This window comes from Schistocerca americana, chromosome 7, assembly GCF_021461395.2.
Source record: "Schistocerca americana isolate TAMUIC-IGC-003095 chromosome 7, iqSchAmer2.1, whole genome shotgun sequence".
NCBI classification, from domain to species: Eukaryota; Metazoa; Arthropoda; class Insecta; order Orthoptera; family Acrididae; genus Schistocerca; species Schistocerca americana.
The window spans coordinates 71,661,036-71,949,393 of record NC_060125.1 but is presented as its reverse complement, the minus strand read 5'-3'; the positions used below and the strand labels follow the sequence as shown (position 1 = coordinate 71,949,393).

Here is a 288,358-nt window from a genome sequence, read left to right as displayed (position 1 = left end):
TCTAATCTGCCAGCAGATATGACCTTCATTTTGTTTCGCGAACTGCTCGAAATTCGAATATCTCAGTGGACATTTTAGAAAATTGTCTTGTTTGCTAAATGTAGCAAAATCTCCGCCTCTTGATTTATTTGTTTGCCGATCTGCATTCCTAACTCATTATAACCCTAATAGCAGCTTCTTAACCTTTCTTTTACTTAATTTAACAAGTAATTACAATTCTGGTAGTTCGGAAAAGCGTATTTTCCTAAGTAATAATTTTGGTTCACGGTCTATTTTAAAGACGGATCATACACCCCTATAATTCTGAAAAATTACCACTTGAAATTGATAGAAACGTAAGATATCTTACCAAGTAACAACTGCTTACGACAGAATTGCAAAATAATATATGTAAAATCATAACAAAGGAAAGAAGTCAGTTTGTAGATTATTAATAATGTGGCTTGTTCTTCTGTATAGGAATTCTAGGAGTGTCGATGACATCTATACCAGCTTTAGTCCTTACAGATACAAACCATGTCTGTTTTCATGATGAATCAATAAATGTTAATAATTATGTAAATCCTGAATTTTATTTGAAATAACTTACAACATCGGATACAAAAAGATGGTTCTGGTGGACAGTGCCTTTCGTGATAAATAATCATCAGGAATAAATTGGGAATGCTGAGCGCTGGAATTCCTCAGCTATTTCAGCCTGTACGTTGATTACAATGTGGACAACCATTAGCGAGTTTCCACCAAGAACAAGAGCTGGTCAGGATGTGGCTATATCACGGGTTGACATTGATTTTAAAGAACAAAGATCAGTATGCGCATTGGTACCCAATGTGAAACCTTCCAAGTGACGATGTTCCTAGCACTAAACCACTAACTTTACATCACTAGTCAGTGGTCAACATATCTTTTCATTCTTAGTGGAGATATGAGACACTGTCTTCATTCTTAATGTTACCCTCTCCCGCAATAAGTCTTTAACACATTTCACGTTGTCCATGTCTTCACTAACACAAACGGTTCAGGTTGTGTAGCCATATAGAAATTATTTACTGCGATCTCCAGTTGCATATCTACTGAGTAAGTAGTGTGAGGTGATGCAGATAATAACACTATGTTGTGCAGTGGAGACTGACATCTCCAGAATTACGTCCTTCGGAGTAAAAATATTTTCTGCGGTGTTGATTCCCTCATAATCAAAAATAATGGTGTAAATACTTTCAAAAAGGATAAACATTTTTTGAACAATACCAGTTATAGTAGTCCTCTCCGAATCAAGACAGATGTTTCACTGAGAGTCAGTAAGATTTATCTTTACTCTGCTGTGCACATGACTGCAGTGATGAGCAAACTAAGCTTAAGGAGTAGGTAGAAATGGCTTCCAGATGTGAGAAACGTATTGTCAATGAACGCGATTAGTATGTTTGCATTCGTGCAGTAGTCACATCATCTTGGAATATGCAACCCGACGCAGCTGCTTGGGCTCTTAGGATGCCTCCAAAGCAGCGCCGCAACTCTATAAGGCCTTGAGAGTACAATGAGAAGGAAATAATAATAATAATAATAATAATAAGAGGGGGAAATGGGACGGCATTATCCTTGTCTTGCACAGAGCATTCTACACGATTTCCTACTGTTGTAAGACGTAAGCTACACTGCTGCAAGCCCAGTAACATCTTTTTTAATAAATTACCAGGTTTACATAATTTTAAGAGAATAGGGAATCTTTGTAAGTAAGTAATCAAACCTAGTAGTTGACTGTGTCCATGTATTCAACCGACTGCCTCCTTTCAAATCATCAGTTACACAACTCTAATTGGGGGATCACTATATCGGCTTAGAGATGTCCTTGAACAAATTTATATTCTGCAATTAAACTGCATTTGTTATATTTTTAATTTTTAAAAACTTGGGTTGAACTGATAAAGGGACGAAAAGGAATAAGTGAAAGCACAAGTGACGCATTACCACATAAAAAATTGTAATGCATACTACCACCCACGCCAGTAACTAAATTGTTATTCATTAATTGTTTTAACTTGTAATTTCTGTGAGATGTTGCGCATGTGTGAGATTCTAACTGTGGTAGCTACTCTGGCAGTTTCTTAGTAGTGAATACATTATTCGTAGCGTAATATGATACGTCAACAACAACAGTTCAGCCATATATGAAGACGTCACAAGTAGAAGATGAAGTGGTAGTTAGAGTACCTCTGGATATTGAGCTGTAATTCAGTGTGTAAAGATAAAAATTAAATAATTATGGATTTTGGGAATAGTGTAGGGTGTAGAAGACTGACCTCTGGGAGAATATAGATTCGGTAATAGGATCGACAGAGTAAGAAGACTAACTGCGTTCTGTAATACATTTTACACCGGTAATGGTGGACACACTGATAAAATACACAACAGGAGGCGGAATGTTGAGGAAAGGCACAGAGATACTTTATGGTCAGGCATATACCGAAACCTCATACGAATTTTAATGCTTACCCATGAGATCATAATTTAATAATTCTGAAGAGGAGACTGAAGTTGAAGAAAATCGTCCAGAAGAATCACTCTGGACAGAAATGGGAAGTTAAGTGTTGAGGAATAAAGACGTCATTCTCTAGGCTACAGATCCTACGGTAATGTATACCACAACAGGCAGATGATATGAAGAGAAATAGACGTCTCTCAAATGGGCAATTACAAAAGTTTGACAGCCCAGGAATATAACTACCTACGCAGATACATCGGATAGTAGCAGCAATACTTCTATTGATCGATGAATGAAGAAAGTACAACAATGTTCAGGAGAGGATAGGTATACAGAATGTAAGTTCCTTAACAATAAATGAAATAGGAAGGGCCAAGCGGTTCTAGGCGGTTCAGTCCGGAACCACGCGACTGCTACGGTCGCAGGTTCCAATCCTGCCTCGGGCATGGATGTGTGTGATGTCCTTAGGTTAGTGAGGTTTAAGTAGTTCTAAGTTCTAGGGGACTGATGACCTCAGATGTTAAGTCCCATAATGCTTAGAGCCATTTGAACCAAATAGGAAGGGAGGGGCAGCGAAGGCCATATGGCTTAAGAAAAAACGCCGGAGAATTCAAAAATTAATGGTTGTAGAAGAAACTTTTAGTGATTTAGAAAGCCTAAGACTACCGTGAGGAGAATTAAATGCAATGGCTTTCCGATTAAGAGCCTAACGGCATTTCCATTGTAAAATGCAGTTTATAAAGGCGATACGTCGAATGAGTACATTCCCCTCTACGATGGTGAAGAAATGTTTGATTTCAGGTAGAAGATCAAATAACGATCAATGTAAAAGAGTAAAAGCGGTTCTATGAGGTGAGAGGGTGTTAGAAGAGAGGAATTCGTCACAGCCCTCATAGTGACAGTCAGGAGACTGATGGCACAAAAATGATGATGCAGTATTACAATCAGAGTTTTACAGGGCCTTGGAAAACTTGCGATCAAATAATGTGCAAGGTTCACGTAGCAATCCTTCCTAATTTGTGAAGGCACTGGGAGAAGTTTGTAGAATTTATGAGTGTAGAACCATACCATTGGACTTACGGAAGAACTTTATCCACACCATTTTCTCCTGAGCTATGGCGCATAAAAACTTGAGCGGAAGTGTCGAAGTTGGTGACAAGAACAATAAAAATGGGAATGAAACTAGAAGATGAGGGCCCGCTAGATGACGGGAAGTTAGGCTTTAGGAAAGGAAGAGGCACCATAGAGACATTTCTAATGTAGTGTTTGACAATGGAGGTAGGAAAAATCAAAGCAAATGCATAGGATATGTCGAATTAGAAAAAGCGTTTCACAGAATGAAATGGTGCAAGGTGTTCTCAGAAAAATGGACGTAAGCTACAGGAAAAGATAGATGGTATACAGCATGTCCAAGAACTAAGAGGGAACAAAAAGAATGGAAGGCCAACGACGAAATCCTCAGACTAAAAAAAAGTATAAGACAGGAATGTACTCTTTCACCCGTACTGTTTCATCTATACATCGAAGAAGCAGTGGCAGAAACATATAAAAAAGTTTCAAAAGTGAGATTAAAATTTAGCGTTGTTGGATATCAATGAAAATATTCTGTGTTGACGTTGCTATCTTCAGACGACAACAAGAATAAATACATGACCCAATCAATGGAATAGAGTATATGGAATGAAAGTAAACCGAAGAAGCACGTAACACGAAAGTAATGAGTAGCAGCAGAGATAAGATTACTGATAACCTTCTGATCAAAACTGCGGACCACAAATTAGATGAAGTTAAAGAATTCTACTGGCTTGCAAGCAAGGTAACACTTTACGGAGAAGCAAGGAAGGCTGACAGGGCAGAATAGCATAGACTAAGGGGACATTTCTGCCTAAAAGAAGTCTTTTCGGCCTTAATTTACGGAAGAAATTTCTGTGAAATTACGTGTGGAGAACAGAATTTTATGTAAGTGAATCATGGACAGTTTCAAAGACGGGAAAGGAAGAGAATCAAAACATTTAAGATGTGGTACAATAGGAAGATGTTGAAAATTAGGTGGACTAACAAGTAGAAGAATGAGAAAATCGGCAAAGAGAGAAGGATGTGGAAAACATTTACAAGAACGCACAGATGATAGGGCAGGCGTGAAACGTGAAAGTAACTTCCATGCCACTACAGGCAGTTGTAGAGAGTAAAAATTGTAGGAGGAGGCAGGGATTTGAATACATCCAACTAATAATGGCTTCAGTTGGGATACAAGTACGATCATGAGAGGAAGGGGGTGGCACAGGAGGATAATCTGTGTTGGCTTTCATCAAACCAATCAGAAGACCGATGACCCAAAATGGAAAACTTGCAGTACACATTCTCCATCGTTGCGAAATTAATGAGCTGGTTTACACAGCGCAAAATTGTATTTCTGAATGTAGTAACAGAATGCTATTCTTAAATGAGGTCAAATTTCCATGATAGCAGAAAACTGCTGTAGTTCATTAATTCAGGCACTGAACGTTTGCTACTTAACACTTGTTTGATAGCCAAATAATGTACATTATGAGCATGTCACCAATTGGTACTTACTTTGGTACAGTGTGACGTGTGCACTTGATGTCATTAACCTTATACAACGGTACCTAAATGAATTTACTGTCTCCTACCAATCTATGATATTTTGATTACCACTGATTGTAACGTTTGCAAACACTTTGCTACTGGTTTCATATCTCTATAAATGGCGACTGCTAAGTAGAAACAATTTACAAAGTACCGTACTGAGGGAGCTGCAGGCACCGAACTGAACTGTCTGACTGCTGATTCTTGTCTATTTCAGCGTCAGTGTGGTGACAGCCTATTGCAGCATTTTTTGTGTACTTATTGTATGGTGCATAAGAATTACCAGTGATTACTGTGTCTTCCAGGTTCAGGTAGTGGCTGTGAAATCCGTCATGTTAAACAGAACCGCTAGTAACACTCTCATGATGAGTCCAGTTGCCCAATTGCCGTATCAACTAAATCTAATTAGGACAAATGCAGAGTGTACATAACAAGTCCATCAGGATAATATGTCCCAAAAACAGATGAAGCTACAAGCATCGTTGAAAAGTAAGTATTGCAAGACCTACAGCTAACGTAAGAGTGTCTAGTAATTCAACTTCAAAGTCGGGTTTAACTAAATCTCGAAAAAATTATGTTGTCCCTAACTATGTTGGAGGGTTGCAAAATATTTGTGAGGTACCTCAACTTCTTTCGCATCTAAAATATATAATGAGAATTAACAGTTGAAGGCATCTGGCTTAACAAGTCAACTTCATGCTGCCACAACACTGTCAGAGAGGGCGAAGATGTGGTGTGGATAAGACTTTTAAGGGGCACCCTCTGGATTCTAAAGAATCTGTAGCAATTAATTGCATCATGTAGTATAAGACGATGCAATGAACACATTGAAGACACTTATTGCTATTCTACAAGGAAGGTGGCCTGCCACTGAAGGGTCGTTGAGACCACTCCTTAGGGAAAAATTCCATTCGGATCATCAGTCATAATCAGTCAAAGGGGAAGTGATCACTACGAAATGATGGGTTATTCTACGAGTCGTAGATTAGAAAGTCAGAAAATAAGTAAAAAAGGCAGATAATACGAAGAGACAAATGCAGAGACTCAGTGTAAATAAAATCAGTGAAAAAACAATCTAGCAGTTTCAGCGAATGAGGTCAACTGACTGTTTTACACATCGTCAACTTCAGCTGATGATACTGTCTGTCTGTCTAAGCCTGGGCCGGAGCCGGTCGTTTTAACAAAATACTCATCGCTATATACATCGTGTTTTCATTGATTATATGTAGATTACGAGATCGCTGTCCCCAAATATGTTACGAAAAATTTTCAAGGAAAGTATTGTGGGTATGAGTGAAGTGAAACGAAAAGAAGACAAGGAGGAGGAGGAGATTGCTGTTTAACGTCCCGTTGACAACGAGGTCAGTAGAGACGGAGCACAAGCTCGGATTAGGGAGGGATGGGGAAGGAAATCGGCCGTGCCCTTTCTAAGGAACCATCCCGGCATTTGCCTGAACCGATTTAGGGAAATCACGGAAAACCTAAATCAGGATGGCCTGACCCGGGATTGAACCGTCGTCCTCCCGAATGCGAGTCCAGTGTGCTAACCTCTGCGCCACCTCGCTCGGTAAAAGAAGACAACAATTTCAGGTCCAGTGAATGTAGGGTAATATCAAGGCCAGCTGAAAATGATGTACCGGGATTATGATTCATTACAAGAAGTAATAATGCACAAAGAGTCTGTTAGTGTGAGATTATTTTGATCTGAATCGACTACAAACAAAAGCCAAAAGAAAAGTTCAGATATACGTAGCACGTAATAAGCAGACCAAGAAGTGGTAGCGTATATCTGAGCATTGGATGGATATCTTGGTATAACGACTCTATTAAACTTCTAATGGTGTCCCTAGCCAATTTCTAGTTCCGTGTTCGCCGTACTATCCGATAACGGATTTCTGCGTTTCTCTCTCGGCATGACCTATTTAGACAGTATGTTTCCACTATCCTGGTCTTTTCTAAGTATATGCATCTCTCTCGAAATTCTTGAACGGATTATTTGCTATTATTAACTGAAATTATTTCAGAGCACAATGAATCTTTATCCACCTCATTCCGACTACCAAGGCTGCAGTCTAGAATTTTCCTTCTCTGCTATAGTGTTTCAGTTGCCCAAGATCATTGAATGTTTACCTCCATCTATGTAGCCAATTTTCGGTTCTGTTGTGGCATACACTTTCTCTATTTTCTCCTCTTCTGCTTGGGATAGAGCTAAAATTTATACCTAGCATAGTTTACAGAACTGAACCTTAGTATCAAAGTTTGTAATATTACTCTAGGTACCCTTCGAGAGCTATGTTGGAGTTATTTGCTGAATTTGTCTTTTCGTTAACTGCTGTATTTTGAATAGTTTGAGAATAACACTCAATACATTCTCACACCACGTAAGAAATAGTTAGTGATTAGCAGTTAGAGTGACATAATTCAAGAATACCATTACATAACTGGGATTGTGTAGAACACTTACCTTCTGATAGTACCTGCTCCTTCCATGGCAGAGGGTTTTCTAGAAGATTGTGATGTATTTTTAGTACAGATCAGTACTAGTGGACACAAATATACTTGCTTTACATTTACATAGACATAATGATCAAATTTTGCTTGCATGTAGAGATTATCATGTCAAATTCCCAATTCTGGATTCTGAACAGTGGGACCATAAAAGCTATAGAATTAAGCTTAATCCGACAGACAAAATTTGGTAAAATAATAACATTCACGGTAATCCAATTCTATACAAATTTCTCTCACCTGTTTTGCTAAGTTTTTCCCAGCTTTGTGAAATTTCAATATTGTATTTGAAAACTGAATTTACTTCAGGCATAAATGGTAAACCAAAGAGTATGCATGGCGTTATTAAGAGTCACACAATAATATGAGCTACAATTTTCCAATTTCATACCACCAAAATTGCAGAGTACACTGTGAAGCAAAGTCACAGCAGACTACATGACAATGTTTAAAATAAGTTACATGAGTATTATTGCAGTTTTTCACAGTTTTATTTGTGCACTGTTACACACAAAATTCGCTGTAATTCCTACACATCGTTTTTCAGATATGTCAGCAATTTGTATGAGTTACATCATAATAACAATGTCTACAAAACATCTTTTGATGTGCCTAACTAAAGCTGTTTACATTGAAACTTCTTATGGTTATTTATGTCTTGCTTAATGATATTTAAATAAACACATTACTTTGAAACTGAGCATGTCATGCATCTAACCAAATAAATGTGTAGCATGTGTATACCTTCAGCATCACACACTTCAGTCATTCATCTGGTTGAGCAGTGCGTAATAGGAGTAGGATGCCTTCATCAGCTGAAATATAAGGATTCAAATTCAGTGGCATCTACACAGTAAAGAAGGTATCGCAGTTTACTACATTAACCTTGTTAGTGACTGAAATATTCGGTTACTGAAGTCAATTAATTGAGAATTATTGAATATATCATATTCTATACTAAAACACCCAAATTTTGGTTACGGCACTTGGTGGTATTTCCTACTGTTGTAAAATATACATTAAGGTTTTTTTTGACAGTGTGCTAAAACCTACAGTATTTAACTTCCTTTCTTCCTGTATAATGCTGTCTTGTTAAAATTTGCTTTTGAACATTGTCGTGTAATAATTTGATGACTAAATTTATGTATGTTGTACCAACAATTAGCTTCCCTTTACGATTATACTATTAGTAAACTATAAAAACATTCATTGAGACAGCAGACTTCAGACTCTTTCTTTAGTAACTGCTGGCATAGAGTTATTGTCAGATGGATTTTGAATACATTTCATTTACATATTCATATATGAAAACAACATTGTTGTCACATGACAATATATGGGGCAATGTGTTACTATTCTACTGTTACAAGTCCATGTATATGGCAGTTTCTACTGCAATTTCTCTGCAACATAACGATGTAATGGACAATTCATTATAATTTTGTTATAAGATTGTGAAATAAGCTGGTGAAGTTCATGTAGTCTCCACTGTATAGTTGCATGATCAAGCTTTATCAGTAGTAGATGACAAGATGACAAGATGAATTTTTTACCTCAGCATGAAGGTCACTATAATGTTGGGATAACTTTACTATCGGTTTTAGTTGAAATAAGACGAGTTTTTGGCAAAAAAAAGTTGTAAGTGGAAACTAAAGTGTTTCCTTTTGTATGAAGATCGACCTGTTCTCATCAATAAGTGCTCTTTAATCTGTATTTTAGATCAGCAGCAATGCAATTAGTGTTTTGTAATGACATTTAACCCATTTACGTGTATTGCTATATAAATATACAGAATTTTTGTTTTCTTTGTTGCACAGTACAGTGACGAACTAAGCTCATTGATTCATCTGTAAGTTAAATCAGCAGTCAGTGTGTATTTTTAACATGTGATAGTGATAATTAAGATATGGAAATAATTAATTTTAGGGTTAACTGTATCTACCAAAATGTTATACAATAATCAAACAATAGTCAAGTAACTTGCAAGTTATTTCAGCAGTGCCACTAAGTAGGCTGTGCACGTATGGCTAAGATATTTAGACAGTTTAGGTGTAGATGCAGTTAATTTGATGTTCCATTGTACTTTGCAAAGTGCAATACAAGACAACAATTAAAACTTAATCTGTAAGTTATGTGAATAGTTAACGCTATGTGATTCTTATTTCTCTATATCTTATTGAATAATTAAGTTATGCCAGTCTGCAACATGTGAATTTGTAAATAATGCAGACAAGTCTCTTTTGGTGCAGGGGTCTAAGTTTCATTCGCAATCAGCTGCGGACGGAAAACGGAGCAGCAACGCTCCAGCAGGTCGCAGGGAATGGGCGCGGACCACAGAGGAAGCGCCTGCAGCCGTTGGTGGAGGGGGAAGGCCATAGGCATAAATACTGGACCAGGTCCACTCGAGGAGTAGTCTCAGGTCGCACCCGATGAAGGCCAGGAGCTACGTGACCGAAATATCGTGCAAGTACGACGCTGATATCCGGCAGAACACCCGACAACCCAAGATGTTACTTTTACAGTGTTTCCGTTATTAACACTAGGCGTTCTGTTTAGCTGGTAAAGAACTAGAATCGCGAACCTTGGTTAACACAGTTATTTGATGTGTGTGGTGCCTGTTGTGTCGGACATGTCCGAATGAACGGATACCACACACATATAACTACGTCTATCAGAAGCCTAGTATCATTTCTGTGCAGATGCACACGTACGCTCGAACTCATGCAGGAATAGGCCTTGCCACGAGCATTGAGGTTAATGGGCAGGGGCCGGGGTGGCCGAGCGGTTCTAGGCGCTGCAGTCTGGCACCGTGCTACCGCTACGGTTGCAGATTCGAATCTTATCTCGGGCATGGATGTGTGTGATGTCCTTAGGTTAGTTAGGTATAAGTAGTTCTAATTTCTAGGCGACTGATGATCTCAGAAGTGAAGTCCAATAGCGCTCAGAGCCATTTGAACCAAAATGGGGAGGGAGCAATACTTTTGTAGTGTGTGGAGTAAGTTGAGAATGCGTCTTTGCTGGGGGGGGGGGGGGGGTGAGGGGGGGGGGCGTGCTTGGGAAAAGTCCGAGCAACCACGCTAATTCCTTTGTCTTCGGTGGCATAGGGTCTTTTTCTTCCTTTTTTAGTATTTTGTTCGCTATTGTTCGTTGTATTTGGTCGTAGCGGACGTCGTTGACACCCGTGGACGTTCTTTACTGATCCCTTCACTCACTTTTGTATTAAAGACCACAGCCAGCTCTCTGACCGAACACGCTGAGCTACCATGCGGCGTAAAAGAGAAACGTCTGGCTAGTAAGCAGGAGATCCCGGATAGGCCCGTCACATGGCTCTAGATAACACGTCGGTCCCCGCTTTGGGGGTGAGGGACTCGACCGTCAAGTCGTGCTGCTGCCCGTCTATTCCGCCCAATTTCTCCGCCGCTTCCACTTCTAAGGGTTCCCGACGTATTTTTGCTAACGTTACATATCAAGCGGAGCTCAGCAGGAAACCGCTCTCCCGCTTGACAACAGAATTATGTATTCGTATTTCCACCGCGTCTTCCGGCCACTGTGGCCGAGCGGTTCTAGGCGCTTCAGTCCGGAACCATGCGACCACTACGGTCGCAGGTTCAAATTCTGCCTCGGGCATGGATGTGTGTGATGTCCTTAGGTTAGTTACGTTTATGTAGTTCTACGCGTAGGGGACTGATGACCTCAGATGTTAAGTCCCATAGTGCTTAGAGCCGTTTGAACCATCCGCCGCGTCTGTGATGACAGAATCTCAGAGACAGTTAGCACAAAACAGCACCTCTTTCTGCTCAAACATGGAGATGTACCTGCTCAAATGGCTCTGAGCACTATGAGACCTAACTAACCTAAGGAGATCACACACATACATGCCCGAGGAAGGATTCGAACTTGGGACCGTAGGGGTCGCGGGTTCCAGACTGAAGCGCCTAGAACCGCTCTGCCACATCGCCCGCAGATGTATCTGCCTCTTTTATTGAAGATGACGAATGAGAAACTCGTTGAAACGTTGCAACAACGTGCCGTCACGTCCCGGATGATAATCCCAGAGGGTTCCATCACAGAAAGTCGACGAGAATTCCTGAATTCCTTGAAACATTATTTTTATGACAACAACGAAATGGTACTCACGCTCACAAACGTCTCTCGGGAAACGCGATAGAACTTGCCAGCCGTGACTCCGAGGGGCCTCTGGGCTCGCAGTAGAATAATTATGAGAGCCTTCTGCAGCTTCTGCGGCGCTCCCGGCCAGCCGCACGTGTACACAGAATTCACCAGCCGGGAATTCTGCAAACAGAAAGTCTGCTGATGAAAGCGCCCCGCCGCGGAATAGTGCAGACACTCTTACTGGCTCACAAACAAGTACGTCGGCAACAGACCATAACAGCGCTCCCTGTAACTTCATGCTTACTGTTTCATAACAAGCGAATACACAGTGTGCCACACTACTGAGATAAAACGCCAGAAGGAATAGACAAAGCCTGTTTTCTCACCACGACTGATCTGTAGTATATTACTAAACGGCTGAAGCAGGCAGCATTTGAAGGTTGCCTACTTAATAGCTTCCAGCGGCAACAGAAATCTGATTTTCAGTATTTGATAGAACCACTGACTCAATTTAAAATATTTGAAATCTTTTCATAGTCTATACGTTGAGATACACAATCGTACATTAAGCATTTAACACTATAAACCAAGTATTAAATTCAGGGACTATATGTATACATCTTGACACTGTGAAACGCGTAACGTGAGACTTGCCCAAAGTATACTCAGTCAGTATTTCTAAGTAAGAACACATAGCTGCTTCTCGCTGAGATCCCTCACAAAATAACGAATGGAAGTAAGTTTGTTGCCTACAACGTTTTTGCTTTTCACGTAATAGAACTTCAGCATCAAGCATTTATCGTTTCTTTACTACTGACTCTAGTCACAATAAATTATGAACAAAAATCCAGTCTGATTCTACGTTCTAAATTCTGTCGATGTACGACACATACTAAGATATGACGTCATGAGATTGAAGAGCTTGAGAAACCAGCTCTTCGTACGATGGACTGCAAATTAGCCACACACTATTCATCCAGTGTCCGATAAAGAGTGGACTTAGTTACTTTCAACAAATTTCCAACGCTTTCTAAACTTTCGTTTACAGCCCAAAAAAGTAATGAAAAGATTTGAAAACCTACTAAATGTAGGACGTTCATGCAGTCGATACCATAAATATATTACATGCTTATCATCAAATAAAATAGTTTTATTTTCCGCCTTGAGTGCATTAATTTTTTAAATAACAGATTTCGGTTCGATATTAACAGTTGTGTCATATGAATCAATCGGTTACGAGAGTAACACGTCCAACTATCAGCAAATTTACGCGATATGTCGCACAATGAAAAAATAATTTTTATTATGTGTCACACTATGTAAATTTGCTGTTAGTTGAACTTGTTACTATCGTAACCGATAGGTTCGTATGTGTATATTTTCGATATGGTTCCAAAATATGAGTGCAGTTGACGAAATAAGTCGGCAGAGACTAATGTATAACAGTGCCATTGTATCTCGGTACCAGTTGTTTAAAACTAGCTATAGACATCTGTAAAAGCCATGGTGAGCGGGTTATCCATCACGCTTACGATCTTTGCTCTCTGCCGATACGTAGGATCTTTGGTGATTGGCACCATGGGCAGGCGGATAATGTGTGGATACAAAGGCGCTCGTGCTCGGCTTGTTGTCTCTAGGGACAGTGGTGTGAGAGCGGTAGCAGGTGGTAGTGCCTCGGGCGTGCAAGCAACGTGAGCGCCGTATCCTTGGTAAGAACGCTCGACTGCATTTCTTGGTTTGGTCTAGTGCACGACACTCCATTGTAGCGTGGAGAGCAGCTGATAGCTCGCAGTAAACAACAGGGCTCAGTCTCCCGTCACGAGGCGCGAATTCTTCGAGAGGGATCACTAGCCAGCAGCATAGTGGACCAATTTACCTGTATAGTTGTGAGCCTTTGCAGGATGAGAACGGCACGACACTTTGGCTGTTTATTCAGAATTGCATTCCTTCATAATGTGGGTACTTCTATATTAGACTACGTGTGTGTAAGCATCCGCCTTTACTAAGTTTCTTTAAGAAGTTAACCATTTCGTTCTAGGTAGCCTATCAGTGCATCTCATCCTGGTTTCCAATCGGTAGTATTATAGTTTACTAAGAGGTTACTTAGAGCGTTGCACAATCTAACCAGTGTTTAGAATAAACATACTGTCCGTTGCTCTGCGCGAAAGGAACTGTTGCCTTTTACCAACTACCCTAGTGATGGGTGACTGACGTTGAAATTATGTTATAGTACAATTAATCGGTACTTCATTGTTTATCGCCTGTAAATTTCCCGATACGTTAGAAAACTATGTCAAGCAAAATACTTTAAAGTTCGGTAGCACATTTAGCTGTGGCAGTTGTGTCATTATTCGAAGAAAGTCTTCAAGTTTTAAATGAGTTCGGCTGTTGACGCTTGGACTGATATTTTTATCGTACATTTTTGTTCAGTTTTTGTGCTTAAATGTATGTATTTCGTTACTGGTGGCTTATTTATTGTTTTGCGGAAGCCTTGAAACTAGAAGCAGTTATGTGGAGGCCGTAGCGTGTGTTCTATTAAACGGAGGTGGTTCCTGGAAACTTTGTAGCAGCTGGGGCCTTTACTTTGTACAGCAGAGTTTGCATGGTCATAGGAAATTACAATTGTAAACGTTGTATTTGTTTTCTATAAATATGTTTTGAACTTTGAAAGTTATTGTTGTAAGATTCATACTTCACATTGAATATTACAAGTTTCATTGGCTGAAGAAGGATTTAAAAACTTTAAGGTTTTTAAACGGAGTTTAATGATTCCTTTCATATGGAGTTGTTTCTAATTAAATTAATTTTGATCAAAATTACTTCCTATCGTCTACTCTATACATTTTGTACTGTAAAAGAAGGGATTAAAGCTGTTTCCACAACCAGGATTTATTGAATATTTTAATGCGGTTATATAAAGTGTTATGGGTTTTATTAGAGTTCATCAGGTTACCAATGTGACACCTACCTCTCTACCATCCAAGAAGTGAGCCTGATTTCTGAGTGTCCAAGTGTTCGGGTTCTGATGGAGTGTATAGGTGGGGAGGACTGTATGTAACAAGAACTTCCGATTCATGACGGAACGCAACGCACTTCTGAGATTGAATTCAGCTTTCAACCGCAGGAGCGTCAGGGAGCACAGTCATCGTCCATAGCGAACGCCCGGAAGGCCTTTCTGCGGCTCCTAGCAGGGGGCACTCGAGTAGGATCGTCACTTTCCTCCAACTGCTAGCGACTTCCCGCTCACGCTCTGGGACTGATAAATTTCGACTCCGCCGCGCGATTATAATTAACCGCGTCTTGCAGCAGTGTTAGCTGTAACTAGCACCACCACCTGAAGATGTCGAGCAGCTGCATCGATGAAACATTGTGCGATTTACACAATACGATCCTGCGCAAACCCGAGAAATGTATTTGCAACATATCTGTCGGGTAAGCCTGAAAAGTCACAGGATTTTATATATTTGTGGATACTGCTCTGTTTGTATTTTCGAGACTTTTAATAGATGAGGTCCTGGATCAGAGACGAGTATTGAGTAGAATTGCGGTATGAGTCATCAATTCGAATCATGCCAATGTAGGGCAGCGTGGCTGATCTGGGCCGATGTTTACCCGGTATAGTGCATCACCTTCTCGTGATAACAGCGTTTATCTCCGCATGTGATTGCTTGCTCTTCAGTGTGCTTGTGAATATAGAACTGTTACAAGTTAGGATCACAAATCGTACTCAGATTTTTAGAATTCAGTCTGATTTTGTTAATAGAACTCCGGATATGTATAAGGTGAATATGGAGTCCTAACTGAATCCAGATATTGAAGACTTGAGTGAGAAGAATATTCAGTTACAAATGCAAGGAAACCTTCTTCGTTGGAGAAGTAACTTTAGACCAGGTATTGGTTTGCTTTTTGAAATAGTCGGTCAAGAGGTACCCTTGAAACACTTCGGGGTAGGTGATGGTGAAAGATGGAAAAAAGTTTGGAGAATTGCCAAGACATCTGTTTCCTGTTTGTCTAAGACTGCGTGACTGGCCACAGATACTAATGAACAAATATTGCAGGTGTTGTGGTTGTCTGTGTGGTTGCCTTGCATGTTGATGACCGTACAGTCACTCAACTTGTCTGTCCTTCAGCCAAAGGAAGGTTAACAATGGTAATTAGTGAGATCTTGACATACATGATTTTTTCGGTGAATTCTGCAAAAACGTGTTGCAGAGCTTTCGAGTAGATTGAGGAATGATTTGACTATCAGGCATTGCCACTGAGTATAAGGTACGAATAAGACCCATGTGCACTACAATAATAATGTTAGGAGAGTAGTTATTGTTATATCCTAGCCAGTAATGCCACCCGAGCCCGCTGCCAAAAGGTTGGCAGCATCAAAGTCCGGACGCCGTCCGCATAAGCAGCGCCAGCGAGACAGGAAATCGCCGCAAGTCTGCGCGCGCCACCGCTGGCTTCTGGTTTCTTAAGCGCTGGAGTCGCGAGCGCTAGGACAGTTCTGTATTCGCCGCTCATTTGTATACTCGCCACCGAATTGTGTACTTGCTAGTCAGTTGTGTGTTCATCGCAGCAGAGTTGTTGTTTGTCGTCAGCCGACGTTGACCTAGCCGCTCCGACTCGAACTAGACAGATTTCTGTAGACACGGAGTTCACACACTGTGTTTCTGTATCTTCGTTAATAAAGATAAGTACCGACTTTTATTTAATCAGAGTGTTTGGGTTTTCATCTTTCTGTTCACTGTTCCAGCGGACCGGTCGGCCCGCTATTAAAAGTGTGGCGGTGACTTCGTAAGCCGTTTCTACAGCGAATTGTTTGTCGCTACGAACGCCGCCACAAAAGTTATGGCGGTGCGTCTAGAGTGGACGGAGTGATTAGCCACATCTTGTAAGGAATGCGACCAGAAAACTGCTCTCACCTCATTTGTGTTACTAAAGAAGAGAGTTTAGAGGATCGCGATAAAATAGCATTCCTAATCGAGAATATTAGGTTTTGTGATGAGAAGCGTGTAGTTGGGCAAAATAAAGCCGAATCATTGAACATAGAAGTTCAACCTCAGGGGTGGGAAGGGGAATCGTGTCAGTCATCCAGTATGAGATTTCAGGTCCCCCAGACGGAGCTGACGGCAGAGGACGACAGCTCAGACAACCTATCGGCTATTGATAGGTTGGAATAAGGTTGCAAAAGTGTCATGAGTTTTCTTACCATTTGTGTTTGCGGGTCGGAATAATAAAACAGTGTGCATGTTGGTGTATTCAGGTAGTAATGTTTGTTTGTTAGATTTTAAATTGTATCAGCGGTTCTTCCCTGTTCATAAATTACTGCAGTTAAGAAAGGATCGTACATCGGGCAGATCAGATGTTGACTGAGTCTGTGCTATGTTGTCTCTTTCCGGTGCTGATTTTCCAAATATAAATTTACATACTGCAATAAGCTTCCCAGGTTGACTCGTCCCTTCTTCTGGTTCAGAAAAGTTTTTCTACACTGCATTCATTCCTGCCCAAGAGTTTGACTGAAACTGGTTAGATCTGTGGCAGGTAGCACTTCCATGGGCTCCTCTGGCCAATACAAATGAGGCTGCGAACTATTCAGGTGAGTTATCTTTGAAATCACGATGGGCAGATGGAAAGTATGCCCTATTATCTCGCACGCTGTTCCATTTAATAACAAACAACTCCCTTTCAATTCTAGCCTCTTTGCTGACATAAGCTTCCCCTGATCGAAACAACTAGGCACTACTACCATTTGTCAAAAGTAGAGTATAACCAATGCGCCTCGACCTACTGAAAGTACAATTCCGGCCTTATCATCTCTCATAGCATTCTCTTACCTCCTCTTTCCCCATTGACAATTTCACTGCAGAGGAATCCTGCCCCTCTGTTAATACCATATTAGGACAAACTGTGATATCCCCCCGACGGCATTTTTGAAACTTTGACTCCTCCATTTCCACATATGTTCCCTTGTCTTTTGCAATTAATAATAGTCGCTGCGTTTTATTTTTACAAATTTCGTCACTATCACCCACTGGACAGGATATCCACGAACTATGTAGCACTCGTAACGTGCATGTTTCCCTGCTACTGGCATAGAAACGAAAATGTAAAGTTTCGCACCATCACTTCTCACTAATACTGTGGCTAAGAAGGTAACTCTTTTGCTCGGGTTCTAAAACCAACCCCAACTCCAGCGTAAATTCCTTCTGGACTTTCCTTAGACCCTCTAAATACCGCCGACACGTTTACCCCTAGCTGACACCTTACAGCCTGCCGCATGACCTCCTATAGTTCTGTTACTTTCCCTCGTGCTTCCCAACCAGTATCTTCTACAAATTGCAACCATTTTTTCATTACTACTTCCCTATCTACGAGTTCTACTTCCGTTTTTAGTTCCCCGATATTCTGATTAAGTGCCTTTTTAGAAGCTCTGGCACACCACATTACTTCACGTCAGCTGTCATAGTAGCCGTATGTTATTCAATGCTCCTAAAAACAGTGAGAATTACATTAGGCATTCATCATGTCACGTGGCCAATGATTTCATTGTCATACTAGGATTGTCAACAGGGGGACTGTTAGGTCGTGATTTCTTACAGATAACAGAGTGCATTCTCTACCGAGATAAGACTTCCGTGCTTCAATTTCAGCCAGAAAGAATGTTCAGACTCTGAAGCATGGCCCGCCGAGATATTCATAAAGAGATTTATGGGTATGAGTGAAGATATCTTTATTGGTGCTGAGGAAAGAGTACTAAACACCAAGAGCAAGCCATTGCTGCTGACTTCACCCTGAGCAGCAGGTCAAGCGTTGAAATGTGCACTCATGGACGCAAAACGGGGAGTCTATACTGTCAGGCATAGAGCACTTAAAATGGTTCAAATGGCTCTTAGCACTATGGGACTTAACATCTGTGGTCATCAGTCCCCTAGAACTTAGAACTACTTAAACCTAACTAACCTAAGGACATCACACACATCCATGTCCGAGGCAGGATTCGAACCTGCGACCGTAGAGCACTTAGTGGCGTGCAGAGAACACCATGTAGTAAACTATGTGACGTGTCTGCGGGAAGAGTGTTAGAAGCAGAAAAAAACCACTGAAGTGGGTGCGTATTAAGGTACCAAAGGTCACAATATCTGCATTTACACCCATAACATCCTATACACGGTGAGTCACTAACTATTGCCACCTAGAATAACTCCGAAAGTATAATACTAACTGAAAAGTTTGTGAGATAAATGTTGCATGGAACAACAGAGGCCGTATTATGATGTTGGCTTTTTGTTATTAGGTGGGGTCGCGTCAGAGATATGAAGGTCAACTTTGTTTGTTTTTAATGGGATGCTATAGTTTGGTACTTATTTTCTGATAGCGGCTATCGAGACGAATCCAATGATGTGTAAAAGTAAGTTTTTTGAAGGCAAACGGGTAAAAAGATGACATGAACGTCCATTTACAGAAGGTGTTTGAAGTGATGACTATTGGTATCAATACAGTGCTGCAATCTTCTTATCATCGATTGAGTGGTATTCCTTATCACTGCGGCACTTATCGAAGCACATGCTCTGACAATTCTCTCACGTATATCGTGCAAACAGTAAATATTCGCCGATACGGCGTATCTATCTAACGTGCCATTGACATGTAAACACTACTGACGCTTTCGCAATACAACACTAATAGGAACGGTAACACTAGTAAGACTAGTATCGTTGAATCAAGCGAATGTGAATGATGTATCCCTTCTCATTTGCGGAGAATGCCAACAACATTCAGTGAGATCTAGAGACTTATACGCTGAAAGATATCCTCAACGTACTCACCCTACACGTAGTATATATAAATATATGTATGATAAATTGAGAACAACTCGATCTTTAACGCATCGGAACATTTCCGGCAAAGGAAAGCTGCTAACGAGGAAACTGAAGCTGGTACTCTTGCCACTGTGGTCAAATCGCAAGGGAATCTGGCATGAGCCAGAGTATTGTTTTCTCCACCAAGAATTAACTAGTATTGATTGTATGCGTCACATGCAATTCTGCCGATAGGATCAACTTCAAATTCAGAAGGATGACACATCTATTAATTTGATTTTATTTACTGACGAGGCTACTATCACAAACCATGGAAATGTCAGTCTGCATAACGTGCATTCTTGGGAAAGTGAAAATCCGTATACGCTGCGGCAAAGCTCCACACCAAAAACAGTGGTCGGTGAATGTATGGTGTGGTATTCTGGAGTACAGAATTATAGGCACCTATTTCATCGAAGAAAATCTTAATGGTAGGAACCACACCACATTCCTGCAAGAAACATTAAGACTGTTATTGAAAGAAATACCTTTAGTAACAATGACAGAATGTGGTATCAAGACGATGGGTGTCCGCCACATTTTTCGATGATGGCTAGAAATGAGTTCAAAAAATGTTCAAATGTGTGTGAAATCTTATGGTACTTAACTGCTAAGGTCATCAGTCCCTAAGCATACACACCACTTAACCTAAATTATCCTAAGGGCAAACACATATACCCATGCCCGAGGGAGGACTCGAACCTTCACCGGTACCAGCCGCGCAGTCCATGACTGCAGCGCCCGAGACCGCTCGGCTAATCCGGCGCGGCAGAAATGAGTTGCAGAGACTATTCCCAAATCGCTGCATTGGCCGCCGAGAGATGTGTCGTGGCCGGCTCGTTCGCCAGACTTGACGCCTCTGGAATTTTTCTTGTGGGGATTCGTAAAAGACATTGATTACAAAGACGTTCCAACTGTACCTCAAGACATGCGAGAGAGAGTGGTCAGAGCACGTGCTTCGATAAGTGCCGATGTGATAAGCAATACCACTCAATCCATGATAAGAAGATTGCTGCACTGCATTTATACCAAAAATCATCACTTGGAACACCTTCTGTAAATGGACGTTCATGCCAACTCTGTGGTCTTCGTTGACCTTCAAAGAGCTTACTGCTACATCACATTGGATTTGTCTCGATAGCCGCTGTCAGAAAATAAGTACCAACTTGTAGCGTCCCATTAAAAAAAATTTGACCTTCATATCTCTGAAGCAACCTCACCTAGCAACAAAAAACTAACGTCAAAATATGGCCCCCGTTGTTCCACGCAACTTTTGTCCCACAAACGTTTCAGCTCCCATCATATTTTCGGAGTTATTCTTGGTGGCAATAGTTAGTGACTCACTCTGTATAACGTTAAGGCGAAAAAATCACAATTTAATGGAGGTCACTTAGAAAAGGAGCAAGCGTATTAGCTGCTAAAGATATTGACTGAATTCCCGCAAATTCCAACAGCTAAGCATGAGGTACTGAATAAAAGAAGTATAAAACTCAGTTATCCAATCAGGTTTCTCTACTGGTATCACGCTGCACATTGTCTACCCATGAGAAGCGGAACTAAAAAGTAATTGACCAGAAGCTGGCCAAAGGGATTTTGAGGCCGTAAATGTCCCACATGATTTTCCAGTTTTATTCTTTCTGAACTTTATGGGAAGGGGCATCGACCTACTGTCGATTATCACCTGTTAAACCAAAAAGCTGTCATGGGTCAGTTCCCCTGCAAGACCTGCATAGCAGTTCTACTCTGAAACACTGACAGCATTTAACACCAGCTCGAACTTGTCTGCACAAAATTGGTCTCCCTTCAGTCTGGCAACGGGTGCCGCAGTGTTATCCAGACTGTTGGATTACGCATTGGGTGACTCAGAAGTCATTGTCGCTAGCAGCCCTAACAGTGAAGACGGTTAAAGCAGTTTTAGCCTGCAGACAGATATTTTTCTTGGGGACATTGTTTCCCCTATTGGAATTAGAGTAGACGTGGTGTCACCGCCAGACACCACACTTGCTAGGTGGTAGCCTTTAAATGGGCCACGGTCCGTTAGTATACGTCAGACCCGCGTGTCGCCACTATCAGCGATTGCAGACCGAGCGCCGCCACACGGCAGGTCTAGAGAGACGTCCTAGCACTCGCCCCAGTTGTACAGCCGACTTTGCTAGCGATGCTATACTGACAAATACGCTCTCATTTGCCGAGACGATAGTTAGCATAGCCTTCAGCTACGTCATTTGCTACGACCTAGCAAGGCGCCATTACCAGTTACTATTGATGCTCTAAAACATGTACCGTCAAGAGCGATGTTCACCATTTATGGATTAAAGTTAAGTATTCCACAGCTACGCCCTTTTTTGCTAGTCTAATTTCTTGACCTGTTCCAGACCTCACGCCAGCCTGCGTGAGCTAAAACGCGTGCATTTCGGCTTCCTCTCATAGTGGGTTGGCTCTCTTGCCAATCCACAACAGTAGACCCCAAACATATCATGTGATTCACCAGTCCTCACGTCAAATTCTTAAAAAGTAAAAAGCACTTTTTCCGAAAGTACGTGTACAGTTTTGCTCACTTGGCTGAATCTTTAAACCAATTAGGACATAAGCGAGAACCACCTAAGTGTACGGACATCCAATAGGCCGCATTCGACGGGTTAAAAGACGCTTTAATTTGAGTCTTGGTCGTTCCTGACACTGAGCGGGAGTTTATATTAGAAGCAGCCACTTCCAGTTCAGTGTTGGCGCCATATTATTGTAGTAAATTGAGAGAGAAAGGAGGACTGTAGCTTATGCCTGAGGTCCTTCTCAATACCTGGAAAGAAATACTCCATGTATGAGTTGGAGGCTCTTGTCATATTGTTTGGCTGGATAAAAATCCTTTTCGATTTGGAGCATATAGAGTTCGAATTTGGAACAGGTAAGCAGGCACTTACATGATTGCTGGTATGTCGTAGAAAAACCAGAGGGTAGCCCAATGGGCCACTTTAATTTCGGTCTTCAGATTCCAGGTAAAACACATCAAGGTCACGTATAATCGAATTGCCTATTTGCTTCGTCGAATGTTGCAAGACAAACTCGGAAGTTCGGATACCACGAAGTATTGATGTCGATGGCCTTGGGGAAGTTGCTTAGCAAGGGAACAGAAGAGTGATTGTAGGTTAGTTAAAATTGAACAACAAATTAAGCAAGGAGACAAAGTAACAGGATATTCTCTCCGGAATGGACTTTTGCGCTGCAGCACATGCCAGGACAAGATTCGTTTACCTGTAGAGTTGATTTCGCCAGTGTTTAAACATATTTATAATTCAACTCGTGGTGGCCACTTAGGAACATACACTGAAGAGCCAAAGAAACTGTTACACCTGCATAATATGGTGTAGGGCCCCCGAGAGCACGCGGAAGTGCCGCAACACGACGTCACATGGCCTCGACTAATGTCTGACGTAGTGCGGAAGGGCACCGACATCACGAATCCTGCAGAGCTGTCCATAAATCCGTAAGACTATGCCGGGGGCGGAGATCTCTTTTGACTGCACGTCGCATCCCAAATACGCTTAATAATGTTCATGCCTGGGGAGTTTGGTGCCTACGGAAGTGTTTAAACCAGAATAGCGTCCCTGGAGCCACTCTGTAGCAATTCTGGACGTGTGGGGTTTCGCATTGTCCTATTGGAATTGCCCAAGTCCATCGGAATGCACAGTGGATATGAATGGATGCAGGTGATCAGGTAGGATGCTTATAAGCAATAAATTGTTGTTAGGATCCAAATCTCCATTTGGAAATGTTTTAAAATTTAAAACCTGGTTCCGAAATCTATCTGTTTTCGTTGTACAATCAGTCTGAAACTTCCGGTGTCTCCAGATCTTTTCTACACATGCAATCTTATTTAATGATTCTGAAACAAAGTCTCAGCAATGATTAAATTATGCTCTGTGCAAAATTCTACCAGGTGGCTTCGTCTTTCATTTTTATCTCCCAGACCATATTCACCTACTATTTTTCCTACATTTCCTTTCCCCACTGTCAAATTCAAGTCACCACTCACAATAAAATTTTCGTCTCCCTTAACTGTCTGAATAATTTCTTTTGTCATATTACACATTTCTTTAACCTCTTCATCACCTGCAAAACATGGTGGCATATAAAATTGTACTGTAATGGTGGATACGGGCTTAGTATCCAACTTGGCTGTGAAAATGCGTTCGCTTTGCTGTTCATACTATCTTACCCACATTTCTATTTTGTTATTCCTTATTGAACCTACTCCTGTATTAGTCCTATTTTATTTTGTATTTATAACTGTGTATTCACCTGATTAAAAGTCCTTTCACCTTGTATTTTAATTCCACTCCTGAACCTTTCTTTTATTTCCATCATTGCTTCCTCGATGTACAGATTGAAGAGTAGGTGCGAAAGGCTACAGCCTTGTCTTCCACCCTTCTTAATACGAGTACTTCGTTCTTGATCGTCCACTCTTATTATTCGCTCTTGGTTGTTGTACGTATTGTATATGACCCATCTCTCCCTATAGCTTACCCCTACTTTTTTCAGAATCTCGAACAGCTTGCAGCATTTTATATTGTCGAACGCTTTTTCTAGATCGACAAATCCTATGAAAGTGTCTTGATTTTTCTTTAGCCTTGCTTCCTTTATTAGCCGTAACGTCAGAATTGCCTCTCTCGTCCCTTTACTTTTCCTAAAGCCAAACTGATCGTCACCTAGCGCATTCTCAATTTTCTTTTCCATTCTTCTGTATATTATTCTTGTAAACAGCTTCGATGCATGAGCTGTTAAGCTGATTGTGCGATAACTCTCGCACTTGTCAGCCTTGCCGTCTTCGGAATTGTGTGGATGGAATGTTATCTATCCCTTCTGCCTTATTTGACCGTAAGTCCTCCAAAGCTCTTTTAAATTCCGATTCTAATACTGGATCCCCTATCTCTTCTAAATCGACTCCTGTTTCTTCTTCTATCACATCAGACAAATCTTCACCCTCATAGAGGCTTTCAATGTATTCTTTCCACCTATCTGCTCTCTCCTCTGCATTTAACAGTGGAATTCCCGTTGCACTCTTAATGTTACCACCGTTGCTTTTAATGTCACCAAAGGTTGGTTTGACTTTCCTGTATGCTGAGTCTGTTCTTCCGACTATCATATCTTTTCGATGTCTTCACATTTTTCCTGCAGCAACTTCGTCTTAGCTTCCCTGCACTTCCTATTTATTTCATTCCTCAGCGACTTGTATTTCTGTATTCCTGATTTTTCCGGAACATGTTTGTACTTCCTCCTTTCATCAATCAACTGAAGTATTTCTTCTGTTACCCATGGTTTCTTTGCAGCTACATTCTTTGTACCTATGTTTTCCTTCGCAACTTCTGTGATGGCCCTTTTTAGAGATGTCCATTCCTCTTCAACTGTACTGCCTACTGCGCTATTCCTTATTGCTGTATCTATAGCGTTAGAGAACTTCAAACGTATCTCGTCATTCCTTAGTACTTCCGTATCCCACTTCTTTGTGTATTGATTCTTCCTGACTAATGTCTTGAACTTCAGCCTACTCTTCATCACTACTATATTGTGATCTGAGTCTATATCTGCTCCTGGGTACGCCTTACAATCCAGTATCACATACCTTCATTAATTCCCACTGTATCTAACTTAAATCCATCCGTTTCCTTTTTTTAAATTTTCTAATCTACCTGCCTGAATAAGCGACCTAACGTTCCACGCTCCTACCTGTACAACTCCAGTTTTATTTCTCTTGATAACGACATCATCCTGAGTGGTTCCCTCCTGATGATGCGAATGAGAGACTATTTTACTTAGATTATATTTTATCCAATAGGATGTCATCATTATTTAACCAGAAAGTAGAGCTGCATGCCCTAAGGATAAATTCGGCTGCAGTTTCCCGTGCTTTCAGCTGTTTATAATACCAGCACAGCAAAGCATCTTTGGTTGATGTCACAAGACCAAATCAATCAGTCTTTGTTTCACTGCAACTAATCAAAAGGCTCTTGCCCCTCTTCAGGAACCAGACGTCTGTCTGGCCTTTCAACAGATTATGGTTGCACCTACGATAAATCGATCTGTATCGCCGAAGCACGCAAGCCACACCACAAAGGTCCATGGTTTATAAGGAATAGGTTTGCAGTTACTTTAACTGAACGTTTCATTCCGTGACTTCCACAACAGATTACATACTGTGAATTCCACAACACAATATGCGTCATTTCAACCTATGTCGATTTTCCAACGGATGATATGTTACAGGCACTACTACCGGTTGCATCTTACAATATAACGGAGAACTTCAATTTGTCACTTGAAACCTGTTGTAGCTAATTTTATGGGTATAGAGTTCTTTCTCCTAGTGCTGTTACACCAATGCTGTTCTCCAGAAGGCCAACATTCAGAACATCGGCCAGAGAATCTTTCAGCAGTACCTGAAAGGGCCCTGAAAAAAGAAACTCCAACAACAAATTTTTAAAAAATTCAGGTTATTTCTTAGCCTGGAAATAAAAAAATCGAAACATAATTGCCTTCGAAACTAATGCATGGAATTTATCAATAAACAGTTTTAAAACTGTTGACTTCTTGAATTTTGTCACATTTAATTCAGGTGTTGAAGTAATCCTGCCGGTATGGCAAGTAGATTAAGCGAAACACGTGACTCTGAAACAGTAAATACGAAAAGACGCTCTGAAAATGGATGTGTGGATTTTTACTTTACTGCTACATTTCGTCTATGAATAAGTCATTGCTAGAATTGTAGATCTCGTCATATTTGGTACGGAACGCTTGGAGTGATGAGGGAGATATGTTGTGGCAATGTGAGACAACAATGCATGTACTTGTTCATCAAGCAGAATTCATAGGTCCCACTTGCTGCCTTAATGTTGCTCTCCGGCCAGCGCTATTGGAACACCCAAATGGCGATAATCGGTTCCCCAGTTCACTATAGCAACCCAGAGTTGGCTTTCCAATGGTGCTCGTTTACAGTGCTTCCGCTTCTATAGAAGACTGGAAAATGCTTTTCCAATTAACATTAGAATGTAAGCTGAAAGATTAACCGAGAAGTTACGGAGGTTGCATTAAAATCAAGTTACCGTAAAATAAAGTGATGCTACACCGTAAAATAAGTGCTGTGGTTCCGTCCAATCAATGCAGTAGCCGTGTTGTCAATTAATATACAAGAAGAGGGTCAAGTACATAACATTTAATCCCTTACTATGCTATTGACTATCCATTCACATTCTGTCGACATACATAACTGAAACATTTTTCAATAAATTATATATTTTATATACGTATTTCAGTTGGTATATGCAAAACTGCATTAAAAAGTCTACATTAACTTATGTTCTGACACAGATGTGGTGCATCTGTCACAAGCAGGTACATTAAGTAAAATGATATCTCAGTCCACTCATAAGACAACACATTTTAAATTTAAAATTTGTAAACATGTTTTACAATTTACGTATTTAAAGAGAAGTACTTTACACAGAAATATTACTGATAAAAGGAAATATTGCACGTTTTCAGGGAGTTCTATGATGTATATGATTTGCTTTTGATTATCAGTGGTCATAGAGATCCTGGCGTACAGCTCTGTTTCGATCTCGTGTAGATAGCATGGACAGGCACCAGGCGAACTCGACCGGTCATGCACACATGGCGTTTACATGCAGCAGTAGATGACAGGTGGGATAGTACGTTTTATAAAATGTCGTCAAAAATATTAAAAATAAGCTACCCGTGGGAACCACCGTGTTTATTTAAAACTATATGCGATTCTTTTCCTTTTGGAAACGGAAGTGTATAGTTTATTAATGGGATCATGTGGCCTGTTTACGTACTGTGAACAGGATTTTTAAATTTTCATTCCTGCTATTAATACTATGTTTTAAATTGCAGATGGCGTACAGCAACCAGCCACAAATTTGTTTTAGGTTACGTTATTTAAATAGTTTCTTAAGCGGTTTCGAATCTTTCACAATTCATCATCAGACGGTTTTTTTAATGCTTTCTTCAAAACAAATTATACGTTGATCTCACGTGAGTTGGATAAACAATCATTCAAAATTATTAACGTGTAACCCAAAGTTGGAGTCCAGCTTACATGAAATTTCCATCTGGCGCAATTGTTTTTGCAGTTTTCTAGCAATGAAATACGCTATCAAAGACGTTTGTATTTTCAGTCACAAACGTTGCACTGGATTGTAAACCACTTTCGTTCAGACACGAAACGAATTTTCAATGTGCACCACATATTCTGATTCACAATATACGAAAACAAATACACACTGCGCAAGGTACATGAGTGTTCAAATGTGTGTGTATTCCTAAGGGACCCAACTGCTGAGGTCATCGGTCCCTAGACTTACACATACTTAAACTAACATATGCTAAGGACAATACACACTACCATGCCCGAGAAAGGACTCTAACCTCCGGAGGGAGAGGCCGCGTAGTCCGTGACACGGCGCCTCAAACCACGCGGCCACTCCGCGATGCTGCACATGAGTATCAAAGATGCTGCAGAAAAATGATATAAGGATATGGCAAAAATACCACGACTTTGTATCACTGCATTAGAACATCTTTGACACTCATGTACCTAGTAAATTTACATTTCATGTAAGTTGCATCCCAACACAAATATCTCGCGCACGTATTTGATTAAACGTTTATAATTGTGAATTAATGCTCATCCTGGAGCAACTCGTAGGAAACCGATGTATAATTTGTTCTGATGAAAGCATGAAAAAGCTTTCGGATGATGAATTGAATGAAAATCGAAACCGGTAACAGTACTTGATAAATGAAACAACCTAAAGTAAATTTTTGGCTGGTTGCTGCACACCATCAACAGTCTATTTGATACAACAGCCACGGTGCCCAACCCTGTCTTTCTCTGACGAAACTGCATCATACTATGTTTTCCTTTACTAAGGTAAAGTTTCAATACCGATTTGTTGCTGTTGTCCGTATGTTGCTTGCATATCGACGCGAGCCAATGCCCATGTAAAGGACGCTTGCGGCAATACGCCGGCACCGCATTACGCCATGGAACCCGCTAGGTAGTGTCGCCCACTTGCCAATCAGTGCCCAGCCAGTTACAGTAAGCATGGACACTTCAGAGCGTGGCGTACGTGGTATTTATCACAGCGACACTAAGAAACACCTGCATTGGCTGGTGCAAGTATTTTCCCGTCCGGCAGGGCAGGTTATCGAATTGGCGAGTCACCCAGCTGGCATCTGACACAGTGAGACTGATTCAACCGTGGGAATGCTACCACCCCATAGTCGTTCCGACACGTCTCCCCGCCATGCGGATCCAACTATGATAGGCTGAAGCCCTCCCAGCAAGCGAGCCACTGATTGTCCGTCAATGAGAGAGTCTGACTATTAGATATAAGAATGTCGTTCACTTCCGGGACATATACACTCCAGTCACCCGCCACTGTAGCTTCTGGCTGCCAGCCTCTCCCACAGTTTTTGCAGTAGCGTGGCCACCGGCGGGGTATGTCTGGAATCCAAGATCGCATGACGTCTGGGTTGTGTTATGCATCGCGGCTACGGGCGTTTTCACGACGAAACCTCTCTGTCGATGTCTGTGGGTCAATGCCCGCCATCCCAAGCACACAAAATGCGGGCTTGAGCTACTGATATGAACTCATCGCAGGAATTTAAGGGATTCTACTCTAATTGAGAAGCTTTTGACTTAACCTTGCCCACCATCATTCACCACAGCACAATCACACCCACTACACTAAAAACGATAGCCTGATCTACCAGTCTTCCATACGTACACTCCTGGAAATGGAAAAAAGAACACATTGACACCGGTGTGTCAGACCCACCATACTTGCTCCGGACGCTGCGAGAGGGCTGTACAAGCAATGGTCACACACAGGGCACAGCGGACACACCAGGAACCGCGGTGTTGGCCGTCGAATGGCGCTAGCTGCGTAGCATTTGTGCACCGCCGCCGTCAGTGTCAGCCAGTTTGCCGTGGCATCCATCGCAGTCTTTAACACTGGTAGCATGCCGCGACAGCGTGGACGTGAACCGTATGTGCAGTTGACGGACTTTCAGCGAGGGCGTATAGTGGGCATGCGGGAGGCAGGGTGGACGTACCGCCGAATTGCTCAACACGTGGGGCGTGAGGTCTCCACAGTACATCGATGTTGTCGCCAGTGGTCGGCGGAAGGTGCACGTGCCCGTCGACCTGGGACCGGACCGCAGCGACGCACGGATGCACGCCAAGACCGTAGGATCCTACGCAGTGCCGTAGGGGACCGCACCGCCACTTCCCAGCAAATTAGGGACACTGTTGCTCCTGGGGTATCGGCGAGGACCATTCGCAACCGTCTCCATGAAGCTGGGCTACGGTCCCGCACACCGTTAGGCCGTCTTCCGCTCACGCCCCAACATCGTGCAGCCCGCCTCCAGTGGTGTCGCGACAGGCGTGAATGGAGGGACGAATGGAGACGTGTCGTCTTCAGCGATGAGAGTCGCTTCTGCCTTGGTGCCAATGATGGCCGTATGCGTGTTTGGCGCCGTGCAGGTGAGCGCCACAATCAGGACTGCATACGACCGAGGCACACAGGGCCAACACCCGGCATCATGGTGTGGGGAGCGATCTCCTACACTGGCCGTACACAGCTGGTGATCGTCGAGGGGACACTGAATAGTGCACGGTACATCCAAACCGTCATCGAACCCATCGTTCTACCATTCCTAGACCGGCAAGGGAACTTGCTGTTCCAACAGGACAATGCACGTCCGCATGTATCCCGTGCCACCCAACGTGCTCTAGAAGGTGTAAGTCAACTACCCTGGCCAGCAAGATCTCCGGATCTGTCCCCCATTGAGCATGTTTGGGACTGGATGAATCGTCGTCTCACGCGGTCTGCACGTCCAGCGCGAACGCTGGTCCAACTGAGGCGCCAGGTGGAAATGGCATGGCAAGCCGTTCCACAGGACTACATCCAGCATCTCTACGATCGTCTCCATGGGAGAATAGCAGCCTGCATTGCTGCGAAAGGTGGATATACACTGTACTACTGCCGACATTGTGCATGCTCTGTTGCCTGTGTCTATGTACCTGTGGTTCTGTCAGTGTGATCATGTGATGTATCTGACCCCAGGAATGTGTCAATAAAGTTTCCCCTTCCTGGGACAATGAATTCACGGTGTTCTTATTTCAATTTCCAGGAGTGTATTTTGTCTTTCAGTCTTCACATACCCTTTTACACACCTTAGTTTCTGAGAACTTTTCTCTATGTGTTATAACATTATGTTGTGCTTTCATTTCTGACTACAGGTCATTTCGAAGGTCATTCTTATATTATTTTTCTGTGTATAGTGTTCCATTTTACCTGACACAGAACGGATGTAGGTCATTGAAAATAATTTGTATTTATTTACATTTATTTTATATTGTTCAAAAGTACTGGTGAGTCCACTTCTGATCTTGCTGTGCATGTTATTACAACCGGTGTGTCTTAACTATTAGCAAGTGCTACCTGCTGATTTGGGCACCATTTGAAGCGAGTAATCAAATGTTCTGTATAATCATGTAGAGAAAGGCACAACTATGTGAAGGCAGATGATGTGAAAGTGGATTTATAGTGTCTGTGCATGTTGTTTTTCGATCATAGGTAAAATTTACTGGTAACTCTACAAATAGCTCTACATAATTTATCTTCCATTCCATATTGTGATCTATTGTAAATTGTACTTAAATGTGCACTCCACTTAACGTGTATCTCATTTCTCATACATGTGGCGTGTCGCCGTTCCGTAGCGTATTGGAGTTATTGGTGCACCTCTTGCTATCTGGATCTCTATTTTCCCTGAAAAAAAATTTTTTCGAGATGTTTCACATACATTTCAGACTTCTCTTCGCTGAGGGGTTCTCCATGCGAGACCATCATTTTAATAACATTTACTACTAAACATAAAATAATTATATGACAATATGAACTGCAACATTCCATCAGTTCTATGATTTCAATGAATGGCGTAGTATAATGAGTCAGTGGATTTTACTGAATAACAGCTATGATTACGTGTTTTAGAATGTTTATATATACCCTTAGAGTATCCAGGGATGTCAAGATGGCATCTTATGGTATACTCACAACATCAATGTCATGAGCAAAGCTTGACCTGTTTTTTATATCCTACGATTTTGCGAAAGTGAAATGATCCTTCCAGTTCATATTCAACTCTCAATTAACAAATGTGTAGGGCTACATTTACTGTTTACAGTGGGTCAATATCTTTCTCCGCTTTGTGTACCTTGTGTTTTTGTGAAAAGAGAAAGTTCAGGTAATCTATGTTCTTGTTAGAAGACTATGAAAATTCTTAATTGGATCCTCCTTTTCTGTTATTGGATGTAAAAAATTCTCTTTAGCGTATATATTTGCTACCTTAGTTTTGAATGGCTGTATTAGCTCTATCTGCTTTTCTAACAATATCTTTGTGGTCCTATTTCTTATTGCGTTACTGATCCCTTCATCCTCATGACGTTTGTGAACCCAAGATTTTTGCATTTTTTATAATATTTGCATACTTTTTAGACATATTTAAATCTTTCCATGTCTCTTGCTATTAACATCATTTTCTACCTTCGATTCTCCTGTCGTTCTTTCATCAGTAAATTCTGATGACTTTTTAAATTATATTTTAGTCCTTTCTTCAGAAGATTTGATACATTAAGTAATTGAAGGTATATCAAATTCGCAATACTTTCAGGAAACGTTTGGACAGTTTCTATAGTAGAATTTCGTTTGTATTTCATGCCTTTGTCGACATTTCAAAATTTGTCTCGTATTTTAAAGCGATTACATTTCGTTTCCGTTCTATAGCGCCTTCAACGAATTTCCATGTCTTACTAATTAGCACAGTTTCAAGCTTATAGCTCCAAATTTTGGGAATAAGTACTTTTTTTACACGCCTCATGTATACCTAACATTAACCAATTTCCTTCAGTTTCTTTTTCTTCTTAATATGAACAGACTTGGAAGAATTCATAATTTCAGTTTGTTCACATTTTAGGATAATCATTATATGAAGACCTACCACTACAAATTTGACTTTTTTCAGTGTACTTGAATAATTTTCGTTTTAAATTAGTAAACATTCTTTTGTCCGTGAATGCACCATATAATGAGTTATTTTTTCATTATGTCCACATCATTAAGAGGTCAAAAGTTACTCATAATCACCCACGTTCCAGAGTAGATACTTTCACTCACACTGCTAGATGATTTCTTCTTGAGAATATATGTTACTTCTTACTCCTGGAAGAATTGTGGTAATGGACAATTGTTTTTGGCTTAAGAGGGCTCTGGATGTAGTTTGAATGGGGAGATGGGAGTAAAATTAATGTCTGCAGAATAACTGGTTCAGTTAACTATTTTACTAGGGTACATGCGAACCCATTTAGTAGGGCAACCGAGATCTTAGATCAGTGCTAGGCAAGCTGTCGTTTCATGCTACTCCTCCATGTATTTTCTCATTTTAATCGAGGCGTCACTCATTGCTTGTTGTGAATCATACTCCCATTTAGCCTTTTTCTTACACTGAATTGAATCTTACTTATCCTGCGTACAGTCGGTTACATTGAAAACATTAGCATGCACATCATCTTCCCTTAACTGTTCTACTACCACATTTTCGCAGCCTATTGAATGATGCTGACTTCTGAAGTTTTCATCTTCTTTTCGTTGGTGTGTGTCAGCACCATTTCATTTCCATAGCATTACCACTTATGGCAACCTTTCATTACTACTGAATTCCACTGTCGATATTTTCGTTTGTCTAGATCGCTTCTAGCAATTGATTGAATGGAAATGGGGATACTGCATCATCCTTCCGAAGCCTGCACTTCATTCACATTATCCCAACCACTTCTCAGAAGTGCACCATTGCCACTGTCAACATTTTAACGGGCATACCTATTGGATTGGTTGCTTTACTTTTAGGCTACATTAAGCCAGCCTCTACATTTTATATGTTCAGCAGCGAAAACTGTCATATGTCCTTTTTATGTAAAGGAACATTGTGTAAATACTCATATTATGCTTTTAATCTTTAATCAGTAACTGTATCAAAAATATGTGTTGTCAGCAATAGACTGTGCCTTTCAAAATGTTTACCTCTTAGTCTTCCAAGAAATGTTTAACATCTTTTACAATTCTGCTCAACAAAATCGTTGATAATGTTCTGTAGCATAAAAAAAAACAAAGGACGGTATTTATGTCTGTACTGTGTGTCGTGCTGAGAGAATTAGTGTTTGCGGGAAACCAGGGTCACTTAATGGTATGGTATATGCGAACCTACTTGTTGCTATGGCATAAGCGAACCCACTAGATTTGGTAAGCGAGACCTTAGAGTAGTTCAGCCACAACATAAAACTCGGGTAGCGAAACCAAGTGGCACCGAAGTCTCCACCTAGGAAGACGGCGCGCTGACAGAAATCTGCCGGTTCCACCGTCAAATGTACGAGTGTGTTATCAAATACAACAGCACATCAGAGACGAGCGACCGACTAAGTTACTACAGTGCGCAACAAAAATAAAGAATAATTTCGTCTAAATCCCGTAATTTTCTCTCGTTAGAATGCATAAGTTTGAAATTTGGCTCAAAGGGGCCTACAATCTTCTTTTGCCATGGTGCAAAAGAGTGTCACCCTGTGACGTCACCCTCGAGGACGGCGACGCTTCAAACAGAAAGGTCTCACCACGTGCGAAAGAAGGGCCACAGCTCTGCTTTGGCATCAAATTTCACCTCAGTTCTGCCCAAGTCGTTGTGGACGTTTTACGGAAAGGTCGTCACACCCTCTCGTATATGCATTTTCACCCCTTCTTTTGACGCTTCTGCGATGGAGTTCAAAACTGCGACTCCCAGCTTTGAAATCACGCTGTTATCTTAAGGTAGCCGATAAAACATTTCAGACACACTCAGTTTCGACGCTGATAAGTCTCAGTGAGTGACATGAAGGCCGTCAGTTAAGCCATCCTTTCCTTTGGGGCTTTGATATTTTTTGTATTCATCCGAGTTATGGACCACAATATTTTGAAACAGGTTGCAAATGTCGGTCTGTGATGACCATTTTAATACCTACTAATTAATAGGACAGATGCAATTTGCCGTGCAAAGAAAGTAAAAAAATAGTTCAAATGGCTCTCAGCACTATGGGACTTAACTTCTGAGGTCATCAGTCCCCTAGAAATTAAAAGGTTAAGTTTAGTTTATTTCAAATAATATTAATTCGTGATGGTGTAATTCAAAACATTGATGGGATTAATAATAATCCTAAGAATGTTCTAGTTCAATTTAATGATAAATTGAAGATATTAGTTGATGGATCAAATGTTGAAAATAAGTCCAAGCCTAACTAACCTAAGGACATCACACACATCCATGCCCGAGGCAGGATTCGAACCTGCGACCCTAGCGGTCGCGCGGTTCCAGAGTAGCGCCTAGAACCGCTAGGCCACCCCATTTACAAATTAACCCTACAGTGATCGCGTGGTTTACGTACGTAACCCACCTGCAAAAATTTTAAAAATAGTTTGAAATAGGGGAAACGACAATGTTTAGATCCTCTGGGCACTTTGAAATGCATAACTGACGAGCGCCGTTAACGTTTGGTTTTGCCACAGGCGTTCCGCGAATTCGGCGATCTACCACTGTAGTCCGCGTGACAAACTGCTTACACGTGCTTTCGAAAAGTAATTTATTTTTATTTAATGTTCCTCTCGACTTTTATTATAAAGAAACGTTTATTCTTAATTAACTATTGTTTTTAAACGTATAAACATGTGAAATAATCATCTACTTTATTTAAATTTTAGAAACAATGTGGATGAGAGACGAGAAGCTCGAGTTTTTGTGCGGCTGGAGGCGACTGAATTCTTTTTCTTGTGAGTCGAATTCTATTGCTGAAGCTAATGTTCTGGAAGAGCGGGACCATCAGCCTGAGTTTGAACAAGAGGGAAAAGTCCCTGGTGAGGCAGTTGTAAACAGTCCAGAATGTGGGTATTATGAACTATCATGGTGAAGCAGGAAGGTTGATTTCTACACTGCTATACATACTATCTGATAAGACTTCTCCTCTGATGGTAGAAAGAATTTGAAGCCATAACACTGTATACGTGTTTTCTCAGCCTAAATGAACTGCCTGAATGAAAACTGCTTTTGCAGACAGCATGTTTCTTTTTTGCAAGATAGAATCATTCATCTCATAACCAAACATAAAAGACGTAAAAAATAACCGTGTCAATAATAAATACCCTAGAGACAGAGATGTGAAACATTCAGCCTGACAAAATGGTTATTAAGAAGTCGACAATGACGCTAAAATTCATACCATAATAGAAGCTCATGGAACACCTGAGGTAATAACATTTACAACCGTGCGAAGAGTGGGGGGGATCCTGTTGATATGACGTGACCGCTTTACGACGTGTCTAGAAATTCAAGAACATGGCCCTTGCTGTACCTTACGATCTGTTGAGTCTTAGTTGCATTTGTATAGCGAAGCCAAACTACGTTGCTGTTCGTAGTCGGGATTTTTTTTTCTTGACTTGTCTGTGGCTTGGTTGTAGCCTCTGGACGACAAAAGATTACAAAAATGTTGGCACGAAGCCTGTTTTTCAAAACAAAATACTTTCTTAATATTCTCCTAGTGATACGTTAGCCATCAACTTTGTGAACGGCACAGAGGGATTCTGTTGGTTGCTGCTAAAACTGCAGGAGAACTGAAATAGAAATATTCGATAAGTATTAAACTCATTTGCCCTGCTCATTCCAAGATCGACAGTATGCTCTGTTCCAAAAACATGAGTCTATTAGTATTTTTCAGAAATGTATTTTTTAACTCAAACCCAGTGACGTCATTTACTTAAAATTGTGATGTACTCCTAAAATTTTGCTGTTCCCCGCAAATATGGGGACATAGTGTTCGAATTTTTAATTAACATTATTATGGATAGCATGCTACACACTGCATCAAATATTTTCAAACTTCATATTCTTCGGCTTCTTGATTTCAGAAAATAGCATATCCACGTAATCCATGCGGCCACTTTTTAGAGCACGACCACTATTAGGTTAAAGCAATCGTAAACCAATTTAATCATAAATGACCCATTCACATACCTAGGTACAAACTGTTTTTCGATTAAATCCAGCCAAGTTATGTAAATATGATACAGTCAAAGTAATGAGCCGAACAATGTTAGCACTTATCGTTACTTTCGAGAATAAACTTTTGCGCCAAACAGTTTGTCTTGTGTGACAAATGGAGCATGTATACCACATTCTGTGATTACTTAAGTTACTGAGTGTAAAAGATCCCACCATTTTCCGTTGCACGACATCCGCCATTTCTTTTCACCACATACTTTCTGTATTGCAATAAATCTGTGATGCATTAATTTCATTTATGAAGAGGTCAGATGTAACCATATGTTTTATCTATGAGTTTTGAATATAACAGAATTTCTTTAGTTACTGAGTGAAAACATCCCATCATTTTCTGTTGCACGTCATCACCATTTCTTTTCACTACATACTTTCTGTATTGCAATAAATCTGTGTTGCATTAATTTCATTTATGAAGAGGTCACATGTAACCATATATTATATTCATGTGTTTTGCATATAACAGAATTGTGTGATCATTTTACTACCCACTTACAGTAAACAGACAATTGTCACCATATTTCTTATATAATCGTACAAACGAAGCTGTATGATAAGGCCACATTACAATCGTAGAGTGCCTACTATCCATATTAGACCAATTATTTGAAGTAGTAAAGGGTCTCAAGTAGTAAAGGGTACAGTAATCAGTTCGAAATAAAGTTTATTGCAAATAGAGATTTAGTTCACTGTGTGGCCATCTTCAGTGCTAAAACTCTTACAAAGAACGAGTTACAATAAGTATCATACGTGCTTCATTATATGTACAACTGTATAATCTTTAAAGGGGATCAATGATAAACCAAATGCCGGTAGATTTAACCTATATAAGTGTTTAAACTTAAACAAGTGTTTAAATGTTTTAACTTATTATATGTAAACAATGGTATCAGCGTGACCTCAGTGTGCTCGCAGACATTGAAATGAGTAGACCAGTTGGGACTAAGTGCTTTTAAGGATTTAACTTCCATTTACTCCTTTGTTTCTTTATTGCTGACTCACAGTTAAGGCTTATACAACTGTATATAGAATAAGGTATGCATGTCACTGGTTTTTGTACGTCTTTCAGTAATGAAAACGGATATAAAGTGACCGCAATCTGGATATCCAATAAACATTATTTCCGCCTGAATGCTGTATCTTTTACTGGGCCATCTGCTTCCACATGGAAACAAACCTGATAACACCACTTATTGTCAGAATTAAATTTTAAGAAACAATTTTATGACCTCTATAAGAGAAAGGAAAGATGATGCACTTCTACATGAATACTGTACGCCTCAGCGTCCATTTCATAAAGCTTAGTGTAATCGAAGGCTAATTCCTAAATTTTGTTATATACTCTCGGCTATAATCGCTTGATGCAAAGCGTGAAGATCGGAAGTGGAATGAATTCAGAATGAGAGAGTAACTATTCAGTTCCATCAGTAAAACAGTTACGTCACAGTAGATTATTGATGTAATTTGCAACGTGCAGTTGGAATTTCGACTGATTTATGGTAGGAGAAGTGTTTGAAGCTATTAAAATTGAGAAAACTTGAGCAATCATTATTAGACACTTACTTAAGTTACTGTTGTCACCGCTCGTCCTAAGCTACAGGCACTTAAGTGCGTGAGAAATGAAATAAGCAGCTGTACCTGGTACATAATGTCGTCACCGAACCAACAGTACATAAATATTTCGTACACGACCACTGCAAGATATGCCTGTAGTCTCACGAGTGCTACGAAGTGTTGTTTGTTCTGTAAACAGATATATTTACACACCATAAATTACGGCCACTCAGATTAAACTTATATGTTTCATTATAATAGGAGCATTAAGAACGTTGGGAAATGTTATATTTTTATCCATACACGAATTTTTCCTGTAAGTTACTGTATTTTTTTAGCAAAAAGATTGAAGTGACTTACCGTTGTAATTAGGAATAACGTCACGCATATTATAATTGTGGCTCCCATGAATTGGGAAAGAATAATTGGATTCACTAAAGTCTCCAAGTCGTCTACCAACCTGAAAGAGAATAAAAACGGTAAGGAAAGAATCCACAGCACACAAAACTGGTAGTAGCTACATGAAACAGTATCCTGACGAAGTGTGTGGAAGAACCAAGTGTCATGGTTTCAATAACGACGGCAGATGAATAAATTTGAGAAATATCTGCATGTATCGTATTAATTCATGTATCTTGAAATATGTCCGCAGTCCGTGGTGTGGCGTCAGCGTTCTCGCTTCCCGAGCACGGGGTCCCGGGTTCGGTTCGCGGTGGCGTCAGGGATTGTCCCTGCCTCCATATGACTGGGTGTTGTTGTGTTGTCTTCATCATCATCATTCATCCCCATCACGGTCGGAGGAAGGCAATGGCAAACCACCTCCGCTAGGACCTAGCCTAGTAAGGCGGTGCGGGTCTTCCGCATCGTCCCCTACGCTCCTCAGAGTATGGGCCTCATCATCATCCTTAAATATTAATGTACGGTTTCCTATGCATAGAGGAGACAAACAGATATGTAAATCAATAAAATTAAAATTCAGAAAAGAGGAAAAAAGGGGCATCAGGCTTCTACATGAATTCCGGGGCATCAGTTTCTTCTGTGTATCTGCACCGTTTTGTGGCCTGGAAGTAGGTTTCTATTCGGGCAGAATTACTAACAGTGTTGGTGAAATGCATGTGCTGTCTGAATTTGCCTACCTGTTCACAAAGGCTTTTTTTCTTTCCAGCAATCCTCCGAATTTTACAGTTCTGTTATTATGCTTTAGCTCTTAATTAGAATACACAGTTGTATTTATTTTCCACGGCTATAAACATTTCTCATATCCTCTACAGATAAGTTTCAGGCTTTGTGGAACATACTCATCCAAATCGTTTCCATATCAATAAGAGTGATATAAATAAAGTAGGAAATATGCTGACAGAAAAATAAATATTACCATATGAAGACAGAAATAAGGGCGATTAAAATTTATAACTAGATCCGTATGGACACGTAAAACATCGTTAAACTAAGAAATTCAATCAACCAGTATATAGAGTCAACAGCAACTCCACTGGCAAACTTTCGGAAGTTCGTCATGGATAGCTTCTGAGTATTTTGGTGTAATGCAGTAACTCTGCCCAACTCTGTAACGAACCGCCGGAAACCGTGGATGCCTTATACAAGAAGCAGCTATCCGTCCCCACTCCGGACGTTTCTATTCCAGGCGACTTGTTTACCGGCCAGTGTATAGACTTACGAACAAAATTCAGAGAACAACGTTAAGTAAATGAACATCATTATTTTCATACAGCTTACACGATGTGAGCAGAAAAGGCCAGAATACTTGACGGGAGGTATGAATGTTATGTCTCCCATAATGAATTGGAGTCTGGAGTGGCTTTTCATGGCAATGATGGGGACACACTGTGACGTAAGCAATATGTCCAAAATTATTCAAAATGACAGTCACAATCACATTATTTATTTTGCCGCCAGCCGGGTTCAACCCACGATGGGTTCATCTTCAGGGCAATTTACACCATTTGGTCGCTCGCTGGAGTCGTCACTGCACACGGTTGGTAACTATGCCAAGGCACAGGCAGGGTGACGACTCCAGCGAGCGACTAAATGGTGTAAATTGCCCTGAAGATGAACCCATCGTGGGTTGAAACCGGTTGACGGCATAATAAATAATGCGATTGTGACTGTCATTTTGAATAATTGATTATAAGTAAATTAATCGCTGTTATCTCCACACAACCGTGTTGTCTAAAAAAAAAGTCCAAAACTAAAGTAAGTACTGATTGGGAATCGTCTGTGTTAATGATTCAATATGTATGGGATCCTGGCAGAGTGGACACAAGTAAAGCAGAAAGAAGAAGAAAACTTAAATGAGGTATATTTTTATATGGTACTAAAGCACTCTTCTTGTAATGCTTAGTATACACTGGACTTCTTCCCGTGCTACGTAATGAATCACTCTCACATCTGGGTTGATTCAACAAAAGCAGTGTTACGTGAGTCACCTGACCTGCTACTTAAAGTACATATACTGCATGTAAACGATACAAAGTCGTGAAGCAGTTTTTGGGAAAACGTTTTACTTTTACCATAAAATATGAAGCACCATGTAGTTCGGATTTGCATGTTATTTCTGTCTGCAGTTGTTCTCAAACGATTACAGGAAAACTATTCGTTAAAAAATTTGATTATTTCAAATTCTCTCACATTACAAAGTGTTTATATTTTCGTTATTGGTTATATTTATTACGATACTTCGAATTTGAGTTGCTCACTGCCGTTGTTCGAAGAATTTGCAGTGAATTAAGACTCCGAATTGCGGTTACTAATCTGACGGAACCAGAAATGGGCAGTTGAAATTGTTGCCACTTTTCCAAATGCGCCCCTCAATAATCTATTGAAGCATTTCCAAACATTGTGAATTCATCAGCAAGAAATATCTGCATCCCATCCTATAAAATCGGGCCCATGTCTCTAAGATATTTAAAAAGCCTAAATCTCTTTCTCGCCAGTGGAGATTTGTTTACTAGTCTTCTGCATAACTTGCAAGAAACCAAACGATATATACCGCCGCACCGCGCAACGAATTGTGTTTGCATCTACGTTTGAGTCAAGGAAAGCAAAAACCGAAAGTTGAGTAATCTGATGTACTGCTTCCTTAATCTAAACGAAGCAAAACTGCATCCCTTGCTGAAGTAGCTTTTGGTTTTATTTTATTCCTAAATAATTGAAAACCACAGGTTGTGGATTCGCATGTTATCTCGGTCTTCAGTTGTTCTCAAACGACTGCAAAGAGATGGATGTGACTTAGACTAGTTGCACATCACTAACCAGTTACTCGCCAGGGGAAAGGCAAGCTACAGTGTAACGTGAAACCGAGCCCCGTTTTGTTTCTGGCGAATCTCCACATCATTGAGAGGTGAACGCAAAGTTAAAAAGTGCAAAAAAAAAAAAAAATCTGTCGCAGGTGGGATTCAATTCCATAACTTCTCCGTCACGGTTTCAATCACTTCTTCTTTCTGTGGTTATGGCGGCTGTTACCTAGGTGCCACTGCCGTCGTTTTCACAATTTCAATTCGTGTTAGTTCAGACAATTTGTTCGAAATATTTATAAATTATATACAAAAAGCCTTACTCGTGAAACAGTGTACCTGTTAGTGGAAACCAGATCAAAATCGGTGCAGCACTTCCTTCTATTAGCCTGGAGATGCAGAAGGACTCCGAAAGACAAGCTCAATGTATTTATTTATTGAGATTCTCGGAAGGTATCCTTGAACAACCTGTGACAGTTTGTCGGTGGATTTCTGGATCACCCTACATACCAAACAGTCAATGCGCACAAAAGAACCTCTGTGTAGTTTCACGAACTGAGATAGCACCACTGCCACACGGAAGGAAGGAAGTAAAGTTATGGTTTATGACCCCGCTGGCGACGAGGGAATTTGAACCGGAGCACAAGCGCAGATGAGAGTTGAATAAGAGTGGATATAGACCCTTTGCTTCGCAAAAGAACCACTTTGGAACTTGTTTTGAGCCGTTTAGAGAAACCAAGTAAAACGTAAATCTTCGTGACCTGACGAAGGATTCAGCACCGCTCTTCCATGATTTAGTAGCCAGTTCTTTAACAGTTGCCATAACCCTTTTGGTGACACTGCACTACTGAGGTCCTTATTCTGGCTACTAATCGTATTCGGAAGTGTCCGTTGGTAGACCATTTCCATACAAAGGCAAAGCACGCGTTCAAATCAGTGCCCTGAATAAAGGCTTCTCTAGTTACGCAGTCAACTGCAGTCTTTTATTTCTGCAACGAAACATTGCCTCTGGAATAGATCCTTCCTTCATGGGGTGATAACGTAGAATTTACCGGAGCACCCAAATGGAACGTGTAAGAATAGAAAATGCATAGACACAGAGCGCTAGAAGTTTCTAGTTCGGGCGATTGGTAGTACCGAGTAAGGTTGAGCAGTGGTAAGGAACGGGAGGACAGAGGTTCAAATTATCGTCCTCTAACGTCATACAGTTTCCATGAAGTTTCCTCAGATATTTTACTAAAAATTCTAGACTGTTTGCTTGAGGACGCCACAGCTAACACACTTCCACAATCCGAGCGTAAGTGGGGTTGCTGATGACCTCGACGTCGACGAGACATTATAGAATTTCTTTTTTTCCATTGGACAGTCACTACCGCAAAGATCTAAACCGTATGCTTCGACACTATACTAAAAGCGCTCTGTAGTTCCTTGAATCGTAACAACATTACATGTTGTTCATTATCTCGTGATTTGTCTCATCAAAATTTGGTATCGATTATATTTTGTTGACTCTGACTATAAATCCAGCATTTAACTACTCATTCTCTGATATATATATAGTGTGTGAGTGTGTATTGTCTATGTGTACATCTCAGTTAGCAACATGATTTTAGAATATGAGATAGGTGAAGCGAACAAAAAGCTTTCAAGTAATGATAACACACGGTACTATAAAGCATGTTAAGATATTGTCCTGAACTAAAAAACATCGCCGGCCGGGGTGGCCGAGCGGTTCTAGGCGCTACAGTCTGGAACCGCACTACCTCTACGGTCGCAGGTTCGAATCCTTCCTCGGGCATGGATGTGTGTGATGTCCTTAGGTTAGTTAGGTTTAAGTAGTTTTAAGTTCTAGGGGACTGATGACCTCCGAAGTTAAGTCCCACAGTGCTCAGAGCCATTTTAAGCATTTTTTAAAAAACATCAACCTTTCCAAATGAAACCGGTCCGCTAGCGTGTACAACAACAGTTTTATTGTGTGCATAATTTACAGCGCAGTTGTGAATGGAGACATGAATTTCGTGCACTTACAGTGGTAAGTCGTCATATTATATTTATGTAATTGACTCAGATGCAAGACTTTTTCGAGGGAAAATATTGATCGTAATTGGTCGCACACCAAATTCTGCAAGCATGGTGGTCGAGGATTGACGTATCAAAATCAGGAGTTACATACTCAATAAGAGGCGTGGAGTTTCCATCCTGTGTTAACTACTCTCAACTTAGACGTCTATGCTCGACATATAAAGAAAAAAAAAACTTATTTGTCTACTTAGATAACGGAATGTAGGACCAGTTACGTTAAGTTGATGTTTATTAGTTCTAGATAATGTTTTAAGATGACTTATAGTAATGTGTGTTACCATTGCTTGAAAAGTTGTCGTTTCCTCCCTCCATTTCATACTATAAAATCATATTACTACGTGAAGTGCATATACAGGCAAATTAAATAATTATGTATTTCTGATAACGTGACGTAATAGAAGTGTGAGTGAAATGGTTGCAGGAGCAGAAAAGTGATTACCTAACTTTTTGCTCATTTATTGGAATGGCCGATTTGCCATAGTTCCTGGTTAATTTGACTTTCAGCTTCTTGCAAAGTTAACGAGAATACAGATTGTACTTCCTTGATTTATTTTTTCATTAAAGTCACGTGCAGAAGTTAAATTTCAAGGAAATTTCCAGTTTATGAGTTTGAGCGAATATGGAGACACAACTCCAGGACGGTGACTACGTTCCTCAATAAACTGTGTTTTCTTAGGTGGAAAAATTGGAGAGCTCTGTTCTCTTTCGTCCCAATATAGAATACAAGCACTCTTACTTTAATGGACATTACAAACTCAAACTAAAGGCCAAGGTAAGAAGTGCAGCCTATGTGAGAAAAGATTAGAAAAAACGCAAGTTTATCACCTAAGACGATAAGGACTGAAGAAATCTAAATATTAGTTTGGTACACAAGTTCGTTGCGCTTTCATTTTTCATGTTGTTAATCCGGTTGCTATGTGTGTACTTGTAGTTATTGATTATCACTTTTTATTTGTAGTTCACTGTTGCTATTTGCATTGCGTATTGTCATTTTGACATTTGGAGGTAGAGAGTGGAGCTATGGACACCTGAAAATGGAGTGCCAAGTTGAGAAGGCCGCACATTTCCGACATATTCCTCTGTTTGAGTTCAGTAGAGGGTTGACAGCACCGGAGGCAGCCAGAAACATTTGAGCCGTGTGTGGGGATAATGCCATTGACATAGCACGCCAATAAAATGGTTTTCTGATTTTAAGGACAATGATTTTCACATTAGTGACTCTCCACGTTCAGGAAGACCTTCGGAGTTTGATGAAGATCATTTACATGCATTAATCGGTAACGATCCACGTCATTGTTCTACAAAACATGCAAATGTGATGAACTTTGAACATTTCACCATCGTGCGACATTTGCATGCAATGGGAAAGGTTAAAAAATCGATTGTATTCTCTTAGCCAAACTCAAAAAAATCATCGGGTGGCCGTGCTCCTAATTGTGCCTGCTCGTCGTCAGTTGGTTCGTGGACAACACCGAGCATTCCTATCATGTACAGTGACTGGAGACGATAAACCGTGTCATCATGCTAACCTTAGAAAAGAGACGAATGGCTGAGCCCAGATAAAGCAGAAACTGCCCGTACAATAACTGCGCGGCGCCACAAAAGATAATGTTATGCAGCTCACAGAATAGCAACGGTGTGGTGTACTATGAATTGCTTCACAAACGTGTAATCATCGCTGCTCACATTTACTGACAGCAGTTGAGACATCTCTCAGACGTAGTCGAAGAAAAAGGACCGGGAAACTCCATAAAGTGACGCTACTCAATGACCATGCACGCCCGCACTCTGCTAGCCTTACAAAAACATTATTTAGGAGTGGGATTGGGAAGTCATTCCGGACCCACCTTATTCGCGTGATCTTGTTACCTCAGATTTTCACCTTTACCGAACTCTATCGAAGAACCTTCAAGGAACTTCCATCTCGGGGAAAAATGTGCTTCAAACATGGCTCGACAAGTTCTTCGTCTCAAAAACACGTCATTTCTACAGTCGCTGAATCGAAAATTACCCCAGCGTTGGCACACTGTTGTAAACAGTGACAGACAACATATTATGTCCATTATAATTTTCCGGGCTGTTATGCTGTGATCGGTTGATGAATTCTGTGTCGATTCCCAATGTTTCGTCTCCGACTGCGAGAGACATCTTCAAGGGGGTCCGTAGCTCGATGGAAGGTCCAACACCCCCACTGGCTCGCTACTGACTGCCGCTAAATTCCGTGTCCGCGCGCTCCCACGCCGCGGCGTGACGTCACGTGTTTTGAAAACGTCAGTGCAATTGGCCGCTGTCGGTCGCCGTCGATCGGCGTTGCCATCACCCAGTAGTGGACGGGTGGTACACATCTTCTTTAACACCGGCATCCATATACCGTTTAATTTCACGCCCTCCTCCTTTCGGTTGAAATTATTTGAGTGTTTAGCGATTTCGATTGCCTCCCTGTAGAGCCTTTCGTAATATCCGCTTGTGGCCGCTAGTACTTGCGTCTCCTCGAAACGAATATTGTGGTTCCCTGGCTGGAAAGCATGCTCCGCAACAGCTGATCATTCCGTTTCTCCTCTTCTACAATTTCCCTCGTGCTCCTCCAAACGTTTAGAATCCGTTCTTTTAGTGGTACCCACATAAACATCACCACAGCTGCGTGGGATCCTATACACTCCAGCTTTTTCCAATGGTTTGCGAGCGTCCTTGTCAGGCTTAAGGTATTCCTGTATCTTCCTGGTGGGTTTGTAAATTACGGTAATATTCCGCTTCGTCAAGATCCTCCCTATTCTTTCCGTTACATTTTTAACAAACGGCAGGAAAACCTTAGATTTTGCAGTAGCCTGTACGTCAGTATGATTTCTGCACGGCTGCCTCAACGCACGTTTTATTTCGGCGGACGAATATCTGTTCTTCATTAGTGCATTGTGGGGATCTTCCATCTCAGCGTCGAGCAACTCAGGTTCACAAATGTTTCTAGCTCTGTCCGCTAACATCTGGATAACACCCCGCTTCTGTTGTGGGTGGTGGTTCGAATCCCGGTGCAAATAACGGCCCGTGTGCGTGGGTTTGCGGTATACCGAGTGGCCCAAACTACCATTTTCGTTTCTAAAAACAAGCACATCGAGGAAATGTAATTTGCCGTCTACCTCCTCCTCCATTGTAAACTGAATTCTCGTGTTTATACTGTTCAGATGTTCGTGGAACCGGCTTAGTTCCTCCCTACCATGTCTCCACAGCAAAAACGTGTCGTCCACGTCTCGGAACCAAACATTTGGTTTTTTGCTGGCAGTACCTAAGGCCTGTTCTTCGAATTTCTCCATAAAGAAGTTTGCAATTACGGGACTTAGGGAGCTTGCCATAGCCACGCCATCTGTTTGCTCATAAAACTGTTCATTCCACTTGAAATACGTGGTCGTCAAACAACACTTAAACAGTTCTGAAATGTCGGCAGAAAAAATTCGATCCAGCTGTTTCAATACATCATTAAGTGGAACCATGGTAAACAGCGATACCACGTCGAAGCTGACCAATATGTCCTCCGACTGGACCACTATGCCATTCAATCTGCTGATGAAATGTGTCGAATTCTTTATATAAGAGTCCCAACGGCCCACATGTGGTTTTAACAGCGTAGTCAAAAACTTGGCTAACGAGTAGGTGGGCGAACCAATGGCACTTAGTATCGGTCAACGGCACATTTTCTTTATGAATTTTGGGCAATCCATAAAGCCTCGGTGGTAGCGCAACCGAATTGCAGAGAACTTTCTGTACACTCTCTTCAATGGAGTACTTTTTTATTAACCGCGACACAGTTCTGAGAACGTTGTTAGTGGGGTCCTTATTCAACTTTTGACTAAAGTCTCTTTTAGGTGCATGTGCTGTGTTTATTAAAATTACAAAGCAGCCCATATGTTCGCGCGCTGAGTTAAACTTTCCTTAAATCTTAAGTCATTAAATCCTTTAGAGTTCATGAATCACGACAGTGTCTAGTTGTCTTAAAGTTAACCTGGTCTTATCAAAACGAAAATGAGTGTGTAGCATTACGTAAATCTAAATAGCACGTAGGAGCTAAAAGCACGACAAGGCCGAGAAATGAGACTTGTTCACACCGACAGCAAAAGCATCCGCATCACAGATGGTATCTCTATGAGAGATAAAAATTAAATAAAAACTTAAAATATGTTTCGAAATTACGAAGGGTTATATGTAAGAATAGCACATCACACACGTTATTGTACGTGCAATAAAAATGCACCTAAAACGTAGTCTGTAGATTCTAGCAGATTTGCCTTCGTATGTTGCGGAGGGAGTGAACGTCGACAGAGGTTCTGAGGTATGCGGAGTATCCGCTCGTATAGCTTAACATGCAGTGCACTAGCTTGCGAGACTCGGAGGTGAACCACGCTCAGATCGGATGTGAGTAGTCGTTTAACGAGCATTGGGTTGGTAAACTGGCCATTCAGTGAGTGATTATTAGGCAATTTTCTAACTTTGTTACGCAAATACTGGTCAGCTCCTGAATCTCCACATCGGAAATTACGATACATAAACAGTTAAAAGACGATAACATGCTGCTGGGGAATATTATACGGCGCGTTTTGCAGGTGTGTCCATAAAGCGTCACCTGAGGCTGCAGGAGTACCTGAACGAAGAAGCTGCCGACTGACCATATACCGCACAAGTTCGATTGGTGACATGTAAACGCGAGTAGGCAGGCAAGGGAAGCAGTGAGACGAAATGAAATGTTGATTGGCTATTGTCTCCCGTCGCATAGACCAGCCGAATGGTGCAAGTCTATTTATTTAACGCCACTTCGGCGACTTGCGTGTCTATGATGAGAATGACATGACTGTACACAACATAACATCCAGTCCCTAAGGGAGGAAACCTCCGACCCAGCTGGAAATCGAACCGGGACCCCTCGCATGGCATTCTGCCGCGCCTGCCACTCAGCTATCGAGGGTGACAGGGCAGCAATGGCCTTCAAGGAAGCTTGCTCATTTATCGTCACTTGCGGCCAGACGTTGTCCTGCTGAAATATGGCAAGTGCAACGTGCGCAGGAGGGGCAGTTCCTTCGGCTGTAAAACCACTGCTACGTAGCGATAGCTGTTCGGGTTACCCTCAAGACTTAGGAGGCGAGATCATGTGTAATAGCCAATGGCGACCCAAACCATCACACTTCGGATATGTGCGTTATGTTACTCAACAATCTGCCAGATTGCGTTCGCCACTTCGACATCGAACGCGTGTGAGGCCATCACTGCAGGACAAGCTGAAGCGGGACTCGTCCGAAAACACTGCATTTGGCATTCAGCACCCCACTGCCCGCGTTTACATAGCAATTGCAGTCTGCGGCGTAGACCCTTTTGGCCGATGACAGCCAACGCAATGGCATACGTGCCGCCATTCCAGCCCACAGAAGGCGGCGTCGAACCGTCGACGCAGGCATATCCGCACCCGTTTCACCCGTTTCAGTGCTTCAAAGTCGCACCAACACTGTGGAACAAGTTGTTCTGTCTGTCCGTTACGACAAGATGGTGGTCATCTCGTGCTGTCGTCAAATTTTGTCTTCCAATACCCTACCGATGCTGCGTACGTCCCTCTTCTCTCCACTGGTCCCATATACGCCTCACTGTTGAAGCCGCTGGCCCTCTACGAACTGAAGTGTCATGGAACGATAGATTCACCTCCCGGAGACCAGTTATTCTGCCCTCTTTGAAAGCACATTCCAGTGTTCCACCCTATTATGTCTGCTAGTCACAGTGAAATTTGTAATGACAGCTCCACACGTATTTAGTGTACCGTGAACACTGACCTGTATGGTCACACCAAAGTGGGCACTGTTGGGCCTCCGTACCCGACACGTCTCTGCTGTTTAAATCAATTATTATACACACATCAAAAAAAGGTTTGCATCACCTCGGTTCCGAGAGTTCCGGAACCTGTACAGAAAATTGGAGTACAGATCACCATAAACATCATTTCTGCCCTTTTTATTGCTCTTGAGAACCACACATTGCATGTTGCACCACCATACAGCGAGACGTTCAGAGGCGGTGGTCCAGATTTCTGTACACACCGGTACCTCTAATACCCAGTAGCACGTCCTCTTGGACTGATGCATGCCTGTGTTCGTCGTGGCATACTAACCACAAGTTCATCAAGATACTGTTGGTCAAGATTGTCCCACTCCTCATCGGTGATTCGGTGAAGATCCCTCAGAGTAGTTGGTTGGTCACAGCCTTTTCAGTGTGTCCCGAGCATGTTCGATATGGTTCATGTGTGGAGAACATGCTGGCACTCTAGTCGAGCGATGTTGTTATCCTGAAGGAAGTCATTCATAAGATGTCCACGATGGTGGCACGAAATGTCGTCCATGGAAACTAATGGCTCGTCAACATGCTGCCGATATGGTTGCACTGTCGGTCGGAGGATGGTATTCACATATCGTACAACAGTTACGACGCCTTGCATGACCACCAGCGGCGTACGTCGGCCCCACATAATGCCACCCCAAAATAGCAGGGAACCTCCACCTGGACAGTGTGTCTAAGGCATTCAGCCTGACCGGGTTGCCTCCAAACCCGTCTCTGACGATCGTCTGGTTGAAGGCATATGCGCCACTCATCGGTGAAGAGAACGTGATGCCAATCCTGAGCCCCATTTGTACCGCGCTGGTCGTGGTTGCAAAGTTGGACTCGCATTGGACGTCGGGAGTGACGTTACACATCATGCAGCCTCTCACTCACAGTTTGAGTCGTAATTCGACGACCTGTGGCTGCACCAAAAGCATTATTCAACATGGTGACCTTGCTGTTAGGGTCCCTACGTAGGTAGCGGTCATCCACTGCAGTAGTAGCCCTTGAGTGGCCTGAGCGGGGCATGTCATCGACAGTTCCTGTCTCTCTGTATCTCCTCCATGTCCGAACAAAATCGCTTTGGTGCACTCCGAGACGCCTGGACACTTCCCTTGTTGAGAGCCCTTCCTGGCTCAAAGTAACAATGCGGTTGCGATCGAACCGCGGTATTGTCCGTCCAGGCATGGTTGAACTACAGACCTCCTTCCTCGTGGAATGACTGGAACTGATCGGCAGTCGGACCCTCTCCGTGTAATAGGCGCTGCTTATGCATGGTTGTTTACATCTTTGGGTGGGTTTAGTGACATCTCTGAACAGTCAAAGGGACGGTGTCTGTGATAACATCCGCAGTCAGCGTATATCTTCAGGAGTTCTGGAAACAGGGGTGATGCAAAACTTTTTCTGAAGTTCTACACTTACTCTAATCGTGGCCTGTTACATGCTACTGTTTTTAAGTGTTTCACTTTATGCAGACAATAGTGCGTATTTGGCTTTTGTCCCTGTTTTGAGTTATGGAAACGAAGACTCGTCGATGGTAAAAGGAATACGAGCACTTATGGAAACAATTTTAGGTTACTGTACGAAATCCTACAGAGTCTGTGTCATAAAGATAACACTCATCTACAGAAAGAAAGGAATATTGCTTTTTAGGTAGATGTCTACTTGTTGCGCTCTACTCACACATGCGCACAAATCGACAAACAGATTTTCCATGTTTTCTAAAAAAACTTAAATTGAAATTCATCTTGTACCCATCAGAATTCAGTGGAATGTTTTACCATTCAGTCAAAGACTGTACTGTATCAAAAGCATGTCCTACTTGATACCGTTGACGAGGTTGGTTTGTTTGGTTTATAAAGAACAAGGATAGATACGAGTGACCTAAATCCAAATACACAATCCGAAAACCAATTAACAGTTCATACCAGAGGGTGATGTGTATCTATTGTGAAATCGTTGTTATATCGGTAGTACAGTCCTGGAGAAACCGCATTTGTTTGGAGAGAGTGATTTACACGGGCAGACTGGGAGGACGCGAAATTGGGCTTTTGAGAATGGAATAAAATTATGCAATAGTTAAGACCTATGAGCGTGGAGTAAATCAGAAACAATATGGGTGCTCATTTTATACCTGATGTATGAACTTATATGAGATTACCCGTTCTAAGTACTAAGCACCATCTGCGTAGTGAATGGTTACGAGAGAAACGCTAATTGACATCATTAATGAAACTGTGACGTATGTTGTAAGATTAGGAAAGGAAGCTGTATGGAACACAATCCAGTCTCAGCAACGATGTACAGCTACTAGCGCATCGCACACTTGAGCGATGTTGTAACTTGCTCTTTAAAGTCAGATCGGTGTATATATAAATATACAAATAGAACGAATGTTTCTAGGTAGGTTACAAAGAAATGGCACTTTTGCGCAAGTGTTAATCGTAGGCCGTACTGGTATTAACGACTCTACACACCCTTCGAGTACCCGCCGAGGAAAAAAATGAGCACTTATACACGTTGGTATGCTCCGCAAGCTCTCCGTTAATGCCTATAACAACCAAATTACAGAGGCATTATAGCTGTTCCGATCCATCAGACAAATACTGCTTTACTAAATCTGAAGAAAATGGTTCCGCGAGACCAAGGTCCTAAATTTTAGAATGATTCTTTTCTATTTCCACTGAGCTGTACCAACTTGGTGCGGCCATACGAACATCTATTAGAGTTCATCCCATAGGCCCCCAAATCCTATGACACAACGACTCCAAATTATGGAACAGTCTTCGAAAATAGGTCGCAGTAACTTCTTTAAGGAATTTCCTTTACGGCTCAATTACGGTTAACTGCAACCCTTCCAGTAAAACTATTCCATGCTACTTCGTTCAGGGTATTATCGTATTTAGTATCAGGAATATCACAGACTCTAGATGTTAACCGTCAACATTGTAATCAGGCGCTTATGAGTCGTTTCTCTTTGTTACTTGGGTTATCCTATATTTTGTACATTTGAGGAAGTTACCATACAATTAATCAAGTGATATCTGTGATCATCTTACTATTCTACTGTCGTTATCTGAAAACTTTCATATGTACATTGTGATAATTTGTTGGAAATATGGAGAGAAAAGCAATCCGATAGCGTCAAAGCAGGATAAGAGAATCTAGCCAAATTCACGAGATAACTGTTGGCCACAAATGCACCGCAGCGCAGTTGCGGAGAAGAAAAGAAAGCCAACCAGCGACGAACACGCGTATGTTCGTTCGCAAGCAAATATGTGTGTGTGTGTTCACTGGGCAGTCCGGTTTTGTCCTACTAAGGTGCTGCTGAATCATACAGGTCCATTGTTTTTCTTCGACTAAGTCTACTCTACATCCCTTTTAAGGGAAATAATTTAGAGCACTTTCTTTAGAAATATTAGTTAAGAAGAAAAGATTGTTTAAAAGTTAATTCTTGTTTTATTTTTCACCATTGTCCTAGTTTATACAAAAAGTTTTTGTACGTTTTGGAATGAAAATTCATCCATGGGTTCTCTACACTACCAAAAATTAAAACGTATGTCCTTTGCTCTCATTATTAATAACACTGCACCATGCAATACAACTTGTCGACTGCCTTACTACAGTGCTATTTATGGAGTACAGCGTATTATCTTCGCAAATAATGTCAGTACGGTACTTTTAGCGTAGTTGATTTAATAGCAAAGTTTTACCCAGCACACTTCATAGAAAATTCTTCTCTTTGGAAACCACTCTCGGCTTGGTATTTGAACATTGCCTCGCTTTCACAAATTCAGCTGAGAACTTTACCTGCTGTAAGTTTACTTCACAACGTCGCTGTTCGGCATAACCGGTATTTACCTGGGGTAAAACAGCTTAAATGTACACATCGCCGCAAGACTGTCGCTGATTGGCCGGCGTTTTATGTCCGTAGCAGCAGAAAGATTTGTTTGGAAAGATCCTCAGACTTCAGGAAGTAAGTAACAATTTCAGTAGCACAGGAGACGTCTGCTTACAGATGTAATGTTATCTAACTACTAGTTTAGTAAGACATGGCTGCAAAATAATGACACGAGTTAATTAGATAGGAATAGAAAAATCTGGTAGAAGCCGACCTCGGTTTGGATTCTAGAGGAGTAACGGAGCCAGCGACGCAGTACTGAACCTACGAATTATCGCAGAAGACACGTTGAAGAAGGATAAGCCTACGTCCACATCATTCATAAATTTAGATATAACGTTTCACAGCGCTGACTGGAGTAAAATACATAGGTAGCAAAACTAAAATACGAAGAACTGACGTCTATCCACAGTTCATATAAAAACGAGATAGCAGTTTTAAGAGTCAAAGGGTATGAAGGGCAAGCAGTTGTTGAGAAAAGAAGATAGTCTGAATAGAAACTGTCTTGAAAAGATTATGTAAACATAGCTGAATTGAATCAAGTGGTGCTGAGAGAGTTAGATTAGAAAATGAGGTACTGTATGTAGTAGATACTTTTATACCTGGCCAGCAAAGTAGCTGTAGTTGGTCAAAACAGATAGGATGTAAATGCAGTGTGGCTGTGGAAAGAAAAAGCTTTTTAAAAAAGAGGAATGTGTTAATATTTAAGTCTTTTCTAAAGGTAGTTGTCTGGAATGTAAGCCTGAACGGATGTGAAACGTGGACGATAAGCAGTTCAGACAAGAAGAGATTGGAAGCATGTGAAATGTAATGCTACAGAATAATGCTGGATTAAAGTGGTAGATTGAATAACTGACAAATCGGGTTGGGGAAAACGAAATTTATTTTTGAAATTGCTTGAACGAAAGGATTGGTTGATAGTGCTTGTATTGTGTTGTGTTGTTTGGAACCGTGGACCTAGATACGACGGAGAGAGAGTTAGTTTAGAAAATGAGGTACTGTATGTAGTAGATACTTTTATACCTGGCCAGCAAAGTAGCTGAAGTTGGTCAAAACAGATGGCATGTAAATGCAGTGTGGCTGTGGAAAGAAAAAGCTTTTTAAAAAAGAGGAATCTGTTAATATTTAAGTCTTTTCTAAAGGTAGTTGTCTGAAATGTAAGCTTGAACGGATGTGAAACGTGAGGGAAGGGAAAAACCCACCGTGGAACAACAACAAAGTTAGGAAACTACTGCGAAAGCAAAGAGAGCTTCACTCCAAGTTTAAACGCAGCCAAAACCTCTCAGACCAACAGAAGCTAAACGATGTCAAAGTTAGCGTAAGGAGGGCTATGCGTGAAGCGTTCAGTGAATTCGAAAATAAAGTTCTATGTACCGACTTGACAGAAAATCCTAGGAAGTTCTGGTCTTACGTTAAATCAGTAAGTGGCTCGAAACAGCATTTCCAGACACTCCGGGATGATGATGGCATTGAAACAGAGGATGACACGCGTAAAGCTGAAATACTAAACACCTTTTTCCAAAGCTGTTTCACAGAGGAAGACCGCACTGCAGTTCCTTCTCTAAATCCTCGCACAAACGAAAAAATGGCTGACATCGAAATAAGTGTCCAAGGAATAGAAAAGCAACTGGAATCACTCAATAGAGGAAAGTCCACTGGACCTGACGGGATACCAATTCGATTCTACACAGAGTACGCGAAAGAACTTGCCCCCTTCTAACAGCCGTGTACCGCAAGTCTCTAGAGGAACGGAGGGTTCCAAATGATTGGAAAAGAGCACAGGTAGTCCCAGTCTTCAAGAAGCGTCGTCGAGCAGATGCGCAAAACTATAGACCTGTATCTCTGACGTCGATCTGTTGTAGAATTTTAGAACATGTTTTTTGTTCGAGTATCATGTCGTTTTTGGAAACCCAGAATCTACTATGTAGAAATCAACATGGATTCCGGAAACAGCGATCGTGTGAGACCCAACTCGATTTATTTGTTCATGAGACCCAGAAAATATTAGATACAGGCTCCCAGGTAGATGCTATTTTTCTTGACTTCCGGAAGGCGTTCGATACAGTTCCGCCCTGTCGCCTGATAAACAAAGTAAGAGCCTACGGAATATCAGACCAGCTGTGTTGCTGGATTGAAGAGATTTTAGCAAACAGAACACAGCATGTTATTATCAATGGAGAGACGTCTACAGACGTGAAAGTAACCTCTGGCGTGCCACAGGGGAGTGTTATGGGACCATTGGTTTTCACAATATATATAAATGACCTAGTAGATAGTGTCGGAAGTTCCATGCGGCTTTTCGCGGATGATGCTGTAGTATACAGAGAAGTTGCAGCATTAGAAAATTGTAGCGAAATGCAGGAAGATCTGCAGCGGATAGGCACTTGGTGCAGGGAGTGGCAACTGTCCCTTAACATAGACAAATGTAATGTATTGCGAATACATAGAAAGAAGGATCCTTTATTGTATGATTATATGATAGCGGAACAAACACTGGTAGCAGTTACTTCTGTAAAATAACTGGGAGTATGCGTGCGGAACGATTTGAAGTGGAATGATCATATAAAATTAATTGTTGGTAACGCGGGTACCAGGTTGAGATTCATTGGGAGAGTGCTTAGAAAATGTAGTCCATCAACAAAGGAGGTGGCTTACAAAACACTCATTCGACCTATACTTGAGTATTGCTCATCAGTGTGGGATCCGTACCAGATCGGTTTGACGGAGGAGATAGAGAAGATCCAAAGAAGAGCGGCGCGTTTCGTCACAGGGTTATTTGGTAACGGTGATAGCGTTACGGAGATGTTTAATAAACTCAAGTGGCATACTCTGCAAGAGAGGCGCTCTGCATCGCGGTGTAGATTGCTCGCCAGGTTTCGAGAGGGTGCGTTTCTGGATGAGGTATCGAATATATTGCTTCCCCCTACTTATACCTCCCGAGGAGATCACGAATGTAAAATTAGAGAGATTAGAGCGCGCACGGAGGCTTTCAGACAGTCGTTCTTCCCGCGAACCATACGCGACTGGAACAGGAAAGGGAGGTAATGACAGTGGCACGTAAAGTGCCCTCCGCCACACACCGTTGGGTGGCTTGCAGAGTATAAATGTAGATGTAGATGTAGATGTGGAGAGGCTTCGTCTCCGCCGTAGCCCTCAGTGGTTCACAACCCCACAACAGGCTACAGCAGCAGTCCACTCACCCCACCGCCGCCTCTCACCGGACCCAAGGTTATTGTGCAGTCCGACCCCCAGTGGAACCCCCCCCCCCCCCCCCCCCTTGGAGCGTCTCATACCAGACGAGTGCAACCCCAATGTTTGTGTAGTCGAGTAATTATGGTGTAAACATACGTAGAGAAAGTTATTGCGTACCAATCGTCGACATACTTTAACTGAGGCAGAATAAGGGGAACCAGCCCGCATTCGCCGAGGCAGGTGGAAAACCGCTTTCAAAACCACCCACAGACCGGCCTCCTCCGGGCGGATTCGTTCCGGGTACCGGCACGCCTTTCCACCCGGAAAACAGTGGGTTAGAACGCACGGTTAACCAGGCGGGCTGATAGTGTTTATCCCTGGGCATGATGAAATCGTCAAGCGTGGTGAGTAAAAATTTTGGAGTGAACAATTGGTGTGTGGTAGGGCGATCACTCTGTTTTTAAAATAATTAAAATCAACGATCGCTTCAATCGTTTATTAGATGACCGGTTTCAGGACTCTGAAGGTGGCATCATCAGATTTGAAACGTGGATTAACATCTGGTGATTTCAGTTTTATATATTATTTAAAGAACGACCATGAGAGCAGTTTTTTATTATTTGTTATTGGTTGTGACAATGATTTTATCAGTTGGTCTGCCTCATATGCCATGATGTCAATATGATTTTATAAATGTTAATCCACGTTTCAGATCTGATGATGGCACGTTCAGAGTGCTGAAACCGGTCATCTAATAAACGAATGAAGCGATCGTGGCTTTCCTACTATTTTAAAATTTTTAGAGTGAAACGAAGCGAAGGTTACGGTAAGTAGGTGCAAATGGATGTAGATACGAAACTGAAGAGGCTACATTAAACCAGTGTTCGGACTGAAGCCCGTAACAGCAACAACAAAAGCGACAACAATAACAATTATTTGGAAACATTTTACTTGGTTCGACATCCTCTACCCTGCAGTGGTTCAAATGGCTCTGTGAACTATGCGACTTAACTTCTGAGGTCATCAGTCGCCTAGAACTTAGAACTAATTAAACCTAACTAACCTAAGGACACTACACACATCCATGCCCGAGGCAGGATTCGAACCTGCGACCGTAGCGGTCGCTCGGCGCCAGACTGTAGCGCCTAGAACCGCACGGCTACTCTGGCTGGCATCCTGCAGTGACATTATCATTTAGCTTTTCTCCGACATGCAGCAGTGGTGGGAGTGACATAAATTTATAGCAGCAGGCAGTAAGTGTAAGGTATCGTGTTAGACGTTGGCCAAGATATGCCCAATGATTCGGGTATAGACTCACTTTATGGCGTCTTTGTGGTGCTCCACGCATTCAGAGAGTTGCCTCCATGCTGAATCTTCCTCTACATCCTCGTCCTTAGTATCCCCTAGCGGCTCACTCGTACGATCTTTACAGTACAGGTCTTCTCGAATTTGGCTGAGCCTGACATTGAGAACCTCCAGCTGGGCAGCTACGTGGATGATGAGACACGCGAAAAACAGGTCGAGGCACATGGCGGCGAAGTAGGAATACTGCATGCTGAAGTACTGCAGTATGTACAGCATCTCGTAGACCGGGGAGACGGTGTCGTGGCTCGTGTACCACGCCATGGCGGGCAGCTCGCGCTCCGGTGGGCCGACGCCCAAGCTCCGCATGACTAGCGGCATGATGGCCCAGACGGCGGGGGCGGTGCCGCCCACGCCGGCCATGCACACCGTGATCGTCTTGGCCGAGCTGTACGACGCGTCCAGGATCGACGTTATGCGCGGGTTCTCCAGTTTACCCTGTTCCCGCCTGCGGTCGTCGATCGTCTGCACGATCTTGAAGACGTCCTCCTGCTTGATGACGAAGACGAAGAACTTGAAGAGGCCCAGTATGGTGGTGACCAGGAGGCACACGTCCTGGATGATCCTGTTGGCGTCTCCCCAAAAGTAGTACAGCCCCTGCAGCTGCCCGATGAGGAAGCTGAACTGCGTGAAGAGCACCCAGATCCGGTACAGTGTGAAGCCGCGCACTCCGGGAGGGCGCCAGGAGCCGCCGAGCGCCAGAACGCGGGCGTTCATCCACAGAGCCGTCTCTGACCAGGGGATGTACCCGTCCTTCATCTTCGTTATCTCGAACTGCGGAAAAACGCCATACAAAGTAAGAGTGATTTCAGGTGTGCCGCAGAGGAGTGTCGTAGGACCGTTGCTATTCACAGTATACATAAATGACGTTCTGGATAACATCGGAAGTTCACTGAGGCTTTTTGCGGATGATGCTGTGGAATATCCAGAGATTGTAACAATGAAAAATTGTATTGAAATGCAGGAGGATCTGCAGCGAATTGACGCATGGTGCAGGGAATGGCAATTGAATCTCAATGTAGACAAGTGTAATGTGCTGCGAATACATAGAAAGAAAGATCCCTTATCATTTAGCTACAATATAGCAGGTCAGCAACTGGAAGCAGTTAATTCCATAAATTATCTGGGAGTAGGCATTAGGAGTGATTTAAAATGCAGTGATCATATAAAGTTGATCGTCGGTATAGCAGATGCCAGACTGAGATTTATTGGAAGAATCCTAAGGAAATGCAATCCGAAAACAAAGGAAGTAGATAACAGTACACTTGTTCGCCCACTGCTTGAGTACTGCTCACCAGTGTGGGATCCGTACCAGATAGGGTTGAGAGAAGAGATAGAGAAGATCCAACGGAGAGCAGCGCGCTTCGTTACAGGATCATTTAGTAATCGCGAAAGCGTTACGGAAATGATACATAAACTCCAGTGGAAGACTCTGCAGGAGAGACGCTCAGTAGCTCGGTACGGGCTTTTGTCAAAGTTTCGAGAACATACCTTCACCGAAGAGTCAAGCAGTATATTGCTCCCTCCTACGTATATCTCGCGAAGAGACCATGAGGATAAAATCGGAGAGATTAGAGCCTACACAGAGGCATACCGACAATCCTTTCCACGAACAATACGAGACTGGAATAGAAAAGACAACCGATAGAGGTACTCAAGGTACCCTCCGCCACACACCGTCAGATGGCTTGCGCAATATGGACGTAGATGTAAATGTAGATAGTTGGTTACACGAATCATCATAAAAAAACTCTTGTACTGATCCTCTTTTTACACAGTTAAATCGTTAACTATACTAAATTCCACTCTGTCTCAAAAGCTGGCAGACGGGACTTGTAGGTAAACACTGATCAGCCCAGCCATTATGACTACTGGCCATCACGAGACTCGGTGGTGCCTCGTGGCGTGAAGGCTTAAGCGGTAATAAAAAAACCTAAGCGGAGGAGAAACGAATGATGAGTACTTTTAGAGATGATACTGCTGCGGTGGGGAAAATCCACTGACGTTAGCAACATTGACAGAGGGCAGAATGTTACGGCCCGGGTCTTGGGAACGGGAATCTCGGAAACGGCAAAGCTGTTCGGCTATTCACGTGCAGGGTTATGAAAAGCTGGCCACAGTGGCCGAGCGGTTCTAGGCGCTTCAGTCTGGAAATGCGTGACAGCTACGGTCGCTGGTTCGAATCCTGCCTCGGGCATGGATGTGTGTGATGTCCTTAGGTTACTTAGGTTTAAGTAGTTCTAAGTTCTAGGGGGCTGTTGACCTCAAATGTTAAGTCCCATAGTGGTCAGAGCCATTTCATTTTTCTATTTTCTTTCTTTCTTTTTTTTTTTTTTTTTTTTTTTTTTTTTTTTTTTTTTTTTTTTTTTCTTTGAGTTATGAAAAGTATTTGAAGGGCGGTGAAACCGCCATTAGTCTACAAGGTGCTGGACACCCTTACTCCGCCACAGAAACTGGATATCGGAAGCTTAGCCGCTCAGTAAAGCAAGATAGACGTCTATCTGTGGCCGATCCGTCGACAGAGTTCAATTTCGGTGCAGACACAAATTATTGTTTCGTAAGACACAGTGTAGTGCTCATTGTTGAACGTGGGACACCGCAGCGGACAATTCTCACATGTTACCATACTGACTCAACGACAGGCGTCGATTACGGCTGTAGTGGGAGCGGGAAAATCGAGACTCGACCGGGGAACACTGGAAACGTGCACGTCGCCTGTTCGTAGGAATCACATATCTTCTTGTACCAATTCGAGGGTCTTTTCTGGAATCGACGCTGCGCGAAACAGGCACCGTTCTACGGATGCGGGTCGGCGGTGAGGAGATGAGTTTGGGTGAGGCGGGAGGGGGAGTGGGTGTGGGAAGTACTATGCGTCTAGTTTGACGAACTTGATAGTGTACTCCTGTTATGACTTCAGCAGCAAATTCATCTTATTCGAGCACTGTGGAATGTACCAGGGGTGCCAGTGAGCGTCTACACTGCGCCCAGAAACCACCCGACCCTAACTTGACGCATTTTCGTGATCTGTGTGTAGCCTTGTGGTGCCACGTAACATCCGGAAAACTACCATGGGCTTGTCGAATACATACCACATAAAATCACAGTTAAATTTTGTTCCAGATTTTTAGGAAAACACGTTTAAGCAGTTGTTATTAATGTATTTGCTCGTAAAATTAGTTACCACAGTCAGTCAATTTCTGTGGCAAAAAGTATCATCTACAGAACACCAACGCGTGTAGATTCAGGCAAGATTTCCCCATTACTCGCAATACTGGGGTGATACTTAATACCGAAGAGCGCTGGCAATAGTGACGATTTAAGAAGGGGAAAATAAACTGAAGACTTGGATTGAAGTTGGTGTTAGGGAGCTGTTGTGCCTCTACCGCTATGGCGGTGTAATGGCTAGCACACCTCCCTAGTAAGCCAGGAGACCCTGGTTCTAATCCCGGACGTTGCATAAATGTTAATTCATTTCCTCAGCTTCTACCATTATCGAAGATAAAGTTGAGGCACCAATGTCACAAGGAAAATTTAATTGTATCATATACCCTGGAGTAGTTAAAGCGACAGTAATCATAACGTAATCACAGACGATAAATTATCCTCTCTCACCAACGGTATTTTCTTTAAATATGACACATTTCATGACATTTTGAAGGACTATCATTCGTTTGATATTCAATGAAATTTTAAGGTTTGTGAAAATAAATAATCTGAATGAGCACAAACGTCATTGAAACCGGAACAGTATATTTTAAACCATTAGTCTACACAATTTAGTCTACAAGAAATTAACTTCCTAACAACATCAGCTCGGTCATCTACAGAACCAGTTGATTATTCGTATCATACTTTTCTTCCGCGTGACATCTGTCTGACAAAGTTATAAAAACACACAGAATCCCTTTACATCCAGAAGGAATATAGTCAATAATACGGGAATCCAACACCAACCACAGACCTATTTGAGAGTGGTACAAGTGAATGAAAGTAGATCTAACCAAAAGAATTCACAGGAAGAAACGAATCTGTTTTAAATAAAAGTATAATAATAACTTCACAGCTTGACCGCAGGAAAGAATTTGGAGTGAAATAAATAACTTTCATGAAATTCATTTATCTATACTCCATCAATCAACACTTACAACCCCGCCAACACATAACATAAACTTAACAGTCAGCTTCCTAACAACATCTTATTAAAATGCGTAGATAAATCAATAAGTGGGACGTGCTGACGTACAACAACTCTAGTTCTTGAATCTGTCGCGTCCTGGTAGGTGAATGGGACGCTGTTTTGCTCTCAAGCCAGCGACATAGATGTTGGCTGCTGGCTTGTTTTGTATGTTTCAAAATATTTACATCGTGCGCTTGTGAGAAACTCTGCCTAAAGCAAAGGCACCCATCGAAGCTTCTAGACACCCCCTCTCCTATCAGCGGCCTGTCTGACACAAAAAATCAGCGAATCCCAGTTCAGTAGCATTCCGGTCTTGGATGATGTCATGCAATACACGAGGTAGCTTGTGACTCAGCGTAAAAGTAGATGTCGCTGATATATAAGACTACTATTCTGGTTCATATTGAGTTTGCTTTTAGAGGCCCTTTGGTTTCCACAGCTTTAACTATACCGTACGATCGTGGATATGTGGTATATGGAAGTTTCAGTGTTAAAGTACTTTACCATACGACACGATTACGGCTTTGTACAGGCAGATGTCTTTTTTCTTCAGAAACGGATGCGCCTTGACATGCGTTATGCCCAGGTATGCCAGATGCCGACTTATAAGCTAGTTCCAGCGACATGGAGTTTTATAGTATAGCCTCAGGTGTTTGGTCTGTATGCAGAAAAGTTACCCGATCTTCTCAGTAGATGTTCCAAGTTTTTGGCCATCTCACACAGTGCCACGAACGAAATACAAAGTTTTTGTTTCTTTTCCCTGGAGTTCTTTTGCTTTTCGAATTTTCTCCTTGGTTTCCTTTCCTGCTTACTCTGTGTACACATTCAACGACGCAAGACAGTCACGGATGCAAAATGCTACCTCTCTACTACCACCACTCTCTCTTCTTGTGCTTCGACTTAGAACTGGAGTCTGATTTATGTACTAAGTGAAGATAACGTTGTCGCTCCCTCCGTTTTATGCGTTATAACTTGAAAGTTACAAAGAGTTAATTGCAGAGAACGTTGTCGCCAGAGTTTCTAAAATTAACAGTGCTACAAAATTAGGCTGACATATCCACAAACTGTTTTCTACGATAGACCGTATGTTCAACATATACCTGTCGTTTCACTATTCTGTAGATAAGTCTTGTTAGTCCGTAAGAACCACGATTTATTAAACTAGTTGTCCTGTTGTAGCTTCAACTGTAAGCAGTATTGAGATTATTCACGTTTCTTGAAGTATGACGTTTACAGATATGCCATTGTCCCTTAGTTCTCCCAATGATCTTAATAACTGTATGGAAATATCTCCTACTCCTACAATCACAAGTCCTTCTCCCCATGAATTATTATTCCCTTCTATTATCCCATCACCCAATACCTGGTTAATTAACACCTCCAGAAACGCTCGCGCATATTGAGATATTCTATATGGATGACAGTGCATCTCTGCTTCATAGAGTGTCAGAATTCTGGGCCGTCCGCTGTGGTCGAGCGGTTCTAGGTGCTTCAGTCCGGAACTATTCGCCTGCTACGGTCGCGGGTTCGAATCCTGCTTCGGCCATGGATGTGTGTGATGTCCTTAGGTTCGTTAGGTTTAAGTAGTTATAAGTCTAGGGGACTGATGACCTCAGACGTTAAGTTCCATAGTGCTTAGAGCCATTTTAACCATTTGTTACACCACTCAGTCAATCTCTTTCTGGGTGATTGCGGCCCCATTCTAAATGCTTCCTGTTCTCTTTGCCTCATGCTGCCATCAAATCTTCTCCCTTATATAGGGTATCTAAATATACATTACACAATTCTGCTTACACTCCTTGGTTCATAGATATAATATTTCTAAAAAATAAACTATTATACTGTGTTACTTAGCCTCAGAAGGAAGAAAAATTAACGTTTAACCTCATTAGGCATTGGGGAAAAACTCGGATTAGGGAAAAATGGGGAAAAAATCTGCAGCAACCCTTCAAAGGAATGACCCCAGCATTTACTTCAAGCGATTTTGGGAAATCACGGAAAACCTGAATATGGTTTAGCCCCGGATCACGTAAGTAGTGTCACTACCGATTTTCCAGCTGTTAGTAAGTAACTATTAGAAGATTTGCGTAAAAAGAGAGCAAAAGGGATAGTAAAATACTAGTGAATAAATTTAAATTGGACTAATTTCTGTACGTTATCATGTGTATTCTCTCTGCGTTTTTCTTCTTTGCCCTTTGTTGGAGTTTCTTATTGCCGTTTCGCGCTTGTCTAAAAGGATCTTAATTTGAGAGTGCTTTTCATTCTTGTTGTCTGTGGACATCTGCGGCCGCAGCCACCAATTCCCTAATCCCGGATCGCGGTTACCGGTGGGTGTCCTCTTTTCTGCTACTAGCGTACGTCTAGGTTATGAACATCACTGTCTACTATTTTTCTTAGTTTTCCTTTGAAATGACCTCCTCTCCTGTCAGTTTATATTGTGATTACTTTTAATTCATATCTGCGATATAAGAATCACCAACTTTATACTATTATGTAGTTAACCGTAGTCTTCAGACCTCCGGGCCTGTTCAGTTGGAGGGTAATATTGAAATATACCCAATAATAATTCATCGACAAATATCACATTAGGCTCTTGTTTTGTACACGTCGAGATTGTCGATTGTATAAACATAAAAACCTGTGAGTGGTGAACAAATCCTTCCAATTATGACAGTGACTCGAATGAAGACAAAAGGTGGTAGTAAGTACAAGTTTTTATTGTCTCTTAGTACGCTTGACGAGTACACATACCAATTTCAAGCTTTTTTGGTATAATACGATGTTCACTATCAAGCGATTTGATATAACACAAAATGAAATTGAATTAAATCAGAAAGTTGGCAAGTGATCGGAGACCGTATTTGAGTCAATACCGAAATGAAAATGGGAAATTTAAATGACATATGAACAACTTTGAAACATTTCAGAATGGAAAAAATTATCAAATGGAAAATTAATAATTGTGTTGGCACATATAAAATAAAATATAAATATTAAAATGACGTCCTCTGGTGCTAAGACTGTATAACATAGAAAGTGATAGAGGAGAATATTTGGATCAACGCCTATATGAAAATGGGAAATTTATATAACATATTATCTACGCTGACACATTCCACATTAGAAGAAATAGCAAAGCAAGGAAAACTGATAATTCTTTTGGCACATCCCAAATAAAAGAGCAACTATTAAAACGGCGCCTGTGATGCACGGGCCGGCCGGGTGGCCGAGCGGTTCTAGGCGCTACAGTCTGGAACCGCGCGACCGCTTCGGTCGCAGGTTCGAATCCTGCCTCGGGCATGGGTGTGTGTGATGTCCTAAGTTAGGTATAAGTAGTTCTAAGTTCTAGGGGACTGATGACCGCAGAAGTTAAGTCCCATAGTGCTCAGAGCCATTTGAACCATTTGAAGAAATCGTAAAATAATAAAAATTGATAATTCTTTTGGCACATCTAAATTAAAACATTAAATATTAAAATGGCGCCTTTTGGTGCCAGCACTGAATAACATTACGAGACAGAAATAGTTGTGCATGCAGTTGGACTCTTTAGTTTGTGGGATGGAACAGTGCGAAGAACAAGAATTCTAATGAGAACCGCGAACTGCGGTATTGTCCATTATTAAAAATCGAATGTGGCGACCAATTAGATGAGGGCGTAAACGCATAGACGAATCTGCCCATCTCCTGCGAGAAGCGAACATCGCGCAATGGGTAGCCTGAAATGTACTACAAGGACCATGTTGTTGCCCTCATTGCGGAAACCGAAAAAAGTAAATGAAGGGATTAGAATATGAAATGAGTGTATTTAAAAGCAGAGAAACTCTGGACAGTGATGGAATTAACACAGAAGCGATTATATGTGCACCTCCCACACCCAAGTCTTTATTTCCCTATCATATCAATTATACATACGAGTGGACGAATAATAAAATTTCGGATAACTGGGAATTAGGTACAACAATAGCTGTTCACGAGAAAGTAGTTAGATGTAATTGCGAAAACTGTACGAGCATCTTTCTGCTAAGGACAGGGCACAAAATATATTGTAAAAGAGTAACCCAGAGACTAGCTGTAATTGTTGCAAATATTTGTTAGAAGCTTAAATGGGGTTTAGTACAGGAAGATCGTGCACAAACAATACGTTCGCTACTAGAAAAGCCATCGACAAACGCAGAGTGCAGTAGAGAGACACATTTACTATTCATAGATTATTTAAAAGCTTACTATATTGTAAATAGCGAAATGCTATGGACATAATGGAACGGGAATACCTTTGCACATTATAAAGGTAGTAGAGAAGACGTATTACAGATGTGAAATTGACATTGCAGGAAATGGAAAATCTAAAACCAGGACAAATTTGGGAATAAGAGGAGCATGAAATTTGTCACCGATTCTTTTTATTTCTGCTAAGGGATGACTAAATTAAATTTATGTAAGTACTTATGACTTCAACGAAAGGGATTATTCTACGATTTCACTATTTCCTGATGATAAAGCTATGATCGCTGATACCGGCAATACACTCCATTGGTCGCTCGTGTTTTACCTACTAGGTTTAAATTATATATACCCTTAGCATCTTCAAAGAAAACAAAAATTATGGCTATGAGGAGCGAAGAGCCAGTTCCTAGCAAAATAATAATAAATGATCAGAACATAGAAGGAGGAAATACCTTCTACTACTTACGAAATACCATCTCATTCATGACAGAAACTCACTGCAATAGAAAGTAGGAGGATTTAATGATATTAACGTAACAATCTACAGAGCTCTCAGTTCTAAAGAAGAAAGGAAGCTCTGCTTAAGTTGTACGAAAGATATCAGTACCAACCATGACACGTGGAAGAGAATCGTGAACCATAAAAAAAAGAAATGTACAAAGTACAAAAACCTGATAAGCGATTCCTAAGAAGAGTATGCGTGTCACATTATCCAGTAGGAGGAGGAATGCGGATATCGGAGAAGAACTGGACGTAACGTTTAAATTACCATATTAAGGAACATAGGGAAAACTAAAAGTACAATACTGTAAGAAAGAAAGATAAAAGGATATTGACGTTTTTGACGAATTATTAGGCAGCGGGTAGAAGACCATTCAGGAGACCGAGTTAAAGGTGGAATCATCAATAGCTTCAACTAAAAGAATGTAACAAATGAATCAGTAATACACAAAGAAAGGAAAAGGGGAAGGAATAAGAAGAAGAAGAAAAAGAAAAAGAAGAATACTTCTTAGCATCACACTAGAAGATGTACTGCAATAAACATCTTTGTTCTTTACTTGAAACGATCACGTTACATTATTTCAAAAAGTACACCGTCCTTCCTCTGATTTATTTAGACATAGTTCATTAGTACAGGGAGCAACAGTCTTTGAAGAACATAGAGCAAAGATTTGCGAAAGGTTTTGCTTGTAGTTCACGATGTTAGTACCACTTTACAGGTTATTTCAACTTCCATGCTTGCAGTTCACGATGTTAGTACCACTTTACAGGTTATTTCAACTTCCATGTGATTGAGGGAACGTGAGGCTGTTAGACATTTTACGTAACATTGGTGTATTTAACTATCGTGTGGTTACCGATGTCTCAGATACCGAATTTATATGTTTCAGCTGCCAGTTGAGGTGCTGTACTCTTTGTAGGATCCACTGCTCACAGAGTTTGCGATACAGAGGCCACGTTCAGGAACTCAGAGATTAATATCAGAGTCCAGTTTGTCAGCTTAATGCCTTCCCTTGTTTCGTCAAATAATATTTGAAAGCTGTTTACACAGAGCGCATATGCCTTCCTTCTCTATCCATGTTCATTTCAGCTACTGAAATTAACGAAATGTATTATGGATTACATGTTACGAATAATAATAATAATAATACACGTTTAATTACCTAAGCTGTGTAAAGAGATCAAATGGCGAAAAAAGGAAAAAACGAAAACAGGTATTATACTGCCTTATACCTCGTAGTCTTCCTGTAACCACCTGTAAAATATTACGAGGTAGATGTTGATAAATAATACTCTAGGTGGTAGCTACATACGCTTCCTTCGCAGTGATTCTGCACAAAAGACTACCAGTCTCTCCTTACTTTTAGCCATTAATAAACGGATGATCAGATAGATACCTACCCACATCCGTTTGTGTGTGTGTGTGTGTGTGTGTGTGTGTGTGTGTGTGTGTGTGTACTAGTTGGCTACAGCGTAATAAGAGGTCCCTTTTTGCGAGTTAATTTGAGAAGTCTGCAACAAATGAAATGTAAGTACTTCCACGATGAAGTTCAAGAGGAGAAAAGAGGGAAGTTAAGGATCTGCTGTCCCTGCTCCGTATCTCTGATTCATACGATTATTAACTCTTAACGACATACATTTCCCGAAAAACATATTGTAATATATCTTTCGCAGAGAATTCAGTGAAGTGTGTCTAACAAAATTACCTGCTTCATGGCAACCAACGTCGTCTCTAGAAACGACAATGCGAAACATAACATGCTTTTTTATCACGTGCTGAGACACATGGACCAAGTTAGTGAGGTGAATGCTGTATTTCTTCATTTAGGGAAGCATGTGATTCCTTACCACACCATATGTTATTATCGATAGTACGTACCATTACTCGGAGTATCTAACAAAATTTTTGTTATATTTTAGATTTCTGCGTAGGGAGAACACAACACATTATATTAGGTGGAGTCTTCACCCGTTCTAGAAGTAACTTAAGGCATGCCCCAGGGAGGTGTGTTGGAACACTTATTGGTCATGTTGTTTGTTAATGATCTGATGGAAAATATTAATAGATCCTCAGATTTTTCGCAGATAATACAGTTATCTGTAAAATGTATCGGCAATATTCAGTCACATATAGATAAGACTTTAAAATATTGCAAAGATGGCAAACTTGTTTTAAATGTACAGATATGTTGATTCACACACTAGCAAAATCTTTCGGTTCCAGTATCAGTGATTCACAATAAGAATTTGTATAACTCATACAAATTACTGGCTGTTATTGTTTGAAGGGATATGAAAGAAAGATATTGTAGGTTCATTCGTAAATAATGCAGGTGGGACACTTAGTATCATTGGTAGGATACTGGGAAAATTCAGTGACACTACAGATGAGACTGTTTACAAATCCCCTGTGCATCTCATCTCAGCGTATAACTGAAAGGGATATTGAAACTATACAAAGAAGGCCAACACGAATTGTCACAGGTTTCCTTGACTCATAGGAGAGTGTAGCGAAAATGTGAAAAATGTATGAATGCCAGACCCTTCATACGTACAGAAACTATTCCGCGAAAGCCTAATTATAAAATTTCCAAAACCAGAATTTAGAAATTTTCTTGAGTCCCTTGCGTATCGCTCCGGTAAGAATCTTGAGAACAGAGTTAGAGTAATCAGCGTTCACATAATGGTACTCGTATTTCGGCCGTAATTCACCCCGTGCGTCACATTTCAGTTAAACTGGGTAGGGGAGTGGGCTTGGGGGGGGGGGGGGGGGGGGAGAGAGAGAACCGTTGACAGTAACGTATCATACCCTTATTTTCTCCAGATATGTCTTAAGACTAACAGTCGCTTTAAGCGTCGTGAAATGAGTCATGTCCCAGACACTGAATAAATGTTGTTTGTTGCAGATGACACAAGAGCAGTGCAATTCCCTGTAGAATTTTTCCCTCACAGACGTTGTTCAGAAGATCAGAGCTCCAAATCTGTGTCCAGACTGTTCCGCTTAAGGCTTTCCGTGGTTTCTTTAAAAAATATTCGCCAAGTTCTTTGAAAAGAACGCGTTTATCTTGCTTCTCTATTATCGTGAATTTAAATTAGAGTTACAGAACACACTGAGAGATCTTCTTGGCTGGGTAACGAGGCCAAATGCTGTAAACGGAAGAAAAGGAAAGAATGTAATAGTATATTACATTCATCCGTCGTATGCTCACACTGATTCTGCGCAAGATGACTATGATTCACTTCTTACTTGATACTGTTATTAAATGAATGAACAGAAAGCGATCTACGCCATCGCGTTAAGTGAGTGTAGAAACTAGCTGAAACAGTATCACAGGAGCGCTTTGGGAAGTTGAGACTGCATCGGACGAGACGCAGATACGGGTGCGGTAAATAATAATAAAAAAAGGAACGGATTTGGATTCTCAGTCCCTGTCTTCCCATTCATATGATTCTTAACACTTATCAAAACTTTTCCCGAAAATCATCTAGAACATGTGTTGCAAAGTTACCGCTGTACATGATGCTGGATATGTAGAGAGTGATCCCTTATTTTGTCACCGTCGATAAAAACGAATGTGCATACGTACTTTCTGAAGAGTTGAAAGTCGAAGCGCTAGTCGTGACAGAGCGGACGACCCGGAGTCGACTGACCTCCGTGAACAGGAGGACGGATTTTTTAATACAAGCAGTGTCGTCTGTTTTAATTTATTTAAAGAATTTTATCTGAACCAGATAGTGGAAAGGCCTACTGCTGATTTAATTAACCAGTGACAGGCAGTTTCTTTCTGTTCTGTGTCCGCATACCAACTGACATCAAAGACTGTAACCACTAGTTCCTATAGAAAAAACGCGAGACACGCATTTTATGACTTGCTGAGGTTGACTGTCTTCCAAAGTACTTGTTCACTGCAGCTAAAGTGTTGAGGAGCTGTTCCCACGCGAGTCTCTAATTTTCGACGCACGAAATATTTACAAAGAATCGTGACACAATTCTGTTGCCTTACAATCCTTGTCATTCATCCGCGATATCTTAAACGACGAGAAAGGCGAAATAAACTCCTAGTGGACGGACGTCAGGCTAGCGTTGTAATTTTTGTGACGGTCTGTGGCGGCGCACCAGCACTTAAGATTATGATTCATGAATGCTATCGGAGAAACGAGAGATCTGAATGTTCAGTAAACAGAGGTTCAGTTCTCTGCCTTCTGCCTCGTGTCATCGACCATATCGACGAAATTTAAAGTATTCCCTATGGTGTTCGCTTACCTATCATATGCTTCGTATTTTATGCATAACAGCGTCCTATTTCAGCGAGATGGCTACAGAAACTGAGCAAGTTCCGAGTAGTTTTCAGTTGTTATGCAACGAAATTTTAAAATCAATTGTAATATGGGTATGAAATTCACGGTAGTTTAATGTAAAAGAAAAGACCAAAAGCTGGAAGCTAATTTTGCATAAAAAAGGAAGTTAAGCCTTTATGCACAACAAACTGAATACATTATCGTAATCAAGATAGACAAGGAACCAATATCAACACAACAATACTGGTTCATTTGTCAAATATCTCCGAAGATATTGAAAGTCAGTGTGAAAAGACAAACAAATAATTCAGCTAATTAAAAGAGACGAAAATGTATTTCTAATGGGAACCAGAGACCAATAGTAAGACAATGAGGACAAGAAGAAACAGCGGCAGTACAAGGACAGGAGGAAAAGACTGAAACACATAGCCCATTGGTAGAATTTTGCACAGGACATAATTTAATCATCGCTAATACTTAATTTAAAAACTGTGAATGAAGGTTCACATGCGCAAGATACTTAGGCACGGCGGATGGTTTCCAATATATATTACGTAATGGCTCGGCAAACAAGATATTAAACTGCATAATATTTCCAGCGGGACAAGTCGAGTCTGACCACAATTTATTGATTATTAACAGCAAATTAAGAATGAAGTATTTACAGAAATTCGGGAAACGGTACCTTGCTACGTTGAAATAGCCAAAGATATAAATTTTCTAGAGGGATCATTAGGCGACATTTAGCTGAAAAAAGGGTAAGGAATAAAACGGGTGGCCAATCCGTATCCTCGAGAGATGGAAGAAAGAAGGCAGCTGAGGGTCAAAGAGGCAAAGTGACAAGGTGAATTGGGAACCCTTGGATGATGCATAAGGTACTGAATTTAGGTATCGAAAGTAGAACATAAAAATATAGAAAATAAAGCAGGCAAATGAGAATACATGTTTCTAAAGATTGAGAGTGACAAGAAGTATAAAATGGCAAAACAGTAATGGTTAAATGAGATATGCAGGTATATAGAAGCACTCACAGCTAGAGAAGACAGAAGTCACTTATAGGAAACTTTAGTATATCTTTGGAAAAAAGAGAGAGACACCTATTTGGATGTCAACAAAAAAAAAAAGGGTTCAAATGGCTCTGAGCACTATGCGACTTAACTGCTGAGGTCATCAGTCGCCTAGAACTTAGAACTAATTAAACCTAACTAACCTAAGGACATCACACACATCCATGCCCGAGGCAGGATTCGAACCTGCGACCGTAGCGGTCACGCGGTTACAAACTGAAGCGCTAGAACCGCAAGGCCCCACCGGCCGGCTGGATGTCAACAGTTCAGATGTCAAGCCAGTTCTAGCGAAGAATCAAATTCTGAAATGAAGGAAGAATGTATAAAACTGCTGTATCACAGAAATTAAATTGAATGTAATTTCATAGAAAATGAGTACAAAGTAATTTAAGATGAATTAGGAGGTGTGATATTGCGGTAAACATCCTTAGGTCCACTGTTTCCGATGTGATAGTGAAGTGGAAACCTGAAGGGACACGTACAGCACAAAAGCGTACAGGCCGACCTCGTCTGTTGACTGACAACGACCACTGGCAGTTGAAAAGGGTCGTGTTGTGTAATAGGCAGACATCTATCTAGATCACCACACGGGAATTTCATACTGCATCAGGATCCACTGCAAGTACTATGACAGGCGGGAGGTGAGAAAACTTGGATTTCATGGTGGAGCGCCTGCTCATAAGCCACACATCACGTCGGTAAATGCCAAACAACGCCTCGCTTGCCGCGGGGGATTAGCCGAGCGGTCTAAGGCGGTGCAGTCATGGACTGTGCGGTTGATCCCGCCGGAGGTTCGAGTCCTCCCTCGGGCATGGGTGTGTGTGTGTGTGTTTGTCCTTAGGATAATTTAGGTTAAGTAGTGTGTAAGCTTAGGGACTGATGACCTTAGCAGTTAAGTCCCATAAGATTTCACACACATCTGAACACATCTGAACGCCTCGCTTGATGTACGGAGGGTAAACATTGGACGATTGAACGGTGGAAAAACATTATGTGGAGTGACGAATCACGGTACACAATGTGGTGACCCGATGGCAGGGTGTGGCTATGGCGAATGCCCGGTGAACGTCATCTGCCAGTGTGTAGCGCCAATAGTAAAATTCGGAGGCGGTGGTGTTATGGTGTGGCCGTGTTATCCATGGAGGGTACACGCACCCCTTGTTGTTTTGCGTGGCACTGTCACAACACAGGCCTACACTGATGTTTTAAGCATCTTCTGGCCTCCCACTGTTGATGAGCAATTCGGGGATGTCAATAGCATCTTTCAACACGATTGAGCACCTGTTCATAATGCACGGCCTGTGGCTGAGTGGTTACAATAACATCCCCGTAATGGACTTGCCTGCAAAGAGTCTTGACCTGAATCCTGTAGAACACCTTTGGGATGTTTTGGAACGAGGGTTCCGTGCCTGGCGTCACCGATCGACATCGATACCTCTCCTCAGTGCAGCGCTCCGTGAAGAATGGGCTGCCATTCCCCCAAGAAACCTTCCAGCACCTGATTGAACGTATGCTTGCGAGAGCGGAAGGGGTAATCAAGGCTAAGGGTGGGCCAATACCATATTGAATCCCAACATTACCGATAAAGGGCGCCACGAACTTTTAAGTCATTTTTAGCCAGCTGCCCGGATACTTTTGGTCGCATAGTGTAATCCTGCTAGAGCACAAAATTTAAAGGACCGGAAATATACACTCAGATGTCAATAATGATCTAATAATTCCTATTTCAAAGAATGCGGTGCTGACAGGGGTGATTGTAAATTTAATAAGTGATGGCTGCATAATTCTCACACGAATTATTTACAGAAGCATTGAAAATTTGTAGAACCCGATCTTGTGGGATATCAGTTTAGATATTTGTGGTAAAATCTTATCGCAACCAACTGCTGAGGTCATTGGCCCAGTTTAGGTCCCCGAGAACTGTAACAATGTGCGAGAAAGTAGTCATCTTATAACTTATCCTAGAATATAGAATCAAAAAGCAAAAACTATGTCTACAGCGTTTGTAGATTCAGGAAACGTTTAGCAGAACGCTTATTTTAATAAACCCCTTAAAATTCTGAAGGTACCTTGGACAAAGTACAGAGAGCAGTAGTTGATATAGAATTGTTATAGAAACTAAAGTCATAAGACTCCACCGGCATGAACGCTAAACAGTTGTTGAGAAATGAATGAGGAAGGATCGTAATCCATACTGGGTGTTATTCAATCAATGCGTTCCGAAAGGTGTTCAGTAAGCCAAGGAAAAACTTAAAATTAAACTTCAGGGAGAACAAATAAAAACTTTGAGGTTTGTCGATTACATAACTTTGACAGAGGAAGCAAAGGCTTGAACGACAATTGAATGGAACTGAATGACTTCTTGAAAAGAGTTTATAAGATGTCCATCGACAAAAGTAAAACGACGGTAATGTAATGTCATGTCATCAAATGAAATCAGGCGATTCTCGGGAACTAAATTAGAAAATGAGGCATTAAAATCGTAAGTTCTGTTATTGGCGCAGCAAATTACTTATGATGGCCGAAGTAGAGTGGACGTAAAATTCGGAGTGGCTATAGCGCGAACGTAATTTCTAGAAAGACGGATTCGTTATCGTCTAATGTCAGTTTAAGTTTTAGGGAAGCTTTTCTGCACACAACAAGACACTAGAACCTTTTGAAATGTGATGCTGCAGAATAATGTGCAATACTTGACTAAACAAAGGAAACGCTTGATGGGACATATCTTCAGGTACGAAGAAATCGTCAGCTCTGTAATCCAGTGAAGTAGCTTGCGGATTTTGAGGTGGTGGGGAGGGGGGGGAGGAGGATATCAGGGTTGAGGAGGGATACCAAGCGGTTAATACAATTAGCAGGTTTGAGTGCATGTATATTGGTAATATATGTTTGGAGATGAAGATGGGATAAACTAGCATGCCGATCTGCATAAAACTAGTCTTCAGACTGAAGACTACAGTAGTACAACAGTGAGAGAATTTCATGTCCTCGACCTTAATCGAGAATATAAGGTCCCTTCCTTGCTTCCACTACCCTAGACATATGGCGAGGTCACCAAATCACAATGACAGAACGAGATGACAATGACATAGACAAGATCGCCAAACCCTCCCTCAGACAAGTAACGACCTCCTGGGCCAATAGGAACGACGTTCGTCCTCATTCCGCCCCTCTTATCATCCAATTGTGTGAGGTTCATCATTCATTGATGGCATGTACTCTGTGGTGAAATATTCATGTTGTTTGGAATCTGGGTGTAGCTATTTCGTATAAATAATAATAAAAACATTAATAACCATTTAATATCAGATTTTATTATTAAGAACAATATCCCATCCCCTTAATTTCTCTCTTTCTCTCTCTCTAGAGCAGTTTGTCTTTCATGCTATATACACCATAACAAAAGGATCAGGGTCTTGCAACACAAATGATAGATAACACGCATGTAACAGAATTCTATTTCATTAAGAACATTTTTTTACAAAACGTATTTTCAGAGTTACTTTACAATACAATCATTTGTATTTTTGAAAGGAACTTGTATGCATATAGACATATCAGAAGAATTCTATACACTATTGCATTTCCTGTTAGTTATTTACATAACTTTATACAATGTATGCAGTAAATGGGAAACTATACTAACTGGTGTGACTAGTCCCAGGTGAAGAAAGACCACAGACAGATACATAGTATACAATAAACACACGCGCACACACACACACACACACACACACACACACACAGACACACACACGCACATATGCATATGCATACACACACTCATGACAAACAGTCCATGCCACTATTCAACACACACACACTATTTACAAATAAATAAATACATCCACTCTCTCACTATCGTCCAAGCGAATGGTGTGAGAATGGGATGGTGCTCATACTGTCCCCACAGACAAACTTCCTGTCATCATGGAGGTCGATAAGGAGAACTGCAGACATTGCCAAACAGATACTCTCTGTAGTCTTCGTTCATTAAAACTATTGAGACTGAGCTTAAATCGTCTTTGGGTGGCGTTTCTATCTGTACAGTAGGCGTACATTTTACATCTGACCCCCAAAAGCTTCACAATCGGCGACTCATTCCCCTTACCTTTCATTAGGCTGATAATTTGATTGTTTCGTGAGAATGCACCAGGAAAGTAAGTCATTACTTCCTGTTCAATGGCCGGCCGCGGTGGTCTAGCGGTTCTAGGCGCTGAGTCTGCAACCGCGCGACTGCTACGGTCGCAGGTTCGAATCCTGCCTCGGGCATGGATGTGTGTGATGTCCTTAGGTTAGTTAGGTTTAAGTAGTTCTAAGTTCTAGGGGACTGATGACCACAGATGTTGAGTCCCATAGTGCTCAGAGCCATTTGAACCTGTTCAATGAAACTTTTGATTGGCAAAGTGTGTTTTCGCAAACTCGTACGTATGTGTGACATGTAGGGTCTGAAAAGGTCCAGAGGTCCAGTATGCACCTACCGACATAGACATGTTTCGTGAAATCCATCAAAACTTAAGGCATTTCCAGGACGACAAATCGTTCATGGAAAATAGTGACCAGCTTAAAATTTGGTCTGACAATGTAATCTCTGGAGCCATAGCACCTGTGGTGTCACCGCCAGACACCACACTTGCTAGGTGGTAGCCTTTAAATCGGCCGCGGTCCGTTACAATACGTCGGACCCGCGTGTCGCCACTATCAGTGATTGCAGACCGGACACCGCCACACGGCAAGTCTAGAGAGACTTCCTAGCACTCGCCCCAGTTGTACAACCGACTTTGCTAGCGATGGTTCACTGACAAAATACGCTCTCATTTGCCGAGACGATAGTTAGCGTAGCCTTCAGCTCCGTCATTTGCTACGATCTAGCAAGGCGCCATGTTCAGTTACTATTGATATTGTGAATAATGTACAGTCAAGAGCGACGCTCATCATTAATGGATTAAAGTTAAGTATTCCACCAGCTACGTCCATTTTTCTAAATTCTAATTTCCTTGTCCTGTTCCAGACCTCACGCCAGCCTGCGTGAGCTAAAACGCGTGCCTTTCGGCTTCCTCTAGTAACACGGTGTTGGCTCTCCTGCCAACCCACAACAACACCCATGCGTGCAGTAATCTACATGAATTTCACGAAACTTTCTCAATACTCCCACAATTTTCTCGGAAGTTAAATTGTTCTTTAATCTAAAAAATTCCCTTGTAAATCACAATTCGTGAGAGACCTCTTTTCGTTTTTTACGTCTATAACTTCATCTGCCAGCATACGTGAAAGAGATGGCGTACGAGACCCTAGTAAGTTCCACTTCTTAAGTAAGCCAATGCATTTATAGCTCATAAAGTACCTCTGTTTGTTCCACAGCGTCGGCATCAGCTTACGCATGGAACCATTGCATGTGACTAGCCGCTCCAGACACAGCGGCAGGTCACTGTACGCGACTTGAAAATGGGTTGTTTTTGTTGTGGTCTGCAGTCCAGACACTGGTTTGAAGCAGCTCTCCATGTTACTCTGTACCGTGCAAGCTTCATCATCTCCGAGTAACTACTGCAGCCTACATCCTTCTGAATCTGCTTAGTGTATTCATCTCTTGGTCTCCCTCTACCATTTTTGCCCTCCACGGTTCCCTCGAGTGCTAAATTGGTGATCTCTTGATGCCTCAGAACGTGTCCTAACAACCGATCAGCAGTTCTATTCAGTACCACCTCATTAGTTATGTGATATACCCATCTAACCTTCAGCATTCTTCCGTTGCACCACATTTCAAAAGCTTCTGTTCTCTTCTTATCTAAACTTTTATCGTTCATGTTTCAGATCCATACATGACTACACTCCATACAAATACTTTCAGAAAAGTTTTGCTGGCACTTAAATCTACACTCGATGTTAAAAAATTTCTCTTCTTCAGAAACTCTTTCTTTGCAATAGCCAGTCTGTATTTTATATCCTCTCTACTTCGACCATCAACAGTTATTTTGCTCCCCAGATATCAAAACTCATCTACTACTTCAAGTGCCTCATTTCTTAATCTAGTTCCCTCAGCATCACGTGATTTAATTCGACTACCTTCCTTGGGTAGGTATGCCATTTTACATAGCACGACAAGTCCTTCAAGAGAATCAACAGCTACACGTCTGAACTACCCCAGTCGGACGATTTGCTTTTTAGACAGTGACTGCATTCCTCCAATGGCCAGAGATTGCTGCATGGAGTGAAATGGCTGGAACTCCTCCTCAGTCTTTCGCAGGTTATTCACCTTGGTGTACTTACGTACTCACATCCAAAGTCTCTCGCAGAGTCCACGTTTTTAAGAGAGCTGCATGTCGACACTGGACAATAGTTCGATGCTGACCCATGTCTTGTTTAACGTTGCACCCCACGAGTCTTGGCATGATACTATAAAAGCTAAGATCCAGAGGATATCCGTCCATGCAATTTCTCGAAAAAATCCGCAAGCCGGTGTACAGTCATGTCCAAGTATAGTCGCGCAGTTTCCATATCGTAGCGATGCTGAACTCCTGCCAAATATGCACGACTGCCCGTACTTTGTCTCCATTATGGCAGTGTCTATAACTGTAATGGGGAATGCTGTTGCGCAAGGCAGTGTGGTTCTGTGCACCCTCTCCTTCGAATCCAGGTATTCGTTAGGAATGAGCCCCTTGTTCTTCACAAATATAAACGTTATCAAGATGTGTAGTGATGTGTATTTTCACCTGACGCATTGTCTCAGCTCGTTTTTGAAGGTGTGTGTGCATGAAACGTTAGGATCCACGAAGTGGACAGTTATTTTTGGTGTGATTCATTTGAAGAGTGAGATGTATTTTTCGAAGTAAGCAAGTAGAGGGCAGACACTGTTGCCTCTCGAATGAAATCACTCAACTGCTCAACAATGAAATGAGCATCGACCCATCTCAAATTGCAAAAGGAAACGATTGTGTTGTGGCAGTTTCATGCATTGTATACTACACTGCTGAGCTTCTCCATCACATGAGAATGGTCTCTTCGTCATGTTTCTGCATTTCTATCTAATGGCAGCTCAAAAATGTTACAAACAACTAGCTGCTTGTAAGAGGCACCATTCTCCCAGAAGTTGGTCATGGGAAAATCGTTGCGACAAATCACATCAATGTGCAGCACAAGCTTTCCGAGCTCAGTGAGTAATCATCTCAAAGATTTATACCTGAACCCTGATTCGAATTGCTTAAGAGTGGAATCATATGAGCAGTCAACTTGATACACAGCCACGTAAGGTAAAACCACATCATTCTGTGAAGGTAGTATGTGTCTCTGTAAGGTCACATTCACAACGCAATAGAGGTTTTATTCCCAACGTATGATTCGAATTTCTTAAGACAAACTGATACACAGTCACGTAAGGTAAATACCGGGTGATCAAAAAGTCAGTATAAATTTGAAAACTTAATAAACCATGGAATAACGTAGATAGAGAGGTAAAAATTGACACACATGCTTGGAATGACATGGGGTTTTATTAGAACCAAAACAAAACCAAGTTCACAAAATGTCCGACAGATGGCGCTGGACTGCAAAACGTTAGTGACTGCGCATGACAATCGTGTATAAAAGGAGCTGTAATGAGAGAGAGAATCCACCAGACCTTGTCTGACGCCGTCGCCACCCATATCCCCAGCAAAGCCATCCACCCTCACCGCCCCACCCTGCCTCCACAGGCCGTCCTCCTCCTTCGAGAGTCCCGCCGCCTATACCGCTCTTTTCTCCGCACTTGTGACCGGGATACACTTACCCGCCACCGGCAATTACAACGACACATCCGCAACCTGCTTACAGCGAAGAAACGCCGTGCCTGGCGTCAGACATGTACACAACCCAGCACCACGCTCCCCATAAGCTCTTCCAAGTATTGGTCTGCTTTCCACCGCTTTACTGGGAACCGCCCCACCCCCCAGTACCCTCTCCTCCTTAATGACCGTCCCTTTCCTGACAACCTCAGTTAGGCCAACCACTTTGCCTCTCACCTCTCCGATGTTTTTTCCATTACAGATGATCCCCACTTTGATTATTCCCTCTTCCCTGACGTCTTGGACCGTACGAATACCTCTGTTCCTCCCCTGGCTCCTAGTTTCCAGTACTTGGGCCACACACCACCATCTGAACTTAACACTCCCATCACTCTTTCAATAAAATTCTTCAGGGTATCAGACCGCATCGTCATAATTTAAAATGCGCCAACGTTTCGGCCAGCGTTGCAGCTAGCCTTCATCAGGGCCTTACGTTAACGTAAGGCCCTGATGAAGGCTAGCTGCAACGCTGGCCGAAACGTTGACGCATTTTAAATTATGACGATGCGGTCTGATACCCTGAAGAATTTTATTGAAGAAGACAACGGCCGCGGAAGCCTACGCTTACACTCCCATCACTACACAGGACATCAGCCTCACACTCTGCACTAAATGCAACACTGCTCCCGGCCACGACTGCATGACTTACCGCCACCTCAAACACTGCAATCCCTCCTTCCTTTCAATCCTTGCCACCGTCTACAATGTCATCCTTGCCACTGGCTTCTATCCTGACCTGTGGAAAACCTCCCATATCCTGATGTTCTCCAAACCCAACAAGCCTCCATATGATGCCTCTTCCTATCGTCCCATCTGTCTCAAATCGGTGTTCAGCAAGCTCTTGGAATCCATCCTTTCCTGGCGCATCCATCACCACCTCTGCCAAAACCACCTCCTCCCCAACACCCAATGTGGCTTTCGACCTTCCTTCTCTGCTGATGACCAACCCTTCCGCCTCACTCATCTCCTCTCCCTCCAGCTTAACTCCCGTCGCTCCGCCATTTTTGTCTCCCTTGACCTTGAAAAGGCCTACGACCGTGTCTGGCATCCCGGTCGCCTGTTTAAACTCCAAACCTACGCCCTTCCTATCAACTACATCTGTCTGATGGCCTCCTTCCTTTCCCACTGCCCCTCCTACGAGGGCCATTCAGAAAGTAACCTCCGGTTGATTTAAAAAAATACACCAAGTTAAATAAAAATATTTTAATATATACATCTTACAACTACATCTTTGCACTATTTTTCTACATAGTCTCCATAGCGATTGAAGCACTTATCGTATCTCTTCACAAGCTTTGAAATTCCTTCTGCATAAAAATCACCCGCTTGTGCCTGGAGCCAGCCTGTGACCGCATCTTTGAGCTCTTCGTCGTCATCAAACCGCTGTGACCCAAGCCATTTCTTCAAATGCATGAAGAGGTGAAAATCACTAGGCGCCAGGTCTGGGCTTTAAGGTGGATGGTTGATAACATCCCACTTGAAGGACTCAAGAAGGGCCGATACCGGAAGTCAGCATACCACGGCGTTTGTTCTGCATAGCCCGTCGTAACTTTTTTATTGTTTCACAGTACACGTCTTGATTAATGGTCGTACCACGTTCCATGAATTCAACCAACAACACCCCTTTGGCATCCCAAAACACCGTTGCCATCAGTTTTCTGGCAGAAAAATCTTGTGAGGCTTTTCTTGGTTTGGTAGGCGTATTTGAATGTGCCCACATCTTTGATTGTTCTTTTGTCTCAGGATTCACGTACTTAATCCAGGTTTCGTCACCGGTCACGATTCTGTTTAACAATGGTTCTCCTTCGTCCTCATAACGCGACAGAAAGTCTAATGCAGAGGCCATTCTTTGAGTTTTGTGGTGGTCGGTAAGAATTTTGTGCACCCATCGTGCACAGAACTTACAGTAACCCAATCTTGCTGTCACTATCTCGTACAAGAGAGTCTTAGAAATCTGTGGAAAACCAGTAGACTACTCCGACATTGAGAAACGTCGATTTTCACGAACTTTTGCATCAAATGTCAGAACGAGTTCGTCAGTCACCAATGATGGTCTACCACTCCTCTCTTCGTCATGAACGTTTTCTCGTCCACTTTTAAATAAACGTACCCATTCACAGACAACTCCTTCACTCGTAACTCTTGGTCCGTACACGGCACAAAGTTCACGATGAATAGCTGCTGCAGAATATCCTTTGGCTGTAAAAAACCTTATGACAGCACTCACTTCACATTTGGCGGTGTTTTCTATTGCAGCACACATTTCAAACTGCCACAAAAACTAAACTAGCGCAGGTACGACGTTCACTCGACCACGGCTTGATGCCGACTGACCTGTTGAGTGCGTGAACGCACAGATGGCGTCGCTACTCCCCTCACAACCCGCACTGTGACCAATCGGAGGTTACTTTCTGAACCGCACTCGTATGTTACCATCCATAATGCCAATTCCCACACCTTCTACCCCTCTGCGGGTGTGCCCCAGGGCTCTGTTCTCTGCCCTCTCCTCTACCTCCTGTACTCAGCAGATATGCCCCAACCCCCACCCCCCCACTCCAGTACACCTCTAGCAATATGCTGATGACACCGCATTCCTCGCGCTTGCTCCTACCCTCCAACGGTCCCAACGCCTTCTCCAGAATCACCTTGACCTTTTTGCTGCATGGTGTAACCAGTGGCTCCTGAAAATCAATCCTTCCAAGGCCCAGGCAATCATCGTAGGTCGTACTACTCGCTCCTTCCGGCTCCTGGATTTCTCCCTTACTGTCTGCGCCCGTCCTGTCTGCCTCACTCCCACCCTCGCCTACCTTGGCCTCACCATTGACCGTCACCTCACCTGGATCCCTCATCTCCGCTCCATCCAATCCAAAGCCCACAACTGCCTCGGACTCCTCAAACTCCTCTCTGGCCGGACATGGGGGTTGCACCCCTCTACCATCCTCCACACCTACAAATCCTTAATCCATCCCATCCTCTGTTATGCCAGTCTGGCCTGGATATCTGCCCGCTCCCCCCCAAATTCTGTAAGTCCTTCCAGATCCTTGAGCATCATGCAGACCGCCTCGCCTTCCGTATACGCCTCCCGTCCCCCACGCGGTTCCTCTATGATCTCATTCCTTTCCCCCATCTGCTCCTCTTCCTCGAACATATCCGCCTTCTCTACACCTCCCATCACCTTGAACCCCCACACCCCCTGATTGCTCGTCTCCTCTCCCATCCCCACCCCCTGCCACGTCTTCACTGTTGTATCCCCCCTACCCTCCATCTCCTTTCCAAAGGTAGCTTCCATCAACTCCCCCTCCCGGATGGTGCCCTCTCTCCCTCCCTTTATCCCTCCTATCAACTCTGATACTCACCCCCCTCCTTTCCTCTGTCCTTTCCCTGGGCTCCCTCTTCCTCCCCCCTTCGATCCTGTGTTTTCTCCCCGCCTACCATCTCCCTATCACCTTTCTCCCCCCCCCCCCCTGAGTCCTTTTGTACTCCCCTCCTCTGCCTTCCCCACTCCCTGGCACGTCTGCTCAGCACCCCCCACCCCTCTTATGGATCCTCATCTTCCATTGGCTCCTTTCCCCCCTCCCCCTTCACTTTTCCTCTCCTTCCCCACCTTTTTTTCCCGTCATCTGACCAATTTCCCACCACCTGCTCTCGGGTGTGGTATGTCATATTTGTGCCAACTTTTTAGTGCAGTGTTTAAGTGAGTGTTCAGTGTTGTGCGTGTTTCCACAGTGTTGCGAACAGAAATCATGCTGTCACTGGGTGTGCATTTTATATCTCTTGCGAACAGAACCCAGACTGTCGCCGTGTTTTTTAATTGTCTGTCTACTATTTTTCTGCTTCCTGTGTATTTTATTAGCATCATCACCCCAGTGTTTTATGTTTTAAGCTCCAGAATTCTCTGCCATTTTACCTTTAAGTCACCGATTTTATCGCCAACTGTTATTATTTTTTTATTATCTTCATCTCTTTATAACAAGTTCTGTAGGCTGAAGAGCGGTGTAATAAGCTGCTGCCAGCCCGCCCCCTTTAGGGGGAATCGAAACTCAATAAAGGAAAAAAAAAAAAGAGAGAGAATCAGATGCGCCAGCAGTCGCAGCATTTTGACGTTACCTGAAAAGGCACTTTTAGTGAAGCTGTATTATCGGAATGGGGAATGTGCTAGTTCAGCGTTACGATCCTATCGCCATAGGAAGGGGATTCGAACGGATAAAGGTCCGTTGACAAATGCAGCTGTGGCGAGAATAATCTCGAAGTTCGAAGGCACGGGTTGTTTAGTCGGTAGACCCCGTAGTGGCCGACCGAGCACAAGGCGTAATGCTGCTGAGACAGTTCAGGAACAAATGTAGACTGCAGCGGGTTCGTCTATGCACGGGGAAGTCAGCGCTCGTGCAGTCGCACGTCGCACCGGCATTCCATACACTACTGTTTGGTTGGCACTGAGGCGTACCCTCCGATGCTATCCGTACAAAATCCATCGGCATCATGAACTGTTACCTGGCGATTTAGTGAAGCGGAGGGCATTTGCGGTGTGGGTGTTTCAAAAGATGGCGAAAGATGACGATTGGTTGAGTAACGTGTTGTGGACCGACGAAGCTCATTTCACGCTCCGAGGGTCTGTCAACGCCCACAACTGCAGAATTTGGGCTACTGAAAATCCTAGAACTGTCGTGGAAACTCCATTGAACGACGAGAAAGTCAAGGTATGGGTTGAATTTACCACATCTACCGTTATCGGGCCTTTTTTCTTCGAGGAAATGTGTGATTCTAGTTTTGACAAATTGGTTCAAATGGCTCTGAGCACTATGGGACTTAACTTCTCAGGTCATCAGTCCCCTAGATCTTAGAACTACTTAAACCTAACTAACCTAAGGACATCACACACATCCATGCCCGAGGCAGGATTCGAACCTGCGACCGTTGCGGTCGCGCGGTTTCAGACTGTAGCGCCTTTAACAGCTTGGCCACACCGGCCGGCGATTCTGGTTTTGTAACTGCTACCGTGACGGGTGAGAGTGAAACGTCCCCTTAGAAAAATTATACATGACTGTGCTTTAACTGACACACAATATTTTTTAGCGCAACGTAATCTGACTTTAAGAGAATGGCCCTGACTAAATTAACCTATACGTTTCACAAATCACTTACCTCACAAAAATCTTCGTTCCTCGAACTACTGCAATACAGCGAGCGCCAATACTGCCAGCTAAATAAAAGATTATAACTACTGAAGGCATTAACTACTGATAGGCATAGTTAGCAAATGAAAGACTTTGATAGGGAACAAACAATGTATTTACCTTAATAGTGTTCAAAAGTCATTATATATATATATATATATATATATATATATATATATATATATATATATATATATATATATATATATATAGCAGTTCATGACATCCAGTCTTACAAATTTACTGTCTCTGATGGACACACATCCAGATTATCCGCTCTCAAAACTCCGCCATATCTCTCCCCACATCCACCACTGCTGGCGGCTCACCTCCAACTGCGCAACGCTACGCGCTGTTAACAGCCAACAGCCCAAAACTGCAATGGCAGACAACAATGCAAACTAGCCACAGACTGCACACAGCACAGCCAGTCATTTTCATACAGTGCGCTACGTGGAGTTACCAATAAGAAAACCTAAATAGCCTACTTACATAGCCCCCATGCTCCCCACAAAAAATATTACAAATTGTGTTGGGCAGTGGCCAATACAGATTTGTTAAAATTTTTCACAATTGCAATAACAAAGAAATCAAATGCACACACATGGCCCTGACTAAATTAACCTATACGTTTCAGAAATCACTTACCTCGCAAAAATCTTCGTTACTCGAACTACTGCAATACAGCGAGCGCCAATACTGCCAGCTAAATAAAAGATTATAACTACTGAAGGCACTAACTACTAATAGGCATAGTTAGCAAATGAAAGATTTTGATAGAGAACAAACAATGTATTTACCTTAATAGTGTTCAAAAGTCATAATATATATATATATATATATATATATATATATATATATATATATATATCAGTTCATGACATCCAGTCTTACAAATCTACTGTCTCTCATGGACACACGTCCGGATTATCCGCTCTCAAAACTCCGCCATATCTCTCCCCACATCCACCACTGCTGGCGGCTCGCCTCCAACTGCGCAACGCTACGCGCTGTTAACAGCCAACAGCCGAAAACTACAATGGCAGACAACAATGCAAACTAGACACAGTTTGCACACAGCACAGCCAGTGATTTTCATACAGAGCGCTACGTGGAGTTACCAATAAGAAAACTTAATAGCCTACTTACAAGAGGTACGCCGATGTGTTACAGAATCGCATCATACCCAGCCTGGCTGATAAACACCTGCTGGAACGTACGATGTTTATGCAGGATGGCGCTCCACCCCATATTGCTAGACGCGTGAAAGATCTCTTGCGCGCGTCGTTTGGTGATGATTGTGCGCTCTGCGGCCACTTTCGTCATGCTTGGCCCTCCCAGGTCTCCAGACCTCAGTTCGTGCGATTATTGCCTTTGGGGTTACCTGAAGTCGTCAGTGTATCGTGATCGACCGACATCTCTAGGGATGCTGAAAGACAACATCCGACGCCAATGCCTCACCATAACTCCGGACATGCTTTACAGTGCTGTTCACAACATTATTCCCTGACTACAGCTATTGTTGAAGAATGATGGTGGATATACTGAGCATTTCCTTTAAAGAAGATTATCTTTGCTTTGTCTTACTTTGTTATGCTAATTATTGCTATTCTGATCAGATGAAGCGCCACCTGTCGGACATTTTTTGAACTTTTGTATTTTTTTGGTTCTAATAAAACCCCATGTCATTCCAAGCATGTATGTCAATTTGTACCTCTCTATCTACATTATTCTGTGATTTATTCAGTTTTCAAATTTATACTGACGTTTTGATCACCCTGTACATACCGTTTTGTGAAGGTACTATGAGCGCAAGTGTGGCCACCTTCACAACGCACCGTAGTACTAGGAAGCACTCGAAATCCTCAGAAACCTCAAAGAGGCAGCGCCGCTGGAGATGGGAAGCCTCGCGCAGTTACATTTTGACACTTGGGAAATAAGTAAGCCGATCATAATTTTGCTTACAAGGTTAAGGAATTTCAATTTATCGAATTGATTGGAGAGTTTGTCAGCTACGTCTTAATTAACAAAGATGTCCAACTACGATATATGTTACGTCATTTATCTTCTTCTGGTTCGGATTATACATGAACCTCTAGGCCGTAGATTTGCCTTATTGTTGGTGGGTTCTGGAGCTAAATGGAGAAGGGAGACGCCAGTGAAATGTAATGCTATTGAGAATTAGCTGTTTATGTATTATTTTTCTGTTTGTGTATCAAGCAACAAGAATTTTCAGCTATGTCGCTCACTGCATTTTATTAAGTTCTTAGTTCAAATTTGAATACTAACTGCTGCGAGAGGAAGGAAGCGGTTTAAATGTTATCCCTTCCTCCCTCTCAGGTGTGGTGCGTTCATCTCTGCTGAAAGATGTCTATCGCTGTGGCGGCATTATCAGTGGTGGCAGGGTGGATGACGTCCATCACACTGTGGTCTGGTGAATCGGCTCAAAGGTTCGCAGAGTGGGTCCATGGGCAGGATGCTGGGGCGTGGTGTACTGACCATAACAACGACATCGGAAACTACTGTTGCTACAGTTAATCAACAACAAAGTTATGGCTTCCATCCTCACTTTATTCTACTTTCCTGATGAGATATCACTCATAGTACCAATAAATAGGCTCCAGCTATAACATGCCCATAGGAAATTGAAATCAGACTTCAGTAACAAACTTTTGTGTTGTGTTAATGTTATACACATGAACCGCAACTGACTCTCTTGTTAATAACATGCCATAGAATATATTCAGATGGTGCTTTTATTATTGCATTTGTATGTTGATCTAAGCTTTGTGGTTTGGTTACCAACAACTACTATCGTTGTTGCCGAAAATAACATGAACTGGTAACCAGAGGCTTCCACTTCTAAAGGTCAGCCCCATCCCAATAGCTAGGTATTAGCGACGAGATGTTGATAGACGATCAGCAATCCGTATCTCCCTATGGTCAGGTATCTGGCGTTAGAGATAGACCAAAATGCAGTCACAAGGGTCATCGAAATACATAAAGTAACTCAACCTAGGTAATTCATGATAAATGATGTATCCACCGCAAATTCGATCTTCTAGAACAATCACGTGAAGATCTGCGGGAATGTCAGCACAGGCGTTTTGATACGGTCGACCATGCTTCACGGCCTGTTGGCACTTCTTGGTACACCTTATATTTTAAATGAAGGAATCCGACGACCTAGCGAGCCATCTAATAGGCCTACCTCTTCCGATCCACCGACCAGTGTAAACAGGGTCTAATGCCTTCCTTGCTTCACTGCGTAATGCGCTTGGCAGCCATCATGGCGAAACCACGTAAGTTGTCGAACGTCCAGGGCAACATCCTGTAGTAGTACTGGTAGTTCCAAAAACGTTCGATATATGCTTCCATTCAAAGCCCCATCGATAAAACACAGACCAATGAGTTCGTTCCCCATGATGTCACACAATACTTTAACCCAGCAAGGACGTTGATGGCCAACTTGCAGTAATAAGAGCTGATTGCCTACTCTCCAGTAATGCATGTTATGCCGGTTAACGCTACCATGGTTTGTGAATGTAGACTCATTGGAAAATAGTTCCGCGGCAAAGATCGTGGGAGTCGTTTATTGACTTCCCCATTTACAAAACACTCCCCAGTTACTGGTGCAGTGACACGTGATATGGATGATACTTACGACGGTGCAGTACTGTGACAATATTACCTACGTACATGCCGAAATCGCCGTGTAATTGCCGGCCGCTTATCCGTGGACTGTGGTGAACTGCCACCAGTGCAGCTGTTTCATTAGATTCTTCTGTAACACGTTTGCTTCGTTTCCTTCTGTCGGTCTGTACACTGCCATCAGACATAAACGCGCTCACAGCCTTATAAAAGAACGAACAAGGACGAGCGTTCTCTGGAAAATGCTCGGCGCACGGGGCAACAGCAGCACTTCTCATACAACCCCGTAAATCAGCATCATTTGAGTTTTTTCTTCTTTGGTTGCAACATTCATGGGTCACTTGCACTCCTGTTCTCCAATTGATAGTGTAACGCCCCAACGACCACCTTAAAGTCAATTAAGGAAGAACATGAAGTAGGGAAAGTTATCTTGGCAGTTATGACCTTTATCGATGAGCTAACACGAAAGAGTTTTGTCAACAACTACATTGTACATTACTGAGCATATTTGTTAGCGAAAGAAAAAGAAGAAACATCTTATTTCAGCAATGGACAAATATACATGTGACAAATGTGAAATTAATATCTCAAAAGTTAAGTCCAAAGTAATGTCATCAGAGACATCTTTTACGTGGAAGAGAGTTGTAAGCGCAACGAAGAAATTCAATGCGCCTACAATGCTCTTCCACAGAAGAAGTCTCTTGGTAGAACTCATCCAGTGCAGACGTACGAGAGCAGTTCTGATCTCAATTATTGAGATTTGCGAATCGTGACGATATTGTTTTCGTGTTTAGAAGTGTTTGTTGCGTGTCGGGATTCGCAGCTTAAGAAACTGAAACAGTAACAGATAGACTCACTTAACCGTGTACTACGGGTTAATTGAAATCTAATAACGGAATTAGTGAACATTGGACTTGAATTTAAATTAGTTGGACCTTAAGGAGAAGTGAACATTCTATGAAAGAATACATGCAGTTAGTCTTGAGTAGGACCCAAGTACATGACATCATGAAGATAAAACAATTACGCTAAAGTGTTCAGTTGTGGTAATTGGCAAGAATCTATAACTCAATCGGACGGACTTAACTAAATTATTCCGTGTGCGTGTGGTGCGGGAGGTATACGTTTTTAGTGATAAAATAACAATAAACTGTGCGTTACCAGTTAAATACCCGGTGTGGACTACACTATTAAATAGTTTGATAAACGACTGAATCAACAACTAAACATGAAAGACTATTTCATTGAAGTGCAAATATTCACGTCATTAGTTGAGAAGTGAACTTTAAAATATTTTCGTATTACGATGCAATCTTACAAAGACTGAATCAAAGAGTATCTCTGGATCTCGCTGCATACCAGCAAAACAATTCCATGGCAACGAGACAACAGCGTAAGAAAAAACCGTAAACTAAAATATTTCCTCGCAATCAGTGGTGTGTGCTATGCGAACGGGAGAAGAATTAATAACTACTGCAAATCCAGCCAATTAACAGTACAATATTAATAATAAAAAGCATCAATTATACGAGTTCGCATAAGTGGAAACGCTGCGGACTTGTAATTGATATACAACGACTACAGGAGGACAGCCTTTTCGGAAGCTTTTCAGGTTTTTTCTCCCGTTAATCTCCGTCGACTGGATCAGCACGCGGTTAGAGTCCGGGGCACGCGCCGCACACACCATTTTGGCGCCCAACGTGGTGTTCGAAGACGCCAGCAGTCGTCTCGTCTGGGACACAACGCAGCGCCTAACGACGTCAGTACACGCCTCAACGAGAAGACGAAGCTAGACGGATCGTTGCAAGGACGAAGTGCTAATTGTGAGCAACAACAACACATTGTTTGTTTACAGTACATAACGACGCCGGACATCACACCGTCCAACGTTTCTTCTCAACGACAACAGCAGAGACGATGTGGGGGCTGACTCCTCCACAACGCAGACAAAGCTCCACGACATCGAGTGAGCTACAAGCAGAACGACGCAGCGCGTCGGACAACAGTCACGCCACGACAATCCATCACGACAGAGAAAAGTAAGCAATCCACAAAATAAGTGACCATTTGAGTATGTTAGAATAGATTTTGTAGCGTAGTGCTAATTGAGATTTCATTGTGGTTATTTTCAGTAGCTATCATGATGCCTAAAAGAAGTTTAAAACTGCGTAGTGATGTAGATAAGAGAATTCCTGAATCGCAAGAGGAGATTAGTGATTTGCCAGAACAGGAAGTAAGTAATAGGAATATTGTCAATGTAAGAGATGACACGTTTACTGAACAAGAGAAGGAAGCGATACCAAGTGTATCGGGGATTAGAACAATGGATAAAGTCGTAGAATTACCAGACAATAATTCTGATGTTAGAGAAGGTACCGATCGAGAATGTAGAGTGAATGTCGCACCGAACATCTCTGGAGGTGTAGACATACTAAGTACTATGTCCTCAAAATTAAATATGATGAGTGAGCTATTTTCAGAACAGCAGGCATTTTTCAATAATAAATTTTCTGAAGTACTCGAACAGCAAGCTATTAAATTCTCAGAATAGCAAGCATCGTTTAATAGTAAATGTTCCAAATTAGCCGAACAGGCAACCGTAAATAGTAAAATTTCAGAAGTTGGGAGTGGGGTGGAGGATATTGAAGCTAGATTTGAGGATCAAAAAGGTAAAGTAGATAACAAATTTGAAGATGTTGAATCCAGGTTAACCAAACAAGAAAAACAGGATGCTAAAATTATCGATTGTATCGATAAATTGCAAAAAAATCTGAGTAATTAATCGGAACAATGCGATGCGGTATCCATAAGGGTTAATTCATTAACGGCTAATTATAGTAATATCACAAACCACCTGAATGAAATTGAACAAAAGACGGTCAAAAGGATCAATAATCGTGTAAGGACGCAAAACCAGAAAATGAAGGTATAAGTAGTCAAAGAATATCCAACTGCGAGACAAAGCGTCCGTATATGCAGTCTAAAACCTTTACAAGTGATCCATGGGAATTAAACTCACATTGGGAAGTAGTGGATGACCGGTATGTCCAACATAGTTGTGTTTCTTTTTCAAAGGTGGAACACAGCATATTTAAGAGCAGGCAGTTTCCTACATTCTCTAGTGAGAAAAACAACATTAATCCCAAAGTGTTCACAAATTCATTTAAAAGAATATTTCCGCGCAGCTGGTCAGAATTTGATAATATCCTATTTATCGTGTCTAAGATAATAGGAGAAGCTGCATTATGGGCCGCGGAAATTAGCGAAACGTGTAATACGTGTTCAGAATTTGAAAGGGTTTTCTTGGCGAAATATTGGTCCTTGAGTCGTCAAGAACGTTTACAGAAAGAAGTTTACCAACCCGAATTTTATAACCCTCCTGTTCTCCAATTGATAAGTAGTAGTGCAGGCAATAAACTCCGCGCAAGTATTGTAATGTTTACAGCCGCTATCTGTTCTACTTCTGTTCGGTACACCAGCTCTGGTCACAGTGCACTGCCTGTTATGGTACGTCGCAGTTCGCTACAAGGCCACAGTTTAGCGTCGAATAGTCGGTTGTTCGATATGTCGGAGAAATACAACGTTGCGAATGGAGTTTCCAATCAGAAGTTATGAAATACTCGCCTGTCCTACCTTCGTAGCATGGAGGCCGGGTTCTACGTTCCATTAGATATTCAAGGCCATTTTGTATTATGACGGAAATTGCGATTGTGTAGGCCTACGCATTTCTGTTCCTCCGATTACAGCGCCTTCTGTGGCGAAACGAAGAAAATACTTCAGACAAAAAGTATGTAGATTTTTCCATAGAAACGTAATCTACAAGAAAGAACTGTGGTTCACACTGAAGAATTCAAAGTAGTCCCCTACCACCTACACACGGGGTGGGATGGCGGCTGGAGTGTGGTATCATTGGATGTCTCCCTCCGAAACAAGCAAAATGGAATCAAAACTTCGTTTCATCCCATGTATAGTTTTCGAAATATTTCAATGTCTTCAGTTAAAATGGACACCCCATATATATATATATATATATATATATATATATATATATATATATATATATATATATATGGAATTCTCATGCAAAAGTAAGCTATTATATTATCCTCTTTGTCAGACCTGGCGTCATCAAACCAAAAACACCTCAGGGAACGAACATGCGAAAATCTGGTTACCTTCCAGTCCAGATAAAATATGTGAATTCTGCTCTTATCGTGATACAATAATTTTGAATATACTTGTATGTAAAGATATTGAAATGTTAGATCATTTTCGAGGATCTTCAGCTTTACAACGCCTCCTGTTTGTCTAGAGGTAAAAGGACAATAAGTAATTTGTCAAATGGAGTCTGGTAAAAAACTGTCTTTTCTGTGTCTGTCATTTTCTAATATAATACTTTTAAGTGGTAGGTGGAAAGAACGTTTCTTGAAACGCGTGCTGATGAAAACTGCTGTATTTTTCCTCGTGGCTGAACGCATATCAAAGTCAATTTTCCCATCAAATTAGTCACTCACTCGATGGATGCAGACAGAGGAAGACTGGCAGACATTTTTCCGACAAGACTATTAACAAACTGCCAATAGATTTCCACTTACATGGATATGGTTATTGTGGTCGTAGCACAGAACTTCGGAGGACACCTCCATGTGGTAGTTGTCATGATGCATTACATAATGTATGTAAAGTACGTGACAGATTTCCAGATGTTCTTCCTCAGAGAAATAGATTAGATGACATACTAGTGAATATAACTTGGAAGCAAATGTAAGCTATAAAGGCTGAAACTGGACTGAAACTGTTAGCGTTAGTTATGGCTGGTAACATGGAGGCGTATGTTAAACTGGGAAAAGATGTTAAGAAGAGTGCAACAAAGGACATAAGCACATTGAAAAAAGTAATTATAAAAGTAGGAAGAGCCGTAAAAGGATTATACAACAGAAGTAATCCTCCTAAAGCAACCAAATGGATATATTAACTGCCTATACACAGTGTTCAAAAGGCTTGAGTAAATGGTTTGAAGATAAAACTCACTTCATCCCTATCCCAAAAAGTGGTGGTACGCCATATCATTAAACAAGTTGTACACTTTTGTGAGCCATCTGACGTCCTGTAGACGGAGCATTAGGAACAGGGTAGTATTTAACTGTGCAAAGAGTACTTGAAATACTTGGCAGGGATACCACGCCAGAATCAGATGACTAGGCTGCAGTACTACACAGGGGCAAAGGGATGTATTTAACATCGCACAAGAAAAATTGTATGGGGAAAAATTTGAACAATAGCTCCAAATAAAAAGATTACCAAAACAGCCACATACTCACATGTCACATATACGTTTATTCAACAAAGCAGGAAAATACCGATTTTCATAGTGAGAACATATTTACCGAAAAGATCTAAGAAGGTGGAGTGCAGAATGGGAAACAGAAATAGATTAAATAAACCTTGCTCACACTGGGCTGCACGCAAAACGAAGGATAGTACTGCATATTACTGTAAGAGATTCTGCAATCTACTGTCGCCTATTAGAATTTCGAAGTATTTATGAAATTTTAATTTTAAATAAATCTGTCAATTTTCAAGCAATAAATGGATACAGTTGTGGTTATGTGTGTTCAAACTCTGTATCTTCAGTCTATTTGTCAGCACATAAATTTGTCTAATGGAACCGTAAAAATGGCATAGGTTAACTATACCTGAGAAAAATTTAATTTTAGTATGGTGAGAAATTAGTTAGGTATCTAAATTTAAACCGACATTTAAGCTATAAAATTGTGGATATGATATAGGGCTTCTAAACTATCTCTCATACACTTAAATTACTGTCGTCAGTCCATCAATCTGCAATATCTGTTTTTATCATCATCCTAAATATGCTAATATATTTCCGAAATTTAACTTGCCAACAGATTGTAATGAACAACATTATACTTTTGTTGAAATTTTGAGACAATATGATAAATATAATTGCAAACTTCCAAATAATCCTAAAGAGATTTTCCTTGAATTTGAGCATGGCAGAAAACTTCAACGTTGCTAAATGAAGCACAATGGCTCAGTTTTCAGATTTGGAAGGCAATTTACGGAACATACTGGTCTTATAATAGATACAACCACGATAGTAACAGAACATTGTGTTAATATTAAAACCATAAATGTTTTTTAACAGTAGAATGTGATATAACAGCATTTTCCTCCACTGGTGGTGAACGTACATGTGTTACACACTGAACAGCCAGAACATCATGACCACCGACCTACGATCGATATAAACCCGTCCAGACAACATCAGCGTCATCTCGCGAGGAGTAAACTGTCATTTAGACACACAGCATCTTTGAGCGTGGCGTCTGTGTGTAGAATGGGGAAGGGATGAAACCTATCCGAGTTTGACCGACGGCGCGTTGTGATGGCCCAGAGGCTCAGCACGAGCATTTCGGGAACTGCATGACTTGTCAGGTGTTCGAGGAATGCTGTGGTGAGTGTCCTCAGCGCGTGACGAAACCAAGGTGAAACCATATCCAAAAGTCGTGTGTTTCTGGGTGACCACCCCTCATTGTAGATCTAGGACGTTCTTGGCACAACGTTCAGGTAAAACAGAGAGGCAGCAAACTGTGGCGGAACTAACGTCGAACATTAATGCTGGGCTGAGGAGAAGTGTGTCTGAACACACAGTGTGCTGAACACTCCTAACAAGAAGCCTCTGCAGCCGACGACCCATGCATGTGCCAATATCAACATTACGACATCGGCAACTAAGACTGGACGTTGCCACAGGAAACTGATAAATCCCGACACCTTCTTCACCATGGCGATGGAAGGGCGCGAATCAGTAGACCTCCGTGGGAACAGTTTCTTGACACACGTACTGCAGGACGGAGACTAGCTGGTGGCGGCTCCGTTACCCTCTCGAGATTATTCACGTGAGCATGCATGGGTCCAGAGGAGCTCGTGCAAAGCACCATAGCGGCATCGGAGTATAGTACACTTGTTGCAGACCACGTAAGGCCCCTCATGAGGATCATGTTTCCCTACAGCAGTGGAGTTTTTCAACAAGATAATGTGTCATGTCACATGCCAGGAGTGGAATGCAGTGGTTCGAAGAACACATTGGAGAGTTCCAACTGATGTTCTGGCCCACAAGTCTCCAGATCTGGACCCGTTCGAAACATCTAGAATTTGATTGAAAGTGGCGTCAGAGTTCATTCCACCCCTCCCCCCCTCTCCGGATTTACGGGAGTAAGGCGACTTGTGTGTGCGGATGTGATGCCAGCTTCCTCCAGCTACATAAAATGGTCTCATTGTGTTCATCGTTTCCATGCCAACGTGCGTGGGGCGATAGGTAGCCGCGCGGTCTCGGGCATCTTGTCATGATCCGGACGGCTCCCCTTGTTGGAGGTTCGAGTCCTCCCTCGAGCATGGCTGTGTGTGTTGTCCTTAGCGTGAGTTAGTTTAAGTTAAATTAAGTAGTGCGTAAGCTTAGGGACCGATGACCTCAGCAATTTGGTCCCATAAGACATTATCACAAATTTCCACTGCGCGTCGCTACTGTTATCTGTGCCGAAGGTGGACATAATCGCTGTTAGGTAGGTGTTCATAATGTTGGGGCTCACTAGTGTACATTAATTCTAGCCAGCAGTAGCCCCTGGGTACAATATTGAGTAAACAGTTAATCATCCCATTTACATGTTAATAACTGCAGGATAAACAACGGATTTAGTAATATCTATGTGTTTCCAAGGTGGTCACATTTTACCACTAGATGAGGAAGAAAGGATTTGATTCACTATAAGTCTTGAAACTGCTGGGTACGTCATTCTAATATTTCAGGTTGTCTGATAAAAGTGAAAAAGACTCAATTCCATTCGATTTGAAAGACATTATTGATCAAAAAGTGTATCTGAAGTTCATCCAGTTTCCAGGAGAGAGGATCCTTTAATAGCTTATCTGTTTAACTCAGTACATGCAATGCATAACTGTCTCTGGATGAACGTTCCTAAACGTTCCTTACATTCTGAGTTCAGTTTTGTGATTCACTGCCATCAAAAACAAGCTATAACTATAGAAGAACCCGTTGTGAGACAGTGGTTAGCGAGCTGAACGCAGACGAAAAGTTCTATCGCTCTACTAAGAACTTTACAAGTGACCAAATATAACGTTTCAACGCATTAGAAAGCATGGTTCAAACGGCTCTTAGCACTATGGGACTTAACACCTGAGGTCATCAGTTCCCTAGAATTTAGAACTACTTAAACCTAACTAACCTACGGACATCACACACATCCATGCCCGAGGCAGGATTCGAACCTGCGACCATAGCGGTCGCGTGGTTCCAGACTGTAGCGCCTAGAACCGCTCGGCCAAACGGCTGGCTAGAAAGCATGTTCATAACTAAAAAAATGTCAAATCCTTCATTATACAAGTACAGTGTTATATTTGCTGATGAAATGTTTATCGCAGTAGTTAGATTTTCTGCACAGTTGATGAAATGCAATACTTCTCGAGAGTCAGATTCCTGTTTCAAATGAATGAGAATGGGTTATTATGCGGAGTGTACGCTGACGAAATGTGAGTCTGGGTCGTATTTACACGGTGATGCTGTGAGACACTACTTGATAAACGCTTAGTGCCGGTATCTACGTTCAGCGGAATGTATTCCATCATCTTCAGTTGTCAGAATTTTCATACCGCCAACAGTGTCTCCGTGATCGAGACGATTTCTTACTATGTGTTGTTTAACGGCAAACGTAATAGCATCACAATGATTGCAGAACATTACGTTTTAATTTGGATTTGGAAACAGCTGCATGATTAACCAAGAATCATGATCACCTGACACCGACTCAGTTGACGTGCCGTTAGGAAGTGCTCTTCAGGTCAATATTGGATACTACCCGTACACTCTACACTACGGTGACAAGTAAAGCAAAGATATAAGGAGTAAGAAATCTCTTGCTAGAGTGCTGTATTTCGAGTGTACAAAAGAAGCGTTGCCCCTCCCTTAATGCTTTTGGATGTAGGAAAAAATCATCGTACGACAGCAAAACTTAATGTCGAACTATTAAGGAAATGGTGAACACACTTCTACATGAAGGGTTTGCCTGACAGAACGTAGTCTGAGGATATCTGTTGCTTGACATGAATACTCTAACACCGCCTCATCGACGTCTGCTGCTCCTGAGCACTTTGCTGCAGATATTCTCCAGTGGCTTTTGCTGCTGTACGCTTTACTGTGTATAGCATCGTATTTTGAAGCGCAAAAGGAGTGACCACGGAGCTTCGTGTAAATTAGTATTGCAACTACCACTTCACATTGAGAAATCTACAGGTATTTATAATTCATAGAGTGCAACAATCAGATCTTATTACGTAAATCCAGATTTCGGCTAGTAGTTAGCCATTGTCAATGCACAATTTTCTATTCTCAATCCATGTAAGTCGCTGTTGTTCGGGCGTCAGTCACAGCTCTTTGAATTCTTTGTATTCAAAGAACTGTGACTGACGCCTGCTTCATGAGAACGTTTACTACACTATATGTTTGTGGATAGTTGGATTTCTGTAACTAGAGTTAGTAATGTTACGCAGTTGGATGATATCTGTAATATATGTTCTTGTATTCATTTCTTGGACTTTTAATTACCTTAATTATTTGAAATAACCTGTTTGGAGTTTAAAACTTATCAAATACTGCTTTGTGCCTGCTGGTTCTTACAAACTATCCCCATTAAATTTTTGTATTATATACCGCAAATAGTAGGTGATTATCATTTACCTCAAATGGACTCGTCTTAAAAGTAGAATACTTTCTCTCTTTATATTTTTCGATTAGATGTGGGAGGGGTCAGACTATCGGGAAATTCTTTGAACAAATATCCCTGAAAAGTTCTGTTAAATTGTTAAGGGGCTCTGGAAAGGCTCAAAATCATGAAAAGTTCAATTTTTACTATTTTGCGTTTTCTGAGTCAGCAGACTATTACCTTTTAATAGATATATAATTTATTCAATTCCGAAGACTACAACTATTTTTAACTTTTATTTTGAAATGTGTTATACATGGGCGTGACGCACTGTGGCGCTGTTAAACTGCTGTCAAATGGTGTTATTATTAACGTCCGTGTTCATCAGGTACATTTTAGTGATGTGAGATAAAGTATGTGTTGTGGCTAACCTGTGATGGTTCAATATATATCGCTGGTGTGATTGTCGATTGTTTCATGTTTATTTACTCTGTTGTTATCTCTAAAATATTCGTAATTAATTCTGTTTCTTGAGTCTCTGTTTTGTTGAAGTATAATAATGAGTAAAAGTAAAGTTATTAGAAATCCTCTGAAGGCTTTTAAGAAAAGGAGAAATGTTGGAAAGCCAGAGGTATGCGTTATTACTGTAAACAATAAAGACGATAACCAAGTGAGTGAACCTAACCTCTCAAGTACACCTGCCCATAGCAGTCAAAGTGGGAAAGAAAATACTTCACAGAAGAAGCTTGGTTCAATGAGTGAAAACTATGAATGTTTTATGGGCGAATCGGATGTGAATGAAATATTTGATATGTCGGTTCTCAAAGGAATTTTCTCAAACTGTGTAAGATGTATTCATTGTAGTGAAGTTGGTCTGGAACTCTCCATAATAAAGCACGTAGGACTTGCTAGTGAAATACAACTGAAATGTGATAAGTGTTCATACATGACCACCTTTTGGAACAGTGTTGCAGTAACTGCAACTGAAGAAAATGGTAGCAAAATCTACGAACACATCATTAGATTTGTTTATTCCTTGCGTTCAGTTGGTAAGGGTGCTACTGCAGGTGCAATTTTCTGTGGCATCATGAATCTTCCATATCCCCCAACCTAGTTTACGACCTATAATAAATTAATAGGGTCTAAAGTAGAAGATGTCTGTATAGAATCTATAAAGAACGCTGTGGAAGAGGCAGTAATGGAAAATAATGGTAACAGAGATTTGACTGCAGCGTTCGATGGTACCTGGCATAAACGGGGACACACATCTCTTCATGGTGTAGTATCTGCCACCAGTATGTATACAGGGAAAGTTTTAGATGTAGCAGTAATATCAAAGTATTGTAAATGTCCACAAAAATATAAAGGTACACATGAAAATAATTGCAAAGCTAACTATAGTGGCAGTAGTGGAGGAATGGAAGTGGCTGGTGTTGCCAGTATATTCCAGGGTTCTGAGGCGTATGATAAAGTGTGATATGTTAATTACCTTGGTGACGATGAATCCAAAAGTTTCAAACATGGTCAAGGACTGAAGCCCTACGGCGATGTTCTAGTGCAGAAATTTGAGTGTATTGGACACGTACAGAAGCGAATGGGAACAAGACTTCGGCAACTGAAAGTTTCGTACAAAAAACAAAAACTCAGTGATGGTAAAGGGTTGGATGGGAAGGGAAGGTTAACTGACAGTGTAATTGACAAAATACAGAACCATTATGGAATGGCTATTAGGCAAAATACACAAAGTGTCGACGAAATGAAGAAGGCTGTTTGGGCTCTTTTTTTTTCATACTTCTTCAACCGATGAAAATCCCCAACATAGCTTGTGTCCCAAAGAAGAAGACAGTTGGTGTAAATATAACAAAGGATTGCTAACTGGTGAAGTGTACACTCATAAGCATAGTCTGCCTCATGCAATAATGGAGGTGATAAAACCTATTTTCAGAGACTTAGCAGCACCTGAACTGTTGAAAAAGTGTATTCACGGAAAAACTCAAAACCCCACGTGTAAATAGTGTTATATGGTCGAGAATCCCCAAGACTGTATTTGTTGGAATAGAAACACTTCACTTTGGTGTGCATGATGCTGTTGCGACTTTCAATGATGGCAACATTGTAAGGTGCAAGGTATTTAGAAATATGGGAATGAAGATAGGTTCTAACATGGTACGAGCGATGCTTGCTTTAGACAAGGAACGCCTTCGGGCTGCAGACAGGGCTGTAAAGAGTCTAGAAATACAAGCAAGAGTAAACAGGAGGAGGAACAAGAGGAAGCTGGAGGAGGAGTTTGCAGAGGATTAAGATAATCCATCCTATGGACCTGGAATGCACTTAAAAGTTCATCCAATCTTTGTCGCTCGATTGCCAAAACTTTTATTTTCTCATACTAATTACATGTTTTCTAAGGATCTTCCAAACATAATTGTTTCAAACTTTCAGTAAATGTTACACAGTACCTTCTGCATAATTTAACGCAGCCTTTTTCCAAAAAACTGTATATTTTTGAATATGTAAACAAAAAATTGCAAAAAAATGTTGTGAATTTTCATTACAATTGAAAAAAAATCATCTTTAATAACAGAACTAAAATTTTGTAAAATCCGTGTTAAGTTGTAGCCCATATTCCAATAAATAATCTGTAAAAAGTTCAACTTCCTACCTCAAATACTTTGTGAGGAAAGATGTAATTTATAAGCGTTATTTTAACATTGCAAGTATAGGGCGTTCCGGAGCCCCTTAAGCGAGAGAAACCTTCTAGTTACAATACGCATAATAATAATGTTAATAGGAATAATAAATAATATTGTAATAATGGACATTCAGTTCTTCCATTAAGGATCTAAATTTAGAATTGTAAAATTCTTTACTCAAATCTGTTTCTAACTATTCTTGTAGTTCCTTATCATTTTTGTATAGATTTTTAGTACTTCATCTACATCTTCGTCTGCTTGCTGCCCAAGAGTATTCTGAATAAACAACTATTTCTGTAACTTTTATTGTGAGGCATGTATAGAATATGATTTCATTTACTCAACAGGGCGTTGGAAGTCCTTTTGTAATAACAGAGTGCTAAGGAAATAATTTTGTAGCACAACGATGCTGCTCCTTGGCGGTAAGCACGCTGGACCATAGCGACTGCCATAGTTTCGATATAGCAAATACCATCGTCGAGTAGGCTACAAATCAAATTGCAACAACATCAGAAGACAGCCAGTACACGTCATAGCTTAAACAACATAAACTTAGAAATAATAAACAACAAATTCATATACAGAGTGACGGTAGTCAAACATTACATGAAAATGTACAGGAGAGGCTGAAATGACATAGTTTTAAGTGTGTGAATCCTGATCTCAAGATAGATGACATGATATTACTGAGATCACGTCATCAGAGGCCAAACTTTAAAAAACGCAGTTCTTTTCACAGTTGCACACAACGTATCGTGTTCTCTAGAAGGATCCAACTGATGCAGTATAACAGAAGATATTCGCTCTCCTCAAATCAAGGCAGCGTCCTGAACGGCTTAGAAAGAGAGTAAGAATACAACCGCCAGTTCCACCACGACTTTATTGGCTACCTAAGATCCATAAGGAAGGAGTTCCGCTTTCCCCCATTGTGAACAATTTAGAAGCCCCAATATATCACCTAGAAAACATCTGGGGTCTTTCCTGAGTCCTTTGATAGGAAAATGTAAACTTCATATACAGCAACTAAAGACATTTCGTCTCTAACGGGTTGACATATTAGAGAGATTCAATGTGGTCCCTTTGTTACACTAGTACCTCTTGTGAATTCATTACAACTAATAGGCGTTTACTTGGAGGAGGACATCATACATCTATTCAAATAGGTCCTGCCTAGAATTGCTTTTTGTTTAGTGAACAACATTTTGAGCAAACTGACAATGTTGCTATAGGCAGCTGATTATCTCCCATAGATGCTAAAGTTTTTATGGAATACTTCGAGGAAAACGCACTTCAGTCAGAAGTGTTAATTCCTAAATGTTTCTGGAGATATATGGACGACCAAGTGAAGCAGCAACGGCTCCTGAATTTCTGGAACATCTTAACTCCCTCCACCGGAGCATTTGCTTCACATGGAAGTGCAGAAAAACGCAGACCTACCGTCCTCAGATGCCTTGCTCTACAGAAAAGATGTTTCCTTGAATCACAGTATTTTCCGTAAACCGACTCACACTGGCGTACATCTGCAAGTTACGAGCTGTCATCGATCATCTCAACACTGTGGCGTGTTACGGACTGTCGTTCGTAGGCTTAGAGTTATCCCAGCTGCAGGGAGCTTATGAGCAGAGCTTAGCCATCTGATTCGTAAAGGATTTGAACCTGCGCGCACTAAATCTCAAGAACAACCAGAAGAAATTCTATGCGTGATAAAATAGTTCCATGCTTACTTAGTCACAGGAGGAAGTTTCGTGACATGGAGTATACGGTGTTTTGCTCCTACGAGATATTACTGATATCACATCATCAGAGGCCAAACTTAAAAAACGCAGTTCTTTTCACAAATACACACAACGTATCGTCATAAACGATATAGCTAGTTCACCCATGAAGAAACCAGCACTTCAGCGCTCTCCCTCCACTTATGGTGCTAGAGGATTCATTACCCTGGGAGGCATCAGTGTCTGAATCAATAGCATCTTGCGATGAAAAAGAGCTTCACTTTTGGATGATTCAGAAATAGTTGATTCAAATTTCTGACCACTAGTCGTAACTTCAAATAATTTTCTGTTGAAGATACAAAACCTACGTTCACCTGAAATAATTCTAGCATAAAGAAATATATTTACCTTCCAAAAGAATACTCAGCTGCAACTTTTTGCGCAACATCTGACTTTTCAGTACTGGATATGTGTCGAATTGTTAGTTGTTGTCAGTAATCTTCACATAAATTTGACATTCAGACAGAAGATAAACTAATTTTGTTCACTAAGGGGTCTAAAAGGCCCTCGTTATGTATTAGACATGTAGGACTGCAAAATTAAAAAAAAAATTAATTTGACTTCCATCAAATAATGTTTTTCCTAAAGAAAATCAATGAATTCCTAAAGATTACACCGAGTGTAAATCAAAATTGACAACTTTATAAGACAATGTACTGATAAAAGGCCCCTGTTATTCATCCAAAGTTTAAAAATTTTTCGCGTCACCAGTATGAAAAGCTGTGAAATGCAAACATATTTCTTGGTTAGCGTTTCAGGAAGGTAACGAATCAGTGTGAACCTTATCCAAACAAACATTCTATGCTCACTGGTGAACGAAACATGTAACTGCAAATGTTTCAGAAGTAATAACACCAATTAAAAAATTGTCCAAACCTAATAACCTCATCTCCCAGAAACAAATTGAAGAAACTGAAAGACCTGAATTCTGTTATCAGCAATCAGATATACTTGCAGGGATGTTTCATAGGGAAATCAAGAGTTATGTCGTTCCTCTGAGAAATCCTGTCGGTGTGTTCCAATATTATTGATGTTGGGTGATGCAGATATGTTACATGGGCATAATGAGAAAACATATAGCTTACTTACTATATATTTTTTATTGTGATTCCTAGTTTTTACTTGGTCCATAGATCATCTCCAGATTGAAAATCAGAGTAATAAGATGCATTTTCAAATAGTAAACTGCGTAATTTGTCCATTTTGAAGAGCATTTTCGCTCTATTAAATGTGAAATGAAGTTGAAGTTACTTGAGGTATAGATGGCAAGCCGATGAACATGCTTGATATTATTGAGGAGAATCGTATAATGATATGAGTGACTGTGTACAACGCACTTTGAAGTGAAATGACAGTAGTCTACAGCTGAAAGTTGAAACTTAGTGACAGAAAATATTTTCATTGTCTTTCATTGCTTTATTACTGCATTATTACATCAAAGTTTTGTTTGTAAAGTCTACAAATTATATTCAAATACACAGGGTCTTTCAAAAAGAATGTAGAGGTTTAAAGTCTCTGTATCATTGATTACATTCAACTTACAATTGTAAATGATAAATCAAATGAAAGAGCAACTCAGACAGTTTTATTTTTATTCCTGTGCGCAAAGAGAAGTGTACAGAACGTCCAAGAGTGACTGAAGAGCGTACGGCTTTCTCGCGTAATGCCAAGAAATCAGTTTGGGAGGCTAGTTGTGAATTAGCAATTCCAGTGACGTCTCTGAGAGATATTTAAGGGGTCGCTTACAACTCAGTTCTGGCAACCATTACAAGCTCTAAAGCTTACAGACTTCGGTTTACGAGCCAATTTTGCAAACTCATTGTTGCTGCACGATGATGAAGATTTTTGGATGGTGTCGGCTTCAGTGATGAATCGACATTTCACCTAAGTAGAAATGTGAACACACATCATGTACCCTAATGACGACCAACTAATCTCCACAAGATGGTATAGTTGCCACGACACTAGTCTAAATTTGATGTTTTTCGCCATATCCAAGCGGAATGTTTATTTTCAGTTCTTTTTCGGTGAAGCAACTGTAACTGATGTTTCTTATCTTGGTGCGCTAGAACTATGGCTCTTCTCTCAGTTGGGAGAAACTGAACCATAGAACTTTATTTGGCAGCAAGATGGTGCGCCACCTCAGTGGCATAACTCAGTACGAGATTGGTTAAATGGTGGTGTACCCTAAAGCGGGATTGGGTGCAAGGGACCGAATGACAGAGCTTGTTTTGCATTACCTCCACGTTCACACACAGTTTCATTCCACTAGATTTTTACTTTTGGGTTTTCATAAAGGACCATCTGTATGTGACGCCGCTACCAGCTGATGTACCAGGCATTATAAGCAGCATTGTTGCAAACATTACTCCAGTCACACTGACCATGGTCTGTGAATAACTCGCCTGTCGACTTCGACATGTGACGATTGACTCACACTGGAAATTTGTAAAAAAATGTTCGAGTTACTCTTTCATTTGATACATTATTTATAATTGTAAGTTGAATGTAATGAAGGCTACAAAGCATTAAAATCCATATATGGATTTTGAAACACTCCGTGTACTAACAATAACGTGTAAGGCATTTCGTTAAAAGCAATATATACGTAACTTCACTGTGTGTGCCTAATTACAGTGGCATTACGCTGAAACGAACACAACTATGTATGCATTGATTACCATAATTTGATTAAATACTTTATTTTGAAACAAAATATGCGATCATAATAACACAATAACGGCATAACATGTGTGCTACGTGTGTACTCGCAGTGTCGCAGACTTCATTTGTTCATCTGGTTGAGCAGCGCGTAGTAAGAGTAGGACGCCTTCAACAGCTGAAACAAGAAAATTCAGATTCACCAACGAATGTAAAATATAACGATAAAAAGTATCCTAAATTAGGTTATAGCTGTGTGTGAAATTTCGTAATATTTCCCTCGAAATTATTGTTAAGAATATGATATGAGAAAAGCTCAGCTACAATAATTTTCATTTTAGTGCTTTGTATCGTCTAGTTACCATCTGACTTTAAACGTTGTAAGGGTTTGATAATTAAATTTATGTATCTTGGTTTAACAGTTGATGGCACACATGATGGGGGTTCATGGTGTCGCCAGGTTTGGCAGCTGAGGTAACTATGGGTGTGAACACTGCAGAGAAAAACCAAGGTGTGAATACAGCAACCAGGGTAATAAGAATATAGGTTCCAGCACTTATTCAGAGGGAAAGAGGTTTTATACTGGATAAAAGGAGCTTCAACAAACCAATCTTCTGACTGATGTCCACAACAAAAATAATGTTGTAATGCAGCTAGTTAAGTGTAAACAAAAGTAACAGGAAAGTATGTTTCTACCGGCCACTTTAGTTCATATCGACAGACACAGATATTACTTTAACAGATTTTGAATCTATTTTATGTCCACTTCTATAAAATGAAATGACTCTTTTTAATCCCCAGTTCTTCATAAAAGTATGATAACACGGAAAACGTGCAGTAATAAATGTAATCGAATATTTATAGATTTGTTATTATAGATTAATATAGATGCTTCCTCTACATTCTCTACGTCAGAAATTTGTTTCGTTTCCTTTTTTTTTTTGGAAACTGCCTGTGCTTGGAAAGGAAGTCAGTTGAAGTAACGCGGAGACTACCTGTGCTTGGAAAGGAAATCAGTTGAAGTAACGTATGGAATACATTTCGGTGTTAAAGTTATACTACGATACTTACATTACGAATAAAAGAAAAAAAAATTTCCGGTTCGTAAATTTAGGGCGAACATTCCGCCTCATAACTTCAGGAAAGAAATTATGCAAACGTGGGAAGACACAAGAGTGATAGGAGGCGAGGTCAGCTTCTTTATTTATCCACACCTAAATTTGGTAATATCAGCGTGTAGGAAGCTAGCAGAAACGCTACATTACGACAGATGTACGTGCAGGAAGAACGTATGCTATATTGTAACAATGGCAATTCATGACCCCTTCGAAAAAGATAAGGTGTAACAGATTTAATGTTATGTAAGTCATATGAAAAATTACTGAACAGAGAGGCGAATAAGATGAACAGAGAGATGGGCTGATAATGGCAGCATATTTAGAGTTGAATGGAAGGTAACGAAATCTATACTTGTAATTCATGATAACTGTGTTACTTTCAATGCGACTCGTATGGCTCCGAAGAAACTTCATTCCAAAGCCAGAACCGTATCTTGTTATTGTGGTCTTCAGTCCTGAGACTGGTTTGATGCCGCTCTCCATGCTACTCTATCCTGTGCAAGCTTCTTCGTCTCCCAGTACCTACTGCAGCCTACATCCTTCTGAATCAGCTTACTGCATTCATCTCTTGGTCTCCCTCTTCGATTTTTACCATCCACGCTGCCCTCCAACACTAAATTGGTGATCCCTCGATGTCTCAGCACATGTCCTACCAACGGATCCCTTCTTCTAGTCAAGTTATGACAAAAGCTCCTCTTCTTCCCAATTCTATTCAATACCTCCTCATTAGTTATGTGATCTACCCATCTACTCTTCAGCATTCTTCTATAGCATCACATTTCGAAAGCTCTATTCTCTTCTTGTCTAAACTATTTATCGACCACGTTTCACTTCCATACATGGCTACACTCCATACAAATACTTTCAGAAACGACTTTCTGACATATAAATCTATACTCGACGTTAACAAACTTTTCTTCTTCAGAAACGCTTTCCTTGATATTGCCAGTCTACATTTTATGTCCTCTCTACTTCGACCATCATCAGTTATTTTGCTCCCCAAATAGCAATACTGTTTTACTACTTTAAGTGTCTCTTTTCCTAATGTAATTCCCTCAGCATCACCCGACTTAATTCGTCTACATTCCATTATCCTTGTTTTGCTTTCGTTGATGTTCGTCTTATATCCTCATTTCAAGACAGTATCCATTCCGTTCAACTGCTCTTCCAAGTCCTTTGCTGTCTCTGACAGAATTACAATGTCATCGGCGAACCTCAAAGTTTTTATTTCTTCTCCGTGGAATTTAATACCTACTCCGAACATTTCTTTTGTTTCCTTTTTTGCTTGCTCAATACAAAGATTGAATAACATCGGGGAGAGGCTACAACCCTGTCTCACTCCCTTCCCAACCACTGCTTCCCTTTCATGCCCCTCGACTCTTATAACTGCCAGCTGCTTTCTGTACAAATTGTAAATAGCCTTTCGCTCCCTGTATTTTACCCATGCCACCTTCACAATTTGAAAGAGAGTATTCCATTCAACATTGTCAAAAGCTTTCTCTAAATCTACAAATGCTGGAAACGTACTTTTGCCTTTCCTTAATCTTTCTTCTAAGATAGGTCGTAGGATCAGTATTATCTCACGTGTTCCAATATTTCTACGGAATCCAAACTGATACTCCCCGAGGTCGGCTTCTATCAGTTTTTCCATTCGTCTGTAAAGAATTCGTGTTAGTATTTTGCAGCTGTGACTTATTAAACTGATAGTTAGGTAATTTTCACATCTATCAACACCTGCTTTCTTTGGAATCGGAATTATTAAATTTTTCTTGAAGTCTGAGGGTATTTCGCCTGTCTCATACATCTTGCTCACCAGATGGTAGAGTTTTGTCAGGACTGACTCTCCCAAGGCTGTCAGTAGTTCTAATGGAATGTTGTCTACTCTGGGGGGGGGCCTTGTTTCGACTCAGGTCTTTCAGTGCTCTGTCAAAGTCTTCACGCAGTATGATATCTCTAATTTCGTCTTCATCTACATAATCTTCCATTTCCATAATATTGTCTTAAAGTACATCGCCCCTGTACAGACCCTCTATATACTCCTTCCACCTTTCTGCTTTCCCTTCCTTGCTTAGAACTGGGTTTCCATCAAAGCTCTTGATATTTATGCAAGTGGTTCTCCTTTCCCCAAAGGTCTCTTTAATTTTCCTGTAGGCAGTATCTATCTTACCCCTAGTGAGATAAGACTCTACGTCCTTACGTTTGTCCTCTAGCCATCCCTGCTTAGCCATTTTGCACTTCCTGTAGATCTCATTTTTGAGTCGTTTGTATTCCTTTTTGCTTGCTTCATTTACTGCATTTTTATATTTTCTCCTTTCATCAATTAAATTCAATATTTATTCTGTTACCCAAGTGTTTCTACTAGCCCTCGTCTTTGTACCTATTTGATCCTCTGCAATATCTTATGAGTACAAAACAAAGCCATACAACATGTCAATAACGCAAACAGATGATGAAGAAGTAGAAGCAATGTAAGTCTAGTTTGTATCTAAATCACTTGAAACAAGAAACAAAACAAATGAACAACAAAGGAGACTGGAAACACGTGTGATTGTTAAACGGTCTCTGTCTTTATTAGACTTTGATTTACATTCAAAACACTTCATAATTTGATGAGAGGGGATCTAAGTTTCTAAGACAAACTTGCAACAACAAACTATGTGAACAGTTTTTAAATTAGTAAATAAAAAGGGAAACGACTAAGCATGTAGTGGTTAAGAACAAATTATACGAAGAGAAAATAAACTGACGCTGTTAAAACTGCGATATGTACAAGTGTTCAGAGCTATTCCAGTGTAAGAGAGTGACGTATGACAAAGTATACAATAAATGTTAATTCTAATAGGTCAAGCATTAAAGTAATATTCCTTTGGGAATTTTAGTTCTCTGCTGTAAAATGCTAGTGAAATTACATGAATTGAATAAAAATACGACTGTATTAGAGCTTGTAAAAGGTGGAAGAAGTTTTATCGAAAACACATGATCGGTTTCAAACCTATGTATTGCAGATTTGAGCTCAGTGTCGGAAAGGTTTAATATTGTTTTAATAATATGATCACTGGAACAGAACAGTGTACAAGATTCGTAGCTACCGAGATATAACAACACAGTCGGTCAGAAACTGGTACGCTAGCAATTTAGTCAAGGAATTAGATTTAGTTATGAGATCTCAGAAAGTCTCGATGTACACCTCTCTTGCAAGCTAGGTAATATATGTTAGTATCGTCAAATGAGATACTTTAATACATCTTATCTAATGAGAAAAATTTGATTTGAAAACATTATATATGATCTAAAGACATGGTAAAGTCATCTGCTGTTATATAAAAAGCAGTTAATCACAAGGATCTATAAAATCTTCGTCTGAGATGTTCTCGCTGTATTGAAAATGAGAAATCTGAGAGACTGGAGTCCTTTATATGAACTGTTGTTCACCGGTGGATGTGAACTAACTATCAAAGAAGCGAAAACACAGAAAAGAAATGTGGAAGGAATTGACAGAGGAGATTTGCAAGGGAAATGAATTTGAAGGAATATTATAGAAACGGAAGGGAGTGTACAGTAGGTGAAGATAAGAAGAGAGGTATATACTGCGAAAAGAATTTTGCAGAGCACTAAAAGACTTAAGCCTTTTAGTAGATGACAGTCTATCAGAACTACCAATATCCTTCGGGGAAGCAGCTATGAGTTGAAGAAATATGTAATAACACAAATTTTGAAGAAATCAGGTGCTGACACTTGTGAATATTATCGAACTTTTAGTTTAACTAATAACGGCTGCAAAATACTGACTCGAATTGTTTGAAGGAAAATGGAAAAACCGGTAGAAGCCTACCTCCGATAAGATCGGTTTGGCTTCCGAAGTAATGTAGTAACGCTCGAGGATATACTGATCCTACCACGTATCCTCGAAAATACGCTAAAGGAAGGAGAACTTGCGTTTATAGCATTTTTGCGTTTAGAGAAAGCTTCTGACAATGGCGACTGGAATAAATTTTCTGAATTTCTGAATGCAGTGAGGATGAACCAAAGAGAGTGCAGTTTATTTACTTCTTGTACAAAAATCAGACTGTTGTTTAAAGAGTCGACGAACATGACAGCCAGGGAGTGGTTGAGACATTAGTGACATGCTATTCAATCTGCAAATCGAGCAAGTAGTAAAAAGAAGCAGAAATCTCTTAGGACTATTAAGGTGTAGAGAGAAGAAATAAAAAGCTTTGCGTTTTCCGATGACAATGTAATTCTGTCAGAGAAACCAAAGGACGTGGCAAAGCAGTTGGCCGGAATAGCGAACTGGAAGGAAGGCATAAGAGGAACAATAAAACAATAACTGAAGGAAAACAACGTTAATGAAGTGTACTCGAATTAAATTCGGTGTTGCAGTTTGGGTAGCAAAGCAATTGACGTAGCCCAAAATAGGGATCATAAAAATGCAAAGTGGCTTTAGGAATCAAAATATTTCTGTAAAACAGGAATTTGTTAAAACCTAAGTTATTTTCCTGAAGGCAGTTGTCTGGAGAGTAAGCTTGTATGGATATGAAACGTAAATCATAATTTGTTCAGACAAGAACAGATTGGAAGCTTTTGGGTTTGCTGCTATCAATAACGCTTGTGATTAAATGGGTACATCGAATAACTGATGGAGAGATACAATATGGGGAAAAAGGAATTTATGGTACAACATGAATAAAGGAATGGTCTCGTTGATAGGAGGTACCGTGAAGTATGAAGCGATCATCATCTTGTTAATAGAGGAAAGAGTGTTTAGGATGGTGGGAAGGGGTGCGGAATTTAAAGTTTTTCCATGCACTGTTCGAGAATGGAACCGTTGGTAAATAATATGACGACACTTAAGTGTGAATTGAAGAGTAGTTATGTAGCTGAAGATATTTCTACGTCACACATTGCCTGCACTACGAATACAAAATGGTTCAAATGGCTCTGAGCACTATGGGACTCAACTGCTGAGGTCATTAGTCCCCTAGAACTTAGAACTAGTTAAACCTAACTAACCTAAGGACATCACAAACATCCATGCCCGAGGCAGGATTCGAACCTGCGACCGTAGCGGTCTTGCGGTTCCAGACTGCAGCGCCTTTAACCGCACGGCCACTTCGGCCGGCCACTACGAATACCCACTGGTTGCTTGTTACAATATGGTACCCGTAGGACGGTTCTCTATGTACTAGTGACGGTACACAAATTATTAGTGAGCTTTATAATGTCACTGCAGCGTATACTGAGGAACGTAGCACATCTGATAAACCGTGAGTTCGTTAAGAATCCAGTCACACATATATGTGTTAGGAGAGCCTCAGGTACCACACTTGCGAAAATTTCGTCCTCTTATCGCAACACCTACAGTCGGATTGTCGTTCCACCGTTAAGAGCAGTTTCTGAGATCACTACTGTGAGGTCCTGTTACATCGTGAGAAATTTCACCAAAGCTGACAAACAAAAAAATTATGCTCACATTCCCTACGCCAAGCTGCAGCGGAGCAAAGTGAGATGTCCTCAAATCTTTCAAGTCATTCGAGTGTCTCGATCTCTGGAAGCTAATATGCTTACACTTCACGTGTATAGCTCCTGTTCAGACTAGCACCCCAGTCACTACGCACCAGTGCTTGTGCTGCAGCCAAAGCGGCAACCATACACAAACTTTTAGTCTTTCTTCTCGATGACACTTCACAAGACGGCTGCAACTTCACTGTGGAGAGGCATGTTAACCGACATGGCGTCTGAATGCATATCTTAAACCAAGGTACTTTGCACACTTAATACGAAACATTAAGTACTGACGATTAGTTTCCACCCACTTTCATCGAATATGCGAAAAGCACATGGAAGTTCAACGAGTGGATACAGATACCTGTGCGGCCTTCCTAATTTTACCTTTCCGCAGTTTCCCTTACATCACTTCTGACAAATAGGGGGATGGTTGCTGTAAAAGTACTACAGCCTATACCTTATCCCACCCTTGTCCAGTGAGACCTTATGCTCTGTCTAAAATGATGAAAATGTTGACTGGAATGTATCGAGCGAGGTGGCGTAGTGGTTAGCAAACTGGACTCGAGTTCGGTAGGACGACGATTCCAACACGTGTCCGGCCATGCAGATTTGTGTTTGCCGCGATTTCCCTAAACGGCTTCCTGCAAATGTCGGGATGATTTCTTTGAGAGGGCACGGTTGATTTTCTGCCGCATACTTAACACCATTGCAAGTTTGTGCTCCGTCTCTAATGACCACGGTGTCAGCAGGGTGTAAAACGTTAATCTTCCTTTTCTTTTTGAATGTTAAGTGAACTGACAGTTAGCTTTGAGGCTTACGTGGATCCGAATTCGACGCTGGTATTCCCCCAGAAAGCCTCAGTACACGCTACGGTTAACAGAAATCAGATACGGCACGAATGTTCGCTGTGCTAATGGCTTTCTGCTGTTGCCTTTTAGCTTTGTCCTGTACAGATATAAAAAGTAAGATGAGCTTAGATGCATCTTCCAGAGGGTCACCCAAGCTCACTCATCAAACAACTAATGTTTCCAATAATATAGCATGTTAATTAAAAACAGAAATACAACGTCTGTACAAGGGATAGTGACAAAGTTGTAAATACATACATATAACAATGACGGTATGTGTGTATGTTCCATGCCTCCTCCTAAACCACTGTATCGGTTTCAACCAAAGTAGGTACACACATCCCTTGCTGGCAGGCAAAAACTGCTGTTGGTAAGAACCATCCACCTATAGCAGTTCAGGAGATACGACCTCATAAACTGTGAGAAAAGTGAGAAACTCTCAACTCAGGCATTGTGTTTAAATTTATTACGTCTTTACTACTAACTCGATTCGCAACACATTTCGTAGACAGTATCCATATATGCCGCTGAATGTGCCGACACATAATTATTGTACGACAGAAAGCTCCAGACATATGACGTAAACACTGAGATGCATGATAAAGTGTCCCACACTGCATTTTGTTAAATGCATGTATTCTTTATTGTTAACACACTCCTATAGTGTAGTTAGCCTAAGGACTGACACCAGCTTCACTATTGACAACTTTCAACTTCGAAATGCAAAGGGCTGCGAGCGGAAACAATACCTGTCTATACTGAGGTGACAAAAGTCATTGCATATGTCCTAATATCGTGTCGTACCTTTTTTCGCCCGGCGTAGCGCAGCAGTTAGACGTGGAATGTCCTCAAAACGTCGTTGAGAGTCTCCTGCAGAAACACTGAACCTGCTCCTAGCCCCCCCCCCTTCCCCCTGTCTCTACAGCGCGGAAGAGTTACCGGTGCAGGATTTTGTGCATGAACTAATCTCCCGATTATATCCCATGCATGTTCGATGGGATTCATGTCGGACGATATAGGCGATCAAATCATTCTCTCGAACTGTCCAGAAGGTTTTTCAGACAAACCGTGAACAATTGTGGTCCGACGACATGGCGCACCTCTTTTTAGAAACATGAAGTGCATGAATCGCTGTAAATGGTCTCCAAGAAGCTGAACAGAACCGTTTTCAGCCAATGATAAGTTCAATTTGAACAGAGTACATCGTAGATCCCATGTAAATACAGTCCGTACCATTTTGGAACCAACATCAGGTTACACAGTGCTTTGTTGATATTTGTGTCCACGGCTTCGTGTGGTCCGCGCCACACTCGAAAGCTACCATCAGCTCTTAGGAACTGAAATCGTTACTCATCCAACCAGGGTATGGTTTTCCAGTGGTTTAGGGTCCAACCAATACGGTCACGAGCCCACGACAGGTGCTGCAGGCGACGTCGAGCTGTTAGCAAAGACACTCATGTCGGTCGTCTGCTGTCATAGACCATTATTGCCAAATTCATCCGCACTGTCCTAAGGAATACGTTCGTCGTAGGTCCGCGTTGATTTCTGCGGTTATTTCACGCAGTGTTGTTTGCTATTGCTGACAACTCTACGCAAACGCCGCTTTTCTCGGTCCGTATGTGACGACTGTAGGCCATTGTGTTCTCCGTTGCGAAAAGTAAAGCCTGAAATTCGTTATTCTCACTACACTTTTGACATTGTGGATCTCGGAATATTGAGTTCCCTAAGTAGTTCCGAAATGGAATTTCCCACGCATCTTGCTCTAACTACCATTCCATTTTCAAAATCTGTTATCCCCCGTCGTGCCGCCATAATCACATCGGAAAGCTTTTCACATTAATCAAAATAACAGCACCGCCAATTCATTGCCCTTTTATACCTTGTGTACCCGATACTACAGCCATGTGTATACAGGGTGGTCCATTGATCATGACCGTGCCAAATATCTCAACAAATAAGCATCAAACGAAAAAACTGCAAAGGACGAAACTCGTCTAGCTTTCTAGCTTGAAGGGGGAAACCAGATGGCGCTATAGTTGGCCCGCTAGATGGCGCTGCCATAGGTCAAACGGACATCAACGTTTTTTTGAAATAGGAACCCTAATTTATATTACATATTCGTGTAGTACGTAAAGAAATGTTAATGTTTTAATTGGACCACTTTTTTCGTTTTGTGATAGATGGCGCTTTAATAGTCACAAACGAATAAGCACGTGGAATCACGCAACATACCACCAGTGTGGACGGTATTTGCTTCGTGATACATTACCCGTGTTAAAATGGACCGTTTACCAAATGCGGAAAAGGTCGATATCGTGATGATGTATGGATATTGTGATCAAAATGCCCAAAGGGCGTGTGCTATGTATGGTGCTCGGTATCCTGGATGACATCATCCTAGTGTCAGGACCATCGCCGGATAGTTACGTTGTTTAAGGAAACAGGAAGACTTCAGCCACGTCAACCACGACCTGCAAAAAATGATGATGCCCAAGTAGGTGTTTAAGCTTCTGTCTCGGCTAATTTGCACATCAGCAGCAGACAAATTGCGCGAGAATCGGGAATCTCAATAACGCCGGTGTTCAGAATGCTACATCAACATCGATTGCACCCGTACCATATTCCTATGCACCAGGAATTGCATGGCGACGAATTTGAACGTCGTGTACAGTTCTGCCACTGGGCACAAGAGAAATTATGGGACGATGGCAGATTTTTTGCACTCGTTCAATTTAGCGACGAAGCCTCATTCACCAACAGTGGTAACGTAAACCGGCATAATAGCACTATAGGGCAACGGAAAATCCGCGATGGCTGCGACAAGTGGAACATCAGCGACGTTGGCGGGTTAATGTATGGTGCGGCATTATGGGAGGAACGATAACTGGCCCCATTTTATCGATGGTAATGTAAATGGTGCCATGTGTGCTGGTTTCCTACGTAAAGTTCTACTGAAGCTACTATAAGATGTTTCACAGCATGAGAGAATGGCGATGTACTTCCAACATGATGGATGTCCGGCACATAGCTCGCGTGCGGTTGAAGCGGTATTGAATAGCATATTTCATGACAGGTGGATTGGTCGTTGAAGCACCATACCATGGCCCACATGTTCACCGGATCTGTCGTCCCCGGATTTCTTTCTGTGGGGAAAGTTGAACGATATTTGCTACAGTAATCCACCGACAACACCTGACAACGTGCGTCAGCACATTGTCAATGCATGTGCGAACATTAAGGAAGGCGAACTATTCGCTGTTGTGAGGAATGTCGTTACACGTATTGCCAAATGCATTGAGGTTGACGGACATCATTTTGAGCATTTATTGCATTAATGTGGTATTTACAGGAAATCAAGCTGTAACAGCATGCGTTCTCGGAAATGATAAGTTCGCAAAGGTACGTGTACCACAGTGGAACAACGTACCTACGTTCTGTATTTTAATTTGAAAATCCTACCTGTTACCAACAGTTCGTCTAAAACTGTGAGCCATGTGTTTGTGACTATTACAGCGCCATCTATCACAAAGCAGAAAAAGTGGTCCAAGTAAAACATTCATATTTCTTTATGTACTACACGAATATGTAATAAGAATGGGGGTTCCTGTTTGAAAAAAAAAGTAGTTGATATCCGTTTTACCTATGGCAGCGCCATCTAGCGGGCCGACCATACCGCCATCTGGCTTCCACCTTCAAGCTAGACAAGTTTCGTTCTTTGTAGTTTCTTCGTTTGACGTTTATTTCGTGAGATATTTTGCCCGGTCACGATCAGTGGACCACCATGTATGTGCATATAAAAAAACTGACAAAATGACTACCCTGTAATGCCTGGTTTGTGAGCTAGTTAGCAAATAAAATAAAATCAATAGACAATAATGAAAGTTGATGATGGTGTTGGCCGCTTACTTATTTATCTCTCACTGTGCCACATTACTCTCAACTTGGCAGACAATTTGACCGTCCAGGAAATTCATTTCGTCGTTATTCTAGAAATATCTGGGACGCATTGGTATCTTTTTTCTGGAGAAACCGGAAGAAATCAGTTGGTATCATGTCAGGAGAAGACGTTAATGAGGCAATGTCTGATAGCACAGAGAAGCAGCATGTGTGGCAGTATCCGGGACGGGATCGGCGGCGGTGTTTTCTTGGACCAAACTCAACCCTCTGGACAGCTTCCTGGTGCTCTCCTTCTTGACAGGTTCCCGTAATCTCGTCAGGCGATTTCGGAAACACAGTTACCAGCACAATCTGATAGCACCACATCATGGCAATCTCATAAACCGCGGCATCATCTTGCCCGGTGTAGATTGAGGTGTTCGTAAACTCAGGCAGTGGTGGATCCATATGTTTCTCTTTAGTTTTGTTTCCCCTGTTCTCACGGACGAAATGCTACACTCATCCATGGCGATTAAGCGGCTAAATGTAAAGACAGCTGGTTTCACCCAACACACCTGCATCATTTCACCTGATACCTCGTTCTCTGAATAGGATCAAGTCTAGTAGAAAACGTGCTGATACAAAACTGAAGGCTTGCAGCAGTTTTAGCTCAATAAGAGTTGGAGGGCTGTCAAATGTGTAGAAAGGCTAATGACTTAATTTCGTCATACGTTACTGTTAACTTGAACAGGCAATACTGAAACAATGTTTTCGTCATAGCTTGTGAATGATACTCACGCTCACAAATGCCCTGCGTGAAACGTGGTAGAATTTTCCAGCCGTGACCCCAAGGGGCCTCTGAGCTCGCAGCAGAATAATTATGAGAGCCTTCTGCATCTTCTGTGGAGCGCCTGGCCACCCGCACATGTACACAGAATTCACCAGCCGGGAGTTCTGCAAATAAAAAGTCAGATTATGAAGGAGTTTTTCTCCACAGTAAATTAATACAGTCAATTTTAGTGATATCCGACTGAAAATCTGATTTAATGAAATTTGTCTCTTCTTTTGTTACATTAATCACGCAATTAATAACTGCCAGCTGCAAATGCTATGGCCCATATGGATTAAGAAATATCTCTGAAACTAAAAAAAAAAATCGGTGGAACCTGGAGATAAGTGCGTTCTTGTCGGTGTTACCTTCACGGAAGTAAAAGTTTGACAATTTATGGGTGAATACCTCCAATTAATGTCAAATATTTACAGAAATCAGCAGAATGATATTAGATGGAAAGAAGATTTTAAGAAGCAAGCAGACTGAGGCAGATTCATGAGGATCACTGCAAGTGTAATGAAGAATATTCCACGAACTCAACGTTGCACCATTAGTGTACGATTAAATGCAAATTTCACATGGTCTTTTACATACATAAAACATTCAAACCTATAAGCATCAAATTAAGATATAAGATCACGAGGAGGAGACAGAATATTCATCGAGAGATTCCATGCTGAAGGTCATCAGCAAGAACGAAGATTTCAAGAAACCAAAAGAACGAGACGATCATTAGTTTCTGTAAAAGAAAATTGACAGTCCATAACAATTCTGTGTAGACTGCACACTAACTCTAATTTTGACTAAGGGATGATGAGAGAAAAGGAGTTACAGTGGAGATGCATGTGGTGCAATATATCGTCATTATTTTTAGTACAGATGAACAAGAAACAAAATTGGCATGTAATAATTCCATGGAAACGTCTTGATCGTTAAAAACTGTATTTATGATGAGTTAACAGTCATCATCATCAGGTAAAATATGCTTAGGAAAGTTCATAAAAGTGAGCAATAGATGAGAAACGTACAGTAATGTAGGTTTTGTTTGTATTGCTCACTTAGATCTCCTACGTATATTTTACGTAATGATGATGACACGTCATAAAGTTCTTAGCGATCAAGACGTTTTCATGGAATTACTAAAGGCCAAGTCTGGATGATCACATACCTTACAAATGAAAGACTACATCAATCAAATGGAAGAAATAACAAAGCATCAGAGAAGAAGAAAATGCGAACAAAAGACAGATAGGCAAAATTAGTTCTCAAAGAAACGCTCAAGGAACTACCCGAAGAAGCAGAAGAAACGGGCAAGCGAAAGAAAACAGGCACGTGGACAGAAAAATAGGGAGAGGAATATTTATTAAGAGAAGATGAATGCAGCACAGAAATTAATTGTAATTTCAATCTTTAACAGAGATGAGTTCAGACAACAGTCGTCTTAGACAGCGGCAATGTAATTAGAGCAATATCAGAGATTCTGTTTCAGCACAAGACGCTGAAGAGCAAGATAGTGACAATGAGAGTATCAGAAAACGAAACTGAAAACCTCACAGGAATACTTAACTTATCCACTTACCGAGCAAACTTACGTAACTGTCAGTCTAGAAAACTGTGAAGTGGATCATGAAATTTCGGTAGAAACTGAAATTAATAAGGATTTTGTAGTTGGGGTAGACCTGCTAAGCAAGTGTGCAAACATAATTGACTGTGAAAAAGACTGTAATTTAGAAGAAATATTAGGACAGAAAAAAACCTATTATGTTCTTTAAAACTCAAAGTATTGGAGTGGAATGACTTACCAGGGGAAGAAACGTACCACAACTATAGGACAGCAGCCATGAGCAGGATGGTAGAGGAACAGATAACGGAGAAGTTGAACATCGGAATTGTTGTCAGTCAGCAAAAAGTGTTGTTGGAGTTATTTATAACCTAATATAAACACGTTTTCTCCAACCAACCAGATCTCATACGCAGCTTTGGATATGAGTTCAAAGTAAAACTACACCAGTCTTTTGTAGTAAAGCCATATCCAAAAGCTTTCGCCTAGAATACAGCAGCAGAAGAAAAGTAAGATGAGTGGAGCAGTGGGATGTGAATGAGTGATCTAATTCAGCCTACAATAGTCCTTATCTAAATTCTTTTCTTTTTTTCAATTTCTGTCTCAGTTGTATTCAAAAATATTTATTTGTGGTGGGTAGTTTCGGACCATGTTGTCCATTTTCAAACAATAGCCAGCAAACAATATATCTTCGTTAATATAATTTAAAATAATTTTATTCTCAATTTTACAAATTAAGCAACTCTCACTCTCATTACTCTAATATTACATATCTTCGCCGTAAATGATAACTTACATTTCCACCGACGCACACATATGGTGTAGCCATAACTGGTATTTTTATAAATCTATAAAATAGTAATGCTGATACAAGATCAAATTTCTTCGCAAAGACAAGAAATGACAGCCTACTAAATTCGTATTTGGTATACTACTTGCGGCATCTTATGCGGTTTTAGGCAGTCTATTAAATAGTTTAAGTACTTTTAAAACTGTTCAAAGTAAGCACTCCGTCTTCAGGCCACGAGTGGCCTACCGGGACCATCCGACCTCCGTGTCATCCTCAATGGAGGATGGGGATAGGAGGGGCGTGGGGTCAGCACACTGCTCTCCCTGGTGTTATGGTGGTATTCTTGACCGAAGCCGCTACTATTCGGTCGAGTAGCTCCTCAATTGGCATCACGAGGCTGAGTGCACCCCGAAAAATGGCAACAGCGCATGGCGGCCTGGATGGTCACCCAAGCAAGTGCCGATCACGGCCGACAGCGCTTAACTTCGTCTATCTCACGGGAACCGGTGTATCCACAGCGGCAAGGCTGTTCAAAGTAAGGAAGAATTAAAATCACAAAACGAGATCCTACGAAACATTTACAGTGGCTATAATCTGGGGTCAAAACCCAACTATAAGATAAATAACAAATTTAAAATGTCCCATGATCAGTAATGAATAACTGGCGTATTGCAATACGCTGTTGTAATAGGATATTACTCATCTGCACCGAATAACAGCAATCGCTATATTATTTAATAAAATATTCAAAATCTAAATTGCGTAAGTGCGAAACATACGTAAGAAATATATATAAATATATATTTTTTTTAATTTTGAATGCAACAGTTCCAGAAACAGTAATAAATTAAGGTGCAGTAGTTCTAGTTGCTAGTCTTCGCTCCTACATTATGGTGGAACTTCACAAATATGTGCCTTGTCAGGCGTTACAGGGCTCCCATGCGTACACGAGGAAGAAACAACCTATAAAAACGTGTGCCAGAATTAACTCGTAAGTATAGTACAATGTCATACAGGTGTATGGAAGTGATAAAATCTGTAACAGGCCATGAAATGTAATAAATGTAAGGCGCGAAGTTGAGATACTGTGGGTTGAAAACGAGATAAGGGAGGCATATGGGTTGAAGGACGTGATAAATCGGTGTATATATAAACTCCACTTGATACTACTTACTGCTATCACCATTTTACAGTTCTGAATTTTTAGTGAGATGACCGAAGTTGTTAGTGTTTTACGTAATAAGTTGCATATGAAATATGACAGCGAAGTTAAACGTCTACGTAGGGATATTAATTTTGTGAAATGTAACAATATGAAGGTGGAGCAAAGTCACCGCTTTATTGATGAAATTTTAAGTTCAATTAACACACAATATTCCAATGAGAAAACAACGTTACTGAACAAAGATGTAAGATATATTTCCACAGTCCTATTGTCTAGTCCGAATTCAAAACACTTGGTAAGCGGCTAAATTTGGCTAGCAAAGAAGAAGCCAGGACTGATGTTAAGATATAAAGATTGCTATTTAGTGAAACACAGTGAGAGAGGACTGAAAATAGACAGTCAAGGCATATTGCCAGTATTAACCGAAAGTTACAAGAAAATAAAGCTTTGACAGTGAAAGGGATAAGGGAAACGCAAAATCTTGTACACGCCTGCACGTTCAGAGACCGTGAATAGTTACAATTGAAAGAAAATCAGCCCTCGGTCACTATTTTTAAACAGGTTAACCTGGGTTTGACACTGCTAGGAGTGTCTTCCACAGAATTTAAATCAAAGAATGGTGCATATTCTATAACATGGTTACAGGTTAATTTGTTAAAAATAGTGACCGAGGGCTGATTTTCTTTCAATTATAAGGGAAAGGCTTTGTTTGTAATACAAGAAAGTGAATACAGGACAAAGGCTCTGTAGGATTTTTGTGATGATGGCATAACTGAAGTTGATCCATAAATTATGTCACACAAATTTCATGATTTTTTGATCCCTCCCTCCCCTTGTCACAGGTGGTAACGTTTGTGTGATCCGACCCTCCCCTGTTATGATGTTCCATATTTTGCAGTTTTAAATTTAGAAAATATTACATTAAAACAGCACTTCCCAAATTATCAATGAAATATTGCTTTCATGAAATCAAGAATGAATCAAATGTCTTAAAAAATTTATAAAAATAACAAGTCAAATGAAATATATAAATTTAATCGTCTTGTGTCCAACGACTTTGAAACCATTGATTTATATTATTTATGACTGGCATAGGAATCACTTCGTTCTCGATCTGGATAATGTTAGTAACAGTCGATGTGTCCACACAATCTTCATCCAACCTTATAGCATACTCATGATTTATCAAACACGGAACTTCCGTCTATTTGCAATTCTGTGTGGATGAAACTTTGTGGTGGTCAAAAAATTATTTTGTTGGCTCTTATGTAGTTGAATGTGTTCCTTAGTGGCTTGGTATGATCAAATTACAGGCCATAGATGGAATTTAAATAATATGCCTCGACACTGGGACAATAGACATCGTACAGAACTTGCTTCAAATGTGATGACGCTCGGAGATTCAAAGATAGCTGTAATAACACCGGAGCAACTTTGCCTTCTGAGTCATCATTACCTACGGGTACCGATCCGTCTGAAGTCTACTTGCTCAAAACAGGTGGTGGTAAACACGTCTCTCGTAATTATCGCCATAGGCTAGATCGTTGCACACCGCAACACGCGACATCCTCGCATTTTACAATTTGTGAAAAATATTTTGAGTCACGTGGGTGATTTGGGCACCAAGTAGCATCATTTTACAATGCCTTAGCCTGTACGATACCCAGTGTGATACCTTTCGGTAGAATGTATTCGGCAACCCCAAGAAAATCGTCAATGACCAGCTGGTTCCAAGTATTAGGCAGCAAGAGGCATACTCTCTCGAAGTTCCGTTTTTCTAGCTCCTATTCAATACTTCTGTTACTGGAATCGATATGTGAATCGGAACTATCATGTTTTCTGACTTAACATCAGGAAGTTCGTGACAAACAGGCGCCATTCTTCGCTCCACTCCGTCAAATGCACATCTTCTTGGACCATTTGTGGCAATGTAAATAGCAACTAAGTGAAAATGTTTGTAGTGTTGTACAGTTGAAGTTACAGCTCACCCAATCGTGTATTTGCGTCGGGAAAATAAAGACGGCCTTTACAAAACCATCTAGAGCTCTCATTAACTCTCCGAAAGCTGTAAATCGCAACGACTATGTATGTCTGTGGCATGAGTCTCCACGTTAGAGGCAGAATGTGTTCCATTGTGAATCGTTATAAATGTAGGCCCAAAGTTTGTCGCAGCTACATGTTTCTTTTCACTATCTTCCTTTAATACAGTATCTGCATAAACGCAAGAAATTAGTTTATGTTGTTCAGCGACCACCACATCATAATCCGGTAGTTTTACACGGTAGTCAAGACGCATTAATATTGGTTCTTGAGCATTTGCTGATGTAATACCTAACGGCATGCTTGCTTTGTCATCCATAGATAAAGAGTACGTGACTAGGGCCAAAAAGTCATGTTAAAAATTCAAGGTTTCTTATAGTAGCTGTACAGAATTTACCATCTTTGCGCTTTGCATGACGTGTAGATTCTGGTTTCAATAGTTTATCAAGAACAGTTACCATGTTTCCAGAATGAAATTTTCACTCTGCAGCGGAGTGCGCGCTGATATGAATCTTCCTCTGCCAGTACCTCGTCTCCCACCTTCCAAACTTTACAGAAGCTCTCCTGCGAACCTAGCACAACTAGCACTCCTGAAAGAAAGGATATTGCGGAGACATGGCTTAGCCACAGCCTGGCAGAAGTAAAGCTGTGAGGACGGGGCGTGAGTCGTGCTTGGGTAGTTCAGATGGTGGAGCACTTGCCCGCGAAGGCAAAGGTCCCGAGTTCGAGTCTCGGTCCGGCACACAGTCTTAATCTGCCAGGAAGTTTCAGTTAAAATGTGTTCCTTTTTTCTTTCCTCTATACTGACTCTTCTGGGAAAGAGTCTTAAATATGTCTTGATCGTCTGATAGTCTAGCCTTGTTTACATAGTTCGGATTTGTAAGTCGTCCCATGTTTTGCAACAACTTATGATTTCAGTGCGGCATCGATCATCACCTGCACCACAAGAAACTGAACTCTTCTTTATGACTTCAAGTAAACAGGGGAAATTCTACTCTAGGTCAACGAACAGTATTTTTAATTTTAAGAGCTGCTACTAAATCGGTATAGAATGGCGACTTTTTTCTGTTGTTCGGCTATGCTGGTCTTTCACTGTAGTGTGTTTCTTTCCTGTTGAAAGTCTTTTCTTAATGCTGTTACTGTTTTTCTTACTTCATCTGTCGCAATGCCAGGAACTCACGCCAACAGCAAGCTGTTGAGCTCAGATTCTAGTACTACAATTTGGTTCCTGAAGTGCTCTAAATGGGAGTTGATTTAGGTACTGTTTGAGGTACTTTGCTTCCAGTTGGTTGTATACTAATATCGTTAGTGTCTTCTGGCACTTCCTGTTCTGTTTCTTCCTGCAATTAAAGGTAAGGATGTAACATATTGAATACGGGCATTTCACACGATATGCGTTGCAAAATCACCCTGAAGAATCCAGCTACACGACTGTGAGAACCTTTCGAGATTTCCTCGAACAGACAGACAGAAAGATGCGCTTGTCGATTTTTCTTTATAATAAATAGTGAATAACAACTAAACATAAGTAACTGAGTTGCTGTGTTTTTCATTTTTCCACAGAACACACACTATATTTTTTCGAAGGTGAAGAACGAAATGTTCAAATAATATAATACTGAAACCTAATTTTATGCCCACCGATTCTAGATTTTTGGGTATGTGGATCTGAGGACAATTACATTCTCGAAAAAATCCATGTGTTGCATCCTTTTCCGTCAGTTTTATTTGCTGTTCTCTGATTTGCGAATCCACTTCACTTTCAATACTGGCTCTACTTTTCAAACTTCGCCGCAAGAAAACATCGTCTCATTTATTTTGCTTATTTTATCACCATAAGCTCTACTGCTTACTTCGTATAGCTTGCGGTAAAAAGTACCTAAATCACTTTTTTTTACTCTTTTTAAATTTCTAGTATACACTGAAATTAAAAAAAATTTCTGAACCAAGAAAAACACGTCCATCATTCAGCGAAAGTCAAATTTCGGCTTAATGATACAAACAATTCAACTTAGACGAAGAACGGTGGCGGTTTTGCCGAAGCCTCAAAGGCAGTATGGACCTATCGGCGTATGTCAAAGCCGGCCCACGCGCCACACAGTACATATAGCGAGCGTGAACAACAGTCACATAGCGCAGTTGCCGCGCGCCAAAAACTTACACAAACTAATTCAAACCTTGGTAAATAACGATGATAGAATAGGTAATGATTTAAAGTTTCTCATTACATCTGACTTTAAGAGTCGTCACACGGTGACACATTTTATTGACCTCCTTCTTCCTCCTTAATGTGCGATGTAATTTATGGGTGGCCGCTAAGGATACAACAAAACTTTTTCAGACACACCTCGAAGACTGGAAGCGCGCAGTTTTTGTTTCTCCCTTTCGAAATGCGTAAACTAGTTAGTACGGAATCCACGTTGCCATCTCTGAATGCATTAATTAAACTTCAGAAAGAAAACAAAAGCATACACGCAACTGTAAGTGGGAGAATGTTCTTATGGCTTATTTGAATAGATTGTTGTATAACAAACTAATTAATACTTATGGATTTCCTCATAACTGTGGTGTGTCAAGCTGCATAGTTTTAGCAAATGAGCACTGGTGCTGGTTCTGCATTTAACATTTGACGATGCCACTATGGCTGCAGTACATTAGGACTTTGTTTTATAACACAGGTATGTCTCTTCATACGTAAAGCGCACAGACGCAGTAATACTTTTCATTGTGGTCTATTTATTGTTTTAAAGCTGTAGCCAATGTGCGGGTGTGTTTATGTTTTTTCCAGTGTTTTGCTGCAGATCTGATGACGGTCATTATAGACGGAAAGCGGTAATCTGTTATCAAAATGTTTGTGACCATACACGTAAATTAAAGGAAACTTATTGTATACAATGGTCACTGTTTATTCGCGACAATGTCGCAGCCTGTGAAACTAATGCCACGTCTGGCTTACGACAAAGTCAAAAGGCTCTGTAAACTGAAGCTGCAGATCAGTACCGAGGTAATGAATACTAAGTTCAATAAGCAGTGTCTCTCAGCTGGTGTCACACCGAACTATGCCAAAGTGAATATTAAGCAGTGGTCAGCCCTCGCCTTATCAGTTGAATCCAAAAATGAGATCAACTGGATTAGGGCCTAGATACGTGAATCATACAAAGATAAAGACTTGCTAAGTAGAGAAGCTTTCGAACTACATTTACAACTAAGTATAGAACTTTCTTGTAGCCTGTTTCAATTTGTGTGGAAAGAGATTACTAACAGAGTTCGAGAAAATCACAACGAGGCATAACAAAAAATTGGCTAAACTGATCAAACCTCAGAATGTACATATTGTAGAAAGTAAGGATGGCATTGGGCAACATCGTTTCAATCACAGGGTTGCTAACTTAGCAAGTATTGTGCTGAGTAGTGATAAAAATATGTTGCTGAATAAAGGTCTACAACATAACATCACTCCACATGTTACTCAGGCAAATATTAAGCGAGTAACAGTTGAAACTAAAATGGCTTGCGAAGCGGCTGGGATGACGAAATTAGAAATTGCGGACGCAGCTGTTAAGGTCACTAAGGCGTTGTCTGTTCAAAATGGTTCTAATATTGTGGTGAATCACGAGTGGCGTATTTTAAAGGGTATCAATACCGAATTAGAGAAGGAGAAAGCAATGATCATTCGTGCTGAGAAGGGGAACACGGCTGTTGTTATATATGAAGATGATTACATTAAGAAAACAGAAGAATTTTTTGCAGAAAACGATTTTATAGAAATTCACAAAGACCCAACTGATAAGTTTCAGAATAATTTGCGGCGAAAGATTGACAGCTCCCAGTTTCGTCTTGATGATTATGAAAAGAAATCGCTAAAAATTATGACTGCCAATTTTCCCCAGCTTAGATCTCAAGTTAAGATCACAAAGATGGATATCCGGTTCGTCCGATTATGAACAATATGTCATCACTATGCTATAAATTAAATCAGTCCCTTATCAATAAACTTAAATCTATTTCCACTTGGATAATTATTTTGGAGTCCAAAGCAGTGCTGAGGTAGCAAATAGAATCAAGGATATACATATATCAAATAATGCGACATTAACATCTTTAGATGTAAAAAATCTTTACAGTAATGTCCCAGTAAAAGAAACTATTGACATTATTAGACGTAATCTCCTATCCCACAACAAGATTAGTATTGCAGAGTGTCAGAACTAACTGAATTTCTAGAATTTGTCTTTGCTTTCAATCATTTTACCTTCAATGACAAAATTTATTATCAAAAAGACGGTTTTGGGATGGATAATAGCCTAGCTGGTAATTTAGCACATTTTTTATCAATGATTTAGAATGTAAATTTTTGCCACGTTTCCACAGCTAAAAGATAAAACGATTTACTTCAAACGGTATGTTGATGACATATTGTTACTGATAGAAGGTGACACCTGTGAGGTCAACACATTTGCCCAAGCAGTAGGTAGCATGCACCCAAAAATAACTTTTATCACTGAAATTGAAGAAGATGGCTCCATTAACTATCTCGACCTTAGTATTACGAAAGTTAACAACGAACATATATTTTCAATTTTTGAAAACCTACTTGTAAAGATAGTGTCATCAATGTCAGTTCATACCATCCTCCCCGATACAAAAAGCTTTCTTCAACACCATGGTTCCCCGGCTCCTTTGTCTACCTTTGCTTTTTAAAGCATTTTAAAGCAGATTGCCGTAGTTCACGCCTTTTCTGTAAATGACGTCACCTGCCCCTACAGTAGGCTAAAGAAACGTATAACAAACAGCACAAACACACACACACACACACACACACACACACACACACACACACACACACACAAAATAGAACCGGTAAAGATAGAATGAAAACCATTCCAATGAAATTTAGCGGCAAAATGTCCCTGTAAATAGAAAAATGTTTTGAAAAGTCTGATGTCATATGTGGCTTTCAGGTTAACAACACCCTAAAACTGTGAATAAAACATAAACTGAAACGGAAGTATAACAAATATGATGGCTCTGGAGTATACAGGATTGACTGCAGTAACTGTGACAAATATTACAGCGGTCAAATAGGCAGCTCTTTTAAATCAAGGTTTAAAGAAAACTCACAGCCACGGACAAAACTGCTTTGGGACAGCATTTATCTGAAACTGGTCATTCCATAGGGAGCATTGAAAATTGTATGCGTATTCTCTACAGAGTGGAGAAAGGCAGTGATCTTAATTTTTTAGAGGAGCTTGAAATTTATAAAAGAAATAGAAAGAACCGACAAAACTGCTTAACTGACAGAGCGACTTTGTGCCCAATGCGTATTTTGCTTTATTTAACAATGTTTTAGTTTAATTACTGCACGCCTCTATTGTATAGTTTGTTGATCGTTTCATCTATTATTGAATGCCTCACATATTTACTTCGTTTTCGTACGTTTTACGCTTGACTCTAGTATTTTTTGGTGCCTCCTCTGTTCATTTCATATACTGCATTAACTAGATAAAGTTGGTCATGCACTGTTACGGAATTTTATCATCTTTTTCTTGCAACGGAGTGCCGCAGGGTAGGAGGGGCTCTCTGGCGGTCACGTTCATCCAACCACTTCTCGCCTTTGCATAAGTCTGGCGTTACCGCAAAGACAGGGCGCTGATTATGTGCAGCTCTAGGTTTTCTTTCATTGTGGCTCCTTTAGCGATTTGTTTTATGGTTTTTATAATATTATTCTGTGCACCATAAAAGGTGTTTATAATTTATGACATTACTTAGAATTTTGTCACTTGAGCATATGTCAACTACTGTCTCTTAACTCTCGCTCTTTTTAACGGTCTGACATTTGTCGTGTTCTATTTCGTAGCTTTTTATTACTGTAATGCCTTTTATACGTTATAAGCTCATTACAGACTTCAACTATTGTATCCCCCTTTATTTTACGCTGTTCAATGTTATTGAAAACTAGTGTATGCCTATATTAACGACATCTGGTGAACTTACAACACAAATATCTTGTGGCTACTGTATGGCAGTTTGTTTTGAACACTAGTGCTACTGACAACATGACTCCTGCATATGATGTTATTTATATATATTTGACGATGCTGGTGCTGATTTTGCAATTTAAAATTTGACGATGCGACTATGGCTGCGGTACATTAGGACTTTGTTTTTATAAAACAGGTATGCCTCTCATACTTAAAACGCACAAACGAAATACATGTCAGTAGTACTTTTCATTATGGTCTGTTTATTGTTTTTGAGCTGTAGACAATCTGCGGGTGTATTTATGTTTTTTTTCCGTGTTTTGCTGCACATCTACTAATGGTCCTATAGACCGAAACCAGTAATCTGTTAACAATGTGACCATAGACGTAGATTAACGGAAACGTATTATACATACGGGTCACTGTTTTATTCGCGACAATGTCGCAGCTTGTTAAACTTAACCATCCCGAAAGCATTATGGCTATTAAGACTATGATTGGGCTAAGGGCAGTTCGTGGTTGTCTGTAACATGATTACATTTCCGGAAACCTGATACATTTTTGATGTAATATCTCGATGTGTGGGTCAGTTTGCTACGGTTTTAGCGTAATATAGCAATGTGTGGAGTAACTGATTAAAATGTTGCTTTCACATATCAACGTATGAGGCAGCTTCTTACAGTTTGGCTGTATAATGGTAATGTGGGAATTATTATCAGAAGATGATAGCCGTTTTGTACTCAAGATAAAGATTTTTACGCTATAATGGGGTCGCTATAATGTATGAAAAGTAGTGGAAAATGAGAACTTGACGGTGTGGCAACCCTCATTTCTTATCTGTGTGGATGTGTACTGCTTCTTCTCAGTGTGTTATTTGATCGAAGAGTCATGTGGTCTTCACTATGTGCCGGTATGTACCAGTCCTTGATATCTGCATTTTTGGCTATTAGCTATATGAGTAATAGTGCCAGGTAAGTTTTATAATGTAACAGAACAAGACCCTCACGTATACTGATATACTGAGCGTGCAGTACATACATCATATTCGACAGCCAGTGCTCGAGGTATGACATGGGAAATGTCTAGCCCCTAGTCAACACATCAAAAGATTTTACGGAACATTTTACAATGGTATCCATAAAAAATTCAGAATGTCCTCCACAATAAGTCCCAAGATAGCCTACAATACCGTGACTTTGCCCTTCGTTTTCTGCCATACATGGAAATGGATGACATGTGAATGGGAAATATTCTTTGGATGGACAACGCACGTTTTACTCTGCTCTGTGCCGTGAGTGCACATCACTGTCGCATATTAAGTACTGCTCTACAGCTTGTTGTGCAGGAACATCCACTGCAGTCAGCTTAAGTGACTCAGTGGTGTGGTTTCACAAGCTCCTCCATTCTTGGTCTTGTTTTGGTCGATGGGATGATGCCTCACAGGCCTGTCGGGCGCACTGAAACATCTGCATGGTATAACGACCTCCTTGTGCAATATGTCATTCCAGCTTTGGAAGAATGCGACTGTGTCCACACCACTATTTCCAAGCAAGATGTGGCAACGTCAAATGCTTCGAGAAACCTTCGACAATGATCACGTCATCTCTAGGTAATTTCAAGATATGTAGCCTTAGAAATCCGTCGACATAAATCTATGTGGCTTTTGGCTGTGCGATTTCTGAAATATTCTGTCGGTTAGTAACGTATCAAGACTCCTCCTGATCTAAAGGATAGCATACGAAGACACATTACTCTGATTACACAATATATGCTGCTATGAACTGTCAACCAATCCATGTTAAGAAAGCAGCATGTTGCTGCATAGGGAGATCATGCTGAACACATTTTGTAAAGTGTGAGGATATCCAAAAATGTGATATTCCCAAACTACTCATATGTTTGATCGTTTCTCCCCTTTCCTGAGTTCACACCACAATCTGTCTCCCTATGGCGCTCCTCCCACCGTAGGTTCAAGTCCTCCCTCGGGAATGGGTGTGTGTTTTTCTTAGCATAAGTTAGTTTATGTTCGTTTATGTAGTATGAAAGTCTAGGGACAGATGAGCAGGAATTCACACACATTTGAACATTTGAACCTGTTGTGGCCTTCAGTCCAGAGACTGGTTTGATGCAGCTCTCTATGCTACTCTATCCTGCGCAAGCTTTCCATCTCCAATTATCTACTGCAACCTAAATCCTTCTGAGTCTGCTTCATGTATTCATCTCTTGGTCTCCCTCTACGATTTTTACCCTCCACACTGTCCATGCTAAATTGGTGATCCATTGACGCCTCAGAACGTGTCTTACCAACCGATCCCTACTTCTAGTCAAGTTGTGCCACAAGTTTCTCTTCTCCGCAATTCTATTCAGTACCTCCTCATTACCTACGCAATATACCCATTTAATCTTCAGCATTCTTCTGTAGCATGACATTTCGAAAGCTTCTATTCTCTTCTTGTTTAAACTATTTAACGTCCAAATTTCCATACAGGGCTACACTCCGTAGAAATACTTTCAGAAAAGACTTCCTGACACTTAAATCTATACTCGATGTTAACAATTTCTCTTCTTCAGAAACGCATTCCTTGCCATTGACAGTCTACATTTTATATCCTCTCTATTCGACCAACATCAGTTACTTTCCTCCCGAAATAACAAAACTCGTCTACTACTTTCTGTGTCTCATTTTCTAATCTAATTCCCACAGCATCACCTGATTTGATTCGACTGCATTTCATTATCCTGGTTTTTCTTTTGCTGATGTTCATCTTGTATCCTCCTTTCAAGACACTGTCCATTCCGTTCAACTGCTCTTCCATGTCCTTTGCTGTCTCTGTCAGAAGTACAATATCATCGGCAAACCTCAAACTTTTTATTTTTTCTCCATGGATTTTAATTCCTTCTTCAAATTTTCTTTTGTTTTCTTTACTGCTTGCTCAATATACAGATCGAATAACGTCAGGGATAGGCTACAACCCTGTCTCATCCCCTTCCCAACCACTATTTCTCTTTCAAGCCCCTCGACTCACATAACTGCCATCTTGTTTCTATACAAATTGTAAATAGCCTTCCGCCCCATGTATTTCACCCGCGCCACCTTCAGAATTTGAAATTGAGTATTCCAGTCAACATTGTCAAATGCTTTCTCTGAGTCCACAAATGCTAGAAACGTAGATTTGCCTTTCCTTAATCTATCTTCTAAAATAAGTGGTGGGTCAGTATTGCCACATGTGTTCCAACATTTCTACAGAATCCAAATTGACCTTCCGCGAGGTCGGCTTCTACCAGTTTTTCCATTCATCTGGAAAGAATTCGTGTTAGTATTTTGGAGCCGTGACTCATTAAACTGGTAGTTCGACAGTTTTCACACCTGTCAACACCTGCTTTATTTGGGATTGGAATTATTATATTCTCCTTGATGTCTGAAGGTATTCCGCCTGTCTCATACATCTTGCTCACTATATGGTAGACTTGTCTCATGGCTGGCTCTCCCAATGCTATCAGTAGCTCTAACAAAATGTTGTCCACTCCCGGGGCCTCGTTTCAACTTAGGTCTTTGCGGCACTGTCAAACTCTTCACGCAGTATCACATCTCTTATTTTATCTTCATCTACGGCCTCATCCGTTTCCATAATACTGCCCTCAAGTAGATCGCCCTCGTATAAACCCTCTACATATCCCTTCCACCTTTCTGCCTTCCCTTCTTTGCTTCAAACTGGTTTTCCATTTGAGCTTTCGATACTCATAGAGGTGATTCTCTTTTCTCCAAAGGTCTCTTAAATTTTCCTGTAGGCAGTATCTGCCTTACCCCTAAAGATATATGCCTCTACATCCTTACATTTGTCCTATAGCCATCACTGCTCAGCCATTTTGCACGTCCTGTCGTTCTCATATGAGAGACGTTTGTACTCCTTTTTGCCTGTTTCATTTACTTCATTTTTATATTTTGTCCTTTCATCAATTAAATTCAATATCTCTTCTGTTACCCAAGCATTTCTACTAGCCCTCGATTTTTACCTACTTGATCCCCCGCTGCCTACCCATCCTTCTTCTACTGTATTTCTTTCTCCCATATTTATCAATTGTTCCATAATGCTCTCTCTGAAAATCTCTACAACCTGTGGCTCTTTCAGTTTATCCAGGCCCCATCTCCTTAAATTCCCATCTTTTGCAGTTTCTTCAGTTTTAATCTACAGCTTATAACCAACATATTGTGGTCAGAGTCCACATTGCCCCTGGAAATGTCTTACAATTTAAAACCTGGTTCCTAAATCTCTGTCTTACCATTATCTAATATATCTGAAACCTTCCAGTGTCTCCAGGTCTCTTCCACGTACATCACCTTCTTTCATGATTCTTAATCCAAATGTTAGCTATGATTATGTTATGCTCTGTGCAAAAGTCTACCAGGCGACTTCTTCTTTCATTCCTTACACCAGTCCCACATTTCCCGCTAATTTTCCATCTCTTGCATTTCCTACTATCGAAATCCAGTCCCCATGACTATTAAATTATGGTCTCCCTTTAGTATCTGAATAATTTCTTTTATCTCATTGTACATTTCTTCATTCTCTTCAACATCTGCGGAGCTAGTTGGCATGTAAACTTGTACTACTGTGGTGGGCGTGATCTTCGTGTCTATCTTGGCTGCAATAATGCATTCACTATGCTGTTCGTAGTAGCGTACCCGGTTTCCTATCTTTTATTCATTATTAAACCTACTCCTGCATTATCCCTATTTGATTTTGTATGTATAGCCCTGTATTCACATGACCAGAAGTCTTGTTCCTCCTGCCACCGAACTTCATTAATTCCCTCTATGCCTAACCTTATCCTATCTATTTCCCTTTTTAAGTTTTCTAACCTCCCTGCCCGATTAAGGGATCTGACATTCCACGCTCCGATCTGTAGAACACCAGTTTTGTTTCTCCTGATAGCGACGTCCTCCTGAGTATCCCCCGCACGGAAATCCGAATGGGGGACTATTTTACCCCTGGAATATTTTACCCAAGAGGACGCCATCATCATTTAACCCTACAGTAAAGCTGCATACCCTCAGCAAAAATTACAGCTCTAGTTTCCCATTGCTTTCAGCCGTTTAGTACCATCACATCAAGGCCGTTTTGGTTAGTGTTACAAGTCCAGATGTGGTGTCACCGCCAGACACCACACTTGCTAGATGGTAGCCTTTTTAAATCGGCCGCGGTCCGCTAGTATACGACGGACCCGCGTGTCGCCACTGTCAGTAACTGCAGACCGAGCGCCACCAGACGGCAGGTCTAGAGAGACTTACTGGCACTCGCCCAGTTGTACAGCCGACGTTGCTAGGAAAGCTTCACTGAGAATTACGCTCTCATTTGCCGAGACGATAGTTAGCATAGCCTTCAGCTAAGTCAATGGCTACGACCTAGCAAGGCGACATTAACAGTATATTGCATGTATCTAAAGAGTCTAACTTGTATCGCCAAGAGCGATGTACACCAATGATGGATTAAAGTTAAGTATTCCAGCAGCTACGTACTTTTCATTATAGCTTTCATTACGTATCCTGTTTCAGACCTCACGCCAGCCTGCGTGAGTTTAACGCGTGCATTTCGGCCTTCTCTAGCTATACAACACCAGATCTGTCAATCATCCAGACCGTTGCCCCTGCAACCACTGAAGGGGCTGCTTCCCCTCTTCAGGAAACACACGTTTGTCTGGCCTCTCAAGAGATACCTCCTACCGACGGCAAGATCCATAGTCCATGGTGGTGTGGGGCGGGGGGGCAAGCATTTGAACCTATCGCGCCATATTTTCAAGTGGTGGCACGAAGTGGAACTATTATTTTTTTCAGCACAGTCTCCTATTGCAAAATTAGTGAACTACCCAGCAAAGATTCTGTATCCTGTGATGTATACAGCCCGCAGTGCATAACCTGGAACACCATCAGCTTAATTATAACCACCTAGTACAACAACTGAAGTATGCTCCTTGCCAGATGCAGCTCAAAATTTATGTTTGACCGCTAGTGTCAACAAGCGAGCGGTGTGTGTTTCTTACTGTTGTAGAGGAAGCTCCTGTCGTAATTTGAAACAATATTCACACAACTTTTGTTTAAAATTTGAAAAGTGATCTAATTTTTGTCATTACGAGTACGCTTGACGATGTACGTTAGATGTAGTGCAATGTCTGTTTTATAACATTATGGAGTAAGTCTTTACGTATTTTCGTAAATAACTGTGGTACTACGTCGCAATATGGTTGTCAAGAAGTGCAGCTCTGCCTCTAAGATATGCTCTAAGGTAAATGGGACAGAATTCAGTAGATATGGTGTACATCTGAACAAAAACAAATGATTCCAATTTAAGAAAAATTTGGTTGATTTATTCAAGAGAAAAGATTCTAAAACTGAATAAGTCAGTAACACAGTGGTCAAACTCTGGCCCTTGTGTAAGCCGTTATTCGGATTGCCATTGACTGACAGAGTTGTTGGATGTCATCCTGAAAGATATCGTTTTAAATTATGTCCAATTGGCGCAATCCCAAGATGGTTCGAGGGCCCTGCCCATAATTCTCGTCGCGTTGTCATTTGGGGAACAGATCCGGCAACCTTTCTTACCTTGGTGTGATTTAGCAAGCAGGAAGAGAACTCTCTCCTTGTGAGGGCGACCATTCCTTTTCTGAAATTTAAGCCAAGGATGACTTGCATTGAAGGGCAACAAAGCGGGATGCAAAAAATCATCGATGTACTGCTGTGCTGTAAGGATGCTGTGTATGACAGTGCGTATGGTCCTGCTGTAGAAAGAATGACTCCTCAGACCATCATTCCTGCTTGTCAGGTTGTATAGCAAGTGACAGCCACATAGGTTACCCACCGCTGTCTGAGGCGTTCTCAGACAAGTCTTCGGCATGGGATGTCGTTAAGTGGAGTAGAATCGTCCTCAGTGATGAGTCCCGTTTCGTAATAAGCTCTGATGACCAGAGAAGATGTGTCTAGAGAAGCGTTTCGTCTAATGTATGGACCGTTAACCGGAATGGTGGTCTGGAGTGACAATTTTTTCGTAACAGCCCGTTGGGTTGCTATCCGCAGCAGCGTTACTGTATAGCAATACTTTCTACGCCGCTTTGTTGCCCTCCATCGCAAGCCATTCTGAGCCTACATTTCAGCATGATTGTGCCCACCGGCACACGGCCATAGATTCTACAACTTGTCTTCGTGCTTGCCAAACCTTCCGCTGAACACCTCGGTCGCCGGTTATCTCCCTAATTTCGAGCATTATGGGCGGGAGACCTCTATCTGTCTCCGTATTTTGACCGTCTAACATGGCAGCTGGACATAATTTGACGCGATAACCCTCCAAATGACATCCAGCAATGCTATCAACAAATGTCAAGCCGAATGTCTGCTTGCGTAAGGACCAGAGGTGCATCAATCCGTTATTGGGTAGCTCAATTTGCGAAGTGTTTCTGTTGAATAAATAATCCAGTTTTTCTTAAATTGTAAACATTTGTTTGTCTTTACGTTTACATAAGATCTGTTTACCCCCATTCGGACAATTCCTTCGTGGTGTCACGTGTTCATCCTTTTTTTTCTTTAATCTACATCTACATCTACATCTACATGATTACTCTGCAATTCACATTTAAGTGCTTGGCAGAGGGTTCTTCGAACCACAATCATACTGTCTCTCTACTATTCCACTCCCGAACAGCACGCGGGAAAAACGAACACCTAAACCTTTCTGTTCGAGCTCTGATTTCTCTTATTTTATTTTGATGATCATTCCTACCTATGTAGATTGGGCTCAACAAAATATTTTCGCATTCGGAAGAGAAAGTTGGTGACTGAAATTTCGTAAATAATCTCACCGCGACGAAAAACGTCTTTGCTTTAATGACTTCCATCCCAACTCGCGTATCATATCTGCCACACTCTCTCCCCTATTACGTCATAATACAAAACGAGCTGCCCTTTTTTGCACTTTTTCGATGTCCTCCGTCAATCTCACCTTGTAAGGGTCCCACACCGCGCACCAATATTCTAACAGAGGACGAACGAGTGTAGTGTAAGCTGTCTCTTTAGTGGACTTGTTGCATCTTCTAAGTGTTCTGCCAATGAAAAGCAACCTTTGGCTCGCCTTCAGCACGATATTATCTATGTGGTCTTTCCAACTGAAGTTGTTCGTAATTTTAACACCCAGGTACTTAGTTGAATTGACAGCCTTGAGAATTGTACTATTTATCGAGTAATCGAATTCTTTTCATTATTTAGCGTCAACTGCCACCTGCCACACCATACAGCAATCTTTTCTAAATCGCTTTGCAACTGATACTGGTCTTCGGATGACCTTACTAGACGGTAAACTGCAGCATCGTCTGCGAACTACCTAAGAGAACTGCTCAGATTGTCACCCAGGTCATTTGTATAGATCAGGAACAGCAGAGGTCCCAGGAACACCTGATATCACTTCAGTTTTACTCGATGATCTGCCGTCTATTACTACGAACTGCGACCTTCCTGACAGGAAATCACGAATCCAGTCGCACAAATGAGACGATACGCCAGTGGCCCGCAGCTTGATTAGAAGTCGCTTGTGAGCAACGGTGTCAAAAGCTTTCCGGAAATCTAGAAATACGGAATCAACTTGAGATCCCCTGTCGATAGTGGCCATTATTTCGTGCGAATAAAGAGCTAGCTGCGTTGCACAAGAACTATGTTTTCTGAAACCATACTGATTACGTATCAATAGATCGTCCCCTTCGAGTTGATTCATAATGTTTGAATACAGTATACGCCCCAAAACCCTACTGCAAACCGACGTCAATGATATAGGTCTGTAGTTCGACGGATTACTCCTACTACACTTCTTAAACACTGGTGCGACCTGCGCAATTTTCCAATCTGTAGGTACAGATCTACCGGTGAGCGAGCGGTTGTATATGATTGCTAAGTAGGGACCTATTGTATCAGCGTAATCTGAAAGGAATCTAATCGGTATACTATCTGGACCTGAAGACTTGCCCGTATCAAGCGATTTTAGTTGCTTCGCAACCCCTAAGGTATCTACTTCTAAGAAACTCATGCCAGCAGCTGTTCGTGTTTCAAATTCTGGAATATTCCATTCGTCTTCCCTGGTGAAGGAATTTCGGAAAACTACGTTCAATAACTTCGCTTTAGCGGCACAGTCGTCGGTAACAGTACCAATGGCACTGCACAGCGAAGGTATTGACTGCGTCGTGCCGCTTGTGTACTTTACATAGGACCAGAATTTCTTCGGATTTTCTTCCAAATTTCGAGACGATGTTTCGTTGTGGAACCTATTAAGGGCATCTCACATTGAAGTCCGTGCCAAATTTCGCGCTTCTGTAAATTTTAACCAATCTTCGGGATTTCGCGTTCTTCTGAACTTCGCATGCTTTTTTCGTTGCCTCTGCAACAGCGTTCGGACCTGTTTTGTGTATCATGGGGGATCAGTTCCATCTCTTACCAATTTATGAGGTATGAATCTCTCAATTGCTGTTGCTACTATATCTTTGAATTTGAGCCACATCTCGTCTACATTTGCATAGTCAGTTAGAAAGGAATGGAGACTGTCTCTTAGGAAGGCTTCTAGTAACACTTTATCCGCTTTTTCAAATAAAATTATTTTGCGTTTGTTTCTGGTGGATTTGGAAGAAACGGTATTGAGCCTAGCTACAATGACCTTATGATCACTAATCCGTATATCAGTCATGATGCTCTCTATTAGCTCTGGATTGTTTGTTGCTAAGAGGTCAAGTGTGTTTTCGCAAACATTTACAATTCGTGTGGGTTCGTGGACTAATTGCTGGAAGTAATTTTCGGAGGAAGTATTTAGGACAATCTCGGAAGATGTTTTCTGCCTACCACCGGTTTTGAAGAAGTATTTTTGTCAACATATCGAGGGAAGGTTGAAGTCCCCACCAACTATAATCGTATGAGTGGGGTATTTATTTGTTACGAGACTCAGATTTTCTCTGAACTGTTCAGCAACTATAATCGGAGTCTGGGGGTCGGTAGAAGGAGCCAATTATTAACTTAGTTCGGCTGTGAAGTATAACCTCCACCCATACCAATTCGCACGGAGTATCTACTTCGACTTCACTACAAGACAAACCAGTACTGACAGACACAAATACTCCACCACCAATTCTGCCTAATTTATTTGTAAAAATGTCTGCAGAACTTATTTCAGGCTTTAGCCAGCTTTCTGTACCTATAACGATTTCAGCTTCTCTGCTTTCTTTTAGCGCTTGAAGCTCAGGGACTTTGCAAGCACAACTACAACACTTTACAACTACAATTCCGACTGTTCCTTGATCCAAGCACGTCCCGTATTTGCCATGCACCCTTTGAGATGGCAGCCCACCCCGAACTTTCCCGGGGCCCTCTAACCTAAAAAACCGCCCAGTCCACGCCACACAGCGTCCGCTACCCGTGTAGCCGCCAGCTGAATGTAGTGAACTCCTCAAATATTCAGCGGAACCCGAAACCCCACCACCCTATGGTGCAAGTCAAGGAATCTGCAGCCAACACGGTCTCAAAACCGTCTGAGCCTCTGATTCAGACCCTTCACCCGGCTCTGCACCAAAGGTCCGCAGTCGGTTCTGTCAACGATGCTGCAGATGGTGAGCTCTGGCTTCATCTCGTAAGCAAGACCGGCAGCCGTCACCAAATCAGATAGGCGCTGGAATCCAGAGAGAATTTCCTCAGATCCAAAGCGACACACGTCATTAGTGCCGACATGTGCCACCACCTGCAGCTGGCTGTACCCTGTGCTCTTCATGGCATCCGGAAGGACCCTTTCCACATCAGGAATGGCTCCACCCAGAATGCACACGGAGTGCACACTGGATTTCTTCCCCTCGTTAGCCGCCATATCCCTAAGGGGCCCCATTACGCGTCTAACATTGGAGCTCCCAACTACCAATAAGCCCACCCTCTGCGATTGCCCAGACCTTGAAGGCTGAGAATCATCCTCTGAAACAGGGCAGGCAGCTGCATCTGGCTCAGCCAGAGACAGTACCTGAAACCTGTTTGTCAGACGCCCCAGGGAGGCTTTCTGATCAGCTTCCGGGGACGTCTTTCGCTGCCTGCCACGCCTTGGAACGACCTCCCAATCAACCACAGGAGAGAGTTCAGCCCCACTGCGGGCAGCAACCGGGGCAATCACAGCAGCTGATCGATCTGGGGACAGACGGGATGAGGTTGACATCCCCGTGATACCCAAGTCCGGTTCCCCACAGTGGTGCCCATTGGCAACAGCCTCAAGCTGCGCGACCGAAGTCAGTGCCGCCTTCAGCTGTGAGTGAAGGCATTCCAACTCAGCCCGCATCCGAACGCAGCAATCACAGTGCCTGTCCATTCTAACCGATGTTGAACAACAGTTACTGAAGCACGAGTCCGTGCCTAGATAAAGCAAGGGAAACACGCAAAAAATGTATGAACTAACCTGTACAAATGCCTAACGACTGCGCTAAAATCTGCCTGAATTTACGGTTACAGTAATTAAACTCGAAATTACACCTCCTATACGAAACTCACACGCAATTTAAGTAAGAATCTACGAAGTAAACGCAGAAAAGAAGCTATATACGTATCTTTCCGAGCTGTCGATGTGCACCAACTGGGAGCTGAGGCCACACTGGTCTCTGAGAGCCTACTAGACAGACAAGTGCCACCGACGTACCAAAACAAAACAAATGCCTAACGGCTGCGCTACAATCTGCCTGGATTTACGATTACAGTAACTATGGAATAGTTAAATTATGACAATACAGTGTTGTGTGTTTCAAACTCTAAGCTTTTACGTATTTTTTTTTGTTATTTCTTTTTAATAATGCAGACACTTCGTTTTGGTGCAAATACCTAAATGTCGCATGTGATGAGAGATCTGTAGTTAGTCTTGCGTACTGTGATACAGAGCCTGCATGAGTTTTGCATTTAGAAGCATTATGTACTTTGATAAAGAATATTATTACTGTGGAAATGTCGCTCTTTCAAGCTGTTGACCTTTTCCCCCTTTGTGGACCATTTCCATATTTTCCTTCGACTACATGATGTTTACATTTCGTATCTGGAACGTTACGAAATTACTCTTGTGTGTTAAAAATATATGTAGTTTCAGCGGTACAATGCATTGATGATCTCGTCAAACGGCCCCATCTGTGCTATGGTTTGTTGTGCTAAATGATCAGAAAAAAATACCTGTAATTAAAGATGCCACATAAAAAGTCAAAAATAAAGGGAAACAAAACTGCATTATTTATTCAGTAACGCTTATTATCGTTTTCTTGACGCATTACCTTCCTTCCTGCTGAAATGGTGCTTGATCTGTTGGTATTTGTTTACCAGTAACACAGTCTGTTTTAGGTTTGGATGAACTGTCAAATATTATTTCATTGTCATCTATAAGCATTTCAGACTGCAATGAAACAATTTATAGATGGAAATAAGGTTACTGAATCTAACTTGAGAGTCCACAGTGATGTTTTAGGCGTCAAGTGTAAGTTACACATTAATAGCACTCTTCCAGGGTCTCAATCATTTGTTAAGCTAATATGTGTTTTATAGAATACTGGAACAACTTATAGATGCTAATAGTATTGACATGACCTTGTGTGTTTGCTCACATATTTTTGATACAGAATATATTTTTGTACTGCCAGTAACATAGCATTATTTAGGCCTAGGTGGAACTCCGAAGTATTACTGTTTAGACATGGTTATAAAACTGGTGTAAGTAATGTTTGTGCTTACATTTTCTGCACTTTTTGACATGGAAATCGGTAATTTTAACGTCGATTATGCCTTGCAACAAGTGTGGTTCGACGATTGAACTATTCTCCTTGAGAAATGGGAGATGCGGTGGATAAAACTGGAGATAGGCTGTTTCGTTTTAATGACCAGTAAAATGTTGGAAAGTTTCAATTTATTGCATGGTAAAAACCTGGGCTGGTATTGGTTGTCTCATTTTATTTGCTAATAAGACAATGGTCCGTGACTGACTGTTTCACGGGATTTTTAAAAATTTACTGCCAGTAATTTCCTGTAGTATGTATGAATCTTCCACCAGCAAGAACAAGCATTAGGGTTTCTCACCAGAGCCTTCTCCCACTTTTGAATATCATGCCAGCAGTATTGATATACTAATGTATCCCAGTGTCAAACCAATTTAAATACAAATTCAGTTTCGTTTTACATGACAAATTCTGTACCGTCATGGATATCCACAAAGGTTGGGAAGGGAAGAGGGGGGGTTTCTCCCCCCCCCCCCACCCCGCCCCCTATGACTTGGAGCACAGTCCTTATTCACAGCTGGATAACCGTCAACTGCCTAGCATATAATATCTTGTGTCAACTATAAAACTTAGCTCCTATAGAAATACAAGTATCGACACTAACCAGCTCATTTACTTTAGAAAATGGCCAATTTTTAGTCTTGGACCCTCCCACGCCAATCCCAGGAAAAAATTTTGGATGCTTACGTTCTCTGTAGATGAGTTGGAAATTGTCAATGTGCATAAGAAAATGTCAGTTGTTACATTGTCGCAGTATTTACATTTAAAGTTTATTACATTTGTGAAGTAATTTCCACGTTTACATCATAGAAATATCGGAAATATGACTCATGGAAGATATACACACCTGAACTAAGCCTAGATAATTGAAGGATAGCGCTTATTTTTACATTAGTGATGAAAAATTTTCTGCGCAACGTTTTCTGCGTCAGTCATTACAATCATTGTTTCCAGAATGAGATTTTCACTCTGCAGCGGAGTGTGCGCTGATATGAAACTTCCTGGCAGATTAAAACTGTGTGCCCGACCGAGACTCGAACTCGGGACCTTTGCCTTTCGCGGGCAAGTGCTCTACCATCTGAGCTACCGAAGCACGACTCCCGCCCGGTACTCACAGCTTTACTTCAGCCAGTACCTCGTCTCCTACCTTCCAAACTTTACAGAAGCTCTCCTGCGAACCTTGCAGAACTAGCACTCCTGAAAGAAAGGATATTGCGGAGACATGGCTTAGCCACAGCCTGGGAGATGTTTCCAGAATGAGATTTTCACTCTGCAGCGGAGTGTGCGCTGATATGAAACTTCCTGGCAGATTAAAACTGTGTGCCCGACCGAGACTCGAACTCGGGACCTTTGCCTTTCGCGGGCAAGTGCTCTACCATCTGAGCTACCGAAGCACGACTCCCGCCCGGTACTCACAGCTTTACTTCAGCCAGTACCTCGTCTCCTACCTTCCAAACTTTACAGAAGCTCTCCTGCGAACCTTGCAGAACTAGCACTCCTGAAAGAAAGGATATTGCGGAGACATGGCTTAGCCACAGCCACAGGCTGTGGCTAAGCCATGTCTCCGCAATATCCTTTCTTTCAGGAGTGCTAGTTCTGCAAGGTTCGCAGGAGAGCTTCTGTAAAGTTTGGAAGGTAGGAGACGAGGTACTGGCTGAAGTAAAGCTGTGAGTACCGGGCGGGAGTCGTGCTTCGGTAGCTCAGATGGTAGAGCACTTGCCCGCGAAAGGCAAAGGTCCCGAGTTCGAGTCTCGGTCGGGCACACAGTTTTAATCTGCCAGGAAGTTTCACAATCATTGTTATCACAGTTCGTGCGTTCTTGAGTTACGAGAGAAAAATATTCTGTCGTATTCTGCTACTCGACTTTCTTCGCCATATTTTATCTGTTGCAACAAGTTTTCGTTGCAGTGATTTCGTTTAATAAAGTGATCATTTGTAGCCAGATATTTTCTTCCTCGATTTTTAGTAGGAGATTCCACTTACAAAAAAAATAGTTTATGTAGCTGAGTTTTTTTTATAGTTTCCTGAATACGACTGTGTTCAGTAAGACTATAGATAAGATCAAGCCTTCATAATACACCAACGATTCCTATTATTAAATCATATCAAACACCTGATAACGTCATTAGGGGAAGAGGAGAAAAATGCACTTTTACCTCAGTTAGCAGTGCAGACTTCAACCTCCATTTAAGGTTTAGTGTGTTTGTTGTTTGCTTGGTTCTAAATTTTGTTTCTAGTAAAAATTCAACAGTTACAGTGGGCGAACACCGGAAGAGGAGTAAATTCATTGTTCAGAGACAAACTGATCAGCCATTTCAGTAAAATAGTTATGTCGTGCAACACTAATCTTAGAATTTGCGACGAATGACAAGAATCTCCCACGATATGGGGTAAAAAGAGAATTTTTTGTAGCTATTCAGATTGAGGAATCATGAGTAAACATTACAAGACGCCAAACTCTTCGCCAAAATTTGCTGGCAAATGGATGTACTATCATCATGTCTCGTCAGTAAGTCGAAACACATAAATGCGACAAAAAGTAAATGAGCAGTTCTACCTGGTACATAATATCGTCACCGAACCAGCAGTACATGAATATTTCGTACACGACCACCACGAGGTACCCATCTAGTTTCACCAGGGCAGCGAAGTGTTGTTTGCTCTGCACAGAGAGAAATTTACAATATATAATTATAGTGAGAACAAAAGAAAGTTAGAAAGGTTGCCGTTGTGTTTGCACCTCTACATGATCGTTATGTAAAAGATACAGTATCTACACCTACAAGAAAAAAAGAACACTTACGGTTGTAATTACGAATAACGTCACACAGATGATAATTGTGGCTCCCATGAATTGGGAAAGAATAACAATATTTGCTAAGCCCTCCAAGTCGTCTACTAACCTGCAAGAGAATTAAAACAGGAGGTTAAGTAAAGAAGGTACAGTATACAAACACACATGTAAGTTTAACAATCATTTTCCTAAACAATAGGATAACAGCACTTACTCTACGGGAAGATAAAATTATCTCCCCACAAAGGCAGTTTATCTTTAAAACAATTTCGTGTATTTTATAACAGTTTATTACACTATACTCCGGTAATGTGAAACCCAGCTCGCGCTATTCGTCCACGAGACTCAGAGGGCCATAGATACGGGTTCACAGGTAGATGCCGTGTTTCTTGACTTCCGCAAGGCGTTCGATACAGTTCCCCACAGTCGTTTAATGAACAAAGTAAGAGCATATGGACTATCAGACCAATTGTGTGATTGGATTGAGGAGTTCCTAGATAACAGGACGCAGCATGTCATTCTCAATGGAGAGAAGTATTCCGAAGTAAGAGTGATTTCAGGTGTGCCGCAGGGGAGTGTCATAGGACCGTTGCTATTCACAATATACATAAATGACCTTGTGGATGACATCGGAAGTTCACTGAGGCTTTTTGCGGATGATGCTGTGGTGTATCGAGAGGTTGTAACAATGGAAAATTGTACTGAAATGCAGGAGGATCTGCAGCGAATTGACGCATGGTGCATGGAATGGCAATTGAATCTCAATGTAGACAAGTGTAATGTGCTGCGAATACACAGAAAGATAGATCCTTTATCATTTAGCTACAAAATAGCAGGTCAGCAACTGGAAGCAGTTAATACCATAAATTATCTGGGAGTACGCATTAGGAGTGATTTAAAATGGAATGATCATATAATGTTGATCGTCGGTAAAGCAGATGCCAGACTGAGATACAGTGGAAGAATCCTAAGGAAATGCAATCCGAAAACAAAGGAAGTAGGTTACAGTACGCTTGTTCGCCCACTGCTTGAATTCTGCTCAGCAATGTGGAATCCGTACCAGATAGGGTTGATAGAAGATATAGAGAAGATCCAACGGAGAGCAGCGCGCTTCGTTACAGGATCATTTAGTAATCGCGAAAGCGTTATGGAGATGATAGATAAACTCCAGTGGAAGACTCTGCAGGAGAGACGCTCAGTAGCTCGGTACGGGCTTTTGTCAAAGTTTCGAGAACATACCTTCACCGAAGAGTCAAGCAGTATATTGCTCCCTCCTACGTATATCTCGCGAAGAGACCATGAGGATAAAATCAGAGAGATTAGAGCCCACACATAGGCATACCGACAATCCTTCTTTCCACTAACAATACGAGAATGGAATAGAAGGGAGAACCGATAGAGGTACTCAAGGTACCCTCCGCCACACACCGTCAGGTGGCTTGCGGAATATGGATGTAGAAGTAATCGCTGTATTACTTTTAATTACAGTACCAGTATGCATTAATTTTTCAGAGATATAATCAGTTCTGTATTTATGAAAGCCTTGCAACCATATGAAACAAATTATTCAAATCGTTCCCGCAATGATAAGAGTAATAAATATAAATACGAACAATGCTGACAGAATACTGTTTTTCAGATTATAAATATTCGAGAATACTCTGCTAATCAATCAGGGTATGAAGGAATACGCCATGTGTAGTTTCATACACTTGATAAAGTGATTTAAGACTGACAAAACATGAGTTCAGTTGGGTCGAGAACGGAAACGGTAACAGATACTTTCGTTTCAGACGAACCATCTTGTAATTTGTTTGGCACAATCTAGAAGAACCATGTAATTTTCTTGGCTGAATAAGGATTAGCGCTATGCTCTTCTCAAATTCGACCTCAGTCATTTAAACACCGGTAATATCTGTATGGGAGAAAAATTGGGGCTATGCTTCTGGTTATGAAGTACCTTCGGCTGGTTCTATTGGTGGACCACTGTCTTGCTAAGACGAAAGGCCGTGGTCATATTATCATTCAGAAGAGACGTTCCTCTAATTAAACATTCAGCACACAGTTTTAACCTGGCAGAAAGTTTCATATCAGCTCACACTCCGCTGCAGATGAAAAATCTCATTCTGAAAGCCGTCAGTTACTTGTTGGGTTTAATCCAGTCACAGACTACAGCTTTACCCTGTACACCTCCCTCTTGACTGAACACATGCCTCAACCTCCTGTTCCTACTTCTTGTCAGTGTTTACACGTATGTTTGTAAATTCGACGAATCTGCGGTGAACCTTGAGATTTCTTGTCTTATCAGTCCATCTAGTTTTCCGCATCCTGCTATCACCACACCTCAAAAACTTGTATTCCCTTCTTCTCAGCGTCCTCAACAGTTCACGATTCACTTCCGTAAAGTTCTTTGCTCCACACTAACACTGATCGAAAATTCTTCTTCGGCTATGTTTGAAACTAGTAGACTTGTTTTGGCCGTCTTTTACTGTGCTAGTCTGCTTTCTATGGCGTCCTTGCTTCGTCCGTCGTACGCATTTTGCTTCCAACGAAACCGCATACCATAACTTCGTCTACTTTGTGGTTAATTTTTATAATTAATCTCATTTCTGTTACTCCTCATCACTATTATTTTTTTTGCTTTACCGTCAGTCCACATTCTATGTTCATTGGAATGTCCATTTCGTTCGTGAAATCCAGTTTCGCAGGACAGAGCGGATCAGGTTGTGGAAAGGGGCCAAGGTCAATCACTGTTAGTTATACAAAAACACACACTTTGTTCCTACAAAACACAATGCACAGTTTTCTCTTTAAAACAACAAGGATCAATTCACGGCTGAGGGCCCAAATAACTTCTCAATAACAAAGTTTAAATAATTACATTTAAAACACAAATATTTAGACAAACGGCTGAAGGCCTTATGTTAAATAAAATATCTTCTCGTCTAAAGACCCAAATAATATTTCAGATCAGCAGCGGAAAATTCGTTAAAAGGCGAGCATTTACAGGGTTCGTCTAAAGGCCATATTAAGGAAATTTTAAATTAATTCCTCGGCTGAGAGGCCAATGGTATTTCAACCTAATAAAAGGGAAGACAAGCATTTTCACAGCACAACAGAAAACCATCATAAGAAGACTTGAAATATCTTGAACGTTTAAGGCCCAAACAATTATTCAAAAAGTTAAAAACAAACCTTAAGACAAACATTTACACAAAACGTCTGAAGGACATTTCAAGAATTCAAGATAATTAAAGAGAGACTTTACAGGCAGTGATTTTCATATTACGGCTGAACGCCAAAAATTTTAAAACAAACGCGGCTGAAGGCTTAAATACAGAGCAAATAAACCACGGCTGATGGCCTAATCTAAAAATACTTCACAAGAGATTCGGCTGAAAGCCATATAGTAAACATAGAACAAACAAAATTAATACACAGTACCTGCGACCAAAGAAAATGCCAGTTACTAACAACAAACAGTGGTGCTCAGAAGTGCCCCAATGGTCGGCCTGGGGAGGAAACCCTAACAACAGTTCAGGTGAGACCGGCAGCCAAGCGTAACACTAAATAATAGGGTGGAAACACGACCTACTGACGCCTCAAGAATCAACCAACAACCTAATCAATTCCCTCTGTCTACTCCAGTACGCAGACAGCATTCATGTGCTCAATGGGAATAACAGAAGCTACACACAGTTCCACGTAAACACACTTGCACAAGAACTCGAACAATAGTAAAAGCAATCACTGTGGAACAACAAGGATGATCCATTCTACACCAGAGAGCTTCCACAAGCGGTCGGCGACCAAATACACGTCGTCCGATGAGACGACCGACAGAACGGCCAACCCAGGTCGTTCCCACTGAAGTCACGCGTGTCGGCAACGGTGCGGCGAGTCTTGGCCGTCCGAAGTTGACTCCAGCTCCAAACCGATTCAACTCCATGTCCGTTCGGAACTCGGAGGCACGGCGGCCCGTGCACACTGGCTCTGACCCACCCGTGCAGAGGTAGCTCCTGCCCATCGGCGACGATATCTCTGCACGAGGAAGGAACCGACCCACGTCCGGCAACATGATCAACTGACGATGCCCAGAAACGATCAAAAGACAAAACACATGTCGTCCGATGAGACGAGCAATCGAACGACGGACCAACGGTCGTCCCGCTCCAATATCCTTCCGTCGGACAGATGATGTGTGTCGTCAGCGGTCGGCGAGCACTGGCTGTCCGTACCTCTCCGGCGCTCCATCCCCGACTGCCTTCGGTCGCACGACGACCCGGAGACACTGGTTCGGACCCAACCATGCGGAGGGAACATTTGCCCATTGACCATCCGACATATCTGCAAACCGAAGGAACCGACCCAAGTCCCGAAGATGATCAATTGAAGCGTCCCAGAAGCGATCAGAAGAGCAAATGCACGTCGCCCGATGAGACGACCGACCGAACCACCAACCAACGGTCGTCACCGCTCCAGTCTCCTTCCGTCGGACAATACATGTGTGTCTCCAGCCGTCGGCGAGTACTGGCTGTCCGCACCTCACTGGCGCACCGTCCTGACTGAAGTCCCGTCACACAACGACCTGGAAATACTAGCGGTCGTTCCAGAGATAGTACGACAGTGCACTTATAGATAAGCGCTGCTGCTGCCACTCACGGGCAAGCAAACTAGCAACCTAGTGACGCCAGTAAATCGAATTAAAAGAAAAACGAAGAGACAGAACAATAAAAACAAGATGACGAGCAATAAACCGCGCACGGCTCACTTCGGTATGTCCTATAGTACTGTTTTCGCTTGCACTGTGTGTAGCAGTGCTTTGGCAATGATTTTCTTTACTATTTTGGCACCCAGAATTTTAATCCCACTCTCCAAACATTTTTTTTAATTTCTATTGCAGCTATTAGAATTAGAGATTAAACAATGGAGGAAAATGCTGGATCCCGGTCCTAAACCCTTTTTCATCCAAGAACTTCGTTCTTTGTCTTCCATTATTGTTATTGTTATTATTATTATTACTATTACTATTCCTACTCTGTCTTTATACACATTGTATATTACACATCTTTCCCTGTAGTTTACACTTATATTTGTAAAAGTTTCGAATATCTTGCACCGTTTTTCACAGTCTAACGTTTTTTCTAGGTCTCAAAATCTTATGAAGGCAACTCGATTTTTCTTCAGTCTTGCTTCCGTTATCAATCGCAACGTAAAAACTGCCTATCTGGTGCCTAATTCTTTCCTAAAGCCAAACTGATCGTCATCCAGAAGATCTTCACTGTTTTCATTCTTCTGTATATTACTCTTGACAACAACTTTGCTGTATGAGCTGCTGAGCTGGCTGTACTACGGCTTTCGTACGTATCCCACTTGCTCTCTTCGGGATTGCATGGATGATATTTTTCCTAAAGTCTCATGGTACATCTCCATTCTTCACACGAACTTCAATAGTCGTATGGTTGCCACCTAGCCCACTGACTATAGAAGTGTAGGAAGTATTGTATCTATATCTTCGGCATTATTTCATCGCAAGACTTCCCAACCTTTGTTAATCACTTGATTTAATACCGAGTCGACAGTGTCTTCCATATATACTCCCATTTCTTTCTCAACTGTTCCTCCCCCGCGCCCCCCCCCCCTCCCCCACACGCCTCCGTGAAAGGTCTTCAATGTACTGTTTCCAACTCTCCGCTCTCTTCTCTGCATTTAACAGTGGAATTCTTGAACACTTCTTGTTAGTCATGAAAGTCTCTTCGGGTTTGCTGCCGGATCCTAAAATCAACTTGACTCAATATTTCGGCGATCCAACTGGTCGCCATCTTCAGGAAATGCTGCTTCTGCTGATGAGTCCCGATGAGAACTGACGCCAGGATGCAAATCGACGTCCTATATAGGCCACCGTTCAGTACATGGCGCATGCGCCGCCCATCACGGTTTCTGCCTTCAAAAACAGGGAGGTGGCGCCGCCTTTAGTTAAACACTGCTGGCAACGATATATCGCAATCAAGGCCTCACCGAAGAACGTTCAGTTTTGATGCGATATAATACAGGATTCCACGTTTTGCTAAGAGTAAACCCATTGTCTCTGTTGATTAAATTATCAGCCAACCTAATTTCAATCGCCTCTTTATAGACACTGTTCCAAAAACCGGAAATGTTGGCAACCACAACAGTTTCCTCAAGTTTCATTTTGCGTCCCTCATTTAGGCAGTGTTCTGCTACCGCCGGTTTTTCCGGCTGTTGTAGCCTCGTATGACGGCGATGTTCCACACACCTGTGATGCACTGTGCGAATAGAACGGCCAACGTACGCTTTCCCACATTGGCACGGAATTTTATACACTCCGGGTTTCCTAAGCCCCAAATCATCCTTCACAGAGCCGAGCAGAGCCCTAATCTTAGAAGGTGGACGGAACACACTCTTAATGTTAAAATTCTTTAAAATTCGTCCAATCTTAAACGATAAGTCTCCAGCATAAGGAAGAATGGCCACAGATCTATGTTCCTCTTCGTACACCTCCGGAGATGGTCCAAACTCTGCTTCTCGGTGCATCCATTTTCCTTAAAAACAGTTATCAAATGCTCAAGTTCTTGGGCTACGCTGTCTGCTTTGGAAATGGCATATGCTTTCCGTACCAAAGTCCTAAGGACGCCACTACGTTGGTGTGGTGGATGACAACTCTTAGGATGCAGATATCAATCTGTGTTTGTCGGCTTTCGGTGAACACTGTGTCCCTAAGTTCCATCTGATGTTTTATAAACCACTACGTCTAAAAATGGAAGCATCCCATGATTTTCAGCCTCCATAGTAAACTTGATACGGGGATGGGTCCAAAAATCTCTTAAGAGCATCACGTCCATGCGGCCAGACGAAGAACCTATCGTCGACGTATCTCCAGAAGTACGTTGTTTGCAAAGCTGAAGTCCTCAATGCCATGTCCTCGAAGTCCTCCGTAAATAAATTGGCGACTATGGGTGACAATGGACTACCCATAGCCACTCCGTCAATCTGTTCAAAAATGTTACCGTCAAATAAAAAATACATGGAGGTTAGAACATGACGACAAAGCTTCACCAGCTCTTCATCCAGTTTTTCACTGATCAAACTAAGGGACTCTTACAGAGGAACTAGTGTAAATCGGGATACCACATCGAAACTCGCTAACAGATCTGAGGGACTCAACTTCAAAGATACCAATCGTCGAATAAAATCCACCGAACTGGATATATGGTGTTCGCACTTGCCAACAAATGGACTGAGAGCAGATGATAAATACTTTGCCAGGTTATAAGTGGGTGCACCCAAATTACTAACAGTAGGGCGTAGAGGAACCCCTTCCTTATGCATCTTCGGCAGACCATACAACCCACGCGGAACGGCAGCACCAGGATGAAGTTTCTTAAGTAAATCATCTGACAACGAACTCTTTTTCAACAGTGAAAGTGTCTTACGTTTGGTCCTTTCTGTGGGGTCATTAGATAGTCTTCTGTACGCCGGGTCGTTGAGAAGTAAATCCAGTTTTAGGAACTAATCATCCCGCGTCATTACAACCGCGGCATTCCCCTTGTCAGCTGGTAAAACTACTACTTCATCATCATTCTTAAGGGAACGAATGGCTGCTCCCTCTGCGGAAGAGATGTTTTCCCGCGGTGGTCGAGCCCGACGAAATGTGTGCGACACTTTTTGCCTTATTTCCTCTGCTTGATCCTCGGGTAGGCTGTGTACTGCTTGTTCTACAGCGCATATGAACTCTGTGACAGGAAGTCTCTTGGGAGTAGGCGAAAAATTTAAACCTTTCTCCAATACCGACACTGTGGGCCCATCCAACGCCTTGTTAGAGAGATTAATCACAGTACGCTGACGTTTATCCACGTCTGATGCTGTAGAACGAGAAAGAAGCCGTTCAAATTTCGAGGACTGTCTGGTAACGGCGCTCCTACGTGCCCAATCTGGTAGCGCCCACGTTGAATCATCAACCCACCGCCAAATATCAATGTGGGAAAGCTTCCGTTGGCCGTTCTATTCGCACAGTGCATGACAGGTGTGTAGAACATCGCCGTCATACGAGGCTACAACAGCCGGAAAAATCGGCGGTAGCAGAACACTGCCTAGTTGAGGAACACAAAATGAAATTTGAGGAAACTGTTGTGGTTGCCAACATTTTCGGTTTTTGGAACAGTGTCTATAAAGAGGCGATTGAAATTAGGTTGGCTGATAATTTAAGGGGCTCCGAAAAGGCTCAAAATCATGAAAAGTTCAGTTTTTACTTTTTTGCGTTTTCTGAATCTGCAGACTATTACCTTTTAATAGATATATAATTTATTCAATTCCGAAGACTACAACTATTTCTAAATTTTTTTTGAAATGTGTTCTACATGGGCGTGACCCACTGTGGCGCTGTTAAACTGCTGTCAAATGGTGTTATTATTAAGGTCCGTGTTCATCAGGTACATTTTAGTGATGTGAGATAAAGTATGTGTTGTGGCTAACCTGTGATGGTTCAATATATATCGCTGGTGTGATTGTCGATTGTTTCATGTTTGTTTACTCTTTCGTTATCTCGAAAATATTTGTAATTAATTCTGTTTCTTGAGTCTCTGTTTTGTTGAAGTATAATAATGAGTAAAAGTAAAGTTATTAGAAATCCTCTGAAGGCTTTTAAGAAAAGGAGAAATGTAGGAAAGCCAAAGGTATGAGTTATTACTGTAAACAATAAAGACGATAACCAAGTGAGTGAACGTAACCTCTCAAGTATACCTGCCCATAGCAGTCAAAGTGGGAAAGAAAATACTTCACAGAAGAAGCTTGGTTCAATGAGTGAAAACTATGAATGTTTTATGGGCGAATCGGATGTGAATGAAATATTTGATATGTCGATTCTCAAAGGAATTTTTTCAAATTGTGTAAGATGTATTCATTGTAGTTAAGTTAGTCTGGAACTCTCCATAATAAAGCACGTAGGACTTGCTAGTGAAATACAACTGAAATGTGTTCATACATGACCACCTTTTGGAACAGCGTTGCAGTAACTGCAACTGAAGAAAATGGTAGCAAAATTTACGAACACAACAACGAGCGATGCTTGCTTTAGACAAGGAACGCCTTCGGGCTGCAGACAGGGCTGTAAAGAGTCTAGAAATACAAGCAAGAGTAAACAGGAGGAGGAACAAGAGGAAGCTGGAGGAGGAGTTTGCAGAGGATGAAGATAATCCATCCTATGGACCTGGTATGCACTAAAAAGTTAATCCAATCTTTGTCGCTCGATTCCCAAAACTTTTATTTTCTCATACTAATGACTTGTTTTCTAAGTATCTTGCAAACATATTTGTTTCAAACTTTCAGTAAATGTTACACAGTACCTTCTGCATAATTTAACATAGCCTTTTTTCAAAAACTGTATATTTTTGAATATATAAATAAAAAATTGCAAAAAATGTTGTGAATTTTCATTACAATTTAAAAAAATCATCTTTACTAACTGAACTAAAATTTTGTAAAATCCCTGTGTTAAGTTGTAGCCCATATTCCAATAAATAATCTGTAAAAAATTCAACTTCCTACCTCAAATAGTTTGTGAGGAAAGATGTAATTTATAAGCGTTATTTTAACATTGCAATTATAGGGCGTTCCGGAGCCCCTTAATCAACAGAGACAATGGGTTTCCTCTTAGCAAAACGTGAAATCCTGTATTTTCTCACATCAAAACTGAACGTTCCTCGGTGCGGCCTTGATTGCGATATATCTTTGACAGCAGTGTTTCACTATGGGTGGCGCAACCTCCCTGTTTTGGAAGTCAGAAACCGTGATGGGCGGCGCATGCGCCGTGTACTGAACGGTGGCCTATATAGGACGTCGATTTGCAACCTGGCGTCAGTTCTCAGCGGGACTCATCAGCAGAAGCAGCATTTTCCTGAAGATGGTGACCAGTTGGGTCACCGAAATATCGAGTCAAGTTGATTTTAGGATTCGGCAGCAAACCCGAAGAGACTTTCATGACTTATTACGCCGGGAAAGCCTACGTAATCACTTCTTGTTAGTGATGAATCCTTTACATTTCATTTCACCAGAGGTGGCTTTGGCTTTCTTATAAGCTGAGTCTGTCCTTCCGACGATTATTTCTCTTTTTCTTTCTTCGCGTTTTTCTTTCAGTTACGTCACCTTGGCTAATCTACACTTTCTATTTGTATCGCTCCTAAGCGCCGTTCGTTGCTGCATTTTTGTGCCTTCTTGTGGATGTGTGTATTTCCAACTTTCGTCGACTAGTTGAAGTACATCCTCTGTCATGCAACGTTTCTTCGAAGTTATCTTCCTTACACCTATATTTATCTGTCCAAGTTAGAGATAGCCACTCCTCTAAAGCTAAGCTGAGGTTTTAATTATCGCATTATCTACAGAATTAGTGAACTTCAGTCGTACGCCATCATTCCTCTACTTCAGTATCCCAATTCTTTCCATATTGATTCTTCCGAAGGTGTTTCTTATACGCCGGCCTTCTCATCACTATTAAATTGTAATTCGAGTGCCTATCTGGTCCAGGGCGCGTCATACAATGCGGTATCTGATTTCGGTATCTTTGTCTCACAATGATGTAGACCAGCTGGTAGCTTCCTGTGGCTCTAGGTGTTTCCAAAGCGTATTTCCACCTCCTCCGCTTATTGTGAACAGTGTATATCCCATTTTCAGGAGAGGTATACTGCAGAGCGCTATTAGTCTTTCTCATCTCTAATTTCTATTACCAAGTCCCCGTACACCTGCCTTCTGTTCCATCACCTACAACAGTGTTGCGATCACTCATGATTAGAAGATATTCAGTCCCCTTTACATTCTGAATTACACGTTGAGAATCCTCATCTACTTGCTCACTCTCTTCATCTAGTGGTTGAGATGTCGGCATGTAAACTTCAGTTATTGTTGTTGGTGTTGGTTACCTTTCGATTATGATGACATTAATCCCATCCGTGAATGGTTCAAAGTAATTCACTCTATGCGCTACCATCCACTTCTTAACCGGGTCCTGCACCAGTTATATCATTTTCAGCTGCTTTTGACATTACACAATATTTTCTGACCATAAATCGTTACCGTTTTTCTATTTCACTTCACTGACCTCTTCAATATCTAGATTGGAACTTTGCATTGGGTATTTCGAGATTTCCTCATTTCATCACCACATTCAAACATCTGACATTCCACACTTGGACTTGTACAATATTATCCTTCCTTTGGTTATTGAATCTTCCTTCTCACCCCTCCCCTCGCACCCCTCCCCAGCCAACACCGCACACTGCGGCGGAGGGGACTAATTCTGAATCTTTAGGCTATGGCGAGATAAGGATGACACTCTTACAATTACAGGACATAGGTAATGAGTAGACACATTAACTGATTTTAATGCAGTAGTTTCCATTGCCGTCTGCCTCCTCATACCGTTGACCATTGTTGATTCTTCCACCTTTCACAGATTCCCACTCCGAGGGTAAGAGGATGGCCTTGCTCTCTCTCGGCGTGTCCGAGTTAATTGATAATGCCGTTGCCAGAACAAGGGTGTCATCATACGCCAGAAGTTCTCCGCCTGTGTTGTACGCCGCTTGTACTCAAATTAAAGCAATAGCTGAAGTCGAACCTGGGAACAAGAATGTTTTGCTTACTGATCAAAGACGCTATCCCTAGATTTCGCCGGTCGGTGTGGCCGAGCGGTTCTAGGCGCTTCAGTTTGGAACCGCGCTACCGCTACGGTCGCAGGTTCGTATCCTGCCTCGGGCATGGATGTGTGTGATGTCCTTAGGTTAGTTAGGTTTAAGTCGTTCTAAGTTCTAGGGGACTGATGACCACAGCAGTTAAGTCCCATAGTGTTCAGAGCCATTTGAACCATTTTTTTTGAGAAAGTACTTCAGATAGCGGTTGGAAGAAATGAAAAGTCTTAAAAAGAGGTATAAGGGGAAAACACCAAATGTAGACCAAAGGTAGTGAAATTTAGACGAAATAAATGAGGCAATCCTGAGGAAATCAAATTAAGAAATGAGAAAGATGTACTAACAGAGGTGTTTTTGTATCTTGGTAGCACAATAACTCAGTGTGGTTGAGTTAGACGTGATATGCTTACTGTCAAAAGCAAGGAACACACATTTACAAACAGTTCAAACTAGAGGAGGGGAAGCTTTTGAAATACGGTATTACACGCGAGGCTTAGAGCGATAGTTCGAGTAACAAGTGAGGACATACTCAGCTGAATTGGGGAAAGAGAAATTTGCTGCACAACCTGACTAACAGAAGGCAGCATAGCCTGTGGCATCTAATAATAGACCATTTGTATGTGGAGGAAAGAAAATTACTGCAGGGGATGGAGAGCTTGGGGAGCTCATCAGACTAGTTACGTAGTGAAGGCCACAACAATAGCGTCTTGGAAAAATTTTGTTTGATTCACGTCTGTCCACAGGGTGCTATTCGTATTACCTGTTTTCCGTTCAGATGTCTAGTCGCCATCTGGAAACCAGGCTATTGTCTGCCGCTAATGCGTCACCCCACTTCGTCGCTATGTGTGTGTGAAATCTTATGGGACTTAACTGCTAAGGTCATCAGTCCCTAAGCTTACACACTACTTAACCGAAATTATCCTAAGGACAAACACACACAACCATGCCCGAGGGAGGACTCGAACCTCCGCCGGGACCAGCCGCACAGTCATGACTGCAGTTCCCTAGACCGCTCGGCTAATCCAGCGCGGCTAACAACTTGAAGATTTCAACAAACCTTCTCATGATGAAGAAGCTAGGCAGAACATTAACTTTGTAGACGAGCGAAAATTGGCTGCAAAATGCTGTAGAGTCTGAGAAAGAACAGTTCATTGTGTTAGTTGTATCGCAACTTTTTCAGAGGCTGTAGGTGCGCGTGTGTGTGTCGTCTTCCATTCATCATGGAAGCGATATAAACAGGTACGCAGATTAACTGAAACGGACTATTTTAGTAAAGAAGTTGTCTTGAGAACTGTGTTTGAATACTACAATGAAGAAAATTACATTATGGACAATAAAGTCTGTGCCCACCGAAATGCAAGTGGTCAATAATTCTCCATGTGCTGCACATATTACTTGACGATATATGAAAAGAAATGTATCATTCATTATATTCCATAAATTTACCAAACGATAAACACAAGGTCGGAACTGTAATTTCGCGTTCGGTATAGCTTTAGTAACAACAGTAAAGTAGTTTTGCATACATCTATACAGAATATGCATTCTTGTACATGTATCTAACACACATAAATATTAATTTTGTAATTTTTCAAAACTCTTAATTCCTTCATATTATTAGATATATTTCCAAATTTATTTATTCAACATTAATTCCATTTGAAGTCGTTGACATTAAAAGATCATTCATGAGTTACTCATTCGTTATGTGAAAGAATTTCTTTCACACATGCATTATATCTGTTCACCGTGGCAAGCGGTTGCAAGGAGTTGCTGCTGTATGGATCGGGCGGTAAGTTGTTGTACTGTGTGTGTCATGTCGTATTTTGAGCCTGATAGATATCTGAATGTTGAAACTGTAATGTCTCATAATAAGAAAATTAAATGTTCTACGTGAAACATAAAGCCCTCCAACAATTAATTTCAACGCATGCTTCTAGCTGTTGAACCAACAAAGAAGTCGAAATAAATCGAATAGAGAAAACAAGTAATGAAAACTAATACATCTACTTTACCACAATTATTATTTTACGTATAATTTGATTCCTGGTGATATTTGTTTTCTGTTGCAGAACACATAACACGAACAGATGCAAATATATAATCTGCGAGGTTCGTTATAAAATTAAGCAGCTGTTTCACGAAAAGAGATTTGATCAACTACAACACGAAATTGAATGCGAAGTCTCGGAAACGTCCTTTATTCGCCTCTTGAAGACATCAGTTGAAGTAGTAAACAAAAATTCACTTTTTTCTGTAACTAGGATGAAAACAACTAATCATTAAGTTTTCGGGTGTGCTAATAACGAAAATGTTACTGAAAATGCAAGATTAGCTCTCGTTTTGAGAGAACTTTACGTTATTGCTCATATAAGCTTATGCATGTATATACCTTCTTGTTATCCCTGAGAGGAAAGTCAGTATATCCTAACCGCTTTCCTTGAGTTTGTAGTTTTCTTCTTGTGATTCCCTGATTAGTGGTCAGCAGTAATCGGCTAACACCGACGCACTCCACTTTCCCTGGTATCTTATATCCATGTCCGAAATTTGCTGGTGAAATAGTCGTCCGCGCTCGTCGGCTACAGCACCCGAGTTGTCAGAAGGTAAGTCCAAATGAGAATTTAGAAAATGCAACTTAAAGACGTGTTGCTTCCCAGTCTGTTGTAGCAGTGCAGGAGATTTGCCACTGGATCCTTGCAGTTTTCATTGTTGACACTGAACAAAGGCATTGAGCCGTGCGTGGCTCATGTTCCCAAAATGGTTCACATGGCTCTGAGCACTATTGGACTGAACTGCTGTGGTCATAAGTCCCCTAGAACTTAGAACTACTTAAACCTAACTAACCTAAGGACATCACACACATCCATGCCCGAGGCAGGATGCGGACCTGCGACCGTAGCGGTCGTGCGGTTCCAGACTGTAGCGCCTTTAACCGAGCCATTTTCTTACATCGTCATAGGAATCGAAGCGTTGTTCCGCGAGAGCGTCTCCCAGTGATGCAAACAGATGATAATCGAACGGAACCAAGTCCGGAGAAGAAACCACATGCCCTAGTATTTCCCAACTGAACGCCTCGATCGTTTCCCCGACCCGTTTTTCTGTGTGTGACCATGGAGAAATATGACGTTATGTCGCCTTTTTCCCTATTCCATTCGTTTTTCAAGTAATGCTCGATTTAAATCGATCATTTGCTGTTGGCAGCAATCATTGTTAACTATTTAAGCAGGTTTTAGCATCTCATAATAGAAGACACCTTTCTGATGCCACCAAACACAGAGCATTGTATTCTCCCAAAGCTATTTGGTCGTGCAGTGGATGTCGATGGTTTGCCTGGATTCACCCATGATTTACGACCCTTAGAATTCTCAAAATATATTCATTTTTTATCACCTGTCACTATTCGACAGAGAAACAACTTTCATTTGTATCTGGCGAGCAGCATTTCATAGGTGGTTTTTCGATTTGCTTGCTTTCTTTCATTCAGTTCATGCGGAACCCATTTTCACACATTCTGTACCTTTCCCATAGCTTTCAACCACAGAGAAACGACTTTTGCGTCACATTCAGCTGTTCGGCGGGTTCCTCTTGTGTCTGAGTATTATCTTTAGCCAATAAGGCCTGCAATTCGTTGCCTTTGAACTTCTTCGGTGGTTTCCCGCGCTCGTCGTTTCTCACTTCAAAATCAGCACTTTCGAATTATTTGAACCACTTGAAACCCTGTGTTTTCCCAAGAGCATTTCCGCCGATAGCCCCGAAAAGCATTCTATGTAATCCTGCAACAGTTTTCTTCAAATGATAACAGAAAAACCAATGCAGTCCGCAAATAGTAGTTTGTAGGCACAAAACTCGTCATATTTACGGGTTTGAAAGAGATGCAGATATATGGAACTGGGGTTACTGTGTGCTGACATTCATCACCAGCCGTTACAGGAAGCAGATGGCGCTGCAGACGCGGTCTCACGGGCCCTACACCGACGGCTAGCACCATTGGTAGGGAAATACTGTTTCCATACTTCTACACCTGGTACATTTAATGGCCGGCCGCGGTGGCCGTGCGGTTCTAGTCGCTCCAGTCCGGAGCCGCGCAGCTGCTACGGTCGCAGGTTCGACTCCTGCCTCGGTCATGGGTGTGTGTGATGTCCTTAGGTTAGTTAGGTTTAAGTAGTTCTAAGTTCTAGGGGACTGATGACCACAGCAGTTGAGTCCCATAGCGCTCAGAGCCATTTGAACCATTTTTGAACATTTAATGGCTTTAGTCAAGATGTTTCGCTGTAGAATGCTCGTGTGAACTTCGACCTTGATTAAGATGCAGATACGCTATTTGGACCAGAAACAAACAGAATTATGAATCTATCAAAGTTAAGGCGGTAAGCTTTGTCGCGTTGCCACTGTCCATGTGTTCGCATTACGTGATTCCTGATGACTAACTACTTTCCGTGGTGGTTCTCAGTTCCCAAAATTTACCTCAGGTTTTCTGATTATCACTCTCTCTAGGGACAGGAAAATGCATCGTTGTCACTGTTTTAATCCCCAGCCGCGCGGGATTAGCCGAGCGGTCTTAGGCGCTGCACTCATGGGCTGTGCGGCTGGTTCCAGCGGTGGTTCGAGTCCTCCCTCGGGCATGGGTGTGTGTGTTTGCTCGTACGATAATTTCGGTTAAGTAGGGTGTGAGCTTAGGGACTGATGAACTTAGCAGTTAAGCCCCACAAGATTTCACACACATTTGAACGTTTTTTTCAATCGCCGTTATTTGTCTTGTACGTTTTTCGCCATTCAGTTAAACCAGTTTCACACCTCTTGCGTTATTTTATGTTTTATGGCGGATTAAATTTATGTTTTCAAGATCAAATTTATGTGACATGTATTTATTAAATATTTTAGTGTTTTTGGACTTTTCCACAGTTTGAAGAAAAAATTGTTCTTTAAAATATCTTGTACCGTTAACTTTTACTTTCATTTTTAGCGACTGAAAAGAATACTCTTCTGGAAACAACTCCTTCATTTACTAAGCAGTTTACTGACATACATCATACGATTTCCGGAATTTTTACTGACATCAGAAACCGTTACGCGCTAACAATGCTGTCAGTCGAAGAGATGACCAAAACCCGTCTAATAATTTTTTCATAATGTGGGGGCACAGTCATAATGTATTTCTTTAAAGTCAGTACCGCCATTAGGCTGTTTTTTTATCTGCAGTTTTACATTCACACGATCATGATTCGGGCTTTAAGTTGCAATTATCAAGTGCTTTAATGTTATACAGTGCCTAAGATGTCATACTGTCCGATTTAAGCCGGCCGGGGTGGCCGAGCGCTTCTAGGCACTTCAGCCTGGAACCGTGCGACCGCTACGGTTCCAGGCTCGAATCCTGCCACCGGCGTGTATGTTTGTGATGTCCTTAGGATAGTTAGGTTTAAGTAGTTATAAGTTCTAGGGGACTGATTGTGGTGTCACCGCCAGACACCACACTTACTAGGTGGTAGCCTTTAAATCGGGCGCGGTCCGTTAGTATACGTCGGGCCCGCGTGTCGCCACTATCAGTGATTGCAGACTGAACGCCGCCACACGGCAGGTCTAGTCTAGAGAGACTCCCTAGCACTCGCCCCAGTTGTACAGCCGACTTTGCTAGCGATGGTTCGATGTCTACATACGCTCTCATTTGCAGAGACGACAGTTTAACATAGCCTTCAGCTACGCAATATGCTACGACCTAACAAGGAGCCATATTCAGTTAGTATGTCTTCTGAACAGATAATATTGTGACTCATGTACCGTCAAGAGCGACGTTCATCATTAATGGATTAAAGTTAAGTATCCAGCTAATTACGTCCGCTTTCTGAATTGTAATTCCTTGTCATACTCCAGAGCTCACGTCAGTATATTCCTTCCCTCCTCACGCCAGCCAGCTTGAGCTAAAAAGCGTGCATTTAGGCCTCCACTCGTAAAACGGTGTTGGCTCTTCTGCCAAGCCGAAACTGATGACCTCAGCAGTTAAGTTTCATAGTGCCCAGAGCCATGTCGTATTTAAAATATACTATTAGACACATTGTCTAATGGTCAATATGTCTGGTAAAAGCCTACTGCTTTGTTTTATCACAGAGTATACCATCTTGAGTCAAGATGAGTAGAGTCAGATGATTCTAATGGCGGTACTGAGTTTAAAGAGAAACCCGTCTAGTTTCGTGGCAACGAGTGTAGAATGCAGATTACAGCAGTAGACAACAACAGAAAGAAGGCCAACAAAGGTTATACTCACTTTATGACGTCTTTGTGGTGCTCCACGCACTCACACAGTTCTCTCCATGCGGAATCTTCCTCTGTTCCCTCGTCCCTGGTGCCTGCTGGTGACTCACTTACATGTCCGTTACGGTAGATGTCCTCCCGAATTTGGGTGATCCTGACGTTGAGGACTTCCAACTGGGCAGCAACGTGGATGATGAGGCACGCGAAGAAGAGGTCGATGCACATGGCGGCGAAGTGGGAGTACTGCATGCTGAAGTACTGCAGGACGGAGAGCAGCTCGTAGATGGGGGTGACGGAGTCGCGGCCCGTGTACCACGCCGTGGCGGGCAGCTCGCGCTCCGGCGGGCCGACGCCGAAGGCTCGGATGATGGACGGCGTGATGGCGAAGACGACGGGCAGCCAGCCGCCGATGAGGGCCATGTGCACCGTGATCCTCGTGGCCGACCTGTACGACCTGGCCAGGATGGCCGCTATGCGGGGGTTCCCCAGCGCGCTCTGCTCGCGCCTGCGGTCGTCGATGGTGCGCACGATCTTGAAGACGTCCTCCTGCCTGACGACGAAGATGATGAACTTGATGATGCCCAGGATGGTTGTGACCAGTAGGCACACGTCCTGGATCACCTTGTTGGCGTCGCCCCAGAAGTAGAACACCCCTTGCACCTGGCCGTAGAGGAAGCTGAACTGCGTGAAAAGCACCCAGATCCGGTACAGGGTGAAGCCGGGAACCCCGGGTGGCCGCCAGGAACCACCCAGGGCCAGCACGCGGGCCACCAGCCACAGGGCCGTGTCTGACCAGGGGATGTCCTTGTCCTTCATACTCGTTGCCTCACGCTGCAGAAAAAGAGACACGTTCAAAATTTTACTACATGACTGGTCATAAAAAGGAGACATCCGCAGTACCCAAGATGATCAGATTCTAAAGTACTTGAATTCATAAGCAGTCACATGATTATATCAACGGCTGACCGACGGATTCAGTGTCACCTGCAATCTTTTTGTGCACGTGAAGCAATAAGAAAAGAATACAGAGTGCTCCACAAAACCTCTTACAAACTTCTAGTAAATATAGAGAGGGCTGAGTAGACAGTACACTGATAACATGAAACGTTATGACCTCCTGCCCAATACCCTACTGGCCATTAAAATTGCTACACCACGAAGATGACGTGCTACAGACGCGAAATTTAACTGACAGAAAGAGGATGCTGTGATATGCAAATGATTAGCTTGTCAGAGCATTCACACAAGGTTGGCGCCGGTGGCGACCCCTACAACGTGCTGACATGAGGAAAGTTTCCAACCGATTTCTCATACACAAATAGCAGTTGACCGGCGTTGCCTGGCGAAACGTTCTTGTGATGCCTCGGTTAAGGAGGAGAAATGCGTACCATCACGTTTACGACTTTGATAACGGTCGGATTGTAGCCTATCGCGATTGCGGTTTATCGTTTCGACACATTGCTGCTCGCGTTGGGCAAGATCCAATGACTGCTAGCAGAATATGGAATCAGTGGGTTCAGGAGGGTAATACGGAACGCCGTGCTGCATCCCAACGGCCTCGTATCACTACCGGTGGAAATGACAGACATCTTATCCGCATGGCTGTAACGGATCGTGCAGCCACGTCTCGATCTCTGAGTCAACAGATGGGGACGTTTGCGAGACAACAACCATCTGCACGAACAGTTCGACGACGTTTGCAGCAGCATGGACTATCAGCTCGGAGACCGTGGCTGCGGTTACCCTTGACGCTGCATCATAGACAGGAGCGCCTGCGATGGTGTACTCAACGACGAACCTGGGTGCACGAATGGCAAAACGTCATTTTTTCGGATGAATCCACGTTCTGGTTACAGCATCCCGATGGTCGCATCCGTGTGTGGCGACATCGCGGTGAACGCACATTGGAAGCATGTATTCGTCATCGCCATATTGGCGTATCAACCGGCGTGATGGTGAGGGGCGCCATTGGTAACACGTCTCGGTCACCTCTTGTTCGCACTGACGGCACTTTGAACAGTGGAAGTTACATTTCAGATGTGTTACGACCCGTGGCTCTACCCTTCGTTCGATCCCTGCGAAACCCTACAGTTCAGCAGGATAATGCACGACCGCTTGTTGCAGGTCCTGTACGGGCTTTTCTGGACACAGAAAATGTTCGACTGCTGCCCTGGCCAGCATATTCTCCAGATCTCTCACCAACTGAAAACGTCTGCTCACGGTGCCGAGCAACTGGCTCGTCACAGTACGCCAGTCACTATTGATATCGTGTTGAAGCTGCACGGGCAGCTGTAACTGTACACGCCATCCAAGCTCTGTAGGACTCAATGCCCAGACTTACCAAGACCGTTATTACGGCCAAAGGTGGTTGTTCTGGGTACTGATTTCTCAGGATATTTGCACCCAAATTGCGTGAAAAAGTAATCACATGACAGTTCTAGTATAATATATTTGTCCATTTCTTCTTTGTGCAGCAATTTTAATGGCCAGTAGTGTATTTCGAGCACACAGTTCAGCGCACATTTTTCAAAATGGGGCCCGGTAGCAGACTTACTTCTCCTCATGTTGACTCGATGGTATCGCGTATTACGATTACAGTGGGTGCGGTTTCGTCTACATGTGACCATAGATCAATGGAAACGTGACACCTTGATGGATGAATCATGGTTCCTGTAGTACCAGGCAGATAATCGTGTCTGGATACGACATCATCCAGGCGAACGATGGCACGAAACAAGTACCACAACACGGACACTGGTCAGATGGGAACAGCATTATGCTACAGGCGACGTTCGCTTAAGTTTGTGTGGCACCAGTGGTACCCATCGTAACCACCAAAACATCTGCGGTATAGATGTACATTATTGAGGATCACCTGTATCCCTTCTTGTCTTCCCTGGCGGCAACGCCATCTTCCAGCAACATGGCTATTGATATCACAAAACCATAATCACGATGCAGTGGTCTGAAGAACATGAGTCAAGTCTTCACCAAGAAATTCTCCCGAGCTAAACGCAATGGAACACACACGAGACATACGTGGCTGCCAGCTATGCGCCAAAAATGCACGAGCCTGTAATTTAGGGGAGTTAGTGCCACAAAAATCAAGAAAGCTGTTACGCAGACTCGCTGGTTCTTTGCATGCCAAAAGTGGTCCAACGTGTTATACGCAAGTTCAAATGGTTCAAATGGATCTAAGCACTATGGGACTTAACATCTCAGGTCATTAGTCCCCGAGACTAAGAACTACTTAAACCTAACTACCCTAAGGACATCACACACATCCATGCCCGAAGCAGGATTCTAACCTGCGACCGTAGCAGCAGCGCGGTTCCGAACTGAAGCGCCTAGAACCTCTCGGTCACAGCGGCCGGCCTTATACGCAAGTGGTCAGAGTATTTTTACGACATTAACCTTCCCAAACAATTAGTAGCAGTAGTATCTAAAGCGTCAGCTGTCTTACCCTAATCACATAACGTAGTTGATACCCCTGTTTAATTACGGTTTTTAATTTAAATTGGAATCACTTAGATTTCTTAAGAGATACGCAAGCCGACTGAGAACAAAAGTGAATGAAACTGATATCGTAAAATTTAAGTTACGCCCTACAAAACATGAATTTGTAAAATAGTACCAACATAAATCACACTGCAGCATTCAGTATCTTAAAAATCGTGTACACCACTAACGTGTAGAGCAGTAGCTCGCTTCGAGAAAAGTCTACTTACGAAACACGAAATACCGTACAACATCTGTAAAACTGTTTGTATAATCATTTGTTAAGACATTGTTCAGATGGAAACAAACCGTCCATGATATATACTAATACTATGAATCAACGTTGATGAAGTGGAGTCATTCCACAAAACGAAGTAACTGCAGCACAAAGAAAGAAAAACACGGAAAAAACTATTTTAACAATGTACGTATTACTTCATTTGAAACTGCTGCAAACGTTACTCAGAACAGAGGAGCGGGATTGTGTAGGGACAAAATAATGATTGCAAGGAATTTTAAATGAAAATAATTTGCATTTTTCTTTAATTTATTGTAAACAGTATTTCCCGATTCTTCAGGGAATAGAACTCCAGATATATGATTATGTTACAAATGACTTAAATTGTTAAATGTCTGACGTTAAACATGTAACAGAGAAAAAGACTAGGAAAGATTTTTAATTATCTTTAGAGTTCGTTAGAAGTTACTAAGTGCTCTCATTATCGAACAGTGGATGAGTATATTTTGGGTAACTTGTGCGTCATTTTGTGCAGAAGCTAGTTTCTCACGCATCCCACTGTTTATGACGTCCTATCGCCTGAACAATGAGTGATGCAATGATATAATTTTGCAGGTACATACAGTGCTTTATTTGGATACTGTGTGCAGAATTGGTTCCGATTACAATTGGTAATAAAGAAGAAATAAATTCAAACTTAATGTCTCATATGGTAGTTTTAATGCAATAAAAATTGTAGTAAACGATATTTTCTTTTTCCTTTCGTCATTTTGTGGGTGGCGTCAGAGGGAAAAACTTTCGTAAGCTTTGAATCTATGTTTCGTTCTTGTTGAAAGGCAGTAAGTGCTCTCACTATCAAATACTGGATGAATATAGTCAGGGTATTCGCACGCAGTGAGTTGAGGCTCCTCAAGACATAGACACAATTTATTAATGTGATGCTTGTCTGTGTGGAATTTTCATATAAGATTACACCTCTTAATGAGTAGAATACTTCGTTTGAAATTGGTAAATTCGGTCACTATATGTATGAAGTACTGAAATTCACGCCTTTGTTGCCTGTGGAAGCCGTTAGACCGACAACGTGCAAGTGCTTCCAGGTTCCTTGTAACAGGATAGTCGCTTAGTAAGGTAGATAGTGGTTTTCTGTCCAGATCATCCGGCGCCAACGAAGGCGGCATGTAATGTCGCTGACCTATTAACGTACTGCCACGAGATGGTACAGGCTGGTTTATTGATAACTGGAAAATGTAACAATGTTACAAATTCACTAACGCCCTCAGCCTGGATATTCACAGAACCAGCTGATTATTCATACGTGACATTTTATGTTCCTTTCGAAACCGGTGAGTAACTGTCAAAGATAATAAGAAAGTAAAATCACATTTTCTAGTCATAAGACAGGTTACGTCTACTTACATATTTATGTGGAATTATATGGGGAACAATGGGAATGGAATTAAAGAGACATACACAACTGAAGAACTGCTCTATGGATGCGAAAACTACGTCTTTAAGAAGACAGATGAAAGGAGAATAGAAGCATCTGAAAAGAACTTCATTAAATTCGTGACTGGACGCACCGTAAAGAATAAAGAGGGAATGATGACATCAGAGCTGAACTGAATTCGCAAAACACAAGTGATAAAATAAAAGAACATGAGATAAGACGAAAAGAACATAAATTCTAAGCTAAATGCAAGAATTACTGAAATAATATAGACCAAGAAACAAAAGATCTTTAGGGAGACCAATGAAGAGATGGCTTGACCAATTCTAGAGGAGACAGAACGGGCCAAAAGGCCAACGTCTGACGCAGATGATGGTAATTACCTTAGAAAATTACCCGCTTGTTTAGATTTTCGGGCATGTGACTTGGATCACGTGCAGTCAACTAACACTACAACTCAGATTAGTAATGGATCTAAATATGCTTGTTCCGATTTGTGCAAAACAAGTTGTATAGACTGTGACAATTGTTACTTCTGTGAAACGGGACAGATTACAGGAATCAGATTCAACGGACGTTATAAAGTTTATGAGGATGATTGGCGAGAAAGTAACTCAGACGTAAAATACTACAGAAATAATTCTTTGGACATTTTAGAAAAGGATCCTACTGTTCTCCATGAGATTCATGAGAGTATATGTACACCTCGTGGTGTTTGTTGTTATCCTCACTGCGTGTTTCGAAACTGCGAAATGACGCGCGTCTCCTGAAAGAAATGTATCGGGGCAGTCAGATGAATTCTGCATTTCTTGGCATCCGAAAAAGTGTTTGACTCGTTATCACACCGTCGGTGTTTATCGATACTGCGTACGATTAAATTGAGTATCAAACAAAATGTTTCATTGGTTTGTAAATTTCTTGATAGCGATAACACAACATGTTACAGCTGCAGAAGTAACTTACGGCGTGCCTCAGGAAAGTGTCCATCGACACTTGTTGGTCATGTTTTATACGAGCAATATGACGGGCAATACAAAATGATCCTCAGATTTCCGCTGATGAAGCAGTCATATATAATAAAGACCTGTCTCTAAAAAGGTTCAGAAATGTTCAATACATATACAGCTGATTTTAAAATGACGCAAGGATTTGAATCTTGCTTTGAATTTACAGAATGTCGAATTACGCGAGTACGTTGGCATTTTCAACCTGGAGGTACGCAACATATTGTAGTTTCTTTCTTTAACGTTACGTCTTGATAACCCATGAAGCCAAAATCACACATGAAACCTTGTTCATGTGGACCAATTACTAGATTCGACTAACAGTCTAGCTATCTTCAGATCATAAAACATTCCCGGTTAGTCTTGGTACCATTACGCTTTCACACATCATTAAAACCTTTCTTAGAACGACAACAGCCATAGATAAGAATCAAAAAGAGCTTTTCATCGCTGTTGGCCAGTGTAACTAAACGATAGTCATAAAACAAAGGCTTTATTCCATTAGAACTTCGTAACTGTGGCAATCAATAGTTACATCATTTCTTAACAGAGATCATCATATCTATGTAGCTATACAACATTCAGTACATACATGGTAAACATATGTATGGCCGGTACTGTGTCGAAATTGATACCTACGACACCAGCATTAATCAAGATTTTGTCTTAATCTGAAGATGGCTAGATTGTTAGGCAACTAATAATCATTGCAAAGGTAGAAAAGCTCAAGTTCAATCTTGACTTCATAGATTTTCAATACCTACCATAAATAAAAGTAAATACATTAAATTATGCACTTCACAAAAGGGAAAAGCATCGTATTTTTTCCTGTGCCTACAATATCAGTTGTTCACAAACAGAAATAGCCAACTCAAACAAATATGTGACTATAACAACTTGTATAGATAAGAAGGGATGGTCACGAAGGCTCAAACGTAGATGGGGTGGATTGGACACATCCGTTCTTCGGTAGAGTAAGAGGAAAAAGTTGTCCCCATGCAAAAAAGACTGCTTATAAACCATTTCCGCATCCCATCCAAGAATCGATTTTCCTTGACTCAACTGAGAGCTTCGCTGAAATATTTGAAAACGGAATTGGCGGAATACTGAAGACAAATGGAAATTATGCTGTGAAAGAGTGATTATAAAATTTCAAGAACCAGAATTTCCCACTTTTCCTCGAGCACCGTTTGTATCTCTACCACAGGCCCCTAGATAACCGAACAACACTAATTACCGCTCCCATACACTTACTGTAGCCGTCATTCTTCCATACGTCACTGAAACCACAGAGTAAGCTCTCCCACGCAATTTACTTTTCACAATGGTTGGCAGACTATCTATGCAGACGTCTTCAATATTCAAGAAATATCTGGACATAATGCTTATCCCCAAACATTTTTCTGAAGAGTCATACGTTCTTGCATTCCTACACTGTGCATACTGAAGTGAGTGATACCGAATAAATATTGTATGCTGCAGCTGACACAAAATATATCAGAGTCCTTGTAGGATGCACTGGCCACTAAGATTACGAGACGGACGTCACGCTCTGGAGGACAGACCTCCAAATCTCTTTCCAGACTGGAAGCTTTGTCCCTCCCATGGTCTCCTCAATTAATGTTGGACAAGTTGTTTGAACAGAACGCGGATGCCTTACATTGCTACTCTTGATCATTTAAACCAGTGTGGTTACTGAAATGTGTGGTTGAATACATGCTAAGAATAACGATACGCAGATATTTTTCTTGGCTAAGTAACGAGGCCAAAAGTCGATAAAGAAAAAAAAGAAAGAAAACGAAAGGATGTAATACACTGTTTCATCCCTCGTAGACTTTTTGTAACTACCTAAGTAACATTACACGAGATATGATGATAGATATTCGTATAGCAAATAGCGACGTATGCTTCTTTCACAGTGGTTATGCACAACATGACCAGTTGGCGACCTAGTAACGTCATTTTGTGTCTATACAGATAAGACAGCAAAGAATGAAACGAAAATACGCATGTGATTCAGTGTAAGAAGTGTAAAGAGACAATAAAACTATTTCGAGTCCCTGCTTCGTATCTTCTGAATCTAGGATTTTTAACGCTTACGGACACACGTTTCCAGAAAAAGAAATACCAGGAAATCTTTTGCAAGGGACCACTGTTCTTGTTACGTTGGGAACGAACACTCATTCTATCACCTTTGATAAATTGCGAAGCGAATACGTACTTTCTGAAGAGGGTCAGTCGAAGCGCTGGTTGAGACAGACAGGGCGTCCAGCAGTCGACTAACCGCCGTGAGGACGAGGACCAATCTATTTAGGAAAGCAAAACCGTCTGATTTATTTTATTTAAAGATTTTCTCTGCCTCTGACAGAGGAAAGGCTGCACAGGTGATTTAATTAATCAGTGGCAGCGCGTTTCTTCGTCGTCTAAAACAAATATGAGTATTTCTTCTGTCCTTGTCCGCATACTAACTGATATCAAAGACTGTAACCACTAGTTCCAATAAAAAAGGGAGTCACGCACTTCATATCTTGCCGTGTTCGAATGTTTTCCAGAGTATTTCTTCGTCTGCAGCAAAAGTGTGGTGGAGCTGGTCCCACGGGACTCTTTAATTTTCGTCGCAGGAAATATTTACAAAACTCGTGGAACATTTCCGTTACTTACGATCCTTGTCATTTATGTGCGATATCGTGAACGATGAGTGCGGTGGAATAAACTCCTAGTGCGACGGGCATCAGAAAGGAACAGACCGCTGTTGGCATTATGATAGTCTCTTCTGGCGCACCTGCACTCTAGATTATGATTCATGTATGCTGTAGGAGAAATGAAAGATCTGAGCGTTCAGTAAACAGAGATACAATCCTCAGACCTCTCGCTCTCGTCATCGATCATATCGACGGAATTTTTAGGTACTGAGTACAGTGTTGGCTTAAGTATCAACTGTGTCACGATTTTTGTACATCAGTGTCCTATTTCAGCTGGATAACAACAGAAATTTCACGGACGTACTGTAGTTGTCAGCTATTACAACACGATAATTTCCAATAAATCATACAAATAGTATGAGATTTACGAAAGTTTAATGTAGACACTTGAAGTTTTTTACGTATATTGTGAAAAATGCTGTTAGTACAGCACAGCATTAACGTAGATATGGTAACGTCATCGGTTATTTATACTTACCGAATGGTTGTTACCCATGTAATATAACTCAGTAGCATGATTTTAAATAATAAATTGGTGCTCGTTACAACACAGCACATTCATAGTAAAGTTAAGTCTTAGTGAATGAAATTTTCACTCTGTAGCGGAGTGTGCGCTGATATGATACTTCCTAGCAGATTAAAACCGTGTGCCGGACCGAGACTTGAATTGAGGTCCTTTGCCTTTGGCGGACAAGTGCCCTGCTAGGAAGTTTCTTATCAGTTGACACTCCGCTGCACAGTGAAAATTTCATTCTGGAAACATCCCCCAGGCTATGGCAAAGACATGTCTCCACACTATCCCCTCTTTCAGGATTGCTAGTTCTGGAAGTTTCGCAGGAGAGCTTCTGTGAAGTTTAGAATGTGGGAGAAAAGGTACGGGTTGAACCAAAGCTGTTAGTAGGGGTCGTGTGTCGTACTTAGGTAAATAAGTGGTAGATCACTTGGCCGCGAAAGGCAGAGGTCCCGAATTCGAGTATCGGCCCGGCATATAGTTTTAATCTGCTAGGAAGTTTCAATTTAAGTCATATTTTGCTAACAAACTTTTACGTTACCGATTTAAGATGTACAGAGAACTCATTAGAAGTTACTGCTGCTGGAATAACACCGAAAGTTATACAAGATGTGATCGAAAAGTAAGGAACCTATTGCCATCAGAACTACATATATTGTTTTTGAGGTGCAGACACTCAGCCCACTTCCGAAAACATTTCTGAACCGAGGCTTTTGGAATAGTGATCAACAGTGGCATTGAATTCCCACAGCGTCACATCTTGATTCAAACTGTGTTCCTTTCACGGCCATTTTCAACTTGGGGAATAGCCAAGAGTCACATGGAGCAGTGCCTCGGATGTAGAGAGCCCGACTAACCCTGAATAAGATGCGCAGAATGGACGAGTGTGTTACCCTGATGGAGTTGCGAGCTTTTTCTGCTCAAGCATCCGGTCGTTTGCACAGCATGGCGCCACGAACGCGGCGAAGGACCTTCTGGTACTGGTTGGGTCGTGTGGTGCCTACTAGTGATGCATCATCCCATCAGAATTTAAGAGACTGAAAATCATAACTTCAAAACCTACTAAAAATAAACATAAGGTACATTTATTTAAAAAAGCAAATAAAAGATAACGTGTCGCGCTTCTAACAGACAGTCTTTCGAATTGACTATGTAAGCGTAGACCAGTTGAGGCTTGCATTCAAGGAAATGATACTGACAGCTGTAGAGAGATTTATCCCAAATGGTTCAAATGGCTGTGAGCAGTATGGCACTTAACAGCTGAGGTCATCAGTCCCCTAGAACTTAGAACTACTTAAACCTAACTAAACTAAGGACATCACACACATCCATGCCCGGGGCAGGATTCAAACCTGCGTCTGTAGCAGTCGTGGGGTTCCGGACTGAAGCGCCTAGAACCGCCCGGCCACAGTGGCCGGCGATTTATCCCAAATATATAAATAAGAAAAAGAACTGATCCTGCATGGCACACAAAACTGGTCAGAAAACTGTTGGAGACTTAACGAAAGTATAGCATCCCAAATTTAAAACAAGTAACGCGCAAACCGTGGCAAGGCACCCGAGGCCACGCGGCTACCCCGCGCGGCTTTTAAGTCTTCCTGACCAGACTGTATACCAGTTAAGTTCCTTTCTGATATACTTGGCAGTCCAATACAACCGCTCGCTGGACGATAGATCCGTACCTAAAGACACGGAAGTTGTACACTTCACACAAATACACGGGAAACGAAAATACAAGTTGGCCACTGAACTACAGTAGTGTTGGAACATATACTATATCACAACAATCTGAATTACCTAGAAGAAAACGACCTATTGACATATTTTACGGATTCAGAAAAAATCGTTTTTATACAACAGGGATCGCACTATATTCTCATGAAGTGTATCTTAAAGTGGTTCCATATTTCTCGATTTCTAGAAGATTTTTGACACCGTACCTGACAAGCGGCTTCTAACAAATTTCGTGCCTTTCATCTCAGTTGACTGATTGTTCTTGTGAGTTCCCGTCGGGAAGGTAAAAGTCACTGGTAACTGACGGAAAGCCACCGATTCAGACAGAAGTGATATCTGGCGTTCGTCAAGGAGTTTTATGGGCCCTCTGCTGTTTCTAATCTATATGAATTATTTAGTAGATAATCTGAGCAGATGTCTCAGACTGGTTGCACATGATGCTGACCTTTACCGTCTAGTGATATCATCAGATGATCAAAACCAATAGCAAAATGCTTTAGACAAGACATCCGCATGGTACAAAATGTGGCACCCAACACTAAATAACGACAAGTGCAAAATCATTCAACCACCTAAAACTAAATAATGACACGTGTAAAGTCATCCACATGAGTGCCACAAGGAATCCGTTTTCTTCCAAGCGAAACTATTTATGTACGCTGCAAATCCTTAACTAATAATAAATGGGCTATCGTTAACTATATGTGTGTATAATGATGTGTATTCTGTTGTACGCTGACGTTTGAGTGCACCGTATAACGGACTCATTGCATGAGGAAGACTGGTAGTAGCATTTTATAGACTTTCTTGGACCTGTTCTCTGATCAATCACGTAACTGAATGCTTGACTTGGGAGACATACAGGAGGGCCATAATTTCATATACTGGTACAACACACATTCCATGAGTCAACAATCGAAAAGAGTAAATTGTCACATAGGTATCTTCAATGCCCCACTGGGAATGTTCCAAATTCTCGTAGTTTCTCCCCGATGTGTGAGGCCAACTCAATTTGCCGTGTTATTTCAGTTGCCCCGTGTTGCTTTGCTGAATATCCTTCACGAGGTTGCCCCAGTGAAGAAAGTAGAAACCGGGCGATCAACTATAGTCATCTATTTTATGACTATGTACCATACGTCCAGAGGGCGCAGTTCTGGAAAGTACAGACGGCTAGAAGTGATCCTTATTGTCCTCAACCACTTTGGAAATCTCACTCCTGTTCTTCAAGTCAAATGTAATATAGAAAAATGACTGTCCCAGAATAAAAGTGCGGAGAAGGGCAAACCATAGACCAATTCTTTTGGCTCTAGTTCCGACCCGCCTTCTCCACGAAGGCACGAAGGAAGATTTACTGCAGGTGGCTAAAGAAGCTCAAGTAGTTTACGATTTTCATCGACCATGACTCAGTCTTCCATTCCATTAGACATCGACGAGTTCACTATGTGAAGATATATGGATATGGATATTTCTTTCTAGCTGTTCATCAAACTTAAACACATTTCAAAATAATTGGAGACACTTGGTAATGAATGAAAAGTGTTGTTTTTTTTCTATTCTGGAAAGTTAATTCACGACCCCTAAAATCTGATAAAGAGGTGAAGAGGTGTGTAAACACTCTTATATGTCAGGAAAGATCAGCAGCAACGTCATCACAGAGCACGCCACCCAGAGAGACGACCCAGTATACACAGAGTGGCGATGAATCTTCTTCCGAAACTACGTGAAACTGAACCTGTACGGGCAAATATAGGATGTCAGGGGTGTAAGTGCAGATACGAGGGTCACTCCAAATGAAATGCACACTATTTTTCTAAAATCCATCTTTTATTCTACATGTTTGAAAGTTTTACAGATACATCCTCTAGGAACAATATTTTCATTTCTCCACATAATTTCCATTCCTCTCAACTGCCTTACGCCATCATGGAACCATCGCTTGTATACCCGCACGGTAAAATTCTGGACCAACCTGTTGGAGCCACTGTTTGGCAGTCATCATCTTCAAACCTTGTTCCACGAAGAGAGTATTTCTGTTTCCCAAAGAGATGATAGTCACATGGAGCCAGGTCAGGACTGTAAGGCGGGTGTTTCAGTGTTGTCCATCCAAGTTTTGTGATCACTTCCGTAATTTTTTGACTGACATGTGGCCGTGCATTGTTGTGCAACAGCAAAACATCCTGCTTTTGCCAACGTGGTCGAACACGACTCAGTCGAGCTTGAAGTTTCTTCAGTGTCGTCACATATGCATCAGAATTTATGGTGGTTCCACTTGGCATGATGTCCACAAGCAAGAGTCGTTTGGAATCGAAAAACACCGTAGCCATAACTTTTCCAGCAGAAGGTATGGTTTTGAATTTTTTTCTTGGGTGAATTTGCATTATGTAACTCCATTGATTGCCTCTTCGTCTCTGGTGAAAAATGATGGAGTCATGTTTCATCACCTGTCACAATTCTTCCAAGAACTTCAACTCCACCATTCTCGTACTGTTCCAAAAGTTCACTGCATTCCGTTTTTCTTGTTTCTTTGTGGGCCACTGTCAACAGCCAGGGAACCCACCTGGCACAAAGCTTTCTTAACGCCAACACTTTCAGTATTCTGCAAACACTTTCTTCCCCTATCCCAACGTAGCGTGACAATTCGTTCACTGTGATGCGTCTGTCAGCAGTCACCAGTTCGTTAACTCTGTGCACATTGTCTGGAGTGTTTGCAGTACGAGGCCTGCCGCTGCGAGGACAATCCTCAATATTGCCGTGCCCGTTTTCATCACGTAACCTGCTTTCCCATCGACAGCAGCATCTCCATACACCTTTTTCAACCTCTTGTGGATGTTTCCCACTGTCTCGTTTTCACATCACAGGGATTCTATGACAGCACATTGCTTCTGACGAACGTCAAGTGTAGCAGCCATCTTGAAGACATGATGTGACGGCGCCTCTCACGGGAACAGGTTGAACTAAGTTTGAAAACAAGCGGGAAGGATGTATCTACACACTGTAAAACTTTCACAAATGCAGACTGAAAACTGTATTTTTACAAAAATAGTGTGCGTTTCTTTTGGAGCGACCCTCCTATTTTTATTACAGTGAGAACTGGGTACTTAACAAAACCAGTATTAACGTCATTTGCAGACTAATAATTATACCTATTAAGAATAGTATGTTTTTAGGTTGGCTAGTACCTCTTAGTAAATGTGACAGGAGCAAGCCACCAACGCTTATTTCCCCCGCGTCAGCACATCAGGTATCAAAGAGTGGATACATAGACGCAAGACGGTTAGTCTGTGGTGACAAATGTAGTCCACTTAGAGCTGCAGTTACGACCATGCAGAAATCATCAGGTAGTAAATTATGTGACGTGTTTGTGGGAAGACTGTTAGATGCACAAAGAAAAATAAACGAACACTCTGAAGTGTGTATATATGAAGGAACCAATGATCTCAACATCTGCAGCTATATCCCTAGCACCCTACATAAAAAGGTGATCATAAACAGTGTAAAAGCTTGTGTGGTGTTCCAGAGAATAGAGGTTAAGAAAACAGTACGATTCGTTGCTCCGTATCTGACTTATTTAGCGCTGAAGTTAGCCAATCAGGCCACTGTGCGTGCAAATTTAAGTGGCTTGCAAGACTTAATAAGCGTCAGTTGTTCTCATAGCCTAGATGATAGCGCACGGGACTGTTCAGCCTTTGACTCTGGTTCGATTCTTACTACTGTCCAGTGTCCAATTCTTGCATCGTCCTACCTTCTGTTTTCAGGGAACCGTAAGAAGAATACGTTTGGTAACACAGCCTCTTGCAGGCAGCTTGATCTCGCTCCCGTAACGTGCTGATTGGCTAACTTCTAACTCTACTCACATCAGAAATGGCGTGAACTATTAAATTTTATTTCTTAGCAATAGTTTCCACAACCTACCGTGCAACAAACTTAAAAGAGTTTGAGACAGTTTCCAAGAATCCGGTACATAAAACTGGGGGTTAAATAGATATCTAATGCCACGTAGTATGACATGGTGTGAGGGAGAAACCTGCGTCGCAATGCTACCAACATTGTTATTTTAGAGGTCGCAATCGTGGATGCAACTCGTAATTTTGGAATGAAAATGTGGTCATATACCATTTCAAAAAAAGAAAAACATATTTACACGAAAACAGATGCTGTCGTTCATATGACCATAGCTTGTTTCATTCTTGAGTTACTTTGCATTATGTACAGAACAAGGCAAAGGGTGGTGATAACACTTTAAGGTGAGGTAACGTGCTTGGCGTGTTGTTCAGCACGTTGTAGACTTCTTATTATCTGCTTAAGCCATTTCGCATGGACTGTAGTTAACACATGTACAGGAATGAGAACACAATCACCAACCATCAAGTACTTCAGATGTTCAAGGTTTCTTGTCTTCGCTACATACAAATCCCATCAAAAATGACCTATTTTTAAAAGCAATCCCGACAGTCTGGATGGTCGTCGCTGAGATATTTAAACATGTGCGTTTTGTTTAAGTTATGTGTGCGCAAATACTTCATTTGTGGAAGCCTGATCCAGAAAGCCTGATCCAGGCAAAATATGGCGGACGAGTAATGCTTTATGAACGACACTTGAACAGCACTTGATGTTGTTTCACCTGAAACTGCTTTCGCTCGTCCAGCTGTCTGTTTCCCTGTACAGAGCGAGTTTCAAAGAGTTCTGGAAGAAGATTCACCGCCACTCTGTGAGCAATCGCTCGTCTCTCTGGGTGGCCTTGGCTTAAATCCCCTGTGGTAACGTAGCTCCGCAGATCTCTCCTGCTATCTAAAGGTCCTTAATACGTTCTGCTTATGTTAACGCCGGTAACTTCCCGCTCTACTGCAAAGGTCATGTTTCGATAATCAAATACTGAAATGAATGGCACCACTGTTGTTCTCGTGTAAGTCAACGTCAGTTTCAAATGTAGCATTACTCGTATTCCATTCGGAAATTAAGAGTTTCATCCAAGATGGCAGCTTCCAAAATGGCCACCACACTGATAAAATAGGCTCAAAGATCCTTGCCCATCCAACCTCTACCAACTCATATGACATTCCTTTAATTTTCTGTTCACCCACCAAATTCTTGCTTCAGAAAAATGACTCCTTAGCTATGGACTATCCTATAGTTAATGGCTTAGCAATACTTAATGATCATAACAGCAGATTTCATTCGGAAATCTCCACATCTGCTGATTAGCAGGTGTAAACCCTCTACCTCTTTCTCATGGACCTTGTAATGGTTCTTTATTTACGTGACCTTACGGAACTCCAACCCCAGTTCTCGATACCAGTAATATCATACTACTTTTCTGCGAAGTAACATACATATTTTTGTGACAATATTCACGTTTGGTATTATTAATGTATAGGTACTACTATGTATCGGTATATTACAGTGATATGGTTCTTGTGTGTATTCATTTCTGTGAGACTGTCATAATCATTGACTTACTTGTAACAGTTTTGGCGCGAATGCTCACAGGGCAGTCTTTGTTTCACTTTGCAGAAGGTAAGTTGTTATTTCGCTTTGTAAAAGAACACTCAAGTCTTGTGTTTGGTTAAAGTGGAAATTAAATATAAGAAGATTGATACAAAATTGTTTCCTTGATGATGTGGCAATTAAGAAGTAGTATATGTGAATTTACAAGAAGTTTAATAAAAATGTGGATCGTGAACACCAAGTCAAAAATTATTTCTACCATACCATTGTTCTGATCTGGGATTGTTTCATCATTAAGAACTTCCTGAAAATCGCATTTGTTAGGTCTTCAAATATTGCTAAAATACATATGTGGACCTTCTAGCAGTCAAAGTGGAATCACCTTAGAATCAACAAGATGAGTCATAACAACTTCGACGAAATCTACGTGGGAATCCATTCAAGATAAGTGCCAAAATTAATGACTTTTTTACAGTGACTTCATTATTTCCATTCTGACGATACCATCCACAGTCAAAAACATTGTTGTTGCCCGATAAAGCGAACATATGCTGCGTGAGCAACATTATTAATCTGATTCCTAACCTACTTTGTAAGTAGTCGTGTTGTTAGAACCTCCAAACACAGGGGAATATAATTTCATCCACTACCCTGATCCAAAGAGTCACGGAGACTCGACTGACGGAGCGACTGCGATGACTGCGTTAGAGCAGAAAAATACTGCAGTGGCCGCTGTGTGGAGAGCGCGGCCGGGCGCTCGCCCTCTCAGGCCAACTGCCGGAGCTCTGGGAGGAACGCTAACGTGAACGTGAGCGGGCGAGCGGCGGCCCTTGGAGCTCGTCTGTATGCGCCGGCCTACCCGGGGCGGCGATATATGTGCGGCGGGCAGGCCGACTGCGGCCGCTGCAGGGGCGGCGATAATGCGGCCACCGCGGCGTCAGCCTCGTGTACCAACAGTGCGGGAGAGAGAGAAGGAGAAGTAACGCCCAGGTGCGGCCGGCCAAGTTACCCACTGTTGCCTCTACACCTGTACCGTACACTTATTACGCCTATGTCTCTCACTCACACACCAAAGCCACCCTTTGGTGCGTGACGGTGGGTACCTTGTGCATTACTGACCCAGTTCTCTGTTAATTTCGTAATTTATCTCCGAAATGAACAACTACTGTCCTCGAATTCCTCCAACTTTACTTTAATGCTCCTTATCTATTTATTTAATCCGATCTGATAAGGGCTATCAGACCGTCTCTTACATCACACCAGAGTTCCACACGAGGGAGAGCCCAAAAGAAACTGAACTTATATTTTTAAACTTGTTTATTAACATTTTAATCACAAACCTGCAATACCCTTCAACGTACTCTCCACTTGCACTTACACGCCTGTTTAATCTTTCATTCCATTTTCTTCAAACTGTTGTTTCAATTCGCTCTGTGTAACGCTTGACGGCACCTCTATAGCTTTCTTCTTCAGCTGAGCATAAACCGTAAAATGCTTTCCTTTCATGTATCTTTCCACTTTAAGAAACAAGAAAAAGGTTGCATGTGATACGGCCGGGCGAGAGGATGAGGAACATGGATCATACCGTTTTGGGTCAAGAACAGTCGCACAGTCATGGTAATGTGAGCAGAGGCATTGTCATGATTGTCAGTCACCCAACTGTCACACACTGTTGCTCAGTCTTTCAAAACTTCCGAGCAGAAAGTCTGATTAAATATCTGTCTCTGCAGAACAAACCCTGAATGGAACAATCCGATCACATCGGGAAAAAAACAAATAAACATTGTTTGCTGTTGGATTTCACCTGACGGGCTCTCTTGGGACAAGGTGAATCTCAACTCTTCCACTGGCTTCATTGTTGCTATGATTCTGGATCGTAAGCGTGGCACCAAGTTTCGTCACATGTGATAATTTTTGAGAAAAACTTTTAGATCATTTCGGGACTCTTATTTCAAAGCACAGCATGCTTCCAGACGACATTGTTTTTGTTCATCAGCCAACAATCGTCACCCGAATATGGCGGCCACCCTAAAAGTGGCTCAAATGGCTCTGAGCACCATGGGACTTAATATCTGAGGTCCCCTAGACTAGGAACTACTTAAACCTGACTAACCTAAAGACATCACACACATCCATGCCCGAGGCAGGATTCGAACCTACGACCGTAGCAGCAGCGGACTGAGGCACCTAGAACCACTCGGGCACAGCGGCCGGAGCGGTCACCCTCTTCATTTCCAAAATCTCAGTTACAATCGCTGCACTGACCTCAGAGTTACGCCCGCCTGCTTTCTTCAGTGGCTCGTCATCTATGTTAGCTCATGACAGCCACGAATGTTTTCAACATTTTCATGTGTCCTATCCATTGAAGGACGACCAGAACCAGGTTTCTCTTCAATTGATGTTTCACCATTTTTGAAACGGCAAAACCACTCCAACACTTGAGCTTTCCTCATAGCATCACCCTTATACGCCGTTTTTGACATTTCAAGAGTTTCTGTTCCACATTTTCAGAGCAAAAATCTGAACTTCGCTGCCGCACGTTGTTCACGAAAATCAGCCAGTGCAAAAACCATAATCACACAAAACATTTGTCACTATAAACGCTGCCGAAACTAGTCCTGACATTGTTCAGCGATGGCAGTCGGCTTGCTGACTGGAATTATCCCTCATGCGCACCTATCGGCAAACGGCAGTACTACAAAAGCTCCACCCACCAAAAAATGAGTTCGGTTTATTTTGGATGCCTCCTCGTAACAGCACCTTTTTACATCACAGTTTCCCAAGAAATAACAATTTTAATATCACAAATAATCTTAAAATGACTTGAGTATCTAATGTGGCACTGTGAGTAAACGAAGCAGACTATGAACTTATTAATATTGGCAGTATTAATACTGCAGCTACTGCCATTAATACCGATAATAGTATCACTTATAATTATTGATAATATTATTGGCAATAATAACGATAATGATATTGGCAATAAAAAACAGTTCATAGGTGTGCACAGTAGATGTTTTCTTATACAGCGGCCGCCCGGGGTAGCCGCGCGGTCTAGCCGTCTTGCAGGGTGCGCGGGGCTCGCCCCGTCAGAGGTTCGAGTCTTCCCTCGGGCATGAGTATGTGTGCCGTCCTTAGCGTAAGTTAGATTAAGTAGTGTGTAAGCTTAGGGTCCGATGACCTCAGTAATTTGGTCCCATTAAGACCTTGCCCCAAAAATCTTATACAGCGAGTTACGGGAAAGGAAGACTAAACCAGCTAAGATTACTAGGAAATGAAGATGATCTGGTTGGAAATAAAGATGTGCAAAGGTAAAGAGTGCTAAAGGTTCAACGGTAATACTCATTGTTGCTTTATCAGATCCGTTATTAACTGTCTTCCGAAACTCGAGATGTTATTCTGTTCTGTAATTTAATGCCGGAGGATATTTCCAGACCCGGATTCTAACCATTGAGAAGGACTTCCAGGGAGTGAATGAATAACGGACTGGGACAGAATGGATTTCGCTCTGATAGGAACCAGTGTTTCGGCCAAGTTGTTCGTAAAAGAGAGTAAAGGTCGAGGAGATATATTAGGGTCGATGCACATTGATAAGACAGTAGAGGAGACAGAGGATATGGAAATATCTGCTATTGTCTGTACATAGCATAGCTTTGCATATTATGGTGAAATGTGATCCAAGAGTCGAGCATCACAGATAAAACAAACACAGGTGTTCATAACCAGTTCTGCGCGCTGTAAACGTTCCTAAAAAACGCCTTCGAGGACAATACCGTTGTAATCAATAATTTTTAAGTATAAGCGTTCATAGAAATTTCTTTCTGAGGTCGAAATGGAACAGTTTTTTATACTTTTTAGGGCATATAGAGATGTTGATGCCTTCTTGCTAATTGCAGTCACGCGCTCATTCCAGTTGAGGTTTTCATCTACCTTCTAGCCTTTTGATAAAGTAGAGTAGTTGATGTTTTGTCCCACTTGAGGTTAATGATGTAGGGATTCCATATATATCGGCCTAATGATCCTAGAATGACCAACCAATAATGTTTTTATATACGTGGGTGGATAGCTGTGTGTCTCATCCCTCCAGTATGAAACAAGGGTGCAGTAGACCCCACGGACCATACTTTCGTGTATAACACCGAGATGGAAGCACGGGCACTGCTGAGGTCCTGAACAGCTGTCAATGGCATATACCGAAGTGCGCTTCACGCGTTTTCATCATTCGTGCGCTAGACCTTGACGAGCAAACTTCTTTCTCTCCGTTGGGGTTTACTATACGCTACCTTTCTATGCTTGTTGCCTGGATTTTGAACACTACTGCGTCAGACGCTTTGTAGACAAGTAATACTGTACCATAATACATTATTATAACAGTCTCATACTGTCAGAAGTAAACAACAATTGCTGTTTTATAACTAGAGCATTGGTATTCGTCTGTTGCATTATAATTATTTGCGTATAGGACGAGGGTTGCCCAGAAAGTAATGCACCCCAGTTTTTTATTCAACAATTCTTTATTACACATAATGAGAATCACACACAGAAAAGAATGGTGTTTTATCTACACACCCAATTTTCCACGTAATCTCTACCCAGTTCTATCGCCTTCCTCCACCGCGAAAGAATGGCATGTATCCCCTGTCAGTACCAATCCTTGTCCTGGTGGCGTAGCCAGTGATTCATTGTGTGAATCACCTCCTCGTCGTCCTGAAAATGCCTTCTCGAGTCGTAATGGGCCTGTTCTCGCGAATCACATCAACTCACTGCAATATGTCAAGTGTGACAGCCGCAGATGGTCTCCTAGAACGCTGTAAAATTTGGAGCTCCGTCGAGCGGCCTTCTGATGATCTCACCCTCCATGTCCAGTGACTAACTGTAATTCCGTTGACAGCAGATGCTTCATAGACTTTGGATAAGGGTTGGTAATATTCCGCACAGTTTCTTTCTCTGCTGTGAGAAATTCAATGACGGCACGTTGCTTGTGACGTACGTCGCCTAAAGACGCCATTTTGAAACTGTCCTGCAGTTACGCTATCTGTCGGAAGGGACTGAATCCTGTCCCACTCACTCAAGAGACTTCAGATAATACATACGTAAAGTTTAGAGTTCGTCGCATTGCTTTCAGCTGAGAAAAAAAATGCGGTGCATTACTTTCTAGGAAACCCTCGTATATCGCAGTTATGGATACTGTATCATATTTCACAAGTCGTCATATTGATGGGAAAGTGCTAGGCTGAAGGAGCTACTGAAAAACTAGGAGGAACAGAAGGAGGAAGCCGAGAATGTGGAGGATCGCTAACCGCTCCCTGCTGATGATGGGGACAAGGAGTCTGGCGGTAAACCTGCTGAAAGTGAACACGACATCGACTCAAATAAAGATGCCAGCAATGATGGTGTCAATAGCCATATCAAATGTGAAGACTTATATCTTCGGATAGGATGACGTCACAAAGTGGATGAGGAATCCCCCAGACCTGCAGAAGGTTAGGAGCAGGTGTTGGAATATCATCAATAATTCTCTTGGACCTGAGAGACACGCAAGCAATGCAAAGACTCCAGAGGGAGCCCTTACTCTTTTCTTGTACAAGAGATTGTCCATATCATCGTCGACAGCACCAACATGAAGATGCAGACATGCATCGAAAACTACAAGAATAAGGCAGATAGCTTGTATGGGAGGACGGAGAAACCTGAGATCATGGCTATTCTCGGACTTCTCTAACGGTGATTCGAAGCGGGACGAATGAGAGTGACAAGCTTCTGGGCCACCGGTGGGACTGGTGTTGACATCTTCCTCCTGATGATCATGAGTGGAGTCATATTCCTCATAATGTTGGACGATCTCAATATCCGACAGGCCCGGCGTGCACAGAATAAATTCTGCCCAATCCTTGAAGTCTTCAAGCAGTTCAAGAAGAACGGCAGGACACTTACATCCGCGGTAGCAACGTTACGATTGACGATAAAATCGAGATTTTCCGTGGCCCGTTCTCTTTCATTCAATATATCCCGAAAAAGTCGCTCAAATACGGCACCAATATCTTTGCCATGCGTGACACCGAGATGTTACACACTTCGATGCAGGAGCATGGAAAGCAACCTAACTGAGCTTTCCACAAGAGCAACTCCCCATCTGGTGTGATAGAAGCCTCGCAGCCAAGATATCTGGATCGGGAAGAAACCTAACAATGAACAACTGCTACATTAGCGTTCCACGGGCCACTACACTCCTAAACAAGCACAAAATTAACCTGGTAGGAACGGTTTGAAAAAAAACAAAAAGGACATTCCCAAGGCATTCACTGAGACCACTGGTCACCCAGTCTACAGCAGCATGTTCGGATTGAGTAATCAGATCACCTTGGCATCCTATGTTCCAGAAACGAAGAATCCACCTTTCACCACAACGATCAAACTGACGAATCGACTGGGGAAGAGATGAAGCCTGAGGTGATTACCTTCTGCAAAAAGACCAAAAGCAGTAAAACTTTCGACGTGAGCCGAATGTGCAGAACAGGGCCACTCAGGATCTTCTTTTCGCTGCTCACCGTCGCTGTAATCAATGCGCAAGTCATCCACTTCTGCAAAAGGCCTCGGGCAACCCTTACACGTCCACAAATCCTCAAAATCCTCGCCATAGCCCTTCTTCGCAATCAGCTGTACATGCCCCACGAGGCATCCAGGCACCTTCCTAAACGGTTGCAGCAGCACATCAAGGACTTCGTCCCTAGCCGGCCTCGGTGGCCGAGCGGTTCTAAGCGCGTCAGTCCGGAACCGCGCGACTGCTAAGGTCGCAGGTTCGAATCCTACCTGGAGCATGGATGTGTGTGATGCCCTTAGGTTAGTTAGGTTTAAGTAGTTCTAGGGGACTGATGACCTCAGATGTTAAGTCCCATAATGCTCAGAGCCATTTGAACTTCCTCCCTAGTTCCAGTAGCCAAGCCGTGACAGCTCCTCCGCCAAGAAAGGAGAAAAAGACTTCAAGGTGTGGGCTGTGCTACCGCAAGAAGCACAGAGAGACGAACTACGTTATGCAAACCCTGCTGGCAGAACATTTTTCTCGCCGAATATGCGAATATGCGCCCCTCCTCTGTCCCGACTGGGTCCCTGAAGGTGAAGCACTTGCCAACTGACTCCACGACCGTTGTGACGGATGAATACAGGCACAGAGACAGAATTTAGACCTTTACTGTATGTTGGATTTGTTATGTAAGCGATAAGGCATTCATTGTCAATTGCTATAAAGATAAATGAGTTTTCATTGCAAAATGTTATCAAGATGCGTAATTTGTTTATTGTAAATGTACTAATGCGTTAATTATATGTGAAAAGGAAACGAAACGAAAAAAAAAAAATAGTGGAGGTCATACATCGACAATCACTGAGGCAGGGTAGTTGTGGTCATTGAGGAATACTGCACCCCACCTTTGTGTTGGTGGTATTGGATCCATTTTTCTAATGGATGATTAAAGCGTCGGCTGCCAGAACGGGCAGGCTCCCTGACTCCATTTCGAATCCTCCCATCGGAAAAACGATGAGGGCCAGTGCGCCGACTGGCCTAGATGTGTTTTTTCCGATTTTCCAGACCATACTAAGTAAATACCAGGCTAGTGCCCGTGTCGCACCGCAGGTAGACGCTATGCAAACATTTGGAGATCTTCTCCACACTGGTAAATGGAATTTACTCTGGGAGCAGAAAATAGTGAACACTGATTCCGTCCTGGGGGAGTCGGGGGAGGGGGGGCTGATGGATTCCTGAGTAGGAGGCTGATTATCTTGGATGTTTAGTCTCCCTACATCAGCAATTCTTTTCGCGGACATGCGTATGAAGAAGCAATATATTAGCTGGAACTGTTAGTAACGTACAAATTGAGAAATTTATCAGCAAACTGTGGTGATTTATGTGTGTCTCGTAGCGCCTAACATGCTAGTAGATAGAGATGTAGATTGATGAGTATTTGCTTGGTGCTTACTAAATGCACCTGAGAGGAAAGTCACTTCTCTTCTTTGCACCTTCACTATTTCCTCGATGAATGCTATCTGGTACAGCTCCCACACCAAAAAAAAAAATGGCTCTGAGCACTATGGGACTTAACTACTGAGGTCATCAGTCCCCTAGAACTTAGAACTACTTAAACCTAACTAACCTAAGGACATCACACACATCCATGCCCGAGGCAGGATTCGAACCTGCGACCGTAGCGGTCCCGCGGTTCCTAACTGACGCGCTTAGAACCGCACGGCCACACCGGCCGGCCAGCTCCCACACAGATGAGCAGCACTCAAGAATAGGTCGAAGAAGGATTTTGTAAGCTAACTCCACTGTGGACAGACCCCACTTCCCGATAATTATTCTAATGAATCTCATTCTCGCACCTGCCTCATGGAACTTCCAACATTTTCCACAAGGTCAGTTACACAAGAAAAAATAATATCAAGGTTGGCAACGCAACTTACATCGTCCGGCCCAGATGCATATGATGTAAATTTGGTTGCCTCTTTTAAGATTCATGAAATATTTTGCTCGCCAGTTCATGTTGTCTACCTTCCTCACTAGCTGATCCTAAGTGTTCGGACACCCCTATGTAATGCAGAATTCACCCTTAGATGTCTTGAGAGGCAGACCTGCCCGTCAGGGACTGTCGATAGTTGTGGAGGGTAGCTACAAGTAATCTCATGAGATTATGGAGACGAATCAGTCGTGACTTCCAAGAGTTACCAACAGTACATGTAGCACAATGACTGTGCATAAGCAACTAGTTATCAAGGTATTATCCAGCACACGTTGCACTTAAGTGACTTTGTAAAGTGGAAATTAGATATATTCATCATAGCTCTACTACCGATGACGTCATATAGATGGAGGAATCTTAAATGCAGGAAAACTCAAAATAAAGCACTCATGAGAAATTAAAAAATGCCTAATGTCTGATTGTACACAATGGTACTTCCAATTAAATATTTTCATATTAAAATTTTCTGTGTAATTTATTAAAATACAAGGAAATCACTTATTGACTCTACTGAAATAAAAAATGTAATCATCCAAATGTGATTTGTACGATGGTCCTTCAATAAGTAATGACCCACATCTTTTTTTAAAAAAAGCCGTTAATATACATAGAAAAAATGTCCTTATTAGTGCTTCACATTTGATGTTTGTTCTGTGTACAGGTGAAGTTTCGAACCGTTCTGGCAGACGGCAGAACCGTAGTACAGAGTCAATGTGGCGTCTACATACGACTCACATTACATGCAACGTGCTGTTATTGAATTCTGGAGTTCAGAAAAAGAAACCGTGGTGAACATCCATAAACGTTTCCGTGCAGTGTATGGTGATGCTGCAGTTGACAGGATTACAGTTGGGCGTTGGGTGAAGTATGTTACAGCCTCAGGAAATGCAGAAACAGAGCTCCATGATCGGCTACGCTCGGGACGTCCTCTCACAGCCACTGTTGCAGACATGCTGAATCGTACGAATTCCATCATTCATGCCGACCGGCGTATCACAACTCGATAATTGGCTCTACGGTTGTCGGTCAGCACTGGAAGTGCTTCTCCTATGATCGAAACTTTCGGATTTTAAAGAGGTGCTCACAATGGGTTCCACGAGTGCTCACAGCGGATCACAAGTTTCAAAGAAAGGTCATTTTATCTGAATTGTTGGAGCACCCTCAGATTTCCATCTTTTTGGGTTGCTTAAATATTCTCTACTGGAAAAACAACTTGAAAATGACGGGAGTGTCAGTAATGCAGTGAAAACATGGCCACGCCTACAGGACAAGAGCTTTTACCAGCAGGGAATACATGCTCTTCCAAAAACCTTGGCGTACGGTCACAGAACGTGATAAAGACTACGTAGAAAAATAGGACGTGGGCGAGACATGTTGATGTATATTGTCACCAAATTCTGACTCTTAACAATAAATTTGTTCGGAGAAAAAAAAAGTGGATCATCACTTATTGAACCACCCTCGTATAATACGACTAACCGGTTTACCTGATTTCGACAACGACTAAGGGCGCCTTCATAAAAAAAAATCACCTATAAAAGATAACAATATCATTAATAAAAAGGAAAAACCAAGAGCAGGTGTATAAAATAGTAAACAAATCTATGAGATGAATATATACACATGAATAACAGTTCAAAACACATTTACGAGCAAAATTCTCTCGTCACATAAAAAAACTTCTTAAAATTATATTTAAAACCATATACAAATTACAGGTATTGGACGTGACATCCGATGGTATTTCCTAATAAAACGTATAGCTACATGACGTAGCACATTCAACCCAGTTACGGGCTGTATAACGAAACAGGCAGTGGAGGCGACAAAGCGGCTTCCAGCCCAAGGATTCCACACGAAGCAAGTAGCGCGATCTGTTGACAACCGAAGATATCAGTCGCTTACATTAATAAATTGCTTACATTAACAGACAATAATTTAAATAGCATACAAATGTTAATCTTGCAAGTCTACAGCCACTATTATGCAAATCAAAAATTTATACAGGAGAATGCGACAGCAAATATTACATGCATTTTATGTGAAAAAGAATTACGATGTAATAAATTAAAAGGAGGGAGGAAGGTGATATTTTACGTAGAGTCTCTTCTGGGGAAAATAAGAAGTCAGTTCTAGAGATTTCTAAGTAAGAGTATTATACGATTAAAGTAGATCTTATTACGCAGCTGCAACCATCATTAAGAGAATTGTGTTTGAAAATTTCTATTTCTACAAGTACATCAAGTCTGAAGCCTTTTTGTTGTGTGTGCAGGTTACTGTCATGATCTTCTTAATGGCTATGGCCTATAATCAGCAAAGGACGAGTTATACATACTTGTACCTTTTTTTCTAAGAAATGGTCTTTAAATATAATAGCAATAGCCCGTCCTGTCTATCCTATGTACCACGTTGTACACGTCTCGCAGCTAATTTAATAGGCATGTGAGTTTTTTTAAGGAGCAATGCATTTATTATGAATAAGTTTCTTTTTGGAACTGTTGTTCTTAGAAAATGTTAATTTACAGTCGTTTTTGGTTTGCAGGACACGCTGAAACCAGTGAGATACAGGTCTTAGAAATGGTATAGAAAAGAATCCTTTCTTTTCATTACGTTCGTAGGTAGAAGTGCAAGGAAGGTGAGTCAAATATCGGTTTTATTTTTGAAATTATCGTCTACTATGGGTAGTTCCTATCCATTATTGTCTGCCATAGTTTTAATCATATTAATTTCAGCATCCAGTTTTTCATCAGATAATGGAATGGAAGGAGCTCTATGGATGGAAGACTGAAAAAAGGCGTTTTTGAGAGAATGAGGATTTGTTGAAGAGGACGGCACTATTTGCGAAAAATATTGAAAGAAATTTTGTTGTCAGCTCTTGCTAACGCTAGATCCAAAAACTTTAAGTGACGGAATCCGTTTTCGAGCTCACATGTGAAAGTAATTTTTTGGTGAACTTCGTTAAAGATTTTGAAAAGGTGATCAATGACAGAGTGGATCAGGTTGTGAAAAGGGGCTCAAATCAGTTGCTGCTAGTTGCACAAACATACAAACTTTATTTGCTGAAAACACGTAATCACACATGCCGTTAAAAGAATTCAGAAACAATACACCTGAAGGCCAGAACACAATTATTACAATTGCATTAAGGAATACACACGGCTGAAGGCCTTAGTTACAAAACAGAAGAACTGAGGGCTTAAGGCCTGGATAACAAGAACTCCAGTAAGGAGATTTTTTATTTAAGTAGGCTGAAGGCTTGATCTTAAAATATTTCACATAAGGTTCGGCTGAAGGCCATACAGTGAACATAGAACAACTCAAGGCTTAAGGTCTGGATAACAAATTATGATAGAAAGGAAAATTTTGAAATTTCAAAGAATGATTTCAAAGAATGATGGCTGAAGGCCATATCTTAAAATAATTTACATAAAATTTGGCTGAAGGCCATATACTGAACATAGAACAACTCAAGGCCTAAGACCTGTACAATAAATTAAGACAGAAAATTTTCAAATCATGACCTTTTACTTAAGATGGCTGAAGGCCGTATCTTAAAATATTTCACATAAGGTTCGGCTGAAGGCCACATACTAAACATTAAAATAAACTAAATTAATACAGGGCTGAAGACCTTGCACAGTAATTGAGACAAAGAGAATCACAATCCCAAACAACAGAACAGTGGTGCTCTGAAGTGTTCCAAGGGTCGGCCAGAGGAGGAAACTCTAACAACACGTTATGTGTGACAGGCAGCCAAGCGTAACACTAAATAATCGGGTGGCAGCACGACCTACGGAAAGCTGAAGAACCTACCAACTACCTAATCAATTGCCTTCCACCCAACCAACGGCATGATAAAGATCGCAGCAGGACGACATCTTCATAATTGGCATCTAAACACAGTCAAGACAAAATAACTACTCAAAGAAAATAAAAAGGAGAACAACATCTAGCTGTCGAACTACGCGCTGTGCTGGACAGCATCAACATGGCGAGGAAATACACTGCTGGAAAACTACAGTAATGACCAGGGCAGGTAACCGGAACGGTAATGGCCACAAGTCAGAGGATACCACTGGTGCACTTCACTAATAAGTTACACTCATTTCTATAGTTAAATACCATACAGGAAGACGGCTGCAAAATTTGTCGTCTGCAGCACACAACACATTGCTGCTTGCAGGAACGGCTGAGGAAGCAGCAACCGGCAATGAACGATGAGATGTCACAGCAACTGAGGTTTCATAATAGGTGAACTGATTACTCAAGTCCAGTGTCCAGGTTCAGTGGGCGACGAACTTTGCAGCTCTCGCAGCTGGTGCCTCATAGCTCCGACCCCGTGTGCACGCCGCCAGCGGCCCCGGCCTGACTGTACACTGTGGAGACTTCCTCGATGCTATCTCGCAACCGACCGACGACCCACACACACCACCTCATGGAAAATATAGCGGTCACACCAAAGATGGTACAGCAGTGCTAGTATCGATAAACGCTGTTGCTGCCACTGACAGAAGCAAGTGAGCAACTCGTTCAGGTAGTAACTGAGGGAGCAATAAGGCGCCACTCAATCGTGAGAAAATGCCAAAACCAAAAGAAACGGCATTAGCGCTAGCAGGCCACGGCTGAGAACTGTCTGCAGTAACTACCAGTGCAGGGAGCTAATGGAAACAGAGTCACATTGTCTCTGTGCCGCCATGCTCGTCTTGCGATCTAAGGCAAGGGTAGTTCCTGGTTCAAACCTCGTCCAACTATCGATGTGTATCGCTCGTTTCTTTTCTATCTGCAAATAACCAGATCACAGAATTTAATAACAAAATACGAAGAAAACTTCTGCATTGCGCCAGTTGAACTATCAGTCTATTTACATCGATTTTTCTTTTTAATCGTTATTCGCCTTCCGTAATACACTAAAATTCATTCCTTTTCAGTTTTTTATTGTTGCAGTTATTATTCGCCCACAAGAGGTTTCTTATTTCTACCTGGTAACGATGCAGCTGACCAGTGAATCTGGAAGAATGGAATGTTGTATGTTTCGCCGTCTAGAAGAGACACATTTACCTTGGTGTCTTGTTTACATCGCAATGGTGAAAGCGAAACAGAAGATAACGGAACGTTGGGCAGGTGATGCAGGCAGAGCTCTGCAACAATTTCCGTTAATGAAACTCCATAATGGCAGATAAATTCATGTAAAGTATATTACTCGACAATCGAACATGTAACATGGGCTCTGTAACTTCTACAGGTAGCTGTGAATTTCTTACCATGAACATGGTTTAAGACTGGCTCTGCTGCTGGTGATAACGTTACAACTGTACACGAAGGAATATATTTTATAAATGTCTTCTGCTGCTGTTCGAATGAGTTGTGCCGATGGATTAATTAAGGTTTCTTCCTGCTTTTATTTACACAGCTCCGTAAACTAACACTGAAATTCCAGACAGTCAAGTGCATGTTTAATTTCTGACATTCAATTTCCTACACAATCATAAGTCTTCTGGCAACCTTGATCCAATACTCCTTGGGGGCAGACAAAGGGGTCTGCTTCACGAGTATCGAGCCACATTACAAAGAAAATGTCACCGGAAAGATTTGAAGAAGCTGTCATCGACAGATCTGGATTCTTTTCATTATTTAGGAACCAAAGAAGAATGGCACGTTACGAAAGCACTGACACAGACTAGTTAGCATGCATTATATGAATTCGCCAGAAGCTGAAAAACATATGAAGGCTTAGAACAGCACATTGTCCACATTCACAGTTTCTGTGTAAGTGAGCATTATTTTCAGTTTCTTCACTTCTGACACTTCACATGAAAATGTTAATGCTTTGCGTCGAATAACTAGTTAACTGCATTTCTTCGTGCTTCCATCGCCCCCACTCTGCTTCTGCATTCCCTTGTTTCTCGGAGTAGTCATAAAATTCAAGGCTTAATGTAGAGACTGTGGGTTTCTGGTGCAACTTGATGTTTCATGATGAGTGGGTAAGGTTTATTTCAATTATGTTTTATTCTACTGAAGGGAACTGCCCTTCCAGACTATCAAAGTATGTGTTTCAATAGTTTCTATTTCAGGGAAATTGCAATCGTGATAGGAAGTTATGTACTTCAATATTTCAGATGTCATAAGCTCCACAAGTTGAACAAATATTACTACTTTTGCTGCCCCTAAAACCCTGGCATTAACCGCCCCCTTCAGCAGTGGAAAGCACCATAAATAGGCAAATTCAGATTAAATCTAATCGAATGCCTTAAATTTAATTTCTGTTTCACGAGTTGAAGCGTCAACACCATCTACAGTAGTTGCAGCAAGTTCAATCTCATCAGCATTCAGTTCAATTTCATGAAGTGTTTTTGGTTGCAATTTGGACATTTTCCCTATCTCTATCATAAGACGTAAATTGATTGAAATCACGTTTTTGAAATCACGTAATCCAAATTATTACCACCACACAAATGTTGAATATTGCTAAGCAAGATTGTTATGGAATACGACTTTTCTGTGATGAAAAAGTAAAACATCCCTGTGGCATTATGCGATCTTGCAACATAAAGTCAAACGTCCTTCACAGATTAAATTCTCACTATTGATAATTACTATAAACATTTTAAATTGTAATCTACTAAGGAAATCTCAGTATGACAGGGCAGAGATGGCAAGTGACTTAACTGTACATGCAGGCTACAGCAATATTCAATGTGGTAAACACCTTTGCTTTGACAATGCAGCGTAGACAACAATTATACAATATCTTAAATTTCTCCTAGTTCGTCCAGTTATGAATTTGATCGTTTCTTTACGGTAGCGTGTGATAATTATATTTTTCAACATGTCGTACTTGACAATTATCTTCTGCAGTGCTGGAATGAAATACCAGGAAATATTATAAGAAGGATTGATTGCTACTCACCATACATGCTGAAACGCGGAAAGGCACAGGAAGAAGCTAGATTTGAACTTTTGGTCAGAGGGCCCTGTTCTAAAGTAGAAAATGCACAAACATTCCATAAATACATCTTACACGCGTATGATCACTGTCCCTGATCACTGAGGAGAGCAGCTGTGTTTAATGAGAAAGCAATATGTGGGTCGGTGGTGGGTGTAAGGACAAGGCTGTGGTGAGGACGAGGCTTTCTCTTGGCCACAGTTTGTCAGTGGCCTTTTATGTGGACAGGCAGGTTGTTGGTTGCCATGCCCATCTAGAAAGCAGAACTTCAGTGGTTTATAAACGAAGCTGCAGATGGCGTGCTGCTTTCCCAGCTTTTCTGAATTGTTCAGGTGGGAACACTCTCTGTAATATATCCTATGTTCCTGCAACCCTCCCACCCCCCCGCCCCCCCGCAACCCACACTTGTCATCCAGCTTTGCTAGTCCGTGTTATTCACCCATCTGTACCCTCCCCTGTTCCCACTGCTGCTTCTGCTCTACCAGGGAACCCACTATCCTTTATACCCTTCCTCAACTTCTCTCCTTTTCAGCTCTCCTTCTCTTCTCCCCACTCGGACCACCCAACTGCACCTAGCAGCTCTACCATGTCCCCACCACATCTTTGCATACCCCATCCATCAGCGCTACACCTCCCCCAACCCTATCCAGCTGTTCTTCTGCCTTCCAGCCTCAGACTGCCCACAGACTGCCTTCCCATCAGGTGCAGTCTGATCAAGTGTGTGTGAGCTGAAAATTTGTGTTTTTTCTACTTTAGAAGTCAGCCTTGTGGCTGAAAGCTGAAATACATCCCAAAAAAGAAGGAATGGATTAGTAAAAAAATAATTGAATTATTATACTATTACAAATTCTACTTGGCCAAACATGGCTCCTTTACCCGCATTTCTGTGTTTTATTTTTGTACGAACTGCAGTCATCATTGCAGACCCGAAAAGCTTTGTGACAGCGGGCCATGGATGTGGAATATAATGTACAGAATGATTGCACATCTCAGAACGATAATAGGACTTCGTTATAAATTACTTTGCAAGGTACAGCTTGTAGAAAACCCAAAAGTGAATATTGTGCTGATAACTACTAAAAGGGCATGAGGGGACTTAAATGTCATCATTAACATTACTATAGTGACAAGTAAAGACAAAATGTGTCCTTACATGAAGATGACAGAAGACCGAAGGCCACTGTCAATAGATAGATATATTGTGTTTCATTTATTTAAAAAAAAAATGATAAAAGAAAGCACAGCAATAATTTCCAAAAATTAGTAGACATAAAAATTATGATTTCCTCATTGATGTAGCGAGATATTTTAATTTATTACAGATAGCACTTTGTTACTATTTTGTTGTAGCGTGGGCAGTTTCTTACGATTTTACTGTAACATGAATGGTAATTTGTTACAATTTTGCTGAAACATAGGGCGATGTGTTACAATTTCACACAGAGAGTATTTTCTGATAGTTTTGTTCTAACATAGGTGAAATTGTTACCTGGGGGGAATTTGAATGCAACTTTGTTGTAAAATGGAGAGGCAATTTGTTACACATTTTCTGTAATATGAGGAGCTAATTGTTACAGTTTTGCTGTAAGATCGATCGGTTTATTAAAGTACAGGTGATTTGTTCCACTTTTGCAGTAACATGGAGGACAACATGTTACAGATTTGTTGTAAAATGGATTAGTGTTTTACATGTAGGGCAAATGGTTGCAGATTCACTGGAACATGAACGGCAATTTGGCATACTTTCATTGCAATGTGGCGGACAATTCGTTACAATAATGCTTAGTGATTAGTATTCCCAGTATTACAAAACGTCAACTTATTGAGATTGGCTGGCCGGGGTGGCCGAGCGGTTCTGAGCGCTACAGTCTGGAACCGCGCGACCGCTACCGTCGCAGATTTGAATCCTGCCTCGGGCATGAATGTGTGTGATGTCCTTAGGTTAGTTAGATTTAAGTAGTTCTAAGTTCTAGGGGACTGATGCCCTCAGAAGTTAAGTCCCATAGTGCTCAGAGCCATTTGAACCTCTTCCTTTTTTTTTTTTTTTTTTTTCGTGATTACCTGTTACCGAATACAAAAAGACGATGTGTGGTTGATTTGTTACATAGTTTTAGAAGTTTTTATGGCGAAGCAACATGATTTTCCTTGATAAGACAACATAGGAAATTGCAGAAATTTGATGAAGACATAAAGCCACAGAAAATGTGTAAGCATATTGGCAGAGGAGGTAATACCTGAGGGAGGAAATTTATCACTGTGGCATAAATATCGTGACACTTCAGTCATTCTGTTGCAGAATGAAATCTGATTCTCCGGGTAATAATACTTACAGATTATTCTATTGTTCTATTAGCTAGTAAAAATTAGGTTCTATAAAGCAATTAAGCGAATATTTCAATTTGAATTAATTTTCAGCTTTATTGGTACCACCCACAACGAATACAGTGAATCAATATAGAAAAAAATGTTAAATACAGTATTTATTTTGCCTGTTGTTGCCACTTAATGGATTTGTTGTATTAGAGTCAACTTCAGACATTTGATGTTTGTCAGCTATTATTTATTTCATTGGTTTTAATAAATGAACAGAGTATCTGTAATACAGAGTATTTAATGCAGAAATATTGTTTGAAGGTCCATTTTACTCATGAAACATGCTACAGGATCTGACTTTGATACAATTAATTTTTGCCGCAAAGTTAGAAATTAAATTTGGGACAAGAAATCTGTGAGTCTACCTACATGCAGACAGCTAGAGTTTTGTACTCGATAAATGATAAATAATTGAGCTTCAGCGTCAAATAGATTATTGTTGAGATAATTTCTTCTTATACTATGGCGTTGAGCAGGTTTTTATTTCTGTCTTCTTCTAGCGTTGTCTTTGATACAGTTTCGATGCATGTAAGCAAAGCAGTAGTTCTTGTGTACTTCAGAATTATGCAATTTTAGTGCTGCACTACAACAAAATCACTTCTGGACACCTTCTTCCTTCTTTTCTAAAACAAAGTTTGCTAAGTTTGTTTCTCTTTTGGGTATATTGTGTGTGTGAGAACTGTGTTTTTACAACTTATATTATTATTAGATTTAGGTCTTACTTAGCAGCTGATTGTAGGAAATACAGTGCGTAGACATAGCACAACACTTCCGATTGGTAACTTTTGCTGCTTTCCTACTAAGTTCGTTTTGCCCTTAATTAATAATACAGCTAGTCTAAACACAAATATAGACAATATTATGCTGTGAACAAAATCTAATATGTTTTCTAGTGGAGAACATTATACGGTATCATTCTCCCTCCTAAATTTATGCTTGCTATTTTGAAACATTAGTGAAAAACTTGTAAAAAAGAGAGATTATGGGTGTATGTTTGATAATATATCTTCAGAATGAAATGAGATCACCCTTGCATCTTTCAGATTGGAGATGTCGTTGTAACACTTGACAAGCATCATAAAACAATTTTTTTGTGAAAATATTTAATTTTTTGATGCAAACTGTCTTATACCAAGAGTACATACTTACAGAAGATGTAATTTATTAAGATTGTCTATTTCTTTAAGTATTCTTCTCTTAAGCTTAGTATTTTGGCTAAGAAGTATTTTCTGCAGTTATATGCTTTGTCTGGATATTTAACTACATCACTCTTTTAGGCCTAATTTTAAGTGTGTCTATTTAGGATGTTTTTGTAACTAATTCGGCATAGAAACAGCATTGCAGCATTTACTTTAGAGTACAAAATCATGTTTTAGTCATCGGTTTGACGGATATGCATGTGTGAAGAGAATATAAATACAATAATTAACATAAACATATCAATTTTTGTGTTGCTGACGTATTTTTCAGTCATTCTTGTTGTGGAAAGAACATTGTGACACTTGACAAGAATCACAGAAACCTTTAGATATGGAAAGTAACTAACCTGAGTGTCCGTTGTTCTAAATAACAATAGTCTACATCTACATGGATACTCTGAAAGTCACATTTAAGTGCCTGGCAGAGGGTTCATCGAGCCACCTTCACAATTCTCTATTATTCCAATGTAGTATAGCGTGCGGAAAGAATGAACACCTACATCTTTCCGTATGAGCTCTGATTTCCCTTATTTTATCGAGGTGATCGTTCCTCCCTATGTAGGACGGTGTCAACAAAATATTTTCGCATTCGGAGGAGAAAGTTGGTGATTGCAATTTCGTGAGAAGATTCTGTCTGCAACGAAAAACGCCTTTCTTTTAATGATTTCCAACTCAAATCCTGTTTCATTTCTGTGACACTCTCTCCCATATTTCGCGCTAATGCAAAAGGTGCTGCCTTTCTTTGAATTTTTTCGACGTACTCCGTCAGTCTTATCTGGTAAGGATCCCACACCGCTCAGCAGTATTCCAAAAGAGGACGGACAAGCGTAGTGTAGGCAGTCTCCTTAGTAGGTCCGTTACATTTTCTGAGTGTCCTGCCAATAAAACGCAGTCTTTGTTTAGCCTTCCCCACAACATATTCTATGTGTTCCTTCAAATTCAAGTTGGTCGTCATTGTAATTCCTAGATATTTAGTTGAATTTACGGCTTTTAGATTAGACTGATTTATCGTGTAACCGAAGTTTAGCAAGTTCCTTTTAGCACTCATGTTGATGACCTCACACTTTTCGTTATTTAGGGTCAACTGTCAATTTCTGCACCACTAAACTGACTGGGCATGCGCTGTGTTCTGGGCGTGCGGATCGCCGTTGGCCGCCGTACTGACGTGGCCAGATGGTGGCGCTCTCTCCGTGAGAGCACTGTGCTGCGCAGCTGCGGAGCACCTAACGGCTATCAGAACCCGTCTACTATGGCGAGCATTCAGCCTTTGCGGTATCCGGTACCAGCCTTGAGTGCTTGAGAAAGGCGCGCCTACAGTGGAGCGGCCAACGACACCACCGGACAGAGAATTTGCACCAAGTTGACTTTCCACCAGCCACACTGCATCCGTCGTTACCGTGCATTCCAAACACTTGGCGTCATAGAATGGGGTGCCATAGAATACACGACATGATCTCCAATCTACAGCAGGTAATATGGACAGCAACCGCATCATTCATAACATGCTAAGGCCAGTGTTTGAGGCCTATTTTGGATGCGTTTCTACAAGATAACGCTGGACCGCGTGTTATCCTTGCTATCATGACCGACAGAAGACGTCCACCTTCACAGAGTCAGCACTTTCTTCAAATATATCATCCATTCAGACATCCAGTCAGATACTCGCACTCTAATTAATGAATTCTGCAATACAGCTGAAGCAACACTGGATGATGTACCTATGTCTGTCATCCAAACTTAGTTCAACCTCGGCGCCCAGAAGAAATGAAGCATTTGTTGCTGCCTGAGGTAGCATTCATTTTAGATCAATTTGGCACCCAGTATACCACAAACTCACCTACAAATTCATAAGCGTATTTTTCCCACAATACGTAAAACACCGTTATATGCTGTTCCTCTTGTTGCAGCATTTTGAATTAGCAGCAGTGTAATACGCCAACGGCCTTACCGCAGTGGTAACACGGGTTCCCGTCGTATCACTAAAGTTAAGCGCTGTCGGTCAGGCTAGCACTTGGATGGGTGACCATCCAGTCTGCGGAGCGCTGTTGGCAGCGGGTCGAAGTCAGCGCTTGCGAAGCAAACTGAGGAGCTACTTGATTGAGAAGTAGCAGCTCCGGTCTCGTAAGCTGTCATACGGACGGGAGAGCTGTGTACTGACCACATACCCCTCCATATCCCCATCCAGTCACGCCTGTGGGCTGAGCATAACACGGCGTCCGGCCGGTACTGTTGGTCCTTCGAAGGACTGTTCGGACAGAGTTAAGGATTTAAGGATTTTGCAGTATAATACAGTTATGCAACCAGTACTGAACATCTGCAATTTACTTTTCTCCTTTATGCCGAAAAACATTGGAGATTTTAAAGGGCTTCAGAAGAAAAATAAACTGCAGATTGAAACCCCATGCCACATAGCGGGAGACATTTATACGGAGCAGCTGGCTCCATCTTTCCACAGGCGGTCGCAACAGTCAGTTGCGAACACAATAACAAACAACATTGCGAGGCCTTTCGTCTACAGTAAATCAGCATACAAAATCACATTTTCTGCAGAGGGGTCGCATAGTGGCAGGCACTGGCGCCTGTAACTCTCATGTTGTGTAGAGTTGTTGGATCACGTTGTTGGACGTAGGTCCCATCCTAGAGCTACTCCTCAAGACAGCATCTACAACTACTACTCGAGACAGCTTCTACAACCCCTCTAAATCTGATGCAACATTTCTGTGGCACTCTGTAAATTGTAATAACATAGAGTCACCTATCTGTTACATCTTGTATGGGAGAATCCTGCTGAATACAATACGAATACAATAAGACGACATTTTGAAGGCTACGTATAGTGCCACCACCTATCGGAACTTCATGAAATTATAGGGGCTGAAGCGGGAATATTACCCGATCTCCCACAACTTTTCCGCATTTTTTTACCGAAACTGGCCGAGAGCAAAGGTATTGCCTTTTTCATTCAACACCACTCGTATTTAATTACTGTACAGTAGATGCAGGCCAATGAAAGGAAATCAGGACTGCAGCGTAGAGCGTCTCATCTTCAATGACGATTTGATATAACACCAAACATTCATTTTGGCAACATATTTACATTAACACATCAATGAATTTTTATGGTAACTGGATGGCCCAGTTATAACATGTTTACAGCTACAGAATATCTCATCCGAATCTGCAGCATTCGTTGGACGATTCGCCTAATATAGTGGTAGAATGTGAGAAGGAAAATGCTGTCGGAGCTTTGTATCGGATCGACGGTCCTGTTTCCTTTGGCCCGTTTGGTATTATGACAGCATCTGCTGGAAAAAGTACAGCCATCAGACGCGCTCCCTGGTGGTAGGTAGCGAGGTGGAAAGCCGTATGGGTCTCTCTCGTCGGCGCAGCCAGAAATGGCGGAAAAAGTGTATCGGACTGCGGCAGGGACGACCGTGATAAATGATGTAGCCACCGCCTAGCGCGTTTTCTGCGGCACAATCTGACTCCCTGGAGCAGCTGAGAGCGAAGACTGCTAGCGGGTAATATTTTAGAGCGTGCATTCTCTATTCCATCGGATAACCGGATGAACTTGACATAAAAGCATAACATTCATTCCAGCCATATTCCAGATATTTTTCTTTGTGGACATGTATATTGCCCAACAGTTTATTTGAAAGTGATAAATGTTGCATTCGTAGGTTTTTTTTGTCACGAAATTCTTCTCTCTAAATGTGCATACCCACTCTGCTCTGAGCGGTGTATGTTCCAAGGTACTCCACACCAGTGCTAAGGACTAGCTGAGCCCCTAGCGTACCTGCAATTAGAAGTTTTTTGTACAAAGAAAAATAAATAATAAAAAATGAAAAGAATTGAATAAATGTACAGGTATGTATGTATACCAATCTTCTATTAGTGCATCTCCTCCTTGTGCCTCTGTCCATCTCCTCCTTTCTCCCTTCTCTGTTCCTCTCCAACACCCATTCTGTCTCTGTCCACATCTTCCACCCCCATTCATCTCCTCCTGTCCCCTCTCTCTGTCCAAGTCCTCCTCCCCCTCTCTCTCACTCCTCCTACTCCCTCCTTTTGTGCATCTCCTCTTCCTGCTCTCCCTGTTCACCTCTCCCATGGACCTCTCGCTGTTCGATCCTCCTACCTCCTCTCTGTCTATATCCTCCTCTTTCCTTCTCTGTCCATTCCTTCTCTCCTAGCCGGCCGGGGTGGCCGAGCGGTTCTAGGCGCCACAGTCTGGAACCGGGCGACCGCAGATTCGAATCCTGCCTCGGGCATGGATGTTTGTGCTGTCCTTAGGTTAGTTAGGTTTACGTAGTTCTAAGTTCTAGGGGACTGATGACCCATCTCCTCATTTCCCCTCATCTGTCCATCCTCACCAACTCCTTCTTTCTCCACGTTATCACCCCCACCGCAATAGGAGGTTGGTGATTCTTAATCCAGCAGCACTTCTTTCCATGTCGCAACTAGAATGTTTACCAAATTTGGTTCGTACGGTTCCATCGGTTTAGAGTAAGCTGCTTACTAGTGGCTTTGCTGGCGTTCACACACGTCAAATATATTTCACATGTATTAGTTCACATAGTGAACCTGTGTCTCAAGCGAATTTCGTCCTGTATTTCACTTTCATTCAGCTCAGTGTTTATAGCGTCGAGTCTCCTGAATTGCGTGTCGTATTATGATATCATCTTGTAGGTACACTATCTGCGAAATGTGTTGCTCATATAGTTTGTAGCAAGAAAATAGGAAATGAAAACGTCTTATATGATGCCGCAGTTTCTCACGCCTCTCTTTACTTAACGAGATATCTCCTGAGCTGTGTACCGTACAATGAAATATTTTTGTTTATAAACACAGCAGCATATGTGGGTACTATCCGCCAAAAGTTTTGAAGAAAGTGGCACCTGAAACTCGAATTTCTGAATGATTAAAGAGGCTAGAATTCAAGGACTGTATTGTGAAACTCTGATTCCGTAAAATTTACAACAATCTTTGTAAATGTTTTATAAAAATACAATACTTACTTGTCATCAGTTGCTTTAATCGCAATGGAATGGTGAACCTATAACTCTTGAGTGCGAATTATGTGCACAGATACTTTTGCTTAATCACGTTTCGACAATGAATCCAATTGCCCTGCACCAATAAAAAAAGTCATGCTAAAAATTTCCCACTTGATAACCCATCATAAAACAAGTGCGATCGTGCAATGAATTCCTTCACACTTCTCAAATCACTCTTCACGAGCTCATATTTCTTAAAAGCAACATTCTCTTCTTTTGCTTCTGCGTGTTCTGATAGTTACTTCCAGACCAATCAGCAGCATGACCAACAACCGACTCCTTCACTTACTGAATGCCACACTGGGAATGACAATGTTACTGACAACCAAACCACATTGCTTGTACTCAGAACCCCTGTGACGGATATGTACTATTAAGGACTTCTTTTTGAAAAATGTCCACTTAATTTGTATCAAGTGTGACACATCGAATGAAAAGAAAACTCACATGACTTTCACTCAATAGCAAAAATAAGTTATTAACTTTACGTTGTGCCCAGATATTTGGAGCCATATACTTCCGGAAACATACCAAGGCCTTTCCGAATCCATGCTACACAGATTTGCTGCTCTACTGCGTTCCAAATGGAGACCAAGAACAACAACCAAGCAAATGGTCATAACTGCTTGGGCTCATCATTGTAAATATGGCAGAGTACTATATTTTCCAACAATTAGATATCGTTCTATATGATGTGTTGCACTGGCAGCCTATGGTCCTGTATCAGACCTAGGCTTTGGATCATTTTCACTTGTGAAAAGTTATTAAGTCGCTTCCATCCCTGAGAGCTATAGCGAACGAATAGTTATAAATTTGAAACACTACGCTGCAAGTCGGCCATCTGTTCGTAACACAATAGAATGTGTCCCATCTGCTCCTGATTCACACTGCTAAACACGGTAATTACACTGACGGAAAATATCTTAACACCAAAAAATAATTAATGTAGAGAAACGAAATTCATGGAACATATCTGTCTAGGTAACATATTTAACTAATTGATATTACAGTCTCACAGGTTAATGTAAGTGCGAGATATGCCATTGCAAATGGTACATTAATGCCCACTGTAACCGCTAGAGTGTTGAATGCAAGCATGGAAAAGTGTATCCATTATGTTGAACAGGAGCCAGATCAGTTTGTGGGATGGAGTTCCCTGACAGTTCCATTTGGTCGGTCAATACACGGACGGTTAACGCTGTTTTTGGAGGACGCTGGGGTTTTCGTCAGATGATGTTCCATTTGTGCTTGACTGGAGTCAGATCTGGTGGTCGAACAGGCAAGGCAACAAGTCGCCACTCTGTAGAGCATGTTGGGTTGCAATAGCGGTTTATGGGCGAGCAGTATCCTGTTGGAAAGCACCCTCTGGAATATTGTTCGTGATTGAGATTGCTACAGGTCGAATCACCAGACTGACGTGCAAATTAGCAGTCAGCGTGCGTGGGATGATCACGAGAGTGGTCCCGCTCTCCTACGAGATCACACCCCAAACCATAACCCCAGGTACAAGTCCAATGCGCCTACCAACCAGACAGGTTGGTTGCAGGCCCTCAACTGTCCTCCTTCTAACCACCAGACAGTCGTCAAGGGGCACCGAGGCAGAACCATGTTTCAGCCCAACAGCCGTCTACACCAACCCCCCCCCCCCACCCTCCCCAGTGAGCTCTTGGTTGACTTAGCTGAAGTGTACTATGGACCTAACCAGGAAACAAAATGTCTAATAAACATGAGCTCTAGAATGGTTATATGAAAAGCTATGAGCACTTATTGATCTTCGATATTGTGAAACACCTCTCTTCTACTGCAAGAGTTTTTGGTTTCGATACTTTTGGAGAACAAGAAACTCCGTACATATGGCCTCTCAAATGCATGGAAGGGCATAGAAGAGATGTGTTTCACTTTAGCGAAGATGAACGATAGCTCATAAGGTACGCGTTTGAAGCCCATATTTACTGCACCATATTTTCTTGTTATAATCCATACTACCTCCTCCGAAAATGTAGAATCTAAAGAGTTTGCAGTAGAAGAGATGTGTTTCACTGTATGGAAGATGATCAATTGATCAAGGCTGTTAAAGTATGCATTTTAGAGTCCATTTTTACGAATCGTTTTTCTTGTTTTGGTCATACTACCATCTGTGGAAGTTGACTACCTACAATATTATGAACAAAAGTATCGGTACACGTATTCTGCTGTCAGAAGTTTCAGAACCATATTCACTTATAACCTGGAGCTGGGTCGTTTCTGGACATGGATCCTCGCCTCAAATTGATACATTTATCACCCACTCTCCATCCTCTCAGAAAGATTGTAACATTATGATGAAATAATCTTGTAATATATGTTTCGTCTTCTACGTATTTACAATGGTCCACGACCCTCTCCCTTACAAAGCATGCTACAAACTGACACATTTAGGTAGGTATTTCTCGAGAAAATGTCGATAATCGATAAGAAACTCTCTTACAGATTGTTTCTCTTGTTCTAGTGCACCTCTCACAGAATGTCTTATCCTAGGTAATGTTATTTGGAAGGTAGCATTAATTATTGAATTCTTTTACAACAATGCCACTCCCAAGTTTACCCGTAAGAAAATGACTTTCTTTCTTTCTATCACTTTAAATCAGTTGTGATTCAAATGACTCTGAGCACTATGGGACTTAACATCTGTGGTCATCAGTCCCCTAGAACTTAGAACTACTTAAACCTAACTAACCTAAGGACATCACACACATCCATGCCCGAGGCAGGATTCGAGCCTGCGACCGTAGCAGTAGCGCGGAAATCAGTTGTGTCGCACCTCCGTATTTACTTAATTTACTTTCTGTACGAATCATGCATTCTGCACCACTTAGCGGACATGGGTTCTTTACTTTCTGCGGAAAGCGCTATGCATCCGCGAACGTTAAACTGATGGAGCAATATAGTAACAAATCAATGCTTCAAAGGCAGAAATTGGCTTCCATTTTTCGCGTTAGTTAAATAGCATTTCAGCTCGCGGTCTGAGTACATGTGTCCCTCCCATTCCGCAGATCCTCGAATCAATTTTCGGCGGCAAACCACTTAAGTATCGTTATTGGCCATTAAGTCTATGAATTAGCCATTAAGTGCACTTAGATACATTGATGCTATCACAGCGGCCATTCCGGTGGCACAGAGGTCCAGCTAGATTCGGAGAGCGGCTGTACCCATTTGCATGTAGCTATAATTCATCGCGGGACGGAATTCTGAACCGGTATCTCACAAAGGAACAGTGCAAGTTCGGAACAATGGGTCCTTCGCTACCTGAATGATACAAATGTCCGGCGAGCTACCCGCTGTCGTAATGCACTCTCAATTATTCAAAGGGACTGTCGATTACAGCTAAAATGGCTGTCATAAACACTACACAGCGTGATTGCACCGCCATACGCGGAAGTTCTGTTCGATTATCTCCCCATATGACTTTGCATTTCAGCGCAAATCGAACTGGAAGCGACCGCCTACCCTGAGTAAATTGCCCTGGACGACCTATGAGTATGTCGTGATTAACAACAACGGAATGAGAGCCTTGTTTTGAATGCAGGCAACACTTGCGTAAATAAACAATGGAAATGATGAGAAATATCCAAGGAAACACCGACCTGAAGAAGTCTGAAACTGTTGACAAGACTGTAGTTTTTACAGACAGAGTGTTACCACGTTATAGCCTACTTAGTCCTGAATAGATTTGTAGCAGAAGGGCTCTATGGCGGTAGCCATAAAAGTGGGGCAATCATTTCCACTTCTGCCATTTTTGTTAGGTGCTAGCTCAGTAGAACGCCTAAGCATCTAAGTCAGTTATAATCTGTCTCAAGTACTCCTCCATCTGTACTAACTTTTTTCCACTCTCTGATTGCTCATTCCGTTCATAGTTTTTAGATATGTGTGGAACTGTGGTGGGTGTTTACTTCTTCTGTGCTTCACTTACTATTTATGCCAGGTTCTTCCTGATAAACCTGTGCTTGCCAAAGACAGTTAGTTTCACCATTTAATTCTTCTAAGTACTGCAAAATTTTCCTCATAGGTTCGATAAGATCTGCTCTTTAGACGCGCCCGTAAAAGTTTCGTATTTTCTTTACAATTCTAATTGTAGTTTATACGTGAAATTTTGCGGAGGAGGGGTAGAAAATATGGAAAAAAGCGAAAAATGCATGCTTGAACATAAATGCAGAAGCTAGCCAAGCCTGCAGGTTGCGCTGTTGTATATGACCGCGAAACGCACATGTGCAGTGTCCTCATATATTGCAAGTATCAGTTGTGTTCAGAACATTGTTCTGTTTAGTTGCGAGTGCAGTTGGTCGGAGCTAAATGAATTCGAGTGTGACCAGATCGTTGGTGATAGTATGGTGGCAGCTTCGATAACCAATGGAGCCTAAATTTTTGATGTTTCAAGACGCCCCGCATCGGAGAGTAAGAGGAAAAATATCGTCCGCTAAGTCGCAAGGCGGACGGAAGTGTATGTCGAGGGATCGCGGCTTATCATCCTTGAACAAAAATACAAGGACGACAGCTGCAAGCGTCACTAAAAAACTGAATTTCCAACTCGCTAACCTTCTCAGTACCGAGTGATGACGGCCGGAATGGCCGAGCGGTTCTAGGCGCTACAGTCTGGAACCGCGCTACCGCTACGGTCGCAGGTTCGAATCCTGCCTCGGGCATGGATGTGTGTGATGTCCTTAGGTTAGTTAGGTATAAGTAGTTCTAAGTTCTAGGGGGCTGATGACCTCAGAAGCTACGTCCCATAGTGCTCTGAGCCATATTTGAACCAAGCGATGGACGCTCATTAGCTGGGAATTTCCTGGCGAGATGGAATTCCAGAACCACTAATCAGTAATGCTACTGTCCTTAACAGGAAAACTTGATGCCGAAGCTGTAGAACTTGGTCTATGGACCTATGGAAAGTAGTTCATTGGTGGGATGAGTCTCATTTCACAATGTTTCCACATCCTAGCCGAGTTTTGGTCCAAGTAATGAAACATGACGGGGGTTTGGTAATGATTTTGGCAGCCATGTAAATGTATTTCATTAGTTCGTGGGTACTATGCAAGGTCGAATTACTGCCAAGGAAAATGTCACCATTTTGACTGATAGGTCCATCCAGTGGCACAATGTTTGTTCCCCAATGATGACGCGGCGTTCCAAGACGACAAGAGCTCTGCTCATGAAGCTTGCATCAATGAGGACTGTTTTCTTGAGCAGGAGGATTAGTTTTCCCATTTCCCCTGTCCATTAATCTCATCAGCTTTGAGGTCTATTTTGGAGAAAAGTGTACGTGATGTCATCCACCTCCACCATCGTTACCTAAACTTGCAACTATTTTGCACAATAATGGTACAGGATTCCGTTAAATGCTATTCAGAACGTACGCCATTCCGAGACCAATGAATCTGTTTTGAATGCCAACAGCTTCCCCACACCTTATTAGGCATGATAATGTCTTTTTGGTGTTTCCACATTGTTCTCCACCCCATGTATAAGACTGTGTCACTTCTTAAATGAAATGCTTTGCCGCCAGTTTATTCCCTATTACATCTAATTTTGTTCAATTCATACTTGAAATAATGTTTATAATACAATCGTTTCTTTCGGCCAAATTACTGTTTTGTAATTTTTAGGGAATCATCGTCATTGTTCCTATTTTGTTCTCGAAATTTCAGAGTCTTTCTTCTCCGATCTTGCCCTAACAGCTTCCTCTTTCGCCCCATCACTCTGTTATGCACGTTATGTTACATATTCTATTTCCTTTTTTCATCTTATTAGTTTCATTGTTGTTGTGCATTCTCATTACAAATCACATTCCTGTAAGTTTGCTTTATCTCATAGTCACACAAATTAGCTCTTCATCAAACACAACAATAGTGCGTCGTTATTGACGAAGCTGCCAAGTACACAATTCGTATATCACGTGTCGGGTGATGGATCTTTATAAAGCTAGAAAATTTCAAAGCTAAACTGTAGGAATCAAAATATTTTCTGGAGTTAAAGGAACTTTGCGTTAAACCATGCTTGTGAAAATGGAAAATATCGCATTTTCGATCGCGTCAGGTTATATTACTGTACAGTAATACCATTTTCTGCTAAAATTTGCTCTTGCAGGTACACCAAAATGGTCAACGGGTTCCGGTAATATCAAGTAGCTAGGTGCTGTCGGGCTTGGCTAGCATTTTGATGGGTGACCATCCATCTGCTGAGCGCTGTTGGCAAGCACTGAGCCCTTGTGAGGCAAACCGAGGAGCTACTTGATTGAGAAGCACCATCTCCGGTCAGGAAAACTGACAACGGCCGGGAGAGAAGTGCGCTGACCACACGCCTCTCCATATGCGCATCCGGTGATGCCTCTCGGAGAGAGGTACACCAAAAAGTACCTTCCAGTACCGACTCCTGGTGACCCATGAACTGTTGGTTCATACTGTATATTAAAAGCCTATGTACGTCGGCTATAATTTTTTGTAAAAAATCTGTTACTGTTTCTTGCAGAATCTTTTCCAACACTAGATTTTCTACTATTTGTTTCATATGCTCCATAGTTAATTTCGATATCTGAATGCGTATATAAACGGTTGCTAATATTTGTCAAGATATTTCGCACATCTTCTGTTCTAGGGTCAGAAGTAACAGTTCTGATTTCATAGTCAAAATCGTCATCGCCGACTACATCGATGCGGGTGTTTTGAATTCTGTACGACCTCCAAAATCCCTTCGCATGTCATAATCCGTAGGCGTTGTATAAGCAGCGTCATCGACTATAGCAAATTCGTACATTGTACATGTAGGACAGTCTAATAACATAGAAACTTTTCCAAATGTTTCAGTAAATGGTTAAAAGTAATATTTGACGGAAGTGACTAGAAAGGTAAATCTATTGAAGTAATTGACCATGCGATATAACTTGTCAATTTCGGCTATCTGAGCAAGCTTCCAGGACAGACCCAAACCTCTATATGTCATTGTGCTTTCACGTCCTTTACTGGAAAATTGCTGTGATTGGCGCACAGGGAGAAACTTTATTATTGCTGTCGGGACCTGTCAGGCTTGTAACACTATTTTCAGGGTCTGTGTTTTACAGCGTATTATGCAGTTGGGTAGTACACGGTAAAAGACAGACACTACAAATAGCATTTGATGTACGACCAGTTACCAGCATTGGTTTTGTATGATAAGTTATTAAAATCTACTTCATATTGTATAAGCATCCAGACTTTACAAATACATGTCTTTGACAGAAGAAGGGCAGAGAAAGCATGTCTTATCCTAGTAGCTATAAGCAACATTACCATCCTTATGCTGGAAACTTACCTTCTCTCGTGAGTGCGTTAAATCATAATGAAATGTTTCTGAAGTACCCTTGTTGTATTAGTAGCAAGTGTGTCTGGCGGGATAGCATGTGAATGAAATAAGTAACACTGTACACCTTGACTCCTCGCTAACGACGCAGGTGTAATGGCGAAACTTCGGCACTGGAAAATATAATCTACATCATCTTCTGAAGCCTCTTTCACTTATTGTATCCCTGGCTCGAACATAATGCGAACAAACTTCGCTGAAATTTCATCTCTGTTTTCAACCATCGTCGACAGTGCGTATTAGAAATGCTTGCAGTGGCAACCTTTTACGTATTTTCCTTTACGTATTTTCCACTTTTGAACAAACCACCTTATTCAGCAACATATTTGTTTGGAAAGAAATAATGCTTTTTTTGGTTTCTGACTCCTTGTCAAATAATTTGGCATCTAGATTTCAAAGAGGAAAACATGAAATTATTTAGAAACAAAATTCAGTGTTTTGACAACCAATTTACTGACTTACACGCACCCAGTAACGAATTAGAAAACTGGCTGAAGTCCTTTGCAATGGCAGTATCCGAAACCAACCTGCAACTCAAGAACCGTAATAAATCTAGTTTAGTTATGTCGGTGTAACGAAATAACTCTTTGTGACGATGCAACTGTAGAAACTGGGTTTCTTTGTTCATCCGAGAAGTGAAATGTTATAGTGTTAAACAATTTTTATATCTATTGAAACAAAAAAATATACAACTGAGTAGTATTTTATTAGGACTGCAGTATTATTTCGTGTTAACCGATTTGTCGTTCCCGTGGTTAAGGTTTTTTATTGTAATTAAATTTGAAATGTTGTGTGCTGAAGATATAGGATCCTGTGTGTTATAAAGCAGCGAATTCAATTCAGACAGAGATTTATAAATGGCATGGACAGATTAATACGTAACCGCAAAAGTATTTCCGAACATTATTTTCGGAGTACATCCTTGCTCTCATGGAAAACGCCATTTCGCTAATGCTGGGTCATTATTTAGGGAATGCAGAATATGTCCTAAAATTCTTCGTTGGTTAGAGGTGAGTGATATTAGGGCTTATTATGTTCTACTAGTAATCTTCATTCGCTCCACTCGGGTCCGATACCGTTACACATACAGCTGTGCACTGAAAACTATTGTTACTCATAATGGTATTTCATGTATAATTTCATTTCTGTTATTCCGATAAAGTCCTATACAATCTCTCTTCTTACTTACCTGTAACTACCTGATAGTCGCCTATTACTTTTCTCAACACAAAATTTCTTATGTTTTGCGTCAGTTGTGATAATTTATGGCCACTAGTCGATATCTGTGGTGCAGTTGTTGTTGTTATAATTTGGCTTTCACGATGCTCTTTGTGAGCAGTAAGGTTCCGCCAACAGAAATTCAACGTGATGGAGCACCATATCTGAGCTATCCTATTGTCTCCATTGTACTCATTTCGTGTGAGGACCACCAATACAAGAGAAGAGATATGAGGACTCGTACGGGGCATATACACAGTCAGTTTTTTCCCTGCCTCCATTTGTGAACAGAATAGGAATGGAAATGACTAGTTGTGGTACATAGTACCCTCTGCCATATATCGCACAGTGAATTCTGAATATGTTTACAAATGTAGATATGTTGATGTCTGAGTGGGGAACGAAGATTTTGTTCAACTCATTTCTTTGATACACTCCTGGAAATGGAAAAAAGAACACATTGACATCGGTGTGTCAGACCCACCATACTTGCTCCGGACACTGCGAGAGGGCTGTACAAGCAATGATCACACGCACGGCACAGCGGACACACCAGGAACCGCGGTGTTGGCCGTCGAATGGCGCTAGCTGCGCAGCATTTGTGCACCGCCGCCGTCAGTGTCAGCCAGTTTGCCGTGGCATACGGAGCTCCATCGCAGTCTTTAACACTGGTAGCATGCCGCGACAGCGTGGACGTGAACCGTATGTGCAGTTGACGGACTTTGAGCGACGGCGTATAGTGGGCATGCGGGAGGCCGGGTGGACGTACCGCCGAATTGCTCAACACGTGGGGCGTGAGGTCTCCACAGTACATCGATGTTGTCGCCAGTGGTCGGCGGAAGGTGCACGTGCCCGTCGACCTGGGACCGGACCGCAGCGACGCACGGATGCACGCCAAGACCGTAGGATCCTACGCAGTGCCGTAGGGGACCGCATCGCCACTTCCCAGCAAATTAGGGACATTGTTGCTCCTGGGGTATCGGCGAGGACCATTCGCAACCGTCTCCATGAAGCTGGGCTACGGTCCCGCACACCGTTAGGCCGTCTTCCGCTCAAGCCACAACATCGTGCAGCCCGCCTCCAGTGGTGTCGCAACAGGCGTGAATGGAGGGACGAATGGAGACGTGTCGTCTTCAGCGATGAGAGTCGCTTCTGCCTTGGTGCCAATGATGGTCGTATGCGTGTTTGGCGCCGTGAAGGTGAGCGCCACAATCAGGACTGCATACGACCGAGGCACACAGGGCCAACACCCGGCATCATGGTGTGGGGAGCGATCTCCTACACTGGCCGTACACCACTGGTGATCGTCGAGGGGACACTGAATAGTGCACGGTACATCCAAACCGTCATCGAACCCATCGTTCTACCATTCCTAGACCGGCAAGGGAACTTGCTGTTCCAACAGGACAATGCACGTCCGCATGTATCCCGTGCCACCCAACGTGCTCTAGAAGGTGTAAGTCAACTACCCTGGCCAGCAAATTCTCCGGGTCTGTCCCCCATTGAGCATGTTTGGGACTGGATGAAGCGTCGTCTCACGCGGTCTGCACGTCCAGCACGAACGCTGGTCCAACTGAGGCGCCAGGTGGAAATGGCATGGCAAGCCGTTCCACAGGACTACATCCAGCTTCTCTACGATCGTCTCCATGGGAGAATAGCAGCCTGCATTGCTGCGAAAGGTGGATATACACTGTACTAGTGCCGACATTGTGCATGCTCTGTTGCCTGTGTCTATGTGCCTGTGGTTCTGTCAGTGTGATCATGTGATGTATCTGACCCCAGGAATGTGTCAATAAAGTTTCCCCTTCCTGGGACAATGAATTCACGGTGTTCTTATTTCAATTTCCAGGAGTGTATATTCGATATAATGTCACATTGTGGCTACCCTGAATTAAATCGAGAGAGAACGAAATTGGTTGGTGGGTGCAACATGGGTTCGCATGTGAAATCTTACAATGATAATTGAAATTTTGCATTCTCTGGTCACAACCAACGAGTATTAAGCTAATACGTGCTGCAACGAGTTGCTTGGCATGTCAAATCCATGTAACGTATTCACGTCTGTATTGAGTTATTATGAATGATACTGATAGAAGCGGGGCTGTACTGGCAAGATCTCAATGTGCCCATTGTCCTCCTTATCTCCAAGGTGAAGGGTCAATGTCTTTCTTATTTCCGAGGTTAAGGGTCAATGCTCACAAATGCCCTCTCCCTCGCTCTTCGTTCTGTAACTTAAAAACGGCGGGAAATTAAAAATAATGCTCGCAAACTTAAAAAAAATTGCTCCCCAATGGCTGAGATTCCTCTTTGGCAATTATGTGACTTAAAAACGGTGACTTGTCACAATTTATTAATGGCCTGCAATCTTACTGCTATAATTTAATACTCTAGCCATTATTTATTACCCAGTTATAATGCTTTATAACCCAAAAAGGGAATATTCCCCAACCATGAGTCAATAAACCCCCCCCTTCCTCTTACCAACCATCAGACGGACTCTTCACTCCTGATTTGTTTTTCAATCTGACTTCTGCCAGATATACGTACAACTGATGTGTGCTTCAATGCTTTTATTCAGCAGAGTATTGCGCCCTGTGGCCTAACTGAAAGGAGTTCAACGTATGACCGCCTTCTTCCATCGCTATCAACAGTCTTGATTCTATTTGTTACAATTTTGGTAATTTTTTTCCAGTATTCCAAAATGTCAACTTTTTGAGATTGGCTGGCCGGGTGGCCGAGCGGTTCTAGGCGCTACACTCTGGAACCGCGCGACCATAGTGCTCAGAGCCATTTGAACCATTTTTGAGATTGTCATCCAAAGACACACATAAACACAAGACTTTAAATGTTTAACAATTGCCACAGTTATTTCAACAAATTGCAGTGAATTTCCGCGAGTAAGTAATTGACATCCTAATTTGTTCTTAAAAATTAATACCAAACATGGATTAATATAGAAGAAAAATCTGGACTACATCATGAACGAAGCTATATCACTGAATGAAAGAAACGAGTGACTCCGTAGATACTTCGATCATTCAGTTTTAAATGCTCCATTCTGTAACAGTGAAAGACGAACCAGACAAAATAAATGAGCAAACGGTAGAAATGTACGAAAAACTTGCGAAGGGTCAATTAAAACCTGTAAGAACTGCAGACTGGGACAAAATAGGAGGAAAAGGTATATACATGAAAAACTGAGTTTCCTGCTATCGCATCGACCCCTCGAATACAAACAATAGTCTTAACAATCATGTCCGAAGTTTGTAGCCATGGAAAGCTCATGGCTATAGCGAAAGGTACCAGAACGGTTTTTACCGTAATCAATCAGAGATTCAGAAACAGTATCAAAATCTCGAAAAACTGCTTTGGATAGCTGTTGATACGCGAGGGCGTTCTGAAAAGTAATGCCTCAGAATATTTTATACTGTTCTCAACATCGGTTGAGATATTACATGGCATGCTTATTACTCGGTCGACTTCCATATTTGGCTGACGCAAGTTGCAACCGTCTGCCGCTAGAGAGCTCCGAATTTCAGCGTGTAACAGGGCGGTGTGTGATGCAACTGTATCCGTACGTGAGAACAGAGTGTCGTTTCCAATCGCCCGCACGTGGAACATCCTCCCCGTCAGAATGAAAATGTCAGACCATGTGCGAGCGCTACGACATGTGCAGCAATCCAGCGCCTTGGGTTCACTACCATCCATCATCTTCCATACGGTCTCGAATTGGCCTGATTCGATTTTCATCAGTTTCAGCAATTAAAGACCACCTTTGATAATGATGAAGCGGTGCATCCACAGGAGAAGTTTTAACTTCATCAACCAAGTCAAACTTTCTCTCGTTGGGAGAAATGTGTTCATTGCCATGGTGAATATGTTGTGAAAGAAATAAGTGGAAATAAAAACTAAAGATGTAGAATATTAATGAAGTTTGTTTTATTTAGAAAGCTTTAACGGGAAAAAATCGGAGGCATTACTTCTCGGTATGACCTCGTATCTTGCTATTGACAGATACATATTGCAGAAAGACAACTTGTAAGAAAATGGAATATGAGTGAGATGAAACAAGAGGTATCTAAAGGCACATTACCCCTAGCAGTACCAACGCACTTTCCATAAAGCGCATTACCAAGGGAGCGAGTTTCTTTATGGCCACCATAAGAAAATTCGAGGAAAGTCCGATTAATTGTAGTTGACTCATGCTTTTTGAAGAGATACTGATTTGAAAGTAGGTTCCACAGGCCGAAAATATCATTTACCACAACATCAATGTACTTTCATCGACATGTAGTGCTAGCCATCAAGAGGGGGGGGGGGGGGGGGGTCAGGGTGGGTACTTCACGGTCACCATTAAACGAATTTTAAAAATGCGAAAGCTGTTAAATGTTGTTGACCATCACACACAAAGTACCTTGTAAAGAGATACTGATGCATAAGCAAGGCCCTGAATGTGCAAATATTTAATGTGTGATCCAGTGAGGAAGTTACATCTACTACTAGGACAGCATAGGCTGAAATAATCTGCAGAGGAACTTGAAGGTCATTGGTGTAGACTGGAATAAAATGAGGCAGATACTGGACGATTTCTTAGAAATCTGCGTTTTCTTTGTTTATTTGTTTAAAAATGGTTCAAATGGCTCTAAGCACTATGGGACTTAACATCTGAGGTCGTCACTCCCCCAGACTTAGAACTACTTAAACCCAACTAACCTAAGGACATCACATACATCCATGCCCCAGGCAGGATTCGAAACTGCAACTGCAGCAATAGCGCGGTGCTGGACTGAAGCGCCTAGAACAGCTCGGTCACAGCGGCCGGCCAATTTATTTACAACACGCTCCATTACAATATTTCTAAGTATATGTGTATAATTGTGTGTGTGTGTGTGTGTGTGTGTGTGTGTGTGCGTGTGTAGGGTGTAGGGTAATGTTTGTGTTGTATGACGATGATGATGACAGGACACCCGGTGCTAGCTCATAGCCTACTCCTCGTCAAGCGCCATTGCATTGCATAAGCTTGCGTTAGCGGCTTCGGACATAGAGGCGGGTAGAAATGGCTGTTGTCATCAGTGGTTATTAGTACTCATTCTGAATAACTAAGGTAAAGGACTTGCAAAAATATAACTTGGCTAAGCTTAACTGAACTTTAACGTATCTATGGAATCTGGCAAATAATTCATTAAAAACAATATTTCTTACAGAATTTCAAAATATGATTTAACTGGTAAGATTATAATTTTTTCAAAACTCTGGAACAATAGACTACCTCCTCCCCACCCTTGGTATTGCGAGGATTAGCAACAATGAGAAAATAATGAATAATTCAGTAGGAAGTATGTGAGTTCCGTCAGGATTTCACTTGACTAAAAATGGAATCCTGGAAACCTTAGATGATGAGTCTGTGTAATTATAGAATTTAAAGCACAGGAAAACACAGATTAGATCAAGTATGTTAGGTAGGTGGATGAATGCAAGAAATCGGCTGATCAATAGGAATAAATCAGTGTAAAAGCTGGATGATGAGCTGAGAAGATTAATTGTGATTCTTTCGTTTCTACCAACGTATACAGTCGATCGAAAGTCCACGGGTGCACTGTCAGATTATACTCTTTATTGGTCATCAACGCAACTTAGAAGCAACACACACAACAGTTAAAAAATCTTACTACCAAAGACCCAAGAGAAGACTGTGATCACGATGTTCTACATAAAAATGGGAAGATGACAGCATGCGTAGAAGAGTGTGTTGTACGATTATTATGAACACAACTATAAGCCGATTGTGGATCTATGAATGAGGGAAACAGTGGACTGTGATGAAATACCAGTTGAAGCTCTTAATACTTCAGGTATTGGAGCAATGATGGGAGCCATTTGACTGAGAGCAAAAACCTTTGTATCCGATTAAAAAATAAATAAAGATCTTCGAAATGCAAAGAGTACAGGACGGTTAGTTTCACGTATTTTAAAAAGCCACTTGTAGCCTCATACACGAAATACTGACGAGGATCAGCATAGATGCGAGAAACGACATGGAGCAGGAGAAGCTATTGGATGTTTTGAAGTAGTGAGTTAATGAATCCTAGAAATTAATGGGGATTTGTACTTATGGTATCTCGATTAGGAAATGGCGTCAGACAGAATGAGCTAAGGTTCCCTCCAGAAGATATTGGTGTAGGCTGGAAGTAACTCTACACAAGACATAAAGAAGTAGTAAGTACTTGCATGGGGAAAACAATGAGGCAATATAGGGCGGCGTGTTAGAAATACATGACAATTTATACTGACGTTGAGTAACTAAAATAAAACATTAGCAAAAGCAGGCGGCATAATCGTAGAAGGAAAAAGGACAAAGACAATTGTGTATGCAGGTGAGGAAGCAATGTTACCTGAATTAGAGCGCGAAATGTTATTTTCAGTGGAGAGGGTCATAGGAGTGGAAATGAGTCTGGAATGAGGATCATCATTTGCTTTGGGCCTTTGTCTCACTTCCTACGGATTTGACAATATTAGTGTCAGAGGGTGGCAGGACGCCCTTCCTGTCGCCACCCCATACCCCCCAGGATGGGATAAGTGTATCCCAGTTGTCTGCATCTAGTGTAAGCCATGAAATAGTGCGAAAGTTTTCAAATTCTGCGAGTCGTGCCACTGAGAAGGGATGTGGGGACCAGTCAGGTATTCACATAGTAGGATGTGGGAAACAGCCTAAAAATTGCATCCAGGTGGGCCAGCACACCGGCCCTCAGCGGTAATCCGCCAGGCGGATAGATACAAACAGGAAGCAATGGAAGACAGAAATCAAGGACTGGATGACACGAACAAAAGAGGTTTGTCGAAGTCAAGATCTCGAAGTCCTAGGGGGAAACGCCAAAGAATAAAAAAAATGGCGGAAGATTGATGGAGGAAAATGGAAGTTCTGCGTTGGAAATTAGAAGGAAAATATCTGTGGAAAATAAAAGAGCTTTGAAAACATAAAAGATTTGGTAACAGCAAAAAGAATTCCGATAGAACTGAGGAAGAGTTCCACGAAGATGACGTGCTACAGACTCGGAATTTAACCGACAGGAAGAAGATACTGTGATATCCGAATGATTAGCTTTTCAGAGTATTCACAGAAGGTTGGCGCCGGTGGCGACACCTACAATGTGCTGGCGTGAGGAAAGTTTCCAACCGATTTCTCATACACAAACAGCAGTTAAACGGCGTTGCCTGGTGAAACGTTGCTGTGATGCCTCGTGTAAGAAGGAGAAATGCGTACAATCACGTTTCCAACATTGATAAAGGTCGGATTGTAACCTATCGTGATTGTGGTTTATCGTATCGCAACATTGCAGCTCGCATTGGTCGAGATCCAATGACTGTTAGCAGAATATGGAATCGGGGGGTTCAGGAGGGTAATACGGAACGCCGTGCTGGATCCCAACGGCCCCGTATCACTAGCAGTCGAGATGACAGGCATCTTATCCGCATGGCTGTAACGGATCGTGCAGCCACGTCTCGATCCCTGAGTCAACAGATGGGGACGTTTGCAAGACAACAACCATTTGCACGAACAGTTCCACGACGTTTGCAGCAGCATGGCCTATCAGCTCGGAGACCATGGCTGCGGTTAACCTTTGCAGCAGCATGGACTATCAGCTCGGAGACCATGGCTGCGGTTACCCTTGACGCTGCATCACAGACAGGAGCGCCTGCGATGGTCTACTCAACGACGAACGTGGGTGCACGAATAGCAAAACGTCGTTTTTTCGTTTGAATCCAGGTTCTGCTTACAGCATTATGATGGTCGCATCCGTGTTTAGCGACATCGCGATGAACGCACATTTGAAGCGTGTATTCGTCATCGCCATACTGGCGTACCACCCGGCGCGATGGTATGGGGTGCCATTGGTTACACGTCTCGGTCACCTCTTGTTCGCAATGACGGCACTTTGAACAGTGGACGTTACATTTCAGATATGTTACTACCCGTGACTCTACCCTTCATTCGATCCCTGCGAAACCCTACATTTCAGCAGGATAATGCACGACCGCGTGTTGCAGGTCAGTGCGGGCCATTCTGGATACAGAAAATGTTCGACTGCTGCCCTGGCCAGCACATTCTCCAGATCTCTCACCAACTAAAAACGTCTGATCGATAGAGGTCGAGCAACTGGCTCGCCACAATACACCAGTCACTACTCTTGATGAACAGTGGTATCGTGTTGAAGCTGCATGGGCAGCTGTACCTGTACACGCCATTCAAGCTCTGTTTGACTCAATGCCCAGACGTTATTACGGCCAGAGGTGGTTGTTCCGGGTACTGATTTCTCAGGATCCATGCGCCCAAATTGAGTGAAAATGTAATCACATGCCAGTTCTAGTATAATATATTTGTCCAATGAATACCCGTTTATCATCCGCATTTCTTCCTGGTTTAGCAATTTTAATGGCCCGTAGAGTATGTTATATGTATCTAGCACCGGCAGCGAGTCATGGACCGAGAAAAACGAGAAATACAGATACCTGGATTGTTTTGAAATATGGTTGTCGAGGAAAACGCTAAAATTGAGATGGACTGACAAAAGGATAGATGAGAAAGTACTTCTGTGAACAGCAGAGAACGAAAACAGCTGAAAATGGTTAGGACGACTACTGGGCTGGAACTGAAGGGTTTGGAATAGCTTTTAGGTACAAAGGAAGTTAGATCCCATGTTAGGTTGCTGGTCACCGATCGGGCACCCTCTCTGGTGCCAGGTAAGGGAATGCCAGAAATGGATGACACCGAAGAAATGAAATACACGTTTTCGGCGTGGAAACTCATAGATTAGGGAAAGATGGTCTTCAGTGCTGGTTCCCGTTTCGAACTGAGCCCCGATGACTACAGAAAACGGGTCTGGAGAAGGACAGCAGCGGGATACGAACCTGAGTGTCGCCCGCCACATGGCCCGAAAACCAGGAGTGGTGATCTGGGGTGCCATTGCATTTCTTAGCAGCACCCCTTTGGTTGTCATCCGCCGCACCTTTGCAGACAAACGGTACTTCGATGACGTTGTAGGTCTCGTTTTGTTGCCCTTCATGGCTAGTGAACTTAGGCTTACATTCATTTATTTCCGTCCCATTCGGATAACTGCTTCATGATGCCTTTTTTCTGGTCTTAGACTGCATATATCCATGTTTTTGCTATCTTCTTAACTCCTCTCACTCACATGTGACGTCATGTATATTTCTTACCTTTTGTCAGGGTGCTTAATATGGAATAAACCTTCAAGAGTCTTTTTAGATCCATCCTATGTCCCTGTACCTAATCCACATACAGTTCGAAAAATATTTATCAACGCTGGGCGCTATTAACGAATAAATTACAGCGATAGCACTAACTATCAACGTCTTCTAAATGAAAAAAATTTCTGCGGAGTTCGAAAGAGAATACAGCGACGAGTGTGAATTAAAATTGTTCGTGATTTTTCTAAAACACTGTATTGCAAACGAAAAGAAGGATCGCTGCATGGTCTTTGCGTACCCCTTTTGGGCATAATATCTGTTACATGGAAATATTCACCTGGTAAAAAAGATAATTAACAACGTTTTAATGCAAAGCGACTGCACGATGTTTTCATGAATATCGAAGAATGCTATTATCAGAGATTGTTTGCTGTATCAATGTGAGAAACAGCATTTATGGCTTCATAATGCGAAAACTGATATATCGTAAAAGAGAGATTATACATATGATTTAGCATCTGTAAAGGTGGCAGAGAAAACGAATTGTTACTTGAGAAATACGCACACAATGTGTAACACTACACTCTATGGATTGTTATGGATCTAAGAGCAAAGTAGTATGCAACAAGAGCACAATCAAAATTGCAAACGTAACTAGACAAAACTTGAAAATGAATTAATGGAATGATGATGATAACGAACACTGTATCCTAAAGACAGAATAGATGTAGAGCTACTTTAACTCATTTGATAAACCCTGACATAATACTTATTTACGGACTTATTTCTTACTGTTTACAAATAACCTGTCATCTAACAGAGGCAAGAGATGACATTTACTACAATTTTGCATTGTGCGTTTTCATTGCTTCAGTTGCTAAGCGTAATGATGTGAAACGGGTAACTTTAAACTTACATTACACATTTATATATTATATGATTACATGCTGAACTTCTACATTTTTAAGTACTGTTGTGAGTTAATAATTGCTACCCACCACCTTATACACATTAAAACGTTATGAATTCTTCTGCAGAACCTTAGGAGCTGTCGAGGAGAACCTCCTTCAGTTTGTTTCCAAATTTAACTTTGCTGTCAGTCAGAAATTTTACATCATTGGGAAAGTGATCAAATATTGTGTGCTCTTTTTTGTACTAAACACAACATTAACGAAGTGGAATGAACATTTTTTTCTGGCATTGCAAGTATGAACATCACTGTTCCTTTCGAACTGCATTAGATAATTTACAACAGTGTTCGTGAGGTATAAAGGTACTGTCAAGCCGTAGTCAGAATGGTTGACCTCTTAAACGGATGTCTACAAGATGGTAATGAGAGAGCACCCCATATTATTCTTACAGCACATTTTTACCAATGAACCCCTTATTTCTTAAATTTGAGTTACTCCATAGTATTATTCCATATTACATTACTAAATCAAAGTACCCAAAACATGTCAACTTACTGGTCTTACTCTTACCATGATGAGCAATTATTCGAAGTGCAAATGTGGATGATCTAACAATAAATTGTTTTAGAAAATCGAAAATGTGTTTCTTCCGGTCTAAATTCTCACCAAAATTTTTGTGGTTTTTTGCTCTAGTTATTAGATCCTAGCCATGTGATACAGCTATCATTAGCGTAGTACCTCTGAATGTACTGGAGTGAATATGGTTTGTGTTTTCGAAACAGAGAGTCAAACTCGTAGCAGAAAACCACTCACTATTATTTTTAAGAAAATTATTTACCATTCCTTCTGCCGCTGTACATATGCTGGAATTGATTACGATTTTAGCGTCATCCGCAAAGAGAACTAACTCTACTAGATTTTTGTTAGACAACGGAAAGTCGTTTACAAGCATAAGCCATAATAGTGGACGTACAGTTTAGTCTCGTGGAACTCCGTAAGTGTTTTCTCCTCAGTCAGAAGAAATGCCCTTCTTACACTGTTTGAATTTATACACGTAACTTTCTGCATTCTTTCAGCTGCATAAGTAATTATCCAAGGGTTTGGTGCACCATCAGTTCCATAAAGCCTCAGATTATCCAGGACAATATTATGGATCAACAGTCAAGTGCCCTGAATAGGTCACATAAAATACCAAGTGATGCTATCTTGTTGTTTACTGCTTGTAAAATTTGGTGAGTGAATGTGCAAATGCCATTCCCACTTCAGCAATATTCTGAAATCGAAACCATTATTTACTAAGGATAGTATTCTCACTCGGCTGGGATACTATTCTAGAACTCACGACCTTCTAGAGACTTTTGGAAAATCAGTAATGTACCAGGTTGGTAGTTACTGACGTATCTCCTATAACCTATCTCGTATAATAAATTTTGTATGTGGCTGCTATTGCACCTACATCCATACTGTGCAAAAGAAAAGCATGGACAAAGTGTTCTTACATTACATCAAAAATAACCATTCTTGCCGTTCCTGCTGCATATCGAGAACGGGAAGCATGACTGCTTAAATGGCTCTTTGGTCACTGCAATCCCATGGGAGCTATAAGAATAGGTGTGTAGTGCATTCCTAAATTATTTCCTTCAAATTCGTTTAAATTTTGCAAGTTCTCTGTTGCAAGATAATTTACGTTCCTTCTCATTCCCACGACTATAACGTGAATCAGACACATTTACTTCAATTCATGTTGCCTTTCTTCAGATATTTTCAGCACCACTGTCAGTTGTGTTTAGTTTGTAATATACTCTTGTCAAATAGTTTATCAGCCTCGAATCACATTAATAATAAAGAGTCAATGGTAGCTGAAATAAAAAGTTGAATAATAGCATAGATTTACATAGTTCCCTAATTTACAGACGTACTGATACAATAGCTAATAAAATATATATGTAGCTGGTTTCTCTTCCAAACTCTACTTTTACATCAATTAACACAGATGAATTCCTTTCACAACATGCACAAACAAATTTAAACTAAGTAATAAAATTTGCAGTGATACAGCTGTATTCAGTGATGACTTTTCTACACTGACGTGTTGTAACTCTTAATAAGGAACAATGAAAAACGAAGTGTTAATAGCTGAGATTAAAACAGAGATAATTTTAAAATATCATGGTCGACTCGTACCGCCTCAGCTACATCTACATTTATGTGATTACTCTGCTATTCACAACAAAGTGCCTAGCAGAGGGTTCAGTGAACCATATTCAACCTCTCTCTCCACCGTTCCACTCTCGAACGGCGCCCGGGAAAAACAAGCGCTTAAGTTTTTCTGCGCGGGACCTAGTTTCTCTTATTTTTTCGTGATGATCGTTCTCCCTTTGTAGGTGGGTGCCATGTTTTCGCGATCAAAGGAGAAAACTAGTGATTGAAATTTCAATAGGAGATCTAGTCACAACGAAAAAGTCTTTGTTTTAATGGTTGCCACACCATTTCACGTATCATGTCTGTAGCACTATCTCCCCTATTTCGGGATAAAACAAAACGAGCTGCCCTTTTTTGAACTTTTTCGATGTCATCCGTCAGTCCCACCTGACGCGGATCCCACACTGCACAGCAATACTCGAGAATAGGACGGTGAAGCATGGTGTAAGCAGTCTCTTTAGCTGACCCGCTGCAACCTCTAATTCTTGTACCATGAGAACCAAAGCTAGTGGAACACGGAGCGAGTTGGTACACAGTTCACAGAACGCTGATTACAAAAGCTGTAAGAAGAAGAAACTAAAGATTTAATAACAAACGGAACAAAATATCTGTGTGTTTAGTTTGCACCTGCACAGTCATTTTTCGTGAGGACGTCGAGGTACAATAGTAACAAGCGTTTCGGATCAATACCCAACATCATCATCAATCTCTTCAATACAAGAGTCACATGGTCAATAAACGTTTGTACTGTCTTTTGGACGCTGTATGTCCCATAAGACACCTACGTAATCACTTTGTACAGTTTTCTTTTTTCTTTTTTATTTTATTTTGGATGCTGCTTAGCTCTCGCATTCGCTGGGCAATACACTTTTTAGGCTTTTAGGAGTCGTTTCAGCGCCAACTTTCCTATCACTTGAGTTTTTCAATTTAATATATAATTTCTCTTAGAATCCGGCAAATATTTTGTATCACCTTGGGTCCTAGAAGTGTTCCATGTAGTTATCAATGACATCCAAATCAATGTCGTAACTAAAAGTGTTTCCACGATACTTCAGTTTATAACTTTACAAAAAGCTAAGCGGTTATAATCGCACGCATGTGCCTAAACTGATACGATAACATAATAGGTAAAACGAATATTGCGTGACGAACACGTAAATTCGTTATCTGTCCTTTTGGGGTACAAACCACTGTTTAAGCGTTATGATACTCGTAGTTACTAACGATTCATATCTGACAGCATTTAGTCAAACACGAAAGTTTGACCAACGCGCGAATAGACGTTACGTGTCAAAAAGTTGTGGGAGGTCGCGAGAACAGGCAACACATTACAGAGCAGAGTTTTGCGCCGAACTTACGTGTTGGATAAAGGAGTATGTCACAGGGAAACTTACGAGCTTAGATTAGAAGACTGTATTTATTATTCAGTTTTTGCATTTATAATGTAAGCTTGCTGAAAATAAAATGTGGTAACTTGTTCAAACTAGTGTTTACGGAATTATTATCCAAATGAAAATAGTTTTTATATCTACCCTTCACGAAATGAGTATTTCAGTTACTTTTGAATGAGTCAATATTGTCAAAACAGTTTTCATGTACAGTAATAGCAGAACTGAAACCGGTGACTTTTGGAGAACGCCCTTCACGAAGTTCGCTGAAACCACGGATGTTCCCATCTTCGTGAGCGCTTTTTTCTTCTATAGGAAAATTCTCAATGAATGCTTCGAGTCGACGAAAAATATATCATAAGGAATAGCAGACTGAAAGTAAGCGAACTAAACGAATCTTCGCGTTTCAGTGTCACAGAAAATGCAGGTTACTCTTTAGGTAAATATAACAGCACTGAGCATTGGTGCAAACCATTGGAAGTTAGATTTCCCATCTATCCTTTGTCCTAGTAATTCAAATTGGTCCACTTCACTCAGTGTCTGACCGCCTTGGGACAGAAACGTTTCGCTTCTAGAAGTCTTCTACGTCGGAAACGGAATTCACTGTGTTTTGTGGCAGTCAGTGATTAATCTCAACTCCAAAAGCTATTTGCATGTTTTATCGGCTACCCTAATAACTATATCAGCTACATTACTATCCTTTTCCACCCCAATTTCAATTATGACATTTTGAAACAGAAAAAAATTGTATCATATATCATATTTTGTGCCAGATCATTCAGGTGCTTCAACAAGAAAGCTGTGGCAAACCGCCCCCCCCCCCCCCCCGCCCCTCACATCTCACTTTACGTGGCGCCATATTTATTTCTTGACTGTCGGAGAACAAGCTCCTGACTTCTACTCTCCGCGTAGGAAGGGACAATTTGTTGAAATTTAAAAAATTTCTCTCTACATACGTCCCAAATTACGTGAGGGTTTTGCACTGTCTCTGCTAAAAAATGCCTTTTCTTAATCAAAGAATGTATCAACTGTCCCCGCTTACCGGTTAGCCCTGCTAGAAAAATAAATTGCATTTTCTCTAGCCAAACGAAAAGTCTTAAACTAATTATGTGTACAGAGATGAATCGTTACTTTGTTATACAGTGTGTCCCAGAAGATTCGCTTCAGACGTCTAGAGGTTGTAGATGATGTCGAGGAACAAACCGAGGACAGGCATCCATGCCCGGAAACGTCATCCAACAACACTACAGAGCGTCGAAGTTTTATAAGAGCCGGGGTATGCCACTAGACAACACCTTGGCCAGCAAACGTGACTTTGTACGCTGACCTACCGTAGACGGAACGTCTCGCAGTGTTGTGTGTTATATATTGATCGTTAGTGGTTGCAAGGATCGCCAGTGGAGAAGCTGCAGCTAGCTGCTGCTAGGACAGGCCTTATCTCCAGTGAATGCGATGCTCTGTCGCCCAGGTGGATGGCAGTTTCGGACACGGGATTCCATCGCCATATAATTTCTCCGCTGAAACCCTCTAGAATCTCCAGTGTCTTTCCGTATACTGTAGAAAAATAATCTACATATAAAAACCCGAGCCTGAAGCAGTCATCTACCAAGGTAACAGAGCATCGTATTCACAGGAGAGAAGGCCGTCTTAGACAGCAGCTACCTCTATCTTCTCGACTGCTGACCGTGGCAATCAGCCGCGATCACTGAATCACAAACAACACTGCGAGACATTCTGCCTAAGGCCGGTCAGCGTTCAAAGTCACGTTTGCTGCCGAATGGATTGGCAAGTGGCAGGCGGTGGCACCTGTAGCTTCGGCGCTCTGTAGCATCGCTGGATCACATTAACCAGACACGGGTTCTGATCCTCGATTTTTTCCTGAAAACACCGTCTACAGGCCCTCGAAGTTTATCGTAACATTTCGGCTACACATTATACTTTCCTTTCTTGAATACACTGCTTTAAAAGAAAGAGGTGGCAACTTTCTTACACAGTTTCTTTCTACCTCTTTACAAAGCAGTTTAACAATCAATAATAGAATCTATGGTCAGAATGATCGCATTTGCAGGGAGATGACCGCGTACTTTTCAGAAAATGAACGAAAGTGTATATTGGCTTTTGTCAGCTTTGGCTTTATCGTATGTGATGCAGTCCTATTCCTTTATTTCGTAGGTTCAGTGCCTACTGTCATTCTTCCATGCCTGAATTCTTTACACTACGCAGCCTTCCTCGCAACATACCCCATTTTCTGTCGGTTCTTTTTCTTTGATCGGTAAGCCACTCTTATTTTAGTTATAGAAAGGATAACCATTGCACTATCAGCAGAAATATTCCCACTAATAATGGCCTGTGAATCGCAGCTTTATTCACGTCTGCACACATGCAGGGTCCACATGGTTTTCTTAACTTTCAAACTATACATCCAGGAATTCACAGAAGCTGAAACTGGCAATATATCATGTCAACGGGAATTATTCATACCAACCTTCGTAATATTATACATAACCTCTTATTTCGCATTTATACATGACTTGCTCATTTTGTCCCTAAAAGTTTGTCTTTCTGCATAATATCAAGCTATATCCACTCTCCTTTATTCGTCATTGTTTGTCCGTTCAGTTTCCTAGTGGCATTTTGTGTTGCTGACTTGATGAATCCAAATTATTGTTTCCCTTGTCATCGTTTTACAATAATACAGTGACTCTGCCTATTGCAGAAAGTTAATTGTAAACACACGAACCCCCTTTGCGTGTGTTTTTGTCTGAGGAGAGTGCAAATATTTGTGAGCGTGCGCTGGCACACACGCGCGCGCGCGCGTGCCTGTGTGTGTGTGTGTGTGTGTGTGTGTGTGTGTGTGTGTGTGTGTGTGTGAGAGAGAGAGAGAGAGTGTGTGAGTGAGTGGGCGAGTGAATGGGTGAGTTGGTGGGTGGATGAATGAGTGATAGTGTAGATTTGTGGAAGGAAATGATGTATTTTCCGAAACAGATCAGAGGCATCATGAAAAATAATCACGTGAGATCATGCACTTCCGTTAGCGAACTGAAATGTATGTCACTAGTTATGAAACGAATACCAACAACATTACAACATTTGGTGTACTGGTGTCACGTATTATAAGAATCAGATTGTGTTGTATACACAACAAATCACATTTAGCCTTTCTCTTTCATTCACCTTGCGACAGGCGACCTAAGTATCGTCTCACATAGGATCATGTAGTTTGGTTTGCCTTTCTTAACGTACATGATACATTTTTCTGTGTCAGTTTTACTTTACAGGGAGTGTATGTAAGTAATGTTAAGAATAACTGCCGTTCTTATAAGTTAATACCATAGTACAGTACACTTTCACTGAGATGCTTCGTAAATTTGCATATGGTCAGCTCAGCATGGTAGTCATCTGTATGATGGTCACTTTCAGTGATCATTCATCTGTCGCAGCAGAGCGTAGTACGAATACGACGCATTGACGAGCTGAAAGAAAAAAGAATTAAATTACGATTAGCTGTTAGAAATGGGTGTAACAAACACTACAACTGCTATTAACATATAAAATCAAATTTAGTCGAGCACCGTAATCTGTCGAATGCAGTCCTACATTTCTCGACTCGCAGCAGTTGGTCGGTTTAGAAACAGATCTTTTGCATTTATCCATAGAGTGCATAACGCAGTCTCACTGAAATAATTTAGTGAACAAATGATACATTTTCTCTCAAATAAATATAAGTTGCACATGAAGATACACTTGTATACACATTATATTGTACTAATGTGCTTTATTGTAAATGATCTGTAGATTTTATCCGTATGACCAAAGGATAGCAACTTCTGTGAAGTAACCGCAATTACCATCTCCTAAACCTTCGTGTGGTTCCCCGGTATGCGTAGCCCTATCTCCAACCTATGTTGCAATGAATTCAGTCAGATCACCACTAATCAAGAAGAGCTATCTCCAGCTGTCGATTTCTCGGTGTAGTTAGTTGCCTAGCTACGATGTGTCTTATACACAAATCCAAGATTTTCTTAATAGGACAGGCAAATCAGATCATTAGACAAATACTCTCAGTTCGTAATGTGTGACTAACTATTCAGGCTCTCTATACACTTGCTGAAGAACATCGGTCCTATATGTTCCATCCCTTTAAGAATTATGGCACTTGCCAGTGCAGATAGTTGTATACTACTATGTGATTTGGTTGTTTCGAACCAATTTTTTTATTTCCTGCGTGTTCCAAGCTTAACACCTGCGTAAATTTTTCTTCCGAGAGGCCTTATTCTACTGTAGCTCAAAAATAAACTACGGCGCTATTTCTTTCACTTTAGTCACCACTCACATCCATCGAGTTTCATCGACCAACTCAGTGATGTATTTAAGCAGCAATAATAGTGGTGCATGCTGGTGGGGTGTGGGGGTCGGGTTGGGGGCAGTGATGGCCAGGAGGGGGAGGTGAACATGACATCCTTCCTACATCCCGATTTCGATGTATTCTTCTTGTTTGAAGATTAAACACTGACTCTTAGATTACATTTAAAGAGATTGCGGAGTCCTGCCTGTGCATGCTAAATGTCTATACTACGATCCAAAAATCTGACAATGCCTGAAATTAACGACGTATTAACGAGGGTTTCAAAGAACTGCGGCTTTCTGACGGTAGAGGAAAGTAAAGGACAGAAAGTAAGGGACAGAAGATCCTTTAAGCATCCACCATTAGCTTCTAAAACGATTACTAACTGGTCAAGATAAGCCTACAGAAAATATCAGCGGTGGAAATCTTATGCTCCTAGTCGAAGTATAAGGATTCCTTACAGGTTTGTCATCTACTAAAGACATCTTGGCATTTCAGCTTGAACGTAGGACACCTACACTATACAACTAGTTTCGTTGGATGGCGGAATGCATTTGATTCAGTACAGCTTTCTGTAATGTGAATCAAAAGCGCTGAAGTCCTACAAGTGCCAACCAATTTACCACAAAAACGTGAAGTTCATAATTCGGCGAAGGGCAGGCAGTATAATTAAATTTATGTGCCCATAAATCCAGACATTTAGATTTATCCACTTAACTACACTGTCCAGTCACATAACGTGACCACCTCCAGTTTTCCACTTCAAAGTGCCATAATCACTCACAGACGGCATGTGGCAGCACTAGCAGTGAAGGGTATATAAAGCATGATAGGGGGACACAGTACCTGTCGTAATACGTAAACTGAGCGATTTGTCTGCCGTCCAATAGGGCAGGTTCGTTAGCTATCGGGTAAAGGGTGGAAGCATTTCAGAAACAGCTAAGTTAGTAAACTAGCCAGCAAGGTTAAAATATACTGCGAATGCCAAAATGGCATTATCAAAAATCGGCGCCGAAGAACTGTATTGCACCATAGACCATTGATGACAGCGGCGAACTACGGCTGCCAAAATGTGTACGGGCCAATAGACGTGTAACTCTTGAGCACCTATCCGCCCAGATGAACCAGGGGGCTACCAACAGTACAACGATCGTTCAGCAAACGCTGCAGCGTATGGGGATCTGTGGTTAGTGCATGGTTTATGAACCCGTGCTGACTGCTGTTCTGTGGTGACGATGGTTGGAATCTGCACGTCAGTACCGCTAGTGGACGTCCACTAAGAGGCTTCAGCTGAAATTTTCAGATAAATCATGTTTTATTCTCCTTCGGACAGGTGACCGTTGGCGTGTACGGCGTGAAATGTCTGAAATGGTTCAAACGGCTCTGAGCACTATGGGACTTAACATCTGAGGTCATCAGTCCCCTAGAACTTAGAACTACTTAAACCTAACTAACCTAAGGACAGCACACACATCCATGCCCGAGGCAGGATTCGAACCTGCGACCGTAGCAGTCGCGCGGTTCCGGACTGAAGCGCCTAGAACCGCATGGCCAGAAATGTCTGAAATCAAACACCCTGAAACGAAGGAGCGTTGTAGTCTAAAGAATGCGTTCGTGGCTGCATAGGTGATCTCGTCATTCTGGGATCCATAGTGGACGAATATAACTATGCATTTCCATCCCTACATGCAGTTTGCTTGTCCTCAGCACTATAGTATCTATCTACAGCACAATGCAAAGTGTCACACAGCTTACAGTATGTGTGGGTCGTCCGAGGAGTTTACCTTGCTCCTCTGGTCACCGAACTCCTCGGATTTTAAATCAACCGAGAATATGGGGGACTACCTCCATCGAACTGTTCGTCCCATGGGCCCTGAACAAAGAAACCTAGCGAAAAACTGTTCTCACCATATGAGAAAAATTATCTTCTGCTTGACATGGAGACTGCCTTACTGCAGGATGTTGCTTGGTTAGAGAATGACAGGTTGGTTACTTGAACAGTTTCACTATTGTTCAGATAAACGACTATTCTGTCTCCAGTTACGTCGAAGTAACATTCAACTTCAAATCTTCTTCTCTTGATAGGAAAGAAAAATCAAAAATTGTGTGTGAGTTCTGTCTGTATTCAATACTAAAAATTGACTGATTATATGTTTTAGCGATTGTGCTATTGGCGCGACCAAAGCCTTTGATCTGCTGCTCTCCTTCTCAACTTTGCAAGCTTCAGACAGGCACTCCTGGGGGTATGGGGACGAATGTGTAAAATTAAATAATTCTGAACAGATCTACCTATAATGCTATTGGTGAGTTCGTCCATCAGTTTTGACTTCTCATACGTATTCAGCGGATATTCCGCTAAGGGGTGAACAATGTGTTAACTCAACGGCCAAAGTCTGCGTCTACTAAGACATCGAGAGGAAAACTGCAAGTTTGTTAGCTTTGTGTGAGGTTCTGCCACCCTTCAACCCTTTTGACACTAGGCTGGCACATGATTCGGCCAGATGACTCACGGATACCATCAAACATGCGTGTTCGCTGAACTCTAAGACCGGTTTTCTGAATGTCGGTAACTGCCCCGATCGGTCTGGAACTGAAAATACATCTTAATCTCCTTTTCTCCTTTGCCTCTGGTCATTTTGTCCTACCTCTCTCTTTGTCCATCTCCTCCTTCCCCATCTCTCTCTATCCCATTTACCAGTAACCAAATTGTTTACCCGAGAGAATGTCTACATCGACATCTACATTTATACTCCACAAGCCACCCAACGGTGTGTGGCGGAGGGCACTTTACGTGCCACTGTCATTACCTCCCTTTCCTGTTCTAGTCGCGTATGGTTCGCGGGAAGAACGACTGTCTGAAAGCCTCCGTGCGCGCTCTAATCTCTCTAATTTAACATTCGTGATCTCCTCGGGAGGTATCAGTAGGAGGAAGCAATATATTCGATACCTCATCCAGAAACGCACCCCCTCGAAACCTGGCGAGCAAGCTACACCGCGATGCAGAGCGCCTCTCTTGCAGAGTCTGCCACTTGAGTTTAATAAACATCTCCGTAACGCTATCACGGTTACCAAATAACCCTGTGACGAAACGCACCGCTCTTCTTTGGATCTTCTCTATCTACTCCGTCAAACCGATCTGGTATGGATCCCACACTGATGAGCAATACTCAAGTATAGGTCGAACGAGTGTTTTGTAAGCCACCTCCTTTGTTGATGGACTACATTTTCTAAGCACTCTCCCAATGAATCTCAACCTGGCACCCGCCTTACCAACAATTAATTTTATATGATCATTCCACTTCAAATCGTTCCGCACGCATACTCCCAGATATTTTACAGAAGTAACTGCTACCAGTGTTTGTTCCGCTATCACATAATCATACAATAAAGGATCCTTCTTTCTATGTATTCGCAATACATTACATTTGTCTATGTTAAGGGACAGTTGCCACTCCCTGCACCAAGTGCCTATCCGCTGCAGATCTTCCTGCATTTCGCTACAATTTTCTAATGCTGCAACTTCTCTGTATACTACAGCATCATCCGCGAAAAGCCGCATGGAACTTCCGACACTATCTACTAGGTCATTTATATATATTGTGAAAAGCAATGGTCCCATAACACTCCCCTGTGGCACGCCAGAGGTTACTTTAATGTCTGTAGACGTCTCTCCATTGATAACAACATGCTGTGTTCTGTTTGCTAAAAACTCTTCAATCCAGCCACACAGCTGGTCTGATATTCCGTAGGCTCTGACTTTGTTTATCAGGCGACAGTGCGGAACTGTATCGAACGCCTTCCGGAAGTCAAGAAAAATAGCATCTACCTGGGAGCCTGTATCTAATATTTTCTGGGTCTCATGAACAAATAAAGCGAGTTGGGTCTCACACGATCGCTGTTTCCGGAATCCATGTTGATTCCTACATAGTAGATTCTGGGTTTCCAAAAACGACATGATACTCGAGCAAAAAACATGTTCTAAAATTCTACAACAGATCGACGTAAGAGATATAGGTCTATAGTTTTGCGCATCTGTCCGACGACCCTTCTTGAAGACTGGGACTATCTGTGCTCTTTTCCAATCGTTTGGAACCCTCCGTTCCTCTAGAGACTTGCGGTACACGGCTGTTAGAAGGGGGGCAAGTTCTTTCGCGTACTCTGTGTAGAATCGAATTGGTATCCCGTCCGGTCCAGTGGACTTTTCTCTATTGAGTGATTCCAGTTGCTTTTCTATTCCTTGGACACTTATTTCGATGTCAGCCATTTTTTCGTTTGTGCGAGGATTTAGAGAAGGAACTGCAGTGTGGTCTTCCTCTGTGAAACAGCTTTGGAAAAAGGTGTTTAGTATTTCAGCTTTACGCGTGTCATCCTCTGTTTCAATGCCATCATCATCCCGGAGTGTCTGGATATGCTGTTTCGAGCCACTTACTGATTTAACATAAGACCAGAACTTCCTAAGATTTTCTGTCAAGTCGGTACATAGAATTTTACTTTCGAATTCACTGAACGCTTCACGCATAGCCCTTCTTACGCTAACTTTGACATCGTTTAGCTTCTGTTTGTCTGAGAGGTTTTGGCTGCGTTTAATCTTGGAGTGAAGCTCTCTTTGCTTTCGCAGTAGTTTCCTAACTTTGTTGTTGTACCACGGTGGGTTTTTCCCGTCCCTCGCAGTTTTACTCGGCGCGTACCTGTCTAAAACTCATTTTACGATTGCCTTGAACTTTTTCCATAAACACTCAACATTGTCAATGTCGGAACAGAAATATTCGTTTTGATCTGTTAGGTAGTCTGAAATCTGCTCTCTATTACTCTTGCTAAACAGATAAACTTTCCTCACTTTTCTTATATTCCTATTAACTTCCATATTCAGGGATGCTGCAACGGCCTTATGATCACTGATTCCCTGTTCTGCACTTAAAGAGTCGAAAAGTTCGGGTCTGTTTGTTATCAGTAGGTCCAAGATGTTATCTCCACGAGTCCGTTCTCTGTTTACTTGCTCGAGGTAATTTTCAGATAGTGCACACAGTATAATGTCACTCGATGCTCTGTCCCTACCACCCATCCTAAACATCTGAGTGTCCCAGTCTATATCTGGTAAATTGAAATCTCCACCTAAGACTATAACATGCTGAGAAAATTTATGTGAAATGTATTCCAAATTTTCTCTCAGTTGTTCTGCCACTAATGCTGCTGAGTCGGGAGGTCGGTAAAAGGAGCCAATTATTAACCTAGCTCGGTTGTTGAGTGGAACCTCCACCCATAATAATTCACAGGAACTATCCACTTCTACTTCACTACAGGATAAACTACTGCTAACAGCGACGAACGCTCCACCACCGGTTGCATGCAATCTATCCTTTCTAAACACCGTCTGTAAATTTGTAAAAATTTCGGCAGAATTTATCTCTTTCTGTACCTATAACGCTTTCAGCTTAGGTGCTTTCTATCAGCGCTTGAAGTTCTGGTACTTTACCAACGCAGCTTCGACAGTTGACAACTACAATACCGATTGCTGCTTGGCCCCCACATGTCCTGACTTTGCCCCGCACCCTTTGAGGCTGCTGCCCTTTCTGTACTTGCCCGAGGCCATCTAACCTAAAAAACCGCCCAGCCCACGCCACACAACCCCTGCTACCCGTGTAGCCGCTTGTTGCGTGTAGTGGACTCCTGACCTGTCCAGCGGAACCCGAAACCCCACCACCCTATGGCGCAAGTCGAGGAATCTGGAGCCCACACGGTCGCAGAACCGTCTCAGCCTCTGATTCAGACCCTCCACTCGGCTCTGTACCAAAGGTCCGCAGTCAGTCCTGTCGACGATGCTGGAGATGGTGAACTCTGCTTTCATCCCGTAGAGAGACTGGCAGTCTTCACCAAATCAGATAGCCGCCGGAAGCCAGAGAGGATTTCCTCCGATCCATAGCGACACACATCACTGGTGCCGACATGAGCGACCACCTGGAGATGGGTGCACCCTGTGCCCTTCATGGCATCCGGAAGGACCTTTTCCACATCTGGAGTGACTCCCCCCGGTATGCACACGGAGTGCACATTGGTTTTCTTCCCCTCTCTTGCTGCCATATCCCTAAGGGGCCCCATTACGCGCCTGACGTTGGAGCTCCCAACTACCAGTAAGCCCACCCTCTGCGACCGCCCGGATCTTGCAGACTGAGGGGCAACCTCTGGAACAGGACAAGCAGCCATGTCAGGCCGAAGATCAGTATCAGCCTGAGACAGAGCCTGAAACCGGTTCGTCAGACAAACTGGAGAAGCCTTCCGTTCAGCCCTCCGGAATGTCTTTCGCCCCCTGCCACACCTTGAGACGACCTCCCACTCTACCACAGGTGAGGGATCAGCCTCAACGCAGGCAGTATCCCGGGCAACCACAGTTGTAGTCCGATCGGGGGATGCGTGGGACGAGCTGGCCGTCCCCGACAAACCCCCATCCGGACCCCCACAGTGATGCCCATTGGCAACAGCCTCAAGCTGTGTGACCGAAGCCAACACTGCCTGAAGTTGGGAGCGAAGGGATGCCAACTAAGCCTGCATCCGAACACAGCAGTTGCAGTCCCTATCCATGCTGAAAACTGTTTTGCAAAGAACGTCTGAACTAATCTACAGAGAGCGCAAACAAATCGACAAAATTTAAACTGTTATTAAAATACAAGATTGCCTAGTAAATGCAGTAATGCTGCTACTTGCGCACTGCCTACAACACAGGATAGCAATGTCATGAACGGATCGTAAGGTTATCTTTTCGCTATGTTACAAAATACGGATTCTGAATTTTCTTTTCATTGCCACTTTGACATACACGTTGAACAGTAGAACAGAAAGACTGCATCCCTGCCTTGCATTTTAATCCGAACACTATTCGCTTCGTCATCGATTCCCTTTGCTCGGTGTTGTACGTACCGTACTTATCTATGGCTTACCTCGATTTTTCCTTTCACACATTTGGAATTTTACTGAGTCGTCAAAGCCAGAATCTAAAACAGAATCCCGCCGGACCGTTATTACTACGGGAACCATCCTAACATTTATTATACAAGTATTCTAGGTATGGTATCACAACGTATTATAAAATAACTGTTCCAAAATAAAACCCACGGTTCAACCATAGTGGCAGTGATTTACCTCTTGGTATATAGACGTATTTTCTTGTCTGGAGTCCATTACATTTTGTTGTGCTCCTCTACGGAGTATTCGTACGAAAGAGGTACCTTGTGTTCCAAAAATCCGTACATAACTGGATACTTCCGGAACTCATGCCACGGGTTCTACTGGTGATACAGAGGTAGAGTCAAGTGTTGTGGATAGCCCTCGGGCTGGAAACCATTTATATACGCAACAGATCGATCTTCTTACTGTACTTACCTTACATCACAAGGTCAAATTTCGAATATTACATGATTCCCCCAGCTTAGATAAATGGAGCAAATCTATTGATTCTTTTTTGCATTATATGCGGTCTATGGTGTGCGTTATGGGGCCTTATGGGGCGCCATTTATTCCTTGACAGCTTCCGAGAAAAACGAAGAACACGGTTTTCGAGTAGCAAAATGAGCCACAGATTCCGAGATGATTATGGAAAGCAAATGATCAACATTTTTAGCATACAGGTTATCCCATTTATCTTGCTCACTTAAAAGAACTTTTTTTTCAGATGCATTGGGTAGTGCCTGTTATAGGTATACGCTTTATATATCCCCACAGATGTAGCGGTTAGTTTTCTTAGATGCAGCCATGTACATTTTATTCAAGAATATACTCACCCTCCCCAGGAGATGTTCACAAATGTATCACAATGTACCATTTTACACGAAACTAGTATCTATGGAAATGATACATAATACACAACATCTCTGATTTAAATACACTGCAGAGCAGTTCATTAACTACATCATTTAACCACTTCAAGCCACGTTTGATCGTTTTACAAATTACCAAAAATCATTGAAAGCATCTGTACTGGATCTTGTTATTGTATTGTACTGTATTACGGTACTTACTACAATGCAAAAGTAACATGGCTTTTTCGTTTTCCTGTAATTCTATCACTACATCAAAAACAGAGCGCTTACTTCACATGCTCAAACTGTAACCATTGCCACTGATACATAGTTCGCTCTATGGATGAAGGACGCCCTACATCGTTCTACTACGTCCTCTTTGACGGCTGTACAAGCATCAGTAATGCGTTGCTGCATGTCCTCTGGTGTTGTTGGAACATTTTGGTAGACAGTGTCCTTGACTACTCCCCACAGAAAGAAATACAGTGCTGTAAGTTATGGAGATAACGCAGGCCAACTAACTTGCCCACCACGTCCAGTCCCCTTAACACGGTATTTACGGTCTAGAATTCGTCTTGCCCGTAAGGCGTTCTTACCGCATGACCATGTTCTGATCCATAGGTACAGCGTCCAAGAGAAGAGGGAGAGCAGGAGAGTGTGTCTTAGAAATCGGGCGTATTGTCTGGCGTTTTGGTTGTCATTTACAAAGAAAGAGCCGACAATTTTACCTCCAATAATTCCGCAGCAAACATTAAAGTTTGATGGATGTTGCTCTGCCTGTCGGAGCCATCGTAGATTGTTGAGAACGCATACTTCTCACGTTAATGTTTCCATTATTGGATAACGACGCCTCGTCTATATAAAGAATATCTGAGAAGAAATTAGGGTTAGTAGAAAGTTGTTGCTGAGTCCACTAACAAAATTGAACCCTACTGCTGAACTACTTTCCATCAAGTTCTTGGTGTAAATTAATACGGTAAGGATGTAATTTATGACCTTTCAGAATGCAATGCGTACTTGTTTTCGAGACACCAACTTCATTGCTAAATTGACATTTCGCGGCTACGGCAGCAAGCAGATTGACCTCAGCAGCTTCATCTGTTTGTGTTCTACGACGATTTCGAGGTATTGTATTTAGACTTCCCGTTTCACGTAGACGAGAAATTAGATGACCAAATATCCAGAGAGAAGGTGATGACTTGTCAGGGAAACATCTGCTGTACAGTAGTTATAGCAGAACAGAATTTGCCCGTCTACAGCAAATTACAGTACAGGTATGCACAATACAGTACAAGACAGACATAATAACTTGATTATCTTAATATTCTCTAACATTACTGATTATGAAAATGCACGTTACAAAATCATTTCCTATCAACATATTTCCTCCGTAGATCAGTAGCATTTGTAGCTACATGCGCGTACATGATACACATTTACCCAAAGAAAAGAACTGTATTCGCAATGTGTACTACCGCCATGAAGTTACTAAGTTACTCTGATGCACGACTAAACTGGTATGCACTGTACTGTACGCTAAATCTACAACAAATGAGGTTCATTTAAAAAATTTAATCTCTAACCCGCATCTCCTACATCTTTGGGGATACGTATAACATGCATCCTCAGAAAGAACTACCCAATGATCTTATAAAACGTTCATTGAAACAATTTTTCATTTAACTCATCATAATACAGTTATTATCTGTAAACAGGATAAATGGGATATCATGTGTATTCCCAGGATGTCGATCTCTAAACGTCCTGAAACTTTTCTTGATATCTGTATCCGTTTCCAGTTACAGAGATTTAATGTAATCCGACTTTTACACGTAAAATACGCACGTAATACCTGGTGAGGTGAAATCGAAGCTTATAAAGTCGAGTAGCACGGAGAAATGTGGTCTGAAAAGACTCCATTATCGTCAGAAGGGTTCCGGGAACCCTGTGTCGTCATACTAAAGCACAATCAAATTTTTCCGCATGTAGAATCCGGTCTGAGGTGTGAAAATCTGCATAATTTCAATTCCACATAAGGAAACCATCAAAATTTTACTGACCGATAAAGCTTTTTTAATGTAAGTGGCTTTTCCCGCTATGACAGTGGAAACAAGGGCGCTAGAATAAGAATTATTCTATCAGAGTACAAAAAAGGCGAATATGCTCCCGTTTTAGAAAGCTCTTAGTGAAAAGTAGGGTACCAGCTGCATTTATTCTACATTCCTCCACACCCGTAAAAATTTTCACATAAATTTTGGCATAATAAAAATTTGCAAATTCTTTAAGCTGAGGGAGAAGGAGACACTGAACATGCAAAAGAGACGGAAAAGCAATAAATACCTGAAGATAGTAGACAGTGATTGTGATAAACAAAGAGCGAAGGTACGTTAACAGTGTGAGAGAAAGAGAGTTTTTACCCTCCACGGCTCCATTACCAAGGAAGTTATTCCGTCACGTCTTAACAGATGTCCTCCCATAGTGTCCCTTCTTAACGTCAATGTTTTCCATATATTACTTTACTCGCAGAATCTCCGGAGAGTTTCCTCATTCCTTTCCTTATCAGTCCACCTAATTCTCAATATTTTTCTCTAGCACCACATCTCAAATGCTTCGATACTCTTCTGTTCCATTTTTCTCACAGTCTATGTTTCACCACCATACAATGCTATACGGTACACACGTACACACTCAGAAGTTTTTTCCTCAAATAAAGGCCTTTATTTGATGCTAGGAGACTTCTCTTGGCAAGGAACGCTCTTTTTGCCAACGCTAAACTGTTTTTTATGTCATCCTTGCTGCGTCTATATTGGATTGCCTAGGTAGCAGAATTCCTTAACTTCACCTACGTCGTGATCGCTAATCCTGATGTTAAGCATCTCGCTATTCTCATTTCTGTTACTTCTCATTACTCATTCCTCGATTTACCCTCAATCCATATTCCATACTCATTACACTAATCATTTCATTCTGTATCCTGTAATTCTTGCTGACTTTTGCTGAGGGCAGCAATGTCATCAGCGAATCTTATCATTCATGTCCTTTCACCTTGAATTTTAGTTCTGCCCTTGTATCTTTCTTATATTTCCGTCATTGAATATTCGATGCATAAATAGAACAGTAGGGGCGAAATACTACATCCATGCCCTACAGCCATCTTAATCCGAATACTTTGGTCTTGGTCTTCCATTTCTATTGTTCCCTCTTGACTCTAGAGCATACTGCATATTACTCGTCTTTCCTAAAGCTTGCCTCTATCTTTGTGAGAATTTCGAACATCTTTCACCGTTTTACACTGTCAATCCCTTTTTCCAACTCGACAAATCCTATGAACGTGTCTCGATTTTTCTTTAGTCTTGCTTCCATTATCAACCGCAACGTCACAATTGCCTCTCCGGTGCATTTACCTTTCCTAAAGCCAAACTGATCGTCATCTAATACATCCTCTTCTTTTCGATTCTTCTGTACATTATTCTTTCCCGCAATTTGGATGTTTTAGCTATTAAACTGAATGAGCTATAGTTCTCGTGCTTGTCGGCTCTTGCAATTCCCGGAACTGTGCGTATAATATTTTTACGAAAGTCTGGTAGTGTATCGCCAGCCTCATACATTCTACACACAAAGTTAACTAGCCGCTTTGTTGCCACTTTCTCCAAATATTTTAGAAATTCTAATGGGATGTTATTATCCATTCTGATTCATTCGATCTTCAGTTTTCCAAATCTCTTATAAATTCTGTTTCTAATAGTGGCTCTCCCATCTCTTCTGTATCGACTCCTGTTTCTTGTTCTATACATCAGACAAATCTTCCTCCTCACAGAGACCTTGAATGTACTCTCTCCACCTATACGCTCTCTCCTCTCCACTTAACAGTGGAATTCCCGTTGAACTCATAATGTTACTGCCCTTGCTTTAAATGTCAACGAAGGTTGTTTTGACTTTTCTGCACGCTGAGTCTGTCCTTCCGACAATCATATCTTTTCTGATTTCTTCACATTTTTCATGCAGCCATTTCGCTTTAGCTTCCTTGCCCTCCCTTTTTCTTTCATTCCTAAGTGATTTGTATTTCTGTATTGCTGAAATTTCTCTGAACATAATTGTATTTTCTTCTTTCGTCTATCAACTGAAGTATTTGTGTCGATACCCATGTTTTCTTCGCAGTTACTTTCTTTGTACCTTTTACCTTCCATCTTCTGTAGTTGCCCTTTTTAGACCTGTCCATTCCTCTTCAACTGAACTTCCTACTAAGCTATTCTTTATCGCAGTTTCTATAGTCTCAGAGAACATCAAGGGTATCCCTCATTCCTTAGTACTTCCGTATCCTATTTCTTTGCACATGGATTCTTGTGAATAGTCTCTTAACCTGCAGCCCACTCTTCATCACTACTAAATTGTGACCTTAGTCTACATCTGAGTATGCCTTACAATCCAGAATATGATTTCGGAATCTCTGCCTGATCATGATGTAATCTAACTGAAATGTTCCCGTATCTGCCAGCCGTTCCGAAGTATACCTTCTTCTCTTGTGATTCTTGAGCAGAGAGTCCTCTGTTACTATTTATTGCAGATCTCAATTAATCTTTTTCCTCCTTCATTCCTAGTACCAAGCCCATATTTTCCCGTAACCGCTTCTTCTGATTCTTCCCCTACAACTGCATACCAATCCTCCATGACTATTAGATTTTCATCTGCCTTTACGTACTGTTATCCATTGAGTATGCTCATACATTTTCTCTTTCTCTTCACCCTCTGTTTGCGACGTCGACATGTATATCTGATCTATAGTTGTTGGTTTGCTGTTCATTCTGATGAGAATAACGTTAGCACTGAACTGTTCAAAATAACTGATTCTGTGCTGTACCTTGGTGTTCATAACAAATCCTACTCCCGTTGTAAGTAGGCTGTTTATGTTTTCTTATTGGCAACGTTACGTAGCGCTCTGTATGAAAATCACTGGCTGTGCTGTGTGCAGTCTGTGGCTAGTTTGCATTGTTGTCTGCCATTGTAGTGTTGGGCAGCTGGATATGAACAGCGCGTAGCGTTGCGCAGTTGGAGGTGAGCCGACAGCAGTGGTGGATGTGGGGAGAGAGATGGCGGAGTTTTGAAATTTGTAAGACTGGATGTCATGAACTGCTATACATATTATGACTATTAAGATAAATACATCATTTGTTCTCTATCAAAATCTTTCATTTGCTAACTATGCCTATCAGTAGTTAGTGCCTTCAGTAGTTAGAATCTTTTATTTAGCTGGCAGTAGTGGCGCTCGCTATATTGCAGTAGTTCGAGTAACGAAGATTTTTGTGAGGTAAGTGATTTGTGAAAGGTATAGGTTAATGTTAGTCAGGGCAATTCTTTTGTAGGGATTGTTGAAAGTCATACTGCGTTGCGCTAAAAATATTGTGTGACAGTTTAAGCACAGTCGTGTATAATTCTTCAAGGGGGACGTTTCATAGGTCGACCCTTAGCCGAGGATACCTCACTGGAATCTTCTGATTTTGTTCTTGTAGTTTGTGTAATTAGTGTAGCCTTTATTTATTGCTAGCGCGTAATCATAGAGAGAATTTCCTTTGTAATTGTAGTTTTTCATTGTTGTACAGTAAAACAGTTGTGACATGCATGTAGATTTGCACCAAGTATTTCGCAGCTGCGCTTGCAATTAAGTAGACATTATTTCCATTGCTATGTTATCTTATTTTGCTCTTCAAATTGTACTTTTCTGTGTTATCGTGTGAAATATTGTGACAATTATGGCGTGTGAAAAACGTAATACTAAGCTCCAAAGTAAACTGAGAAATGACAGTGAAGACGAAAGCAGTGTGTTAGCGCCACCGTGTAATGAATTAACTAATGTTCAACATAGTAATTTGGTAATTGTGCATAGGGAAATGGAGCGGGCGGCAAACAATGGCGTAGGCAGTGAAACAATTAGTGAACAGGGAACCATTATCGATCGATCGCTCGGCAACAGCTCGCCTCAGGAATGCGAAATGACAGGACACAATTTTGCAAATACTGTAGATTCAGGTTTTGCGTCCTCACCGTTTTCTCAAATATGTCAAGACACATTTTCTGCTTGTCAAAATGTGAATGTTGCCGGTGCAAATGCACTGCCGAAAAGCGTAGAGTAACAGATTCCAGACACTAAAGCATTGTTATTACAGCTAATGCAACAAATGGAACAAAATCAGAGACAAACACAGCAAAAGCTTCAAAATTTAGACACAATGGAACAACACCAGAGACAAACACAGCAACAGTTAGACACAATGGAACAACACTAGAGACAAACACAGCAAGAGTTAGACACAATGGAACAAAATCAGAGACAAACACAGCAAAAGCTTCAAAAGTTAGACACCACACTTGAACAAACACGTGAAGATTGAACTACTGAGTTACATAACATTGAATCGAAATGTCAAAGAGTCTGTAATGAAGTAAAAACACCAATTTGTGAGCATTTTCAACCTATTTTTTCGCGGCATGAAAATGCATTACAGAATCACGAAGCAGCCATAAAAGAACTGCAAACCATTGTTCTTGAAATCACGACACCTTGCAAGCTAAAACTGACTCAGTTGCATCTACCGATTCGGTTACGCAACTTGCAAAAACTCAGGAAAACTTAAAGGACACAGTAGATACTCTGAAACTAGGTTCAGAAAAACACACTGAAGAAATAAGTACACTATCAGAGAAAGTAGCCAAACTTTCGGATCAGTTCACTAACTTATCTACAAAGGTAGATGATGATCTGAATGACACAAGACCTGTAGCCATCACTGACACAGAAGAGTATGAACAAATTAAGAAATTCAAACAAAATCAGAATCAAATTTATACGCAACACAAAAGAGAAATCCGGGAAGTATAAGATCAGTTGGCACAAGTAATACAAATATTACATATTTCAGAGGACACTCGCGCTCCAACACGGGAAGAGGGACTTATAAATACGGAACAACCACAAAATAATAACACAGGACACTTCGGAGATTATGAAAGAAATTGGCAAGGCACACCGAATTTTGAGATGGAACCGCCGAAACGACGTAACAATGACCGACATGTGACTCGGCGACATGATGATTTTTACTATAAGCTGTTCATTAGTACACGTATAATCAAAACATTTAAGAATTCTGGCAACGACATTCATCCACAAGCGTGGCTTCATCAATTCTCTCATTGTTTTCCTCCAAACTGGTCATTGGAGCACAGGTTAGAATTTATGTGTGGCTACTTAGAGAATGAACCAGCTGTAAGAATGCGATCGGTCATTCACGATTGTCACAGTGAAGGAGAATTTTATCATGCCTTCCTCTCAGCATATTGGTCTCAAGCTACACAAGACCGAATAAAACATAGCGTCATGATGATGAAACACTTTGAACAATCTGAATTTTCCAGTCTTGTCAAATATTTTGAAGACATGTTGCATAGGAATCAATATCTTTCAAACCCATACAGCCCTTCAGAACTCATCCACATTTGCTTAATGAAATTGCCTAAACATTTAAGAAATATTATTTTGGCAGGACGTTGCAAAGACGACATTGAAGCTTTTCAGGGACTCTTACAAGAATTAGAAATTGACATAGACAATCGCGGGATGCGACGACAGGAAAACAATCACTACAGGTCACATCTGTCACAATTCTGTGACGACAGAAACAATAAATGGACACGACAAGTCTATTGTTACAACGCAAATCGTGACCAAAACAGACACCACCCATATGATAACCACTGGCAGAGAAATAATAGTTATTCCATAGTAATGAATATGACAGGGATTACCATAGAAACAGACAATATGGGAACAAAAACAATTATTATCATGGGAGACAGAATAACTGTAGACGCAACGGTCCAGCGCGCAGTTACGATTCAGGGAGAAATTCTCCACCACGTGACCGACAAGAAAGAAACTATGGAATCTATCGACATGACGACAGACGGTATGATCGTAACGACAGAGCTGAATTGCATCAGAACTGGTGGGATTCAAACAGAGCAGGGCCCTCTCGACAAGGTGAATTTGTAGAAGCTAGGTCTCCAAATCCCAATAACGATGCGCGCCGACAAAGAAACAGACAATGACTCGCACCGCAGGCATACACCTGCGCCGGCTGGCTCAGGGAAAAATAGCATACACGCTAACCTTGAGAAAAATTTTAGCATTCCTTACCAACGTATACAACATGATAATTGCATTCAAATCAAACTGTGAGTACTATGAAGAGTAAAGGATAGCACCACACTTCACATGTAAAACCGTTTATTGAAAGATAATCTGCTTTTTAACTTAGTCTTTGCTATAAAATTTTTCACTTTACATTACTAGTATGCTTTGTCAGACTTAGAATCTGTTAACATGCAACAATATCTGAAGTTAAATATGCAGTCAAGAACCAAGAGAACTTATTTAAACAGAAATTACCACTGCATTGTGATAGTGAACAGAGGACACAGTGTTACTGTGTGTATACATTTTTGCTTGTTAGTTGCACGATTACGTAACGACTATAAGGCTTACATATTTAGAACATATACTGCTAATGAGATTTTAATGCAACATTTTGGTTTACTTGGAAATACATTCCTTATTTGAAGTAGTTTTTGTGAGATTAAAGATGACTTAGTATTTGGTTTCTTTGACAGCTACACGATTATATCACAACGCTACTAATGTGTGACACAATTTTCATTGTTGCTTTTGCGGTGTTTCTGTTTTATGTCTGCACAGTTTTTCTGAATTATTCTGGAAAGTAAAACATGTTTTAGTAGTAACTTTTGTGGTATAGCTACAATGAGACAGCCTTTTTCGTAGCACAACAATACGTTACAGCACAGTATTTTCTTCATAACGGCAATAAGCGTAATAACTAAGATATCTATACGCAAACCATTTTACTTTCGTTTATCATGAGGTAAGTGCATTGACTTCTGCAGAACTTAGCTTTCGGAGGACGATAACTACGACACTTCCACAGAGATTATCTTACAACAAGACGCACAGTTTAGCGCTACAGTACACGTATTTGAGTGATTAATTTTGTACTTAAAACATTTATTTTTAAAGAGATTTGTAGTACAATGATACAAAGGTTTTCCATGATACATTTCATTCCATTGCTGTAATCTGTAACACCTGAGGGTATAATTACATTAATCCTCAGTGGGGTGCACGCTTACTTTGTGTACCATGTGTGTGGCAAGCACAAGGAGCCCTAGCTAATATGGTATTTGCTTATACAACTTTACACATCGGTACCGTATTTCTCCATCACAGAATTACACAGCTACCTGATTATTTAACAGAGAAACAAACATTTTTTTACTACATCAGTGACACATGTTTACCCAATTACACAGTTGGGTAACTTCACACCTACGAAATTGTATTTTGTCTGTACTTTGTGAACTGTTCATATCTTTTCGGACCCATTGTGATATTATGAGAGCTTTGAGTGATATATTTGGTATGGGATCACGATTTTTAAAGTACGTTTGAGGCAGATGACACTTTTGACATGAGCAGAGAATTTTTTTAGGTTTTTGAAATTATTGGAGGAAGCTACGACGATTTTGAGAGTTGACTGAGGTGTTATGATTGTTGAAAGTCAGATTGCGTTGCGCTAAAAATATTGTGTGACAGTTTAAGCACAGTCGTGTATAATTCTTCAAAGGGGACGTTTCACCATTACAACATTTTCTGCTGCTTTTGATATTATGCTATACTTATCTGAAGTCCTGGTCCCCTTTGCATCTTCTTCACTCCCCTCCCCCCCTCCTCCTCTTGATGTCGACTGAGCCCTGTCATTTCCCATTTCAGATTTTCCAGCTTCCCTACTGTATTCGAACTTCTGACATTCCAGGCCCCAACTCGTACAACGTTATGCTTTCTGTTGTTATTCAATCTTTTCCTCAAGGTCACCTTCCCATTGGAAGACCCCTCCCGGAGATCCGAATGGGAAACTAGTCCAAAATATTTTGCCTATGGAGAGATCATCACGATACTTTTTCAGTTATAGGCCGCATGTACCGTGGATACACATTGTATGTCTTTAATGCAGTGGTTTCCATTCTCTTCTGCATCCTCATGCCGTTGATCATTGCTGATTCTTCCGCCTTTTAGGGGCAGTTTTCCTGCCTCAAGCACAAGTGAGCACCCTAAACCTCTATCTGCTCCTGCACGCTCTTGGCAAGGCCGTTGGCAGAATGAGGGTGTATTCTTTAGTGAAAATTGGAGAAACACAAAGAGATAATGACAATGAGGTGGGCTGAACATATGAGGGAGAAGGGACAAGTGGAATAGGATGTGTATGAGTGACTCACAGCGATGGACTACTGCATGTGAGCGAGTTACAGTTAGGGGAGTTTGTGTAAGTAAGATCGGAGTTGCACGTTAAAAAGAGCACTAATATGTTCGCATGCCAATATGGGAGGGGGGGGGGGGGAGTTTTAAAAATGCTAAGGAAGGTAGAATGAGGCAGGTAGAAAACCCACATTTGAGTAGGAGTCTTTTAAAACAGGAGAATATTAGCCTTTTTCGTGCTCCGACAGGATCAATTTTTGGCTGCTGACATTATGTGAAACAATTATGCCAGACAATGACTATCTTAGTCTTCTGTGGCATAAGAAGTGGGAAATTTTATTAGATTGGTTTTATGTGTCGGAGCGACTGGGGATAAGGTGTTATCTTTTGTCACACGCGGTTTGTGCCTTTATCGGCAGTCATTGGGAAACGTGATATGCTGTAGGAGTCTTTTAAAACAGGAGAATATTAGCCTTTTTCGTGCTCCGACAGGATCAATTTCTGGCTGCTGACATTATGTGAAACAATTATGCCAGACAATGATTATCTTAGTCTTCTGTGGCATAAGAAGTGGGAAATTTTATTTGATTGGTTTTAAGTGTCGGAGCGACTGGGGATAAGGTGTTATCTTTTGTCACACGCGGTTTGTGCCTTTATCGGCAGTCATTGGGAAACGTGATATGCTGTATAGGATAGTTGCCTCATAGAGGAGGTGGGGCACACGGCGACAGCTACTAGCCGGTACCGCACGCGACTCAGGTCGTTTATGCGACCTGCTGGATTCCGATGGCTGGCATCCAGGTTTACGCAAGCCAACAACCATCCTCAATGTCTTTGGTGGTGTGTAACACACAGTTCGCCTTACGTTTGCTGTGGTAGACGCTCTGGATGTCCATCAGGCGCCACTCTTCGCCACAACAGACCAAACACGTCCAAGGTTTCCCGAGTGTGTGACGTAACGTCGTAAACAGTAGAGGGCGTGACGAAATATGATGATATCTGGACAACAAACTACACCTGTAGGAGCTTCATTGGCTGAACGTGGTAGTTATTTCACGATATACCGAGCAAAATTTTATGTTAACTGACTCGACTTATTGAAGCCTACAGACCGACATCTTTTGCAATTTGAAAGGCACTTGATATTTAATTGATCGTGACAGTTTTAAGAATATGAAAAAAGTTTTTCAGAGACATCTACCAGTCAATTATTGCTGTTGAGTTACTTAAATTATATGATACAAGAAAACTTTTCGAGGTACCAGACTCATCTTCAGGCTACAATGACAATACAAAAACCATTTAGGAAAAGCACAAGTAAGTAAGTTTTTCCTGATAGTTTCGGTAAATGCTATGGCCCTCCTTTCTAGAAAGAGTAGGATAGCTAAAAATAATCGTTTATTGGTCTGGTACTGACATAACATTTTTTCATAGAAAATGCCTGTCTTATTGTGGTGAGCTGTACACTTGATTGTGACAACGTGTTTTAAGGGTCCTTCGGAAGCTTATAAGCAATGAGTAACGAGATCTAAGGAGCCATAGCAATGGATATATCGAAATACACCAGAAGAAGAGAGCCATTTGATATGAACAAAGTGAGTAATTTTATGATGAAAGTGACTAGTTCAAAATGGTTCAAATGGCTCTGAGCACTATGGGACTTAACATCTATGGCCATCAGTCCTCTAGAACTTAGAACTACTTAAATCTAACTAACCTAAGGACATCACACAACACCCAGTCATCACGAGGCAGAGAAAATCCCTGACCCCGCCGGGAATCGAACCGGGGAACCCGGGCGTGGGAAGCGAGAACGCTACCGCACGACCACGAGCTGCGGACTAAAGTGACTAGTAAACCAATGAAAGATCTATGAACCCTTTATTTGGCACACAGAGAAGTACTACGAAGAAGGAGTACCAACTTACTTAAATGAGATGTAAATGACCATGTGATCAATTTTACAGTATCCAGTAAGTTGCGATAAAGTATCTTTACCTTCAAAAGACGTATGGGTGCTACAACATGGATAACACAGTGTTGTTCCATTGCACACAAAAAATTGAATTTTGCATTATTTCATGTGAAATGTCTGAAAAAAATTTCTTTTTGGTACAAAGCACAGAACAACTGCATGTTTTCTACGTTTTACAGTGAAATGCCAACGAGGGCAATGCCTCCATCTTCCTTCTTGGCCCTTACTGTGACCAGTGACCAAAAGTTCCATACCATACGACATTCATTGTCAGAAGAGCCGCTGTTTTCTTCTTCTTCCTGGTTTGTTGTCCATCCAATAGCCAAAGCTGGACATCCTATTCCTAGAAAATATCTGTCCATTTGCAGAGTCACAAGTAAGAATTCACTAACATAATTGTATAATAACTCACTCCTCAAGACTTCGTCTTTGAGTTTATAAGTAATTTTCGTAGCACAAGAAAATACAGTGCCACAAACCGAAAGGAACTGCTGAATTGGTAACAAATGCTCACGTAACCTTACACGGTGTCTAATAGAGGAGCACACCTTCCGCCAAGTTTTCGCCAGAGGCAACAGAATATTGCTGTATATGGGAACTTAAACGTTGCTTGCAAGCATCATTGTCCATCCAAAGACGAAACTAGAAAGCTGTTGCAGAAAACAGTGTGAAAGTCTCATGCTGCTTGAGAGCAACATTGCTCTTTCTCCGCCGGATGCTCACAGCAAATGCCAAGACAATAAATAACAACTTCAATGTTGAGAGGAACTTATTGTTAAATGTTTCTTGCATTGCAGTTGTAGCCAGAAAATGAGGCTTATATCGAAACTAGTTGCTTTATCATACAACTAGCCGTTTCCCCTGTTTCGCTCCCACATCAAGTTTTGGTATGAGTGATGGTGAGTAAGTAAGCAAGTGGTTCTACAAGATACCTGTGCGTAAAGTGGTGTAGAGACTTATGAACAAAAAAATGTATGCAGCGCCGGTTTTGCTGTATGTCGAGTCTGAAAGTATGCATTATATTTAAAAAATACCTCGAATCACCACATTTGTGCAGAAGTAGAGTTTATAGGGGTTCCCTAGCTCACCTAGTACCGGATGTGAGATTTTGCCATCAGAGCAACACATACCAACCGTTACTTCCTTAAATTTTAATGCTTAATGGTGTTTAGATTATTTGATCGCTCCTCCTATCATGCTTAATTCATTATTAACATAGTTAGTTAATAGATCATAATCAAATGCTGCCTCACCAAAAGCCTCCCACGTTGCACCTGTAAAGGCACCTGTTTATCGTACAGCCCTTAAATGACGCCGTCGCTGTGAGTTTTCAAGCGCCATAGACGCCATAAGAAACGCGTGACTCCCGCCGTCTAAAATCCTCTGTAGCTCTTAAGTCCGCCTGACGTTCTGCATCCAAGTTTCGGCTGACATGAGGTTGCTCTGAGCATTGCTGCATTCGAGTAACTTTCGCAGCTTGAGTTATCTTAGAACCATGCGCTGAATCAGACTTACTTTTGCGAAGCTTTTAGCAATGATTTTAAATAGGGTTCTCCGGCTTACCACACTATTTTGTTGTTGTACCTCCACCAAAACTCCCCAGCTATGTCAGGTGGTGTAGGAACTCAATGTTGAATACCTCGCACACAGTGACATAGGGCACTGTCACGAAATAATCTCTGTAGGAGTCTCCCACCATAGCGTGAGCGTCGTCTGCATGCCACCCACTTGTAGTATATTTAAAAAGGTTAATAATACTCAAAAAGATGGTACTTTGTAAAATAGCCTTTGCTATTACTCAGCATTCAATCTATCGCCGTACCAGATGTTATCAGAATAGGTTCAGTGGTTTAGTCGTTAAAGGGTAACAGACCGAGTTACTTTCGCATTTATAGTGTTAGTATACTTTTAAGTTGGTCAACGAAAGTTTGTAATGTCTGAAAACCTGAAGCCTGCACATTACCGCCTGGCAGGTGAGGAGTTAACACTCGAACGCTGAAACGCGTTGGTTCCGCTGGAGGGCGCGCTGCCTTACCCTGACGAAGGTGGTCCTGGAGATGGTGTAGAACTTGCCGGCCGTGAGCGAGAGCGGCCGCTGCGTGCGGCACATGACGATCAGCACGGCGCGGCGCAGCGGCTGCGGGGCGCCCGGCCAGCCGCAGGAGTAGGCCGACCGCGCCAGGCGCGCGCTCTGCAACACAGTGACGTCACAGCAGTGGTCTGACAACGACAGTACCAGCGGAAGAGAAAATCCAGAGAGATATCTCTTACTCCTCTGACCTTCATTAAATACACATTATAGCAGTGCTGTCGATTAACTATCGATATATCGATATGTCGATGTGTCGATATGTCCAGGCAATAAATTTCCCCAACATATCGATATCAAAATATCAATATCGAGTGCCAATATTTTTATTTTATATTATCTAGTTTCGCTAATTTCGGTAAATATAGGAAATATCAACAGAAAATAATTTTACTATCATTGTGTGAAGACGTCTTACTACTCTTCTTAGCTCCCATCACGTCTAGTCTTTCTCCTTGACTGTGTCAAGCAAGTGTAGGTGGCACAAGGGACAAGTACGATTGCACTGGGAAGGGGGGGGGGGGTGGGTGGCGGTGTGAATGAAGTAAAAATATTTCCGATGTGGAGGAATTGCATTAAAAACACGTTTTTGACGCAACTAGTGTACTATTTCTTCACATCGGCATTCTTCAAAAACAACTGGTGAAAAAGATGACCGTAACCTAAATGACAAGACTGGTTTCTGCAGTGGGCGGAGACGTGTGAGGGGAAATGCTGACGCAACCGGCAATCGGCGCTACCAACAGAAACTGCAACGTTTAACTTTACCACAAAATTTTGACACTGCAACTGCCAGGTCCCTGGCGTTTGCAAAATGCCAAAACAGGGAAGTCGGCCCAAAGTGTTCCAGACAAATACAATACGTGACGAAAGCGAACGATGGATTCATCGAACAACTTTTACTATTCCACTTACATGCGGTTACCATTTTTAGCAGGTTGGCCAAGCGTGAACGTGCAACGTTTCCCTTTCAATTCTTGCTCCAAGGAGGATGGCAGGCAACCAGCTATTTAGTGTATGAATATCTAACAATAAATCAACACTACACTGGTAAAATTCTCAGTATATTTACAACGTGCAGCGAACATTTCTATAGGCCAGTAGGGCGATATATTTTTCGTTGATATATCTTTACTCTTTTCCAATATATCGGAAGCTGATAATGATATTTTTTAAATATCGATATATCGGATTGCCGATATTTTAAAAAATGTCAACAGCCCTACTTTACAGCCTCCATTTCATCTCATTTTCCTTGATACATCGTTTTTTTCCAACGTTGCTTGCAAAGCTGTTTTTGCGAGTACGCTACAGCTACGTTTGGGGCAGTCAGCCGTGACAAAACTCTTCCATCTAGTGTGCAAGATGTATCACACAGGCGAAATACCCTCAGGCCGTAAGAAGAAGATAACCAGTCCAGTTTCAAGCAAAGAAGTTGCTCGCACATCTGAACATTACCAAAATGAAAGCTTAATAAGTCGTGTTTGCAAAACACTAAACGTAGAAACACTGGTAGAAGCGGACCTCGGGAAAGATCAGTTTGGATTCCGGAAAAATGCAGGAACATTCGAAGCAACACTGACCCTATGACTTATCTTAGGAAACTGGTTAAGAAAATACTATTTACAACTTGTACAGAAACCAGACGGCAGTTAGACGAGTCGAGTGGGGCGAAAGGGAAGCAGTGGTTGAGAAGGGAGTGAAGCAGAGTTGTAACCTATCCCCAATATTATTCAATCTGTGCACTGAATAAGCATTAAAGGAAACCAAATAAAAATATGGAGTAGGAAATAAGCTTCAGTGAAAAGAAATGAAAACTTTCAGGTTTGCCGATGACATTGTAATTCTGTTGGAGACAGAAAAGGAGTTGGAACAGCAGCTGGACGGAATGGGCATTGTCCTGAATGGACGACCTAAGATCAACATCAACATAACCAAAAAAATAATAATGGATTGTAGTCGAATTAACTCGGGTGATGCTAGGGAAATTAAATTAGGGAACGAGACACTTTAGATAGTATGAGAAATTTGCTATAGGGGCAGAAAGAGCCCCTCTGCATGTGCAGTTGTAACTGATCGATCTGCAAAATAATTCCCGTTCTAAAGAAAAATCCCATTAATGTTCAAACTATCTAGTATGTCTACATTGCATATAAGGTAGAATTTGCACGTATCTATAATGAAATTGCAAAAATGCTACAATATTTAAATCAATATTTGTGTGTGAAAAACCTTTTTTTTCGATCATGAAGCTAAATGAGTGGGAAAATCTGTGGAATTGGTTGCGTCTGTCCGTATCCCAACAGATTGAACCAGATAAAATTTACATTACGTCTTCAGTGCGCCAGAAATAGACAACACTGAAAAATTATTTTGTTTTTGTCCATACTGTTGGGGCCGGCCGGAGTTGCCGCGCGGTTAAAGGCGCTTCAGTCTGGAACCGCACGACCGCTACGGTCGCAGGTTCGAATCCTGCTTCGGGCATGGTTGTGTGTGATGTCCTTAGGTTAGTTAGGTTTAAATAGTTCTAAGTTCTAGGGGACTTATGACCACAGCAGTTGAGTCCCATAGTGCTCAGAGCCATTTGAACCATTTGAACCATACTGTTGAAAAATTCGTATCCAGTACAACTGCACTGCCTTTGAAATGCGTCGCATTCGCAGTTCCCCCCCTGTTGTTACTGGTCTTGGCACTGACATGGAATGGCATGGTTAGGAGGGGGGGGGGGGAGGGGTTGGGAAACAATGTTTGAATATTTCCTACTTGACACAGTCCCATGGTTTGCATAGCAGGGCGTAAGATTATATGGGACGATCCTGTGAAGACTCAGGTTGTTGTTGTTGTGGTCTTCAGTCCAGAGACTGGTTTGATGCAGCTCTCCAAGCTACTCTATCCTGTGCAAGCTTCTTCATCTCCCAGTACTTACTGCAACCTACATTCTTCTTATCTGCTTAGTGAATTCATCTTTTGGTCTCCCTCTACGATTTTTACCCACCGCGCGACCCTCCTATGCTAGATTTGTGATCCCTTGATGCCTCAGAACATGTCCTACCAACCGGTCCCTTCTTCTTCTCATGTTGTGCCACAAACTCCTCCCCAATTCTATTCAATACCTCCTCGTTAGTTATGTGATCTACCCATCTAATCTTTAGCATTCTTCTGTAGCACCACATTTCGAAAGCTGCTATTCTCTTCTTGTCTAAGCTATTTATCGTCCAGGTTTCACTTCCATACATGGCTACACTCTATACATATACTTTCAGAAACGACTTCCTGACACTTAAATCTACACTCAATGTTAACAAATTTCTCTTCTTCAGAAACGCTTTCGTTGCCATTGCCAGTCTACATTTAATATCCTCTCTACTTCGACCATCATCAGTTATTTTTCTCCCCAAATAGCAAAACTCCTTTACTACTTTAAGTGCCTCATTTCCTAATCTAATTCCTTCAACATCACCCGACTTAATTCGACTACATTCCATTATCCTCGTTTTGCTTTTGTTGATGTTCATCTTATACCCTCTCTTCAAGACACTGTCCATTCCGTTCAACTGCTCTTCCAAGTCTTTGCAGTCTCTGACAGAATTACAATGTCATCGGCGGACCTGAAAGTCTTTATTTCTTCTCCATGGATTTTGATACCTACTCCGAACTTTTCTTTTGTTTCCTTTACTGCTTGCTCAATATACAGATTCAATAGCATCGGGGAAAGGCTACAACACTGTCTCACTCCCTTCCCAACCACTGCTTCCCTTTCATATCCCTCGACTCTTATAACTGCCATCTGGTTTCTATACAAATTGTAAATGACCTTTCGCTCCCTGTATTCTACCCCTGCCACCCTCAGAACTTGAAAGAGAGTATTCCAGTCAATATTGTCAAAAGCTTTCTCTAAGTCTACAAATGCTACAGTCGTAGGTTTGCCTTTCCTGAATCTTTCTTCTAAGATATGTCGTAAGGTCAGTACTGCCTCACGTGTTCCAACATTTCTACGGAATCCAAACTGATCTTCCCAGATGTCGGCTTCTGCCAGTTTCTCCATTCGTCTGTAAAGAATGTGACTTATTAAACTGATAGTTCGGTAATTTTCACATCTGTCGACACCTGCTTTCTTTGGGATTGGAATTATTATATTCTTCTTGAAATGTGAGGGTATTTCGGCTGTCTCATACATCTTGCTCGCCAGATGGTAGAGTTTTGTCATGACTGGCTCTCCCAAGGCCGTCAGTGGTTCTAATGGAATGTTGTCTACTCCCGGGGCCCTGTTTTGACTCAGGTCTTTCAGTGCTCTGTCAAACTCTTCACGCAGTATCGTATCCCCCATTTCATCTTCCTCTACATCCTCTTCCGTTTCCATAAAATTGTCCTCAAGTACATCGCCCTTCTATAGACCCTCTATATACTCCTTCCACCTTTCTGCTTTCCCTTCTTTGCTCAGAACTGGGTTTCCGTCTGAGCTCTTGATTTTCATACAAGTGGTTTCTCCAAAGGTCTCTTTAATTTTCCTGTAGGCAGTATCTATCTCACCCCTAGTGAGATAAGCCTTTACATCCTAACAATTGTCCTCTAGTCATCCCTGCTTAACCATTTTGCACCTCCTGTCAATCTCAATTTTCAGACGTTTGTATTCCTTTTTGCCTGCTTCATTTACTGCATTTTTATATTTTTTCCTTTGATGAATTAAATTCAATATTTCTTCTGTTACCCACGGATTTCTACTAGCCCTCGCCTTTTTACCGACTTGATCCTCTGCTGCCTTCACTAATTCATCCCCCAGAGCTACCCTTTCTTCTTCTACCGTATTTCTGTCACCCATTCCAGTCTATTGTTCCCTTATGCTCTCCCTGAAACTCTGTACAACCTCTGGTTTATTCAGTTTTCGTCTTCAGTTTTCATCTACAGATCATAACCATCAGATTGTGGTCATCAGAGTCCACATCTGCCCCTGGAAATGTCCTACAATTTAAAACCTGGTTCCTAAATCTATGTCTTACCATTATATAATCTATCTGATACCTACTAGTATCTCCGTGATTCTTCCGTGTATATAACCTTCTTTCATGATTCTTGAACCAACTCTGTGCAAAGTTCTACCAGACGGATTGCTCTTTCATTTCTTACCCCCAATCCACACTCACCTACTATTTCCATCTCTCCCTTTTCCTACTCTCGAATTCCAGTCACCGATGACTATTATATTTTCGTCTTTCTTCACTACCTGAATAATTTATTTTATCTCATCATCCATTTCATCAATTTCTTCATCATCTGCAGAGCTAGTTGGCATATAAACTTGTACTACTGTAGTAGGCGTGGGCTTCGTGTCCATCATGGCCACAATAATGCGTTCACTATGCTGATTGTGGTAGCTTACCCGCAATCCTATTTTTTTATTCATTATTAAACCTACTCCTGCATTATCCCTTTTTGCTTTCGTATTTATAACTCTGTATTCACCTGACCAAAAGTCTTGTTCCTCCTGCCACCGAACTTCACTAATTCCCACTATATCTAACTTTAACCTGTCCATTTCCCGTATTAAATTTTCTAACCTACCAGCCCGATTAAGGGATCTGACATTCCCCGCCCCGATCCATAGAACGCCAGTTTTCTTTCTCCTGATAACGACGTCCTCTTGAGTAGTCCCCGCCCGGAGATCCGAATGGGGGACTATTTTACCTCCGGAACATTTTACCCAAGAGGACGCCATCATCATTTAACCATACAGTAAAGCTGCATGCCCTCGGGAAAAATTACTGCTGTAGTTTCCCCTTGCTTTCAGCCGTTGCAGTAACAGCACAGCAAGGCTGTTTTGGTTAGTGTTACATGGCCAGATCAGTCAATCATCCAGACTGTTTCCCACGCAACTACTGAAAAGGCTGCTGCCACTCTTTAGGAACCACAGATTTGTCTGGCCTCTCAACAGATACCCCTCCGTTGTGGTTGCACCTACGGTACGGCCATCTGTATCGCTGAGGCACGAAAGCCTCCCCACGAACGGCAAGGTCCATGGTTCCTGGGGGGGGGGGGGGGGGGGATATCGATCGTTGGCAACGAAAACCTCGTAATGCCACCTGTCCGTAAAAGACTCATGATTTCAGTAAACAGCAACTCCATTACCAAAGAGGGATTTCAAAGTACTTGGATTTTTCTAATCTGTCAATAACTACGCCTCCATTATGTAACTACACATGTAGCAACATTATCTGTATCACTTCATTGATTTTTCAAGAAACCGTTTTTGCCTCTGCTGTAAAATCTAACAAAGTAGAGTGAAGAGGTTTTCACTTCCTACTATCAACATATCGTTGAATGCATCTACAAAATTATATCATGATACGACAAATAGTTCAGCATTTGACGTCACAAATACTGAGATGCATTGTGCATGATGTTCAGACTTTATTACTTTTTAGTATACGTGTATTTTATAAAGGGCCGGCCGAGGTGGACGAGCGGTTCTTGGCGCTTCAGTCTGGAACCGCGCGATCGCTACGGTCGCAGGTTCGAATCCGGGCCGGCCGCGGTAGTCTCGCGGTTAAGGCGCTCAGTTCGGAACCGCGCGACTGCTACGGTCGCAGGTTCGAATCCTGCCTCGGGCATGGATGTGTCTGACGTCCTTATGTTAGTTAGGTTTAAGTAGTTCTAAGTTCTAGGGGACTGATGACCTCAGAAGTTAAGTCCCTTAGTGCTCAGAGCCATTTGAACCTTTTTTTTATGAAGGAAAGAGGAATGAGAGGTCTGTGCAGAAGAAGACTTAATATTTGCTTGTCTCGGGAAATAACTGATTAAAACAGATGAGTTGAGTGGGATAAAATAAAGCAAGATCTGACATTACGTAAAAGCTATAGCTATAACAGAAAAGAAACAACGTATATCCTATTTACAGATCACTGAAGATCCAGATAACATGTATTTTCACATAGAAATATTCTTCAGACCTTACCCAAGAAGCCATGAACAGGTCGTGGGATCAGTTTGTGATTAATACCAAAAGAACACAGTCACAAATGACATACAGTAACCTACAAAGTAATGAAAATATAGCAGAAAAGAGACGGATAATGCAAACAGCGCATCGGTTAATGAATTAGATGATCCAGTGATTTTAGTGCTATGCGTCGAAGTACTGAGAGTATAATTAGCTGTAGTATTCAGTTTTCATTATTATCATTCTTTGAGCGAAGTCCTTAGCGTTAGTTTCGGTGACTTAAAAGTTGCACTGAAACACCCGTCTGAGAGGTTTTTAAGTTATGCCGTCGTAGCAAGCTGACCCCAAAATATGTGTAAATTCTCTAATTCTTCGAAGAAAAAGTAGATTCTCCAAAACCATCAGTAGCGTCTTGAAGAACTTAAGTTGTTATTGTAATTAGCACAATTAACGACATGATAGTAATTTATTAATTCGTATTTGTATATCTTTGAATACTCCACCTTAGATCCATAAAGCGAAAAATCTAATGTTACACGTATTGTGGCCAGTTGATGTTACCAAAAAAGAAACATATTTATTAGGGCACGGTAAGCGGTAGGAGCGGTCAGGGGAGGTGACTTCCGAGGAATACGCAGGTCATCCATCGGGGAGAACACAGACAGAGTCATCAGCACACAGCTTGTGATTCAGGTGTCACACTCAGACAGCAACGTAAGCGACGTGGCATTCTCTTATCTCTCTCACTTCTCCCATCCAATCACGCAATTCTTCTCCCTCATTCCTACAACATTTACCGAGATAAAATTATTGTGGCGCGTCAAGTCATGTTTTCTTCTTGGGCAGACGGCTATACCTTAGCGAATCCAACACATCTCCCCTTTCCCTTCCACGAAGATGTGGTGATCTGACGGAAAAACGTACCTGTCGTGTACCGGTCAGTTTTCTTACTCCCTGACAATATCTGAACGGAGCAAATGTCCTTTCTCATATATTCGAAGAGCTTGTTCTGGGCGGAATTATAACATTCAGCATACACTGAACAGTCAAAGAAAATGGTACATCTGCTTAATATCGTGTAGGGCCCCCGATAGCACGCAGAAGTGCCGCAACACGACGTGGCATGGACTCGACTAATGTCAGAAGAAGTCCTGGAGGAAACTGACGCTATGAATCTTGCAGGGCTACCCATAAGTACGTAGGAGTACGAGTGGGTGGAGATCTCTCCTGAACAGTACGTTGCAAGGCATTCCAGATATGCTCCATAATGTCAGGCGAGTCTGGTGGCCAAGCCTGTCTCCTCCCTTCTCCCCTCCGATGTCTTCTCATCTCCGCCCATCCCTTCTCTCTCCACACCGGCCTCAGCACTATGTTGGTGGCTCTTCCCCCTAAAGTATTTATTTCCGGACTGTGACTAATAGGTGCATCAAATTTTATTCAGTTGGTTCCAGGGGCTTAGGACAAGCTTTTGAGCTTATTAGCCTTGGCATTGCCCGTCTGCACACACGTCAGATACATTACACACACATTTCATAAATTTCACACTTATTTGTACACATATTCCACCTGTTCGTCTAGCGAACTTCGCCATTCATTTTATGTTTTACGCAGCTAAATGTTTATGACGTCGCATCTCCTGAACTGTGGGTCGTACAATGATACATTTCCGTAGTACATTCAGTGGCAGATGCGGATGCTGACTGCAAAAAGTGTTGCGAATAGAGTTAGTAGCAACGGAGTAAAAAATTAAAACCTCTTGCATTATTCGGCAGATTCACTGCATGATCAGAGAAATTGTAGTAAGCCGTAAACATTTGTCCTTCCATCATTATGTGTGTGGGTGGATGGGGACGGGGGGGGGGGGGGGATTGTCAGAGAGATAAGTTTCGTAAAGGTTTGAAAGTATGTGTAACGTTAGTTGCAAGTCTCAAAGGGCTCTCATTCGCAAATACTGGATGACTAAAAAATGGGTATTCTCGCATTGCGGGCTTCTTGCTTTTCCACCCCCACTCATATCCCTTTGATGGGTGGTTCTTTTCCCAACAGTGGTTCTTTCTAGACTGTTAATGATATGTGTACCAAGTTTGGTTGAAATCGCTCCAATGGTTCAGGAGGAGATTTAGAACGCTCATATATACTTACATACACACCTACATACATTTTTGTAATTTTTATGGATTTTCCAAATCTATCTCTCTCTCTCTCTCTCTCTCTCTCTCTCTCTCTCTCTCTCTCTCTCCCTCTCTTTTACTTCTGAGGCCCATTAGGTTGAATTAATAGGATACCAGAATTGTACCACTCTTTCCGTCCCATGCTTAGTACAATCGCGAATAATACGACACGAAATGCTAAGACTGTTGGCATTCCTTTGGATGTACCAAGATACCGCATGTATCTGTTTGGGCCATATTTCCTTATATCTTTGATACGAACTCATTACAAGCGTATGCTATCATGAAAGCGTCTTGCACAGAATTTTAATGTCGTTGAAGTTGTTGAATTTTTGGGGGAGACTACACAAATTTCAAAAGGCACGCTATTTCACTGCTTGCAACGAAGTGTACTACTTCTTTTACGTAACGTAGTTTAATAAGTGTGTCATGAGGGAAGCTACAAATTGTTACATAGGCATTACCGCGCAAAAGATAGGGTTTTCAGTGTGTGACAGTGGAAGTAGCTAAGAACTATATCATATGGTTATTTTTCACATCGTGACAGTGAACGGTTTTTATAACGGATGATAATACAGCGCCCGCCTTCTTATTATGTCACTTACTTGCTGTACTATCCCGTCCGCATACCAGCAGTACATGAAAATTTCGGATAACATCGTACTCAGATAAAGCTGCAACTTGCACATCGTTGTTACGTCGCCGGTTTTCTGAAAACAAGAAAAAAATCATTGCCTTTAAGCGCGTGATTTACAATCTCAGTATCGTAGTGATTGGTGGAAACTTAATTAAATACTGATGCTCTACATAATTTGTAAACATACTGTTATTGTGATATATTTAACAAAATAATATAGATGTGGAGATTACTAATTTCGTATTCGTGTATACGCCTTATTTAACAATTTCACCTGGTTGAGGATGTTTCTCATGGATGTAATGAACTTGCCTGAATGCAGCAGAACATTATAGACAAGATCCCTCCTTCGACTACGGTACACGAATTGCTGTAGGAATGACTAGTAACTTCGGAGTAAATGATGCGTAGAGTATAGGGAGGATCTTTCCCCTTTTGTGTAATTCTAGCGATGAAGCTAAACTAACTTTTAGGTAGGATAGAACCAATTATTAATGGAATACTGCTCCAGTTCCTCTCTACTGTGCTTCTACAGTTGAAGAGAATCGCTCCCATAGTGTTACACCTACAGAAGAGATATACGTTATCCCTTATCGCGAGAAAAACTTGGAAAGCATACAAACACACAGCGCATACGTATTTGCATTGAAAAACATTAAAAACGGAATTTATGTATATGAGTTATTCTTTTTACGTCACCTTGTTGTTTTTGCGGCCTGCAGTCATAGGACTCGTTTATTTGCAGCATTCCACTCTAGTTTACCCTGTGAAGGCCTATTCTTCCATCCATAATCCTAACAATTTCTGATGAACTTCTTTTCAACCTGCCTGCTGTGGTCAAACCCTTGTCTCCTCTACAGTTCTTTTCCGTATCCTTCCGTCCATTACCAGACTGACAATTCTATGACGCCTCATGAGGATTCCCATCAATCGAACCTTTATTTTAATTGAATTGAGCCATAAATTTCTGTTCTCGCTGATTCTGTTATGTGCCTCTTTATTCTACATGCACTTTACCAATACGATCTACCACATTCTTCTGGAGCTCCACATTTCAAAAGGTTCTGTTCTTCTATTGACCGTATGGTTTATAATCCATGTGTCACTTCCATACTGAGGCTACACTGCAAACAAATACTTTCAGAAGGGACTAACTACCACTTTAATTTACCTTGGATGTTGCAATATTTCCCCATGTTTTCATAACGACATCGTGAGTTGTTTTGCTGCCCATATAGCAAAACGGATGTAGCACTTGCAGAGTCATTTCCTAACCTCATTCCCTCTCCATCTTCCGATTCAATTTCACTACAGCCATTCCCATGATTCAGTTTTGCAGATAATTATGTACCAACCCGTTTTCAAGTGACTATCCATCGAGTTCAAATGATCTTCCAAATCCTTTCGCACCCCTGACAAAAGTGCAACTTCGTGTGCAGACCTTAAACTATTTTTCTTCCTTGGAATATAATTCTCTTCTCAGATGTCTTTCCAACTTACTGGTATTTACTGCTTGGCGAAACTGATGTGAATCTGATATATAAAACAACACTTTGGGAACATTAACCACTATATGCAGTGAAATGCATTAAATTCTTATATCAGTCGCTCTGACTGCATACGCTTAATTGTACATTTCCTGAATAAAACCTCCTCAGACAGTATATTATTTTTGTCTGTCATTGCTCCATTCCTCCTCACCCTCCGACGGTTACATTTAATGTCAAATATTGTAGCAGTTAAATCAACCTCAGCCGAAGGTAATACTGAATAGTTTCAAGTCAGCATAAAATGAATTTTATTGCATGAAATCTCGGAAGCTTAGAAGCTGATAACTGCGATTGAAAGTAATTTTTCCTAGTTCTAATTATAATGTACTATAAAATTGCACGTAAATTCAAAAAGAGTACAACTCGACAGGCACATTTTGAAACAATTTTGCGCAAAAAATTTATGTTAGCTCTGCAGCGGAGTAAAATTGAAAAATGTAAATTGTTAATGGATTTACATATTCTGTATTTTGGAAAACATTCATTAGAGAGACAATTTCTTCACATACTTGATCAAAACGATGCTGAACAAGAGAGAGTTCCACACCTGTCACATTATAAAAATTTGTGCTATATTCAGATTGTGAAGGCTCTCGAAGCATCACTGTGTGACCGCATGGGACAGTGGCTCTCCCAGCTCGTGTTTTCGGTGGCTGCAGCAGCGCAATACACAGGTGTTACTAGTCGAAAACGCCTGACAAATTGGCGACACACCTAAGTACAAAAAGTTAGGTTTCCTGAGAAACTAAACTTAACATCAGATTATTATGGAATTTTTTCACTGAGGAATTTTCTTGATGAACGTTTGTCTTTTAGTGTGGGAAGAGAAGACGTCATCGTACAAAACTAAAAGCTTTTTACTATATAATTATGTTCAAAAAGTGAATAAACCGAGCTGGCTAATCAGTGTATGAACGCACACATTGGAAAATTTCGTTGACATTAGTGGGGAGACTTTGCTAGAGGCAAGATTTCAATTAATCTTGGCAGAATATTCATTTCTACGTCTGGTGTAAGGCACTTGAACTACTGCTTGGTGTCGCATAACAGTTTTTCTTTAAGTGAAATGACAGTCAGCTTCTACCATAGGAAATTATTCGAAGCTATTACACATTAAGGTGAAGCTCGCCGCTGGTACCGTGATCTTACAACCGTGCTTACGAATTCGTCATGTACACTCCCAGTGAATCGAAAGGAATAGTATTAAAACTTGTTCGATCCTTTTCATATTCCATATATAGACTTGTATTGATAATACATCTGTACTGCAAAAATGGCACTTCAGGATTTTCAGTACTTTCCAAGATACAGAAATTTACATAAAAACCATAAAAACTTTTCCGTTACAGAAAAACTGAGCAAGGGACTGTAAATTACTGATTCATAATATCAGTTGAAACTATGACCAAAAATACCTGTTCTTATAAATTGTTCTTCTGGACTTCTCTTTCCCTTCATTACAACAGATTTCTGATGTGCAAAAGTAACTGAGTGGAAAAACTATTATTTAACTATGTTTTGGTGTGCGAGTGTTGTGGAGAGACTGAGGGAGTATATGGAGGACATACGTATAGTGCGGATGTTTTATTTTATTAAGAACTATGTAAAATGTGTGGGTGGGAGAGTTCTTGTGCAATCATGAATCATGTGATGTATGTCCTGGTGCGAATGTTTTTGTATAAAAGCACGCAGAAGACAATTCCGTAGCTAAATCAGTTAGTAATTCATTCCTCGGGATAATTCATATTTTGGTGTATTCGAATTATATTTGCTTTCGTAAATTCAGAAGTTCTTTTATAAATTGCTTTCTGTGTTTCTGGTACTTGACTTGGTGACCACCGAGAGTAACTAACGGCTGGAGCTGTTCCGGTTGGGTGCTTAAATCATCAGCCAATAGGATTAAGCATTTCCCACGCTTTCTGTAGGGTTTTGTGCTACAGTGTCTATATCTTTTGGAGTCGCTCGTGAATCACGTTATTGTACACATCAATGTGAAACCGCTGCAGTCGAACTTTTGTTAAGATGAAAGAAATCTTATGTTCTATCTGTTCCGTTTTCGGAATTATAAGCGACTTTACCTTTGGACATTACCGTGAAAGGCTGGACTTTTAAGTGGACTTGTTTGGATGTTATTTGCATGTGAACTTTCTTGTCGTATTACAAACGCCGTGTGGCGTGTTTCGTGAATATCATGAGGCAGTATGGCGGCATTTCATTCTAAGAAGCCCACTGAAAGGCTTTGGTACAGTAACTCGCGAATAGCTGCGGGTCGGTGACTGTACAGAAGGTTAAAACCATTCGAGTCGGACTTACGGACATCTGGCTGCTGTCGTCTGGAGAACTTGTGGCAAAAACAATTAGATGCATCAGTATTAGTTGGAGACTAAATACGGACTTCAAATCCATTTACAATTTGCTCTGGCTGCAATAAAGCCTAATTACTTGAAGTTTAAAACATTTTCAACCAAGTTTTACTGGAATCGCGAACTTCCGAAATTTTGCAAATTTGCTTACAAATTTGAAATATGCGCACTATACATGGTAGCTGTTTAGTCGGTGTTTCTTCAACGCTGCTTTACATCGGCTGAGTGAGTGTCTACCGATGCTGAGAGAAGGCACAGACAACAAGAAGCGTCTCGAAGTTGGTGCACTAAACAGTTTGGCTTGAGAAGTTATAAACAGCTCCGCCGCAAACTAGAATAACTGCGGCCAAAGCCTGTGTAGAACAGAGGCTATGTTATCCTATACGCACGCACATCTCAGGCACAGAACAGAGAGTGTACAGAAAAGAAACCTGAGGGTGGCTCCTTAAAACTAGAAGCCAAACTTTGCACTAGACGCCATATTGAAACCGAAACGACAGCTGCTTATTACTACGGCTAGAAATGGATATTCTTACGAAACAGAGCTAATTGTCTAAATAAAAAATTTTATGAGAGGAAACGATAGCGAAACAAGGTGTCATAAATCTTCAGTTAAAAACTTTTAATATGGGCTTTTAAATTAATTACTGTTCATATTTACAATCTGTGAACTGCAACTGCTTTTAGCTTCAGAAGGCAATGTGGCTACTTTGTTTTGTAAATATGCGTTTTTTCCTTGCAGCAGATTTATTTTACTCCTCAATTTTCCCTATCTGGGATTGTGGAGTAATAAATTAGCTTCACTTACAACAGAAACAGCTGTTATTGACCACTATGAAAGAGTTTCAACGTATGTATTAGTGGTGGAATTTTCATTCATATTTTCTACCGGAAAGTAATGCATAGGCATTACTTTAAATGAAGCCGGTGACCTGATTAAAATTTAATCCGCACTAATATTTTATAATAGGTCCAGACCTATTAGTTCATCCTAACATACTACGTAATAATATAGTAAAGAGAATTTTGTCCATCTTTGTCCTAAATATGTGTTCAGCTATTCCTCTGTGTAACTGTTGATGTGAAATGTCTCCATCATCACTTTCTTCCAACAATAAGAACAACAATAAATATTCGATCACTAGTTTGGCGTGCATGTACTAATACGAACTGCGTACTACTCTGTTTTCGATAAATATAGGGGCAGAAAGTGTAAATCATCAGCTGTACAGCAATGAAAGCTTCTAATACATGAAGTTCTCGTTTACAGCTTACAGTCCCTTCTTGAAAAACTATAGTCAATCCAAAATTTTGGTTGCCTTTCCTTTTCATGCCTTTTTAATGAATGTGTTAATAAATATAGTACATTGAAGATTACTTCTGTTTATTTTGCAATGTAAGTAACGTAAAAATTTAAAAGATAAAATAGTTTTCGGAGGCGGACTCGAACCGTTGACTTTTAGATCACTGTGCCACTCTCTTCCCACTATGTCGCTCACTGCCTGGAAGTTGTAATACCGTAAATGGCTCATCCCTCTCCCGAGTCGCGCCAAGACATGCAATTTCCCTTTAAACGTCTGGCCACTTCTGTCTCTTTAATCCCTGACCAATCTCCGCATACACCATAAACCTGGACGAAATCGGTGACGACGGGTATCGTAAGTGCAGTCGCACTGTGAAATTAGGCTACATGTCCGTGGCGCACACTCAGATAAAAATACAGGGTTATTACAAATGATTGAAGCGATTTCACATCTCTACAATAACTTTATTATTTGAGATAATTTCACAATGCCTTGCACACACCTACAAAAACTCAAAAAGTTTTTTTAGGCATTCACAAATGTTCGATATGTGCCCCTTTAGTGATTCGGCAGACATCAAGCCGATAATCAAGTTCCTCCCACACTCGGTGCAGCATGTCCCCATCAATGAGTTCGAAAGCATTGTTGATGCGAGCTCGCAGTTCTGGCACGTTTCTTGGTAGAGGAGGTTTAAACACTGAATCTTTCACATAACCCCACAGAAAGAAATCGCATGGGTTTAAGTCGGGAGAGCATGGAGGCCATGACATGAATTGCTGATCATGATCTCCACCACGACCGATCCATCGGTTTTCCAATCTCCTGTTTAAGAAATGCCGAACATCATATTGGAAGTGCGATGGAGCAGCATCCTGTTGAAAGATGAAGTCGGCACTGTCGGTCTCCAGTTGTGGCATGAGCCAATTTTCCAGCATGTCCAGATACACGTGTCCCGTAACGTTTTTTTCGCAGAGGAAAAAGGGGCCGTAAACTTTAAACCGTGAGATTGCACAAAACACGTTAACTTTTGCTGAATTGCGAATTTGCTTCACGAATATGTGAGGATTCTCTACCGTCCAGATTCGCACATTGTGACTGTTCACTTCACCATTAAGAAAAAATGTTGCTTCATCACTGAAAAAAAGTTTCGCACTGAACGCATCCTCTTCCATGAGCTGTTGCAACCGCGCCGAAAATTCAAAGCGTTTGACTTTGTCATCGGGTGTCAGCGCTTGTAGCAATTGTAAACGGTAAGGCTTCTGCTTTAGCCTTTTCCGTAAGATTTTCCAAACCGTCGGCTGCGGTACGTTTAGCTCCCTGCTTGCTTTATTCGTCGACTTCCGCGGGCTACGCGTGAAACTTGCCCGCACGCGTTCAACCGTTTCTTCGCCCACTGCAGGCCGACTCGTTGATTTCCCCTTACAGAGGCATCCAGAAGCTTTAAACTGCGCATACCAACGCCGAATGGAGTTAACAGTTGGTGGATCTTTGTTGAACTTCGTCCTGAAGTGTCGTTGCACTGTTATGACTGGGTGATGTGAGTGCATTTCAAGCACGACATACGCTTTCTCGGCTCCTGCCGCCATTTTGTCTCACTGCGCTCTCGAGCGCTCTGACGGCAGAAGCCTGAAGTGCGGCTTCAGCCGAACGAAACTTTATGAGTTTTTCTACATATCTGTAGTGTTGTTATTGTTGTCGTCTTCAGTCTTGAGACTGGTTTGATGCAGCTCTCCATGCTACTCTATCCTGTGCAAGCTTCTTCATCTCCCAGTACCTACTGCAACCTACATCCTTCTGAATCTGCTTAGTGTATTCATCTTTTGGTCTCCCTCTACGATTTTTACCCTCCACGCTGCCCTCCCATACTAAATTGGTGATCCCTTGATGCCTCAGAACATGTCCTACCAACCGATCCCTTCTTCTGGTCAAGTTGTGCCACACACTTCTCTTCTCCCCAATCCTATTCAATACTTCCTTATTAGTTATGTGATCTACCCATCTAATATTCAGCATTCTTCTGTAGCACCACATTTCGAAAGCTTCTATTCTCTTCTTGTCCAAACTATTTATCGTCCATGTTTCACTTCCATACGTGGCTACACTCCATACAAATACTTTCAGAAACGACTTCCTGACACTTAAATCTATACTCGATGTTAACAAATTTCTCTTCTTCAGAAACGCTTTCCTTGCCATTGCCAGTCTACATTTTATATCCTCTCTACTTCGACCATCATCAGTTATTTTTCTCCCCAAATAGCAAAACTCCTTTATTACTTTAAGTGTCTCATTTCCTAATCTAATTCCCTCAGCATCACCCGACTTAATTAGACTACATTCCATTATCCTTGTGTTGGTTTTGTTGATGTTCATCTTATATCCTCCTTTCAAGACACTGTCCATTCCATTCAACTGCTCTTCCAAGTCCTTTGCTGTCTCTGACAGAATAACAATGTCATCGGCGAACCTCAAAGTTTTTATTTCTTCTCCACGAATTTTATTACCTACTCCGAATTTTTCTTTTGTTTCCTTTACTGCTTGCTCAATATACAGATCGAACAACATCGGGGAGAGGCTACAACCCTGTCTTACTCCCTTCCCAACCACTGCTTCCCTTTCATGTCCCTCGACTCTTATAACTGCCATCTGGTTTCTGTACAAATTGTAAATAACCTTTCACTCCCTGTATTTTACCCCTGCCACCTTTAGAATTTGAAAGAGAGTATTCCAGTCAACATTGTCAAAAGCTTTCTCTAAGTCTACAAATGATAGAAACGTAGGTTTGTCTTTCCTTAATCTTTCTTCTAAGATAAGTCGTAAGGTCAGTATTGCCTCACGTGTTCCAGTGTTTCTACGGAATCCAAACTGACCATATGTCAATGAATGGAGCTACAGTGAATTTATGAAATCGCTTCAATCATTTGTAATAGCCCTGTACTTTAACTTCTATTTCCTCCGTAGTGAGTGACACGGCTTTCTTTCGAACTTTAAAAACAATGACGATGTGTCAGCTACAATTAGTTTATAGCAACGTGCGCCTAAAGTGAAGCAAACGATAGTAGCTAGCGACAACATTTTTCACTGCAAATCCTTTAAAATCCTTGGAAATTAAATATCACAGTAAACATTGAGCCATAACGGAGAGAACAGACACTTCATCATCAAGCTGTGATAAGAAACTAAGACACTAAAGAAATCACGGAAATGCGTAAAAAGTCATTTTTAATCTTTTAAAGGGAATGGAGAACCTCTACCGAAAAACTAACCACAGGAGTGGATGGAGCTTCATCTACATACAGTATTTTTTACATTTTAATGAGCTTTTACAACTTACAGAAATAAAATCGGAAAACTTATGTTTTTCCTATACTGCTGTCAGCTGCTTCGTGGGAATCTCTCATTAGCTTCGTGTGTGGCCTTTTCTCTTAATACTACTCATTGCCTATTTCAAATTTTTACAGTACATCAAACAATTATTTACTTGTAGGTATGCCCACCAGTTAAAATGCACAGTTAATAAAATCAGCATTCCGTACCCGTTTGTATTTGACATCAAACACGGCTGTTTACACGTTTTCAATATGGCGGATTCGCGCATGCGCTCTAAATTTTGAGGCATGGATTTCCGTAAGTTTTCATTCTCTATATTTTCTGTTCTGTGACTCAGGTGTGCTGTATAACCACCCCTAAGCACATTCAACGCCCGCCTTAGTCAGACCTATTATCGTCTAATAAGATGAACTCAAGCACTCGGGTCATAGTTTGCCTGCCAATCACCCATTTGTCTCAGTCCGATACGTGAAGAAACCGAAGGGACCCGTCGGACACCTTTTACTGTGCCACTTACATGCAGTTACCATTGTTAGCAAAGTGGTTATCGCCTTTCGTGGAGGTGCATCGTTTTCCTTTCAGTTGTTGCTCTAAGAGGGAAAAGCAGGCTACTACCTTGTTGATGTACAGAATATCTTACAAGAAATCAATACTTAAACATACGGCTCTAAAACCGCCGTATATTTACGATGTGCAGGTTATATTTTTATAGGCCGGTATATCGATACTTTCAAATCGATTTATCGATACACCGATATTTCTACTGTGTATCGAGGTGGGTAATGAAACTTTTTTAAATATCGATTATGTGATATTCCCGATATTTTTAAAAATATCTACAGTCCTAGTCTGGCAAAGGACAACAAATCGTCGCGGAACACTGTACAGAGCTGCATCGCACCGACGTCACAACAGACGTTGAAAGTTGCTTCAATAGGATGCAATGCCCGGGTTTAAACGTTGCATTATGGACTGCTGCGCTGTTTCACATGTTCCGGCATTTCTCCGAATAACGTTACAGGTGTCGTGAACACGTTGTTGAAGGATGTGCACATCAGTAACTGGTTCAGCATACCCAACGCTTTTCAGAGGCTCCCAGATGTAAAAATCCAGGGGGTTTAAGTCCGGTGATCTAGCAGGCCATAATATAGGGCGTCCGTGTCGTATCCAGAGTCCGGGGAACATGTTGAGATTACCGGTGAACTGTGTTGTGGAAGGTGGGTGGTGCTCCATCATGTAGAAACCACGTAACCTGTCATATTGCTAAAGGCACATTCTCAGGCATCCCATGCATAGTATTCCGCGGGAAGTCCAGGTACGTTCGTCCATCCACGGATCGTGGAATAGTAACCGATCCAAGAACGTGGTCGACAAGAAGCCCTGCCCACACACTGCTGCTGAACCGATGCCAATGAGACGCCTCAACCATTCCCAGAGGATTATCTGTAGCCCACAGATGACGATTACACAGACTGATGATGTCAGTTCTGGTAATGATTGCTTCGTCCGTAAAAAGGGATGGTGACAGATATCCCATAATTCTGATAGTCTGATGCAAAAACATCAACAAAATTCTTTCCCTGGAAGGAAATCCGCTGAAGTTAATTCTTGTACTCGTTGCAGATGACAGGGATAGTAGCTGTTCTCATGTAGGATACGCATAATCGTACATTGACTTACACGATGTTGGCGGGCCACTTGCCGGGAGTTCGTACTAGTGTTCATCTCAGTATCCTGTAGAATTCGGTCCTCCAAATATGGTGCACGCAGATTCCACCGCCTCCCTGTCTGAAGGGTACCATGATTAGACAAACTTTTTTTTTAATTTTTCTTTATTGTTATTTTAAACACCTTGTACAAAGGTGGGATGTCAGCAGCATAGTACGCTGCTCTTCGGCAGCGAGTGGTACAATAAATGACATAAAGTAGTGACAGATAATACAATAAAAATGGCAGGTAAAAACTGTAGACACAAAAACAAGATACATGAAGCCGCTAACGCTGGACAAGAAAAAACACTAAAACCCATTGACACAGCGCACATAACATGGATGACGACGACGGCACACGTGAACAGTGGTGGACGGATGGCGAAAGAACACTAAACACAAACGAAGACACACATGAGACAGTGATGGCGATGATCTCCGGCGCGCGAATGTTCACTGAGCGTGTGCGAGTCCGGGGACCTGCCAAGAGAGGAGGAGGAGGAAAGGGAGTGGTAGAGGGAGAGGGGAGAGCAGAGATGCCATGGGCAGGGGAGAGAGGGGGAGGGAGGAAGGGGGTGGGGAAGCCCGGGGGAAGAGGGGCAGAGGAAGGGTGATGGGGGAAAAGGAAAGAGAAGGGAGGGAGGGTGCCTACAGGAAAGCACACAGGAAGTGGGGGGGATGGGGAGGATCAAACTTGATAGGAGGGGTAGATGAAGGGGAGGAGGACATCAGCAGGGAGGGGGAGCTGGCAGAAGCCACCTTGGGAGAGGGTAAGGAGGGTGGAGAGATGGAGACCGGGTGGAATGTGGGAATACAGGCACGGCAGCGGGCGGGGGTGGGGGAGGATGGGTGAGACAAGCATGTGAGGAGGATCGAGTTTGTGGGAGGTGTACAGGATCCGTATCCTTTCAAGGAAAAGGAGGATGTGGGGGAAGGGGATGAGATCGTACAGGATCCGCGGGGGGGAGGGGAGACATCAGACAAACGCCCGAAAACTACTTTAACGTTGTGTGGTGTGGCTGGTGTCTGCGAGTGTACTTGCTTTGCTACATCCGGGATGCCTCGCGACCGTTTCCGTCTCCTTTGCCATACACAAACAATATTTCGGCTTATTCTCGACATGAATGCAGTACTGTTCTGCTGTTTTAGAACGCGGCGTCAATCACACAGTCTGCAACACACAAGGAACACATGGCACATGGTCAGAGGAACTTCCATTCATCAGCGCCGTCTATCGCGACAACGATGCATGTCACAGGACATCTTTTCCTCAATTTCCAGTCAGTAATCCGTCCCAGCAGCTCGTCGGTTTTGTTAATGTTTTGTTAATGTTGACCCTGAATATGACACAGGTAACTAGTACTTCATCTGTCGCATAAATACGAGACAAGCGTAACAGACGAGGCACGAAGTCGGCAGATGGCTAGAAGACACAGTGCAGAGTACTACTGTGTTTGTGAGTAAGGTAGATTTATCGATGTTTGTCATAGATCTTCCAGCTGAAGAACACGTCATTGCAGAGATATTTATTTTGCCGTTTTTCTGTTAGAAACTAAAACAAAAAATTTACAGCGTTTGTAGCGAAGTATCAAAAAGGTTTCATTTCTTCTTATCCGTGAAAATATCTTTGAAATTATGAAAAAATCGTACTAACAAGTATGCACAATGTACAAATGTATGAGTACAGTATCGAAATTAAGAGACATGACCCCGGGCAGTTTCTGTACACTGGGGCCAGCTGCTTGACGTGTCTACAATGCAACTGTAAACGCCCCTATGGCAACACTTCTTCGTAGCTTTATAGACAGATACTGTATTCGGCTACAACCCTTTGCGCTTCGCAGCAGAAACCGTCAAGAGAGCTGCCGAGTGTCGGGCATTTCCTACATTTGACTCGACTGTATCCCTGTCTTAGTGGTAAAGAATAAAAGTGTTAAAACTTCATGAATGATGCCCCAATTTTCACGCATCTCAGTGTTTATGACGCCATATCTCTTGAATATATGTCGTACAATGATGTATTTGGGTATGTATATTAAGTGGCGTCTGCGAAGTAGCAAATGAGTAGTCGATCTGAACGTCAAATACGGCACGTCAGGTTTTCACGCACCTCAGTATTATGAGATCACATTTCCTATCTTTCTGGCATACAATGACATGCTTTTGTAGGTACATTTAGCAGAGTATGTGGATACTGTCTGCAAACAATGTTGGGAATATATATATATATATATATATATATATATATATATATATATATATATATATACTAAGTAAGGTCTATATTTTTATAAGTACATAGACCTGTTTATTTCTACAATGGTTTACAGCTTGATCATTTAGCTATTTTTCGACATAATCACCATTTCTGTCGATGCATTTTTGTAGACACTGTGGCAGTTTTTGTATGCCCGTGTCATACCAGCTCGCCGCCATACTCTTCAGAAAGTTATGAACCTCTTCTCTCATCTCGTCGTCGGAGCTGAATCGCTGGGACCACTATCGGCGCTGACAGGTTCTATGAAACTCTGAAAAAACTCAAACGGGCAATTCAGAACCGGAGAAGAGGAATGTTGAGCAAGGGCGTACACATTCTCCATGACAACGCTCGCCCACACATCGCTCGGCAAACCGTTGCTCTCCTGCAACATTTTTTAGTGGAACATAATCACCCACCCTGTAGTCCTGACTTGGCTCCCAGTAACTATCACGTGTTCCCTTGGTTAAAAGAACATTTGGTCGGAAAGCGATTCAGCTCCGACGACGAGGTGAAAGAAGAGGTTCATAACTTTCTGAACAGCATGGCGGTGAGCTGGTATGACATGGGCATAGAAAAACTGCCACAGCGTCTACAAAAAGGCATCGACAGAAATTGATTAAGTCGAAAAATAGCTAAATGTTCACGTTGTAAAGTGATGTAAACCATCGTAGAAATAAACGGGTCTATGTACTTATAAAAAAATAGGAGACCTTAATTGTGGGATTACCCTTGTATAAGTGCAAATTCAAATGGTGCATGAGTAAGACCAAATAGAATCTGAGAGAATAAAGGTACGTGTGGTGAACAAACTCCAAAAATAGAGAGGAGCCGAGAAAGGAACATCGGTGCAGTATTGACGTCATAACTTCCCGTGAACTTGTGGCGCCTTATGAAATTTTCCTGACATGCACGTGCCAGAGTATGCTGTAGCCCCACACTCAACGGACACTTAAATGTACAGTTCAAACTGTCATCTAATAGTTCAGAATGGAGATACAATTTCGGAATAAATCACAACGTGTAAGTAAAGTTAACGTTAAATTCAGTCCAGAAAGATGTGAGTTGATTCACATGAGACAACAGTACCAAAGAAAGTAATGTAAGCAACAACTTGAAGAAAATATAACCACGTGAATCTTTCAGTGGAGGTTACATCTATCTTTGATTTTTGAAAAATTTGATATGTTCGAGTGCAAAAAGCAAGGCATATACTCACAGCAGAACTTTGGTACAACGTCACGCAAATGATGATTGTCCCTCCCAGGAACTGAAACAAGATGATCATGTTGAGTAGCTGCTCCAGATGCTGCACCAGTCTGAAACGATAACACATTTATTTGTCATAGTCGCAATTAATTCATGCATAAAATTGTCTGGAAGTTTATTTAAGAATTCTTTCTGGAGGTTTTCACCTGACAAAAAGAGCTGGAGCTACAGTGCTACTCAAAAAATTTGACTAGCATTCACCTTCACGTTTTCTCATAAAACTGACTTTACCGACGAGAACTGTGATATTATATTGCACACCCCAATATAAAACAGCAAGTGACCGGCCGTAGGTCTCGCTTCTGAGCTGAGGTCCTTTCACTGAACGAAGTGATTTTCACACTAAAAGTATCTTACTGATCATCGTACCACTTCAAGCTAGTTGATTGTAAACTTAACCTAAATACTAATTATTGCTAACAAGATATAAAACTGTACGTTAATTCACTCAGAAACTGGCAGTCGTTCTTTTCTGTTAAAATTAGCGACGAATTATTAGGATAGCAGCAGCGGGGTGTAGCCGTGCGGTCTGAGGGCGCCTTGCCACGGTTCGCCCTCCCTTCGGCATGGGTGTTTGTGTTGTCCTTAGCGTAAGTTAATTTAAGTTAGACTAAGTAGTGTGTAAGCTTAGGGACCGATGACCTCAGCAGTATGGTCCCATAAGACGTTACCACAAATTTTCAAAATATTTGTTGATGATGGGTGGATTCAGGTGAATAAAAGTACATTTGTCCACAATCCGTAGATTGGTTTGAATCCCGTAATGTTCTATGATATAGCCCTAGTGACATCCTGCTGTCGGTGATATCCTCTAGAATTCCTCTTACCCATGGCTTTACTCATCTCGATATGAGAAGACTACAGTTCAACGAACTTCGAACCATGGTGCGACGTAGCACCTTTCACATCAGGAAATCGCTAGCGACAACTGACATTAAAAAACTCCTTTTGATCGACTGAGACCGAGCTCAGACCCTTCAGATTCGCCGACAGGCACTCATTTACCATTTTGATACGTTCCAATAACGCTTAGTCTCTAGCAGTGTGTCCACAGCAGTGAGACTTTTTGTGACTGCAATTGCAATATTATGTCGTGTGCAGCATAAACAGAAATATAGGTCTAAAACTAATAAAGGTATTGGCGTATCAAGCACCAGTATGGCATATAACTGTTAATACTGCCACACTATCCAAAAGGACGTATTTTAATGTTTCAGCCGGCCGTAGTGGCCGAGCGGTTCTAGGCACTATAGTCTGGAACCGCGCGACCGCTACGGTCGCATGTTCGAATCCTGCCTCGGGCATGGATGTGTGTGATGTCCTTAGATTACTTAGGTTTCAATAGCTCTAAGTTCTAGGGGACTGATGACCTCAGAAGTTAAGTCCCGTAGTGCTCAGAGCCATTTGAACCATTCTTTAATGTTTCATACATGCAAATTTAATCTGAAAAATTGTTTCTAAATGAAACATCGCGTACATGACAAACCAAAACCTTGTGCCATCGGGGGTTCCAATTCAGATACGCGTTGCTCACGAGTACCGTAGTGTGCAGCCTGACCAACTCATAGATACAACTTGTTGAGGGATTATTTGATTTCCTTCCAATCTACGTACAGTAAGGAAAATCCTCCTCATGTACATGTAAGTCTGATAAATACTATCTTTGACTCGACGTGATGAAGGAACAGCGGCAGCGGAGATTCATTACTTGAAACGCGTTGTGGAGCATTTTGGTGGCTAACAGGAACAAATGTCAGTAACGAAAAAATTGTAATTGTTATTATAAATCCGTTGCTCGGGAATTGCGAATTTAATGCTTTGATAGATTCTAAGTTTACGTTGCTGCTATGTTGTCTCAATTGACGTCTGTATGAATTGGAAATTTATGGTAATTTCTGTAGGACCAAACTGCTGAGGTCATCGGTCCCTATGCTTACACACTACTCAATCTATCTTAAACTAACTTACGCTACGGACAACACACACACCCGTGCCCAATGGAGGACCCCAACCTCAGACGGGGGTAGCCGCGCAAACCGTGGCAAGGCGCCTGAGACCGCACGGCTACCCAGCGCGGCCGGGTGTGTGTATGAGAAATGACTTTACTTTCGCCCGTAGTAACGTCAGTTACATGTTACATGACACACTCGACGTGATTTGGAAAGGGTCTGTGGATGCGGAGCCCACGCGCACAGTTCCCATTTTAAATGTAACTTATCAGTAAATTTAATCTAGGATGCGTCTTCGCCGGCCGGTGTGGCCGTGCGGTTAAAGGCGCTTCAGTCTGGAACCGCGTGGCCGCTACGGTCACAGGTTCGAATCCTGCCTCGGGCATGGATGTGTGTGATGTCCTTAGGTTGGTTAGGTTAAATTAGTTCTAAGTTCTAGGCGACTGATGACCTCAGAAGTTAAGTCGCATAGTGCTCAGAGCCATTTGAACCATTTTTGATGCGTCTTCTTCAATGACAGAAATAGGATGTAGTGTAGGCGTGGCTAATTCTGGACACAGAGTTTCAAGCAACTTACTTGATGACATCCTTGTGTTGCTCCACCCATACCCGAAGTTCACTGTAGCTGCTAGTCTGATCCGTTACATAGTGAGTAAGCTTGGACGTCGAGTTCCACTCCCCTTCACATTTTTCAGTACCTTTCAAACCATTGATACGGTACCCAGATATACATGTTAATGCTTCAATGCCTTTGCCATTCCATTCGTCTTCATTCTTGACAATCTTCTCGAGTTTCATGTTGAGAATCCGTAGCTGGGCCGCAGCGTGTATCATAAGTGATATGAAGAAGAGGTCAGAGCCCATAACGACCAAGTAGCCGCCCTGTATGGTAACAAACTGCACAACGTACAGAAGCTCGTAGTACGGAGTGACGGTGTCCCACGAACCGTACCAGCACACCACAGGTAGCTCGCGCTGGTGCGACCCTCCACCCAGCAGCCTCAAGAGGAGCGGCGTCAGCCCCCACATCACGGGAGACAGACTGCCCATCATCGGCACGTACACCGTAATGGTCCGCGACAGCTGCACAGTAGAGTCGAGCACAGACGCGACTTCCGGGTCGCTCGCCTCCCGCTGAGCCGCCGTGACGTCGTCCAGGTGGTTGACGATGCTGAAGAACTGCTCCTTGTGCGCCACGATCACCGCGCCCTTTATGACGCCCATCACGACGGTTACGGTGAGGCAGATGTCGAGCGTTATCTTGTCCATATCTGCGCGGAAGTACCAGAGCCCCGCCAGCTGGCCGGCTATCATGAAGCACTGGGAGGCGAACAGCCAACAGGTGTACAGCCAGTAGCAGCCCTGGTGGCCCGGCGGAGACCACACGCCGGCCACGGACAGCAGCCGGGCGTTGGCCCACATGATGGAGTCGCGCCACGGAACTCTCACCGCCATTCCCAGGAATCTGAAAATATTAAGGGGCTCCGGAAATGCTCAAAATCATGAAAAGTTCAGTTTTTACTTTTTTGCGTTTTCTGAATCTGCAGACTATTACCTTTTAATAGATATATAATTTATTCAATTCCGAAGACTACAACTATTTTTAAATTTTTTCTGAAATGTGTTCTACATGGGCGTGACCCACTGTGGCGCTGTTAAACTGCTGTCAAATGGTGTTATTATTAACGTCCGTGTTCATCAGGTACATTTTAGTGCTGTGAGATAAAGTATGTGTTGTGGCTAAACTGTGGTGGTTCAATATATATCGCTGGTGTGATTGTCGATTGTTTCATGTTTATTTACTCTGTCGTTATCTCGAAAATATTCGTAATTAATTCTGTTTCTTGAGTCTCTGTTTTGTTGAAGTATAATAATGAGTAAAAGTAAAGTTATTAGAAATCCTCTGAAGGCTTTTAAGAAAAGGAGAAATGTTGGAAAGCCAAAGGTATGTGTTATTACTGTAAACAATAAAGATGATAACCAAGTGAGTGAACCTAACCTCTCAAGTACACCTGCCTATAGCAGTCAAAGTGGGAAAGAAAATACTTCACAGAAGAAGCTTGGTTCAATGAGTGAAAACTATGAATGTTTTATGGGCGAATCGGATGTGAATGAAATATTTGATATGTCGGTTCTCAAAGGAATTTTTTCAAACTGTGTAAGATGTATTCATTGTAGTGAAGTTGGTCTGGAACTCTCCATAATAAAGCACGTAGGACTTGCTAGTGAAATACAACTGAAATGTGATAAGTGTTCATACATGACCACCTTTGGTACAGTGTTGCAGTAATTGCAACTGAAGAAAATGGTAGCAAAATCTACGAACACAACAACGAGCGATGCTTGCTTTAGACAAGGAACGCCTTCGGGCTGCAGACAGGGCTGTAAAGAGTCTAGAAATACAAGCAAGAGTAAACAGGAGGAGGAACAAGAGGAAGCTGGAGGAGGAGTTTGCAGAGGATGAAGATAATCCATCCTATGAACCTGGAATGCACTAAAAAGTTAATCCAATCTTTGTCGCTCGATTCCCAAAACTTTTATTTTCTCATACTAATTACATGTATTCTAAGGATCTTCCAAACATATTTGTTTCAAACTTTCAGTGTTACACAGTGCCTTCTGCATAATTTAACACAACCTTTTTCCAAAAAACTGTATATTTTTGAATATATAAATAAAAAATTGCAAAAAAATGTTGTGAATTTTCATTACAATTGAAATAACTGAACTAAAATTTTGTAAAATTCCTGTGTTAAGTTGTAGCCCATATTCCAACAAATAATCTGTAAAAAGTTCAACTTCCTACCTCAAATACTTTGTGAGGAAAGATGTAATTTATAAGCGTTATTTTAACATTGCAAGTATAGGGCGTTCCGGAGCCCCTTAACAACATACACTGAGATGACAAAAGTTACGGAATAGAATATGAGCACTTACAGATGGCGGTAGTATCACGAACACTAGGTACAAAAATGTTGCTCATTGCTTGCACTCCGGTGATTAAAGTGAAAAGGTTTCCGACATGATTATAGCCACAATGAACGGGGAATGGTAGTTGGAGCTAGACGCGTGGGACATTCTACAGGTTAATGTCCTGTGTATTAGTCGCAGTATATGTACATCTGCTTTACATTCCTGCACTCTGAGACAAACTGGTCGTTTGCACTGCAGTGCTGCTGTGGATTAGTATCGTGTTTTGTGGCATCACCGAAGGTAACTGCTGTGTTTGTGACACGGACAATACTTTGCGAAATGGAACAGTAAAAGTTTGCATGACTGTGAGATACGTACTTATTTTATCACAGAGCTACGGACAATGTACACGAAGCTCAAAGCTTCCTTCATCCAAGCTGATGCCAACAATGGCCTGGAGCACTTCGAAGTCTTCACCACAGACTTGGGGAAACCGGTGCCTCAGTTCCACTGTATCGTGCGGACCCCCCATGGAGTACTAAAATAGTGGAAGAACAACTTTCAACAGACACGTACGCCGCGCGGGATTAGCCGAGTGGTCTAGGGTGCAGCAGTCATGGACTGCTGGCTGGTCCCGGCGGTGGTTAGAGTCCTCCCTCGGGCATGGGTGTGTGTGTTTGTTCTTCGGATCATTTAGGTTAAGTAGTGTGTAAGCTTAGGAACTGATGACCTTAGCAGTTAAGTCCCGTAAGATTTCACACACACATTTGAACAAGACAAGTACGCCATATCACCGAGCGAGGTGGCGCAGTGGTTAGACACTGGACTCGCACTCGGGACGACGACGGTTCAATCCCGCGTCCGGCCATCCTGATTTAGGTTTACCGCGATTTCCTTAAATCGCTCCAGGCAAATGCCGGGATGGATCCTTTGAAAGGGCACGACCGACTTCCTTCCCCGTCCTTCCCTAATCCAATGAGACCGATGACCTCGCTGTCTGGTCGCCTTCCTCAAAAACCAACCAACCGTACGCCGTATCATACCACGAATATGCCTCAGAGTAGTGTGTGGCGCGTCCCGCATAAGAACCAGTTACATCCATCAGCAACGTCCATTTCAGTGTTTAGGCGTGTATGATTACCGACAAAGAGTACTATCTTGTGAATGAATGGTACAGCATTGTTAGAATGGACACGACACAACCCTACCAGCGTCCTGCAGTGAATGTGTCGGTGGCCACGCGATCTGACCATATCTTCTATCATCAGGTTTGAACGTCTTCATCGATAACGTCCTTCCAGAACTGTAAGAATAGGGGTCACTTAACGTGAGTCATCAGGTGTAGGTGCAACTAGACGAAGCCACTGCACACTTATTTTAGAATCCAGTGATTCGAATTCTGGGCCTAGCCCAAGTATCGACAGCTAGAAAATGTCAGAGATATTCGGGCTCCTGGCGACAGAGGGCCCGTGCATGAGACGCAGCCGCTGCGGCAAGCATGTGTGGTGGCTTCATCCTCTGACGAGTGTTTTGTGCTGGTATAAGGTGTCGCCAGCACACCAGTCGACAAAGATGTAGTACGAAGGTCGACAGTAGGTGAAGGGTCAGGCGCGCCTATCATGAGAGAGGCCACAGACACACCCGCAAGCAACAAGCCGCCAACCCCCTCTCGACAGCATGTATTTAGGCCACCGCTGCTGACCAGAGGGCATCGCTGATTCCCTCTTCACGTGTGGCGTCTGTTAGGACAACTGCACAGCTGGTCACGGGCTATGACAGTACGTCGCGACCAGATTAGTGACCTTAGCTGGACTAGCAGTGAGACCAAAGTTTGGAATAGCAAGATCACCGATATTGTCTGCAAAACGACTGTTACTGACAGCTTGTACCACAACACATGGACTCTATTCTAGATAAATAACAAATGCCAGCCACGTGTGCATTTGTGTTGTAGAAAGAGGATACTGGCCACCCATAACAACATCCTCTACATCCTCTCGCTGTCTTCCTAAAGTAAAAGAGTCTACATGTTTTACCATTAAACACCGCTACCCATGTATTGCTGATCAGTGTCTTGCCAGTCACTGAAGCCTTCACTTACATGGCAGTGAATACTAGAGTTCTACCTTGAATGATTTACATTTGTGATTGCTCTCTGGATTATTGTATATACTCTACACTTTTTTTGGTTATTCGTTCACTTCGTGGACCCCACTGACATTAGCTTCAGGAACCGCCTGCTCTATTCCGCCAGTCTCTACGTTACCACCAACGCACATTATCATAAACAGTGTTCTACCTACACAGAGTAGGATAGAAGACTTGTGTATGCAAATTCGTTCGTATTCAGTGGATTGGAGGAAAGAGAAGCTCAATTGAATGGCCACCTGCCTCCCCTCATATAACCTCTTGATTTCTTTTCTCGTGGCGGTATATCAGAAGCGTTGCGCACGTGACGTCAGTTCCCGACACAACAAAACTTCTCGCCAGAAAACTTTCAGCGACTGGTGAGATTCGCACAGTGCCTAGTCAACTTGGCATAGTGGCCACAATGCGAAAAAGACGCCGTGGAGGTAATAGGGACTGTACACTGCCATCCCCACTACATTTATTGGGCGCTGTGTGCGGTAGAGTTGGGTAATATTGTCTAGGGTAAACCTCCTAGTGTCTATAGTGTGACGTTCCCTTCTTTCGCGTTTTAATTACGTGTAATGTTGTACCAGGTTATTATACTGGCACATTTGCTCCACAATTGTCAATGTGATTGGCAATGTGCCTGAGTTGCAACGAAATAATCCAAAAACGTCATAAAACCTAATACAGTTAGCAATCACCTCTGGATGCTTATAGGTAAAAATCATAACGGACGGGGAAGTCTAAAGGAACCTTTCTGCCAGCAGTTTGGGAGGATGATTACTCAGATCTGGGTCCGGTAATCCGTAATTGTTTTTCGTCATTTCCGTAAATCGCCCCCTTCCCACAACCACCAAACGCCGGGTGGTTCCTTTGAGAAGGCGGTGGCAATTATCCACCCCATTCTTGAAAACATCCGAGCTTGTGCTCAGTCTCTAACGACCTCGTTGTCAATAGGACCGCAACTCAAAATCTTCCTTCCTTTCTTGGATGACGATCACATTGTCGGCTTTTGTTTTCCGCTCTTTTCAAGGTCTTGGCATTCTGAATGTAAATGGTATGAATGACATATTTCTTAGCATATTTTCGATTTACTGCAATCGAGATGGTTCTTTTTGGATATGAAAGCATGAAATGTGTGTCTAATCACTTACTGCACTGTCATTGTTCTAAAACTTCCAGTACCTACCTGACAGCAGTCTTTCTTGCTCTTGTGTTCTGCTCACTCAAGAACATTCGTAGTGGTAGTCTCTACGGTATTTTTTAAAATATTTTGAAAGTAAAACAAAATATTTCAAAAATAACTTAGTTAAGAGCAAGATCACTATAATAACCGAAGACGCTTTGCCAGTATTCAAGTTGCTTAGGATTTCTATTCAACAAAATAACAACAAATTAACACGTAGGAGAGTAAGTCACACCATTTAACTCAAATTCATAACAAAAACATGTGTAACAGAACCGAAAACACAAATTGAATCAATTACCAAACATTATCCGTTTTATTTCAGTCAGTCCGGACTAAATTCATTCACGCAAATTAATTCATGAATTATTTACTTATATTTACACAACAAGGAGAAACAGAAGGTGTTGGAGTCCTCCGTTTGTTTGGCATATGTTCTGACAGTTTTGCCCTTGCCGCGAAAATTCCTTTATCTGAAAGGTGAGAAAGAAATACGTGCGAACGACAGTAAGGTGTAGAGTAGAATAAAAAGAGTTTTACTTTATTCATGAACTTTTCAGTAACAGTAGTATATATATGTATTTTTCAGTTAAAATTTAGCCATCACTTGCAAATATATTTTTTGATATGCTTTACCTGTTTCTACAAGTTAATTTGACATCTTCAGAAGCAGATGTTGATAGCTTCTTCCTAGAAGTATAATGGCTTGTTATGTCCAGAAATGAACATAAAATGTTACTGCAAACACAGACTAACAATTTACAACAGCTGAATCACAGCTTAGTATATACATAGAGGTGATCCAGTTACTGTAAATTGTCAGTCTGTGTTTACAGTTACCACATGCTATATGTAAATTTCTGGACTTGTTGTGGGCTTATGCTTCCCTGAGGTTATGTTATTTTAGAGGTCACACTGGAAGTGAGGAGTAATTAAATAATGGCAAATGCAGGTAACTGCTACAATTCGTGGTTAATTATGATGTAGCACTTTCTCAGCTTTCAAAGACAGCTACCTTTTTCAAAGGCACCTGGACCCTTATACAGATGAACTAATCGATGTTGTGGCCAACGTAGAGATACGATTAAATCAGATACTGATAAGGATACCTTTATTGGACTCATGTTCGATGAAATAACTGGTGTCATCAACAAAATTCAACTATCCTACATTGTACTGACGATGAAGGCAATTGTAGAGAACGATTTCTACATTTCACTGACGTAAGTTCTGACTGATAAGCCAGTGGTTTATCTGAATATGAAAACTATAAATGGATTAGAATGTTAAAAAAGATTGTTGTTCAATCTTTCGATGGTGCTGCGGTAATGGCTGGACATGTTTATGCACTTCGACTTTAATTAAAACCGAGTATCCTGCTATTAACTTCATCCACTGTTGCAATCACACATTTAGTCTCATACTTTCCAGGAAATCAGGTAATTCTTTGTTTCTGTTAATGCATTACCCACCTTTTTCTCACATTCCACTTCACGTATAGATGCTGTTAATACCTTAACTGAAAGGGAAATGCCAAGTTTCGCATCTACACGATGGAATTTTGCTTCCAGGCCTGTAATTACACTTCACCACTGCAGAAGTCATCCTACTAGTTTCTTTACTTCAGTGGAAGAGGAACCTGAGGGCTGGTATAGCGAAGAAGTCAACATGACTTAAGGCGCTAGCCGATTTCTCCAACGGACTGGAACCAACATTTCCTCGATTCTGCTCAGCAAAGTTTACCTGTTTCCAGATATTGTTTTTGAAATTTTGCAAAACAAAAGCATAGACACCTGTCACTGTACCGAAAAACCAAATCAGTTTATTACCACAGTGCTACGCATTAGAAACCCAGGATATGAAGAAGTGTGATCTGAAACAAAGAGCGTTGCTGATGAAGAGAAAGAAGAAAGGCCTAGAAAGAGAAACTGTTGTGAAGATGAAACCCATTGTTCGTATTTCAGGATTTTCTGCGAAGTCCTGGAAACAATAATAACTCAAATTAAATGAAGAGTAGAGCCACAGGGACAGTTGAAATTTCTGGCATCACTGGATTCTAAACATTTTGCTGGTTGCGACATAATTTTCCAACAAATGTAATTTCGAAACTGAGAAAAACATGTGTTTCCTGTTCGTATACACTGTCTTTTGAGAACCGATCTGGAAGTGATATTTTCACTTCAAGAATTTTCGATCAATACCGTTCAAACCATTGCAAGCTTTGAGAAATCAAATGGACCTGAAGTTGTGTACGGTAAAGTTTTCAAACTAAGTGAAACGATCTTAACTCATCCTCCTACCAGTGGAAGGGCAGAGAGGCGTTTTTCAGCCTTGAAACGAATAGATGGTATTTTGCGGCCAACACAAGGACGAATTCGTCTGGGCAGCTTGGCTCTTCCGTCCTTGGAAAAAGACATACTTGTTTTATTGAGAAGACACAACGAACAATTGTTTTGTGATAGTGTGACTGCGCCGCTTAAGCGTTAACAAAGGGGGCTGGAAACTATGTATATTTTAAAAGGAATGATAAAATTGTTTATTTTCTGTTAATAGTTGTTATTTGACTTATATTGTATTACAGGCTGTTTCAAGAAAAATTGATGTAAATGCACTCTTGATGACGATAACATTTACTCAACAATTCCTTATTTTCCGTACGTGGGACTCCCAGTAACAGCTTAAGTCGCAATCCCAGCATACGTCACTGGTCACTCTCCTAATGAAATACATTAATGCAAGTGTGATTGAAGCGGTGCCGTGACAGGAAGGTTGGACTGCTAACGAATTGCGTCCCACTGTGGTCAGCTGTGAACAGTTGTTCTGCTTGCCCCAAATGATCATCGTCAGCGAGAGGCATCATTTTTCTAATGTTTTGAGGAGGACAGCGTTGTTATTCCTAGCGCCATCATAGTTTGGGGAGCAACAGTTTCTATTGATTGAAGGGACTCTGCTTTCTCATGTGTATGTTATCATGCGACGGAATCGTGATGCCATATTTCAACAGGACTATCTTCGTCCACATAGGGCAATTTCCTCTGTCAACTGTCTGCGTGATAGATGCTCCCGTGGCCAGCAAGATCTACATCTACATCTACATGGATACTCTGCAAATCACACTTAAGTGCCTGGCAGAGAGCTTATCGAACCACCTTCACAATAACTCTCTCTAATTCCACTCTCGAACAGTGTGCGGAACGGACACCTATATCTTTGCGAGCTCTGATTTCCCTTATTTTATGATGATGATCTTTTCTCCCTATGTTAATCGGCGTCAACAAAATTTTTCACATTCAGAACAGAAAACTGGTGATTGAAATTTCGTGAGAAGATTCTGTCGCAACGATAAATGCCTTTGCGTTATGGTGTCCATCCCTAATCCTGTAAAATGTCACTGACATTCTCTCTCCTATTTCGCGGTAATACAAAACGTGCTGCTCAACGTTGAACTTTCTCGGTAGACTCCGTTAATCCTGTCCGGTAAGGATCCGAGACCGCGAAGCAGGACTCAAAGAAAGGACTGATAGTGTAGGCAGTCACTTTAGTAGACCTGTTGCATCTTCTAAATGTTCTGCCAATAAAACGCTATCTTTGGTTAGCCTACCCAACAACACATTCTATGTGTTCTTCCCAATTTAAATTGTTCGTAATCGTAATTCCTAAGTATTTAGTTGAATTTACGGCCTTTAACGGACTCCTTTTAGCACTAATGTGGATAACCTAAAGCTCTTTATTATCTAGGGTCCACTGCCCATTTTCACACCATTAGGATATTTTTTTCTAAAAAGTTCTGCAATTTTTTGATCGTCAGATAAGTTTACTAGTCGATAAACGATATCATTATCTGCGGAGAACGTAAGACGACTGCTCATATTCTCCTAAATCGTTTACGTAGATAAGGAACAGCAGGCGGCCTGTCACACTACCTTGGCGAACGCCAGAAGTCAGTCGATGACTTTCCGTCAGTTACAACGAACTGTGACTTCTCTGACAGGAAATCACGATTCCAGTCACATAATTGGGACGATATTCCATAATCACGCAATTTCACTAAGGCCTCTTGTGTGGTAGGTCAAAAGCCTTCCGGAAATCGAGGAATACGCAATCAGTTAGAACTCCCTTGTCAACAGCACCCATCACTTCGTACGTGTAAAGATCTAGTTGCGTTCCACACGTATGACTTTTCTAAATCCATGTTCAC

The 288,358-nt window shown here is 41.7% G+C and overlaps 3 protein-coding genes and 1 long non-coding RNA gene across 4 annotated transcripts; all 4 read right to left on the bottom strand.

Moving 5' to 3' along the window:
- Positions 1 to 38,409: 38,409 nt before the first annotated feature.
- LOC124621790 lies at positions 38,410 to 58,002 on the bottom strand. Its single transcript, XR_006980568.1, has 3 exons — positions 57,917 to 58,002; positions 38,689 to 38,788; positions 38,410 to 38,517 (listed from the first exon to the last, which is right to left on the bottom strand). It is a non-coding gene; the product is annotated as an uncharacterized LOC124621790 (long non-coding RNA).
- Positions 58,002 to 58,719, bottom strand: LOC124622714. The gene is made up of 2 exons (XM_047148505.1): positions 58,072 to 58,719; positions 58,002 to 58,022 (listed from the first exon to the last, which is right to left on the bottom strand). The coding sequence occupies exons 1-2, from the start codon at positions 58,717 to 58,719 to the stop codon at positions 58,002 to 58,004; spliced, it is 669 nt and encodes a 222-aa protein (XP_047004461.1).
- Positions 58,720 to 105,854: 47,135 nt separating this feature from the next.
- On the bottom strand, positions 105,855 to 264,349 carry LOC124622713 (odorant receptor Or2-like). The gene is made up of 7 exons (XM_047148502.1): positions 264,257 to 264,349; positions 252,402 to 252,557; positions 162,994 to 163,811; positions 145,048 to 145,147; positions 144,802 to 144,906; positions 117,876 to 118,031; positions 105,855 to 105,908 (listed from the first exon to the last, which is right to left on the bottom strand). Exons 1-7 carry the CDS (start codon positions 264,347 to 264,349, stop codon positions 105,855 to 105,857), a joined length of 1,482 nt encoding a protein of 493 aa, XP_047004458.1.
- A 14,152-nt stretch (positions 264,350 to 278,501) lies between these two features.
- Positions 278,502 to 279,383, bottom strand: LOC124622712. The gene has a single exon (XM_047148501.1). It carries the CDS (start codon positions 279,381 to 279,383, stop codon positions 278,502 to 278,504), a length of 882 nt encoding a protein of 293 aa, XP_047004457.1.
- Positions 279,384 to 288,358: the final 8,975 nt, after the last annotated feature.

Bases quoted from the DNA above. Each gene is read 5' to 3' on its own strand.
- LOC124622714 (XM_047148505.1), bottom strand. From the start codon at position 58,719: ATGAAGGACGGGTACATCCCCTGGTCAGAGACGGCTCTGTGGATGAAC. The intron at 58,023-58,071 runs GTTCTCAATGTC...TGTACTGTAAAG, and splicing joins ACGTAGCTGCCCAGCTGGAG to ATCGTACGAGTGAGCCGCTA.
- LOC124622713 (XM_047148502.1), bottom strand. From the start codon at position 264,349: ATGCTTCGAGAGCCTTCACAATCTGAATATAGCACAAATTTTTATAAT. The intron at 252,558-264,256 runs GTATGTGAAGAA...ACTGTGTTGCAG, and splicing joins TTCAGCATCGTTTTGATCAA to AGCGCGCGCCTGGCGCGGTC. The intron at 163,812-252,401 runs GTAAGGCAGCGC...CTTTTTCTGCAG, and splicing joins CCAGGACCACCTTCGTCAGG to CGTGAGGCAACGAGTATGAA.
- LOC124622712 (XM_047148501.1), bottom strand. From the start codon at position 279,383: ATGGCGGTGAGAGTTCCGTGGCGCGACTCCATCATGTGGGCCAACGCC.